The 279,999-nt window shown below is 39.8% G+C and overlaps 26 protein-coding genes, 1 long non-coding RNA gene, 3 other non-coding genes and 2 pseudogenes across 44 annotated transcripts in view; 11 read left to right on the top strand and 21 right to left on the bottom strand.

The window, feature by feature from the left end:
- Positions 1 to 289: 289 nt before the first annotated feature.
- On the bottom strand, positions 290 to 5,212 carry LOC114557502 (gamma-enolase). The gene is made up of 12 exons (XM_028581013.1): positions 5,128 to 5,212; positions 4,797 to 4,892; positions 4,603 to 4,661; positions 4,437 to 4,506; positions 4,185 to 4,318; positions 3,884 to 4,106; positions 3,584 to 3,781; positions 2,437 to 2,513; positions 1,895 to 2,019; positions 1,706 to 1,814; positions 991 to 1,049; positions 290 to 810 (listed from the first exon to the last, which is right to left on the bottom strand). Exons 1-12 carry the CDS (start codon positions 5,210 to 5,212, stop codon positions 741 to 743), a joined length of 1,305 nt encoding a protein of 434 aa, XP_028436814.1. The 3' UTR covers positions 290 to 740.
- Positions 5,213 to 7,161: 1,949 nt separating this feature from the next.
- Positions 7,162 to 15,653, bottom strand: mlf2 (myeloid leukemia factor 2). Its single transcript, XM_028581051.1, has 8 exons — positions 15,314 to 15,653; positions 13,666 to 13,777; positions 13,507 to 13,542; positions 12,111 to 12,164; positions 11,860 to 11,988; positions 11,409 to 11,568; positions 10,981 to 11,195; positions 7,162 to 7,667 (listed from the first exon to the last, which is right to left on the bottom strand). Exons 1-7 carry the CDS (start codon positions 15,355 to 15,357, stop codon positions 10,984 to 10,986), a joined length of 747 nt encoding a protein of 248 aa, XP_028436852.1. The 5' UTR covers positions 15,358 to 15,653; the 3' UTR covers positions 7,162 to 7,667; positions 10,981 to 10,983.
- A 1,855-nt stretch (positions 15,654 to 17,508) lies between these two features.
- Positions 17,509 to 22,443, top strand: cdc42l (cell division cycle 42, like). The gene is made up of 6 exons (XM_028581061.1): positions 17,509 to 17,598; positions 19,709 to 19,813; positions 19,997 to 20,069; positions 20,170 to 20,279; positions 22,010 to 22,207; positions 22,348 to 22,443. The coding sequence occupies exons 2-6, from the start codon at positions 19,709 to 19,711 to the stop codon at positions 22,435 to 22,437; spliced, it is 576 nt and encodes a 191-aa protein (XP_028436862.1). The 5' UTR covers positions 17,509 to 17,598; the 3' UTR covers positions 22,438 to 22,443.
- Positions 22,444 to 25,202: 2,759 nt separating this feature from the next.
- Positions 25,203 to 28,072, bottom strand: wnt4b (wingless-type MMTV integration site family, member 4b). The gene is made up of 8 exons (XM_028581071.1): positions 27,925 to 28,072; positions 27,375 to 27,528; positions 27,158 to 27,242; positions 26,928 to 27,059; positions 26,016 to 26,158; positions 25,772 to 25,912; positions 25,470 to 25,632; positions 25,203 to 25,372 (listed from the first exon to the last, which is right to left on the bottom strand). Exons 1-8 carry the CDS (start codon positions 28,011 to 28,013, stop codon positions 25,203 to 25,205), a joined length of 1,077 nt encoding a protein of 358 aa, XP_028436872.1. The 5' UTR covers positions 28,014 to 28,072.
- Positions 28,073 to 34,926: 6,854 nt separating this feature from the next.
- chd4b (chromodomain helicase DNA binding protein 4b) lies at positions 34,927 to 60,505 on the top strand. 7 transcript variants are annotated; one of them, XM_028580895.1, is made up of 40 exons: positions 34,927 to 35,193; positions 35,492 to 35,701; positions 36,151 to 36,275; positions 38,122 to 38,382; positions 38,498 to 38,613; positions 38,740 to 38,839; positions 38,960 to 39,173; positions 39,322 to 39,443; positions 39,601 to 39,724; positions 39,946 to 40,118; positions 40,656 to 40,901; positions 41,146 to 41,349; positions 41,500 to 41,711; positions 41,883 to 42,014; positions 42,172 to 42,271; positions 42,497 to 42,688; positions 42,848 to 43,048; positions 43,356 to 43,493; positions 43,613 to 43,734; positions 43,837 to 44,010; positions 44,241 to 44,382; positions 45,119 to 45,368; positions 45,483 to 45,607; positions 45,710 to 45,802; positions 45,919 to 46,060; positions 47,632 to 47,801; positions 49,292 to 49,481; positions 50,148 to 50,234; positions 51,635 to 51,726; positions 51,826 to 51,959; positions 52,400 to 52,544; positions 52,653 to 52,809; positions 54,090 to 54,175; positions 54,290 to 54,542; positions 54,631 to 54,693; positions 56,248 to 56,418; positions 56,523 to 56,631; positions 57,082 to 57,214; positions 57,328 to 57,523; positions 59,246 to 60,505. In XM_028580895.1, the coding sequence occupies exons 2-40, from the start codon at positions 35,638 to 35,640 to the stop codon at positions 59,446 to 59,448; spliced, it is 5,961 nt and encodes a 1,986-aa protein (XP_028436696.1). In that variant the 5' UTR covers positions 34,927 to 35,193; positions 35,492 to 35,637; the 3' UTR covers positions 59,449 to 60,505. The 7 variants fall into 7 exon arrangements, with proteins under 7 accessions (XP_028436696.1, XP_028436699.1, XP_028436698.1 ...); XM_028580898.1 differs by having other exon boundaries at positions 54,631 to 54,687; XM_028580897.1 differs by having other exon boundaries at positions 54,093 to 54,175.
- Positions 60,506 to 63,798: 3,293 nt separating this feature from the next.
- ptpn6 (protein tyrosine phosphatase non-receptor type 6) lies at positions 63,799 to 82,223 on the top strand. Of its 2 annotated transcripts, none has more exons than XM_028580960.1 (16): positions 63,799 to 64,309; positions 64,623 to 64,708; positions 66,420 to 66,542; positions 68,813 to 69,007; positions 72,654 to 72,837; positions 73,944 to 74,060; positions 75,588 to 75,713; positions 77,754 to 77,850; positions 77,985 to 78,064; positions 78,168 to 78,314; positions 78,600 to 78,731; positions 78,847 to 79,001; positions 79,567 to 79,634; positions 79,776 to 79,927; positions 80,271 to 80,335; positions 81,928 to 82,223. In XM_028580960.1, the coding sequence occupies exons 2-16, from the start codon at positions 64,701 to 64,703 to the stop codon at positions 82,022 to 82,024; spliced, it is 1,746 nt and encodes a 581-aa protein (XP_028436761.1). In that variant the 5' UTR covers positions 63,799 to 64,309; positions 64,623 to 64,700; the 3' UTR covers positions 82,025 to 82,223. The 2 variants fall into 2 exon arrangements, with proteins under 2 accessions (XP_028436761.1, XP_028436762.1); XM_028580961.1 differs by having other exon boundaries at positions 64,683 to 64,708.
- A 1,395-nt stretch (positions 82,224 to 83,618) lies between these two features.
- Positions 83,619 to 87,969, top strand: rbp5 (retinol binding protein 1a, cellular). The gene is made up of 4 exons (XM_028581062.1): positions 83,619 to 84,219; positions 84,632 to 84,816; positions 85,195 to 85,296; positions 86,175 to 87,969. The coding sequence occupies exons 1-4, from the start codon at positions 84,144 to 84,146 to the stop codon at positions 86,226 to 86,228; spliced, it is 417 nt and encodes a 138-aa protein (XP_028436863.1). The 5' UTR covers positions 83,619 to 84,143; the 3' UTR covers positions 86,229 to 87,969.
- Positions 87,773 to 102,344, bottom strand: LOC114557511 (tumor necrosis factor receptor superfamily member 5). Its single transcript, XM_028581026.1, has 8 exons — positions 100,674 to 102,344; positions 100,371 to 100,496; positions 97,868 to 98,014; positions 97,664 to 97,757; positions 97,245 to 97,321; positions 94,558 to 94,665; positions 90,793 to 90,942; positions 87,773 to 89,003 (listed from the first exon to the last, which is right to left on the bottom strand). The coding sequence occupies exons 1-8, from the start codon at positions 100,735 to 100,737 to the stop codon at positions 88,822 to 88,824; spliced, it is 948 nt and encodes a 315-aa protein (XP_028436827.1). The 5' UTR covers positions 100,738 to 102,344; the 3' UTR covers positions 87,773 to 88,821.
- c1s.2 (complement component 1, s subcomponent .2) lies at positions 101,507 to 106,923 on the top strand. The gene is made up of 11 exons (XM_028580944.1): positions 101,507 to 101,617; positions 101,852 to 102,050; positions 102,159 to 102,339; positions 103,091 to 103,216; positions 103,500 to 103,693; positions 104,836 to 104,986; positions 105,094 to 105,209; positions 105,306 to 105,387; positions 105,490 to 105,624; positions 105,745 to 105,819; positions 105,918 to 106,923. Exons 1-11 carry the CDS (start codon positions 101,601 to 101,603, stop codon positions 106,718 to 106,720), a joined length of 2,079 nt encoding a protein of 692 aa, XP_028436745.1. The 5' UTR covers positions 101,507 to 101,600; the 3' UTR covers positions 106,721 to 106,923.
- On the bottom strand, positions 102,475 to 103,314 carry LOC114557548 (uncharacterized). Its single transcript, XR_003692816.1, has 2 exons — positions 103,075 to 103,314; positions 102,475 to 102,704 (listed from the first exon to the last, which is right to left on the bottom strand). It is a non-coding gene; the product is annotated as an uncharacterized LOC114557548 (long non-coding RNA).
- An 864-nt stretch (positions 106,924 to 107,787) lies between the features above and the next one.
- Positions 107,788 to 114,908, top strand: LOC114557470 (complement C1r-A subcomponent). The gene is made up of 13 exons (XM_028580943.1): positions 107,788 to 107,988; positions 108,360 to 108,573; positions 109,662 to 109,845; positions 109,932 to 110,072; positions 110,555 to 110,760; positions 110,862 to 111,009; positions 111,162 to 111,280; positions 111,395 to 111,473; positions 111,618 to 111,752; positions 112,726 to 112,800; positions 112,935 to 113,140; positions 113,852 to 114,066; positions 114,263 to 114,908. Exons 1-13 carry the CDS (start codon positions 107,885 to 107,887, stop codon positions 114,627 to 114,629), a joined length of 2,193 nt encoding a protein of 730 aa, XP_028436744.1. The 5' UTR covers positions 107,788 to 107,884; the 3' UTR covers positions 114,630 to 114,908.
- Positions 114,909 to 116,477: 1,569 nt separating this feature from the next.
- Positions 116,478 to 120,905, top strand: LOC114557326 (complement C1r-A subcomponent-like; annotated as a pseudogene). Its single transcript, XR_003692791.1, has 11 exons — positions 116,478 to 116,506; positions 116,678 to 116,891; positions 117,772 to 117,949; positions 118,352 to 118,492; positions 118,684 to 118,889; positions 119,003 to 119,150; positions 119,254 to 119,567; positions 119,679 to 119,750; positions 119,844 to 120,046; positions 120,129 to 120,343; positions 120,539 to 120,905. The product of XR_003692791.1 is annotated as a complement C1r-A subcomponent-like (transcript).
- A 1,136-nt stretch (positions 120,906 to 122,041) lies between these two features.
- On the top strand, positions 122,042 to 128,681 carry LOC114557476 (complement C1r subcomponent-like; annotated as a pseudogene).
- A 5,488-nt stretch (positions 128,682 to 134,169) lies between these two features.
- tapbpl (TAP binding protein like) lies at positions 134,170 to 138,722 on the top strand. The gene is made up of 8 exons (XM_028581009.1): positions 134,170 to 134,557; positions 135,069 to 135,281; positions 135,367 to 135,636; positions 135,744 to 135,944; positions 136,692 to 136,859; positions 136,940 to 137,043; positions 137,795 to 138,020; positions 138,253 to 138,722. The coding sequence occupies exons 1-8, from the start codon at positions 134,512 to 134,514 to the stop codon at positions 138,318 to 138,320; spliced, it is 1,296 nt and encodes a 431-aa protein (XP_028436810.1). The 5' UTR covers positions 134,170 to 134,511; the 3' UTR covers positions 138,321 to 138,722.
- Positions 138,723 to 139,334: 612 nt separating this feature from the next.
- vamp1b (vesicle associated membrane protein 1b) lies at positions 139,335 to 144,724 on the bottom strand. The gene is made up of 5 exons (XM_028581068.1): positions 143,960 to 144,724; positions 142,923 to 143,070; positions 142,438 to 142,596; positions 141,859 to 141,910; positions 139,335 to 141,332 (listed from the first exon to the last, which is right to left on the bottom strand). Coding segments are annotated over exons 1-5 (378 nt in total). The 5' UTR covers positions 143,962 to 144,724; the 3' UTR covers positions 139,335 to 141,315.
- Positions 144,725 to 148,904: 4,180 nt separating this feature from the next.
- Positions 148,905 to 151,831, bottom strand: mrpl51 (mitochondrial ribosomal protein L51). Its single transcript, XM_028581064.1, has 4 exons — positions 151,636 to 151,831; positions 151,332 to 151,427; positions 149,649 to 149,756; positions 148,905 to 149,243 (listed from the first exon to the last, which is right to left on the bottom strand). Exons 2-4 carry the CDS (start codon positions 151,420 to 151,422, stop codon positions 149,047 to 149,049), a joined length of 396 nt encoding a protein of 131 aa, XP_028436865.1. The 5' UTR covers positions 151,423 to 151,427; positions 151,636 to 151,831; the 3' UTR covers positions 148,905 to 149,046.
- A 9,121-nt stretch (positions 151,832 to 160,952) lies between these two features.
- Positions 160,953 to 163,979, top strand: lag3 (lymphocyte activating 3). Its single transcript, XM_028581003.1, has 8 exons — positions 160,953 to 161,123; positions 161,234 to 161,354; positions 161,545 to 161,765; positions 162,079 to 162,339; positions 162,452 to 162,769; positions 162,856 to 163,107; positions 163,243 to 163,364; positions 163,669 to 163,979. Exons 1-8 carry the CDS (start codon positions 161,075 to 161,077, stop codon positions 163,756 to 163,758), a joined length of 1,434 nt encoding a protein of 477 aa, XP_028436804.1. The 5' UTR covers positions 160,953 to 161,074; the 3' UTR covers positions 163,759 to 163,979.
- A 253-nt stretch (positions 163,980 to 164,232) lies between these two features.
- LOC114557498 (uncharacterized) lies at positions 164,233 to 167,433 on the bottom strand. The gene is made up of 2 exons (XM_028581008.1): positions 166,199 to 167,433; positions 164,233 to 164,619 (listed from the first exon to the last, which is right to left on the bottom strand). The coding sequence occupies exons 1-2, from the start codon at positions 167,323 to 167,325 to the stop codon at positions 164,442 to 164,444; spliced, it is 1,305 nt and encodes a 434-aa protein (XP_028436809.1). The 5' UTR covers positions 167,326 to 167,433; the 3' UTR covers positions 164,233 to 164,441.
- Positions 167,382 to 181,066, bottom strand: LOC114557327 (pleckstrin homology domain-containing family G member 5). Its single transcript, XM_028580755.1, has 15 exons — positions 181,047 to 181,066; positions 178,552 to 178,768; positions 174,127 to 174,252; positions 173,679 to 173,816; positions 172,966 to 173,061; positions 172,781 to 172,831; positions 172,359 to 172,508; positions 171,240 to 171,350; positions 169,519 to 169,668; positions 168,920 to 169,054; positions 168,702 to 168,821; positions 168,463 to 168,595; positions 168,262 to 168,377; positions 167,492 to 167,694; positions 167,382 to 167,406 (listed from the first exon to the last, which is right to left on the bottom strand). The coding sequence occupies exons 1-15, from the start codon at positions 181,064 to 181,066 to the stop codon at positions 167,382 to 167,384; spliced, it is 1,791 nt and encodes a 596-aa protein (XP_028436556.1).
- Positions 181,067 to 181,566: 500 nt separating this feature from the next.
- On the bottom strand, positions 181,567 to 189,685 carry tnfrsf1a (tumor necrosis factor receptor superfamily, member 1a). Its single transcript, XM_028581014.1, has 10 exons — positions 189,499 to 189,685; positions 187,273 to 187,376; positions 187,059 to 187,167; positions 186,792 to 186,917; positions 186,524 to 186,676; positions 186,340 to 186,424; positions 184,907 to 184,995; positions 183,625 to 183,800; positions 183,415 to 183,535; positions 181,567 to 183,251 (listed from the first exon to the last, which is right to left on the bottom strand). The coding sequence occupies exons 2-10, from the start codon at positions 187,339 to 187,341 to the stop codon at positions 182,953 to 182,955; spliced, it is 1,227 nt and encodes a 408-aa protein (XP_028436815.1). The 5' UTR covers positions 187,342 to 187,376; positions 189,499 to 189,685; the 3' UTR covers positions 181,567 to 182,952.
- Positions 188,832 to 197,289, top strand: cd27 (CD27 molecule). 5 transcript variants are annotated; one of them, XM_028581049.1, is made up of 8 exons: positions 188,832 to 188,862; positions 192,297 to 192,347; positions 192,682 to 192,823; positions 192,907 to 193,032; positions 194,921 to 195,070; positions 196,383 to 196,409; positions 196,488 to 196,592; positions 196,787 to 197,289. In XM_028581049.1, exons 3-8 carry the CDS (start codon positions 192,682 to 192,684, stop codon positions 196,885 to 196,887), a joined length of 651 nt encoding a protein of 216 aa, XP_028436850.1. In that variant the 5' UTR covers positions 188,832 to 188,862; positions 192,297 to 192,347; the 3' UTR covers positions 196,888 to 197,289. The 5 variants fall into 5 exon arrangements, with proteins under 5 accessions (XP_028436850.1, XP_028436849.1, XP_028436847.1 ...); XM_028581048.1 differs by lacking the exon at positions 188,832 to 188,862 and adding an exon at positions 189,240 to 189,358; XM_028581046.1 differs by lacking the exon at positions 188,832 to 188,862 and adding an exon at positions 189,611 to 189,780 and having other exon boundaries at positions 192,137 to 192,347.
- Positions 197,290 to 197,400: 111 nt separating this feature from the next.
- On the bottom strand, positions 197,401 to 203,479 carry si:dkey-260g12.1 (tumor necrosis factor receptor superfamily member 5). Of its 2 annotated transcripts, none has more exons than XM_028581024.1 (11): positions 203,388 to 203,479; positions 203,173 to 203,242; positions 202,944 to 202,986; positions 202,512 to 202,622; positions 202,183 to 202,326; positions 199,856 to 199,952; positions 199,558 to 199,610; positions 198,677 to 198,793; positions 198,407 to 198,429; positions 198,199 to 198,304; positions 197,401 to 197,978 (listed from the first exon to the last, which is right to left on the bottom strand). In XM_028581024.1, exons 2-11 carry the CDS (start codon positions 203,239 to 203,241, stop codon positions 197,710 to 197,712), a joined length of 1,032 nt encoding a protein of 343 aa, XP_028436825.1. In that variant the 5' UTR covers position 203,242; positions 203,388 to 203,479; the 3' UTR covers positions 197,401 to 197,709. The 2 variants fall into 2 exon arrangements, with proteins under 2 accessions (XP_028436825.1, XP_028436824.1); XM_028581023.1 differs by having other exon boundaries at positions 202,932 to 202,986.
- A 1,255-nt stretch (positions 203,480 to 204,734) lies between these two features.
- iffo1b (intermediate filament family orphan 1b) lies at positions 204,735 to 224,150 on the bottom strand. The gene is made up of 9 exons (XM_028580950.1): positions 222,781 to 224,150; positions 219,685 to 219,745; positions 218,919 to 219,014; positions 218,063 to 218,203; positions 217,747 to 217,931; positions 217,498 to 217,624; positions 216,509 to 216,598; positions 215,735 to 215,865; positions 204,735 to 207,946 (listed from the first exon to the last, which is right to left on the bottom strand). Exons 1-9 carry the CDS (start codon positions 223,755 to 223,757, stop codon positions 207,850 to 207,852), a joined length of 1,905 nt encoding a protein of 634 aa, XP_028436751.1. The 5' UTR covers positions 223,758 to 224,150; the 3' UTR covers positions 204,735 to 207,849.
- A 1,671-nt stretch (positions 224,151 to 225,821) lies between these two features.
- opn9 (opsin 9) lies at positions 225,822 to 230,627 on the bottom strand. The gene is made up of 8 exons (XM_028580756.1): positions 230,509 to 230,627; positions 229,044 to 229,205; positions 228,738 to 228,877; positions 228,089 to 228,227; positions 227,815 to 227,929; positions 226,768 to 226,848; positions 226,200 to 226,691; positions 225,822 to 226,049 (listed from the first exon to the last, which is right to left on the bottom strand). Exons 1-8 carry the CDS (start codon positions 230,625 to 230,627, stop codon positions 225,822 to 225,824), a joined length of 1,476 nt encoding a protein of 491 aa, XP_028436557.1.
- A 1,732-nt stretch (positions 230,628 to 232,359) lies between these two features.
- On the bottom strand, positions 232,360 to 237,182 carry gapdh (glyceraldehyde-3-phosphate dehydrogenase). Its single transcript, XM_028581025.1, has 12 exons — positions 237,130 to 237,182; positions 236,623 to 236,668; positions 235,095 to 235,194; positions 234,665 to 234,771; positions 234,448 to 234,538; positions 234,226 to 234,341; positions 233,921 to 234,002; positions 233,623 to 233,774; positions 233,437 to 233,515; positions 232,781 to 232,864; positions 232,593 to 232,690; positions 232,360 to 232,496 (listed from the first exon to the last, which is right to left on the bottom strand). The coding sequence occupies exons 2-12, from the start codon at positions 236,643 to 236,645 to the stop codon at positions 232,427 to 232,429; spliced, it is 1,002 nt and encodes a 333-aa protein (XP_028436826.1). The 5' UTR covers positions 236,646 to 236,668; positions 237,130 to 237,182; the 3' UTR covers positions 232,360 to 232,426.
- A 3,746-nt stretch (positions 237,183 to 240,928) lies between these two features.
- On the bottom strand, positions 240,929 to 243,122 carry nppcl (natriuretic peptide C-like). Its single transcript, XM_028581065.1, has 3 exons — positions 242,874 to 243,122; positions 241,959 to 242,110; positions 240,929 to 241,729 (listed from the first exon to the last, which is right to left on the bottom strand). The coding sequence occupies exons 2-3, from the start codon at positions 242,055 to 242,057 to the stop codon at positions 241,433 to 241,435; spliced, it is 396 nt and encodes a 131-aa protein (XP_028436866.1). The 5' UTR covers positions 242,058 to 242,110; positions 242,874 to 243,122; the 3' UTR covers positions 240,929 to 241,432.
- A 1,435-nt stretch (positions 243,123 to 244,557) lies between these two features.
- Positions 244,558 to 272,721, bottom strand: ncapd2 (non-SMC condensin I complex, subunit D2). Its single transcript, XM_028580908.1, has 32 exons — positions 272,563 to 272,721; positions 272,015 to 272,134; positions 271,846 to 271,921; positions 271,704 to 271,762; positions 271,431 to 271,606; positions 270,798 to 270,943; positions 269,344 to 269,471; positions 269,047 to 269,170; positions 268,759 to 268,906; positions 267,874 to 268,071; positions 267,660 to 267,794; positions 267,492 to 267,579; positions 266,357 to 266,558; positions 266,121 to 266,239; positions 265,110 to 265,310; positions 264,816 to 264,990; positions 264,408 to 264,492; positions 264,050 to 264,186; positions 261,162 to 261,294; positions 254,151 to 254,226; positions 253,833 to 254,048; positions 253,578 to 253,738; positions 252,069 to 252,180; positions 251,844 to 251,967; positions 251,292 to 251,447; positions 249,533 to 249,710; positions 249,352 to 249,446; positions 249,087 to 249,167; positions 247,173 to 247,356; positions 246,914 to 247,082; positions 246,689 to 246,808; positions 244,558 to 244,855 (listed from the first exon to the last, which is right to left on the bottom strand). The coding sequence occupies exons 2-32, from the start codon at positions 272,130 to 272,132 to the stop codon at positions 244,773 to 244,775; spliced, it is 4,203 nt and encodes a 1,400-aa protein (XP_028436709.1). The 5' UTR covers positions 272,133 to 272,134; positions 272,563 to 272,721; the 3' UTR covers positions 244,558 to 244,772.
- On the bottom strand, positions 267,110 to 267,440 carry LOC114558000 (small nucleolar RNA U85). The gene has a single exon (XR_003692886.1). It is a non-coding gene; the product is annotated as a small nucleolar RNA U85 (small nucleolar RNA).
- On the bottom strand, positions 268,212 to 268,507 carry LOC114558001 (small nucleolar RNA U85). The gene has a single exon (XR_003692887.1). It is a non-coding gene; the product is annotated as a small nucleolar RNA U85 (small nucleolar RNA).
- On the bottom strand, positions 271,041 to 271,372 carry LOC114557999 (small nucleolar RNA U85). The gene has a single exon (XR_003692885.1). It is a non-coding gene; the product is annotated as a small nucleolar RNA U85 (small nucleolar RNA).
- Positions 272,722 to 272,956: 235 nt separating the features above from the next.
- Positions 272,957 to 278,181, bottom strand: ing4 (inhibitor of growth family, member 4). 2 transcript variants are annotated; one of them, XM_028581035.1, is made up of 8 exons: positions 278,077 to 278,181; positions 277,550 to 277,621; positions 276,332 to 276,498; positions 276,101 to 276,215; positions 275,856 to 275,967; positions 275,581 to 275,725; positions 273,715 to 273,776; positions 272,957 to 273,597 (listed from the first exon to the last, which is right to left on the bottom strand). In XM_028581035.1, the coding sequence occupies exons 1-8, from the start codon at positions 278,177 to 278,179 to the stop codon at positions 273,558 to 273,560; spliced, it is 816 nt and encodes a 271-aa protein (XP_028436836.1). In that variant the 5' UTR covers positions 278,180 to 278,181; the 3' UTR covers positions 272,957 to 273,557. The 2 variants fall into 2 exon arrangements, with proteins under 2 accessions (XP_028436836.1, XP_028436837.1); XM_028581036.1 differs by lacking the exon at positions 278,077 to 278,181 and adding an exon at positions 277,938 to 278,070.
- Positions 278,182 to 278,951: 770 nt separating this feature from the next.
- The window catches only part of nop2 (NOP2 nucleolar protein homolog (yeast)), a 7,128-nt gene continuing 6,080 nt past the window's right edge, over positions 278,952 to 279,999 (bottom strand). Inside the window, exons 14-16 of the mRNA XM_028580939.1 lie at positions 279,852 to 279,949; positions 279,617 to 279,753; positions 278,952 to 279,528 (exon numbers count right to left, since the gene is read on the bottom strand). Coding sequence (XP_028436740.1) covers positions 279,086 to 279,528; positions 279,617 to 279,753; positions 279,852 to 279,949 — 678 coding nt within the window. The 3' untranslated portion in view covers positions 278,952 to 279,085. The remainder of the gene's footprint in view (positions 279,529 to 279,616; positions 279,754 to 279,851; positions 279,950 to 279,999) is intronic.

Below are 279,999 nucleotides of genomic sequence, written 5' to 3' on the forward strand. Positions count from 1 at the left end.
TTTGTAAGCAGTGTTTATCACCTGCTGTGATGTCAATATTTAATGTGGCCGGAAATGGAACATTGTATGTTGTATGTTTCTTCTTTCCAGAGAACAGTACAGAGATGGTTTTTAGCCATATTTGATTCAGTGATTATTTACCTTATAAGCAATAGAAGACATAAATAACAAAGAAAAGCCTTCCCTTTAAACAAATACACAGAGATCTTTGGTTTGAGTTAATATGTATCCATTACTTTATTAAGGATAACCTAATAGACAAAGTGACAGATACAATTTTGTAGCAAGCTGCTGAGAGTTCACATCAGAAACAACATGAAGAACAGGAGGGAGAGGAAACTGCAGGGCACAAAAGATCAAATCACTTCTGCAATGAGTCAAAAGGAGACAGTCAAAGGGTTCAGGAAAGAATGAGAAACTAACAAGTGCATCAGGCGAAGTGCTCGTCTGCTGTGGGGTGAAACACTGATCTTTTCCTCCAGGATTTGTTCAGGATTACGCTGCAATCGGCTGTAGTCAATTAAGTCAATCACTGAAGTGCCTGGTCAATATACTGTAGCTACAGTTCATTATCTGTGCATTATTATTTGAAAACTAATTAGGCTTAATGCGTTTAAGTTAGTGTGGTTAGAGCTTAGCTGAAACAGGTGTCATGATGTCAGTACTATGTGCCCGTCAGGGAAATATAACATGAGTTATATGTTTGCGTGCTTGTGTGCCACTGCTTATGGCACTGGCACTCAAAGGGCACTGGGGTTGCGAAAGTTGTGCCCAGCAAAGCGAGCCTGGTCACCCAACTCTTCCTCAATCCTGAGAGGAGGTGAGGAAGAAAATAGAGAGAAAGGTAGAGCAGGCAGATTAATGGGAAAGAGGAAAACAGCAGATAAAACAAAGAGGGAAAGAAGAAGAGAAATATAAAAGTGGCATTTTTTTCTATGTATTTCTATACGTACTGTACATACATATCCAAATCAAGCTATGGACACCCACCTCATGAGCTGATTGTATTTGGCCAGACGTTCTGATCGACAGGGAGCTCCAGTCTTGATCTTGAAGTAGACACAAATACCAAGTGTCACAGAGAGTTAAAGGTGCAGCTAGATTATTACTATTACTATTGGTCAGCAAGCAACACGATCAAAGTGATCTTTCGATTGCTTTTGTTGTGATAAATCACATCTGTAAAAAGGTCAAAAATAATGGCAACTACTCCAAAAGTATTCACATTTCACAGAGAAACAGGCTTCTGTAATATTAGCATTTTGAAGCTTTAATCAGCTAATCTTAGTATGTTTTTCTTGAGATCCAATTAACGAAAGTGAGTTTTTGGTGTTCTGCGAACTGACTTATTATTCCACAACTTCAATCATTTCAATTATTATTATTAAATAGTAATTATTTAGTAATATAGCTTATATTGCTAAAATTGCAATGCTCACACCTTTCCGCTTCTGATTATTCGACTTATGTATCTCATACTTAAGCTACTATTGTACTGTTGCACAAGCACAAGTATTATTGTTGTTTTGTATTGTCTCATTAACTGTGACGAAAGGGACAACTAATGTAATGCAATGAAACAAATGTAGAATTCTATTACTAACTAAATTGGGAAAGGAAGAACGGACAGCACTTCCCGTTGTGTTGTGTGTGTGTGTGTGTGCGTGTGCGTGTGCGTGTGCGTGTGCGTGTGCGTGTGTCTAACCTGTCCAGTGCAGAGACCAACCACCAGGTCAGCTATAAAAGTGTCCTCTGTTTCTCCTGAGCGGTGGCTCACCATTACACCCCAGCCGTTCTCCTGGGCCAGCTTACACCTGAGAGGCAGGGGCAGTATATATAAATATGATGCACGCATGTGTGCCTATGTCAATGCATCAAATACACACAAACTCACGCCTTGATGGCCTCTGTAACAGAGCCAATCTGGTTGACTTTAAGCAGCAGGCAGTTGCAGGCCTTGTCCTCCACGGCTCGTTGTATCCTGCGTGGGTTAGTGACTGTCAGATCGTCTCCAACCACCTGCACAAATTATACAACTAAGTTACAGACAGATTAAGATGAATTTTGTTGCTCACAGTAAAGTATCAGGTCTACTCAGCCCAGGAAGTTTGTTGTCGACCTACGTAGGCTACTTAGACTTACATTCTATTCCACTGACATCGCATAAACCAATAATATTAAATAGGAACTTCACTGATTTTACAAAGAAAGATCAGCCTGCATTATAAACGCGGGGCAAGGAGAGTCAATAAAATACTCTATCCATTTCATTATGGACATGGTCGAATCCAGCATTTAGCATCCATACTTGTAACTAAAAATTTGCAGCATCAATTTTGATAATTTTCATGGTTGGAAGTGCTTTACTCAACTGCTGGAGTACCCCTTAAAGGATCTGACTAATTCACTTCCAGATAACATAAGGAAAAAGTGTACCTGGATGCCCACTGAGGCTGTGAACTGGGACCAAGCCGGCCAGTCGTCCTGGTCAAAGGGATCTTCAATAGACACCACTAAAAGAAAAGAGAGCTCATTTTTCTGCTTAAGTCTAGTCTTGCTTTGCTAGACGTTCCTCCACCGCGGTGCTGCGGAGGAGGGTGTGGCCAGTCCACACAGCATTCCGGGATGGGAGAAAAATGTGCTTTGGTTTATTGGTATTTCTTTAAACCATTTACAATTGCCTTGGGCGGTGCCGCGGCAAAATAGCCTCGGGAAGGAACTTGTTTTGGTGGAACGTAAATGTTCAAAAGTTGTTTTAGTCGTGCAACAGAAAACTCAGATTGGACACATAGTCTAGCTAGCTGTCTTGATTTACCCTGCAGAGATCTGAGAAAGGGTGACCCATAGTCCTCATAAATCGACCGGAGTTTAAAATGCCAACATAAAGGAAGCACAAGGCAACGGATATCCGGCCTAAATTAATGCAATCCAGCAGAATTTCCGTCGGCAACTGAGCAATCCTGGAAGTGGAACGTCAAGGATACAGACTAGCATAAGTCTAATATTACAACCTTTGAGAACAACTCATTTTTTTCCATTACTCACCTACAAGTCAATAGGACTGGAGCACCAGTGGCATAGACAATAAAGGTTCTAATGGGACAAATGTCGTTAACTGCACTCATATTACACACTGATACCCACACAAGCAGGAAGCACACCACTGACACGGTAAAGATCCACATCAGAGTAGGTCCCTCCTTGCCAAATGTGCACTGTAGCGCATAATTAAAACCCCTTTAACAGGCCCGAGTGTTGGGGGGAGAGACCGGGCTGTGGAGACATCCAGCTCTCTTGTTCTCTTAGCTTCTCTTTCTAAAAAGCTGATGAAAGAAATATGGCAGTTGTAGATATAATATTAAAAAAATAGCCTGGTGTGTCCTTTAAATGCCTTGGTTCAATCAGTTAAAACTGATGCTAAGACATGTGCCTGCAGGCGCAGTGATCTGTGGATGCACTATTTTTATTTTAAAGTTCCATGATAAGTTGTCCACATCATGTTCTCTATGCAACTATAACAGCTGTAAGAGAAGAATTACTCAGGACTGAAATCCGACACACTCACACATATCAGAATACACACCTGGGTAGTTGTTAATGAAGCCCTGGTAGATACTCGCCAGCTCCTCACCACTAATGTTGCGGGCAGCATTGGGTGGAGACTTAAAGTCCAGGTCGTACTTGCCCTCGATGAAAAACTCTGAAGCAGCAACATCCATCCCTATCACCACTTTGTCTGTGAAGCCCGCTTTCTCTATGGCAGTCTTAATCAGCTCCAGGGCTGACAGAGAGAAACAACAAGATCAAACATCACAGGAAATTAAGGGAAGGAGAAGGGAATGTTTTGCATGAGGTTATGTGTGGAATATATGGTTGTGCTTACCTTCACTGTTCTCTTGTATATTTGGGGCAAACCCTCCCTCATCTCCCACATTTGTAGCATCCTGACCGTACTTCTCCTTGATGACACCTCTCAGTGTCTGGTAAAGCTCCGCCCCCACACGCAGAGCATCACGGAACGACTCCGCCCCTACAGGAAGTACCATGAATTCCTGCATAGCCAGTCTGTTACCAGCATGGGAGCCCCCATTGATCACATTAAAGGCCTGAGTGAGGAACAGATAAGGGAGATGAGACTGTATTTTATGTTTTATGTAATTATTGCACAATAATACAGGACTCACAGGAACTGGGAGGACCAACTCTACGTTTCCTGCCAGATCAGCAATGTGGCGGTACAAGGGGACACCTTTCTCTGCTGCGCCAGCTTTGCATATGGCCAGTGATATTCCAAGAATAGCATTGGCCCCAAACTTAGCTGGGAGAAACACAGAAGCAATCACACAACAGACGGATGCAGTCATTGACCACTGGTGCGGAAACATGTAATTACACATATATGCCATCACTGCACACGAGATGTGAACGAGCCTTACATTTGTTTTCAGTGCCATCCATTTCAATCATCGTGTTGTCCAGTTTCTCCTGCTCCAACACATTGATTCCCTGAAAGAGAAACAAGATGTCAGAGATCTTCATTCATCACTGTATCATTCAGCCATTTTATACTTTAAATTGATCAGATTCTGCACTGATGCTCACAGACTGGATGAGGGCAGGTCCAAGAGTGTCATTGATGTGACTAACAGCTTTGGTTACACCTTAGACAGAAGAACAGGAGGAGATTTGTATTTCACATTTATGTAACAAAACCACGTAATAAAACGCTCGAAGCAAAAGCAGAGACACCGGCAAAGACAGAAGCACAGAGGATTCATCTCATTACAAGTGTTCACCTTTGCCCTTGTAGCGAGTCTTGTCTCCATCTCGGAGCTCCAGAGCCTCGTAGATGCCGGTGGATGCACCACTGGGCACAGCAGCCCTAAACACACCTGGAATGGAGAAAATATGGTGGGTGTGTGGAGAGAAAGGTGCATGTATGGGAGTGGAAGGTTGAGGAGGGGTGAGAAAAGGTAAAATGAAGCTTGTGCGAACCAAACGTGATGATTTTTCAAGATTTAGATTAGACAAGGTACGCTGTCAAGCCCATTATCAGACAATAACACAACTGACGGTACAAAAACAGAATATAAATAATCGTTCAAAGGAATGAATTTATTGCTTAACCTTTGCCAGTGTACAGATCTACTTCCACAGTGGGGTTTCCCCTTGAGTCCAGGATCTCCCTGGCAACAATATTCACAATAGACATCCTGCAAAAAGAAAAAAAGAAATGCTTTATTTAACAATTTGTACATTACATTGCATCTCTCATACACCAAACATACAATCATTCCATCCTATTTTGCTTTAAAAAAAAAAAAAAAAAAAAAGAAGGATGATGGAGAGAAGATGTACAGAGACAGACGCGTATGAAAATAGGAAATAGCAAACGTCAAAAACGCTTTCATTACAGCTAACTGCCTCAATTTTACATTAGTCACAATGACTTCAAGTGGAACTCTTTTCTTCTTCCTCACTGCATTTCATAAAAAGAACATTATACATTGGTGATGATAGTGATGGTCGGGGCTGTTTTGCCTTCAGGGATGGAAAAAGCTGTGGAAAAGATGCTCCCTAGGAAGATGCTGGCACACACACATACACAGAGAAGGAAACATAAATCAAAAGCTCAAAATGCATACCTATTTATGAATCTACTGTCAACCTGTTCCGGACCACAAGCCAGTTCAATTTCTGCACTGTTTTAGTCAGTGACTGAGTATATGGACCAATGGAGAGATGAGACGGTGAAAACACCTTTTTACAAATTGCATTTTGTGTTTACTGTTCTTAAGTGTGACAAACATGCAAAGGAACAGGAAATGAGGAAGGGGCAAACACTTTTCACACAGAACAGGAGGAGATGGGGTGGAGGAAGAGGAGGAGGAGGAGGTTTAGAGGGATGGAGAGAATTAAGAAATAGATCAATCTTTTTAAGCATTACCTGCAAAGTGTTTGAAGCCTGCTGGAGAAAGTGAGAAAACACAGAACAGGAGGAGATGGGGTGGAGGAAGAGAGGAGGATTTAGTGGGCGAATGAGAGGGAGAGACAGAGGGAAGGGGAGGTGGGAGGAGAAGGGGTGAAAATGTATGACACACAGGAGGGGGGAGGGGAGCGTGTGAGTCATTGGTAGATGCAGAGGGGAGGACAGCGAATGAAACAGAGAGGAGAAAAAAAAGAGTGGAAAGAGGGATCAAGTAGAATAGCAGGGTTACATGCATTTCCTTTGTTTTAGTGAAGCTTCAGGGAAATAGAATGAGGAAAATATGTGCCGATTTGTAATGTAGAGTCCAATTTGATAATTGGACTCTACATTGTCTTACTGACTTCCTAAAAAGTCCTGTCATTTGATTGGCACTGCTTGCCGAGTTACCTCTGCTCATCAGCTAACAAACTGCAGTAGCACATGTGGAAATACGGTCCCAGCAAACTGCTAACATGAACATTTAATTTGTGGTTTCTGTTCTCCTGCAAAGAAATGTCATAACTTGCTGGAAAAAAAAAACCGGTTTCCTGGAAAAATGAAAACAAACATCTGTATACTTCAGATGTGGATGACAGGTAGAAAACATCAGAACAAAGAAACAACGAGGAGGATACATCTAAGCAAAGACGGATGCGCAAAACGAGCTGCCTTGTCAGAGAACTTCAGAGATCTAATGACGGGGATGAAAGGTGACAGGAAGAAAGGTAGACAGGTGACGAGAGCATCGCATGCTGGAGGGAGGACATGCATATAAAAATAGTCGTGGATGTAATTAAAGATACAGCGGAAGGGAGAGATTTTTCAAAACAGAAGGTTTTCATTGGCTGCTCCAGCTTGTGTGCTCTATCTGGATGTCACACGAGCTGCAGACATAGTGGCACAGGGAAGAGGGAGCACACAGATACATGCACATGCACATGCAGGGGGGAGAGCAACACACAGCTGAACTACAGCAGCAGAATTACAGATTTAGACACTACAGCTGCCGAGAACCTGAACACAATTTCAGATGAGCAAAAAAAGAACCCTGGATTGAAAGATTGAGTTGCATGTAGACATTGGTTTGAAGCTGTACGACAAGTTGTGCGATTCAGTTTTTAAAAAACACTCCATAATTTATTATTCAAGACATGCAAACACAACAACAGAGACACATTTTGTAATTATCTAACAATGTTTAATGAACTTTTATTTAGTTAGATTAATTAGTTAACAGTATACAATTCAATTCACTGACACACTAGTGTCTTCACAAACATAAAATGGACTGTACAGCAGATGTACTGTATACTGTTGCACTTAAGTGCAGTGGGCAAAAACACAAGTTGTCAAGTTTTGAGAATGAGTATATATAAAGTGAGTGTAGTTATACCCATGTTTGCACAAGGGCGCGTGATGTGTATGCGTGTGTGTTGAGTGTAACAGTGGATAAGGAGAACTGTTAATGTAACTACCAAGCGTGTGTGGTTTTGTTGTGTGTGTGTGTGTGTGTGTGTGTGTGTCTGTGTGTGTGTGTGTGTGTGTGTGTGTGTATGTTGTTCATGGATAGACAGTCCAGTCATATCAAACATTTACGACGGGCAGTTGTGAAGATCATCAACTTCCGTCTTCAGCGTGGTTCACAGCATCGGGGAAATCCTCCCTCAACTCCTTTTGTCTGGTCGCCCAAGTGTGACACCTGCAGGGACAGTCAACCAAGGCCGCAGTGTTTATTACGATAAATTATAGACCAAAAAGGCAGATGGAATCAACAGAGCTTTCATTTATCAATTGAGGATTTTAACATAACATGATGCCATGGTTGTCAATCCAAAATAATGATCCTCGATCGCACTGAGAGACATGTCTAACAACAGCCAATTTAGCAGTTTGGTAATTGAAGTCAGCTTGTTAAAAAGAAAATTCTGACATTATTAAAAATGTAGGAACAAATTCTTCACAGTGGGACTGCTGTTAGGAAACATTTCTCCTCTTTTATTTACATTGTAGCACTAGGGCTGGGCAATATATGGATATTTTACCTTATATCGAAATATTTTCAAACGAGATTTGAGATTAGACAATAAAGTTTTATATCGATAAAGTTTTACATCGATATGGTTTACATGAACCATTTCTTCTGTAAAGCTGTGCCTGTGTTTGGATCTCTCTGCGCAGCCCCGCCCCCATTCACTCACAAACTCACACATGGCTCCCCTGCAACATGGAGACACACACAGCGCCACAGGTCCAAACTGCTGACATTTGTCTACAGTTTTAATTGTTATTAACACAGCTGTATATTGTTAAGCATGAGAGGGAAACCTGTATTGGTACCAGTGTTTCCGCTGGTAACTCTCTGTCATTGCAGCCGCCACGGCGAAAAACCCAGAAGAAGTTACTGAATGCAACTAACTTCAGTTCGTTGAGTAATAGCGTGTGAGAGGGAGCCTGCTTGACCTGGGCAAAGAGATGTGACCCATGGCCAGAATATCGTAGTTCATAAAAACGCAGCGCAGTGACGATACAGACATTTCATACACAAGACGTTCATAACGCCGCTTCGACCCGTGCTGGACCCGTTCATAATGAGTCAGCCGTCACTCTACGAGTAGAGAATCCAGTCTGCAGTGTAGTTCAGACACTTCACTGATAAACCAGAGAATTGTACTGTAACAATCGGCTTCATGACCAAAGATATGGTACAACATTTTTTTTTTTTTTTTGTACCATACGCTTCAGCCATCGCACTGTCCCTATCTCCCTCTGTCTCTCTATGTGTGTCTGCTTTTTTTAAAGGTTTTTCTTTCTTGGGGGGCATTTTCGGTCTTTATTTTGATAGGATATGCAGCAAAGAGCCGCAGGTCTGAGTCGAACCCGGGCCTGCTGCGTCGAGGAGTATATATACACCCACTCTACCAACTGAGCTATCCGGGCGCCCTCTTTCTCTTTTAATCAGTCTATTATTGTTGTTGAAAACAAGTGAAGGATCTTTCTCAGAGATTTTTAAATATATATATATATATATATATATATTTCAGATCATTTTCATTTACATGTGTTGCAGCTGTATATTTTCAAACTGGGTAGGAAACCCTGTCTTTGCACTTTATTTTGATCACAAATTTTAATAAAGGGGATTGTTAAAAGTGGCTTTGACTTAAAACTGAACATTTAGCCCACAGAGATATAGATTGTGTATCACCATTCAGCCGAAAAATACAGAGATATGATTTTTAGTCCATATTGCCCAGCCCTACGTAGTGCTACTCTTAAACAGATATCACAGTCTGACAGTCTCAAAATTGATATTTCTCAGTGTGATACAGTTCATTAGACCCATCTCACAGTGTAACATGCAATGAATATTATTATTATATTATTGTACAGTGTATAGGAGCTTCAAACTGCAAATGTGTACTATAGCGTACCAGAATAAATTTTAAAAGTGTTGGCTGCCCTGTCTGGTCTCTGGTCCTATCTGTTTGGCGACACCTGGTAGCTGCTTGAGGTCCTCCTGGATCATATTTCGTCACGTTTACAATCAATCTATAATTTTTTTCACCCTGATTGTCCATACTGTAATTTTACATCGGTCTATTCTGTACACGCAACATCTAGGGCCCTATTTTAACGATCTAAGCTCACGGTGCAAGTTCGTGTAGGGCGTGTACGAATCCACTTTTTAGAAAAAAGGGTCCGTGCGCCGGGCGCATGGTTCAAAAGGGTTGTGTCTTCATTAATTTATAGCTACGTTTTGGGCGTAACATGCAATAAACCAATCACAGGGTCATCTCCCATTCCCTTTAAAAGCCAGGAGCGTTTGTACCTTGGCGCATTGCTATTATGATTGCGGATTTGCACCGTAATATTTTTATTTGTAATCTTTTGCATGTTTGTCCGATGCTGCGCATCCCTGTGTGTGTAACAAGCATAGTGTGCACACGCTGTGCATAAGCCTAGGTGCATTTTACTAATGCGCTGTTAAAATAACAATGAAATTCTGCGCTATTGAATTTAGACCAGGTTTTTGTTGGTCAATGGCACGATCACTTCCCGCTGCCTCAAGACAGCAACATGCAAAGAATTTACCTGAACACACCTCCCTGTAAGACCAGCACGCCCATGGGCGCAAAGATGGGCACATTTGCAATTTAAACCACATGGGCGCTGGGCGGGAAATTGACAACTGCGTCGGTCTTAAACTAGCAAAACTAAAAACTCTTAAACTAGACACTTGCGTTGGGCTTTGCGCTGCTCAGTGTGCTAGATAGGACCCCTACTACTGCACGGCTGTCCGTCCTGGAAGAGGGATTCCTCCTTTGTTGCTCTTCCTGAGATTTCTTCCATTTTTCCCCGTATACGTTTTCTTTCTTTTTTTTGGGACGTTTTTTTTCTTATCTGAATCGAGGGTCCAAGGACAGAGGACTCCTTGAGGAAAAATTGCGATTTGTGATATTTGGCTGTATAAATCGAACCGACTTGACTTGTTTGACTTTTATTGCATCGTATCTGGACAAAGTGTTGTCTGCTTCCATCGACTCTCTGCAGCTTTTTGTTCTCGTGATGAACTGTGTTCAGAGTGTTTTTCTAACTAAAAACAAAACCAAACCATAAAAAACCATAATATGTTCACCAGAATATATATTTTCAATCATAAACATAACTTTGCATGGAATCCCTTAAATTATCTTATTAAGGAATTGTGACCAAGATATGTATTGAGCAGGATATTTTACAGTAAAAACAAAAGTGCTCAAAATGTAATGTTAATATTTAAAAAAATAAATAATTTCTTTACAGCAATTTCTTGTTGTTTTTCAGCAGGCATATACACCAAAACAAATATACATGTTATTAGCCAAAGTTGGCAGACAATAGCCAAGCAAATGTATTGGTATTTTCAGCAACTTCAGCGAAATTAGAGCCAAATTCCTCACCAAACCCATTAGGTCGGGCTGGACTTGACTGATCCAGACCTGAGAATCAAGGCTGTAAATACTCACTCTTACCTCTCACCAGTCGTAACGTGGACGGGTGTGGGGTTGACGTTGTCTGGGGGACTCGTGCCGATGGCCTGGGGGGCTTGTCGAGCTGGGAGGGGCAGTGAGGGCCAGCTGCTGACCGCCTCCCCGTCGATCTCGGCCGTAGTCCAGCGCCCGGGCAGTCGGGGGAACGTATCTTCCTGCCTCCCTCCTCCACTCCTCATCAAACGCTGCAGCATCAGCTAGTGGGAACGGAGGGCAGGTTTTTAGGCGACACAAATAACATGTCTCATGTCACTGCAGCATGATCAGCGTCGCAGGTCATCTCACAATATTACTTTTTTTTCTTGTTAAGCCAGACATTTCATTATATTCAAAGTGATATTCAAAGTTTACCAGAGAATAGTGGATCCCCCATCATAAACAGTCATTATCTTTCTGGCCCAATGACTCACTCTCATCAAGGTTGATGAAGTCTTGTCGTTCCTCGCGGTCTCCAGTGCGGCGATTTCGTGAACGCTCCATTACGTGTCCACGTTCCCCGATGTGGTGGCCGATGGCAAGACGCTCAAGGCCGCTCTCGCTGTCCCTCATTGACTGTCGCGTCTCGCGGATCTGAGGTGAAAAGAGACAACTCGGTTGCCCTCTGAATGAACTCAAGACTGAAATGTTCATATGACAACTACGATGTTTATACTGTACACAAGATCAAGTTGTTGTCACTACAATTACGGTTACTTTGCTAATGAGGCTAGAAGGCCGCAGTCATGCCTGGACTAACAAAGCATGGCAAGGCCACATGTCCACTCAGGCTTAGGTCTCAGTAATGAGGACTTATTTGGCACTAATCGACACGCCCTACGTGTAGTGTAAGCATTTCAACAACTGTTAACAAGTTATTCTAACCCCTCCTGGGCCTGTTCTCGTTGCACTGGTCTGCTGATAAACTTCAGGAGGCCCCGAGTCTGAAGAGGAGTAGGAGATCACTGTTGAAGAGGAAAACGTCTGACAGTTTGGTGAACCGGACATTCTTTCCTACAAGAAGAAATTAATAAAATGTAAATAGAAGGTGAGATGGAGTACTGTGCAGACACAGGTTTCATTCATTACAGTAGTTACTTCATGTTCATTTGAAATTGGTTGACATAACTACTCACCACGTTTCCCATCATTTCTCCCATCATGCCAAACATATCCATGAACCCTCCACCCTGCAAAAATAAATAAAAGGAGGTATTTTAAATATCTTTTCTAAAAAAAAAAAAAAAAAAAAAAAAACTCTGAAAGAGGATTCATTGTCTGTTCAGTGCAACTAGGGTCATCCTTTTAGCCCCACAACCTTATTTTCAGAGCAAGAAGATGCATGAAAAGCTTTTTTGTGGCAAAGAAACACTTCCTTCTTTTGTCCAGTGATCACTGGTAATTTTGTTAATGAGGTGAAAAAAGATTAGCACAGATTCGAGTACATATTGCATAAAAGGGTGACACCGAATAGTCGACCATTCCACCTAAGGAGCTTGATTTGACTTCCAATCTCAAGAGTCGAATCATGGCAGTGACGGAAAACGTGGTTACGAAAACAAAGGATCATTCCATTTGGGGTGTATTTTATATATAATAGCTTGGTTTCTTGGAGACAACAAGCAATTCTATGTAGAAAGACATTTTCTCCCAATAAATCATGTATTATAGCCTATTTTGGAATACATTTAATAATCAGAGCCCTAACAAGAACGTAAAACTAGCAGAGCGCTAAATATTTTTTGAATGTATGTTCTCTGTCAAAATCACCAAGGAGAGGGGCGTAAAAACAGCCATTTATGACTTGCATATCTCTCTCTCTCTCTCTCTCTCTCTCTCTCTCTCTCTCTCTCTCTCTCTCTCTCTCTCTCTCTCTCTCTCTCTCTCTCTCTCTCTCTCTCTCTCTCTCTCTCTCTCTCGTTCCCCTTATGTCTGTGAATTGCTACAATGGGGGGGAAATTGAATTAGGGCCGAAAGTTTTATTTAAAACCATGAAAAGCAAACAGACCTAAGTGACGAGGTTTGGAGGGGGCAAAAATACAACTGACAACTCGTGGCCAGCTAATTTGTCTGGTGTGGAAAAAATAAACAATAGGCAAGACTTGACCAATCAGATTTGTAAATTCATTGTCCATATACTTTTGGCCATACAGTGTATCTATGTAAGATCTGGTAAACCCAACCTAAATTAAAAACCTAAGCTAGACCATACCGGAACCTATTTCTAATCCTTACCCTGGTTCATGTAATCATAAATCAGACATTAAACGGGCGCACGGATAGCTCAGTTGGTAGAGCGGGCGCCCATATATAGAGGTTTACTCCTCGACGCAGCGGGCCCAGGTTCGACTCTGACCTGCGGCCCCTTGCTGCATGTCTCTCCCCTCTCTCTTCCCTTTCATGTCTTCAGCTGTCCTGTCAAAATTAAGGCCTAAAATGCCCAAAAAATAATCTTAAAAAAAACCCCATTATATTAAACATGTAAATTGTATTCTTGAAGGTATTGAAGGAGGTTTCGGAGCAGCTACTCACCATTCCCATCATGCCAAAGGGGGTCAGTGCACCAGTCTGGAACAAAATGTACACGTTAAAATAAAAAACTTAAATACAACAGATAAACTAAAGTGGATGTCAAACACATGAAACACACAAAACACACAAATACAGTCCACCAACACGTCGGACAGTTACCTGTCTGCGTGGTGCACGGGGTGGTTGTATCTGGGGGGCGAGTGCAAAGGGATCCATGCCAAATGGTCCAAACATAAGCCTCATCTGCTGCCTGTGAGCAGCAAATGGATCCCTAGAAGAAATCATAGATTACATTGAAACTTTTTGACTTCTCATTCATGGCCAAAACTTCAGATTTGCATCAGCCCCAGTATCAAATTTTTTTCAAACAATACTAAAGCCTACATATCACTTTTAACAGTTTGGTGTGAACCTCCTCTTGCTAAGAACACAGTTTCCCTAAGATTTAATGAGTCTAGCAATTAATGAGTTATGAAGTCTATCAAGTCTTGTTTTTAATTTTGATCATCTATTTATTTTCTTTCAACTAATCCATTAATAATAGTCTATAAAATATGCCCAGAAAAACAAGTTCTAAACGGATAAAAAACAGCAAATCGTCACATTTAAGAGGAACCAGTGAACGTCTTACACGATTAATAGATTGTCAACATTGTTGCAGATACATTTTCTGTCAGTTAACTCATCAATTAAGGTTAAACTCAAATCAAGTTGTCATAAATGTGTGTATGCATTTCGACTTTTTTTTTTTTTTTTTTTCAAGAGCATGGAAGGAGCTCAAAAAAGAGCCACAACAATTAAGTCGATTGATAGAAAATGAACAGACAGACAACTATGCTGATAATTGAATAATTGGTTTTTAAGCAAAAATGCCAAATATTGGCCGTTCCCACCTTCTCATATAGGATGTGGTGCTTTTCTTTGTCACAGAAGATAGTACACTTAATATTTTGGGGTTTTGGACCGTTGGTAGGACAAATAAAGACATTTGAAGCATGGGCAGTAAAAAATTATATTTAACTATTTTCTGACATTTTACAGATACATGGATTAATCGAGAAAATAATAGGAAGATTAGTCAATAATGAAAATAATCGTTAGTTGCAGCCCTATAATAATGACAATATGTTTCAACCCTGACTGGCTGTTTATGTTGTTTTGACATTGTAAACAGTGCTGTTGCTAATGGTGTGACAGGTGGTGACTATGCCCACAGGGCCACCAAAGTTTCAGTAGGATTGCATTATTTAAAACTAGTAATAAAGCTTGTGTATGTTGGTGCAGCAAATCTATAAACAGATCCATAGATCCAGATTTACTCAACCACTTCAAATCTACTTCTTGTGTATGCCAATGAATGTATTCAATTTATTTAGCAAAGAGAATGAAGGTCAGCACTTTTCAGTTTCATGCATTTATCAAATGTAGGGGAAACTCTTCAGGTAAGGTTATGTAAAAGATGTCCCGGTACCTAACGTTAGACCATTAAATCAACTGCCACCTGCCATCAATTAGCTACATCTCAATTTCAAAGTTAATTGGGAAAAGTTATGAGAGTAGTGATAATTGGCCATTTTAGCTACTGATTGGTTAACCAAGTGCTTTTGAGCTCTGACAGCTTTTTTGTTATTGTCTATCCAATATGGTGGACCACCGTAGGCCCCCACAGCTGGCTGGACGTTAGGTACCTGCTTAAGGCACAGTGGAAAAATAGAATTTACCGTGCCAATATGTACATTTTTCACCTCATGCAAAACACACACTGATAACAGTGTTTAAACCAAATGTAATAAATGTCAATACTTACATCATGTAGGGGTCGTCATCAACGTCATTCAAGAACCGAAACATGCTAGGTGATTTAACTCAGCTGGCTTATGCTAGCCAGCTAGCTAGGTAAACAGTCGTGTTTTTCAAGGGTGGAATAAAATGACGGACCCAAACTCTAAACAGGCTGAAATGGAGGAGCTTTTATTAGCTCCGTCTTGAAAACACTAAATCACAACAGATGTTTATCAAAGCGAGAGATGGCTCAGTCTCACTAGATAGTAAATTCCAGAAACCTGGACCAAACATGAAAACGGAAGTCAGACCTCTGACAAAGAGAAGCAACACTACGATGAAGATAGCATCAGAGCTAACGACCGCGACTTCCGGCCTTTTTATTTTTCAAAATAAAGTATTTCCCCAGGGGCTTTCATAGAAATCTTTCAACATAATGTCATGAAAAGAATGTGACATGTTGTAAACCAAAATATACCCAAAACAATTAAAATTAGAAAGCACACCAATATAACTTATATTGAAAGTTTCTTTTAAAAGTAATTACAGAAATTGAGTTGAATACAAGATAAGATATTATAAGATAAAATAGAACTGTAATCCAGAAGGAATTTCTTAAACTACAACAACATACATATTGAATATACATACACAAACTCTAGAGTTATAAATGTAATGTGTATGATGAGTAATGTTAACACCATTGTTTAACAGAATAGCTAAAAAAAAGAAAAGTAATGGGTCCATTTAATGTCTGCAATACAAACATTTGGGTCTTTGAAGAAACACTATTACTCTAGTCATTTTATGAAAAAAGTTGGGACAAATTGCAACAGGAGCAAACTCAACTGATTTTGGATCCTCAATATGTCCTGAGTAAGGAAAAAAAGCCCTGAAGAATCCCATTAGGGGGAAGTTTCGAAAAGACCCAAATATAGCCTATATACGCCTATTCACTATTTTTCTCTAGCCTTTAGCTATCACCATGAAAATTATTGAGATGATTACTTACATCAAGACAAACAAAAAATGTAATACAAGTTTTTTGAAATTGGTATGTTTAGATCTGTTGTGGTATTTATGCAAATTATACGTAATTAGATTATGCACCGTTTGCCCATGTTAACAAACAATAAAAAAAAAAACTTATAATACATTTTTTGTTTGTCTTGATGTAAGTAATCAACTCCGTAATTGTCATGGTGATATCTAAAGGTTAAGATGTTTACCCTATTCATGTGAGAAAAAGATTGAGTAGGCTATATTTGGGTCTTTTTCGAAACTTTCCCCTAATTGGATTCTTCGGGACTTTTTTTTCCTTACTCAGGACATATTAAGGATACAAAATCAGTTGAGTTTTCTTCTGTTGCAATTTGTTCTAGGTTGACCCCCATTTTGGCTTAAAATGACTGAACTATATCTGAGACATGTATGGGAGGCAAAGGTCAGCTATATAAGGAATAGACAAGCTGCTCTTTCTCTGTGCAATGTCAGACTGTACGTCAGAAAAGGAGAAAACCATACAGTATCTTTAACTTTCAAACATACTCCATGCTCAACAACTGTTAGCTCATAATGTCATATGAGAAACTACCCAACCACATATAAAGTAGTTAATATCAGATCAACCATCAGCAACTATGATACAATGATATATAATAACTCTACTACGGCCCTGTTTTTCTGCATGAGTACTTTTAATACTATTAGTACATTTTATGATAATAGAATACAATAAAATAGATCTTTATTGTCATTGTGTTTAGAACAACGAAATTCAGCTATTCAACAGTGTGCAACATAAAAGTAAATCAGTGAAGTAGGCTAAATAAGTAAGTAAATAGTTTAAAACAAGTTCAAGTAAATAAATAATAGGGAATAAAATAAAATAAAAATGAAAGCAAAATATATAATATACCCTATTTAATGACAAGCTAGAAAATTAAGTAGTAGCATTTATGGTGGTATGTGCAATACTGCAATATGTGCAATATTATAGTAATTATCGTAGCCTAATAGTGAATGAGCTATTTTTTACATAGATGGCTGTGTGTGTGTGTGTGTGTGTGTGTGTGTGTGTGTGTGTGTGTGTGTGTGTGTGTGTGTGTGTGTGTGTGTGTGTGTGTGTGTGTGTGTGTGTGTGTGTGTGTGTGTGTGTGTGTGTGTGTGTATGCGCGCTTTTGTCCACCGGGCGGCGGTGTTTCTTTTCTACAGCTGTGAATGTGGTTCGTCTGGTCTGCGGCTGCGCTGAGAGTAATTCGACCCTCAAACCCGGATGTAACCAACGCCTAACCTGTCCAAAGAAAAACGGTGAGTAGAGTTAGAAAAACAGCCTGAAAAAAACTATTTATGGCTAATTATGTTGTTGGACAATGTAGGAAAAGTCCCCCTAACAACACAAAGCTTCTACCGAGAGGAAACGCTCGTTAATTGGTTTCCTAATTCGCGTAACGTTAGTGTTAAAGTTGTAGAGTCATCAAGCTTAATTTAGTGTTGGCTAACATCAATCTGGTTAAAGAAGTTGTTGTCAGTTATCACTTTCCTTGTGTTTGTCTTTATAGACTAAACTGTTGGTAACGTTAACTTTAGTTTAGTAAGTAAGCTAAGTGAGGCAACTCTTTAACAGTTGACAAACACTTCTCACTTTATCAATCTGAGCTTTTACAATCACTTAATGGATACAATCAGGCTCAGCTTTAACTGCTCGTTTGTATATGTTGCTTATAGCTTATAAAGTGTTTGCTTACAGTTTTAACAGTCTTCAGCCCTCAGTTTATTCGATGAGCTGCTTATTTAGCGGAAGTGTTGGGCAGTATCCTCTTCTAAATTACATTGTGCTTACAGGCCGTCGTTTTTTTTTCCTCAACATCTTTGGTATGTACCCTATACGGAAGTGATTCACGGTCATCAATAAGCTTTTACGCGCACATGAAGTAACAAGTATCGACTAGAGATTTTTTGTATTTCTTCCACCGGTTTTCTTTCTCTCTAACTACCACAGAATGGGTATACTAAGATCCAGCAAGATGACCTCAAAACTGTACAAATGTGCTCGGATAATTGATAAACTGTACTTGTACACTATATATTTTATTTTTCTTCTTTTTTTTCTTTTATGAAAATGGTCTAGAACATTATCAATCAAATTACAAGCCTGTAGCAGATAAACTATTGTTTTACAATTTGACACTAGCTCTGTCTGTGTGTTTTTAATATGGCATAATTGTCTGGTCTTGTCAGCACACCTGCATGTGATAAAGCAGTAATTAAGAGTCATTAAAATCTAAGAGTAGACTAAATAACGGGAACACCTCTCTGTATGAAGCAATACAGTTTGACAGCACCACAAACTACATCCTCCAGAATGACCATAAAGTTGAATTAGCACCTCTCTGCAGTTGCAACAAAAACTAAACATTATAACCATTTTTTTTATTTTTTTTTTTATTGACAAATGCAGTTTACAGAGAATCAGGTAAGCAATAATAGCACGTGAACATCAAGTGCACAAACTTATGAAGATAAAAAAATAAAAACATACGAGGCAATACAAACGATAAATAACAGACATTACAAGAAGACATAAATTAGTCAGAGGTTTCAGGGAAAAAAAAGCTCTACAGTTTCCACAATTTTAATACTTTTTTGTTATCCAACGTTCTAAGTGACTTCAGTAGAGATTTAAATTCTATGAGATTATAACCATTTATTGTAGGACTTTTGTAGACTCAGATTGCAATAGTTTTAGCTAGGTGTACCTAATAAACTGGCAACTGAGTTTAAGCTCATGTTTAATGTAAAATCGTACGCTGAAAAATATTTAGTAACTTTAGCTCAGTGGAGGGGGCAGGTTAATGTAGTAATTCTACTAATGCATCATACATAGCCTACTACACGTTTTTATATGTTTTGTATGTAAAATCTCTATCAGCTATAGCTACCAGATCATTTTAGTGGAGTAAAAGTAGGCTACTCATTATGTAGCAGCACAGCCCCTCTCAGAGTGGTTTATCATATTATTGGGTTATTATTACTGATGCATCACTGTGTAAGCGCATTTTTAATGTTGTAGCTGGTTAAGTTAGAGCTCATTTTAACTAGTAACCAACTAGTAATTCTATCTGGAGTAAAATTAAGTAAATAACAAAAATCAATACTCATGTACGTCAAAATTGTATTTAAGTAAAGTACTTGAGTTTTATGTACTAATTTCCATTACTGCCACATACAAAATGGTTACAAATAGTTATATTTATAGTAGCACTGTGCCACTTGTAACATTGCCTGGCTTGTTGATGTAAATGTGTGGTTACTTCCTCCCACAGTGTCTAGCTGTATTCTGTCTCTAACCGTCTGATGTACTGCACTCTTATTTGCTGACGCTCTTACGGTGTTTTTTATTTTCTCTTTATCTCTGTAGATGCAAACTATAAAATGTGTTGTGGTAGGGGACGGTGCAGTAGGAAAGACCTGCTTACTGATCTCCTACACAACCAACAAGTTCCCCTCAGAATATGTTCCCACGGTAAGAAGATTTGAAAAAGGCTGAGTCATGTTGAAAAGTACTGGATGTGATAAACACATCTACTGAGAGCTCTTTCCTTTTAATTTTTCTTTATGGTGGAAATACAAAGCAATCAAACATGCAGCATTTTTATTTTTTTGCAAATTATTCATTATTTTTGTCTTTGTGTGTGTGTGCCCAAAGGTTTTTGACAATTATGCAGTGACAGTCATGATTGGGGGAGAGCCCTATACACTCGGCCTATTTGACACAGCAGGTAACATGATTTTTGAAAATCTCTTTTTTTCCTTTTTATTTCTTTCACTTTAAAACAAGTAGAAAAACATCCCTGTTTCTCTTGTGATTGTCGCTCACAGGTCAGGAGGATTATGACAGGCTGCGTCCTCTCAGCTATCCACAGACGGATGTGTTCCTTGTATGTTTCTCTGTCGTCTCCCCCTCATCATTTGAAAATGTCAAAGAGAAGGTCAGTTTTTTTTTTTTATCTAATTAATCTTAAATTAGAAAATCATTCATTCATTGGGTGCCTGGGTGGAGCGCGCCCATATATACTCCTTGATGCAGCGGCCGCGGGTTCGACTCCGACATGCGGCCCTTTACTGCATGTCATCCCCCCCACACTCTCAAGGGCTAGTAGAAAACGTAAGGAGAAAGGTGGATGGGAAAAATTCAAAGAAAAGAGGGCCATGTCTCTCGAGACTGATGCAGCAAAATGCAAGAAGCTCACAGAGGGACATGATGAGGGGCAGACAGCAGAGATAATTTCCATCAGCAAGAGGTACTGGTAAGTGCCAGGAGCAGGACACATTCTAATAAGCTGCCTTTATCCCTATCTTAGCGAATTGCATAGTCATAACATTAAACGTGTTAGAAATGAATCGCGGGTTGACCGCGATTTCACTTGGTTGTATATGAGAGGTTGCAGTGAGCTCACTTTTGCTGCTAGGATGAAGACTATGGTATTGAATTAAATTTGGAAACATCAGGCATGCATTGGTACTACTCTAAACGTGCTAACAAACATGGAAGGGGGTTTAGTAATTCACCAAATTTAACCAAAAGTTTAACCAAAAAATCCTAGCTTTCACTTTCTGTCTGTCTTCCATCAGAGTGCAGTTTTTCCTTGTCTTTCATATTTGCGTTTACTATTGTGGAACTGGCAAAGACCTGGTGGTTGTTTGTGAAAGCTTCACAGACAAAATTGATAGGGCTAGTCATTTAGAATTAAGAATTGCTTAAGGAGCAGAAATTCTCAGGAACACCTGGAAACATTCATGTTAATGGCCACAGAGAAGGACATCCTCAGAATAGTGCCCTTCTCAAGAAACTTACTTCCCCAACATTACATTTGCTTACATTATATTTGAATAGTATATAGTTTATAGTATATAGTAACTAACACTCTCAGTGTAGTTTTGGTATAGGCCTACAATAATAATAAAAAAAAAAATCTAATCCCCATCAGGTACAGCAAGTAGCCTACTTTATCTCTGAAAGTGTTGTCAGTAATACTCTGTACTGTTTTATAATTACAAGTTTGTGTAATTTGGGGTTTCTATAGCCAGTGACGTTTCTTTATTTGTAATTTATTTGCAATGCAGATGTAATGGCATTTTTTGTTTTTAATTTGAAGGCTGAGGCTTCATTAATAAACACAACCCCAATTATCATCATTGGTTTTACTAGACTACGGTATTGTGGCATAGTAGCAGGACATCCTGGCTAGTGTCTGTCGCGCACGGCTAGGGGGCGAATGGCCGGATGATGGGCCTATTTGGGAGAAAGTCCGGGGCTGTTTTTTAGCCCCAGGCCGTCCCTGAAGTAGGGTACTCTAGTATTGGTTTTTGACCATTTTGGGACGAGGGGAGAACATTTATCTTTGTTTGATAACATTAAAAGCTTTCCTGTCCGCTTCCCTCATTTAAAAAAAAAAAAAAAAAAAAAAAAAAGAGAGAGAGGGTTTACGTGCAAGCCAGCGGCCACGGGCGAGCAAGAGAGAGACTTAAAAGAACCCAGAACCTTGGTTAAGAAGCAGCTTAAGTAGCCTGAATCTGACCTTTCTGACATCCAGTGCCAGCTCTCAGTACCTGACGGTTTTTGTATGGTAACAAAAAAGTTTTGAGGTTAGTTTTAGACGTGACCAGGAAGGAAGAAAATGTGAATTTAATCTTTCTATCTTTTTTTGTTCTTCCCCAGTGGGTTCCTGAAATTTCTCACCACTGCCCACGTACACCCTTTCTGTTAGTGGGCACACAGGTGGATCTGCGGGAAGACAGCAACACGATCGAGAAGCTGGCGAAAAACAAACAGCGCCCCCTATATCCTGAGAGCGGAGAGAAGCTGGCTCGTGAGCTCAAGGCTGTCAAATACGTGGAGTGCTCTGCTCTGACACAGGTATGGGGCATTGTTACAGTTTCATCACATCGTTAAACTGAAAGCAACATATTTGTTAAATCTGGCAATAATTACATAATTAATTACAGACCGTATTCTAATATTTGCTCTCTGTCTTGTTTTCTGTTCTTTCCAACCAGCGAGGGCTTAAGAATGTGTTTGACGAAGCCATCCTGGCAGCCCTGGAGCCCCCTGAGACCAAAACCAAGAGAAAATGCATCCTGCTATAGATAAACGACGACAGCGAGAGACCTAATGGTGTAAAAAAAAATAGGTGGGGTCAATGGCCATTTTGAAAAAAAAAGGACAAAACTAAACGGGAAGGGAGGTACAATGCCATTGAGACTTATTTCAAAAAACAAGTGTACACTGATTGTGCCTTCAAAATAAACTTTGAAAGAGCCTGAGGGAGCAAAACTTCAGCATGCAGCAAATGCAGTAAGTGTCACCTATCTCCTTTTCTGAAAGCTTTTAGAAATTGCAGTGTTCTCTCTACAAATATTAAGGTGGGGCGGGCCCCCCTGCCTGTCACTGTTGCTCCTTTTTTTATTTTTAAAGAAAGATTCTTTTATATAGTTGCCTTTTGACTTTCTTGTTTTTCTCTGTGTTTTTCTTATCAGGGCCTATTCAGGCTTTTAAACCCAGTGTAGGGAATGGGGAAACACTTTTAACATTAAGTTTTTTCAGTGGACTTTGGGTAATACAATAAAAGGTGCAACTTAATGTTAAGTGGTACTCTTTGCTTTTCTGACCCTTTTGAATTTGAAAGCACAAGAGATTTATTGTCACTCCAAACAAATGTCTGTAAAGGTTACTCTCTTCTGGGGAGGCCAAGTGCATTTTCACCAATTTCCCTTCTTCAGTTGAATTATGAATTTCTATTTTATTCTTCTTTTATGTATATTGTATTAATTCTGTTTTGGAATATTTTTTAGCAGTTATTCATTTTGAAACTTGATTTTGTTTTTGTGTTATCAAGATTTTTTTGTATTGCTAGACTACCAACTTTGAGCAATTGATAATATGACAAATTAAGTTCTAATATTTTGAATAGAACTTAATCTTGATAAATTTCTGGGTGTTTGTAATCACAGAATATTTTTAATAAAATGGTTTAATGACAATGAAAGTAGCCATTGTTTTGTATGTTTGAGGGTGAATGGGGCATGCACAACAAATCATAAGAGAGATAACTCTAGTCAACCACAGTAGAGGTGTTGAGTTTTATATATTTTTCTATTCAGTGTTTCTCACTTCAACACATTGTGGGTATCCTTGATTCCTAACACATTTGTTAAATGCATTTCCGTTTTATTAAAGCAAGGCCTATCTTTGCGTTGTTTACATTAGCTAGCAGCCCTCTTCTTCACTGCCTTCTGCTGGTGCATTGCTATGTTTTTAGCATGTCGCTGCACCGACAGTCAGTCTGTGTTTTTATGCTTGCATGTTTTACCACCCTCTGCAGTCAGCAGGAATGTGTATCATGTCAGCCGAGATAGATGTGCATCCTTGTTTGTGTACTATCACAGCATTAAGTACAAATAGGCTGGAAGGCTGGAATTATGGCTCCCTAGACACACATTTACGTCTGCATCTCCACAAAGACGTTAAGAAGGGTGTTATGGGTGACCATAGGTTGCAGGGCTACACCTTTCAAATCTCAACAATATGCTGTGCAGACCTGTGCTGTGCAGACCTGTGCGTAAGGCACGTTGACTGATTATCTCTGATAAACAGGGACCTGCTCATTAAAACATTGCGCCATAGTCATAGTCTTGTGGTAAAAAAACACAGAGTAGCCTACCTTTAACTTCACAGCTAACCTGTGTGCTAAGACACGTCTGGTCAATAAGTAACTCAAGAAACACACATTTTGGATAAAACTACTGTATTTATTAGATTTCTTGAACAGACCTAAAATCCCTGCTTGTGCAGGAACATACAGAAGAGTTTCACATGAAGGTGAGGTGACAAAACACAAGACAGACACTGATGTAAGTAGAAGTTATATTTGCTATTTAAGATATTGCTGAAGTGAAGCAAAGACTCAGATATAAAAATAAATAAACAAGAATAGAGAAGAAGACATAAATACAGTAAAGTTCAAAGACCTGCTAGTCTATGACAGCGCAAAAAAGTTTGCATAATATAAGAATAGTGCTGCAATGTTTCCCTGTTAGTTGTGGTTAGGTTCCGCTTTAAAAGCTTTGTCAGTTCAATGTGAGATTAACTGTTTAGTGTGTGTGTGTTCATGTGTGTTTGTGTGCATGCATGTCGGCCCACCTGTCCGTCTCCGAGGGGGATTTTTGTTTGCACCTTAGTATTGATGTAATTGTTCTTTGCTTTGCTTTTTACACATGCTCTAACTTCGTCAGCTTTTACAACGGAATCCTCAAACTTAACTGCTTCACTCGAAAATGAGTTAAATTAAGACCAAAATCTAAGATAATTTGGCGCTAAAGATGTAAATTAGAAACGGTTATTGCCTATGTTGTCCTCATCCCGTCTTATGTCGAGTGGTTTGTTGCTTGTCGGTTTGGTCTTGTTTGGGGCCCTCTTAAGGCCGTTTTACAGTTGTGCGGAGGCTCCACGCAGAGCTCTCGCCGTAGCCTAAGTGGCCTGATGTTTATACTTGTGCGCTGGTGTGTGCGTCGAGCCGCATATGTGTGTGTGTGGGGAGTGTGTGGTAGAGGGAGAAGTGAGAGAATGCCGGCGATCGGAGCAAGTAGCGACTCTAGAGTCATAGTGACAGAAACAAAGTGTCTCCCCTGTGTTTTCTGACCACGGTGGGGAATCTGTAGCAGGAAAAGTTGGCCCTCTCCTTGATTTCATGTTGTTTATGGAGAAGGAGAACCAGAAAATGATTAGGGGGAAATGCAACGCAACCACGAGTATGAGAGCGACGTGCGTCGCTGCGACGTGTAGTTACATTTTTCGATAGGTGCACGTCAGGCTACCTGCGCCGTCGATTCGACGCACAACTATAAAAAGGCCTTTAGACTCTACAGGTGTGAATGGTGACTGTGTTCTTGCACTGCTCGCAGCGGACTGAGCAGCACCAGGAGAACTTGCAGGAGCAGCGCTGCACCACCTCAGCCCGGCCCGCTCTGTACCCTGGCCCGCAGCACACCAGCTCGCAGCCGTCTGGTGCCAGCCGAGAGGTTCCTGGGTGTGGTTCAGAAGAGCGCAGCATCATTTTTCTGTAATTGTTTTGATTGATAAATTGGATCATCTGGATTGTTTCCCTGTGAGATGATCTTACCGTTACATCTCCTACCAGCGGTCCCAGGGATTCCGTTGTCAGGGTCGAGATGGCAGAAATCTGGGGAGGGCGCAAGGTACACAAGGTCTCTGGCAGCAGGGGGTTTGACTTGGGGGTCACGGGGAAGCAGAGCTGTCCTGGATCCGATACGAGTCAGGCGAACCTAAGAGGAGGGGGATGTTGAGAGAGCTATACAGACTGGGTCCACTCAAGGTTTCTGGTAAAGTATCTGTTTCAATTCATGTGACTGCTTCATATTTTCACCAACTGAGCTGAAAGAAGCACAAGGTTTATTCTGATACCTCCGTGGCTCCATCAAAGCGTTCCTTGAGCACAACGCCGACGCGTCTGAATGGAGGCATAACCTTCCAGCAGGTCCTCAACTCACAGGAGCCGGAGACGCCATGACACTTGCACTCCAGCTGCATGTTGTGAAGGATGGCCTGAGGATGAGAGAATGTTGAATGTAAGCCGAGCAGATTTAATCTCACAGATGACAAAGTTTGACATCAACTAGGATATCGTCAAAGATTTGTGACCGCCAACCTTTCGGCCAGCCTCGTTGTTATGGAGGTTCATGAGTGGTCGCCCCGCTGACAGGCCCTTGGCTCGTTCTGGTTCATCCACAAATGTTTGGGAGAAAGCCACACCATAGGACAGGTTGTCACTGCACCCTGACCACTGGAAGCCTGTGGATGGACAGAGAGACAGTATTGTGGATTATTGCTGCTTTGAAACAACTACATATTTTAATTTAAAGCTGGAAAAGGCTGCTAAATGGTGAATCCACACTGGGTGACAGAGAAGCAATACGTGTTGCACTTATGGTCACACAATCTAATCATTAATCTCACAGCACTGTGACAGCTGATGGGAAAATACTAGAGATGGCCTGATACCATTTTTGGTTTCCCGATACCGATTCCGATACCTGAAATTGCGCATCGGGCGATACCGAGTACCAGTCCAATACCAGTGTGTCATATATTTTATTATGTTTTAACAAATGTATACCTCTATCCCTGTATGGATGTGATATGATTTCTATCTTTGTTGTCTGTCTGGCTCAGGTTAAACTCTTTGTGAAACATGAACAAATACAAACAATGAATGCCACAGAACTTTCTTTTATTCTCCAGTTTGACAGTCGGTTATAACGGAAAAAGAACATGAATAAACTACTTTAATGTAGATTTTCTTTAGGGCTTTATTACGTGGTATCTGATCGCTGCATAAACTCCAGTACTTCCCGATACCGATACCAGCGTTTTAGGCGGTATCAGAGCCGGAACATCTCTAGATAATACCTGCTGTCACCGCCTGGGATGCAGACATTTAGTGTCCATACTTGGAGGTTTTAACCCACATTAAACAGCGCAGCAGCAGTTTTTTGATGTGTGTGTGTGAATCAGTGCGGATTTTCGCGTTACATTTTCATGCAAAGGAATCCAAGCTCACCCTCGGGACTGACCCCCCTGACCTTCCTGTCACAGCCACACCTCTCCAGCTCCCCGCGGGTGCAGGCTCGGGTCACAGCCACTGCCACAGCTGCTGACGACAAAGCATGCACAAAGGCCGCCTCACGAGTCCCTGAAACCAGAATAGAGCATATGATGCAAAAACGTCTTCATGTGTGAGTTATCCTTTGTATGGATTCATTAGCAGGCACATTTTCAATATGAGGATACCTTGGTTCATGACTCTGCCAAATACATTGATCCGACGTGTGGTGGTGGAACAGTTCCAGCGGCGGTTCCTGAACTGGTGCTGGCACTGAGTTAAAACAGTGACATGCATAGCAGTGAGGCTCTGATGATTGCATTTTGACATTGGTGTGGGTGTTTTGAGGCAAATAGTGATGATGCCTGCAGGTCAAACCTGAGACTTTGTGGCCTCTGACCGTACCTCTTCTATGACCATCTCGGCTGCCTTGCGTACGGACTCCATGACCTCCCCTCGCGCCCTGCACACCCCCACCTGCCCTGGGGTCAGCCCCCTCAGCCGCGCACATGGGGCAGCACCGGACACAGGCCTGGAGCGAGGCAACCTCGCCAGGGAGCTGGGACACAAGTGGGGAGTGGTGAAGTGACAGGTTTGGAAAAGGGAAATAATTGGGCAAGGGGGCAAAAAAGAGAGGATTCATAGTGAAGAAAATAGGAGGGAGTGAATGAGGAAGAGCACACGAAGAAGAGAAAAGAGGGTACAAAAAGGATGAAGAGGTAACGACCGGGCAGAGTTTTAGAGAGGATGGAAACAAGTGGAAGACAAGGCAAAGAAGACAGAGAAGACACAGTGAAGGCAGAGAGAAAGAAAAGAGAAAAGGTCACCAGGAGTGAGACAAAGAAAGAGAGCGGAGCGACTGAAAGAGATTTAGAGACATGTCACCATCTTTTAAAAGTTATAGCATGACAAACAAACTCCCTCTTTCTCTTCCTCCCTCGCACGCTAGACTTACAGCCAGTTGGTTGCCATGGTGGGTTGGGTTGCCCATAGCAACAGGAGGAGGAGTGGTGCCGTGAGATTGACAGTGTAGACAGTTGGCATCAGACTGTCTGTCTGTCTGTCCGTCTCCGTGCGTCAGGCTGGGTCTTTGGACAGCACGCTGCCTGTCTCCACGGTCAAAGTGATCTGTCTGTCTGTTTGTTGTGGTGTTGGTTTATGTTTCTGGTCCAGAGTCTGGGGATGATCCCCGCATATCTGTTGAAATGACAAGTTAACAGGTCAGAGAAAATACAGTATAGACAGAATACAGAATAGTTGACCATGCTTCTTTTTTGTTTTTGTTGTTTTACAGAGAACCTTCGAATAACCAATCATTTCATGACTAATATGTAAGTTTTAACCTTTTTGTGATCATGCCGCTGCAGCTCTACGACTCTACACAAATTTTAAGTTTTACAAAAGTAACTGATTCTTACCAGTTCATAGTCCCGTGGTATCCAGTTATTCTTCTTTTTGATATTGAGTTGATCAAATTGAAATTGAATCCCAATTTTAATCAACAAAGTTGTTCGTCAGTTTCTTCACTTGTGCTGTCAGTGACAGCAAAAGCATGCTCATCCTTTAGACACAAAATAAGTCCACATGTCCAATGTAATTGAACATATCAGTAGAATCTATATCTATACCCCCTCCAAAAAACAAAACAAAACCCAAAATCCAGACGTGCTAGTAAAATAAAAAATTTTACGAAAACATTGTGTCAGCAAGTACTCAGTTTTGTCCTGAGAAAACAAATGTGTCCATTCCTGGTTGAAACGGCCAGAATGAGTGAGAGCAGAGTGATGGGTTATAAAGGAGGTAGAGAATGAGGGTGGGAGAGAGAGGACAGGCATGATCCAGGGTGTGGAGTGATGCTGAGGGAGGGGAGGAGGAGGCTTTGGGAGGGATAATAGTTGTACTGCGTAAGTATTAAGAGTGTAAGTATGCTTTCTCTTGTGGCTGTTTGGCATGAGACCTCAAATCTGAGCCTGCACTGGAGATAATGCCCTTAGAATGATTGTCACAAATGGATGTGTGTATTGTTTCTTTGGTTTTCATCCATGCATGTTAATGTGTGTGCTGCAGTAAGTTTGCTGCTGAGAAACATTTTATGAGAAGACAAACTGAAGCCTTTTGTTTCCTCTATAGAAATACTTTGCTCTATAGAATATTGATCCATGCAAGAAATCCTTACAACAGAAACTATGACACAGCATTTTTCCATGTATGTGTATATGCATGTGAAAAAGTGTCTTACCTAATGTTTAATTTTCCCAAACTTTGTTGCTCATTTTACGAGTCCCCCCACCTCCCCTTTCTCCATCTCCCCCGCATTTGCCCTCTCGTTCTCCCTCTCTCCCACTCCCTATATTGTCTTAGAAGAAGGGGTGACATTTAGACAAGGGGAAGAAAACACACTGCCGACAAATATTGGAACTGAGGCAAATAAATCACTAGATAGGAGGGCATAAGGAGAGAGCGGATGGGTGTTACACTGGGGTTAGGAAAAAGCTGTAAAGAATAACAAAGCAGGTTTGTGACATGTAATTAAAGTTTAAAAAAAAAAATTACATTATGTGTGTGGATTTATGTAATAGTTGAGGAAGGAACCTGAAATAGCCTATGGACAATGTTTTATTCATTTATGCAATGAGGAACAGACAGCATAACATACTATATAGAGTCAGACTGTATTGCATGATTAATCATCATTTACTGCAAAACATTTGCAAGTCATTATTCAACTTAAGTGCACTTCTTTTTCTTTTTCCTTTCTTTTTTTTACAGTTTATTTGGTATTTCCCCCTCCTTTTGTCTCTTTCTGTTTAGCCTGTGATATAACATTACAGAGAATCTCTCACACTTCTAAGAATAGTATATAACTCGAAGGACAATGCTGGAACTTCATAATACATTATATCTACTATATATATATATATATATATATATATATATATATATATTTTGATAACTCTGCAAACCCTTGGTGTTCTCTCAATGAGCTTCATGAGGTAGTCACCTGAAATGGTTTTCACTTCACAGGTGTGCTTTGTCAGGGTTAATTAGTGGAAGTTTTTCCCTTATTAATAAAAAAGCAAAGGGTGTCTACTTTGAAGAATCTAAAATATTAGACATGTTCTCAGTTATTTCACACTTTTTTGTTAAGTACATAATTCATAGTGTTCATTCACAGTTTTGATGCCTTCAGTGAGAATCTACAATGTAAATACTCATGAAAATAAAAAGGAAACGCATTGAATGAGAAGGTGTGTCCAAACTTTTGGCCTGTACTGTATATATTTCATTTGTAAATAAAAGAAGTGTTGCAGCTCTATCTTTCCATTTTTGTAGTGTTTCTTTTAGCTATAGGAGTTGTAAAATAGTATTATTTCTCTTTTATTCCATGACACAACTGGATATTAACGAGGAGAACATAAACTCAGATTTTATTCAAACTTGAATCCTAATTTTCATGCTGTTGTTTGAATGTTTGTTTTTATTTATTGTGGAATATATCACCTTTGAATTTTACCTAGTCAAACTGTGTAACAGACCTTAATTGTATGCCTTTTAAGGCTGATTATCCCATTTATTCAGTATCTTCTGTAATCAGTGTTGGCTGATTAGGATGGTAGTGCTGTAATTTAATTTTGTGGATGAATAAATGTAACCTTTGTAATCACAGAGGCTAATAAAGTAATACAAGATTGTGCTACAGCCTTGTCAAACCTGATGGAACTTATTTACTGCTCTTAAGGGTTGAATCAGAGCTGAGGTCCGAGAGGCACTGAAACCAAACATTTGCAGACTCTGTCGCGGTCCGACCCAGGATTTGGTGGCTCATTTACCTGAACCCTCTGACACCCAGTTTCTGAGTAAATGGTCACCCCATCGCTCTCTCTCTCTCTCTCTCTCTCTCACCTAAGCACACACACACACACACACACACACACACACACACACACACACACACACACACACACTTTCCTCTGTCTATATCTGCAAAGACAGGTTTCTTGTAGGCCCCCTTCCCTCCTTTTTGTCCTCATGTCGTATTCCTCCTTTGTGTCCCCTGTTTCTCCAAGTGACGTCTTCCGCTGTCTCCCACAGCAACGCCATGGTGATGAGCTGGCCACTGTCATGTCCGGCGCCTCTGTTATGCTCATCCCTTCACCCCTCTCTCGTAAATAACTTGCCCTCTTTTTTTATCTTTATCTTTCCCCCATTTTGTGGACATTTTATCATGCTGAAATGGTCCAGTACTGATTGACTGTAGCCAGGTTGCAGAGCCTAAAGAGATGCTTGTTAAAGCTTCAGCATGACATATACATAGAGATGACTCTTATTCCCTCTGTTACAGTGGGAGGCAGCAGACTTTGAGAGACTCTGTTGTGAGGTGGGGCAACTCTAAACTGACCTCACGGATGCTGACAATGGAATAGATGATGGGCGTCATTCAGAGATGATGCCTCAGGGTGACTCTGGACTTCGTGAACATGTTTTTCGCCCAAGGTCATTTTGAGATAGTAATGTGACCCGCCACATTTCACTCTCTCCTTCATTTGCTTTGTTTCTTCTCTGCACTTGAGGGCAACCTGCCTCAGCACGCTCACATGGCTCAGCATCTCTGTGAACAAAGAGCAACACGCACGGCTGTGTATGAATGTGTGTGGAGCGTGTGCGTGAATATTATGGGATGGCGAGCGATGGTGTTGTCAGGCAGGGAAATGGGGGTGGCAGAATGGGCGGTGAGCTGTGTGCACATGGGGGAGGGGGCAGAGGGAATAGACGAACCATGAATATTATGGGATGATGGTGGAGTTTTTTTGGGGGGGTAGCAGTACATATGGGATAGAGAGAGTAGGAGGAGGTGTTGGTGACAGCGTTGCACGTGAGTGCATGTGCACGTGCATACATGCGTATGTAAGGGGCATTCAAGCGATTGTAACAGACAACGGCCAGACATAGGCCTTTGTTGCTATGCGATCTGCATGTACCGTACAGTGGGGAATATTGCAGTGGCCATCACAGAGGAAGCAGTGGAAGGCCTCTGGCCTCACATTTCGCCTGTTTCTGCCCCCTTCTCTTACCATATCTGCAGAACCCAACGTGCAGAAAATACCATCTCTGATACAACAGAAATCTTTTCTACCATGAACCAGAATAGACCAAAATGATGTAGCTTATGTATGAAATATTGTTTTCTTTAGCCTTTAGGGAGAAAAGCACAGACCTACAAGTCAAAAGGTATTAGCTAATCCCTGTTTAACGATGAATAATTTAATAATATTGTTGTTAGTGTAAACCATAATATTATCTTAAATTAAAGCTCATATGCATCTTTAAAAACTAAGATACTCATTCAAAATGTAGAAAAACTAGTGCAATGTGTAATTACAGTATAATTATCCATGGCTGTCAGTCTCAACGGTGTCTACTGTAACTTACACCTTACCAAGCAGCAGCCTGCCAACTTTTTGGAGGATTTTTTCTGATAGCAGCCAAATGGTGCTCATGTTGTTATTGTACATGCCCAAATCAGATTCAGAGTGATTAAGAAGTGCAATTCAAAGAGATTTAAATGACTGAATGCCTCTCACAGTGTATCAGTAAATCTGTATGCCGCATGATTAGACTCTCATGTGGCCTTCAAATGCTCCTTGTAAGCTCTTATTGAGTCCAAATATTTCACATAGGACTTGTTAAACATTCAAGTGCTTTCACTTTAAAATACCAACAAAGCAAACACTGCGAAGCCTAAATCATCGTTTGGCATTTTTATTTATTTATATTTTAGAAATCAAGCAGCATGCTCCTGCCACACTACTGCACATGTTTTGGTTGTGCCCTAAGCTACACAATTTTTATTTCTTATTATTATTTATTGATGATGTCTTTTTCTTTTATTTACTTAGATATTTGAATTATATATGACTCTGCAGACTCATTTGAGTATGTTGGGATGCATGGAAATTTGCTGGGGGTCCAGTACCTGTGGGTGGGGGGCACTGGGGAGTTGTTTGGGTTGTTTGTATGGACAGGAACTAGGCTTGACTATTTCATGTGTGAATTGTATATCTTTTGTTTGTTATATTTGAAAATAAAAGAGACCTTGATCAAAAGAAATCAAGCAGCACAGAGCCACAATGTGCTGCAGCACCAGAACCAAATGTGCAGATACAGCTGGGATGTTTTAGTGAATGTATTTGACTTTGTTGTCGACATGTTATTTTTGCCATCTGTAGTGGCCAATGTGCTCAGAACCTTGACATTAACTTTTTACAGTCAAATGTATTGCTTGGCTGGGTCTGAGATGTGCAACAGCTGCAGTTGTATTTACTGTATTCCAACCAGAACCTATTGATTATTTTTAGGACTTTAGACAAACTTGCTTTTGAACTGCAACACATACTGTAACCTCAGACCAAGAAACGTGTATGATGTACACCTGCCATGACTCTTGTGCTCTTGCACACTTGTTGGCCTGCATTGCTCTGGAAGGACTTGACCATGGGCAGTCAGATCATAATCTTGTTGATGAGGCAGATGTAATGCAGTCTAGATGTAATAACAACACATGATAAAGAAGTAGAATTCAGAGGGGAAAATGAGTTAGCCTCTCTCACGATGTATTAATAAGTCTGTGTTCAGAATGATTAAACTCACATGTGGACTTCAAGTGCTCCCTATGCACTCTTATTTGGACTTGTTGCACATTCAAGTGCTTTTACTTGGACCCTGCTGAGTCAAAAATGATCATTGAGCACCCACTTTCATTTATTGTTTTCAAAGATTTTACAAAGTAAGCAGCATAAAGATACAATGTGCTACAGCACCATAACTAAGCTGAGAAATGTGCAGCTGTAGCAGGCCTGTAACAGACATTTTAGTTAATTTATTTGACACTTCTTTTGTACAGTATAATTGCCATCTGTAGTTGATGTAGTGTGTTAAATATTGGCAATAGTACTAGCCATCAAAAAAATTATTGTTTTGATGTGTCTCTAATGTGCAGCAACTCAAATCTTATTTACTGCATTACAAACTGAACTTAACGGGAACGTTTTGTGTGTTTAATTAATCAATTTTCTCACCTTTGACCTGCATCCCACCACAGCAGATCAAGATACTGAATGATGTACACCCGCCATTACTCTTGTGGACGTGCACACCTGTTGGCCTATATTGCACTTGAAGGACTAGATCATACATAGACAGCCAGATCACAGTCTTCTGGGTCAGTGAGACAGATGTGGTGCAGTCAAGCTGTAATATGAACACTGTGATAGGAGGCCTCAGCCTGCATCAGGGAAGCTGAGGAGCATTGTAGGCATCATCAAAATATTTCACACACACGCACACGCACACGTACACACACACACACACACACACACACACACACACACACACACACACACACACACACACACACACACTCTCTGTTCTGTTACACTACCAAACTCAGGCCTGTTTGACCAGAGCACAGCACTGTAAGCATGCAGTCCACCTGTGTTTGGGATCACAACAAAAGTGGAGGCTCTTTGACCTCTTGGCATCACATAGTCATGCTCACTCCCAGGTGGATGCTCAGTGAGTATTATGGTCTGTCACCAGTGGACTTGAGCTCCCCTGGAGACCATGTGACTTTTTCTTTTTTCTTTCTTGTCTTTTTAGGAGTTGTATATTATGGGATGTATCCTGCTACTGCTGGAGTATTATGGTATGTCGAGGAGTGCAGGGAAGGGGGTGTCACCATGACAACGGGGTTGCTAAGGGGGCTGGGACTACTAGTGGAAAGGGGAAGGAGTGTGCATGCAATGAGCCTGGTGCATGCATGCCTAGTAGTGGTAGTGTACGTGCGTACGTGCGTGCGTGCGCGCGCGTGGTGGAGGGGGGTGGGGGCAGGCTGAGTATTATGGTCTGTCCGTTGCGAGGTAACTATGCAGAGTCCTGTGTGAGTGTGGGAGGGGGGGATTATTATGGGATGTCTGCCGCCTTTGTGTGTTTGTGAGGATGTTAGCTAAGCTCTGCCTGTAAGGTTGGGGAGAGAGAAGAGGGGGACGGAGCAACGTGTTCTGGGTCATTGACGGCTCTTTTATTTTTTTTATTTCGCTGATCATTGGTTCAGCCGGTTAATGAATGAGCACTAAATGACAACAACTGCCGCACAAACAGCCTGACTTGTATTCATTCTTGCACCGAGAGAGAGCACACCTCGACCCGGGACTACACACACACACTAGTAAGTTTCTAATGTGTGATGGTTTCAATGCTTAAACTTTTTTTTATGTATTGTTTTAACTCGATGGGGCGAATTTGCATCATACTTGAAATAATGAAAAATGGCACACTTAACTTCATTCACTCCTGTGTAGGAAAATACCTGCAAATCAACAACAGATACTGTCCTAAGCATACATAATCTAGTTATCCAACTTGTTTGAGTACGCAGGTGGTCAAAGTCAATTAGATGCTTTGTAAATAATAAGACATGGGGAAGGGTTATCTACCACCAATGCCAGTTATTTATTTATTTTCAGCACCCACCGCCCCCTCCCTTCCTGGACACCCCCGGTCAATTCTCCAACAGTCCCACGTCATTTTCCCTCCTCCCTCGCCGACCTAGAAGCAAGGTTTAGGAAGGATTAATTCGACCAGCAAGACATACAATTAAAACGCTGCGAAAATGTCGGGCAGCGAGGATGAGAGGGAAGACTTTGGAGCCGCGGACGAGCACTCACTTCTTCACGGTAAGCTCGTTTTTTATTCCTCTGAAGAAGGTCCATCTCTCTCTGTGACTTGAGCTCGCCGAAGCTAACGTTAGCGTAAGCTAGCCAGTCCGTCACTCGCCATTGTAGACTAGTTAGCTAACTTGTCAAGCAAGTGTTATATAGTTTAAACTTTTATTTCTTAACCCCTCTTATTCCGAAAACATCATATGCGTCTTATTGAGCGTGGGCGTGAACTGTCAAAGTTTCAGAGCCAGAGAACAGACAAGTTTCAACCTGTTCTGTTGCGGCAGTGTGTGTGTGTGTGTGTGTGTGTGTGCGTGCGTGTGTGCGCGTGTGCGCGCGTGCGTGGGTGCGTGCACGAACATTAAGTAGTGCCAGTGCGCGAGTCTGCCCTCCTCTCCCTGTAGCCTGCAGCAGTGCTCATGTCCGCTTGTCTTCTCTCACTAATGACAGCATGTCACCCGCAGGGGAGGACGAGCCGGAGGATGCTCTGTCTGAAGTAGAGGAGGTACCCAAGTCGAAGAAGAAAAAGAAAGCCAAGAAGAGCAACCGAGAGAGCAGGAGCAGCAAGAGACAGAGACCCATCAGAGAGGTTAGTTTGCCAAACTTTTCATGTTTGTTAATGCTGTGACTCAGGGGAAGCCTATGGTATTACATTTTTGTCCGTTTTGACCTGGTAAACAACTCTGTCAACCCACCACGTGGGGTAACATCTCGGGGTGCACTCTGAAACAATCACAAGGGGGCTCTGTGAGTCACTGGGCTGCAGCTTAAAACCCACAGATCTCCCTGGACATGCACAAAACATCCCGAAGTGATGGATTGTTTTGCAGCCAAATAGTGAGCTAATAGACTAGTTCTTTCATGTGCTTCTGAGTTTTATTCACAGCGGACAGTGAAGCAAAACAGCTGTAAAAAAGATGCATTCATCATAATTTCTGTGGATATATGATGTAATTAATATATACAGAGTTGGGGTTTAAATAACAGAGATAAGCACATTTCCTGTAATTAGGGCTGCAACTAACCATTAGTTTCTGAATTAATCAATTCATGCTTTCGGTTATAAAATACCTGTAACTAGTGAATAATGCCAAGTATAATATAGCAGGGCCCAAGATGACACATTAGTTTTGTCTGGCAGTCCAACAGTTCAATACCGGGTTACAGTTTCAGTTTAAAATGATGATATGATGATATAGAGCTGTAACGATTGTTCAATAAATCCATCAACAGAAAAGGAATCCTTAACTATTTTAATCATTTAATCAATTCATCGTTGAATGAGACATTTTCAAAGGAAAAATGCCAAACTTCTCTTGTTCCAGCTTCTCAAATGTGAATCCTTCTGGTTTCCTTAGTTTCCATGACAGTAAAAGGTTTGACATTTTTGCTTTAATTAATTTATTTTTTGTCAACTAATTTTCTGTTAATCGACTAATATATTTAGTAACTGATCGCTACAACTATACCTTAAATTAGTGTTAATCCTGTTCTGACCAATGTAGCTCCATGGATGATGGCTGAGCTGTGGGACTTTCCATACAAACTTCCACATCCCAATAAATGGATAATTATATATATATATATATATATATATATAGAAATCAAATAAAAGTGATGACACTTTAATTTCTATATATAATACATACAATGTATTAGGGCTGGGCGATATGGACCAAAAGTCATATCCCGATATATTTTGGCTGAATATCGATATACGATATATATCCCGATATTTTTTCCGCAAAGTGAGAGCAAATGTTCAAAGTCAAAGCCAAATATGACATGTCACATGTAGTTTCATAGAAACCGGCTATTTCAGTGAACAGCTGCAAAATCAAATGAATAAGTAATAAACAGGTTTCTTCACCTGGTTCAATGCTCAGCTGTTCAAATAACAATAAAATGTAAACACAAATACTGTATAACAACAGGAGTTCCTTTTTGAAATCAAAGCTCCATAAGGTTTTTAAACGTTTTAAATTGTTAAATTTTTCTTCTACACATTTTCAGCGCTTATTTCTACATCCCATATTTTCTAATATAGGGCTGGGCGATATAGAGAAAATCAGATATCATGATATTCTTGACCAAATACCTCGATATCGATATTGCGGCGATATATTCTAGAGTTGACAGTTGGTGCTCTCCCAAAATATCTTCACATTTAGATTTTAGATAAATAATCATTAATAATAGAACAGCTAGAACAGTCTGGTAAGTTCAGAAAAGTACATCACTTCACTGTAATGAAGCCTTTAAAACCAGGAAAAGACACTTATGTCATATCACGATATTACGATATCCAAAATCTAAGACGATATGTAGTCTCATATCACGATATCGATATAATATCGATATATCGCCCAGCCCTACAATGTATACAAGCACCAGTTGTCTTAGTGTAATTTGTAAAGTGACTCTACATTTTGCAGGAGTTGCCAGTCAGCTCCCCAGAGCACCTGATTGGAGTAGAAGCAGCAGAGAGAGATGCAGAAGAGGGAGCTGTGCGGTCAGAGAGTGAAGGAAGTGATTATGCCCCCGGGAAGAAAAAGAAGAAACGCTCCAGCTCTGCCAAAGAGAAGAAGAAAGGAGGTGCGGCTGCGGCAGCAGAGAAAGGAGGCTCATCCAGCTCAAAGAGCAAACGTAAAGATCCAGAACCAGAAGAGGATGAGGATGATGACGATGATTGCCAGGTAAAGATTTATTCAGACCCAGCTTCTGAGTGGATAGTTCATTCCTTCAGGCATTCCAACATAACAAACTAACCTCCCCTTGCTGTTCTTTTCAACCCCTCTCCTCCCGTCTCAGCCCAAAAGCTCCACCCAGCTGCTGGAGGCCTGGGGCATGAAAGACATTGATCATGTCTTTACTCAGGAAGACTACAGCTCCCTCACCAACTACAAGGCCTTCAGTCAGTTTGTTAGGTGAGGAGACCCCTTTTATATTAACAGTAGATATTACTGTTTGCCTCTACCGCGTAATTTAATGGAGCTGTGTATGTATGAAAATATAAATAATCACTTTATTTCTTGTACATTTGATGTCCTTAGGCCTTTAATTGCAGCTAAGAACCCCAAAATTGCAGTGTCCAAGATGATGACTTTGATGATGGCTAAGTGGAGAGAATTCAGCACCAACAACCCTCTTAAGGTATTGCAATCCTGAACAAGGATGCACGTCTGATTTGTAATGAATCATGTGTTGCTGTCCTTTTGTGTGTTTGACAGTAGAGAGCAGAGTTTTCTCACTCTGCAATGTGTCCCCCTGTAGGGTTGCGCCACTGCCAATGCAGCCCTTGCAGCTGCCAATGTGGCTGCAGCTGTGGAGAACATGGTGGCAGGGACAGACGGAGGGGCAGAGACCAGCGCTGCTGCTTCACCCGCACCGGCTCCTGCTCCTGCCCCCGCCCCCGCTCCGACACCTGCTGCACCCCCGGCAGCCCCGGCAGCTCCACTCCGCAAGGCCAAGACCAAAGAGGGCAAAGGTAAAGTAGGATACATATGGAACATGATTTTTAGGCTTAACATGATTAATTAAACTTGAAGACTAAGGTGTGTTGTTATTTATGAACTCTGTAAAAAAAAAAATATAACTACTTCCTAAATAAACTTCTTTTTTTGGTGTCTTCTCAGGTCCCAACGCTCGCAGGAAGTCGAAGCCCACACCGAAGCCTCTGCCGAAGCCCAAACCTAAAAAGGTGGCTCCGCTGAAGATCAAACTAGGGGGCCTCAACAGCAAGAGGAAGCGCTCCTCTGTAAGATACTTTTTATGCCACCCAATTTTTCTGTTTACAGTACAGTCTTAAAGTTTTGAGAATTAGCGGGATCATTAACTCAGAATATTAACAATGTACTATAATGTAACCAGCTATTTCTCTCATTCCCAATGTCCTCTTACTGTTTCTCTGTTAGAGTGATGAAGATGAACCCGATGTTGACAGTGACTTTGACGATGGGACTTTCTCTGTGTCAGATGGCTCTAACCGCAGCAGTCGTCCTAAGAAGAAACCCAAGAGTGCGAAGAAAAAGAAGAAAGGTTGGCATGGAAATATTACTTAAATAAAAAGTCAGTTCTGTTATCTGTGCATCAATGCTGGACATAGATTTAAGAACAGACAGCAGCCTTATGAAGGATGTGTTGCTTTGGTGAATAAGATTCAGAGTCAAGGCCAAAATGAAGGCCTTTACTTCTTATATGTCCAGGTCTATGTACCTCATTTTCTTCTGCTAATTTTCTGTGGATGTCCTGTCTCTCAGTGGAGACGGAGGATGGCGACGGCTACGAGACAGACCACCAGGACTACTGTGAGGTGTGCCAGCAGGGAGGAGAGATCATTTTGTGTGACACCTGTCCCAGAGCTTATCACATGGTCTGCCTGGACCCTGATATGGAGAAGGCCCCTGAGGGCAAGTGGAGCTGCCCACACTGTGTAAGTACCTCTCAGTGCTGTGCAGATAAGACCATTAGATCCTATGTTAGAAGAGATTTGCTCCTGATTCCTGGAGTATAAAACACCAGAGCAAAAATTGACACCTGCCTGTGAAGTATTTTTTTGTCAAAGTGTATTACTGGAAAGTTGCACTGACAGAAGGTTGGTTGTTGGGAAATTTTTTCTTTTCTTTGTTAACGGTGATTTATAAAATATTTTTGTGTTCTCCATTTCTCTTTGTTCTCTGCTGGCCCCCCCCAACCCTTTTGCTCATGTTCCCATCTATCCTTTTCTATTCCCCACCACACATCTCACCCTCTGTCCCCCATTTCCTCTTCTTGTCCCTCCCTCCCTCCCTCCACTTTGGCTCCACACGCAAACATGCACGCAATGCACACACACCCCACCCCCGGCACTCTTGAAAATCACCCCACACCCCTCCCTTTTTTCCTTTCACTCCGTTCCGCATACCTTCCCTGCCTGTCTGCCTCCCCTCACACTCACACCACCTCCCTCTGTCTGTAATTCTGCCACTAGGAGAAGGAGGGGATCCAGTGGGAGGCCAGGGAGGATCTCTCTGAGGCCGAAGGGGAGGATGAAGAAGACAGAAGGGATGAAGGGGTGGAGGAAGAAGACGACCACCACATTGAGTTCTGCCGGGTGTGCAAGGATGGAGGGGAGCTGCTTTGCTGTGACACCTGCCCCTCCTCCTACCACATCCACTGCCTCAACCCTCCTCTCCCTGAAATCCCCAATGGAGAATGGATCTGCCCCCGCTGCAAGGTGAGCGCTGTGCATGCTGCGCGTGCTTGTGCTCACGTGGGCGTGCATGTGGATGCAGATCCTGTCTTGTGCTCGCCTACAGTATTTTAGTTAAACCATGGCAGCTTTTATTTTGCTGGTTTCTCATGTCTTAAAAATCCATTCCTATTATTTTTTTTAAACAGAGTTTCTTATCAGATTCCTTCTATTCATTGACAAGTAGCAGATCCTAAATTATTTCCTCCCCTTTCCTACTTCCTAACAGTGTCCACGGATGAAGGGCAAAGTCCAGAAGGTTTTAACATGGCGATGGGGGGAGCCGCCCGCCCCCACGCCTGTCCCTCGGCCTGCTGACCTCCCTGCTGATGCTCATGATCCCCCGCCGCTGGTGGGCCGCAGGGAGAGGGAGTTCTTTGTCAAATGGTGCAACATGTCCTACTGGCACTGCTCCTGGGTGCTGGAGCTACAGGTAGCACACTCTGAAACTGTATCCACCTGTAGATGACAATGCGGATTTTTTCTGATCACTTACTTCACAAACACACAAGACACACACAAACCCAATGGTCCAGCATATTCAGACCGCCCTCTCTCTTATCTCCCTGTCGCTCGTCCCCAGTTGGAGCTGAACTGCCAGGTGATGTTCCGTAATTACCAGAGGAAGACTGACATGGACGAACCGCCCCCTGTAGACTTTGGAGGTGAGGGTGATGAAAACAAAAGCACCAAGAGGAAGAACAAGGATCCTCTCTTTGTCCACATGGAGGAGGAGTTTTACCGCTATGGAGTCAAGATGGAATGGCTGATGATCCACCGCATCCTCAACCACAGGTAGGACACATATAATCTCGTGAAGCACACAGTTGACCTATAAAAAAGGAGCATACAGTAAATTTGGTTTGCTCTGAAGGTGTGGAACCATCAGACTGAATTAATATTATAGTTGTTAAAAATTGCTGTTTTAACAGTCCATGTTTATTTTTATTTTATGTTTCATGTTAGTGTTGATAAAAAGAACAACATTCATTACTTGATCAAATGGAGAGATCTGCCTTATGACCAGTCAACCTGGGAGAGCGAAGACATGGACATCCCAGAGTTTGACACCTACAAACAAACATACTGGAATCACAGGTACGCAGAGACTTGCAAAATCTCGGATGGGGCGACCTCTCACTCCCCTGGGATTCAGCGGGTTGGATTTGAAACTGGGCCCTTTGCTGCCTGTATACAAAATTGCAGTTAAAAATGTGTTTTTTTTTATCTCACAAACTTTTGTTTATCTTTTAAGAGAGTTGATGATGGGTGATGAGGGCAGACCTGTTAAGAAGCTGAAGAAGACAGTCAAAGTCAAGAAAGCAGAGCGTCCACCTGCTAATCCAGTTGTAGATGTAGGTATTATAAACTTTGAAGCAAAGAAAACAAACTTCAAAACATTTCCAAACACAGACTTGGTTATTGGGAAACCTATCCTGCCATATATAGTGTTTTCAATAGACTATTGAATTATTAATTATAAAAGGAAGCATTCCTGTCTAGTGTATTCCCTTGGCAGAATAAAAGTAGCTTGAATCCGGACAGATGTGGAATTGATATTCTTGGTTTCTTCCTTCCAGCCCACCATCAAGTTTGATCGGCAGCCTGACTACCTGGACAGCACAGGAGGCACTCTACATCCCTACCAGCTGGAGGGGTTGAACTGGCTGAGGTTTTCCTGGGCTCAGGCCACAGACACAATCCTGGCTGATGAGATGGGTTTAGGAAAGACTGTACAGACTGCTGTCTTCCTCTACTCATTGTACAAGGAGGTAAGAACAGCATAAATGATTGTGCGAGTGTGTGTAAATGGGTGAATGAGAAGCAAATTGTAAGGCGCTTTGGATAAAACCGCTACATGGATACAGCAACTTAAAAATAAATCTATAACATCTTTACATGTTAATGTTGACTTTGTCTTCCTGGTAAAGGGTCACTCCAAAGGTCCCTTCCTGGTGAGTGCTCCCCTGTCCACCATCATTAACTGGGAGAGAGAGTTTGAGATGTGGGCCCCTGACATGTACGTGGTGACCTACGTAGGTGACAAAGACAGCAGGGCTGTCACCAGAGAGAACGAGTTCTCCTTTGAGGGAAATGCCATCCGAGGCGGGAAAAAAGCCTCCAAGATGAAGGTAAGGAAAGTAGAAAAAAAGAGTGATGAAACCAAATGAGAATATTAAAGATCTTCGACAGGAAATATTGGTGGTGTAGTCAGTTTGAATTGGTGCCCTGCACACTAGCACTTGCTTTCCTGTGTAGAATCAATAGTTACACTGATCTGAATTTACATTGCAAAAATGTTAATGCTGCCAAATTATACAAAAGTTCAACCATCGGTTTTAGTTTGTGGCACTATATTACCAATGGAAACAATCAATTGCAGCCCTAATAATTTTTTTGCCAGCTTAACTAATGTCCTCCTCTCTTTGTGCTTTACAGAAAGACTCAACAGTCAAGTTCCATGTCCTGCTGACATCGTATGAGTTGATTACCATTGACCAGGCTGTGCTGGGCTCCATTGAATGGGCCTGTCTGGTTGTGGACGAGGCTCACAGGCTCAAAAACAACCAGTCCAAGGTAATAACAGAGAGTACTTTTGTAGAACGGTTTGTTTATCCTGTGTTTCAAATGTCATCAAAACATATTTTGTTCAATGCCTAATATATAATGTGTTTTGTCTCCCTGCCTGTTGTTAGTTCTTCCGAGTGTTGAACAACTATCCGCTGCAACACAAGCTGCTGCTAACTGGAACTCCCCTTCAGAACAACCTGGAGGAGCTCTTCCACTTGCTGAACTTCCTGACCCCAGTGAGATTCAAGTCAGTAGCCCCACATGTGGCCACAGTGTATGTGGCCGTATTGCAAGTACAATGAGTACACCCACCCCCACCCTATATTGATGTATATTTTTTTCTTTGCAGCAACCTGGAAGGGTTCCTGGAGGAGTTTGCAGACATTGCCAAAGAGGACCAGATCAAGAAGCTTCATGACATGTTGGGACCACACATGCTCAGGAGGCTGAAGGCTGATGTTTTCAAACACATGCCCTCAAAGACTGAGCTCATTGTTAGAGTGGAGCTGAGCCCCATGCAGAAGTACGTAGAGAGAACATGTGTAACAAAATACTTAAAAAGTATACACCCATGAAAATGAAACCGGTCCACGTATTGAAGACTATGGATGGGAATCTTTCTGTCATTATTCATTTCTGGGTAGTGCAGGGTATAAAGTCTGAATTTTGAAAATATCATATTTTCCTTTGTCTGATCTCTGACGACTCCTTTCTCATTTAAAAAAAACAACCTTTTTTTATGTTGTAACCCAGGAAATACTACAAGTTCATCCTAACACGTAACTTTGAGGCCCTGAACACTCGTGGAGGAGGAAACCAAGTCTCTCTGCTCAACGTGGTGATGGACCTAAAAAAGTGCTGCAATCACCCCTACCTCTTTCCTGCAGCCGCTATGGTACGATCCAAGTCTTTTCACACAATTATATGGGAACAAACTTTTCTTCTGGGGGTCCATGTGAACTATGAACTATAATGTATGGAACAGCTGCAGTGAAGAGATGAAATCATGTACAACAATGAGTAATTTTAAAAGACTATTTAAACTGAATATATTAAATGGATACGAAAAGGACTCGAGGTGATAGTATTGTATACAGGTTCCTTGGTCTACATTTTAAGTCTAGTATGGAGGTGTTATTATTTGATTTGCTATAAATAGATGGAAATGAAGAAGATAGATGGAAAAGAAAGGAGGAAAAAATAAAATAAAATGTCAATGTGTGTGCATGTATGTATGCATCTGTATCTATGTGAATGCATGGGTTTATGTGAACAGTATGTAGGTAGATATATGGTGTATGTAAAGATGTATGTATAAGAGAAGCATCAAATTGTTTTGTATTTAACTAAAGGATAAAAATAGAGAAAGGGGGTAGGACCTGAAAAGTTTGTTATGAACTTCTTCCTACTCCTTTTTGAACATGGGAATTTCTAATTTGAATTACTTACAATCATTTTGGAAGATTATGCTGAGAAGTACATGACCTTATTAAGCTGTCATTTTAATTTTAATTTTATATATGTATGCATGTCTGTATATATATATTTTTATTTTATATATGTTCAAAATAAACTACTACTACTACTACTACTACTATGCCATGTATTCAGATTTCTTACTCTGATTGTAGGAAGCACCAAAACTTCCAAATGGCATGTATGAGGGCAATGCTCTGACCAAGTCTTCAGGAAAACTGACGCTGCTTCAGAAGATGATGACGAAGCTAAAGGAGGGAGGCCACAGGGTTCTGGTCTTCTCTCAAATGACCAAAATGCTGGACCTGCTGGAGGACTTCCTGGAGAACGAGGGATACAAATATGAGAGAATCGATGGAGGAGTCACCGGCAACTTGAGACAGGAGGCCATCGACCGCTTTAACGGTGAGCCGTATACAAACACTGTTTGCATTGCCTGAAAACAGCTGCTCTGGTATGCTACCAGTGGTCTAATTTTCTTTCCTTCTATGTTTCTTTTTCTGTTGTTCATCCCAACAGCTCCCGGTGCTCCCCAGTTTGCGTTCCTCCTCTCTACCAGAGCTGGTGGTTTGGGCATTAATCTCGCCTCCGCTGACACTGTCATCATCTACGACTCTGACTGGAACCCCCACAATGACATCCAGGTATGCAAACCCCCAGGCGTTAACCTCACATCCATGTCAGCATGTTTGTTTGTTTTTGATGATGGGTGATTATGCTGTTTGTTTCATATGTGTGCTTCGTAGGCGTTCAGCAGAGCTCACCGTATTGGGCAGAACAGGAAAGTGATGATTTATCGCTTTGTCACCAAAGCCTCCGTGGAAGAGAGGATCACACAGGTCTGTGACAAAGGACAAGAAATGACACATACGTCTTAAAATTGTATCAACAATTTCAGGACTGTGTGATCACATGCTCACCGCTTGTTTGTCCTCCATCTACCTCCCTCTGCCAGGTGGCAAAGAAGAAGATGATGCTCACTCATCTGGTGGTGCGACCAGGTCTCGGCTCCAAGACAGGCTCCATGTCCAAGCAGGAGCTCGATGACATCCTCAAGTTTGGAACTGAAGAGTTGTTTAAGGATGAAATCGGAGAGGGTGAGTCGACTTTAACCCACTGACAGATGTACGATCCAGCATGAGTTCTGTCAACCATTTGCTTTTATATTTATCTGTGTTTTACTATTTACAATAAACATGGCATTAAAAGATTTCATCACTGGACAACTTAAAATTTGCTACATTGAACTGAGTCCACATTTCTCAAAGCATTAAAAGGCAAGGCAGCTTTATTTATATAGCACATTTCAGCAACAGGGCAATTCAAAGTGCTTTACATAAAACATTAAAGAGCAGTTAGAAAACAATTAAAAAACAATAATAAACAAATTAAAAACATTAAAAGACAAGAATAAAATTGATAGTGCAGTATAAGAATAAAAGTTACAGTGCAGTATAAGAAATTAAAGTTAATAAAATAGATTATTTAAAGAAAAGCAACATCAAAAAGATAGGTCTTTAGCTTAGATTTAAAAGAACTGAGAGTTGCAGCGGACCTACAGGTTTCTGGGAGTTTGTTCCAGATATGTGGAGCATAAAAACTGAACGCTGCTTCCCCCTGTTTAGTTCTGACTCTGGGGACAACAAGTAGACCTGTCCCAGACGACCTGAGAGGTCTGGGTGGGTCATAATGTAGTAACAGATCAGAAATGTATTTTGGCCCTAAACCGTTTAGTGATTTATAAACCAGTAAAAGTATTTTGAAATCAATTCTTTGAGGCACTGGAAGCCAGTGTAGAGACTTCAGTACTGGAGTGATGTGATCCACTTTCTTGGTTTTAGTGAGGACTCGAGCAGCAGCGTTTTGAATCAGCTGCAGCTGTCTGATTGATTTTTTAGGGAGACCTGTAAAGACACCGTTACAGTAGTCAAGTCTACTGAAAATAAAAGCATGGACAAGTTTTTCCAGATCCTGCTGAGACATAAGCCCTTTAACCCTTGATATATTTTTAAGGTGATAATAGGCTGATTTTTTAATTATGTTAATGTGGCTTTGAAAATTTAGGTCTGAGTCCATGACTACACCAAGATTTCTTGCTTTGTCTGTAAAAGGGTAGCTAGATCATTTTGGATTGTTGTGAAAACAAGAGGTGCTACAACCCGTTTGTCATAAGAACAAATGTTGTAAGTGGATCAGAATAGGGCATTGTTATTAGTTATATTAAGCTAAATCAAATGTTGAGCCTTTGCTTTTTTAACACAATTCTGATTTCACCTACACCTGGTGTCATCACCCGTATATTATAATTATTATTATTATTATTATATTTTTTATTGTGTGCGTGTTTTTGTTAAAAAAGATCTGTAATGCACACTGTTTTGCCAATGAATGCCTATTCAAACATTTAACTTACATTACATAGGTTTAACTAACTTTAATATACTTCACTGCACATTTTTATGCTTGTGTTAGGTGAGATAATCAGGATACTAACACTGGTTCAGAGAAGGAGTTGGGGTTACAATGTGAAAATGGGGAGAGACTCTGCATGCCTCTGGCTGAAGTGAGAACTCCTCCACCGGGATGCTCGTCCGATCTTTTTAAGTGTTACAGGGAGTAAATGTAGTTTCTGCTGCCTTCCTTTTTATTTGACTCATCCTGCTTTCAGGGGACAACAAGGAGGATGACAGCAGTGTGATCCACTACGATGACCACGCCATTGACCGTTTGCTAGACAGGAACCAGGATGCCACAGATGACACTGAGCTCCAGAGCATGAACGAATACCTCAGCTCCTTTAAAGTGGCCCAGTATGTGGTCAAAGATGAAGATGATGAGGTAGGAGTGCGTCTACAAAATCTGTGTACGGGGGAATGTTCTTTAGTTAAAAGTGTCTAACAAATGTCCTACAACTATAGGTCTTAACTACAGAAAAAATTGCATTTTAGTCTTTGGTGCAGCTTCAGACATAGATCAAGCTTTGACCTAGATTAAGCATTATTTTTTTATTTTATTAGGAATAGCATAAAAAGGTTTTACATATTTAAAAAGCTTAATCCACAGGCTTTATTCCTAATATATTAGGGCTGTACCGAATGTCATTTTATTTATTTTTTACATTTGAAGCTTCTATAGAGGTTTTTGAAGGAAGCTTTGATTGTCTGTTGTCATATTTTATGATGTTGATGCCCAAAAAAAACCTTAGCTGGAGCACCACGCGATACATGATAGGCTGTGATCTTTTTTTGTTGTAACAAATTAAATAATTTACTATAGGCCTAATAGTGTTAGAGACAAAATATGTCTTTTGTTATTGTTGTTATATAAATGTTGTTTATGGTGCTGTTAAATTGCTGCTAGACCGCCCCGTTAATAGCCTCCAGGTGCGTGCCTTCTTTTGTGTGCTGCAAGCGGGAGAGCAAACTATTTTTTGAATGCAGTAAAAATTTTGTTTTTGAAACTCTCACATAAATCATTCATTATTTCAGAAATGTTGAATGCGTTGAACTTGCGATGATTTTAGCATAATGAAAAGGCGATGCCTTCAGTCGTCTGTGTGCTGAAAGGCGTACTTCTCTCTGCCCGACAGCACTGTGTGTGTGATATGTTACATGGTACATTTTGTTAAACTAAAAATATAAGGTTAATGTCTACCTGCGGGCCTTCCCCCCCGGACTTCCGTGCCGTGGACACCCCCGCCGTTGCTTCAGAGAACGTGTCGGATCTGTGAACAAAACACAGAACACAGAGACATCACCCGCAGTATGATAATAATATACACAACACAAGATTCACTCTCAGTGGTTTCAGTGACATGAGAAATATTGGACCTCCAGCTCACCTGGCAGAGCATGCGCCCCATGTAGCTGCCCGGGTTCGAGTCCAACCCTGCGGCCCCTCTTTCTTTCCCCCCTTTCCTGGCATTCTCCAGCTGCGCTATAAGAATGGCAGTAAAAAAGCCCTACAAATAAATGACTATTTACTAAGTACTAATGTTTAAATATAAAAAAGGCCATAATGCACAGAGCTACCTATAAGGCTATAGCCTCACCTAGTGGAAAAATCACGCCACCATTGTGTGGGTCACACAAGTCTACAAATATTATAATACTAATAACATTAGTCTAGCCCAATCATTATCTGCAACTGTGCAGAAATACCGGATTTAAACAGAATGAAGAGATATGCAAAAAAATGAAAGGTGCGTAGCATTTGAATGTTGATTTAGAACTCAAATGTCAACATTATGAATAAAGCTTCAAAGCTTCGAAGTATTCCGGACAGCCCTAATATATATATCATATTAACCACTCTTTGTTTTCTGTGAGGAGGAGGAGGTGGAAAGAGAGGTGATCAAGCAGGAGGAAAGTGTTGATCCTGACTACTGGGAGAAGCTGCTTCGTCACCACTACGAGCAGCAGCAGGAAGATCTCGCCCGAAATTTGGGCAAAGGCAAAAGAACTCGAAAGCCAGTCAACTACAATGACGGCTCCCAGGAGGACCGAGGTATAAGACAGGGTACAGAACAATATATAATGCAACCTCTTCTCGTGTGTGTGTGTGTTGTTCAGTGTGGTTTGTGGTGTTTGTTTGGTGTTGGTGTAACATGGTAGGAGATCCAGTGAGTGGTGTTTTATGTTATTAGTATAATTAGATTGGGTATACGTAGAAACTTGTTAGTTGTGTGTTATTTAGAAATTGATAGTTGCTTTCTTCTCAAACCAAGCATGTTTAAAAAAATGTATTTGAATACAGGGGGCGGTCTCATTAAGGAACATTACAAAGTTCTCAAATCTGAAACATAGAGTGATGTATATAGAGCAGTTTGGACTTCTCCTCAGTGCAGTTATCCAGCGCCTTTGTAATCCTGCAGTATCTCCCCTCCTCCGTTTGAAACAGACTTATTTGAGCAAAGTGAATACAGGATTACAAGTACAATAGCAGCAGACTTATGAAGACTTTGGCAAACTACTAAATACAACAAACCCAAGACAAAATATTAGAGAAACTGAAAAGTAGTAGCTCCCCCTCCTGGCTAAAGCATTGACAGTAACTAAATGGGGCTGCACGAAGAGTTTGGATTTACTTTATCTCGACTATCGATAAGATTCTGTCCAGGCAGTGAAGAGTTGTGTCCTTTTTTATTTTTTCCCTCTTCAACATTTATGTCTGTGCTTCCTCTAGACTGGCAGGAGGATCAGTCTGATAACCAGTCTGATTATTCGGTGGCCTCGGAGGAAGGCGACGAGGACTTTGATGAACGGACTGAAGGTAAGGCTCACTGTTTTGATCACTGCTGAAAAAAAAAGGTGTTTGTGTGCTTCAGAGCAGGTGAGCGGAGTGGAGCAGTGAGAATTTCCGCTTGTCGCTCACAGAGCTGTTCGTTCCCTCCGCTCAAAGCCGCTCCACTCTTAACTCAAATTTCAACCCACTGCAATCATATCACTCACCTCTTGCTCCAAAAAAAGGGGGAAAAAACCTGTGTTGAATTTATCATATGAACGACACCCGTCCTTCCTCCATGCTGCCAGTGCACTGGCGGGAGGGCGGGTGCCGTTAATCTGCATGTACTGATCAAGCTGCAGTAACACAGAGAAGGGCTCAGGCAAGCTTCAAACTCATGATGTGAGCGGTATCGGAGTGGAATTGCACCGAGATGGAGCGGGGGATAAGGCGTTCCATTTCAAATCCTCGCGCTCCGCCCACATGCTTTGGTGTACTTTGGTGGCCACCTCTCTTAACTATTATGTGAAGATATATGTGGTCCCTTGAAGTTGTTTGAAGTTAATATTTGAGTTTAAGATTTGGCAATGCTTGATACACAGAGGTAGACAATCCTGTTCGAGCCCCAGTTCTTTCACCCACTAACATCCTTCAATCCACCTCTACAGATGTTTATTCAGATTCAGACGACAGCTATGATATCCTCATTGACAACCTCTACAACAGGAACTCAGGAAATGCAGCTTGCCGCTGCATCATCTGCATTGAGCGTAGTGAGGCAAGAGAAGACAGAAAGAAAAAGAAAAAGGACAAAAAGAGAAGGAAAAAGGCAAAGAAACACAGCCAGAAATTTCTAATCAATAGTTTCTCAGCCAGCTGAATCGCTACTTGCACTTTAAAGAGATTGTTGGTGTTCATATTAGCTGTTAATTAAGTTGTTTTGAAATGCACTTAACAGGGTTTGTTTAAAAAAGCACTTTTAGTGTTGTTTCTGATCAAATAGTTCCCTTATATTTATACAATTTCTGAAAGCTGATACAAGTGTTATATATTTGCCAATTTATTTAAAAGTGCTAAAAGATGTACATGTTTTGAATTGATTGTATTTTTGTTTTATTTAATTATGGCTCTGTTACTTCAATTGCATTAAATGAAGTACACTACAACACTGCTTTCAGTTGTAATTGAAAATTATGCTTTAAGTGCATTAAGTGTAGACGTGCCGAGAGATTGTGAGAAGGGACAGCTTCAGCAGGATGAGAGTGTTCCGTGATGAGCTGTAAGTGGAACATCTTCACAGAGCAACTTTAGGACGTTAAGAACACACACAATCATTCATCAATATTCAGTTTGAGTTTTGACTTTTCGTTTTCATGGCCTCAGCGATACGTTATTGATTGTAATGTGCATTGAATCAGATAAACTAACTCTTTTTATTTCTGTTGTAGCTAATGCCCGCAGACCAAGCCGCAAAGGGCTGAGGAACGATCGGGACAAACCTCTGCCTCCGCTGTTGGCCAGAGTGGGCGGAAACATCGAGGTGAGTTCCTTTAGATGAAAAAATCAGCACAAACAGATAAACAATGATAAATGCCTTACTAGAATTTGCAAACATCTTGACATCTTTATTACCTGTCAGGTTTTGGGCTTCAATGCACGGCAGAGGAAGGCCTTCCTGAATGCAGTGATGCGTTATGGGATGCCTCCCCAGGATGCTTTTACCAACCAGTGGCTAGTCAGGGACCTCCGAGGAAAGTCTGAAAAAGAATTCAAGTGAGTCTCAATGTGACGTTTTTCTGCTTGTCCCGAAAGTTTGCACTGAATATCAAACCTCAATACCTTTTTGGTATTGACCAAAATGTGTCTGCAACAAAAACTGTCAAGTGCTGAAAGTAACCATCAAACGCCAGATCAGATTCGTAATCTTGTCGACTAAGTATAAAAGAGCTCCTGACTTGAATCAAAAAATGGGGCTTTTAATTTCCTGTATGGCCGCCAAGGCCAAATGCCCTATCTCGCTATTAGTTAGTTAGCTAATAATTTGTGTATACGCCCCGTGATTCGGATCTTGTCCAAAATGTAATGGGTTCTTTCTTGGCACATGCTTCTTTGTGCATTTATGTAAAATGTTCCCCACTCACAGAAATGTGGACATTTTTCCAAATGTATTTACGTTGACGTCCCTTCACCTTCTTCTTCAAACATGTTCTCAGGGCCTACGTGTCTCTGTTCATGCGTCACCTTTGTGAGCCAGGGGCTGATGGAGCTGAGACTTTTGCAGACGGTGTCCCACGTGAAGGTCTGTCCAGGCAACACGTGCTCACCCGTATTGGTGTGATGTCACTTATAAGGAAAAAGGTATGGTTTACCAGTTAGAAAAGAAACACTACACATTTTGTTTAGATAATTCAAGTGTTGAATCACTGTTTGAGTGATGGGCTGACTGATTCACGTGTTGATTAACAGGTGCAGGAGTTTGAGCATGTGAACGGTCAGTGGTCGATGCCCTGGATGGCAGAGCTGGAGGAGAACAAAAGGGCTGCAGCTTTGGCTGCAGGTGAAGACCCAAAGACTCCTTCTACTGGGACCCCTGCAGACACACAGCCCAACACTCCAGTCACAGGTACACACACACACACACACACACACACACACACGCGCACACACACACACTTTACTCTTAGTACTGGATTATTGAAACAAAATATTAAAGTCCATATGATTTCTTACAATGCAGAAATGGTCAGTGCATTCAGGTCATTTCATTTCAGCTTCATACTGTAGTTAGACAATCAGAACCATCACAGACACTGTATGTTGTAACACTTTCTTATGGGGATCCTGACAAATGACATGCATTTCCATTTCCTCTTAGCCACTTCCTCTGAATTCTAACTTTACCTTTAAATCCAAGTCATAACCCAGGACGTTGTGAGAATATTTTTGTTTCTCTGTGTTGCACTGAAAGATATTCTGTTATCATTTAGTCTTTGTTCAGCCTCAAATATACGTATCTCTTGACTATCAGCTTATTCCCTGACACCTTCTTGTGGATACAACCAAATAAAACATGAAAAAAGTAACAACTGGCCACAAGACAAATGTATTTAGTTTTTATTGACAGCTATAACAGATAGGGTTGGGTACCTTTCTACCGATACCGGTACCTGGAATTCGGTTCCGGTACCCAACGGTACTTTTTTCGGTACTTTCCCTCTGTAATTACAAAAAGAAATTAAAACCCCTTTCTCCTCCCAAACCCGTCCCTACAACCTATTCAATTGAATAATTATTCTACTTTTATTCTTGTATTTGTATATTATTCTATTTTAGCCTGTTTTATTTTCATCATGACTGTTTTTAATAGCTCTTTAATGTTTCATGTAAAGCATTTTGAATTGCCTTGTTGCTGAAAGGTGCTGTAGAAATAAAGTTGCCTTGCCTTGCAACCTCAGCCTGTCAGTCAGTCCCCAGGGCACAGAAGCCACCGTTGTGCCTGCTCGTGTCAGAGGAAGTGTAATGTCAACAGCACTGCGACTGCTTTTGGCTCGCCATTAATATCATATCACGGTGAAAGGTGTCTCCGTGAAGTTTTGAAAAACTGTAACCACTCTTGAAACCACTTTATCGGCATTGCCATGACTCACTCTGATTTCAACAAAACTGCGGAGCTGACGTAGTTTGCTCCGTCCGCACGCTCTGTGTCGGACCTCTGCTCTCTGTCAACATGCAGAGAGGACAGATCACTCTCAGGTACCGAAATTTGGTACCGTTTGACTTTACATGAACCAATACTCGTTAGTACCGATGTGATTCGGTCGGTACCCAACCCTAATAACAGAGACAAGATATAAACACACTCTTTGCATACCTGTTGTTGACCTGTGTTCTGTTTCCTGTCAGAAGATTTGTCAAAATTAGAGGACAAGGAAGACACGAAGAAGGAGGGTGAGGATGGCAAAGGAGCCAAGAAGGCAGATGATCCAGAGGTAAATTCTGATTTTACAATCACATCATCCAGTTTTGTTTTCAATACTGTCTAGTATGTTTTCAGTGGCAAATATACAGATTTTTGAATTTGAAACCGGCTATGTCTCCCCTAGATTATTGAAATCCCAGATGAGTCTGAAAAATCCCCCGTCCTCGAAAAGAAAGAAGAGGAAGTAGACTCTGCTGCAGAGAAGGAGGAGAAGGAGATGGGAAATGGAAATGAAGGAAAGGAGATGGGGGTGGATGACACAAGCAAGGAGAAAGAAGAGAAGAACGAGACTTTGGAGACGGAGAGGGACACTCCTGCTGAGGTCAAGGGTGAAGGTTCGGAGGGCAAGACTGATTCAGGGGAGGAAAAGTCTAAAGGTGAGGCAGGTGTTGAAACTGTTTTCTGTTTTGTCTCGTTTCCTTATTTCCCTTTTCTGTCATTCTAACACTGCTTCTCTTGTTTCAGCTGAGGAGGAAAAAGATGAGAAGATGGACACAAGTTTGCCAAAAGAGGAGAAGAAAGGTGCAGGTCAACAAACACACATACACACACTTTGCAATGGAAGTAAATTTCACCGCACACTTTTTAAAGGGGTGATAGAATGCAAAATCGATTTTGTAGTACCGTCATAGTTGAATAACGACAGTTTGGTGGGTAAATAGGACATACATAGAAGCTCAAAGTCTCATTGACACCCCTTTACTATGAAAATCTCATATTTTGAAACTGCCGCTGAAAACGGGCAAATCCCAACAAAGCTGGAAGTTGACGTCAACCTCCAATTGCAAATTTTGTCCAGCTGTGCTGCCTCGCCACATCGGACACCGTTGTTAGCTTTATAAGACCTTTAGGGAGATGTTGTATAAGTGGCGTGACGAAATTCAAACTGTAAATATACACAAATTTTGCGGAAAATGAAGCTAACTATCCGTGATTTGTAGCTAGCTACACATCTACACATAGCTAGGATTGAAGGGACAGTCATAGCTAACGAAACCCCCACTGTTCACAAAAAGTCATTAACTTGAAATCGGACACCGTTGTTAGCTTTATAAGACATTTAGGGAGATGTTGTATAAGTGGCGTGATGAAATTCAAACTGTAAATATACTTTATTTGTGCCGAAAATGAAGCTAACTATCCGTGATTTGTAGCTACACATAGCTAGCATGAAGGGACAGTCATAGATAACGAAACCCCTAATCTTCACAAAAATTCATTAACTTGAAATCGGACACCGTTGTTAGCTTTGAGACCTTTAGAGATATGTTGTATAAGTGGCACGACAAAATTCAAACTGTAAATATAGCTAGTTATGCTGACAGCCAGCCATGATTAACTGGAACTGTTGTAAGAGATTGCTGGTGTAACAAGCTCGCTGACCGCGCTATCACTCTCACACACGGGCCATTTAGCTAGCAGGAAGAGGGGAGCTGCAGGCAAGGGTCTGTGGAGGAAGGCAGGCCGTGCAGCGAGGCAGCACCGGCAGCTGAACTCCGACACACAGTCTTACCAAATTTGCAATAAGCCATACATTTTCGTAAAACGTCCCATATTTGAGCTTTATATAGTTGATTTCTCGCTTAAAAAAGTCTCAGAAGTGAATTTAATAACGTAATAGCCCGACAAACAATGTATAACTTTGCAGTGAGACCTGCTGTGGAGTCTCCCATGTGTTTCTATGTAGTTTGCTCAAACCAATCAGCACGTAGCTCATTCTGAATATTCATAAGCATACCAAATTTGGAAGAAAAGCTCTTGTTCCAAATAGAGCCATATTCACAGGGTAGTTAAGGGCCTAATAAAATAGCATTCGGGCAATTTTCAGCCCAACCAATGTTACATACCCCATTAGGAGACCTTAAGGAACAGTGTAAAATACCCTATATAATCATTCTATCACCCCTTTAAAATGTCTGTAAACGATTGCCTCCGATGGAGACATGCTAAATAAATGTCTAAGTTAAAGCTGTCAGAATGTCAATATACTTAACACAATTAAACAATGTCCTTGGTATCTTAGTAGTTGATTTTCACCCATATAAGCTTTGTGGCTGACATGTTTCTGATGTTTTCTCGCAGATCAAAAAGAGGAGAAGGACGCTGTGAAAACAGACGAGTCTGGCAAACTGCAGAATGGAGAGAACGCCAAAGAAGGAGCAACAGCTGCGTCAGTGGTTAACGTCAGTGAAGAGAAAAAAAAAGCCACCAAGCAGAGGTTCATGTTCAACATTGCTGATGGAGGATTCACAGGTGGACACACACACACACATGCGCAAACACACACACCAATTTTCTCTCTCTTCTATTTTTTCTCTTTAGTTTCTGTCTTTTGACCTTTATGCCCTCCTTTCCAGAGCTTCACTCTCTGTGGCAGAATGAAGAGAGGGCAGCCACCGTCACCAAAAAGACCTTTGAGATTTGGCACCGTCGCCATGACTACTGGCTGCTGGCTGGAATCATACAGTATCCTTTCAGTGGGCCATTTCTTCTTTAATTCTCATGTGCGATTGCTGTCTTCTAGTTAATTAGAGCTGAAATGATATGTTGACTAATGTTATTATCGGCAACTGTTTCAAAATAAATATATATATATATATATATATATATATATATTTTTTTTTTTACTATAATAGAAAGGGGTTTCTGTTATAAGAGTGAGGTGTTTGTGTGGATTAATAATTATGTTGGGTTCGATTGATCCATTCGTATCGGACCAACTACTCAAGCCAGGTTGCGCAGTGAGGGACCTTTTTCAACAGCTTTACTTGACCAATTCCCAAACTGTAAATTTATCCATGCACAAACATTAGCATCCATTGTTCATAAAGTGTGCTTGAGAAAAAAATTAGCGTATAATAATATCACCCTTTACAAGCCAGTAATGTTGTTACACTTGACCTCGGCGTCTCTCAGACATGGCTACGCTCGGTGGCAGGATGTGCAGAACGATGTGAGGTTTGCTATCCTCAATGAGCCCTTCAAAGGGGAAATGAGCAGAGGAAACTTCCTGGAGATCAAGAACAAGTTTCTTGCCCGGAGGTTCAAGGTGAACTAAACAGGCTCACTAGTATCATGTGTTTCCCCTGTGTGTATGTGAGTGTGTTTGTTTCTCTCTGTGTTTCTCACTGGGCATGTTGTCTTTCTGTGTTTCCTGTATAGTTATTGGAGCAGGCGTTGGTGATCGAGGAGCAGTTGCGCAGGGCAGCTTACCTGAACATGACAGAGGACCCGGCCCACCCCTCCATGGCCCTCAACACTCGCTTCAGTGAGGTGGAGTGTCTCGCCGAGTCCCACCAGCACCTCAGCAAGGAGTCCATGTCTGGAAACAAGCCTGCCAATGCAGTTCTGCATAAAGGTAAAACATATATAAGATCTAGAGAGATAAGTATAGTGAGAGTCCTCATGCACCTGCAAAATATTTGTAGGACTGTGGATTTTAGCAAAATTTAAAATGAATCTCAAGTACAAGACTTTGAAAACACCTGTATAATATCAGGATAATGCTCTGTAGACTTGACAGTCTCATGACTACAAGAAAGGGACAATATGGGGGCGAGTGGACTGCTCAGGCTTTTGCTCTTGCCTGGGGACTGCAAAGTCAGGTGCTTTCTGTCACTTTGGTAGTAACTGAATAACTTTACACGTAGCTTATTATTTAATCTAACTTGAAAGGGAAGCGACTGATCAGACACTCATAATCCTCTTGACTTTTTTTTTTTGAAGGAACTGAGCAACAACTGCCTTGCAACTCACCAACAAACTTACAGATTCATAAAGTCTACAAGAAGGAGCTGTAGATAATTAGCGATGACATTGCTTTAAAAAAAAAAAAACAGCACATTTGCTTTTACTTATACTGTATACTAAAGGTCATCCTATGTTGATCTTGGCACGAGAATTGTTTTAAATCTGTGCTTTTATCTCACAATAATATTCCTTTAGTTTGAATAAGAAAACTTTTTTTATTCCCCTAAAGAAAGTTGTGTTTGTGTGTGAGAGAGGACAAAGTGTTTGTGTTCATTGTGGTAGTATCAGGTGTAGGGAGAAGGGATTTATGTAAACACAAATATTTATAGATCTAATTATAGCTGCTAACGTGACCAGCAACAACTGTCAGGTGCAACACTGTGAGCAGCTTTCATATTTAAACAAGGACAGCTTTCAGGAAATAAGCACTACAACCACCCAGTAGTCCAACTGTGAGTTTGCATCCTTTGAAAACACCTGATGGTAGATTAACCTTTCACAGCGCTGTGCTGGCTCCAAAAACTGAAGACACAACAACAATCCCAAAGCAAAAGCTCACCGTCTCCTCTGTGACTCACACATTCCTACACCTGCAGGTGTAGCCAGTTAAAAGATACATTCCGCGGCACATCCGCTCCGTGAACGTGCCGCAGTGTAGCCAAAGCAAAAGGTGATGTCTTCAAATGTTGCTTTTTGCCTGAGCAACAAAACAGAGAAAAGCAGCAAATCCTCACTTTTTGGAAGTTGGAGCCCTCAAATTATTAATTATTGTATTTTTGCTTGAAAAATTACTTAAACAATTAGTCGATTATCAAAATAATACAAGCAGTAGAGAAGGAGAGATGCTGTTTTGCCATATTGAGTGTAAGAAGAACAATGACAGAGCCCAACGACAGTTGTTGATAGTTTTATAATTTACAACTTTGTGATGTGCTGTTGTTAGCCCGCTAGCCACGTAAGCTGCCGCAGTTCATGTTTACAGCCCTACCTACGTAATTTCCCATCAACCACTGCTGCTCCGTTTTGTAAATTTTGCCAGACGAAATCTGCTCTGACTGCAGCTTAACGCTAAAGTGTGATCATGCTGCAATGCAATATGATGTTACTGACAGTGTTTCTCTGTTTGTCTGTATGCTTGATTAAGTGTTGTTTTGTCTCGTTGATACGACTGGTAGGCTAAAAACAGAATTGCCCTACGGGGATAAATAAAGTTGTTTGAATTTGAATGAATTTGAATTCGCACCAGGCACAAAAGTGACTAAAAAACTACAGTCCTTAATTTAGATTATCACGGTGGCGCTCATAGCTCATTCACGTGTTGTATTTCCAGTTCTCAAACAGCTCGAGGAACTGCTGAGCGATATGAAGGCCGACGTCACGCGTCTCCCGGCAACCATCGCCAGGATACCCCCTGTCGCTGTGCGGCTGCAAATGTCCGAGAGGAACATCCTCAGCCGATTGGCCAGCCGAGGCCCCGAGGTCACCGCTCAAAACCAGTCGCAGACCTCACAGCAGATGCAGGTGCCGCGCTGACCAATTACCTCGCACATTTCACTCTCTCTGACCGAGGCTAGTCGCCCTCACCCCACCGCCATGTAGCAGACGTCCTCCCCCTTAACCACCATGTACAGCACAGTCAGGTTAGTCCTCCTCCTTCTGCACCCACAACCCATCTCCTGACTCAGAAGAGCATCAGCTATGCTGCTGGACTTTGTTTTAAGAAGACTGGAACTGCAGATGTAGGATGGGAGCGAATGGAAACAAGTCTTTCTCCTCCACTGGGATTCAGATTTAACTCCTATTACTTGAGCACTGTCGTAACTGAACTGCGAGTAGCTCCACTGACCTGACCTGTCCTGTTGTGTCTTACAGCAGGGTCAAACATGTGTATGTAACTATATGTAAGATAAAGATGAAGACTGGAGAAAAAGCAGCATGCTTAGAGTATACTGGTGCTTTGTAGTCATTTTTGGAAGGATTTTATTGTGCTCATTTTCTCCTTTAGAAAAGTGTAAAACTTTTTTTTTTTTAAAGTCGTTCAACTCTTGTGTCCTCACCTGTATGTGTGTATGTGGAGAGAGAGAGTGTGTGTGTGCGTGTGTGCATGTGCGTGCATGCATGCATATTTCTTGTTTGTTTGTATGTGTAAAACAGGGCATATTAATGTGCACCTCTACTGCAGAATGTCCCCGACGCTGAGAGACTGTTACTGTCACTTTTCTATCAGTCAGTCAGATCTGTTACCTGCGTCCTTACTCGCCATCCCCATCCTCCACCCCTCTCGTCAGTTGACCAGATCCAGGATCAGCTCTCCGTGCTCACGTCCCAGCCAGCATCTCGACATTCCTAACTGCACCACAGAATTGCCCCCTGGAAACTGCCCCGTGTTTTCCCGAAATACGGACATGCAATAGTTCCACATCTTTTAGGTACATGGGATGGTTTTGAGAACGATTTTAAATTAATTTAATTTCTTACTGTGTATTGTTATGTTGTTGTACATTATTGAATATTATTATTATTATGGTTACCACCTTGTTTTTATCATTGTTGTTTGTTTTTATGAACTACAATAAAAAGTCAACTGTTATTCAAGGTTTTTGTCAATTTATAAGGAATTCTGCATGTTTTTCTTAGCCACACTAGCAGCATTGCTCTGGGGATTGCGATAACGGTCGGTCCACCAGTTTGGTCCAGATTGAAATATCTCCACAACAATCGGACTGATTGTCATGAAATCTGGTGCGAGACCCCCAGAGGATGGATTCTACTGACTTTGATAATCCTCTAACTTTTCCCCTTCCGTCATTGTGACATTTGTGATTTTGAGTGAAATATCTTGACAACTACTGGATGGATTGCCATGAAATGTTGTGGTCACTTAACCTTTCATCTAGTGCCATCATTAGGTGAAAATCTCAATTTGTCCAACACTTTAGTAAATAACTTTCATATTAACTACAATCAAATCAGCCTCAGCTGTACATTCTGTAAATGTCACCATGCTAACATGCTAAACTAAGATCTTTACGCAAACAGTAACATAGTAAACAATCAGCATGTCACTTTGTCATTGTGAGCATGTTAGCAAGCTAACGTCAGCATGTTAGGATGCTGACGTTAGCATTTAGCTCTCAGCACCACTGTGCCTAAGTACACTGTCGCTAGCATGGTTGCAGACTTCTCTCTTAGTAAAGTATTAGATGACATATTAAACAAAATATAGTCTCTTAACCACCGTTTGGCAACCATTAGCTACTAGAACAGCTTTAACACTCCTTGTTATAAACACTTCAAGGATCTTGATCTCTATTAGGGGAATAACTATATTCTAAAATATATTCCCTCATTGATGTTTTAATGATGGTCGTGGAGAGAACTGTCTAAGACTTTAGTCCTAATCTCTCCTATAGGTGTTCAATTTAAGAGAGAGCTGTTGGCTGTGAGGGTCATACCACATACCTTTTATATTCATCAAACCATTCTGTGACCCCCTGTAGTAGTAGTATTAATTTTGCACAATAAAATCAAGGCAACAGGAAAAAAGAGATTAAGAAAACCCCTTGGGGCTAATAGAAGGAATCTAACCTAATGTAAAGAAAAGTATGTTTATACATTTGTTAATATTTCCACTCAGGTTTTTTGTTTAGTTTGTCACCCTTGCTTATGTAAGAGATGCTGATACCAAGTTTAGAACAGTGTAACTGTTCAAACAAAACAAATGACGAGCAAAGAGCATGTCGTAGTTTGCATGCAAACCTGGAAAGACGAGGTGGAATTTACATGGAGGCAAATGTTGATTTGCAGGAGAGATAGAATAGCAGGAGAGCCTTTGCACATAGAGGGGGGAGAGCAGGGGAAGAAGAGGACAGGAACAGGCCCATTTTCTCCTGTAGATAGTAGATATCCATGTCACTTCCAGGCCTCCGCAGATAAGTAAGTAAATGAGAGTAAATTATAGGGCGTGGGGATTGGCTGGGCTGGTAATGGATGTCTTATCTTTAGAGAGAGTTGGAGGCTAAACACAAGCGAGGCTGGGTACAAGTGAACAAAAAAAGTAAGTGCAGGGGAAGCTAACCTTTACTGTAACTGTAACCTCTCTCTCTCTGAGTTTTAAATGACAGACATACTGAACGTCAGCATAGACAATGACACAGAGGAGAGACTGGATTTAACCCATCACTTCCTTGTGCAGAAGATCCCAGACTGCCAGTGAATCCGTACTGCAAGAGTCCCCACAATGTCTTGTAGGTGAGTGTCTTGTATTTTTTAGTTTATGTAAAATCTTCCTGTGACCTGTAGTTCAACTTGTTCTACTCTTGTCTCCAGTCTTTGTTTTGTTATGCTTATGTGTCCCATGATTGTCTTTCAACGTTTCCGCTTTGATGCACCTCCAGATGCAGGTTTAATATTTCTAAACATTTTCTATCATATTGCAAGATTGCTATATATTATTATATACTAAATATAGGAAACAAAATCCCAAAACAAATTGTTTATGTCTTATCCAGTGAATTAGATACCTGAAAAAAACCTTAACTGGCAAGATAATACTAAATCCTATAATGCCATAAAATAGTTAATTGCATTGGTTGCCCACAATTGCTTAATACACCCAGAAATATTAACAGTCTAACAGTCATATGGATGACCCTTAAACAAGCCAAACAACTGTGCTCAAAACAACATTTGGGACAAGTGTGACCCAGATGCCAGAACAAAGTTCACAATTTCCCGGAGTCCAAATGACGTCCTCAAATTGCTGATATTCAATTTACAGAGATTGAAAAACGCAGAGAAGAAACTCCTCACATCCAAGAAAGCACTGAACATGAGGAGAAATTATTTCAACAGTGTTGATATTACGTATTATATTTTCCCGGTTTAGACAGAGGGTAGCAGGAACAGAACGACATGTACAGTCATTTTTTCTGAACAGACACAATTTGATGCGTTGCAACAGTCCGATGCATTGCGACACTCAAAAGAATGGTCAAATCTAGGAAACATCTTTGTTGTCACTCTGAGGCTGTGCGAAGTATCTGTGTGTGTCGTTTGCCACATTGCTGCTGCGTTATCCTGCAGCCTGAGAAGTGATGCTCCGCAAACTGCTGTAGCTTGCGTTAACCACGACGAACGACACCTGCAGTGCTGTGTGTGTGTTTGTGTGTGTGTGTGTGTGTGGGTTGGGGCCCCAGTGTATAAATTGTAGGTTCTTCCACTTATTCTTAGCTTTTTTGCTTTTTGCTTTTTGCTCAAACAGTGTTGTTGTCATTTTTACATGTTTTGCTTCTACTTCTTCATGCATACTTGGACCAACACTATAAATAACTCTAAGTCTCTAACTTTAAGTCCAATTTAAAGTTTACAGTCTAATGAGGAAAGTCTATTTGACATTCTATAGTTTCCACAAATTCAAATTCAAGCCTCTTGTATTTCAATATGATTTGCAAGTTAAATGTTAATTGTCCCTGTGTGTTCCATAGGTTGTAAAATGTAAACTGTGCAATGTAAACAAGCCTTCCTTAGTGGATTAGTTTTTTCATTATGGGGAAACTAGTGTCTCTCAGGGGAAACAAATGATTACCTGCTTAAATGCCACTCAGTTGTAGTTTTAGAGTTGATGCCTCAACAGTCTGATAATGAAACAAGTTCACAGTTGCAAATGTTTACCAGCTGAAAGCAGCTCACACACACACACACACACACACACACACACACACACATGCACACACACGTATAGAGGGGGGAAGGTTGAACTGCAAATAAGGAAGTGTTTTGTGACTCTGACCTTTGTGTGTCACATACACACACACACACACACACTCATACACACCTGGAAGTAAAGAACAAACAGGCAATAGTGGTAGCAGACAGAGGGAAAAAGCTTTGCAAATGTCTGACTGAGAGACGAAGTGTGGGCTTGAGGGCACAAAAAGCTCAAACTTTGTATTTCATGGATTTTTTTTATTCCTGTCACAAAAGTGGAATTACTGGACAGGCACTCTCGCTCATGATTCACCGATGAATGGAACAGTTTGAACCATCCTTTCTGCTTTCTTTGTCGAGATCTGCACAGAAAACTAAGTGATGGAGCATCAGAGAGCAAGTTTCCAGAGTTTAAATCTACTTTGCTCTTAAATATGATTTTTTGTTTTGATCGACTATAAAAACAAACAAAAAATAACAGCCCACGTCTCTTATCTGTTGGCGGAATTACAGCCTGTCAGCTATTTTTGGTTCCTGTCTTGCTTTCACTATTTTGTGAAAGGAGATGTAAAAAGGAAGGAAGGGGAGAGCGAGAGAGAGAACGACATAGAGAGGAGGGGAAAGAGACGTATACAGTCTGAGCGTCTCTGCGAGTGTCAGTTGTTTTCAGAGGAAGCTGAGAAGAGTAAGTGTTTACCTGCTTTCTTATTGGGACGGAGAGGGGTTGAATATGGAGAGGACTGGGTGGAGGGAAGCGTAGGAGAGGAGGAGGAGAGTGCTAGTAGTTTGAGGGTTGGTTTGTGATACAGAGAGATATAGTTAATAGTTTTGATATTAGATATAGGTGTGAAAGAGTTTTGAGTAAGTATGAAAGCGCAAAAGCATGAGCATGAAAGTGAGTTATGTTCTGTCTAGTGTACTGCTGTAACGTGAGGAAGTATTGAGGAACTGGGTGTTTCTTTATAAAAAAATAAAAAAAGACTGCTTATGCTTGTGAGTCTGCACATGTGCAGGTACAAGTGACTCCCACCAATGACTCTTCTTCTCTTTGGTCGCAGAATAAGTGAAGAGACAACATGGTTCGGTGAGTCAAGCCCCCCCGCTGGACAATATAATGCTCCGTTTGTCGACTCAGGTTGTGTTCTCTGTGTTTTGTGCAAGGCGCGATGACTTCTCTGTTTCCATTCCTGCTCTTTATTTCCCCAGCTGTCACTCGTACTGCTCTGTTCCTCTATCATGTGATTTGTGATGCGTTGCTCAGTGTCTGTTTGCGTAAAGAAAATGTGTCATAAGGGATGTTTTAGCTCAGTTGTTGAGTAAGAGACCCTTTTTTGTATCCTTAACATTCAAGCTCTGTAAAGGTTCTTTACAATGTTCCCTTTACCTTGAGTTTCCTTCTGTGACTGTGCCGTTCAAATCTTCTTTCTTAACCCATTTTCTGTATGAAAGCTCTCTTTTGGGAATCCAAAGCTGAAGGGAAAACACATATTCAAGTGCAAACACAATGTAATTGTGCATACACAGGGTTCCTCACACTTAAAAGTTGTATTCAGCAACACTTCAAGCTTTATTTTGTACATTTTAACCCTGAAATTGTGAAGAAAAAAAATTAAAGAATTTAACAACTCAATTTGAAAGCACCAGTCTAGGTTTCAAGCTATTGTGGGAAATAGCCTACAGTTAATGAACATTTGGATACTTTTTTGTATCGGTGGTTGTTTCGAATGGCGGACCAGACTTTAAAAAAAGGCCTTTAGGTTTTTTTTTCTGTTAACTAAGAGGCTGTGAGCTGAGCTTGAGCAAAACAGATTTTTCCATCCTTAGAGGGCTCCAGGAAATTATAAATAGTAGATATTTGGTCTGAACGGATGTAGCTATATTACATTGCGACACTGAAGTCCACGGTGTTGCTGAAAGGGCTTTCAAGCCGGAGCTTTTCTAGATTTCTTGGGTTATAGTAGAGTAGATGTACAATATGTTACTGTGGTATTCTATTCTCAATAGCGGCCCATTATTGGGCCAGTGGTAAAGGTGTTGACTAGGTGCAAATATATTGGTTTTATACAGTTCTTTGTAATTAGAAGTGAATTAAATAAAGTTTCATCCGGTCTATAGTTGGAGTTTGCTACAGAATGAGAAAGAAAGAATACCGTTTTTATAGTTTAATAAAGACTGTAAACAGTGGACTGGGAATTAAACGATTTTCTTCAGTAGTTGTTATCGATTAATTCATTGTTTCAGCTAAAAAATGTCAAAATAAACAAAATGACAAATGCTCTAGACAATACAGCGATGTGTTCAAATTGATGTTCATAGGTTCAGTTCAGTGGAAAATGGAAAAGAGAAAGGAAATGTTTACATTTACAAGACTTTAACCGGCAAATAATTCAAAAGATTATAAGAAAAAAGTACTTACCTGTCAATTGACTAGAACCATAATGAGAATAAGTAGAATAAGAATGATGAAGAGTATAAATAAGAATAATCATTTCAGAACTAGACAAGACTGGACTGAGACCTGCCTCTCCTGCAGTGGAGATGTATTAATAAATAAACTACGGTTAGATTTCTATAAAAAAGACTGAATGTTTGTACATTTATTTTAGATTTTTCTATAAAATAACTGTAACTGATCGTGTGAGGAAATAAGACTGGGTGTGGACATGAATGTTTGTGTGTATGAAGGCGTACATGTTTATATTTATCAGATGCAAGTCTTATCTTTGTGTGTACTAGGTTCAGTTATATTCATACTGAGTATATTTTTACTGTGTATACACGTGTTGTTGATGTAGGTGGTTCCACAGAGACATCACAGGCCTGCAGGCCGAGGAAATGCTGAAGACTCGAGGCATTCATGGCAGTTTTTTGGCTCGACCCAGCAAGAAAAACGTAGGAGATTTCTCCCTGTCTGTCAGGTAATGATGTCTGCAAAAACACCCCAAATCTCTTGTTTACTTTTCTATTTCCACAGAAGAGATAGTACTTTCCTTTCTTTTAAAATTGTGCTGTAAGCTCATCCACGTGGCTCTACCACTTAACAAACCTTAAAGCACATAAACAACAAGAAATTATGTTTAAAAAAAAAGAATAATAAAAAAATCACACCTGGGCACCCGGATATCTCAGTTGGTAGAGAGGGTGCCCATATATAGAGGTTTTCTCCTCGATGCAGCGGGCCCGGGTTCGACTCCGACCTTCGGCCTTTTGCTGCACGTCTCGCCCCTTTCATGTCTTCAGCTGTCCTGTCAATAAAGGCCTAAAAATGGCCAAAGAAAATCTTATAAATAAATACAAATAATCACACATTGGATTTATAAACATGTCAGTACAGATAAATGTTGATGCATTTTTATTTATCTAGCTCAAAAATGTAGTTGATTTGGTTAATATTAACAAGGACACAGTCTCAAGTGAAATCAAAATGCAAATGAATAAAATCATTTGTGCCAATTTAATGGCCGTTACTTAAAAATGCTACTAAAAATAACCGTACCATATCAATTGAATGAGATACAGTGATATGTGATAAATGAAATGATGTGTGGTGCACAGTGAGTAGCTTTGCATAAACATCCTGAGACCTCGTCTGACTTAACTGATAACATGTTTTCGTATTTGTTCATGAGGTTTAGCTGATGTAAAGATGTTTAACATCAGGTTTAATACTGATCACAGTCTGCAGTTCAGAGAGGTAAAAGTTTAGATTTGTAAATGCGCTGCATTTGTACTGACCCAGTAATGTTAAACCAAGTAACTTTTTCGAGCCAATGCTTCGCAGAGATATCTGGGTTATAGTTATGTAGATGTACAGTATATTGTGAGAATTGCTGTTCCTATGTTAATAATTTTGTTCAGACCTTTTAGACAGGCAGCATCATAGATGTTGACTTGGTAACTTTGAATGATGGAATGTATGACATCAGTTAGTTATTGATCAAAGTAGTGTAAGTTTAAGTAAAAGTTGAAATTGAAGTGTCTGTGAAATAGCAGCATTTAATGCTCGCCTTACCCTCCCACCATTTCTGCAATATAAAAAAAACACTTTTTGCTTTTTGAAAAGTTTTTACATGTTCACAGGAGGTCCTTTTTTTCTAAAACTTGGCAAAAAAGACTAGAAGGTTTATTTGTTTAGGGTATGTGGTTACTTTGGCATCTGGTCCTTTGTCCTAGGTAATGGTGTCTTGTAAGCCTGTGTGGGCTGGGCATATTGTATGCATGATACAATAAAAAAAAAAAAATTCATTCATTCTAACGTCCCAAAGACAAACACATTAGATGCATTTAACTGCAAGAATGCAATATGTATGTCATGTTGACATAGGCTCTTGAAAAAAATTAAAAATTATGAATCTTCCAGGATGGCAGATATTTTACTTTAATCTCAGTGTTGTTATTACTGTACGTTGGATAATCAAACTTCAAAAAGTTTTTCTCCAAATCAAGCTTATCCCAAAAACCTCATACATTAAAACTTTGATTGCTGGTCCTAACTAATTATTATTATTAGGCAGCCAGAGAACAACTGTACTAACTGCTGTCTTTGCATGACAGAGAACACAGAGTGCAGATACTGAAAGCTTAAAGGTCCCATGGCTTGAAAATTTCACTTTATGAGGTTTTTTAACATTAATATGCATTCCCCCAGCCTGCCTATGGTCCCCCAGTGACTAGAAATGGCGATAGGTGTAAACTGAGCCCTGGGTATCCTGCTCTGCCTTTGACAAAATGAAAGATGGGCCTATCTGGAATCTGCTCCTTATGATGCCATAAGGACTGGCTCTAGTGGCTGTAATTCTGCACCAAGGCTGAACTTCGGGAAAAAGACTTCAGATTCAGTATTAGGGGACCAAGCATCCAAAGAGCACCATGTCATGGGACCTTTATATGTCATAGACAAACATAGCTTCTATACAGTATACAGAAATACTGCATATGGTAAATATACAGTAGTACAATTTGTACAAAATTAAATAAAGCTCAGTGAGGATTAGCGGCCAAACACTGAAACATTTCTTGTCATTTCAGCTTTTGAAACAAATAATCGTTGAAGAAATATTATTGGGCAGTTTAAACATTTGTGCCTGAAACTCCTGAGATAGAGATGTTCTCTTACTATCATCAGGACGTTTTTTTCTCGACGAAAAACGTTGATGGTCGGTGTGATCTGACTGTCTTATCTCCTCAGGGTGGGCGAGCTGGTGACCCACATCCGGATCCAAAACACAGGAGACTTCTACGATCTGTATGGCGGGGAGAAGTTTGCCACCCTGTCAGAGCTGGTGGAGTACTACACGGCTGAGAACGGCATCCTGCAGGACAAGGACGGCACCGTCATCGAGCTTAAATACCCCCTCAACTGCTCCGACCCCACCACTGAGAGGTCTGTGTACTCTTACTTGTCACCGTTGAACCCCCTGTAGGTTAATGTGACCCACACCCGCCGGCTTCTTTGAGCTGCCTCCACCTACACTCTCGGGTTTAGTGTAATAGTGTGTGGTTAGGTGGTTAAGTCAACTATGACAAACATTATTAGTTGTTTACTGGGCATAATAATTGTCATTTGTAGGTTTAATATTCCATGGGGTTTAAATATTTTCCTCTGGGGAGAAAGTGTTTTATCTGAAGCCTCTGACGCTTTGGAATAATACATTTAGGTGTAATAGCATCTTTGTCAGAATGTGAGTCAGTGAAAATAACACCCACACTCCAGACAAAAAGAGCCTGCAGCTGTCGAGACTTTATTCCTACATCTGCATCGCTGCTGCAGCTAATGGATTATATGTGATCAGGGTCGACATTTTCAGAGGTGGGAAGCAGCAAAGACAAAAAAAAAAATCTACTCCGGTACTTTACTTAAGTACATTTCTTGAATATTCCATTGTGAGACTATATACTTTTACTCTGCTGCATCTAAGATGGAAGTATTTTTTAAATTTAAGATCCCCTCTAGACACATTTAAAGACATATAAAATACTCTGCATGTATAGCAAATTGCTGTCTGATTCGTTTAAACTATATCTTCTCCTTCTCCCTCATTGAAAAATCCCAAAGCTATGAATATGCTAATATTTTTTTATTTCAAGGTCAAACATGCAAGTGAAGTAATTATAAGCAAAAAGCTTTTTTGGGTGCAGGGGGGCTTTAACTTTCAAAATCATTAAAGAACAGATAACAGGAAAAACCTTTACAAAAGAAACGAAAGCGAATTCTGAAAACGTTAGACCGGAAAAATAAAACATTTGATCAGTGCGATGCGATCGGTGATTCAAAGGCTTTGTCTGACTCCTCTCATGGTGGAGAACAATCCATGACGTGACAACAAACTTGCCGTGTCCAAATTCATGTTTGGTCATAACCGGTGATCAGAGAGACCTGGAAGTTTCTGGAAGTATGTGGAAATGGTTTTCTCACAGTGAATCATGCTTTTTACTTAAGAGTAATGCATTCACTGTATCTGTCAGCTGTAGCTAGTAGGGGTGAGAAAAATAATCGATTCTTAGATGCATCGCGATTCTCTCTAGAAAGATTTGATTCTCGATTCAGATAAGTTAATAGTCGATTTTTTTTTTTAAATGTGTTGATTTTTATTTAAAAGTTACTGTCTCCAGACAAGTACAAATCAGAAAACAGAGTGACTGAAAGAGGATGGGATAATGGACAACAACTTAGAGTTTATGTAAGTGTCCATAAAACACACAAAAATGGCCAAAAGGAAAAAATAAATATACATACAGACAGACATACATAAAATAATTAGGCAAAACACATATAGGCTGTTCATCTACTTTATCACATTACATCTGACACCTTCATGTTCTGAGAAGCCAATTATCCACCATTAAACATGACTGAGCCTCTGACATGGAAGATTACTGGGAGAAAAGGTGACTTTCACAAGCATGTTTAAGGCTTCAGCATGGAATGACTACAAAATAAAAACCTCAGTAGACAAAACATTTCATTAAAACTTGTGTGTGACAAATGTATGCGTCAAAATCTAAGCTTTGTCTACCTGCTTTGTCTAGGAAGTGATTAGCAAAATCTCAGTAGCAAACTCAAAATCACGCATGGTAATGTACATAAAAACATTGTTGTATCGCGATGCATCGATAATCAGTTTAGAATCAAATCGTTAGCCTCTGAATCGCAATCGGAATTGAATCGTGAGGTACCAAGAGATTCCCACCCCTAGTAGTTAGTGGTTGCTTTACAGATTACGGTTTTATGTTCAACCTTAGATAAACTAATCAAAAATATAATTTTGTTGAGAAAACTTATCGTATCTCTATTATGTTGTCAACTTTACAGGAACAACCTTGCTATTGTTTGGATGCATTACAACTCCCAGAACTGAATATACATGGCTTTTTGTTCAACATATGCATAGAGCATGCATTTAATTTTACCTAAACATATGCTTTTGAATGTATTTTTATTTTTACTGATAGTAGCTGTCAGTAATTTGCAAGCATCTCTGCTAAATGTAGCAGATAGATATAGATATACATATTTTTAACATATGTTTGCACGCAGAGCCGACCACATCAAAGACTCCTTCAAGCTGCTGGTGCTAAAAATCTCAATATGTTTGTCAAATGCAGTTAAAAAAAGACTTAATATCAGTGTTTGTATTCTAATTTGGTCATATTGGTAATTTGACTTCCATGACGTTGCTGCTGGAGGTGGTGTTTGATTATTGAGTTTTTCTCCCTGGAAACATTTGCGACAGTTGGCTGCTTAAAGTAGGTTAATGTCCAAGTAGTAGTGATCAACTCATACAGTTGCAATCCCTATATGAGTCAAGGAGGACACTACTTTCTATCGTGTGCGTGTGTGTGTGTGTGAGAGACTGTGTACTTCAACCTAGCTGGAAGCTCTATCCTCTGCCCCCCCCGTCCTTCTCTCTCTGTCAGTTGTCTAACTTCCCTTTTGTTGCTGCGGTTGGAAACTTTAAGTTTTGACACTTTTGAAAGCAATGGCCAGACCCTACATGTCTTCCTCTATTGCACACTCCATCATGTTCTTGCTCACTCGCTGTCTTCCTCATCTCAGCCATTCTCTATCTCACCTTGAAGCAGGACCTCAGCAGGTCACCTTCTCTCGTGTATCTGGCGCCTTATCCCTTATCAGAAAAGAGGATAAATAAGGTCAGGCCATTAACTCGTTGCCATTAATCGCAGGTGGAACAAACCTGGCTGACTGTATAGTACTTCATCATTTATTCCCCTGCACAGGCTCATTTTTAGCTTCTGCAGAACTGCATGGACACCACTTTTTGTTGTTGCTGCAGCCGCTTCATGCAACCTACTGTAACTAAAAACCATTGGTGGAGTCTAATTTCAGTGTGTACAAAAGCATACACTGTGATTTGACAAGTAAGTAAATCAAAGAACTGAATTATTAAAAGCATGTGTAAAAAGACATAAAGAGAGCATTCGCAGTGTGTGTGTGTGTGTGTGTGTGTGTGTTGAGGGGTTATCTGTGGTTGTTACATATCGAAAGGAGGGGCGGGGGGGATGCAGGCTATAAATACTTTGTCCTCTTCAGCCACGAAATCTGTCATCAGAAATTTTCCGACCACAAAGCAGGAAGTTTAGAAGAAGAAATCGAGAACAGTGCCTTAAATTAACACACAACCCAACGAGCCTTCACTAATTCACACAAGCTCCACAAATGCACACACAGTACTACTGTGGTGGACAGAAATTTTACCTGCCTGTAACAACATCTGTACATGCTGTTTTTAACTATACACCCAATGCACCCAATTCGGTTGCGGTTTTCTACTCACTGTGTAGTGAGCACAACAGTCTACTGTACCACATCAGTGAGTATCTGACAACCGCTTAGCCTTGAATAGACTTATACATGTAATTCACAGTCATAGCTCTAACGGTTCTCTGCATACAGTAAGTAGGAGCCAGCAGTGAACCCTTACCACAAAGAAACCTGAATGTAGCTCAGGACATGAATGTCTTTAGAAATGTGTAAACAAATTTTAACCATCAGTGCCTTTCTGTCGCAGGTGGTACCACGGTCACCTGTCTGGGCCCAATGCAGAGAAGCTGCTTGGTGCACGAGATGAGTCTGGGACCTTCCTGGTCAGAGAGTCGCTGTCCAAACCAGGAGACTTTGTCCTGTCGGTTCTGACGGACGAGATGAGCAAAACTGGAAAAAAGAGGGTCTCCCACATCAAGATAATGTGTCAGGTGGGCGTTTGTGCTTGTGTGTGTGTTTCGGGGTGTGACCTTGTGTGTGTGGCGTGCAAGATAATGGATGCATGAAACTAGGGGTTGTATTTTGGTCAGTCTTGTACTTTGAATATACACAATTAGGAGTCTCTGAAACAGATTCACATTATGTAAAAAAGACTGAGGGGTATTCCCACAGTTGTGTAATGCACTTTGAAATAGATATAAAGTATCATTTTCCCTGTCTTACGCAATAAAAGACTGTTGCTCATATTTCAACTATGCAGTTGTTCATAAATGTCAGGCACAGTTTTACTTTAGTCGTTCACCAACAGTTGTTCTAAAAAAGAATATCTGAAACCATAAACTGTATCCTGGTATTTATACACTCACGGTGAATGGCTGCTAGTGATATACAGCGTACAGCAACAGGTCACACCGGCATCCTCTTAACCTCATTTTCATAGATTGTGTTTTTCCGTCATCATCAGGGCTTTTATTTTAAGCTGTGGTTCGCCTCATAGAAAACACAGTTCAGGCCTCATTTAAATGGAAGCCATTGTTGTTTGTGCACTGCTGGGGTGCAGAAGATTAATGTGAGATTAGTAGAAGGGTCACAAAGGCCTTTACATGAGCACGTGGCAAAGATTAGGTCAGTTTCCCAAACCGTTCTCGGCTCTAAAGAGTCTGTTAACTGCTGTTGGTACCATATGAATACATCAGTATACATTTATGTGTTTCACTCAAAGGAAATACATTTTATAGCCAGTAAAACTGTGTCACTTATTTGATTATAGTGTTGGAAAGCAGTCAACCACAAAAAGCCCGTATTATACTTTGCGTATTGGCTGAAACAAGTCATAAGAACACTACTCTTTGGGCGCTATTGTAATCTTTTCTATAATTATTGTATTTATTTCCATTTCAATTAAAGGACATGTACAAATGATTGTGCTAATACAAATACTTGTTTATTCTCTTTTATTAAAGTACCCTTCTTTTCATTTTGAGCATGATTGCTTCTTTATTGAAACTATATTTTTTACACCAGACAGTTCAGCACAACCTCTCTGTATGTGTGTTTATCCAGACTGATATGTTGTATGTTTTTCGTGTGTGTTCAGAATGACAGGTATACAGTGGGAGGTTCAGAAATGTTTGACACGCTGACAGACCTGGTGGACTTCTACAAACGCAAAGGCATCGAGGAGATCTCTGGGAACTGGGTGTATCTCAAACAGGTGAACTGATCTTTCTTAAATGCAAAGGATGTAGATAAAACATGTCAGAATTAGTTTTCTACCACAAATTCAACAAACCTATTTGCATATTGTGCAGAGACAGGGGTTGAAGATGCACTGCTGACCCTGACAAACAAACTATATGAACACCTTGAACAGGCAAAGAGTCTTGTCAAGATTGTGTTCATAGACTTCAGAAGTGCCTTCAACACAATCCAACCCCACCTGATGGTAAAATAATTGGTACACCTCGGGGTTAACCCAAGGATAGTTTTGTGGATTTTTGACTTTTTGACAAACCATAGTCAACAAGTCAAATTCAACTTATCTGTCTCATCGTTAAAAGCCATAAACACAGGGGCACCACAGGGGTGCGTTCTGTCCCCTATTGTATACACCTTATACACCAATAACTGCCAAGCAACCTCCTCAGACCACACTTATTTTAAATATGCTGATGATACAGCATTAGTGGGTTTTGTAAAGTCTAATTGCATCCCTAGAGTGTTTTGAGAGGGAGGTGCAGGGTTTTATTAAATGTTGTACTGATAATTTCCTTGTGGTTAATGCAAAGATAACAAAGGAGATGACCATAGATTTTATTAAAAATGGAATTATAGTTCCACCCTCAAATATAAATTGTGTAGTGGTAGAGCGGGTCACAACATACACATATTTGGGTGTTGAAATAGACAATAAACTGACATTTAATGAATGTGCACAAAATAAGTCCAAAAAGTTGCAAAAGAGGATGTTTTTTCTATGGAAACTCAATAATTTTAGAATAGACAGCTGTATTCTTCAGATGTTTTACAAAGCACTCTTGAAGATGTGTCTTATCATTTGGCCTTATTTGTGCTTTTGGTAACATGTATATTAAGGACCAGAAGAAACTGCAACGAAGAGTCAAAACAGCCAGTAAGATCATTGGAGTTGATCAGGTATCTGTAGCTCAATTGTACAATAACTATAGTTTAAAAAAGACAGAACAAATTCTAAATGATTCAACCCACCCTCTTCGTCAGAAGGTCAAGTGGCAGACTCCTGCAAAGGAAAATTAGGACTACAAAGTCTTTTGTGCCTACAGCAATTAGACTGCACAACAATAGACTTAAAAACCCTTAGGCATTTTAAACTATGAGCATATTGTATATATCAGCACTCAACAATTTTATTTATTCATACATGCTTGTCATGTTTCTTCAATGATTTTACTGCCTTTCTTTTAATGTTCTGTAGTTATGCAGATGGTGACCACATGAATTTCCGACTTGTGGATAGTAAAGTTTACCTCGACCTTGACATGAATGTCAATGAGATGTGAAAAATAGAAATAGGTCTTTGTGATTTATTTTAAAAGACGAGCAGCACAGCCCACAGATAGGAAATATTACTCACAGCGTTGTCTCATTGTGGCCTTACTGATGATGATGATGACGACGACGACAATGTTGTGTATTGCGTTCATTGGCTTGTCTTTTTCTTTCATCTCTATTATAAGATTGTTGCTCTCTGTATCCTCTGCAGCCGTACTACTCCACCAGAGTGAATGCAGCAAATATCGACAGCAGAGTGCAGCTCCTGGATCAGACACAGCAGCAGCAGGACGGCGAGGGAGAGAAGAGCAAGGCCGGCTTCTGGGAAGAGTTTGACGTGAGCTTTGACCCGGCTTCGGTTATCTTTAACGTGACTGTTTCTTACCATGATGCTTTTATCTGTGGTGTAAGAACCACAGGGTTGTCCTTAAGTTGGAAAAATTATACATTAGACATCATATTACAGATTGACTGTCCATAAGCCTTTAACATTTCAGTTCACTTTCTTCCTCACTGTGGGCAGAAGTAGAAGTAGTAAACTACCATCTTGTGGTGGTGGAACACACTATGTCCCAATGCCATATTATATAATAACTCACAGCAGGCATGTAGTGCACTGGAGGAGTGACTAAATTCATTTGACTTAAAACACTCACAAACACTAAAAAACACACTTGATTTTTGAATGAAAGGAAATGGAATAGATGCTAATTTAGAGGACCACTGTGAAGGATGTACTGGCATCTAGCGGTGAGGTTGTAGATTGCAACCAACTGAATACCTGAAGAACTGAATTTGAATACCCCTTTCCTTTCCAAGCATGTACAGTAGTAGAGTAGAACCTACGGTGGCTTTCACTTCAACGTAGAAACGCGAAAGGCCCTCTAGTGCCAGTGTTTGGTTTGTCTATTCCATGGGCTACTGTAGAAACATGGCGGGCTCCGTGGAAGAGGATCCACTCTCTATGTAGATATAGAGAAGGGCTCATTCTAAGCTTACGGAAACACAACTATTTGTATTTTTAGGTGACTAAAACATAAATTAATATAAATAAATTATATATTCCTTTTCTGCCCATAAACTCCCTAATTCTTACACACTGCTCCTTTAATTCAAATACATTGCAGTTGGTGGTGAGTAGGACTGCAAATGATGATTATTTCCATTAAAGATTTATCTGACGATTATAAATTCTTAATCTTAATTGTGTGTAAAATGTCAGAAAATTGTGAACAATGCTAATGACAATGTCCCAGAGTCCAAGGTGACATTTTTAAATTGCTCATTTTGTCATACCATTGTCCAAAGATATTCTGTTAATGATATAAAACATTTAAGAGAAAAACAACAAACCCTCACTAAGCATTTTTGCTCAAAAAAAAAAAAAAAACTGTGCTATGCTCAATGTCAATGTCATACAACTGCACATGACGTGAGTTGTCTGCCAGGGAAATCCCGACACATATGATTACGTTATATATGAAAATCCTTTTTCATCATTGACGTGAGGAAAAGTATCCTTAGACGATGTTCTAGCGTTATGCACAACCATGCGATCAAGCAACTATAAAACTTTGAATTTACACAAATAGGCTGAATTACCTTTTGAGAAGAAAACAGGCCACTTCGGTGTCCCTTTTAAAATCCTTGCTCCTTATGAGTTTTTTCCATCTTGGAAAAGCCACTCCAATGTTAACTTTGGTCTTGTTGCTTTGCCTGTTGTGTTGTCGTTTTAATTCTCTTTTTAACTTCCTTGGCGACTCCGTTACATGTCCTAGATAGGCACTCCATCTTCAACCAGCTTTCAAATCTGCTGGCAGTCGCTGAGTAATCTTCTCCCCCTCCCTGGCATTTGTCACGGTGCCAGTGAGTGTAAAAGCGCGAAACGCTACGGTATGTCCCTCTTTGGCTAACGTATTTTAAAGATGGAGGCGCAACATGGTGGAATACATTGGAGTGACTCGCTCCAATGTATTCTGAATAGATAGATAGGTAGATTCTACGCGTACGGGAATACTTTGATTAGTTGGTGGAAGTAATTATTAAGTTGTTTTTTTTGCTAAGAATCAACTCAAAAAATAACACAATGGAGCTTTAAACGATTATTGAAATAGTTGCTGTTTAATTTTCAACTAATCGATCAATTGACCAATCGTCTCACCTCTAGTGGGGAAACAGCTCCAGTTTCTCTTTGGGAAGTATTATTTGTAGTCGCACTATAAAGTCAGTTTGATTGACTGACTGTAAAATATGTTAAATACTTGTATACGAATAGCAAAAGCAGTACACTGTCAGAATTAGTATATAACTGTTTAATAACAGTATGTAGTCTCAATCTGAGACTCAGACAGTTGTCTCTCTCTCTCCCCCCCGCCAGGCTCTTCAAAAGTTTGAGGCAAAGGTGAAAAAGAGCAGAGAAGAGGGCCAGAGGCCTGAAAATAAGAGCAAAAACAGATACAAGAATATTCTTCCTTGTGAGTTTTTAATCTTCTTAGTATCATTATTCTCTAAATTAACCAAATCTTATGACACATTTGATAGTACTGACACTAACCAAATGTTCTTGTTCTCCCTCTGTTTCTTCACTCCGTCCGCTTCTTCTCACAAGTCAATGACACCAGGGTCATCCTGCAGGACACTGATCCTGACACTGTGGGTTCAGATTACATCAATGCCAACTACGTGAAAGTAAGTCTCCAACGTTTCTGGCCTCATAGTAACACAAAATGACAAAAACACAACGTGTGTTTGTTTATTTAGCAGCGTTCATTATTTCACTGTGTGTTTCTAGAACACCATGTGGGAGTCCGCAGATCAGAAAGTTTACATCGCAACCCAGGGGTGCCTAGCAACAACTGTCAACGATTTCTGGCAGATGGTATGGCAGGAGAACACGAGGGTGATCGTCATGACAACAAGAGAGGTCGAGAAAGGGCGGGTCAGTATCAAAACAGCAATCATGAAAGCAGAATTGATCTTTAAGTGTTCTTTTTTTGAAAATACTGAAAGTATGATACTCTCAAAATGCCAAAGGAAAGGGCACAATATCTGGTTATTGTTATGCCAAGGATTTGGCCTTGGTGAGCTTGGTAAACATAATAAAATACACATAGTACCATAAATATGAAAGACATGGTAAAGTATACTTTAAAGTGCAATAGGTTGCAATTTAGAGGTCAAGCCAACATAAAAAATATGCAAAATACTATTTATGTCTGTGCAGAATAAATGTGTGCCATACTGGCCCGACCCTCAGAGCTCCAAGGAGATGGGTCCGTACGTGGTGACATTTAATTCAGAGAGGGAAGCTGCTGATTACAAAATCAGAGTTTTGGAGATCGCTCCTGTGGACAAGGTAACCTCCAAACATCAAACTGTGACCTCACTTGCCTCTGTGTATGTGCTTTGCTGATGGAAGGCTTTCGCCATAATCTTATTATTCTAATCCTGCAATTATTTTCTTTTCCCAGCCAAAACTATCTCGAACCATCTGGCACTACCAGTACTTGAGCTGGCCTGACCACGGCGTCCCTCAGGAGCCAGGTGCTGTCCTCAGCTTCCTCAGTCAAGTGAACAATAAACAGGCTGAGTGTCCTGACGCTGGACCCATGATCATCCACTGCAGGTACAAAGGCAGCTGTAGAGCCAAATGCCTCATTGGGGGGGGGGAGCCCCCAGAGCTGAATGTGCAAACATTAAATTATTTATTTTTTGTTGAGATGCTGTTACTTAGACTGTACAGGTGTGTGCATCATTAGAGAATGTCATGAAAAACTTCACAGCACTAAGTTTACCAAGATGAGGTTTCATCATCATAAATTAGGTGATAAAACTTAGAGGTTTAAGATTAACATATATTTTTAGTAGCGGCCGAAACAATGAAGGTTTTGAGTCAACAGACAGATTATCCTTTTGGAATTTTCCCCGTGTGATGTGACGAATCCTGAGGCCTCTTGCGCTGTTTTAAAACTTGTTTAAATGATTATCTGACCCTTGTGTAAGTATTTTGGTATGTAAGCATGCAGAAATAAGCATGTTAGCATTGTCATGTTTGTGTCAAGATTTAGCATGTAGTACAGCCTCACTGAGTGCCTAGCATGGCTGCAGACTTTTAGTTTTATTAGGAGAGTTAATGATTTTTTTTTAGTGGAAATATATTTTAACTTTGTTTCTTCTGTGAATTTGTGCAGTGCTGGAATTGGTCGAACGGGCACGATTGTGGTGATCGACATGATCATTGAAACCATTGACACTTTAGGTAAAAAAAAAATCTTTTTAAAGAAATCCGTTATTGAGATATGTTTGGAGTAAAAACAAAACCATTCAAAATACACGGTTTGTTTTCCTTTTTTTTTTTTGTACACCACTTCCATCCAATTCTTTCATATCCACTCTGTAGGTCTGGACTGTGATCTTGACATCCCGAAATACATCCAGATGGTGCGTGAGCAGCGCTCTGGCATGGTGCAGACAGAGGCCCAGTACAAGTTCATCTACCTGTCTGTGTCTGAGTACATACAGACCACCAAGGCCAAAGACAATGCCTCCATGGTGAGCAACAGGGGCAGAAAATCCACAGAGAAGACAAAGCAATTAGTCTTTTCTTGTGGCTGAAATATAGATTGATAAAGGAAAAACAGGAAGATGTTTCAAGAAAAGAAAACAGAGATATGTATGTTAATAGGCCTTTGCACTTTGGCTGCCGATTTGAACACCACAGCTGGATTCTTCAATGTCAACAGAATGATATGTTATCAGAGAATGGCTTGTGAAAGATGAACGTTGACCCAGAGACAGAAAACAATAAACTACATAGACTAAACCAGTCGCATGACCTCTCTCTGTGTAATAAGTAATTGTCATGTCTGAAATGTCTCTGTTCTCTCTTCCCCAGGAAACCGAGACAGAGTATGGAAATCTAAAACTTAAACACCAACCAGCGAGCAGGAAGGCCTCAAAGTGAGTGTGTGTGTGTGTGTGTGTGTGTGTGTGTGTGTGTGTGTGTGCGTGCTTGCGTGTGTGTGTGTGTGTGTGTGAGAGTGTGTGTGAATTGGATGTCCCTAAAACATTCACATTGGTCCTCTAAACCTCACACTGCCACCCTACTTTCTTTAAAACAGCACCGTCTTCAGCCCAGGGAGGATGCATTGTAGTTGCAGCTGAACTCCACCTCAATTTCATTGTTTTTTATTCTGGGGAAATAAGAAAAAATATTCATTTGGGTCTTTTTTCATTTAAAAAAAAGCACTGTTTGAAGTCTAGTTTAACTACTCTAGTTTTACAGACTAGCAGCTCCAGTAGGAGCTATAGTGACACCTCTGGCATAGAGGAGAAAATTAATACTTTCCATGTTTACATTAAAGCAGGTCACCAGTGAATAAGTGTTGCACTTCCATAAAGATGCATGACTCACAGGAGACAGATTTACAAAAGAACGATCAAAATCACAGATTCAGATCCGCTGACTTTTAGTCTGTAGTATGGCCTCAAGCTCCAAAAAAATGCTGGGTCCTACAATTCCCATAATACAACTCTTTCCTTAGCCCCCTTGATGATATCATCAGGGTTAATCTTTCAGACTTAAGAACATATGGTTTATTTAATATAGCACCTTTTACAGAGCAAAGTCACAAAGTGCTTCAAAAGAGTCAAAGTGTTAAGAAATAAGACCAAAAAAACATAAGACAAAGGACAGTTTAAACGGGTGAGTTGCTTTTTAAAAGCGTCAACAGAGAGCACAGAACATATGACAAAAGGATTGCAGTAGTCTAGCCAAGTTGATGTAAAAGCGTGAATGATCTCTAGCTTGGATTGTGATATAACAGACCTAAGTTTGGCAAGGTTCCTTAATTGGAAGAAACATGTACAAATCAATGATTTAAAATGTTATGTTGATCAAAATACATAGCATGATCAAATGAAACACCTAGATTTCTGAGATTAGGCTGTACAGCTGAAGACAGGGACCCCAAACACTGGGCAACATTGGAAGCTGTGTTATCTGAAGCAACAATAAGGACCTCAGTCTTATCTGCATTGAGCTGTAAAAAGTTGTTAATAGTTCTCCCAGAGCAACTCTTTTCAATCCTCTAATGATGAGTAAACTGAACTTCATGTGTTTAATCGGTGTAGTGCCCCTTTAATGGACGACAGAGGTAAACAAGACGATAGAATTATTGTGAAGTGTTTTTGTGACCTCTGAGACAGGACGCCACTCATGTATGAATTGAGTAATGTTCTAATTAGCCAATTAGGAAATAAATAAAACAGCACACAACACTGAACAATTCAGCCTGAACACTGTACACTTTGGCCCACTTAGAGCTCCAAACAGTTGGCAGCTTTGAGTGACTTGAGGGACTGATTCATGGTTAGTTGGTCTGTTTAAATCGTTCTCATGCAGCAGCCCCGTTCATTAACCTCTCCTGCAGCGTCTATCATTCACTTCAAACAAAACTGTGTCTAATCAATGTTGGCTGGTATATAAAAATATACAGGATTGATTGAATCTGAAGAAATCCCTGATCAGCATTTTCTTTGTCTGTTTCCAGAAACAAGGATGACGTTTACGAGAATCTGTCAAAAGGAAAGAAAGATGTGAAGAAGCCAAACTCAGACAAGAAAAGCGGCTCCGTGAGGAAAAGATAGAAGAAAGTTTTATCAAAGTATGTCATGTTGTTATATTTATGCAGGCAGTCTTTTCTTAAAGAATTTATATTTTAGTGGAGACAAAATAAAATGAATGTTTGAAATTATAGACAAGATAACCGGTTGACATCTGATGTGGCACATGAATTCTTGGTTGAAGCGTTTGTTAAGAATAAAGTCAGAACATGTGTGAACTCTTTTTTGTGTAATTATATTTTTTTCAGTTATTTGAACAGACACCATCATGTTTGTGGGGTGCTTTGATATTTAGGACGGAAGCTACTTTGTTGTATGAGTTCTTTAGCGGTTTTAGCAGCAGATGTAAAGCTGTAAAGTTGATACAATAGTTTTTTAGTGCTCTAGATAACATATTTTATATCTAGATGCAAAATAATCCACAGGAGTGCATGAGGACCAGGAGATGAACACAAGAGTGTTCATAATTTAGTGTTTTTATTAAAGCAAAATCTCAGCTCAACTGTAGCCTACTTCGGGGAATTTGATATAGACAGATGTTAAATTGTATTCACTTTTATATTCATCTTCTGTTATTTATGCACTTCTGTTTATGTAGGCCTATGTGCTAAACCTCCAACAAAGGAAATAGCTTCCATTTATTTTTTCACGTTTACATCCAGATTTTTACTAATTTCTTTTTCCTTTCAGACCAGGAATTCACCAATCCTTCTCCTCTCTCATACCTGAAATATACCACTACTTTTCATATGGAGATTTGCACCTTTCTCAAATGTCAACACCTCCCAAAGAACACAGATAAGGCTGTTCCAAAATTGATTGACTTGACAAGCCTTTTGAACACTCACACCAGACAGTCTGGTGTTATTTAAGGTTTGATTACATTAGCATATTTCAGACAGCGATTTAGTCCTCAGTGTCAACTGCTGTTTCCAAGATCAAGAATTAACTTTGAACCTCAGCTTTTAAGTCCTTACAGTGCACAACACAAAATGGATTTTTAGACATCCACAAACTCGATCTGCGGCTGAACCTTGTGGTAACAATGATTCTACTACATCAGCAATGTCCATGGCAATAAGTTAAATATGTTTTGTCAATCACAAAAATGCTCACCTAATCAAACTCATCCATTCAATTTTGAAATAAAATGTTGCCTCCTAGCCTGATAACCCAGCGGTGGGAAGTAATAAGAACATTTTACTCAGGTACTGTACTTAAGTACAGTTTTCAGGTACTTTACTTGATACATATCGACTCCAAAACAGTTCAGAAGGGCATATTCTACTTTTTACTCCATTACATTTATTTGATAACTATAGTTACTTAGCAGATTCTGATTAGTAATATCTATATCTATATATAGATATATATATAACCAGTAAATAAAGTATGATGTATTATTATTGGTTTATTGATCACTTGATGATTTAGCAAGTACCCGCATAATAAACCCAAATTGTACCAACGGCAACATGAATGTAGGGCATCAATAATCATAATCCCATAGCCTAATATAATCATTCTGAAATGGGCCATTCTGCATAATGAGTAGCCTACTTTTACCTTTGGTACTTTAAATAGGATATATATTGATGTTAATACTTTTGTACTTTTACTTAAATTTGATTGTACGATTTTTACGTGTAACAGAGTATTTCAGGTCACACGCAGAGTACTTCTTCCACCAGTGAGATGACTCCAATGGAACCGTAAACATGCTGGTCAGCTCCCAATCTACAAACAAAGGAACAAACCCAATGGGTCTGCTCAGTAGGCTACATCTTCACCCCACCCACCACATGTTCAGGGATCCGAAGCACCGCCTCTGAAACTGATCCCTCTGAGTAAAAGAACTCTCAGCCTCAGAGAGTCGCAGCTAACTGGAAGCAATTCCATAAATCCAGAGTCTGCGAGTCTCCACCCGAGAGGACTTCCATTCAAGAGCAGCCTGCAGCAAAGAAACACCGTGCAACAGTCTCATTTAAAAAAACAAAAACATTTACGCAACAAAAAAAACGCTGCGTAAGTAAAACTGAAATCAAACACGGCGGCAGCAAACCTTCTCTGGGATCCCGACTCGAGTCTAGGAAATAAAGCAAGAAGTAGAGATTTCAGCTCGTCTGTTTTGGAAGGAAACAAAATGTCTAAACCTAATTACTCCGGCACATTTCATATGGTGGATCAGGTTAATATGGACAGCTACCTCGCAGCTTTAGGTAAGACTATTTCAGTGGCATTATTGTAGCTTACAAAGCTGTTAGCCTAAAATCAATTCTTCTTCTTTATTAAACCCCTCCACATTCAGAATTGTTATGCCCTTTTATGTGTTCATGTGCATGGTTGCTTTGAGGTATTTTTCAAATCTTCAATCATTGCTTTCACAATGTGGATCATCTTCATTTCCAGCTGCACACTAGTGGAATGAAATCACCACCATGTCCTTTCTATGACCCTAGACACACACACACACACACACACACACACACACACACACACACACACACACACACACACACACACACACATGGGTGTATCCAGTATGACAAGACAAAGCTCCTCTTTAATAAAACAACAATAAAGTATAGCTCATTTATATTTAATTGTATTATTAATTATCTTCTTTCTTAGATATTAATTTTGCCCTGAGGAAGATTGTGTGTCTGTTGAAGCCCTCCAAAGAGATCAGCCACGACATGGCCACAGGGGCCATGAAGATCCGCACTCTAACCACCTTCAAGAACTTCAACATGGATTTCACTATCGGAGAAGAATTCACTGAAGACCTGAGACCAGTGGACGGTCGTACCTGTCAGGTGTGTGGTGATGTTGTTGTTGTTCTGAATATTCACATTGACTTGTTTGGAGATGCGTACAGGCTTGCTGATACTGTGAATATACCGCATCATAACTTGTTATACAAGTTGGCTGTGTGTGTGTTTTTAATTGGGAATGTCTGCGCAACATCATCCAACCTACTGCTGTTGTTTTGTGCTGTAAGCACCATTCAGGAAACAAGTGCATGAATCAGAATGAGCACCATTATCTTGCATTAACCTAACAAGACAAATGAGCAAACGGAAGCAAAAGAAAAGAGGTTTTGAACTCATGGATGCCCTTTTGCAATGCACAAAGACTCATGTGAGCTACTTCACTGTATATACTAACTGCACAACATCTCTGTGCTCATGCAGACTACAGTGAGCTGGGAAGGAGATAACCTGGTTTGTGTACAGCGAGGCGAGAAAGATGGACGAGGCTGGACACACTGGCTGGAGGGTGACAAGCTGCATTTGGTAAGGATGTATGGATGGAGTGAAAGGAAGTGAGGAAGAGGCCAAAGCGGTGGGAGAGAGGGATACGGAACAAGGAAAAAAAATATTTAAAACATAAAAGGAAACAAATGCTAAAATGTAAATGCTAAATGAGGGAGGACATGCAGATAAGACAGGGTTTGGAAGTTGCTATTGCATTATTAGGTTGCACTACACTGTCTTTGTGGGAAGAAGTTCTTTGTTAAAGGGTTTGTGGAGCTTTGTGCATGCTTGAGGGGGAATAGTAGGATCCTGCAAAGGAAGGCAAACACAAAAGAGGAAGAAGTCCGTTGAATGCACAGCTTGATAAAGTGTAACAATTACCATAGGAACAAGGTAGAAGAATGGTTCTTTAACATTTTGCTTGTAAAAGAGTTTAAGATTATAGATAATTTGTCAGTGCTGATTAAGACTTCAAACAATCAGCATTGTTCAGCTAAATAACTCTCGCAGGATTTCTAAAACCTCTGTTGCAGTCAGGACAAAGCAATGTGTTGTTGAAGTCCAAACTAGGGGGAGAATTACAAAAGAAATGCCAGCGGGGATCAGGTTCTAAAATGGTGGATTTTAAAGGTTACACAAAGCAAGAGAAGGGAGCAGCGAGAGAATAATAAAGAGTTAATGAGTAAGTGGGAAGTTGGAGAAGGAAAGGGGGGAGTGGGTTCAATTGAGGAAATAAGTAGATGTTGAAAGAGTGGAAGATTAATTATGAGGTCAAAGGATGGGGGGGAGGTTGAGGATGTGTATTACTCATTAATCTCTCCTTTGACTTGCCAAACTGTTTTACTAATTCTTACTATTCATTTACACCTCCCCCCTCCTTCTCTTTCCTCCCCTTGATGTTTCTTTCCTCTCTGCAGGAGATGAGAGTTCAGGGCATCGTTGCCAAGCAAGTCTTCAAGAAGGCTGATTGAAGTAACAGAAAATATGTTTTAGTGAAATTATTCTTAACAGAATACAGTTAAAGGGATACTTTGCCTATGTTTAACCAGCTTTCTATCATAACAATGTGGGTACTATATAAATGAAGTGTTATTATGGAACCCACGCAACTTCTAGGCAAGACCCGCCCTTCAGTAGCATTCACACGCTACTATTGGCCAGGAGTCCATGCTTACGCAAGGTAACTGAACCCGATTTCTTCAGGTCCTATACCCCTGAACAGTCAGCTATTGTAACCTAAACTACTAGAGTTCAATGCCTAATCCCAACCAGTCGTGCTGCATCGTGGGCGGGACTTGCCTAGAAGTTGCGTTGGATCCATAATAACGCGTAAATGAACTATGGTAAACTTCCCCTCCATCTTGCCAGCTCCCAGATCTCCGTGCTCATCTCCCAGCGAAACGGCAGCAAATTATGCGTTTTGCTGCCCCTCTCTCTATAAACATATATATAAACAAAGTCATCCAACCAGCTCACCTAGATGTTTTTCAGAAGCATCTTTTAGCTTACCGTTTAGCTGTAATACGAGATTGTTTGCTACCAGCCGGTCGCCATATTATATCTGTGAGGTGCTCGCGTTAGGCTCGTTCGAGATGAGCCAGGCCTGAGCAGAATCGATCAACCCCAGTGTTCCCAGTGCATGCCAGTTAGATTTGTGTCCGACTTGATCCCGACTTGCTCTGACGTCATGCACACTTGGGCATCAAGGCAGCCGCAGGTTTGAGACGCTGGCAGCGCAGTTGCTCTTCACCGATTGCAAGACCCAGGCGGACCCAGGGCATGCTGGGAAACGCCTGCCTCTCAGCTGATCTAACAGCTGATTGGTTCAGAATCGACTCAACATGATAACATTTTATATACATTTTTTTTATTGCTTTTGAATTGGAGGGATTTTAATTGCTATTTGTCTGATTTAAAGGCTTAGTCTGTACAGAACACATGTAGTGTGGCTGATAGTTAAATTTATAAATCAGAGAGATTAAATCCGTTCAAATTACGGATCATCTACAGTCTGTTGTCAACATCAGCAACAGATCACAGGTAGAGCATTTTAATAACAACAACTGTAGACTTTGTACAAGCTGATATATGGGTCTGATAACATTTTATTACATCGGAATCAGAGCTAACAGGATGTGAGTGTTTCTGTGACTTCCTGTTCAGCCTAAAGGCTGCTAGAAGCGGCTGGAAACTGTCCAACTTGACCGCAGCTTTTTGTCACCGCCCCCTGCTGCTGCCGCCTGCTCTCATCTACTTTACAGGCGAGGCGCAGTTAATCAAGAATGAGCCTACTATGTAACCCACCAGCAGGAGCCTTTATTGTTTTGGTGAGGTGCAATGCATTTTGGTAGTTGTAGTTTTATTTTTTAGAACATTTTGAGCAAAGGGAATACCACAGCCCCTTTTCTTAGTTTTCTCTGGTCTTGTAGCACCAATTTAAAAACAGCCAAGTTTAATGAAAAGGCCCTTTTTCCATTGTCAAAATACTTCTTTAAGGACTCGGTCAACATCTGAATCATTTTTATAGTTTTTTTATTATAATCAACATTATTTTGAAATATCACAATAAGACCTGTAAAAATACATCGTAATTACCTCTGTCTAATGGTACTAACTGAGAATGGCTTGTGTAAACATTCCCTACACACTTCCTCGTATTGCACTATCGATCTTTACAATGTTATAAACAAATTTTACATCTGTCAGAAGTCACTGCTGCCTCTTTAATTCATCACCTCATTCACCAAGTTTTGTGTGTGTTGCATACCTTAAGGTTGGTGGTTATAATTTATAATACAATGTACTTTAAAAAAAAATAGATATCATTTAAATTATAATTACAAAATACATGATTTACTATAAACGTTAAGCCACAGAATCTTTTTTTTTTAGCCATAGTTACTCAAACAGGAGTAAATACAGTATTTGTTAGGGGCTATTTTCTTGTTTCTATAAAATACAGTGTCCACATTCATGGTAATGAAGTAACAGGTTACACAGTGCAAAGTGTCACTCACTGAGTGTGTTTGGACGACACCGGAGCTCCATAAAGAATAATAAGCTGCTTTGACCACACATACATACTTGTTGGAAGGATACATTCATTGTTGGTTTGGCATTTTCATAGATTTGTCAGAAAAAGAAAAGTAAGAAAAATATAGCATTATAAATATACTTATCTAATAGACACCACTGAGCTGTAGTTAAAAACACAGACAGCAGTGCAGTAACTTTTGAAGCTCGTATCTAAGACTCATTCACATTAAAAATACTGACTCAAGTACAAACCTCCATCAGTGTTTTGGAAAAATACCTTTTAGCTGTTTGCTTTATTGTAAATGCATTACAGAAATATCACATCACTTGAGCTGAACTTCTTAAAGTCCTGCAGGGGGCAGCAAATCATCAGCCACCTTCAACTCTTCTGGAAAAGTGAAACCTTTCTCTTTAGTTTTTTTTGTATAAATAGGTTCAGTTTGAGATTTGAAAACTAGTTGCAGCATCCCCAAACTGGAGTGGGACTCTGAGCTCCATCAGCATACTGTTACACCAACATCTACTTGATTATGTCCCACACCACTCGTCCTCCTGTGGCTCTGAGTAGCTCCTGAGGAAGTTGCCGTTGCAGTATCCAGCACTTCCATTCGTGTGGCTGTATTCAACGAATGAAACCGAAGGCTTCAGTGGAATTATAGGAAGGATGCTGTCCACACTGTCTTGTGTGATGCACCTGACCGCGTTATCGTCTGAGGAGGATAATAAAATCAATGTTTAGTGTGACCATTCTTCAAAGTAATGTTACATCAAACATGCTTTGCACTTTATGTAATTTATGGCCATCTTAATGGGGCTGAAAGCATTTATGAGCATGAGAAATTAATGTAGACAATTAAGAGTTGGAAAAGGGAATACATTTTTCACTCTAATATACGATGCTTGAAAGTTTAAAGGAAAACACCAACATAAAGTGTCTTTGAAACTCTACTGGTGGGATGAACACCAGTCTACCAAAAGATATTCCCCCATTTGACAATTTGGTGATGGCTTAGAGGTGTTGAGATCTGGTGGCTGTGAGGGCCACCATGTATTTTCATACATATCATAGCCCACATTTGTTATCTTTTCCATTCTTCTATTCAGAGTTTCTATGTGGTACTTAGTTGCTAGAAATTAATTTCATTGTGGATTAATGCACGATTTAAAATCTTAGATTAGATTTTTTGTTGTTATCATTATTCTACAATTGGGCTGCGCTGCATGCCCACGACATCGCGTCAAGTGCCCGAAGCGTGGGAAAACAACAATGTGCATGCCCAAAGCTGATTGCCTGTTCTGTTGTCAATTAGTAGGCTAGCTAGCTAGTTGTCAGCCATAAGTATTTCCTTTTTGTTAATTAACTGCGGTCAACATGAACGATTTGGATTATCTACTACAGCACACATTTAAAGGTCTGCATATTGAAGACAAATTTAAGATTAACACCTCGTACCCAACAGCTTCGGGATATTATTATGAACCAAACCACTGGTAAAAAATAATAATGCTAATCCGTAAACAAAATGGCTAACGTTAAACTAGCTTGACTTTTTTTTGGGCTTCCTGGTTTCCGGGGTGTTTTATTCAGAACGTGATCTCGAGCATCTTTCTGGGAGGATTACCAAACGATAAAATTGGGCAAACATAGCTAGCTAGCCAAACAGGCAACTGGGGATTGAACAGTAATGTTAACGTCAACGTTAACAGCAAATTGAGGAGAACAGGTAGCTATGTGCTCAGTTGAGTTATCGCCTGTGTTAAACTGTGTGGGAAATGTGAAATTGTGCATTATGTCAATTGTATTTTCTGGTTTTGCGTCTGTCCAAAGTATTTGTTGCCCATGAAAGGCTTGCATTTGCCCATGTTAAATTGTGATATCACCAGTTAACATGGGCGTATATTTCTCTCATATGTTAACCTGTGTTACTGTAACTTAGACTAAAAGTCCAATGTATAGATAAAAATCACAAATTCACTTCAATTGTGTGTAGTGTAGTGGTAAAGATGACATAGAAGCTAGTTTGTCAACTTTTTTTGTCCATGACGTCCAAGTTTCGAATCCCAGCTAGATCTCTAGTGCGTTGTTTTGTTTTATTTTTTTCCGTTCATACAGTATGTGTCCTATTTGTGTGGATAATGCTTAAACTGATGTATTACACATAAACTGGTGATGTTTTCAGCGATATCCATTATTTTGTCTCACTTGCAAACACTTTGTGAAAATGTGAACCTCTGGCACTTGAGGGGCGGAGGCAGAGCAGAACGCAGGGCAGGACCTTGTTTAATATTCACTGATTTTATGCAAATATCCACCAAAGATCACCAGCTAAACTGGCACACCGGCTGGGAACCGTTGTTGCATGTCATCTCTTTTATATGCTGCCATCTCTCTACTGTCAAAATATCTTATAAAGACAAATGCTAACACAAAATCATTTTTATTGAATAGCGTAATATAAAACTGGTGTGTCTGCATAGCAGTGCTTAGGGATTTCTTACCTGGGTTAAAAAGCGGCAACTTGCAGCACTCCACGGTGCAGTTCTCTTGGCAGTGACCGTTCAGCTCTGTGAACGGTAGAGGCAGCTCCAGCGAAGTGATCGGGGTTGCTGGAACCATATCAACCAGAGAAACAGGAACACTGGAGCCGGCTGTCAAACACAGAAAATGTCACAAATAGGGTCAAAATACGATTATTCAGTAACATAATTATTCAGACATAGTACTGGTAACTTACTGTATATTCAATACAAAAGTATTTAGCTAGAAGGCTACAGAATGATAACCTTAATGACTTTTGGAAGGAGGTTAAAGTAATGAAAAACAACCTTACCGGTTGATATTGAGGGGGGTTGGTAGTCCAGAAAAAATAGCTGAGCTTTAGCGTAAGCACTACAGTGACCTTTTTAATTGTCTTAAAAGTAATTCAGTTAAAATCAATCATGAACATATTGATTTCTCAGCAGATATGATCATTAGGGCAGTAGATATTTATGCTGCTATTCATATGTTGGATAACAACAAAGCCTGCAGTATGGATTGCATTACTGCAGAACATCTAAAATATGCCAGCCATAAGCTCTGCCCTCTGCTCTCCATGAGCTTTAATGATTGTCTGGTTCATGGTGTCCTGCCAAATGCTATTATGTCTGTAATGTTAGTACCTGTGCTTAAAGACAAGGTTGGTAAGCTCAATAGTATTGACAATTATCGACCAATTGCATTAGCCAGTATCTTGTCGAAAGTACTGGAGAGAATATTGTTAACAAAGCTAGAAATGTATGTCCTTACTACTGACAATCAGTTTGGGTTCAGAAGAAAACATGGAACTGACCTGTGTATCTATGCTCTTAAAGAGATTGTGTCCAGGTACACAGGTCTAAATTCATCTGTATTCCTATGCTTTATTGATGCGTCAAAAGCATTTGATAGAATTAATCATGAAAGATTGTTTGAAAAATTGCTAGATAGAGGTGCCCCTAAATTTTTAGTGAGAATTTTAGCATTTTGGTATGCCCACCAAACATTTCAGATTAAATGGGATTATATTGTATCTGCTCCATTCTGTGTTAGTAACGGAGTGCGGCAAAGAGGAATTCTGTCTCCTATTTTATTTAATGTTTATATGGATGAATTAGCAAATCAGCTAAATAGGTTAAAAACCGGCTGTCTTGTGGGCAACACTATTGTTAATCATCTTATGTATGCAGACAACCTGGTCCTGCTCTGTCCATATAGTGCTGGGCTGCAGCAGATGCTGAAGGTGTGCTCTCAGTATGGCCTTGATTATGACATAAAGTATAATGCTAAGAAAAGTCACATAATGATAGTTAGAAGCAATGAGGACAGGAAATCAATTTTTCCGACCTTTTATCTGTCAGATAGTCCTCTTGCTGTGTGTGAGGAAATTAAATATTTAGGTCATGTCATATCTGATGACTGGACGGATGACAAAGACCTCTACCGACAGCGCTGTAAAATTTACTCTGCAGGCTAACATGCTTATAAGGAAGTTTTCTATGTGCTCTGACTCTGTGAAGTGTTCTCTGTTTAGAACTTACATCACACCGCTATGCACTGTTCAATTGTGGTCTAACTATAAGAAAAAGAGTATGCAGAGGCTTAAGGTAGCATACAATGATGCAATGAGGCTGCTCCTCCGTGTCCCTAGGTGGCATAGTGCCAGCCATTTGTTTGTGTCCACTAGAGTGCCAACCTGTGAGGCACTCTTAAGACAACTGATGTTTAGTTTCATGTGTCGCCTGGACAAGTCAGAGAACCACATAATTGAAGCTTTAGTCAGCCCTGTGAAAAGCTAGTTATAGATACACTTCCAGGTTAAGACAGCATTGGTGCAATAGCCTGTATAACCTATAGGTTAATATGTAATTATTATGTATTTTTGTATCTCTTTTTTATATTTTTTTATACTGTATTATGTGTTATATGGACCTGGGTCTGCAATAAAGCTTTATATATATATATATATATATATATATATATATATATATACTGATTGGTCCTTAGGGGGCACTATAATCTCTCAAAATCTGCTCTAGCACCAAAAGTGAGAGGTGTGGTAAGGTGAAGTTTGATCTGATAAGTATCTGAACAACTTTGTCTCTAGGAAAAGTTCTTCATACTTCTTAAAATATACATTCATAAACTTGTAAAATTCAAATGTACCACAAGTGTGACTCAATATTAAAGTGATACTCCTCCTCAAATTTAGCTTTTGAGTATGAAAAACTCACATCCCGTAGACTTGAAAGACAGTTGTAAAACGTTTGTATTTTCCTTTTTCACAGAGAAAAAAAAACTATAAAAAAGTCAGATTTGACTCACAGAAGTTCCAATACGTTCCATAGAGTGGAATAATTATCAACCTTCAAAAGAAACTTGCCAGTGCAGCATAATTCACTTCTCTGCTGTTCATATGTTCAGTATTCACCAAATGTAAATACACTGCTTTCTATCTAATTTTTCTGTCAGCATTGGAATCCATTGAAGCCACTATGAATGAAAGTTATACGACGACCTTTCAAACGTACATGCTCCAAATCCAAGGGGGGCCCCAAAGACCCTGTATTCACTGTGTGTCAGTGTTTTTGTGGGCCAACATCATTATCTGTCTTGTCTAGCGGCCTTGTAAATGAACCCTACATCACAATTTAAATGCTGCAAGCTCAGGCAGCTAATTCTTGCCCTGGTGCCCCCTAAAGGGTTAATCCAGCCACCAGAAGAGTGAGTGATAACTCACTCAAAGATGTCCTCCAGGCTTGTTCTAGGACATAAAAAATACTAAGTATTTTATGTCTAAAAATGTTTTTTCCACACAAAGGTTCAGTAACCTAGTTAGGCTACATTTTGTTGAAATTACTCCCTCATAAAAAAAAAGTAAATGTAAATATGTTTTATTTTAACAGTTTAACAGAAAAGCCCATTTTGTCAGTATATGTGAAGGAGGTTTCAAGTTTTCACATCCCATTGTGTAAGTGTCATACTGGACTTCTGAACTAGTTGTGAAGCCCTACCTTCTCTTTATTAATTGTATTTCATCTGTAAATTCCAGTATTGTACACCTTGATTGGAAATATAGTAAATGTCAATGAAATACAACACTCCATCAGCCAAAACAATTAGCTATGAGACTGTGCCCCATGCGTGGGATCTATTTCTCAGTATGAGTTAACCGCCTGTGAAGTGTGCGTCACATTATACCAAATAACTGTGTCAGGCTGAACATGTACAGGATGTGGTTTCCCCATTCAGTTTGTCACGCTCGTCGCTGAGCTTGTTTAGCATCACGTAACAAGCTTCCTATTTACCCTTCCTGGGTTACTACTAACTCATATAAATTCTGCTTTTGTTACATTTCTTTTCACATAAATGAATTCCAGACCACAGTTCTAATTAATATAATATATATAATAATATAATATATATAATTTACCCATGTTTATGTAAATTTCATTTGACCTTACTCAGATTTGTTTTTAAATAAATGGTCTGTAAAGGAAACCGTGGGATGGTATGTGTGAAAGAGATTAGCAGTGACCTTAAACTGTACACTTCAAAGCAAATTGTATCTCAGTTGTGGCTAACAACATGCGTAGTTATTGTCAGGGGTGGGCATGCCTGCACACCGCTTTGTCGCCTCTTTGGGAAGACTTTTTTTTTTTTTGTCCTCATTTTAAATAATGAGGACAAACGTGTTTGAAAAACAATGATGAAACACACTTGCACATGTGACGCATTGTACACACCTGCTTTGTATGACTTGTGTTTTGCCCTCCAGCAGACGATACCAAAAAGGACGAGTGCGGTCAACACGAGTCCTGACCACAGGCCTGCGGGTAATATCCAGGGACAATCTAATGAGCAAAGAGAGGAGATGTTAGAGGGGCCTAACTACATTTTCAAGGTTTCCTCCTAAATGCACAAGTAACGCCTGGGAACTTAAGTGGGAGTGAGTGATTACTGAATACTTTTGATGAATAAAATGATTGAGACTAAAAAAATTGACTAAAACTTATTTCTGAAATCTCAATAAAAAACTATGAAAACTATTATGAAGGAATATTTATTACATTTCTATTTCATTTCAGTATTTTGTAAATTATGGTCAAACAAGATTGATGCCAAGGCATACCATTATTACTAACACTTTATTTAACATTTCTTAGCAGTATGTAAACTCTTAAGTGGTTTATAATACACTATAATGTATTTGTAAGGTGAAATTATTTTGTTACATATTGTTTATTCATGTATGTTTCAGCATTTAGAAAAAAAATTATTATATTATTATATAATATTATTGTTATTGTCCATCCATCTTCGTCCGCTTTATTGTGTTTTCTTTTATACACCAGTTAGTTATCTAAAATGAATAAATAACTTTAAGTTTACTTTACATACTTATGGATACTAAATAGGTGGGACTAAAATGAAGCACCTGTGGTTGAAACGGATATTTTCCTTTTGTGTAATGAAAACGTTTTTTTTTCCAGGGAAAACAAAGTGTCACAGGTAGGCTACATTTTCCACCTAATCTTTACAGTAGCAGCAGAAGTAAGATCTGTACATTATACTTATTTGACTGCATTGAACTGATCGCACAAAAAAATGAAAACTCTGATAACTTCAGCATAGAGTTAAAAAAAAACACACAAGTAGGGAAGAAGTTGCAATGTAGGACGTTTTTCTAAACCTCCATGTCTCTTCATTCCTCAGTGGACTCAAACAAAACTCTTCTGTCACCTGATTGGGTACTTTGACCTTTGTGACTTGCACTGGCCTGATTTATTTGCTTTTTTTTTAATATTTGCTTAGACAAATGGTGCTTGTGTCCGAATCATGAATGTATTTCATAGATACATATCAACTCTCATAGCACGTGTTCTATCTGTAAAATCCATTGAAGAAAGCCTAGCAGGGCCACAACATCCATTCATTTTAACCAAGCTAGCGACAACACAACATCTAAACAGTCCCCTTAACTTGTCCTTTCTTCAGAGCACTGCATTCTCTCTTGGCTTTAACCTCCACGCATATGTTCTCACATCCCTCCACTCCTACACTTCATCCTCGACTATCTGCCTGCTGCTTGAGTAAATTTAAAACCCTACCAAAAGAACACTCCCACACACTTATCAATATTTAATGTTTTGTCACGCACAGCCTTCACTCTCCGACTCGACTCTTTTCCTTAAAACTACAATAACAGATTATTTCGCCCACTTGGGGGAAGCAGTAAGCGTTGATATGGCGAACTTTTTGGCAAACAGGTGATTATTACATTCAGCAGTTACGGAGCAACATTATCAGTCATAGCTGCCATGTTTCTGGACACCTGATGGATTTAGCTCCAATGTTCACTCTCTTTTAGCTCTGTTTTTCTCTCTGTTTTACTAACTCCTGCGGGAAATATCTTGCTACCAAATGCTACACTAAGTCCGTTAGCTAGTTGCTAGCTGTTGGTGGGTTTTTAGAGCTTTTTCGTTTAAAAAAAGCTGCCTGTTGTGGCCAGAAACGCCACCATGAGAATGATGATCGTTGAGAATGATCTAATACAGTAAAATTGCGGCCGGGAACAAAGAGCTGACATTATAAAGCTCAGTTGACCCCTTTCACATGGTCACGTATTGTTTACACATTATTATGATACATTTATGTTAGCCTAGAAAACTAGACGCACCCTAGCGGCAGCAAATTTAATTTGCAGCCAGGGGGGGTCTAGGCACTCTCTGTTAGTTTACGAGCTGGAAAAACCAAACTCTAGTCAGGCCAATCACATCGTGTATAGAGTCGGTGGGCGGGGCTTATGGCTGCTGCTGCTGGGAACAGCGGTCTTCTGGAAGACTTGGAGTTCAGCTTTTCTTTGAGAAAAGAACAAAGAACGGCACTGAAATCATTCTTAAAAAAGGAAGATGTGTTCGGAGTTTTGCTGACCGGATACGGCAAAAGTTTAATCTATCAACTAGCTCCGCTACCTTCTTCGTTGCTCTGCCTGGTTGTAGCGGAATTTGAAAGACAACCGTTTATCCCGCCCCTTGGATTGAGCCCTGTCATTGGTGAGTTCCCTGACCCAACATCTTGATGTGGGTCTGGTTTGTCAGGCTAGTGGAATTACCATAGACAGTATATAATTACCCTTTATGACAGAATCGCACCCATCTCCCGTTAGAGAAATACCAACTGCAACAAGTGCCTTAAGTTGCTCTGTTCCTTTGGAATGATTTTGCCTTTTGATCTGTAATACTTCTACTTCCTCTCTTAATGACTTGGTCATATGACACATAGGAACTAAAGTGCAACAGTAACTCACTGAGTCAGGCAGGATAAGAGAATCCGCTACATTTCACAAGTTAATTTAAACTAAGATATTTTAAGATCTAAAGAGATGATACACATTTGTCACAACAGCCTAAAGGTAAAAATGAGGACCTACGAGTTATAAAGTTGCCACAGATGGCATCAGTTGTTTGGGTTCCTGGAGTTTTCAACAGTCTTCCAATGTCCTCACATCTGAAATCAACATTTAAAGAAATGTATATCAACATGCTGTCTAGTGTACAGTTAAATGAAAATGGGAAAATATTGGAATATGTTTTTTTTTTTAAATGTTTGTCCCAGTAGAACCTGAAAGTTTCAGACAAGTGCCAAAAAGTTTCTACAGTGTGATTAAAATATAGTCAGTTTCGGGTTTGGAGACTGATGATGTCAACTGAAACTACACAGTAATTTCTGCTGTGCCTCTGAGGATGACTAATACATGACGCACATCACATTCTATCACATTACATACATCGACTTCCTCCTTTGGCTTTACATGTAATAATAACAGTAATAGTGGAGATGTGGTCTAACCTGGTGTGTGTTTGACAGGGCGAGAGGAAATCTGTCACGTTGCTGTAGGTCCCGCCTTCACACGGAGCACATATTGTATTATTCGTGCGAGTGGCTGCAAGAAAGAATTAGATGTCTTTTCATTTGCCAGTTTGTACTGTATTTTGGTAAGATGCTTACTGTAGGACATAATGATTTATTTTGCATTTTAAAATGGAAGCCTACCTCGAACCTTGACCCCTTCACCCAGAGGGCAGTGGGTCACTTGCATGCAGTGGTCACATTGATCACTGCTACAGTAGAAACCATCTACACACCCACACACTGTGTTCTCCTGAACTGTACAGACCTTTACTGTCTTCTGTTTGTTTTCTGAAAAAGAGAGATATAGTGGAAGAGTGAGGTCTCTTCCAGGTTACAGGAAGAGCAGTGATGAAAGAAGTACTTAGATCTTTTACTTAAGTAAAAGTAACAATACCACAGTGTAAACCTACTGTTTCACAAGTAAAAGTCCTGCATTCAAAATCCCATTTCCTTTTCAGAATAATGTATATTATATTACTAGATTATAATAAATAATAATAGTAATACATTTTGACTTATATAGCGCTTTCAAAATACTCCAAGACACTTTACAGTAAAACCATGGTAAGTACAATAAAAGCAGGTGAAGCAATAAAACAATGCAACACATAAAAACAAGCATATTAAACAAGTATAAATGATAAAACCAGCAGCTAATAGAAGATTAAGTGTGTGGTTATTGTAGGGTGAAGGCTATTCTAAAGAGATGGGTTTTGAGAAGTGATTTGAAAGTGTTCAGGTTAGTGCAGTCACGGATGTGTATGGGAAGAGAGTTCCAGAGCGAGGGGGCTGCAATGGTGAAAGCTCTGTCACCCCAGGTACGGTGCTTGTTCCTGAGTGGGTGGGAGAGGAGGTTGGAGGAGGTCTGTGAGGTAGGAAGGAGCCATGGTATGGAGGGCTTTGTGAGTAATGAGGAGGATTTTAAACTGGATGTGTTGGGGAACAGGGAGCCAGTGGAGATTCTGGAGGACGGGGGTGCTGTGGTCACGGGAGCAGGTGTGGGTGAGGAGACGGGCAGCAGAGTTCTGGATGTACTGAAGTTTATTTAAGGCTTTGGCAGATGAACCAGTTTTGTCTAAGTTAGTGATGCATTAATGTGCAAGCATCACTAATGTTGCAGATGGATGCAATGTCAAATCAATGTAGTAGAATAAAAAATACAATATTGGCTTCCAAATTGTAGTGGAGTAGTATAAAGTAGCATTAAATGGAAATGCTCAAGTAAAGTACAAGTACCTAAAATTGTAATTAAGTACAGTTCTTGAGAACTTATTTACATTCAACCACTGGAAAAGAACATGGGCAGATTACGAGACAACAGCCCCTTTGGCCATAGACTGTAAAGAGCACAGTGTAAAATGCTTCCCACCCCTCCTACATAGAAGCAAGACATCCAGACTGAAAGAGACATGCCGCCTTGTTTGTAGTCATTAAAACAGACAACACGACCACAAGGACAACTTAGAAAGAGATGCATAACGACTACAACCAGACAAAAAAACAACATTTGTGTCTCTTTGTAGTCGTTGTGTATCTCTTTGGTTATTTTGTGTCCCTTTGTAGTCACTGTGCATTTCTGTAGTTGTCTGTGTGGTCATTTAGTCTCCTTGTAGTAATGTGTGTTTGTGTCATTCGGTGTCTCTGTAGCTGTTTTGTCCCTTTAGTCGTTTGTGTCGCAGTAGTCATTTTATGTCTCTTTGTAGTCCTTTGATTGACTCAGTCAACAGTCGCTTTAAACAGAAGCTTTGGTCCAGCTTTTTGGTTCAGTAAGCCACTATGGGAAAGATTGTCCTCTGATACACACTTGTAATGTTGGTTACATAAATAAAATTGACTGAACTTGACTTGAGAGTGACAAAGTTTACCTTTTAACAAACTGTTTTCCCCTTTTATTTACACACTGTAAAACATTTTAAGCTGGTTCAACTTGAAAAGTCCCCCTGTAGCCTTAGACATATAAGTTAACAGAACTAAACTTGAATAATTTGTTTAAACTCTTCCCATTAGCTTTAAAAATTATACAAACTAACAGTTAGGTTCACTGAACCTGAGTACAAATTCAATAGGCTTAAGATATTAAGTTTTCACTACATTCTAGTTTAAAAAGTTCAGTTTTTTCATTTGACAGGTTTTACAGCTGCTGCTGTTTTGCACCTGAGTTAGTGCAAAGACAATGCACAGGGCTGCACCCAGTAAGGTTGTTAAAATCATCTTACTCCGCATTGACAGTATCATATTTTCATGTGTAGACTTGTTCCATCTCTTCATTGCAACTATGTGATGTTAACAAGTGAAATATTTAAATCAAAGACTCTTGATTTATACTTTTTTTCAGCCTGACAAACTTGATATCTTTCAAAACTATGGGTCCACCCAAAAGTTAAAATAATCTTGTTAAGAGTGAAAGAGACACAGCGTGAGTTACGTAAATAAAAATTGAAAAGAGGAAGATTTTAAAGAAGTGGATTTCTGATGCTGTTCACATGAAGAGACAATTGCAAAACAAATATCTGTACTCTATAAAAAGGCAGCAGGGGTGAGAAAAAGGAAGGAACTACTGTATGTTTGTGTTTGCATTATAGAAAAAATATGTGTGTGCTTGCATACAGTACTATGTGCATGTGTGTGTGTGTGTGTGACTTACCGGAACTGCACTCCTTGCAGACTTGACATTTGGGCAAATTATTTTTTGTGGCTGTGTAGAACCCATTATCACATTTGGCACACTCGGTCTTCTTTGTGCCGAAACACTCAACTTTCATGTACTCTCCTGATAAGAGTTGGGAAAACAGAGATATACAGAAGATTTGGATCTCAGGCTGTAATGCAAACACAGTATGTGAAGAATGCTGAAAAGCCGAATATTTACACAGAACAAGCAGTAAATACGGTGTCGTGGTTTGCATAAGTAAGCGTGTCATCAAAAGAGAAAAGAAATGTGACTGACCTGCAGCACAGCGATCACAGCATGTCCCATCTTGACTACTCTTTGTGCAGCTTATATTAGCCATTTGTTGCCCATCCGATTACAGTCCTCCACCGGTGTGTATAGGATCTAAGCTTAAGACTGCAACGACTGTCTTCCTGTGTACTCTTCCTCTAAATCTGCTCCTAACCTTTGAAATGACAGTAATTTAATTAATCTCAGCTCAAAGAGCATCACTTAGGTCCCTTTCTCCTTTTCTGCCTATCTCCACTTTATTTTTGCTGTCTGAACTGTCTGTGGCTACAGATGTGTTTCCCCTCCTCACTCTTACCTACTTCTTATGTTTTTTTCTGATCCTACACGGTGGAAAACCCCAGTGACCCTAATCTGCTGTTTTCCCCTCCGTCTCTCGGTCTCTCGGTCTCTCGGTCTCTCGGTCTCTTTTTCTCTGTGTCTGTCTCTCCTCATTTCCTTCCTGCCCTAGCCCTCTCACTGCGAAGTAAGCTGTGTGTGTTTCCGTATAGCTACAGGACCATAGGGTGATTTTGGCACATAACAAAGCAGCACAATGAGACATTTCCTCTCCCAACTACACCCTTTCCTTTCAGTCCATTGCCATTGTTTCCACAGAACCTTTGTCCCAGTGGCACAGGGATGTTGTTTAGCTGAAACTGCAAAGAGATTTTGTAGTAGCAGTCAATCTTAAGTTTTCTTTTTTTGGATCAGTCTGTCCTCCTGCGATCCCGCTTACTCACGGTCACTCCCTCGTTACTGCAAACATACAGAAAACAATCTACAAATAGATTTATAAAATGCCTGCGTATGCAAAATATGAGTGAGGGAGAAAGGGGGGCAGAAGGAAAGAGCGAGAGATGGAAAGTAAATTATAAAGAAAAGGGGAAGGAGAGATGTTGAGCTAGTTTATTTGTGAGGAGATTTGATCGGCTCATGATGTTAGGATTAAGGTGGGTTTGATTTTTTGCATTTTAGCACAACAGGACGGATTATTACATTACCACAATGTGATGATTTGCAGGTAGAAGGCTTGTAAGATGGAGGGTTTTGGTTATAGCGATGTGATTTATTATTTTTGTGATTTATGCGTCATCGTCTCTGGCTCTTTGTTACTATAAATGAACTTTCTCACATTAAGTAATACCTTTGTGGTCCTTGCTTTTTCTTCCATGCTTTTCTTTCAGTTTCCTGCTTTTCCTGCTCTCCCGCTCAGCCTACTCGATGCTCCTGGGATGGGTGGAGTCTCCAGGGTATCCCACTGGATACTTGCCCCATGCCAGTCTAAACTGGAGCAGGTGTGCCCCCAAAGGTCACACCCTCTCCATCAAGCTCATCCACCTGGACCTGGAGGACAGCCAAGACTGTGAAAACGATGCAGTGAAGGTCAGGGGTCAAGATAAACTTCAAATGGTTGTGCTTTACGTAGTCAATGTTTTTATGCTGATGTCAGTACTGTTATTGCACCCTCTACTATAACATATTTCCCCCCAGGTTTTTTCAAATGGAAACCTCATCTCAGTGCTGTGTGGCAAAAAGGACTTTGAGGAGCTTCAGTCCACTGTAAATCCTTTGCTCCTCTCTTCCCCGGGTGGCTGCCTCTCTCTTACGTTCCACTCCGACTACTCAAACACCAAGAGGCACACTGGCTTCAAAGGCTTTTATACCGATAAAGGTGAGACACAGAGGAGAAAAACAAGTGAATTACTGAGTTGTAAGAATCCCACCAAAGTCCATTGTGTTTGTGCCCGTTTTGTTTTGTCCACATTCCCCAGGATGTGCATGTATTTTACTATTGTGAATACTTTTGTAAGCATACATATAGAGATATTTTTAGACAACAATTCACAATGGTTGCAGTTTATAGCTGTTAAAGTTGACTTGGAAACAGTAACATTTTTAGATATTTTTCATGTCATAAATAAAAGAAAAATCAGTGTCCAGGGTTAATTTGTCTATGGTGATTTGTATCATTTGTTTATCCGGCTATGTTTTTACCATAAAGACATGAGAGTGGTGTAAGTCCGTCTTCTCGTCTCTCTGCAAGAAAGCAAAAAAAGCATAATTCCCCTAATGTCAAACTATTGCATTAAGAGATGTATTTTATGCCAAATGTCTCGGGTTTAGTATGTTGCTACATGTGCATGTCTAGTGGTTAAAGGGAAAGCAACTTTAAATAAGTGTATCAGCACCAGCAAAACAACAGATGATAGCAAGATCTTTTTTTAAGACAATACATAAAAAACCCTAAAAACTTAACTTAAAGACCTAAGAGTGACACACATTTCTTCTCATACTAACCTATCCCATGACCTGGAAGAAGAAAAGACAGTGCTGAGAACCCACCAATAGTTCACAAATGTCCAATGATTCCTTTAAACTGTCTTGTGTATGCTTTTCTACATCTGACCTTTTTGCTCTCTTAGACTTTGACGAATGTGAGGACGATCCCGAGAACGGATGCACCCAGTTCTGTCACAACTACATCGGAGGGTACCACTGCTCCTGTCGACATGGTTACCACCTCGGCGTGGACAAACACACTTGCACAGGTACACATAATCTCATGATTTGGATCAGTAAACGGTTTACCGAATGAGGAATTCAAATTAGTCAGAGGAAGAAAAATTCAAGGAAGGCAAAACCAAACTTAAACATGAAGTGAAAATGGGGAAATAGAGGAAGCAGAAGCAGGCAAAAATGGGGGAGGGAGGCGGGTGGGGGTTTGGGGGGATGGGCTAAGAGGAGAATTCCATGAAAAGGAGGCTGATTGTGAACCGATGATTCTGTTGCAATGATGAAAGTGATGACAGTGAATTCTTACCTTTAACACAGTGAGTTGTGCTAAGGATCTGTCGGGGCTGAGCGAAGGTGACATTTCCAGCCCCTCCTGGCCTGCTTCATATGCAGAGAATGCCAACTGTCAGTACACCCTGTCTGTGGAAGCCACCCTGCAGCTAGAGCTGCACTTCTCCGAAGATTTCGATGTGGAGCAAAGCCCTGATGGCCAATGCATAGACTCCCTAAGGGTAGGTGTTGAGTTGAAATACTGTATGTAAATATGCCACATTTATCTAAAACTTCTAATTTTACAGAGCAGGAAATAAAGAGGAAGTTCAGACAAAAGTGTTGTAACTGTGGATTTGACAACATGGACACATCATTTTTTGACCATTTCCTCTGTGTTACATATTATGGGGTATTTCTTTGTCGTTTTGCAACTTGTGCCTTACAGTGCTCATATCATGCTTTTTGGCTTTTTCTCTTTCCTATATTGTGTTATATATCTTTTTGTGCATGTTATAGGTGTACAAAGTGAAAAAGCCCAAAGTCCACCCCAAAGGGACTTACCATCTCCAACAGAAAACACTGTTCACAAACTGCTCCAAACAGCTCTATTGTAGTCCAGCCTTTACTTCCATGACAAACGTGCGTTACTTTGTAACACACGTTATAATGCTCACCTAGCTCCTAGCATGGCACGCCCTCATACTCTGCTTCTGACTGGCCAGTTTATGGAAAATTAAACCATGTAAAACTATTCTGATATAACCTCTAAATACAATTATGAACCTGAAAATGAGCATAATATGAGCACTTTAAAACAATATTCCCCCTCAAAATGTTTTATTGCCCTACAAAATTTTATCAAAATATATTTAATGTGCTATTTTTTATGCTGATCTGCAGAAAAGGATTATATAATATTAAAAGTGAGAGTGCATAAGTATTCCCCTCTCTTAAGTCAGTATTTAGTGGATACACCCTTAACAGCAGTCACAGCTTTGTGTGGGAAGACTCAGCTTTGCACATCTGGACTCTGACTGTTGTAGCTTTGGCTTTATGTTATAGCTCATTGTCTCGCTGGAAAACAGAGAAGCATCCCAACAGCAGGATGCTATTTTTATGGTGATATGCAGTGTAACATGGTTTAGTCAGATGACCAGAAAGCTAATCCGACAAGAGTTTTGTTTTTTATAATAGTTGCTTTTTTCTTTGTGGTGAATAACCATGCAAACATGTATTTCATATGTTATATGTGGGGTGAAAAATTCTTTAAGCACTGGACTGCTGGACAAATGCACATGGATGTTTCAGCAGAGGGAACAGAGCAGAGAGGAAGTCGGGACACGTACATTGTGAGACGTTACCTATGTTGTTTTGTTTGCAGTTTGAGACTCCCACTGGGACTCTGGGGCCATTCTGTGGCCACACGCCTCCCCCATCTCCCTTTCTCACTCACTCGCATCATGTCCAAATCCGCTTCACCTCTGATGGCTACGGCACTAACAAAGGCTTCACTCTGCACTTCAGGACCAGAGGTACTGCAGCCTCCTCACTTGTGACACATTGGGGAAATATTTACATTAAGTAAATTGGAAACTAATCACAAATGATCATAATTTGTCTTTTCACATGTTAATTACAGACAAGGTCTGTCCAGCAGTGGTGACCTCACACTCCACTGTGACTCCTCAGAAACCAGAATATCGTCGGGGTGAAACAGTGACCGTAACTTGTGATCTTGGATATGTTGCTGATACTGTGAGTGTACAGAGAACCAGAACCTTTTTTTAATAGATTTACATTTAATGTATTTAAGTCATTATTAAACTAATAAGTTCTCCTTTTGCAAAGCAGCAAGGCACCCAGACGCTTTCATCACAGTATGTGACGATATGCCAGAATACAGGCGTATGGACTCCCAATTACATCTGTAAACGTGAGTCTAACTGTAACCCATTTTTCTTAATTTTGCTTTTTGAATTTCTCGGGGAGTTTTTTACACCATCTTTCACAATTTTTCTTGTTTTTTCACGTGTAGCTGTGGATTGCGGTTTTCCTGATATCCCAGAAGATGGCATCCTTCAGCTGGTGGGCTCAGATAACCCAAACACTCAGTATGAAGACCAGATCCAGTTTAACTGCAGCTCAAAGTACTACACACTGGAGGGAGATGGTGATTATAAAAAGCTTTACTTTTTTGATTCCTTTCCTTAACTAACTTTGAGAATTCAAAGTTTTCTGGTTTTTATGGAACTATTATTGTTTCACCAATATGTTTTCTTCAATCTTTCAGACGTGTACACTTGCAGTGCCAGTGGTGAATGGGTATCAGGGGGCGGCAAGACAGAGATGCCGAAATGCATTGAAGGTAGGACTATAAATTTATATATTTTTTTAATTTATATTTTCTCATATTAGCTACTTTGGAATCATAGGAATCTATTCATGACCTTTTGTGTATTTCAGTGTGTGGGAAACCTGAAAAACACCCTGGAAGTGCAGCCAGAATTTTGGGAGGTAAGGATGCAAATATCGGAGAGATACCATGGAATCTTTTGATTAAAGAACCGAGCAGAGGAGGAGCATCGCTTATCAATGACCGATGGGCTGTCACAGCAGCGCATGTGGTGGAAGATGTAGAGGAAAGCTCTTTGTCCCTGTATGGTGGCCTGGTAAATGGAAGAACAATATCAAATAGATTGTCTGATGTTGTTGTCATGAACAGTGAGAGGATCATAATTCATCCTGGCTACATCAAAGGCATGAAAGAACGCACCAATTTTGACAATGACATTGCTCTTATCAGATTGGCTTCCAGAGTGAATTTAGGCCCAAACCTTCTTCCCATTTGTCTGCCAGAGGTAAACAGGGGCTTGGTTGAAAACGAACAAGGCACCGTGTCAGGCTGGGGGTTAACAAATACGATGACGGGTACGTTAGTCACTTCAGCCTTGTTAAAATACGCTCATATTGGGGTCTATCCCCTTAAAAAGTGTGAGAATACACCGTCCACCAAAAGTAACAAACCCATGACTTTCACTAATAACATGTTCTGTGCTGGAGCACCGGGAATGGACAGCTGCCTCAAAGACAGTGGAGGTCCGTTAGCTTTTCCTATGTTGGCTCAACGCACAGAGCCTTATTATCTGGCCGGCATTGTGTCCTGGGGACCCCCCTGTCAAGAGAAGCAGTTCAAGGGTTATTATACCAAGGTGGAGAATTATGTAGACTGGATTAAGGAAACAATAGATACAATAGAAAAGTCTTAGATAGAGGAAAGATGAGGGAGAAAATACTTTTCTACTAACCATAATAATGTTATCCATTTCAGGACTGATTCAGATCTCTTGAATAACAACGTTTATGAAAATAAAGACTATAATCTTGTAATCAAATGTATCAACATTAATGACATTAAGCTGTGATCACATTATGAGTTCATACTTTTGTATTAAAGGAATTTGCAAATCAACTGCAGAGAATGTGTGTTAATAATAATATAATCATTTTATTTTTGTCTTTTAATCATCAGATACACACAAACATGTTTTATGTCAGGGCCTCATACACTGGAATACTTAATTATTTTGATAATTTACACATTTGCTTTTCACACTGCACTCAAAATCAATATAAATATTTAAATAATATTGTTCTAAGTTTTAAAACGATGCAAAACAATTCAGCTGGAACAGCTGTCTTAATGAATATGTGTGGACTAAAAACATATAGCCATGTTTACACCAACAGCCTGGAAGATCTGTGCATGAGAAATGTTCATTGATAACCACAAACCAAATTCCATGTTTCATTTTCATTTCATTCAGAGCAATATTAACAATAACAGAATATGCAAGGGATGCCAAAAGCTTAAAAGGCTTATCAAGGGTCTTCCCAAGTTTTGCTGAAAAACAAATAAATAAAATAAACTAACTAAAAACCATTTCAAATATAACTTATACAGTACGTTTCAAAACATACTCAAACAACAATGTAATTTTCTCTGTGCTTAAATATGTGACAAGCAACAATCAACTGATTCAATAATCTGCTTCACCTAATGTTTTGATACCCAAATGTTTCACCAACACATCGGTTTCGGTGTTTGAGGATGCTGAAAAAAGTCTAATAGCCCCCTCTAGTGATAGAATGAGGTTTATGGGTGAAGGAGCCAGATTTGGAAATATATATGGTCCTAAGAGTTAAAAACATCAGTTTTTATGTTCTAAGTTATTCTCAATATATAATTAAAAAAAAGACGAGTTTGCAAGATCTTGCTAATTCTCCATTTTAGAGAAATTATTTCCAGCATCGATCCTGTTTTTTCTTTCACAAGTCAAGCGCTCATTTGATTTTGCCAAGACAAACAAGGCATATTCCTGGCATTAACGCAGTGAGTTGCTAAACTCTTGAAACAACAGACTTTTTGACTAATGTTTCACTTGAATGTGAGACATTTGCTCCTGCAACAGCGGATCAGTTCTCTCACGGATATAGCATTTAATCCAGAGATGGGGTGGACTTCCTGTATCATCTTGTAAGTTTGAATGGGATTTTTAACTGACTTGTATGTTGTGCTTAAGTAGTTTTTGTCATGAATTTCTAGCTTGATTACAAAATATGTAATGTGTATACTTGCTATAATTGTGGAGATGCCTCTTATATCGTTGTGTGTTATCTTCTGTACAACCAATATTACAGATGAGCAGTGATTTATAGGTTGACTGAGTGATCCGTCTCTCCATATACCATATATAAAGCCAAAGCCTCAACAATATTATATGGTTGTAACAGTTGTGTTGATTGTGTCACCGCGTGTTTGTTCTTTTTCTGTTTGCATCAACTTTGGACTATCAACTCAGATGACCACAAACTGATAAACAGATCGAACTCCCTTCCCCTTTCCAGGTTACTGTATGTGTCAGTGTGTGAGTCCTGGCCGCTTCCTGACACAGAGCCTCTAATGCATGGGGTGGTCCAGTCCCCCCAGTATCCTCAGCCTTACCCTCCCAACCTGCAGGAGCAGTGGGACCTCAGTGTGCCAGAGGGCTACCAGATCCGACTCACCTTCACACACTTGGACATTGAAGCGTCTGCTGGCTGCTATTACGACGCCCTCACAGTCAGAACCATATTTGAACACACATGAAATCATAAACAAAAGACCAGTGTTGTTGTGTTTGAGTTCTTCAAAGTGTGACTTGAGTGCCAGTTTTGACATCCTGACTCAGACTTGAATATTGATGACTTTACCTAGAATACTTTACCAACTACGTACATACATCTCCATGTTTTGCTGTTATTGCCAAAATATGCTTTGGTATATCTCAGTATAACTAACTGCATGATGGGTATTGCAAAAGACCTCTGTTTTTCTCCTTGCAGTGGTCTCCCCTTGATAGTAATCTCACAAAGACGCATTATTTTCGGGGGCTTTTTTGGAGGTTTTCTCTTGCTTGGCCATCAGTGGCTCTGATGGGGATTACCAAGTCTTTACAACAAAATCATACCCAGTCTTCATGGACAAAATAGCTAATTTCCCATTTGGTGGTGTCATATAGGTAATTGAACCACTTTTTATTTGGCCCCAAATCTGCTCCGGTTGATCTATGAGGACTATGGTTAACTGCTCCTCAGATCTCTGCAAGGTAAATCAGACAGCTAACTAGACTATCTGTCCAATCTGAGTTTTCTGTTGCATGACTAAAACAACTTTTGAACGTAAACATGTTCCACCATAACAAGTTCCTTCCTGAGGCTATGTACACTGTGGGTACTGTCATTGGTCAGCTATTTAGGCTGACATTCTCCTCCCCTTCTGCTATCTACATGTATTTTGCCAGGGCACAAACAATGCTGAAAGATGCTCCAAAAAAACCTCCATGGAGCTGAGGGGAAATGCAGAGTCAGGGGATACTTTTCTGTAAGATTGTCAACACGAGCAATCCTTTCATATTATTCATTGCAATTTCATCGATTGTTAATATGAACGTATTGATTATAGCAGCCTTAAGTAATGAGTAGGACTTGAAAATCTGACTTGGACTCAAATTCAAACATAGAAGACTTGGGATGTGACAGTGGCTCAAGGTTTAGTGACTCAATTGCAACAATGCAATAGATTCTGCATGGTGTAATACAGCACATCCTTTTTACAGCACATTGTCCTTATCATGATATATATATTTTATCCCTTTTATAATCCTACAGGTTCTCTATGATACAAAGATCCTGGGGAAGTTTTGTGGTCATGAGAACTCGGCTGATGGGAATCACCCAGGCAACCAGCCCATCTTGTCTCCAGGCAACAGACTCACCCTCATGTTCCAGTCAGACGACAACAACCCAGAGCGCCACCAGAATGTGGGCTTTTCTGCTCAGTACCAGGCAATAGGTATCACTTCTCCATCTTCTTTCACTTCACTCGTCCACGACTGAACCACCTCCCACTAACTTATCGTGTCTGTCTCTCATTATCAGACATGGATGAGTGTTCTGCGCCAGAACCTGAAGATGGCTCAGGTCCACTGTGCTCTCAGATCTGCCTCAACACCCTTGGCTCATACCTCTGCTCCTGTCACCACGGCTATGAGCTTCGCCCAGACCAGCGCAGCTGTGTGTGTGAGTATTGTACAGATACACACTTGTCACGAATGAACGTATTACGGATGTGAAGCAGAGGGAGAACAATGCTCAGTCAAACTGTTGTCACTCAATTTTTAACTACTTTGACTCAACCCAACGTCTTTTTCAGTCAGGGATACTGTTGTCGAGGAACGGACAATTTTTGACAAATTGTTATACAATTAGATTAAGCAGAAAAGGCTTTGCTCTTTGTGGACACTCTCAAAGAATCTGAGCAGCAACAAAATCCGCTAGAACCAATCCATGCTTAACAAACACATTCATGAACATTATATTTTAGTAAATTTAGCAATGTGAAAAAACCGGATGTGGCAGCAAACGACGTACACCTGTATGAATATGATTGGATGTTAGCTGGTAGCTACCGGTAAGCAGCTGATGAATGAGCCACTGATGGTGAAGCATGAATGAGGCACCTGATTGAATTTAACCTGAATGTGGCTTTTCTGTTTTCCCAGTATCCTGTGGCGGAGGTATATTTGATGAGACAGAGGGACATCTGTTCAGTCCAGGATACCCTAACCCCCCACATCATGCTGTGTCATGTCAGTACATTATTTTTGTAGAATCTGGCTTCACTGTCGTTCTTAACTTCACTGACAACTTCCACATCGAGAGCATGGACACTGAGCAAGGTCCAAACTGTCTCCATCACTGGTTGCAGGTAATAACAAGCAGCTATATTTTTATAACTGGAAATTAAACGGAGCACTAAACAGATATGATATACAATAAATGAGCTGTGCACTACTCCTTTCTCGAAAGGTGACCACGTCAGACAGAGAGCCCATGAAGCTGTGTGGTGGAAAGAGTCCAGGTCTGATAGACACAAACTCCAACACTGTCAGACTGGACTACCAAACTGATGATGAAGGCCTGAGCAAAGGCTGGAGCCTGGACTACAGCACATACAGTGAGGGAGAGAGGAATGAGAGTGGAAATAAGCCGATGAGCAATTAAACTGCAATTGATTGTCAAAATATCTCTGATTGCAAGGTAACTATATATATATATATATATATATGTAGTTGATGTTACATGTCGGCTTGTCTGTGGTGTTTCCAGGAGTGAAGTGTCCATTGCCCGGTAATGTGGCTAAAGGCAGGGTCACTCCTACCTTGACTGAATATTTCTACAGAGACTACATCTATGTGCGCTGTGACCAAGGATACAAGCTGATGATGGTTAGATAAAACTTCTAATTTTTAACTGTAATAGAGGCAACTTTATTTGTCATTGTGTGCGATATAAAAAAATATTGGCTGATGTTTTATCAGTTCCACTCTTTTCTCTGTCAGGATGGTCAGGAGGTCGAGGGTTTCACTACCATGTGCCAAAGCAATGGACAGTGGCATCTCCCTCTACCAGAATGCCACAGTATGCTACCTTTAAGCTTAGACAAAACATCGATTTGAAAATGAATGGAAACTATATTGTGATTCAACCACACATTATGTATTCATATAATTTCCTGTTTCTTTTGCCAGTAATCAATATGTCCCTGTTTTTCTTCTTCTGCAGTAATTGATTGTGGAGAACCTGAACCTTTGCTGAATGGAGGGCTGACCTTCCTGTCTGGCTTTCAGAATCAGTACCGTTCTGTTGTTCAGTATCACTGTAATGCACCATTTTACTCTCTCCTTGGGGGCATTAATGGTGAGATATTAACATATAGTATTCTATGATGTAATATTTTTTTGATTTTTTCAAATTTCCCACCAGCCATTGGTTTCTATAAGCAGACTCTTGAAGTGCTCATATTATGCTCATTTTTGAGGTTCATAGTTGTATTTAGAGGTCAGAATAGGTTTACACGGTTTAATTTTCAAAAAAACACCATATTTTTGTTGTACTGCACATTGCTGCAGCTCCTCTTTTCACCCTGTGTGTTGAGCTCTCTGTTTTAGCTACAGAGTGAGGCATCTCACTTCTGTTCCATCTTTGTTGGGTGTCCCACATGTGCAGTAGCTAGGTAAGCACTGCTAGCTAGACAGAAGCAGAATATGAGGGCGTGCCACGCTAGCAGCTAGGCAAGCATTATAACGTGTGTTACAAAGTGACGAGTGTCACGGAAGTAAAGGCTGGACTACAATAGAGCTGTTTGGAGCAGTTTGTGAACAGTGTTTTCTGCTGGAGATGGTAAGTCCTATTACATGCACAAAAAAGATATGTAACACAATAAAGGAAAGGGAAAAAGCAAAAAAGCATAATATGAGCACTTTAAAACTTACATGAAAAAGTACAGTATTGCAATTACAATTTTCATCTTCACTCAAGCTTATGCGTGGCAAAGTCACTGGACGCCACAATCTTCTGAACATAGCCATACTGAGAAATACAGAGAGTTGTGTGGAGCTGATAGTCTTAATTAGATTTGTAGCAATTCATTTGGCAATGGCTTGAATGTAACGGACGTTCAATAATATCACGTTTCGCACTAAAGCTTTAACACCAAGCTGTATAATGTTTCACTGCCCTCCAAGCATCACTAATGGGTGTGTACAGTACAAAGGTGTAACCTTCTCTGTTACACCTGTAACCACACGTAACAGTGATGTCACGGTGTAGTGACACACCCTGGACTACACTTCTACATCGCTGACTGATTTTTCTTCTCTGTGCTCTGCAGTTGTCTTCACCTGTGAAGCCGACAGAAAGTGGAGGTCCAACAGTGATATTGTTGTCAGTCCAACATGCATACCAGGTATTGCTTTTCATTTTTACAATAAAACCCTGGGAAATCTTATCTAGATCTAAATCTACAGTAGAATGTTTTCTTTAATTGGAAGTATACATGTGTGAAACTTTGAAATACATATACATTTATATCCCATCCAGTCTGTGGTCAGCCAACAAAACTCATCTCTGCCTATCAGAGGATCATTGGAGGCAGTGACGCTCCAGATGATACCATCCCCTGGCAAGTGCTACTGAATATAGATGGGGCCAGAGGGGGAGGCATGGTGATAGGAGACAGCTGGATTATGACTGCAGCTCATAACGTAATGAGTAAAGGAAATCAAGTATCAAAAGAGACTGTGCGGGTAAGTGTTTTATTATAGGTGTTACCTGCGTGCCCATTGCCTCCATATTTTTGACTTGAATTCCATTGCAAAATGCTGCAAACCACACCCTTTGTGACCTTAATGGTCCATTAGAGCAGGAGACATTTTTGCCTAAAACTGCTGCCACCAACTCTGTTATATTGTAAGCTTGGTCAAATTGTTTTACCATCACGTTGCATGTTTTAGTGGATTTTTCTGTTTCATGAATTTCTACCTTGAAAATAAATTGCAGTATATATGAATACAGTACTTGTGTGGAACTACACTATAACACTGTTAATGAACCATTTTCTAAGGTTATCTATAAGTGATACATTTCTCAAAGTACCATATAAAATAGAACATCTTTATTGTCATCGTACAACGAGATTGTAACCTTTGTATCAATGCTGTAAAAATAAATGCGGTATAAATAGGGTAATAGTAGCCTACAAATAAGTAAAAATGGCAATAAAGTGACAGTAAGTAATAACTGTATAGAAAGGAATCAGTAAACCCCCATTGTAGAAAGGGTTTACTGATTCCTTTCTATAAACATTAATCAGCAGTATTGAAATAGTGAAAATAGGTATAGAAAAAAGTAACAGTATGTGGTTGCAAAAGTTAAAAATAATTGTGTCTTATCTGCTCGCCCATTGCCTCAATTTTTTTGAATTGATATTTATTTACTCCTATGCTGTTGATTTGCAGATGTATATGGGAATTACTGATGTTAAAACCCAGTTGGTCTCTCCTGTGTATGCTGCCTCAATCCACATTCATCCTGAATACAACAACCCCAATAATGTAGACTTTAACCATGACATTGCCTTGATCAAAATGCAAGACGTGATCACATTCAACTCATCCATCATGCCAATATGTTTGCCAGCAGACGGTGCTACATACGTCACTGGCGTGATGGGGTAAAGAAACAACTTTCATTTCATGATGCTATATAATCTGTTGTATATGATATTATTTATTTTCTTCATTTTTAGTTTTGCAAAGTAATTTTACCTTGCATTTATATCTTCTTTTTTCCCTTGTTGTGCTAACATGTGAAAGTTGACCAGCTTCTATACAGTGCACCATAAAGGTTTATTTTGCATTATTTTTCAGACTGGTGTCAGGGTTTGGCATTACAGAAAGTGCCGGGAGACAGGTTTTAACAAGTAAAATGAATTATGTGCAATTACCTGTGGTGGACCAGGAGACATGCAGTAAATCAATTACTTCATTGAAGACGACAAGGGACAATGTTCCAAGTCTGTCAAACAACATGTTCTGTGCTGGAGTCCCTGAAGGTGGGCAGGACTCCTGCCAGGGTGACAGTGGAGGCCCCTACGCCCTAAGAGACGACGGAAGGTTCTGGGCTGCTGGGATTGTCAGCTGGGGGGTTGACTGTGGAAAGCAGGGAACATATGGAGTCTATACCAGAGTCACCAACTACATGGAGTGGATCAACAAGACTATGCAGGAGAACTGAAATTAGAAGTAAAAAAACATTTATAATAACATAAAAAAGAGAAGTGATTTTGGCCTAATTAGTTTTTTTTTGCAATGTTAATGCAAATTTTGGCACAAAAAATGCTATACATTAAAATAATGTTCCAGAGGACTGTACAATGATGAAGTGCACCGTGATTAGAACCATTTTTAAAAATTGAAATTACTGAATGAATGTCATACTAATTGTAAAGTCATTGCATTGCATTTAAAACTCTCAAAGCATTATTTTAATAAAGTAACATAATACAGACTTAAATGTGCCTTGTTATGCATGTATCTCATATTAGTCACATATCTTGTCTCTGGTAAAGATTATAACCAGATTAGTGTCCACTCTTACCACTCTTACTCCATTTTACCAACTTGGTATTTGTTGGTCACTATTGCCACTATTGTTGTTAATTATAATATATGTCTACTATATACTGTAAGTACTTGTTACTTCCTCGCTCTTCATGAACAGTAGGCTCTACTTTCATTGCCTAGTTTGGGTCTTTACTGTACTGTGCACTGTGCTAATACTCTGGAACGTTTGACTGTACACTAACTCAATTTTACTTGTCATTCTTCTAGTTCTTCTAGAGTCTTTTGAGCCATTATCTGACCTGTATCTGACTTTTTTCACAATCTACAAATCATCACAGTGATTCCTATTGTGTATCATTCTGGTCATCCTATATTATATACAAAAAACCTGCGTGCAGACATAGCTGTAGACTATAAAACTTTTTTAGTTGTTAAAGATTATGCAAAATAGTGTAGGTGTGTAGATGTGTATATAAATTTAAACACAAATGACTGAAATAAGCAACTTAAGCAGATTCAGATGAGTGTCTAATACATACAGCCACAGATCCGATGGTACGACCACAAAGTCTATCACCAATCTTTACCATGAGTTGTTCAGGTACCAAGTACACTTATGAATCACCCTATGCTCGAACATGGTGTTAGTTATGGCCAATTCAAAGGCGGTATCCTTTCTAGGACCCCGCTCAGAGTCTCCATGAAGGTCAGGTACTCTAAACAGCCTTCCTCTTAGCAACTTGTGGCAACATAGAGATGACCCTCTCATTCTTCAGGGACACTTCAGCAGCACTCAGACAGAGCTTCTTAGTATTCCCACACCCACCTGACACCTCTCTGTGGGCAGTGGCTCCATATCGTTCTTTCAGGCTGTGTCCCACTGAGCCCCATGAGTCATGCTTGCCGGCGAGCTTCCCTTCTAGGTCCAGCTCCACTATGGGGGACAATAGTTTAACGTTCAGCGTTATTGTGTGTTATTGTAGCCACAGTGGCTACTGCTCAGGATAAGTTACATAGTCTCACTTAAACTGACTTTAAACGGAACTGTTTTCGTCAGTGAGGGCCTCTTTATGATTAGTACAATGTTAAATTTATGATATGGCATAATTAAAAATAAATGCCATTATTTTGTGCTATATGCACTGGTCTCATATTCTGGAACATTTGACTGAACACAAACTGTGTCTTCAATTGGTTAATCAGAGTTCTTTAGTCATTATTGTCCCTGTTATTTTGCAAATCATACATTTTTTTTTGCCAAGACAAACAAATCCTGGAGGTTAAATTCCATCGCAAAATACTACTAACCACAGTCGTCGGACACTAACAGTCCATTAGAGCAGAAGACATTTCTCCTGCAGAAAACTGCAGTCACACAGAGATAAACGTATTGCAGACATGGGATGGACCTACTGTTTTTTATGGTAAGCTTGGTCAAATTGTTTTACCTTCACGTTGCATGTTGGAGTGTATTTTAGTTTCATGAATTTCTATCTTGAAAACAAATTGCAGTATACACATGTGTGGAACTACACTACAGCACTATCTGTGAGCAGTATTTGTTTGATTATGTGATACATTTCCTAAAAGTACCATATAGAAAACTAAATAATATTATGTGGTTGCAAAAGTAAAAAATGTTTCCTCATTTTCTGTTAGCATCAACTTTGAACTTGGACCGACCTTAGTGCCAACTTTCTCTGTTTTGCACAATTTCAGGTTTCTCTGTTTGTCAGTGAGTTTTTGCTGGCAGCTGTCCAACTCTGGGTCTACAATACATGGAGAGGTCCAGTCCCCTCTGTATCCCCGGCCTTACCTTCCCAACCTGCTGAGGCAATGGGACGTCTGGGTTCCCGAGGGCTACGTGATCCAGCTGTCCATAACACACCTGGATATTAAAGCTTCCTCAGGCTGCTACCAAGACTCTTTGACGGTCAGAGTCATATTAAAAACCTAATATTATACACTATTCAAAACAACATAATAGTGCTTTTGCACTCAAATCCAGAATCCAAATTTTAGTCTAATATTTATTACCTCACTTTGACAAGTTATTGATGACCTGCACAAATTGAGTTCTTGAATTGGAGCCAGGGATTCCATCAGTTTTTTTTTCATCAACTACAAATCATTGCAGGGTAATTCTTATTGTGTATCAGTCTGGTCATCCTAATTGATTTACAGTAACATGAGAGAATGGCAATTATTGGAACTCAAAGTGGCTGTTTGGAATTGTTGAGGAATTTCGGCGCTTATATTCGCAATCTCCCCAAACCTCGGTGTTTGCTTTGGTGACAACTGTTGCCAATCAAGCCCGAAAGGCCTCCTACATCAGCTAGAAAGCTTTCTTCACAGACTGGTATTCACCAGTGGGTTCTAAGGCCGCTGCCATGACAAGCACCGACGACCTTCTGACCACAATTCAGCAGCCACCTTTACAATAGAAGCTTTGAACATGGCACACTAGGATTCCATGTACGAAATTCGTCTGGAGGTGGAAGTTAAGACTTTGTGTCAGGGGTCTCAGTTAGATGTTCCCAATTACTCTCACTTCATGTTTCGGTTTACCAAGTCTATCTGACAGCCTATCCTGCCATCGTCTGTTATCACCAGTGACTTGGTGGCTAATTCGAACCAACTTATGTATATTTTGCAGTACAAGGCACATTACCGAGTCACTTTGCTGACTGACTCTTATCCATGTGTGATACTGTAACATTAGTTAAGCATTTAAACTGAAGGCCAAGCCTGAGCGTTTGTCAGGGAGTGCCTTGTCATAAACTGTGGTCTGTTTTACTCTTTACACTTTTCAGGTTCTCTATGATCAAAATGTCTTGGGGAAGTTTTGTGGCCAGGAAAATTCAACTGATCACCCAGGCAAAGAGCCGATCCTTTCTCAAGGCAACAAACTGACTCTCATATTCCAAACAAGTGACTTCAATACAAAACTCCAACAGCACATTGGCTTCTCTGCTACCTACAAGGCAATAGGTACAGCTTTTCTGGTCACTCCATATTCTCTCCAGTGTGTTATGTGCTTCAACCTTCAAGAGAAAATTCACCTTAAAAATACAAGTAACATGGTGCTTTTAGTCGGTACGATTAATATCAACAAACCTATGTATTTCTTTAAGCTCGAAATAAGAGCATCATAACATTCAAGAATCAATCAGTGAATTCACCATGACTGCTGTTATTGTGTCCTAAGATTTGTTCAATCGTTAAGCAGCTCCAAGATTTGTCACTTATGTGATGTTATAATAATCTTGATGTGAACTCCTTTAAATTCATAAATTGAAAATAAGCCAAATAACAATATCATTTTACATAAATAACTTAGGTTACATTACACTTTAGTTTAGGTTCTCCCTTTACTGACCTTCTCATTATCAGACTTGGATGAGTGTTCCCAACCAGACCCTGGAGATGACTCAGGTCCACTCTGCTCTCACATCTGTGTAAACACCCCTGGTTCTTACCGCTGCTCCTGTCACCATGGTTACAAACTTCATTTAGACCAACACACATGTTTGAGTGAGTATCGTATAGTGTATTCACGCATCTTTGTATGTAACCTTTATGTGTGTCATCCTGTGAAGCTCAGTAGCTACAGTATGGCATTAATGCTGCTGAGTCAGTATAAAAAACAAATCTTCATTTTGAGATGAACTCCTCAATCTCTTCTTCTTACTACAATAATTCTTGCCTTTGCCCCTTGTTTTTAGTGTCCTGTGGTGGTTGTATATTTGACAAGAATAAGGGACATCTGGCCAGTCCGAGATACCCTCACCCCTCACCACCTTTGCTGTCCTGCTTATACATCATCACCGTGGAGCCCAGCTTAACTGTGACTCTCAACTTCACTGACAGCTTCCACATAGATAGCATGGACACTGAACAAGGTCCCAGCTGTGTACGTCACTGGCTGCAGGTATTGGCAACAGGCTTCCTTGTAACAAATGACAATAAAATTAGGGCTATTCTGATATACCTCCATTTATGTAAAAACACTTTTTACATACTTTTTACTTCCTCCCCTCGTAGGTGTCCATACCAGACAGAGAGCCCATGAAGCTGTGTGGTGGAAAGAGTCCAGGCCTGATAGCTACAAACTCCAACACTGTCAGACTGGACTACCACACTGATGATGAAGGCCTGAGTCGTGGCTGGAGCCTGGACTACAGTACATACAGTGAGGGACAAATGGAGTGAGAGATGTTTTTTTGTTTGGTCAACAGTAACAATCAAGCACAATCACATATCTGATTAATGTTTGGTTATCATGTCCTTTCCAGAAGTCAAATGTCCATTTCAGGAGCATGTGTCCAAACACTGTGTATCCTGTCTAAACTAAATATTTTTACAGTGTTTACATCTATGTAACCTGTGACCAAGGATACAAGATGACGATGGTTTGATGTTTTTTCTTTAACTGGCAAAATATGAATATATCCCTGTTTTTGTTCTTCTGCAGAAATTGATTGTGGAGAACCTGAACCTTTGCTGAATGGAGGGGTGATCTTCCTGTCTGGCTTTCAGTATCAGTACCGTTCTGTTATTCAGTATCACTGTAATGAACCATTTTACACTCTCCCTGGTGGCATTAATGGTGAGATATTTATATATTTTATAATTAATATTTATAATTAATAAAAATGTACATTTTTGATTTAGCTTAACTAAAACTATATTGTCTTATCTTGTTCCCTCTGGTCTTCAGTTACTTTCACCTGTGAAGCAGACAGAAAGTGGAGATCCAACCACAACGATGTAACTCCAACATGTATACCTGGTATTACAACTCTGTGATATCTAATCCAGGATGCTTGAATTTAAACATTAAGTCTGTGTATGTGTGAACCTAATTTATATCCGTCTCATCCAGTCTGTGGCAAGCCCACAAAACTCATCTCTGCCTATCAGAGGATCATTGGAGGCAGTGACGCTCCAGATGATACCATCCCCTGGCAAGTGCTAATGAATATAGATGGGGCCAGAGGGGGAGGCATGGTGATAGGAGACCGCTGGATTATGACTGCAGCTAACGTAATGAGTAAAGGAAATCAAGTATCAAAAGAGACTGTGCGAGTAAGTATTCTACCACAGGTGTTATCTGTGTGTTTTTGAACACTATTTGATATTTATTTCCTCCTATGCTGTTGATTTGCAGATGTATATGGGACTTACTGATTTGAAAACCCAGTTAGTCTCTCCTGTGTATGCTGCCTCAATCCACATTCATCCTGAATACAACAACCCCAATAATGTAGACTTTAACCATGACATTGCCTTGATCAAACTGCAAGACGTGATCACATTCAACTCATCCATCATGCCAATATGTTTGCCAGCAGAGGGTGCCACATACGTCACTGGCGTGATGGGGTAAATAAACAACTTTCATTTCATCATGCTATATAATCTGTTTTATATTATATTATTTATTTTCTTCATTTTTAGTTTTGCAAAGTCATTTTACCTTGCATTTGTATCTTCTTTTTTCCCTGCTGTGCTAACATGTGAAAGTTGACCAGCTTCTATACAGTGCACCATAAAGGTCTCTTTTGCATTTTTTTTCAGACTGGTGTCAGGGTTTGGCATTACAGAAAGGGCCGGGAGACAGGTTTTAACAAGTAAGATGAATTATGTGCAATTACCTGTGGTGGATAAGGAGACATGCAGTAAATCAATCACTTCGTTGAAGAAGACAAGGGACAATGTTCCAAGTCTGTCAAACAACATGTTCTGTGCTGGAGTCCCTGAAGGTGGGCAGGACTCCTGCCAGGGTGACAGTGGAGGCCCCTACGCCCTAAGAGACGACGGAAGGTTCTGGGCTGCTGGGATTGTCAGCTGGGGGGTTGACTGTGGAAAGCAGGGAACATATGGAGTCTATACCAGAGTCACCAACTACATGGAGTGGATCAACAAGACTATGCAGGAGAACTGAAATTTTAAGTAAAAACATTTACAATAACATAAAGAGATTTTTGTTTTAAATAGTCTTTCCACAATTTTAATGTATATGTTGTCACAAAAAAGCTATAAAGCTATAAATAAAGATAATTTTCCAGTGCAAGGTACAATGATGAAGTGCAATCATGATTAGATCCATTTCTAAACTTCCTAAAATTACTGAATGAATTTCTAATTCTTAGTCTTTACTAATTGTAAAGTCATAGCATTGCATTTAAAACTCTCAAAGCAATTTTAATAAAGTGACAATACAGACTTAACCCTTGTGTTGTCCTTGGGTCAAATTTGACCCATTTTCAAAGTTTTTTATATCCAAAATATGTTTTTTTTTCAACCAAGTTGCCCAAAAATAATTTGGATGCATGGATGTACATTGTATGGAAGCGATACAAAATTCTTCGCAGGTAAAATTAATGGTCACTTCCATTGGATTTGGGGTGTTTTATTCAATTTTATTGCATTTGAAAAAAAATAGTCTCCTGACTAAACTTAGGCATAAATTGTGGTTCACGCAACATCCTCTGGTCTTAACTATTAGTCAACATAATTCCTAATTTTTGCTAGGTATAATGTCATTTAAAGCAACACTATGTAACTTTTCCCACTTTGGTCTCCCTACAGGTTGTCTCATTGGAACTACAGCTGCAGCTAAAAGTTACATAGTGCTGCTTTAAATTAGGTTTATTGACCATGAAAAAAAAACATTGAAAAAAGTGACAAAAACGTTTAAAAAAGTCAAAAAAAGTTCACTTACATGTTTGACGGGAAGACAACACAAGGGTTAAATATGCCTTATGTATCTCAGATTAGTCACAGATCTTCTCTCTGGCAAAGATGATAGTATCCACGTTGCACTAAATGCAACTATTGTATATTTCTGTTAATTGCTGAATGTTTTACTGTACACACACTCTGTTTTACTCTTCATTCTTCTAATTCAGTTAGTCAGAGTTATTGAGCCATTACAATACCTGCATTTATTTTTGCCAAGACAAACAAATCATGAAGGTTAAATTCCATTGCGAAATACTACAAACCACAGCCAGTCCATTACAGCAAGAGACACTTTGTACAAAGTTTCAGCCACACAGAGAAAAACATATTGCAGACATGGGATGGACCAACTCTGTCATATGGTAAGCTTGGTCAAATTATTTTACCTTCATGTTGCATGTTTTAGTGGATTTTTACTTTTCATTAATTTTCTACCTTGAAAATAAATTGCAGTCACATACTACAAGTGTGCAACTAAACAACAACACTGTCTATGAGCAGTTTTCTAAGGTTGATTATTTAAGTGATACATTTCTCAAAGTACAATATATAATATAATATCTTTATTGTCATTGTATTAGTATGATATTGCAACCTCTGTATCATTACTGTAAAAATAAATAAGGTAAAAATAAGGTAAAAGTAGCAATAAAGGGATAGTAAAGTTATAACATAAACAGTAACAGTATCTGGCAGCATTAAATAGTGCAAATAATAAAGTCTGTTAATGGCAATAAAATGGCAGTAAAGTTACAGTATAACATTAATCAGCAGTATCGAAATAGCTATAGAAAACTAAAACAACAGTATGCGGTTGCAAAAGTTAAAAATGTTTGTGTCACTATGTTTGCTTGTTTTCTGTTTGCATCAACTTTGGACTAGCACCTTAGTGCCAACTCTCTCTGTTTTGCACAATTCCAGGTTTCTCTGTTTGTCAGTGAGTGAGTGCTGGCAGCCGCCGGACTCTAAATCTGTTATAAATGGAGAGGTCCAGTCCCCTCAGTATCCCCGGCCTTACCTTCCCAACCTGCTGAGGAAATGGGACGTCTGGGTTCCCGAGGGCTACCAGATCCAGCTGTCCCTAAAACACCTGGATATTAAACCTTCCTCAGGCTGCCATCAAGACTCTCTGACGGTGAGAGTCATAGGGAAACCTTCTTGAAACCCAATTAACGATGAATGAAATATTGATGACCTGCACAAATTGAGATCTTGAATTGTAACCAGGTACTCTGTCATTTCTTTTTATAAACTACAACTCATTACAGAGCAATTCTTATTGTATCTGTCTGGTCATCCAGTTTGATATACAGTAACCTGATGGTAGAACATGGCAATTATTTTAACTCAAAGTGAATGTTTGGAGTTGTTGAGGACTTAGGTCTCACGTCAGGCTCAACTCCTTTTTACGCAGAAAGGACTTGACTCAGACTTGATGTTTGATGCCCTTAATGTGCTGTTCAAGTGTATTAAATCCTGTACTCAAGCACAAATGTTTTGCAATTCAGTGTTTTGCGTAAAGCAATACAAACTTTTGAAAAAATAAATAACTGATTCTTCCTTTTACAAATGAAAAGTTTAAATCTTAAGCAATGAACCACACCATTACTCAATTTAATACACTCAGCAGTTCTGGTGCTACAGCCTTACTTGGTCTGGGATGACCGATAGCTTATGGTGGCTAATGATAGCTAATTTTAGCAAACTTTAGGTAAATATTGTTGTATAAGACACATTACTAAGTAACTTTGCTGACTTTATGACTTTTCTTCACTTGTGCTACTGTCTACTGTCAACATTTTAGCTAAATGCCAAACAATAGTTTGGCATTCAGTGTTATTGTCACTTGCAGCCCCAGTTCAGCAAAAGTTAAATAGACTCCCTTGAACTGACCTTTGATGGAATTGCGTTTGTAAGGAAGTGCTTCACCGTGATTGATAGTCTTACAATGTCCTTTCTATTCTTTTCGGGGGTTTTTCAGGTTCTCTATGATCAAAATGTCTTGGGGAAGTTTTGTGGCCAGGAGAATTCAACTGATCACCCAGGCAAAGAGCCAATCCTTTCTCAAGGCAACAAACTGACTCTCATATTCCAAACAAGTGACTTCAATCCAGAACTCCAACAGCACATTGGCTTCTCTGCTACCTCCAAGGCAATAGGTACAACTTTTGTTATGTCCCCAAACCTTTAAGAGAAATTCTGCCTTAAAGGTCCAATGTGTAGGAATTTCTCCCATCTAGCGTTGAGATCACATATTGCAATCAACTCTCTCGCACCATGCAGTTCAAAGTACGTATTACAGCTACGGTAGGCTTCACGCTTCAAAAAGCCGGTCTCTTGCTCTTTTCAATATCCTTTTTCTTTTTCTGGGTGAAGAAGAAGATTCCTGTACGTGTGGTCCTCCATGTTTCCTTCTTCAAACTTGCCGGGGCCGGGAAGCTATGATACCCATTGGCAGCATTAGCAGTACCAGTGAGTTTATCATGTGACAGCGAAAACGCAAAAGACGGAGCAGTATGTCCTGTATGTCCCTTACCGTCTAACATATTTCAAGATGGCAATATGGAGCGTTTACCCCAGTTTATGCAAATGAAAATGTAAAATTTCAAGCCAAAAGGAATACTTGGAATTGATGGTGGTGGTTAATATTCATGAAAAAGGACAAGTTTGTGAACGGACAACACAGATTTTGATAATTAACAACTAAACACCTTACACACTGGACCTTTAAAACATAAATAACATGCCATTTTGGTCAGTATGATTAATATCAATAAAACTTTCAAAGAATCTATCAGTGAATTCCTCATGACTGCTGTTATTATAGGATTTGTTCATTCATTAAGCAGCTTCAAGATTTGTCTCTAATATGATGTTATAACAATCTTGATCTTGTGTTGATCAGCTTAAGATGAGACTACTTTGAATGTGTACATTAAAAATAAGCAAAACAACAATATAAATATACATAAATAACTTTAGTATTTAATCTTTAGGTGAGGTTCTCCCTTTACTGACCTTCTCATTATCAGACTTGGATGAGTGTTCCCAACCAGACCCTGGAGATGGCGCAGGTCCACGCTGCTCTCACATCTGTGTCAACACCCCTGGTTCTTACCGCTGCTCCTGTCACCATGGTTACAAACTTTATTCAGACCAACACACATGTTTGAGTGAGTATTGTATACAGTAAATTCATGCTTCTTTGTATGTAACTTTATGTTTGTCATCCTGTGAAGCTCAGTAGTTACATCCATCTATCAATTTTCTGCCACTTATCCGGTGCCGGGTCACAGCGGCAGCAGGCTAGGCAAGGTAGTTCAGTCCCTCTCCCTAGCAACGTTTTCCAGCTCCTCCTGGGGAGGCGTTTCCAAGCAAGATAAGATAGATAATCTTTCCAGCATGTTCTGGGTCTACTACCCTGGCAAACCTCCAAAAGAAGCATCCAGAGGCATAGGCGCGGGAAGTAGGGGTGCTGGGGGTGCTGCAGCACCCCTTGTTGGCGGCAGCACCCCTTTTGGCAAACTGCGATCAAACCCGTATTACCCAATGGGCATTAATCATTATGGTGGCAGAGGCCCGAACCACCTCAACTGGCTCTTTTTGACTTGAAGAAACAGCGGCCCTACTCCGAGCACCTTATTGGATGTCTGAGCCTCTTACCCTATCTCTAAGGGTAAGCCCAGCGACCCTGCTGGAGAAAACTCATTTTGGCCGCTTTTATCCACAATCTCATTTTTTTCGATCACTTCCCAAAGCTCATGACCTTAGGCGAGGGTTGGAAAGTAAATCGAGAGCTTTGCCTTCCAGCTTAGCTACGTACCTCTTAACCACAACGGGCTAGTACGCTGCACCAATCTGTCGATCTCCATTTTACCCTCACTTGTGAACAAGACCCCAAGATACTTGAACTCCGTCACTTAGGGCAGCAACTCACTCCCAATGTGAAGGAAGCTATCCATGTTTTTTTTTGGCAGAGAACCATGGCTTTAGACATGCCAACTCTCATCTTGACTGCGTCACATTCTACTAAAAACAGCCTCAGTGCTTGCTTAAGGTCACAGTCTTATGAAGCCAGCAGAGCCTCATCTACAAAGAGCAGAGATACATTTCTGAGGTCTCCAAACCGGACACTCTCCTCCCCTCGGCTGCACATTGAGATCCTGTTCATGAAAGTCACAAAAAGAATCAGCGACAACCCTGGTGGAGCCCAACACCAATTGAAAACGTGTTTAACCTCCTGCCGAGAATACACAGCTCTCACTCAGGTTATATAAGGACAGGATCGTTCATGGCAATTTCAGGACTGAGATAGTAGTAGTCCAGGGTAGTAAGCTATCTAACATCTAACAACATGGAAAACAACCTTCCGGCAGCCTTGAATACACTTTCTGAGGGAGGCCGAACAGTGTGATACCCTGGTAATTGGAGCAAACATACCCTCCGGTGTTTTTTTTCCAACTTTTTATTCCTCTGATTCTCGCTCAGTGCAATAGGGAGGTTAGCGTCAGGGAAAATGCCAAAAATGGCTGACAAAGGGTTAGGGGGGGATAATGTGCTCATTCCGGTCCCTGTTTTATTAAAAATGGGAACCACAACAACTGTCAAACTGCCATTCTGCAGGCACTGTCCCTGACCTCCACACATTGAAGAGACGTGATAGCCAAGACAGTCCAACAATGTCCAGAGCCTTCAGCGTCTCAGGGCGAATCTCATTCACAGTCAGTAGTTACAACGTGGCATTTATGCTGAATGTAAAAATAATCATTTTGAAATGAACTACTCAATCTCTTCTTCTTTCTACAATAATACGTGCCTTTGCCCCTTGTCCAGTATCATGTGGTGGTCATATATTTGACAATAATGAGGGACATCTGGCCAGTCCGAGATACCCTCACCCCTCACCACCTTTGCTGTCCTGCTTATACATCATCACCGTGGAGCCCAGCTTAACTGTGACTCTCAACTTCAATGACAGCTTCCACATAGATAGCATGGACACTGAACAAGGTCCCAGCTGTGTACGTCATTGGCTGCAGGTATTGGCAACAGGCTTCCTTGTAACAAATAAAACTGAGCTATTCTGATATACCTTGGTTCATGTAAAAACACTTTTTACAACTCCTCCCCTCGTAGGTGACCATACCAGACAGAGAGCCCATGAAGCTGTGTGGTGGAAAGAGTCCAGGCCTGATAGCTACAAACTCCAACACTGTCAGACTGGACTACCACACTGATGTTGAAGGCTTGAGTCGCGGCTGGAGCCTGGACTACAGTACATACAGTGAGGGACAAATGGAGTGAGAGATGTTTTTTTGTTTGGTTGACAGTAACAATCAATAACTGTAGAAATCTACAACTGTAGATATGCGATTAAATTAAATGTGATTAAATGTCCATTTTCGGGGAACAAGGCCAAACACAGAGTGTTTCCTGTCTTAACTAAATAATTCTTAAGAGATTAAATCTATGTAACTTGTGACCGAGGAACCAAGCTGATGATGGTTAGATGTTTTTTTCTTTCACTGGCAAAATATGAATATGTCCATGTTTTTGTTCTCCTGCAGAAATTGATTGTGGAGAACCTGAACCTTTGCTGAACGGAGGGGTGATCTTCCTGTCTGGCTTTCAGTATCAGTACCGTTCTGTTATTCAGTACCACTGTAATGAACCATTTTACACTCTCTCTGGTGGCGTTAATGGTGAGATATTTATATATTAAAATCTATATTATTCATGAAAATATAATTGCTGATATATACACTAAAAATAAATGCCATTATCTTGTTCCCTCTGGTCTTCAGTTACTTTCACCTGTGAAGCAGACAGAAAGTGGAAATCCAACCAAAATGTCACTCCAACATGTATACCTGGTATTATGACCTTGTGATATCTAATTCAGGATGCTTGAATTAATAAATTGAGTCTGTGTCTGTGTGAACCTAATTTATATCTGCCTCATCCAGTCTGTGGCAAGCCCACAAAACTCATCTCTGCCTATCAGAGGATCATTGGAGGCAGTGACGCTCCAGATGATACCATCCCCTGGCAAGTGCTAATGAATATAAATGGGGGAAGAGGAGGAGGCATGGTGATAGGAGACCGCTGGATTATGACTGCAGCTACTGACCTAACACATGATGGAAAACCAGTATCAAATGAGACTGTACGGGTGAGTATTCTACTACAGGTGTTATCTGTGTTTTTGAACACTGCGTGTCTTTGACATTTATTTCCTCCTATGCTGTTGATTTGCAGATTTACATGGGACCTACGGATGTTAAAACCCTGATGGACTCTCCTGTGTATGCTGCCTCAATCCACATTCACCCTGAATTCAACAACACCAACGGCTTAGACTTTAACCATGACATTGCCTTGATCAAACTGCAAGACCCGATCACATTCAACTCATCCATCATGCCAATATGTTTGCCAGCAGAGAGTGCCACATATTTCACTGGCGAGATGGGGTAAATAAACAACTGATAATTTTCATTTCATAATGCTATATGATCCATTCCAAAGCATATTTTTTTTTCAAAATATTTTTTTAATAATCTTTTTTATCAATTATCTCATCTTGCCTTATACTCGTTTTCTTTTTTTTAGACTGGTGTCAGGCTTTGGCATTATGAAGATTTACCCCCCACGATTAACAAATAAGTTGAAGTACATGCACCTCCCTGTGGTGGATCAAGAGACATGCAGTAATTCATTCAATAAACTGAAGAAGACAAGGGACAATGTACCAAGACTGACAAACAACATGTTCTGTGCTGGAGTCCCTGAAGGTGGGCAGGACTCCTGCCTAGGTGATAATGGAGGCCCCTACGCCCTAAGAGACGACGGAAGGTACTGGGCTGCTGGGATTGTCAGCTGGGGGGTTGACTGTGGAAAGCAAGGAACATATGGAGTCTATACCAGAGTCACCAACTACATGGACTGGATTAACAAAACTATGCAGGAGAACTGAAATGTACAATAAAGAAAACATTTACAATAACATAAAAAAAGATTTCATTTCCTGCATTCTGACACACTTTTATGCACCAATTTACGGTGGAAATGCCTTTATTTAGCCTATACAAAGAAAAAAAACACAGATGACAGTTCAAAATACATGTATACCAAAATTATAATGGAAACTGTGTTTTTACATGCCATTGCACATTTCTAAGTGGGTATATGGAAATCCTGGAGCTTTCTTAGAGGGTATACTGCGTATACCTGCGTATCACGTAGACTACATCACTGTGGCAGATGCCACTATTGTTGTTAATTACTACTACATTCTGTAAGTACTAGTTACTTCATCTCTATTCATGAATTCACACAAAACAGCAAGCTCTCCTTCTATTGCCTAGTTTGGGTCTTTACTGTACTGTGCACTGTGCTATTACTCAACAAACAACACAAACTCTGTTTTACTTGTCATTCTTGTAGTTCGGTTAGTCAGAGTCTTTGAGCCACTATCTGACCTGTTCTTCTACAATTCATACCTGGATTTATTTTGCCATGACAAACAAATCATGGAGGTTAAATCCCATTGCAAAATACTACAAACCACACCTGGTCCATTAGAGCAGGAGATATTTTGCCTAAAACTGTAGCTATGCAGAGAAAAACTTATTGCTGACATGGGATGGACCTACTGTGTTATACAGTATGGTAAGCTTGGTCAGTGTCTTTAACCTTCATGTTGCATGTTTGCGTAGATTTTAATATATCATTAACTTCTATCTGAAAAATAAATATAAATTTCAGTATATATACATACTGTAAGTGTGGAATTACACAACTGCACTGTGAGTATAAGGTTGATTATAAGGGATTCTTTCCAAGTACCATATAGAAAAAACTAGAGCAATTCTGTGTGTTCTCTTTTCCTATTTGCAACTCTCTCTGTGTATGCACAATTCCAGGTTTCTGTATTTTGTCAGTGAGTGAGGCAATGGGACGTCTGGGTTCCTGAGGGCTGCAGATCCAGCTGTCCCTAACACACCTGGATATTAAAGCTTCCTCAGGCTGCTACCAAGACTCTGATGGACAGAGTCTTGAGGTTTTGAATTGGAAATAGGGACTTCTAGCAGGCTGTATGTCTAAGACATACAGCCACAGATCCGATGGTATGACCACAAAGTCTATCACCAATCTTGTGTTAGTTATGGCCAATTCAGTTCTAGGTGGTATCCTTTCTAGGACCCCGCTCAGAGTCTCCATGAAGGTCAGGTACTCTAAACAGCCTTCCTCTTAGCAACTTGTAGCAACATAGAGATGTCCCTCTCATTCTTCAGGGACACTTCAAAACAGTGTCCCACTGAGCCCCATGAGTCAAGGCCTGGCCACCAGATGCTCGCCAGCGAGCTTCCCTTCTAGGTCGAGCTCCACTATGGGGGACAATATTTTAACATTCAGTGTTATTGTGTGTTATTGTAGCCACAGTGGCTACTGTTCAGGATAAGTTACATAGTCTCACTTAAACTGACTTTAAACTGAACTGTTTTCGTAAGGGAGGGCCTCGTCTGTGAGCAGTATACATTTGATTATATATATCATGTTTATCAACATGGCTTTTTAATTAGAAGTTTAAATTTGTTTTGTTTTTACATTTTTATTTTTACATTTTTGTTATTTATTGTTGTATTTGTATTGATCTTGTGTATTTGTCACTGCTGCGAAACGAATGGCCTCTTTGGGGATAAATAAAGTTCTACTTGACTTGACTTGATTATGTGATGCATTACCTAAAGTACCATATAGAAAACTAAGTAATATTATTGCAAAAGTTAAAAATGTGTGTGTCACTGTGTTTGCTTGTTTTCTGTTTGCATCATCTTTGAACTTTGAACCTTAGTGCCAACTCACTCTGTTTTGCACAATTTCAGGTTTCTCTGTTTGTCAGCGAGTTTTTGCTGGCAGCTGCCCAACTCTGGGTCTGCAATACATGGAGAGGTCCAGTCCCCTCTGTATCCCCGGCCTTACCTTCCCAACCTGCTGAGGCAATGGGACGTCTGGGTTCCCGAGGGCTACGTGATCCAGCTGTCCATAACACACCTGGATATTAAAGCTATTTAAAGTATTAAAATACTTGGAGGCAGTGACGCTCCAGACTATACCATCCCCTGGCAAGTGTGGCTGAGTACAGATGTATCCAATGGAGGAGGCACTGTGATTGCCGACCGCTGGATTATGACTGTAGCTCATGCCCTAACAGATGTATCAAAAGAGACATTACGGGTAATTGCTCTACTACAGATGTTATCTGCATGCCTATTGTCTCCATTTTTTCAATTAACATTTATTTCCTCCTATAGTCTTGATTTGCAGATTTACATGGGACTTACAGATGTCAATTCCCTGGGATCTCCTGTGTTTGCCGTCTCAATCCACACTCACCCTGAATACAATACCATTAATTATAACAATGACATTGCCTTGATCAAACTGCAAGACCCGATCACATTCAACTCATCCATCATGCCAATATGTTTGCCAGCAGAGGGTGCCACATACGTTACTGGTGTGATGGGGTAAAAAAACAACAGTTCTCATTTCATAATGCTATATAATCCATTAATATTATTTTATTTACTCTGCTTTTCATTTTGTAAATTCAGTCATTTTATCTAGCATACTACTTTTTTTTTTCATTTTTGATGCCAACATGTGAATCTTTTAGACTGGAGACTCTGATTTTCCATTGAGTTCTCCATAACTGTCTGTTCTACTTGTTTATTTCAGACTGGTGTCAGGCTTTGGCCAAACAGCAGAATACAACCGCCAATCCAGTAATAAGCTGAAGTATGTGCAGATCCCTGTGGTGGACCAAGAGACATGCAATAATTCAATCCCTTTGTCAGAAAGGACAAGGAACTTTCAAATTCTGACAAACAACATGTTTTGTGCTGGATTACCTGAAGGTGGGAAGGACTCCTGCCATGGGGATAATGGAGGTGCCTTTGCCCTGAGGGACGACGGGCGTTTCTGGGCTGCTGGAATTGTCAACTGGGGGTATGGATGTGGACGGCAGGGACGATATGGATTCTATTCCAGAGTTGCTAACTACGTGGACTGGATCAAGAAGACTATGCAGGAGAACTGAATGTAGTATAATTCATTACTAAGTTACTGTAACAAAACATGGCATGCTGAACAAAACCAGAGCTAAATATAGCCAACTAAAAACAAATGAGGAAGAATAACTTGGCTCATAGTAGTTCTTCCTTATTCAGCTTACAATAAAATTATGAAGGTGAGGTACAGCACTGAGCAGAAAGATGATAAGGTTGATAAAACATTATTTTACACACTTTTGCAATTGAGTTTGAATTTGTTTCCCTTAAATCTGAAGCAGCTAGAAAACAAATAAAGTCTTATTCTAATATTAGCTGCTGCAGCTAGCCAGCAGCTAGCCAGCCCTGTGACCTCGGTCACATATGTCAATGGAAATTTTTGAGTGTTTTTTTTTTTGTTATATGAAATAGAAAATGAAAATCACTGCATATTTTAAATTTCTCCCATCCCCTTTTGGCCATGAAAAGGAAAAAACACTTTGTATTTCAATTTCAAATTTTGTATTTTAAAACGAAAATCAAATAACCATTTGTTTTTTGTTTTTTAATACCTGTTTATGAAATGAAAATTGAATGAACGAGAAAGTACACGGACCCCCCTCTCCCTCCAACTCTTAGTACCGGCATTATGCAACATGACCCCACACAAATTGCAACAGAAACTCTTTCAACTGATCTAGTCTCATAAAAGTCTCCTCTATAACATAAAAAGTCCTAAGAAATCCAAGTGGTGGAAAGTATTGAAAAATACTGAAATCAGTAATGCTTCCCATTGCAGCCTAGGTTAAAGAGACACTACAGGTGAATAGGGACACTATTTTAACTAACATATCTCCATTAAACTTCCCCAGTTGATGATTTACATTAAGACAATAATATCTTGTATTACAAGTATTCTGAACGTTTATGTTTAATTATACAAATGACTGAGGCATTGTCTAATTAAAGATGTGCTAATTTGCATAAATAATGGTGTTTCAGTATTTTTCAACTTGGACTTGTACTTATATGTTATAGAGGAGACAAACATTTGTCAGATTTTCTGTTGCAATTTGTGGGAGAGTCACTTTTCTCACAAAATACTGTTCCCAGCAAACTTTCTGTTGCTGCCGTTGAGTTTGCTGATCTGGCGGAGAGTCACAGGCGGTTCGGGATCAGATCATGGGGATCAGACCTCTGGTGCTGGGTATAATATTAGCTGCTGCCGTTTTCTTCAAGTAGCAGCTAGCTAGCAGCTAGCCATCAGCCCGTTGTGACCGGCCATCACCACAAACCCTTCTAGCTAGTGTTAGCTAGCAGCTTCTAACGTTGACGTTAACTATCGCTAGCTGATACTCATTTAATAAACATAACCTGTAGTAGTACACACTCGTATGTGTGTTATTTTTATTACAATGCGTGGAATTACTTTTACGTTGCCTATTTAAGTATATTTATTTCTATTTCTCACTGTTAATTACCGGCGTCTGTACAGCATCAACAGGGGTCGCCATTGTTGTTTATGTGTGTGTGAAAAACTGTAACTGGGAGTAGGCCTACAACGATCTGGTACGAGTTAGGTACAGTTCTAGGTGCTAGGTGGTACAGTTCTACACGGGTAGAAGGTAGTGAAAACACGAGTTAATGTTGCCTGGAACGCAGCATATGGTCACATCATGTTTAAGCCATTTTCAGCGCAAAATCTCCTCACATTTCTTGCAGAAAATCCTCTTGCACCCCCACTTTCCTGGTGATATGTGCACATTGATTTCTGCACATTTTTTTCGCCGTGTCTAAAATCACATCAGAGTAGGAATCCAACACAGACAGTATGGAATCCAAAGTCATTTTAGCCTGTACTGAAAGCAACACTGGTACACTGCATGGATGTAGGTACACTGGCGCTGTTGCCTTGGAAATGACAACATCCGGTCTCAGAATATTAAAAAACAGGCATTTTTTTCTGTTTTCTAATGATTTTATTTTTTATTATATGAAATAGAAAATTTAAATCAAAGCATATTTTAAATTTCTCTCGTCCCCTTTTGACCATGAAAAAAAACGCCTTGTATTTAAATTTTCAAATTTTGGATTTTAAGGCGAAAATTAAACAACCATTCGTTTTTTTGTTTTTTAATACCTGTTTATAAAAGGAAAATTGAATGACCAAAAGATACTGACCGACCACAAATGTCATCTTCCTTTTGTAATTTAGGCCTACATTAAAAATGAAAAACGATCTTACCGAGGGATTTCGGTGAAATACGGACGTTGGTGCTTGTTTCCATAATGGCATATAGCCTACTGTCTATGATAATGCCTCATCATATATATATATATATATATGATTATATATATAGCCTATCTATGACCCGCTCCCTGCTACTCTCTCATTGGACGTCTGCTGTCTCCTGTCTGCACTCTTTCACTTTCTCTCTTCCACTGCTGCATTCCGCGCATGCTCCTGACAGCGAAAAGGGGTCTCAGCTCCTGTACTATACGTCAAGATTTTACTGTTAGAGTAGGCTATATATTTATTGATGTACAGCTATTGTAGGATGGGATGAAGAAAATGCTGTAAAATACTGTAGCGATGCAATGAGCTGTTGTTAGTCGTTGAAATCAAAAGTGAAAGTGCGGTGGTGCTTTTGTGTTCGCAGCAGTTTCCACTTTGTCTTGTTGAGGCTACTTAACGTTAAACTTTGACTATAACACTCGGAATTTAAAGAAACACGGAAACTGGACTCTATAATGATGATAGTAATTTTGTTTGGATACTTCCTGACGGGCGTTTGTGGTAAGGGCCTCAATGTTGGGCTATTGTTGCAGCACTGAATGATGGACATAAATAATAAATAAATAGGCTAATATAGGCCTAGTTGATTGTCACGCTCTGTTATAAACTTTTTCTTTTCACATTGTTTGATAGAGTTTAGGCTTAATTCATTGCCACTAAATATAGGTAATATACAATGTTCATTTTGCACACTTCTGTTGACTGATTCAGATTAACTGCTGAATCTAGTTGAACCTAGAATATTTTAGGCAGTGCATAGGAGGTCAGCTGAACAAAATATGAAATAAGTCTAAAGGCAAGTTTACAGTTCAATATATATTAAAAAAAGTTATAATAATTAACTCCCTTTAAACCCAAGTAAACATTCACTGGAAATCCACAATTGCTTTTAAATTAAACCCAACTAAACAATCTAAAATAAGTCTCAGAACATTGTCTTAAATTTTTACCAAAGTTAAAGACAATGTCACTCTTCATTCCAGATGAAAATTTTGTTGTTGTTGTTTCTTAGGTGATGGGGTTGCAGATCTGGTACTTTCCTGCACCCTGGTGGAGGAGGGAGTTGGACTGGGTGGAATGGGAGGTGGCGCAGCCTTCACACGAACTCCAGCCACTCTTGTCTTAAGAGATGTTGCAGTGGCTCCTGACGAATCCCTCGAAACCCTCACTCCGTTTGTCCCGCCTTCAATCCCTGACCCAGATGCCATCCTGTTAGAAGCCAAAGGTTTTCACTGCCTTTTCTACAGATAAAGTTTGGTGTAATATAAGCCCAACCTGTGTTAAACTTCTTACTCTCATCCCTCTGGCAGTGTCATCACCTGAGATCCCCAATGCTCATGTGTTGCTCCATGCCGACTGCAATGAACAGGAGCTGATGTGCGAAATAAGCCGTTACTCTCTTCGTGGATCCCAGGAAAGTTCAGAACCAGCTTATTTCATGGTTTCTCTTAATGTGGAGGAAGTTGAGTTCAGCACTGCGTTGATTCTGCGGACTTTGACGGTAAACAAGGACCAGTCAACCCTCATGCAGAAAAAACTGGGTCTGCCTCTTAGCCAGTCTGGAACCCTTATGACTGAGGGTGAGAGCCAGAGTTTGATATCACATTTCATCTTTTCATTGAATCGTTTCCATTGATAACATCATTCTCACTGCTTTTTCCTGCTGTCTTTACTTTCTGTTCCTCAGTGATATTTCTGGTGTTTTCCCACATAAAGTCTGTAACTGCGCCTCTGAGAGGCGATGTTCTCCTAAACTGTGGCTTCAAGCAGCAGGAGATACCTTTAGCGCAGGACGTCGGAGTTGCATGGCGACTGCAGCACAGGGGAAAAGGGTGGAAAGTGCTTGAAATGAAGACGAGGCTGGATGATGTAGAAGGGAGCACAGTGGGTAAGTGCTGTGTGAACAGGTGTGCCCAGTCTCTACTGGTTTATCCAGCATCCTTAGGAGGATTTTAACTCTGAGGATTAGATTACTGGCTTTAGTGGTATAGAAGTTCAGGGCAATGTTGGCAAATTTCACAATAACAAAAGAAGCCTTGCCAAGTGGCTGTTTGGACATAAAAAAACTTTAACTCTACACATTTGGGGTATACAGACTTGTAAACCTTTGGTCTAACACAAAGTTAATGCATCAGAATAAGTCAAAACATTTAAAATTATGCGGTTTCAAAAGACCTAATAAATGTATGAGGTAACTGAGACAAACAAACATTTTACTGTGAAAGTTACACACATATAACATGAATACTATTTATTTGATTTTATTATGTTGGTAATTATAATTTATTATATTTATTTAATAGTCTCATCAGTTTGTGCGGTCAATTAGTTTTGAACAAATTCCTCTTAATCACACAATGAATGGGTTGTCCAAAGGCATTAAACATTTAATTTCTTGGATTTTTCTGTTAGACCACGATCTCTGAGGCTGTTGACTACTTTTAAGAGCCATGGCTAAATGTAAGAAAACTGTACAAAACATACAGATGAGAGAGGACAAGAATAGCACAGTATTCAGCGAAGTATATCGAACAAAATGCTGTCTTAGTATGGTGAAAAGCTCCAGAACAAGCGAGAAAGTGGACGTTGAGTTAAGATTGTTTTGTCAATTCCTGTTTTTACTTTCTGTCTTCAGTGCATGCAGAAAGGAGGGGCTCAAGCGTGGATGCCGCCCAGGTTGTAGGTGAGGGTAACGCCTCTGTGACTCTGACCAAGCTGAAGGTTGTGGATGAGGGGACCTACATCTGTACTGTCAGTATTGACCTTTTCCATGCCCAGCAGGTCATTCATCTCAACGTTATTCGTAAGTTTCACCCTAATCTCTCAATTTAGAAAAATCCACAGAATGTCTCTCAGTTCTTCCTGTGTTTCTCTTTGTTTCAGAACCACCTCATGTTTCACTCTCAGAGGAGAGGTTGATTTTGAAGAGTGAGTCACCTCAGACGCTGAGCTGTCACTGCACTAAATACTATCCACTGGATGCTCAGGTCTGTAACTAGTGTGTTCTTAGAAGGGCTACTCTAAGTAACTAAGTAAACTAAACAAATCAAGGCAAAATAAATTACTCAATAAATCTAAGTCTAAGTCTAAATGAAGCAAATATACTGCATATAGTAATCAAACACTCAACAAAAACTAATAATTAATAATGTGTTTATTTGTTTGGATTTAGCAAAATTCTAATATGCATTTACATTTGTTCTTCAGTCTTTTACATTGAGGTAAATCTCAAAGTAACTGTGCTGGTGGCTTGCTAATCAAGTGCAACCATTTCTCTACTTGAGCAACAGAAGGACTACTGCATGCTTTTATATCCAGCAGGCCAGACAGTAGCAATGCTCTCCGATCTGGTATACTCCAAACAAAAGTCATAAATCAGTTATTATTAATTCAGAACTGTGCTGCCCCCCGGGGACAATAAAGCGTATTGTATCGTACTAACCAGGACCAGAAGGAGAGAACACATTACATTATGCTATTATTGAATATATTATATCATTTATTTTATTCAATTCATGTTTTAAAATATTTTACTCCCCCTTATCTGTTTTTGTTGTTATTGTCTCATATCTATTTTATTGGTTTTATATTACATTTCCATCATCTGTGTACATTTGTCTTAAAATCAGCGTGTCATTCAATTCCTAGCACGATGACTTGCACTGCTCTGTGTGAAAGGTGTTATACAAATTGAATCACAGATTGATTGATTGATTCACATAATTCTCTGGCTTTCAGATCGAGTGGTTATCCCTCTCTCCTACAGACACAGAGCCAACAGTGCTTCCAGATCAGGGCTCTCTGTCCAGCCATCGGCAGCATGGTGATGGGACTTATTCCTTGTCATCTCACCTCACTGTGCACTCCAGTGTCTCCCCTGGAACTAAGATCACTTGCAGGGTGTCCCACCCGGCCCTGGACACTCCTCTCTCAGTCAGTCTGGTGGTAGAAAGTCCAGAACCAGGTATTAATGTCGCTGTTGTTTGTTGTTTAACTCTGTATTTTTAAAGGAGTAGTTTGACATTTTGGGAAACATGCTTTGCTTATGAGAGAAACAGAACAATAAAATAAATCATGTTTATTTAGTACATTAAAACTGAAATGTTTTATGTCTTGAGATTGTTGGTTTGCATTAATAATTAATGTCAACCCTGCATACAAACCCTTAACTGTTCTCTGTCTATTTCACTCTTCAGGTTCCTATTGGTGGGTTCTGGGTTTCCTGATCATCACTGGGCTTTTCTTCTACCAGGTCATGAGATAACTTAATATAGGTAAATCATCTAGTAGATACTCCTGACTTGAATCTGAGCCCAGAGAGACTTCCTTTGTGTCATTTATGAGTCTGTAAATTATTACTGATTTCATTAGAAGCTATCACTGGTTCTTTTAACTTTCCTAGGCTTCTACTGAACCAATTTCTTTTAAGATGTTATACTTTTGGAAAGGCTTTCTCTGTTGCACTGTTTTCATTTTGTTGAAAGTGCTCATATTGTGCTTTTTGGCTTTTCCCCTTTCCTTTATTGTGTTATACATCTTTTTGTGCACATTATAGGTTTAAAAAGTGAAGTCCACCCCAAAGAGAAATTAACATCTCCAACAGAAAACACTGTTCACAAACTGCTCCAAACAGCTCAATTGTAGTCCAGCCTTTACTTCCGTGACGAACGTGCGTTACAAAGTAACATGTTATAATGCTTGCCTAGCTGCTAGCATGGCACTCCCTCATGCTCTGCAGCTGACAAGCTAGCAGTACTTACTGTGCATATGCGACTCCCAACAAAGATGGTACAGAAGTGAGATGTCTCAATCTGTAGCTAAAACAGAGAGCTCAACACACTGGGTGAAAAGAGGAGCTGCAGCAATGTGCAGTACAACAAAAATGTGTTTTTTGAAAATTAAACCACATAAACCTATTATGGTACAACCTCTAAATACAATTATGAACCTGAAAATGAGCATAATATGAGCACTTTAAATGTAGCCTGTTTTTATTGCTTGTTTTTGTGTGTGATATTCATATTGTTACTCTTTTTGCAATTTACTTTTTTACAGTGAAGGATTTTGTGACACAGCAACATTGTTTAAGGTTCATCTTCATCTGTATATCTGTAGATTTCTTGTACATCTGGAAACTGATTAAAGCTCTCGTTAATAAATCAAGAATCTGTATATAGTAAAAAAAAAAGTGTAGCAGATTGCAGAAAAACATTTTCTAACAAGGTCTAATGTGGCTCAATGTGTCCAGAATATAACAAAGGTCAGCACTCAGTTCTTTTGATGGTTTCTTTATTGGCATCAGCAAAAGTGGTAAGCATGCATTTGTTTTCGCAAATCCATTTGCATTAGTTTACTGCATTTCCAAGTTGTAAATCACAAAACACGTTCTCATATCTTATATGGTGATAATTACCTAATAATATTGCTGCACAATATCATCAGATAATTATAACTAACTGCTACATGTATGCATCTCAATTTTATCAACCCTCAAAATCAGTCCAAAGAAAGGAAAATATATTATATTTTATATTGAACAACCCCCCGAAAAAAAACTGAAAGAATTTGTAAACACATTTTAAGGATCATAATCTGACCTATGTGTACTATTGTTATATCCACTACATGTTTATAACAGTTCATTATAGTAGCAGTTGTTTGCCATCTCTGAATGTTTTATCTCAAAAGCAAATGAAATGAACACCATTTGGCAAACTCTTGAGCATCATTTCATTGCATTGCATAAGCAGTAATTATCAGAACAGAAAGACATTATACACAAGTCGTTTAAACCACTAACCAAATAAAATGTACAATCGGCAGTTAGATTCAGAAATGGCAGATACACAGATCACACAAATAGGCAAAACTATGGACACGGTTTGCCATGCAAGTTAGAAACAAACACCTCATTTTGGCCATTACCATACTGCAGGTGACAGGGGAGTGTGTTTTAATGTGCCTGAAGGGGATGGGAATGGGAGGGCCAGTTGGCTCTGGGTTTCTAAATCATGTCCTTTCTCCCATTTTCCTGCTTTTTGAAGATCAGGCCAACTTAAACAACAATCAAACAAACACTTTGTCTGCACAACTTCCAAAACAAGTTTTATTTTACAATAAATGTGATGTTCCACATTCATCTGTCTATGGCTGTGACTCTGTCCAAGTCAGAGTTAAGAGACCTTCCTCTGGTCGGTTCACGTGTAGATTGTCTTTTATTGTCTGTTTGTTTTGCTGTGCATATCCCTATGCCACTACACATAACACTACTATTTTGCCCCCACCTGTGGTACAAAAGCCAAGGTAAAATGAAGCATAGTTATACGACTACTTAATCAATAATTGCTTATCAGTCCAAAATTAGCATTTAGGAAGTTGGTCTTATTAATACCAGGAAAGAATGCTTAACACTTTTCCGTGACTCACTTCTTCCTTTCCTTATGCTCGCACTCAGTCTCTTTCGCTTTTTCTCTCATTGTCATTACTGAACGTTGCAGAAAGTTAGGCAGGAATGAAACAAAAAAGTTATTAATAATAAAAGCCTATCAGCTAAACTCGGAAAAAGCTACTGGCTACAATGCTTTGGATCACCAGTACACACACACACACACACACACACACACACACACACACACACGCACATACAACAACAAAAATGTTCCTAATTTTAATCTAACATGACCTTGTATTAGTAAGTAGCAATGATGGTAGCAGTTGTGAGAGAAGAATTGTGTTAGTTAGGCATGTCAGTATCAATTACAAATGTAGGATTCTCAAAAAAGGTAAAATCAACAAGCTTTCGCGTATATCTGTGGTAGAAAGGACTGCAAACTCTTGATCAATCTCCCTGCACACATTCTGTACATTGTACATCTCCCCCCATGGTATCATTCAGAGGGCTTAGCCCCGTGTGTTTCCATGTCACAAGAATTTTCTCTCTCCCTCCTTCCCTTCCTTGCTTCCTCTTTCACTCCGCCTGCTGCGTCCTTCAATAATACATGAGGTGCAGACAGGAGAGAGTGAGTGAGACTTAAAACAGTGGAAGAAAGCAACAAGAAGGGAGGGAGAGGGGGACAAAGAGAGCAGACACACCTATACATACTACTGTCAAGTTTAAGTGCAAGATGGTTTGATGGAAGACTGTGAAGAGAGGAAGGAGAGGATGGATAAAAGGGGAGGAGTGGCGCTTGGGTATCTTTTTTTCTCTTCCCTTTCATATCATTCTCAAGTCCATATCCATCTGTATTGATGGGCTGAGCTCAGTAGAAGAAGTACACTGCGAATGACGGAGAGATCGAGAGAGAGAGAGAGAGAGAGAGAGGAAGTCATTAGTCTAATGGATCTGGCAATACATAACTTAAAACAAAACAAGGAGAGGACAGTCAACTGAGTCAGCTCTCCTTATATATTGTATTTACAGGTTTGTTTTTAATATTGGTAAAACTACTATCATAAACATTTACTGTAATTAGAAGTCATGAATATTTCACAATCAGAGCAGAAGTAAGCGGGCCAGACATGGGCTTGTTTGGGCAGAAATACAAATATGTTGGTGTTGTCTCTCTGTGTCTTAATTTCCTGTCAAATGAACAGCACATCAACTATTGTATATTGACTAACTAAAACCATTTGAGCAATCGCCATTTACAGAGGATCCTTTTCTTTGTATATCTGTTCCTCTGCTGCTGAGAGAAAAACACATATCTGCTTTTTAAAATAATTGTATCTGTTTGTAAAAGCCTATAAAGCATCTGTCTGTGAATCAATTGACCAATCAATATTTGTATCAAAATGCTACTTACAGAATATTATTCCAACCACAATGACTCCGATGATACCCATCATAATCATCATCTGAAATGAGAAAACAATACATTTACTACAATGGGACTTTTTTATAAAGGAATTTAAGATACACTGGAACTATGTGTGGAGTCAAATGCCTACAAAAAGAAAAGAAAAAAAAATTAACAAAACTAAATATCTGAAAACCTTAAGATTCTTTCCAATTGTTGTGCTTTAAATATGCAATCGTTTGTGTATTTCTGAGTCTGTAGTGAAAATCATACACAAACAGACTTCTTTTTACCATTTTCCTCAAAGCATCTGCTCAGTCTTCCACAGCAGCTCATTAACAGATTAGTGGAGGGCAGGATCCCCATAACAGACACTGTGTGTTTGCCTCAGCTCACATCAGCATGAACAGTTGTTCAATGCTGTAAAATAAAAGAGCTGAGGATCTTATTGACACTACTAGCTCTATATATATCTTGATGCACCACATACAAATATAGGCATATTATTAATTCAGACTCAGAATACATTGTAAGTTTCTTACAGTAACAACACTCTGTTTAATGGACCCATACTAATGTGCCCACCTTGCAGTTCTTCCACCAGTACTTGTTCTTTAGCTTAGCTGCACAGCTTTCAAACTGGGAGGCTCCGGCTTGGAGAGCGTCCGCTCTGTCATCCAGCTCTGAAAGCTTCTGGTCCCTTTCCAAAACCTTGTCCACATTCACTCGCATGATATCCACCACCTAGCCAACAGCGGCGAGGATGAGACAGCATTTGGCAGTGGTGGGGAGGAGAGACAAAGAGTATGACAAGCGTGGTTAAAGGAAAGGAAGCTATGAGAGTAAATAAGTAGTCACAATCCATTTGCAAATAAGAAAACCAGATGTTTCCAGAGAACATAAGAGCAACAACAAAGCATTTTACATGCTTGTTTGTCTATGGTCTAGAATAAAGACTGTGCACATACAATAAGTCCAGATATTTCATGATTAAACTGCTTTAATATTGACACATTGCATGTTATATCAAACTTTGTCCTCGAATCCTAGATTGGCCCGGTCCAGCTCACCTCCTCGACTTGGGCCTGTGTCTGCTGTAGCCTGCGGTTGCTGGAAGTGTTGGGTGGGCCAGGAGGTGCGCCACCTGGGGCTCCATCTGCACCAGGGGCTCCTGGAGCACCGGGGGCTCCACCTGGAGCAGCGGCATCTGGGGCAGACCTGATAAGTAGCACGAGGAGGAGGAAGAGGAAAGTTGGAGTAAAGAGGACCATATGATATTACTGATAACTGATGCATGTTTATAGCATGTAGAGAGCACTTTAAGCTAATAGGAAAAAGCTGTATAGTTATAGAGGACAGATAAAGCCACCACATACTGTAGAAAAAGGAGAAAACTGAATATATGCTGAATAATGGGAGAGAAGGTTTGCTGGAGAAAAAAAAAGGGAAGTGCTTGTGATTGATTACAGAGAGTTGGGTGAGACTGAGAAGAAAAGGTAAAGCTGGAGAGTGATTTGCGGAAAAGGGGAAAGGGTTAATCCAGCAGGGGGAAGAGGAGGTACAGGAGGTTTAAAACTGAGCAAACAAGCTCCTCAGGAGAGCAGCCGCTGACCCAGCCTGATGGACAGTTTCATTCAAATCATTCAAATCACATACACAAAATAATTTAGCAGATAAGGAACAAGAATGCCTTAACCTCGTGAACCATCATTCATTTAACATGAATGTTCCTCAACATGACCTTAAAAACTCTCTGACTCACAATATGCAGTGTAGCAAACGCATTCTTTATTTTTAATCTATGGTGTAAAATTATCTTTAAAAACTCAATTAAACTCTGCCTAAGACTTTTACAGTGACAGCAGTCAACCCCTGAATACATAATTTAGTGATGGTGTGACGGAAAATTTCACTTGCGTAAGCAAAATCCATCAAGCTGAAAGAAATCAGTTCAGTTTTCGACCCCCCCCACAAAGGAAAACATACAAGGAAATGTAAACTGATTTAAGTAGGCTATATAGCCTATAGGCTATTTATCCAGAGCAGAGATATTTTTAATGTTGCTATTGTGAAAAGAGCGCAGCAGAAAAGCCGCATTAATACTCACATCTTCTATGCAGCTGTTTGAACTGACTCACGGGCAGCGGGGGAGGGGGTGAGGGCTGTGAGGTGGAGAGGGAGGGTCTGAAGTAGGCTACAACGCGAGAAAAAAAAACTGCAAGAAAACAGAAAAAAACGAGACGAGAATTTCTAGTCACTGGTCCAAACGAAAGTCCAAATTTTCAATAAGCAGAGTTACTGAAGTGCCGCGCTAACAGTAAACAGAGACAGAGGGTCTTGACGCAGTGGAGCCGATCTTCTAGCGATGCATTTATATAGTAAGTCGTCAGCAAAGTACCGCAATATACCGACACACGTAAACGGGCCGGGCGATAATTCACTGTGGGACTGGACTGGAGAGCAGGAAGTGAAGGAGAAGCGATGCGAGCTCAAGAGAAAAGTACTTCTAAATTAGTAATCCATTCAAGAGAAATCCACGGATGCTCATATTCCTGCAGGGCTGCATGCAGCTCCTCCGGGCTATGCTGAGTCCTTATAGAGCTGCTCCTGGATGCTACAGCGCAGCACTGATTGGCTGGTTGTTGAGTTGCCTTTTCTAAGCTACTTGCAAATGCGTGCAATTTCAAAATGAAGGGATAAAAAGTCCAGTCATGAGAAATCAGTTGTCCGTCTTTGATTCTGTCACCCCCACCTCTCTCTCGCTTTCTCCCTGCGCAGACAGAGGTGCGTCTTGTTGGAAGTGCGGTAGTTTCGCCCGTGTGAAGTGCTGTGGCACTGTATGCTACTGCAATAATGCGTCTCTCCTCCTGCCTTCTCCACTTGGACTCGTAACGACAGTGCGGTACCCCCCTCCCCTCCCCTCCTCCCTCTCTCTCTCTTTCTCCCTTCACACTTTGCAGTACTGCAGCTCTCTTTGTCGGATAGGGCGGCAGGACGACACTGCGGTACAGTGGATGCCTACACAGTGCAGTGGTGTGTCCACACTTTTTAGTCTGGGGTGGCCCAAGTGGAGCACTGACTTATGCAGGGGTGGCATGAAGTGGTCTACATGTCAGGATAGCATTCATTTCCCATTTCTGTCTCCACTATCTACTTTAATTACTAACATAACAGTAGGCATGTCTTACAGTTTCTTACATTCCTGTGTTTACATTTTTTATTTAAAAGATAAATAGACCTAGGCTACCAATAATAAGCGCTAATTTTTGATTTCATGCAGAGGCAGAGTTTTTACTTAGTTGCTTTGGTTATTTTTCCACACATAAGGAAGAAAGTTGTTATTTCTTTTAACTAACTAACTAACTGACTAACTGACTAACTGACTAACTGACTAACTAACTAACTAACTTGTGTATAAGGAAGTTAAAGTAATGATTCGGAGTAATTTCACCCTTTGCACCATGACCTCGAGCCAAACACCCCCCCCCAGAAGCTTTTTTCACCTGGGTCTAACATTGGAAGAGTTATGGTGCGTTCTTTTTGTCTTGTAATCGCGACTAGTAGCTCGAGTGTGACGTCACATCCGTGTGGAAAAATGAGAAACGAACTCGGGGTCCTCTGAGTTTAGACGACTTGACGAGTCGTATATACGACCTCGGGGGCGTTGTTTTTGCAACTTCCGGTTTGTAACTCCTAAAAACGACTCGTAAATCGACTTCGGTGAACAAAAAGAACACACCATTAGACGAGTGCTTAGAGCCGTCTACAAATTACTACACCGAAAAGAGATACAACAAAAATATTTATTAATTTAATGATTAAATAAGGTAATGTCTCCAAACTTACCTCAGTTATTACTTGTCTCCTGTTAGTTATACTACAGCACTTGCTTAAATAAAAAAAGTTACATTAAAAAATATTTTTGTTAAAAAGAAAAAAGATATTGTCATCCAGATATCGTCTGGGATTTCGGCTATTGTATCATTGTGACAATTGTATCATTGTGACATAGACTTTGCACCGACTTTGTAATGCCTACTTAATCTGCACTTTATGTAGCCTTTTGTATTCTGTATTCCTGTATTCCACGCTTATGCTTTTCTTGGCCAGGTCGCCGTTGCAAATGAGAACCTGTTCTCAACGGTCTACCTGGTTAAATTAAAAAAATAAAGATTGATGTTGTCTTCTCCTGGTCGTAAAGACTGTATAACAGTGAGGTGAACATTTTGGCATTTTCCATCTTAAATTTGTTTGCAAAACAAAAACAAAAATTACTACACAAATATAATTGAACCCTGCATTTGATTAATAAAAGCATGCACAGACCAAAAAAAAAAAAAAAAAAAAAAAAAAAATATATATATTTTTGTTGCATCTCTTTTCGGTGTTGTAATTTGTAGACGGCCCTAAGCACTCGTCTTACAGCAGCAACAACAACAGCAGAGAGTTGACATTAACATATGTTGTTATTTAAATAAACTTCTGGTGTACTTACAGACTTTCCAATTTATCGTTTTATGAGTACATTGTACTACTGTAGACGTTTGGTATCATTTCGGCATTATTAGTGTCATTTACGAGATACAAATGTGGGTCCATTAGCCCCTACGCTAAGCTATTCAGCTGATAACGCTACTGTACGCTAACTCTCCCAATATTAGACCCAGGTGAAAAAAGCTTATCGGGGGGTGTTTGGCTCGAGGTCATGGTGCAAAGGACCCTAGGATGAAATTACTCCGAACCATCACTTTAATAACCCAAATTAAATTAAGCACATTTGCATCATTGATTAATTTGTTAATGGTTTAATAAATGCTTTGTCAAAATATCAAATAGTAAAGAAAAAGAATTTCAGAGCCCAAGATGATGTCTTCAGCTTGCTATGTTAAACCAACAGTTCAAAATTATCTATGAAATGACAGCAGCACATCCTAATTTTTGAGAAGCTGGGACCAAAGATTTGGGATTATTTCTTGCCTTACATGCATGGAAGATGCAATGCATGCATGTATTTAATGACTTAAACTATTAATCGGCTATAAAAAATTGTTTCCAGTTCCAATTTTCTGTTGATTGACTATTGTTTTAACACTAATTTAAAGTTGGACACTGGACAGAATCACAAGTTCACTGCGGTCAGAGAGGAAACACCAGAGCCACCGACTTTTGTTGTGTGACCTGTATATACAACTTTATTAGCAAGGGAAGGAAGACTTCCATAAGAAACCTAATCTGGAAGTTGTTTATTACTCCCTCTCTCAGAATATAGATTTAACATTTCTGAAAGGAAACTGCATCTTCTCCAATGTGAGGAAACCACTGTATATGAGGTCTGTTTTAACTTGACATTATTGTGTGGCTGAAAGATGAAAATTTAAGGAAAATAATCCAAACAACTAGGAAAATGTAATCTGTTCTACTTTGTCCTTAGCGTGAATTCACAGGAAGTAGTGCTCTGTCAAACTTCCATAATTTTTTGCTACTGTTGAAATGTTTCTGTAATTGCAAGCATTCAATGACATTCAATGGCATCACATTGACAAAAAGAATGTCATCCTGTTCCTCAAGCAAAGACCTTTAGCTGATCGTCAGGAAACCTGTGCAGTGTTAACTTAACTGTTTCTCCAAATATCCTCCTCCTGTATAGCATTTCCTCTTGCAATTGCTCTTGTTGAACACTTGTGTTTTTCTTCCCCTCAACTGTGAACTTGTTGTCCTTGTGGGTCAAAATAAAAAAATTTTGTTGCTTTTTTCAGTGCTTTTGACAGTTTTTATTTTTTAAACTTACTTATTTCAATCCTTTTTTTTTTATTCATGGTCCATAAACCTAATATCTAATTTTTGAGTTAATACAAAGCAGAAATTATGAATTAGTTTGACTAATACTTAGGATCAGAGGATGTTGAGTGGATCACAGACTGGTACGCCAAAGTTTAGTCATATGTTTTGAAACCATTAAAAACATTTTTTCAAACGCTATAAAATTGAATATAACACCCAAAATGCAATGAAAGTAATACTTAATTTTACCTGTGAAGAATCTTGTATGGGTTCCATGAAACGTACATGCATCCATGTTATTTTTCGTCAATTTGGTTTAAATAAACCCATATTTCTGATATAAAAAAAAGACAAAAGGGCCATTGGAAGAATGAAACATACCAAATTGTGTGACCATCTTCAGGGAAAGTTCACAGATACACCATATAGCCAAAAGTATATGGACACACTTGTCTACATACTTTGTGTTGTGCTCACGTTGCATTTAATCATCTCATGACCACTCAGATTTAGCTTTGAAGAAGACTCTCTTTTTTTTTATACAACACACCTGTGCACAAAGCACATGTCCAAAAAAGAAACAAGTTTTTTAGTTTTGTATCAAAGAACTTGACTGGCTTTTACTGAGCTCTGAACTCCACCCCATTCAACACTTTTTAGAAGTGCTGGAATACCAACTGGGAGCGAGGCCTCATCACCCAACATCAGAGCCTGACCTCACTGATGCTTTTGGGGCTGAATGGGAGAAAATCCCTGCAGCCAGGTTCTAGAACATTGAGAAAGGTCTTTCTGGACGAGGAGCATATTGATGCCCTTGTTTTTACAATGACATGTCTTACATTTACATATGTTCAGATGTTTACTGTGCATATCTTCATATTGGAAAGACTAATAAATATATCAATTAATGCTTAAAAATTCTAAATCTCACTGACTTAAGTGCAAACTTGCGCATAAACAACTTACTCACCATTTATTCATTATTGTAATGGTACCTTTCATCCAGAGCTCCAGTGCCGCTATTGAACCCTCTTGTGGGTCTATTCTTAAATACTCAGACAAGACCATTGTGGCATTTGTCTACAACTACAGAACAAAAGCTGCCACCTTGTTGTTGTCTGGGAGCAAAGGGAATTTATGTTGGTTAGAATGAATAAAACAAGGCTTTTTTTTCCATTTCTCTTCCATTTTTAGGCTTTTATATCATGTATTTTGTGTTTGTCAGGAACAAAAGACAATTAATAAACAAAAGTACAGGAAGTATGCTGCTCTGAAACACACAAATCTTGTCTTTATATGAATATGATAACTTAAGAGAAAATGGCAACATACAGCACTTTGACAGAATGACAGCTAGACCTAAACAGTCCTTATTGGCTGGTCAGATGTATTTGCCAGCGTGGTTTGTTAATGTTATCGGTGTTTGCCAGTACGGTTGAAGCGTCTGTAGAGGAAGCGGATCCTCTTCTCCAAGTTGTGTTTGTCCAGAGTCATCATTCTATCTCCCACCATCTTCTTCTTTCTAATTAGACGCTGCAGTTCGTTCCCTTTGAAAGCCTTCAGCCAGCAGGGAGCCATGATCAGGTCTTTGGGATGAGCTTTAAAGTCCCCTGCAGACACAAAGTGAGGAAGTCAGAACAACTCAGCAAGGTACCATGTGAGCCAGGATGTTCAAGTGGTCTTGCATTTACATACACAATTTATACTTTCAAACTGCCTCCAAAAGACTCCTTCTGCAATTGTAAGCACTGCATTCACACTAACTGATTCTTAATTCTTCTAGAAAAATTAAGTCTAGTAACTAAATTCATGACCTAACACATGGCTTGGGTACTTTGGTTGTCCTATATTTACAAGAAAACGTAATCAGTTAAACAATTACATGAAGAGATGAATCCATATGCACTGTATATCTTAACGTTTTATTACATACTTAAAACAGTCTTCTTTTTACAAAGCCAACACATACAAATTCCACAGTATCAAATAGGCTTTAACTGGTTTAGGACACTTACCTAAGATGCCTATGTTATCATAAACTCCATACATGCTCCTCTTCTCAGTCCACCTGTCCACCTTCTTCAGCTGAGGGATGGCATGCATCCTGATCTGACAGCATGTGCCTGAAGAAAGCACATTGTTTCGTGTCAGTATTCAGTATCTTTTGCACATATACTACATTTAGTTGGCTGATTAATCGATTAGTTGATCAAAGTAAAATAAATCCCAAACAATTAAAAAAGAACATTTGTTTAAAGCGTAACTCTCGCCAAAATGCATCCAAGGGTAATTTTGTGAATGTACGTGAGTCAAACTTTAGTTCAAAAGCATATTTAGGACCGAATTGCCACTTTTAAGATTCACCTTATTCTCGTTTTTGGGTCAAATGGCCTTTTTAATGGGAGTGCTAAGGGCACTCTCATGCTAGTCTCAAAATAGCTATTTTCGAAGAAGGCTCAACACAACATGAAACATTGCTTGAGGTATCACCAGGGGCTCTACACCTTAACGAAAGCATTGACAACATTGTTTGTGTACCCAGAGTTTACTAAAAAGAAAGTTTTTGTGCAACTTACCGCAGCTGTTGTTGTTTCCGGCCGCAGCTATTTTATCAGTCAAAAACAATCGATTTCCGAATGCAACGTAACAGCGAGGAGAGTAAAGATGGAAAGCTCCTAAAGCTTAGTTCCATACAAATGCACGGATAAGTCGTTGTTTTGTCGTTAATGAAAAACAATATTGACCTCGTAGTTGAAAAAGGAGCCTCATATGGAGTCTGTTCATTCGGATATCGACTCATTTTGACTGCTGAGGTGGTAGTGGCCGGAAACAACAACAGCTGCGGTGAGTGCTGCAAAACCTTTTTTAGTAAATCTGTGTACACAAACAATGTTGTCAATGCTTTCGTTAAGTTGTAGAGCACCTGGGGATACTTCGAGCAAAGTTTCATGTTGTGTTGAGCCTTCTTAGTTTTTCAAAAGTAGCTATTTTGAGACTAGCATGAGAGTGCCCCTAGCACTACCATTCAAAAGGCCATTTGACCCCAAAACGAGAATACGGCGAATCTTAAAAGTGGCGATTCGGTCCTAAATATGCTTTTAAACTAAAGTTTGACTCACGTACATTCACAAAATTACCCTAGGATGCATTTTGGCGAGAGTTACGCTTTAAGTCATTTATCAAGAAAAGAATGCTAAATTCTCAAATTATATATCACTGTAAACCATAATTATTTGGGTTTTATACTGTTGTTCAGATAAAACAACAATTTAAAAATAGCGCCTTAAGGCTCAGAAAACAATCAATTTATTATGTTTTTAAAAATCAACAGATTAAAACAATAATCAATAATGTACATTTACAAGCCAGAAGCAACTTTAAGTAAACTGACCTCAGGTGATTTATTGTTTACTCTACTTCTCCTTGTTTACACCTGCAAATAGGGATCTAATTTTGATTTATGGTGTAGTTGTACTAGTTTTGGATCCGTAAGTGGTCTGTTTCTTGTGCTGTTGTAAGATCTACTGTAATTTCTCCTGGGGGCAAATAATCATTGATTTAATGGGCATGCCTATCATTGAAAAGAATTGGTTAAAAATGGCACGGACTGTAGGCATACAAAGTAATAATTTTGCTGCGGTACTGACACAAATCCAAACTGATTTAAGTTGAACATTAAAACCAGTAACATTACTCACCAGTAGAAATGGTCCTGGCTGTGTGTAGCAGAGTCGCAGCAGACTGACAGAAGGACGCTCCAGCTTTCAGTAACCCTCCCAATACAGCCATGTTTTCTACAACAACACAATAACTATGAACTTCACATGAAAGGTATTAAGTTAACGCAGGTCAAGTGGCTATTCGACACTTATTATTTATGCTTTCAACGTGTTGTCTGGTTTCTTTCTATCAAACACAGTTATCTTTTCTTTTTACATTGACCCTTAGCTTTAGCTTTAACTAGCACATTAGCTACATCAAATGCAATATTATGAACATTACCAGTTTCGATGCCCAGCTACGATATTGTGCCACCTAGATCTTTCGTTATTATTACAACGACGCATAAATTATAGCCTTACACGGAGATATAACGCTTAAACGACATGTTATTGAGGCTTCGACATGCTCTTAGTGGTCGACTCCATCTTACTCTGTGTCCCACAATGCGTAGCGCTGGTACCGTATTGTCATTAAAGCAGCGCAAAAACATCGTTTCGTATCACCTTATTTTTCACCCAGTAGAGGGAGATATTGGTAGAGGAGGACTAGCGCCCTTTATAAAAGAGGACAACGTCCGTGCATAGACATCTAATGACAGGAATGTTAATGATGCGATTAATTCGTAAAGTTTTGTCAATTTTGTCCCAAAATATGTCTAGTTGACCTGAAACAGTATAGGATAGAAGATATAGGTTGCACCACACAGGGTCCAAGTGTGGATGGGCCAACAAAATATCTTGTAAATTATAATATTTTTTAAGATATTATCACACAAATCCAATAGGGCTTCTACAAAGGCTAGGCTATTAATAGTTAAATAAACAAGCTAAGAGACTGAACTTTCCATGCTAAAAATTTGTTGTCATTTTATGATCAGGATACATACACACTACCTACATACAATCACGAAATTTGCACACAGATAATTTATGACATACTAGCCTACTAATACTGTTTTATTACTGTTTTTATTTTATACTATACTATGATATACTACACTATGAGTTTTTTATGCCATACTACACTGACCCATCTGTTAAACTCCTGAAATTTGCAGAGAGACACAACAGTCATTGACCTTTGATGAGTCTGCATACAGACAGGAGCTGGTTCTCTGGTGTGGTCAGAACAACATAGAGCTGAATGCTCTCAAAACTGTGGAGATGACAGTGGACTTCAGAGTGAGCCCCCTATCCCTGCTGCACATCACCATACTTAACAACACTGTGTCTGCTGTGGAATCTTTCAAGTGTCTGGGATTCACAATCTCTCAGGAACTGAAGTGGACGTCCAACATCAACACCATAAGGTAAAGGGCCCAGCAGAGAATGTACTTCCTGCGCCAACTCAGGAGCTTCCACTTGCCTCAGGAGCTGCTCTAACAATTTTCTCTGCAATCATTCAGTCTGTTCTCTGCATCTCCATCTCTGTTTGGTTTGGATCAGCCAAACAGGACAGACACAGACTGCCACAGACAGTCAGGACTGCAGAGAAAATCAATGGTGCCACCCTGCCCTTCATCCAGGACTTATTCCTCTTCCAAAGTGAGGAAATGGACTGAAAGAATCACCACACCCTGGACACAACCTGTTTCAGCTTCTCCCCTCTGGTAGGTGCTACAGAACACTGTTTACCAAAACAACCAGACACAATAACAGTTTCCACCCACAGGCTGTTACTATTATGAACACTTTACACCAGTCCATAGTGTCAGGATCACTCTCTGTGCAATAACCCTGTAACACCAAGCATCCACCTTACAAATAAATGTTATTTAATAGTGTTAAACAGATCATTTAAACATGTAAATATCGGTCAAATATACACTGTATACTGTCATACCTATCTCACATATATAAACAACCAGGTATATTATTATAACTATTTATTACAGCACCATTTGCACTTTTGCATTGCTCTATTGTCTTACAGTTTACAATCCTCATAGAGCTGATTGTTGTGTATGTATGTGCGTATGCAGCGGTGGAAGAAGTATTCAGATCCTTCAGTTAAGTAAAAATACTAATACCACATTGTAAAACTACTCTGTTACAAGTAAAAGTCCTGCTTTGAAAATGTTACTTAAGTAAAAGTATGTATGTAAGTATCATCAGAAAGTTCCAAAAGTAAACATACTTAATGCAGAAAAATACTTACATTTTAGAAACTGTAAACGATCAAAACAGTTCTGTCAATCACCTAAGTGTTTAATTGGCTAATTATTTCCACTGTACTTTTAGGCCTATTTGATTGGTAGTTTAATTTATAATAAAACATAACATTTCATAAACTACATGTGTTTTGTGTGCAAATGAAGTGTAGCGAAGTAGAAGTAGAAAGTGGCATGAAAAGAAAAGACTCAAGTAAAGTTCAAGTACCTCAAATTTGTGCCTTAGTACAGTACTTGAGTAAATGTACTTAGCTACATTCCACCACTGTACATATCAAATCAAAAATCAAAAACTTTATTTATAGAGCACTTTTCATACATGTAAATGTAGCACAAAGTGCTTTACAATTAAAAACAATTGACCCCCCATCACATAAATACATCCCCAGACGCCTACAGACACACACCCACCGACAACATCCACAGACACTGTCTCATACACACAATAAAACTAACATGTCACTGGGCGCAGAAAGGCTGAATTAAAAAGGTGGGTCTTGAGCCTGCTCTTAAAAATCTGAACATTCTCTGCAGCCCTGAGGTCCGACGGCAGACTGTTCCACAGACGGGGGCCGTAGTACTGAAACGACGCTTCTCCGTGAGTGTGTGTCCTGACCTTGGGAATAATCAAAAGGCCAGTACCAGAGGACCTCAGGGTTCGCAAAGGCTCATATGGTAAAAGCAGTTCAAAAAGATAAGAAGGCCCAACACCATTAAGACATTTAAAAACTAACAAAAGCACCTTAAAATCGATCCTGAAACACACAGGGAGCCAATGCAATGATCTTAAAACCGGTGTAATATGTTCCCGCCTTCTAGTCCTCGTCAGCACACGAGCGGCTGAGTTCTGTAACATTTGAAGTGGAGAGATACTCTTTTTGGGGAGACCAGAAAGCAGGGCATTACAATAATCAATACGACTGGTGATAAAAGCATGCATCAGCATCTCCGTGTTGGCCCGGGAGAGAATAGGGCGTACTCTGGCTATATTTTTGAGGTGATAAAAACCTATTTTAGTTGTATATTTGATATGTGGGATAAACCCAAGCTCAGAGTCAAAAATGAAGCCTAAGTTTTTCACTTGTGATGATGGATTTAAAGAAAGTTCCTGTATTTTGATTTTGATTTTGGGTTTCTCTCTCAGGGCCTCCGGACAGATAATCAAAACTTCAGTTTGGCATGGTTAAGCTGTAAAAAGTTCTCAGCCATCCAGGATTTTATATCTGAAATACAGTTAAAAAGTGCATCCATTGGACATGTGTCGCCAGGAGGCATGGAGATGTATAGCTGTGTATCATCAGCATAACTATGAAAATTGATTCCATGCCTCCTTATGACACCTGTAAGAGGGAGCATATACAGATTAAAAAGAACAGTGCCCAATACTGATCCTTCATGAATTTTTGAAGAGCATGTATCCATAGTTACCGTAAATGTTCTGTCTGTGAGATAGGAAGCTAACCAATTGTACACAGTACCAAATAGACCGACCATGTATTTAAGTCTGTTTAAAAGAATAGTGTGGTCCACTGTGTCGAAGGCTGCACTTAGATCCAGTAGCACCAACACTGAGAGTTTTTGTGAATCAAAGTTAGACCTGAGGTCATTTAAAATCTTCAGCAAAGCTGTCTCTGTACTGTGATTTTCCCTAAAACCAGACTGATGATCGTCAAGGATTTTAAAATTATTTAAAAATTCATTTAGCTGAATAAAAACAAGTTTTTCTAAAATTTTACTTAAAAATGGTAAGTTGGATACTGGTCTGTAATTATTAAACACATAACAATCTAAATTGCTCTTTTTCATAACAGGCCTCACCAACGCTGTTTTAAAGGCAGCAGGGAAGACACCCGTTTGAAGAGAGCAATTCATCATGTTTAAAAGTTCATCTTTAAAAAAGCTATATAATGTTTTAAAAAATGAATTTGGGATTGGATCTAAAGCACATGTGGTGGGTTTTACTGTAGAGAAAACTCAATCAAGCATCTCAGCATCTACCAGGGCAAAACTATCCAGTGTTTCGTCAGGTGAGAGTACACGTTCAGATGCAGCTAAAACCGCCTTTTGAGAAGATACAATGCTACATCTGATAGTATGGATTTTGGCTCTGAAGTGGTCTGCAAACTCTTCACAAAGAGAGTCTGTTGAAATTCTCTGTGAGAGATTAAAATCAGGTTAAGTAAATGATCAATAGTGGAAAATAGGACTTTAGGGTTATTGTTATTGTTGTTGATTATATTAGCAAAGTATGTGTTTCTTGAAGTCCTTAAGGCCTTATTATAAATTTTCAGTTGCTTGCATAATATTTGATAGTTTATTGTTATTTTATTTTTCCTCCATCTCCTTTCTGCCCCCCTACAATCTATTTTCAGCTCTTTGATTTCATTATTTCTCCACGGGGGATTAGGTTTCGTCAATACCTTTTTCGTTATTAGTGGAGCAATAGAATCAAGGCTTAATTTGAAAATGTTAAAATGTTCAATAATGAAATCACAGGGTGCAGGTAAAATCAAAGGCGTACATATGTATATGTATGTATTCATATATATATATATATATATATATATATATATATATATATATATATATATATATATATATATATATATATATATATATATATAAACTTATATCTGTACATAGTAGCCAAATGTTCACAGTATGTTTACCTTGTCCAGCTTTGTTGTCCTTGTTGTTAGCCGTATGTCTATTTCTGTGTACTTTCCCTGTAAATTCCCTGTATGTGTTTACACTTACAGTAGTACATACAATCAGGGTAAGTTCATTCATAATCATACACCTATATACAATCCGGGGACATAAACAACGTACAATTATGAGACAAAAACAACTATACTGTATATAATAATAATTTATACTTATTAATCCCACAAGGGAAATTACAATGTTTTTCACTCTGTTGTTATTATACACATTACACACAGGCCTGTATTACACACACACATGCACTAATGGAGAGATGTCAGAGCAAGGGGGCTGCAGCAGTCAGACAGGCACCCTGAGCAGTTCAGTGAGGGGGCTGGACAGTCAGTGCTTTACTCAAGAGGAGGTGAATTCTTACTTACTTACTATACTATGACTTTTTATGAGATTTTTACGGCGTACTATGACTTTTTATGACACGCAATAGCATGACTTTTTATTACATTTTTAAGGTTTTAAGGGGCATTAGAAGCAAAAGACAAACGTTATGGATATGATGGATTTCATTGCGAAGATGGATGTGGTTTCATCGAATTTCAACATGCAAATTTTGAACATTGATTTCATCTATATCACATCTATGACTTTTAATCACTTTTGACATACTATACTATGATTTTTTATCACTTTTTTCAACATGCTATATTATGACTTTTTTATACATGCTATAGTCATAAACTATGACTTTTAATCACTTTTTTCAACACACTATACTGCAACTTTTTTTAAAAGATTTTGAGGACATACTATACTATGACTTGTTATGAGATTTTTACGACACACTACTGTGACTTTTTATGACATACTATATTATGACTATTTTACAACTTACTATACTCTGACTTTTTATGAGATTTTTACAACATACTATGACTTTTTATGACATACAATACTATGACTTTTAATGACATACTATGTTACAGGCATATGCTTTTCACAATAAGAGAATCCTTGAAACAGAAAAACAAATGGCAAAGATAGGTCTGAAATGACAACCTTCAGATTGTGGAACAGTTTCTCTTCCAACTGAGCTATAAGGACTCGGAAAAGTCAATTCAATGTTTCAATTAATCTCAAACTTCACAGAGTTGGTTGACATCTGTGAAGCAGGTTTCAGGCCATTAATGAATAGATACATGTATTTAACTGTACTTAACTAACTGACTTTTTATGACTTTTTTGACATACTATACTATGACTTTTTTATGAGATTTTTTTACGACATACTATACTATGACTTTTATGACTTTTTTACCACATACTATACCATGACTTTTTTATGTCATACTTTTTTTGACTACTATACTATGACATAGAAATAAGATGCTGTGTCTTAAGTCTTTGTCATGCCTGGAGAATGACAAATACCTTAACACAAAGCAAGCATCCTATTTTTATGTGATATTTCAAATAGCTTACTGTAGACAAGCACATCACATAATGTTAAATAAGCTATTTGTTTTTTGGTTATTGCATAAACAATTCACTGTTGATTGATCTGTAAAACATTGGGGCAAGACTTTCCTCCTATATATTTATAAGTTTAACCAAAAAAATGGACTTCAGTCATGGCTGCTGTTCAAATGATCACATTTCATATTTTAACTTGCATTGTTTTGATGCAAGGGAGGAAAACAGAAAATAAGGTAAGTCATCCCTTAGACAGTCAATATCTTGGATACATTTTATGCACATGTAGTACAATTGTGTATTATTTTATTTTTACATTTAGCCTTGTTATAATGTATTTTTCAGTTGGAGAACATCACATTTGCAGGGTTTTAATTAGTGAGATCAGCTGTTAAACCTTTAGCTGGGATGAAAACATGAAAACTTGCAGACATCCATTTATTTATTCTCTTTCACTTCATACATACCCAAACACATGCACACACACGCAAACATGCACACACACACACAGATACTTTCAGTCTTACTGTTACAAAGCGCTGGGTGGAATATTTTGTCATTTTCAAAGAAGCAAGTGCAGCAAAACAGATCTTTGTCTTGATTTCGTTTTTACTAAGGCGTCAGTGAGTGTGATTCCATTCAACTTTAACAAAACAATACTGCAGTAGCCTTTGCATAGAAGAGGTCCTGCCTTACTGTAATTGTGCTGTGTTTGTGTGCACCTTTAATTTAATCTGAATTCAAATAATGCTACAAGACAATGTCGATTTTTGGCTTTACAATTGCAAAAACCTGTTGCTGAGATACTTTGGATCCACATTCATCACAGATACACAGTCATGTTTCCGTCTGCAACTTCACAGCGCTGAACATAATGTTGACTTAACACAATTTTAAATATTTCTCAGCAGAGCAGCACTTTTCTAATCTATGCTCTGCTTCCTCTGCCAGTAAAACTCGGTGGAACATTGCATTTCATCACCTACACATATGTATAATCATATCAGCTATTGCAATTAAACCACAGCAGTGTTACAATAAGTCAGAACTCCTGAAGCCTTAGTTTTCTCAAATATTTGAGACTAAAAATTGTGTCTGTGGCAAGAGCAGATGTAATACTTAATCAGAACTTGACGCAGGAACAAACTACTCATATGTTGAACTTCTACAGAAGCAATCTGATTTGACTATTTTCCAACTCATCCTATTAACATAATCATCTGCATTCCCTCAAGCTCAAAGCTCAATTGTTTCCATATGAGGGGCATTTTCCTTCACATTACCTCCACCTCATATTCAGATACAGTGGAGGTGATTAAACATCAGCTGTGGGAAAGACCACTTCACAATGAGTGACACACACATGCCCCCAACACTGAGCTTCACAGATACAGTTTGAACTGGGTTTTTTGTGTGCGACAAAGCCACAGCAAAAATAAATATGACACAGATTTTAATTTGTTTGGCATGACAAGGAAGTTCTGGGTGGGATGAGATGAAAAAGATGTAAGACTTGTAAGACTCGCCGTTGAATGGCGTCTCCACAAAATGAAGAAAAGCAGTTCTGTAGTTTCACCCACACATTCTCAGGTGTATCTATCCATCTGTGTGACAGTCTATCCCTTTATGTGTCTTTCTATGTATCTATCTAGCTGTGCTAACACACAGGTTTTCCTTTTTTAATTACAGTTTGTTAACATTTCTACAAATTAAATTTGAAAATGCAAAATCACCTGAAATATGAGCTGTTATATATCAATGTAATTCTTGTTTTTTAATTGTACCTTTTTTTACTGAAAGGCAGTCCTGTGTCACAACCCAAATCTTTATAGATAGATAGATAGATAGATAGATGGACTGTGTTTTATATTGTCCTCAATTGTCTGTTTATACTGTATACCTGCCTCCACTAATAACCCACAGGAAGAGTTATAGTTGTTGACAAACACATTGATTCTGTAGTTGCACACTACATGGGCAGCATGATGGCCCAGTGGTTAGTGCTGTGGCCTCACAGCAAGAAGGTTCTGGGTTCAAATCCAGGCCTTTCTGTGTGGAGTTTGCATATTCTCCCCAGTCTGCGTGGGTTTTCTCTGGTTTCCCCCACCACTAAAAATATGTTCCCCTCCCTAACTAGCTGATGTGTGGTGAGCAGTCTGGTGTTGTATGCCGTGCATCACCCAGGTGGGTACTACACATTAGTCGTGTTAGAGAGCAGTCCCCACCCCCCCAATGTACTTTGAGTGTCTATGATAAAGCGCTATATAAATGTAATAAATAATTAATAATAATACATATGTGTCTTGTAAATGATTTATTAAATCTTCATGTACTGCTTATAAATGCCAAATGGGCGTTATTAATTATGGCAATACATATTGAAAACACAAACAGGGCTAGCACCAGTTGTAAAACAAACATTTCTCTATTTACATCAACTTATATTTCCCAATCTTAAAATATTTACAATGAAATGTTGCAATGAAATGCAATGATATGTTAACATCTATTAAACAAAAATTTACTGGCAGTGTAGGCCTGTTTCTACTGCAGCAACAATATAAGAATTGACGAAAAGGGAAACAAAGAAGCGAGAATGGAGGTGATGATTCACTTTCACGAATATCCACAAGAACACATGCAATGGCCTCATTCTCATCATACTGATGATGATGATGATGATAATGATGATGAGTTTTGATGAGAGCTGTGCGTTTACCAGGGGTTGTAAACACGAGTGACTGGCAATGACGGAGGAGGAGCGACATGGTGGTTTGGCGTTTGCAGTTTTGTCATTTTGATTTCAAAGCAATGGAGCAAGTGGAGCTTCCATGAATGATACTGAAGTGATTTGTAAACAAGTAATATTCACTGCCATATGGAGAATTATTGTAAAGTAGCTTACAACTCATTTGGTGAAGAAGGATCTCCAAAAAGGAACTGTTTTGAAGTACAAATAAAGTATGTCTAACTGTAGATGCTACATGGTCTTATACTGTGCTTTTGTCTTGTGTAAGTGTTGGCTTGCAAATTGAATAATGTTACATATTGTTGTACAATTTATTTGATGCGAAGGAGGAAACAAAGTAGAGAGAATCCGTGGGAGGAAGTGGTTCTCCCTGTTTACATCTCTATCTCACAGTTTCCAGGCTGACAAAGACAGACCGCATCAAAGCCTGGCTTGTAGCTGAAGTCACATGATCAGCAGAGGAACTACCAAACACACAGCACCCACGGGCTCATATATATACCTACCTCATCGACCCATTTCACACAAAAACATCAGAGAGCACATCAAGCAAAGACAGACTATAGGAAGTGAAAAACAGAGCAGGGAGAGGTTCAAGCAGGGAAAAGAGATTGAAATTTAAATGAAATTTGTGTAAACATTTTAACAAACAAAAAAACAAAAAGATGCTGTTGGAGTATTTCATCTTTGGGCTGATTACCTTTCTTATGCGAGGTAAATATTTTTTTTTTTACCATAATGTTTGTAACTTTGGGTGATAAAATCTAAATCAGATTTTTGCATGGTTTCTTTCTAAACTGAATGTTTTCGTATTTCTTCCCCAGGGTCTCAATGTGAGGAAACGGAGGTGTTTGCTGAAGTAGGCTCTCAGGCTGTACTACCCTGTAAATGTAACCCTTCGTCCCCCTATATCCCCTCCATCGTGTGGAGTAAAGCCAACAAAGGGTAAGACTTAACTTTTTGTTTGCTGCCTCTGCTTATTTATATCTTTTTCTCCTCAATGCTTTATCAATCCAGCTCCAAACACCCACAAATCCCTCAATTCCCCACCACCACTCTTACCATCCCTCCAACTTCAAAGTTCTCTCTACATGCTGATGACTCTGGATTGTATGTGGCACCTTTCCGTCCACAGCACTGTTTGGAGAAAGCAAAAGAGCGGTCTGCAGTACTGGGGCTCTAGCTGGTCATCAAAAGGCACCCAACGCATACAATGCCCCCACGGCCAGTATGAGAGAGGCGATTTCAACCTGCAAATCAACAATGTGATGGGGGAGGATGGAGGAGTTTACTCCTGCAGGGTGGAACACAGAGACCAGGTCACTGTAAATGTGGTCATACTCAGAATCATTGAAGGTAAGAAACATACATGAAGCCTTAAGAACCCCAGATGTTTTGACTGCCTAAATGGTGGTTTTCTTTACTGCACCGCAACAACTCCATGACAACTTAATAGGTATTGATAAGCACAGACTGAGCATGGCAAGACTCATAATAATTCCATCAATTACTGATGATGTTTAACTTTTTTTTTAGCTGCAATTTGGCATAAAAAAATCATTACAGAATATCAAATTTAGACTTTACACACTACTTACTCTTTACATCTGTTTCTGAAATAAGCTGTAATATATCTCTATAATCTCATCCTCGCCTGTATCCTTTACAGTGTCCGTCTCTTCATTGGTTTCCATATGGGGGAACGATGTTTCGATTAGCTGCAAAGTGACCCCTTGGCCTTACGGAGCCTCTGTGCATTGGATGTTGAACAACAGCCCATTTGTGCCTCAGACTGAAAATGCCTCAAACAAAGATACCACTAAAAGTGTTGTGAGGGAAAAGGCTACAGCGAGACTGGCAGGAAACTGGACCTGTGTCATGGACTACAAGGGCAAAGAGGGGCGAGCTTCGGCAGCTCTGACTGTGAAGGGTAAGATTTAAGACTTAAAGATATGTAGAAAACGGTATTATCTCAAGAAATAAAGCTGTTTGGTTTGTATTTTTCTCTTAACCTCTGCTCTTTCACTCCCTTTCTCTCACAGGAATTATCCACCCATCTAAAGAAAATACTCAAGTGTATGCTGCCTTGGCATCTGCAGTCACACTCCCCTGTGTGTTCTCCCCTGGTTTGATCCCCTCTAATCTAGCCTGGGAGAAGCTGAAACCTGAGTTTCTTTTTAAACCTGCTCCCAGTCGCCTTCCTGCCTCTTTCTCTCAATCCCCGCCGTTCTCTCAGCGGCCCTTCGATAAATCTGCCACTTTGAAAGAAGTTGGGTTTGAGGATGCGGGCAGGTACAGATGCTCTGGCACCATTGAAGGACAACGGTTGACTCGAAATATGCAGCTTGTCGTTGCCAAAAGTATGTTAACATGGATTAAGTTTAAGCTTGAGTATCTTTTTTTTTTACCATCAACAATACATATAAATGTCTTGTTTTTCTCTCAGTTGATAGCGTGTCAAAGAAAACAGGCTCTGTGACGCTGACCTGCCAACTGACCGACACGAGCAAAGTCATCAACTATGAGTGGGTTAATGTGATCTATGACCTCAATGGCACCCAGTCAGTTAGGTCCATCCAGAAGGGGAAGACCCTGATCATAAGCAAGGTATCCGAGGAGAACCAGGGCGAATGGACATGTCGTTTCTATGGGAAAGAGGGCATTTTGGGAAATGTAACATACCACATTCAACTAATGAGTAAGTAGATTTTTTTTCTATTTATGATGTATGAAATAAATATACTCAAAATATACCAACATACTGGATTGATGCCTATGCAAAATGTGATATTGTGCCTTTATCTGACTGTTTTCATATTGTTTTTCCTCACAGGTGGTCTGAGCGGACAAAAGTCTTCTGGTGGCTCACATAACACCGCGGCTGTGGTCGGTCTTGGCTTTCTCCTCCTTGTTCTGCTGCTGATTTTGGCTCAGATGTACAAGAACCACCAAAGGGTAAATATCTAGTTCACAGCACTTTCCAAATGTCTTATTAATATTGTATTTTTCCATGAAAGATGCAAAATCTTGAAATGATGTCTTTGTTTTGAGATAAGTCACTTGATTCCAGAAAATACTTTGCGTGAGTTTCGCTGGAAAGAAATGACCTCATCTCATTAACCGATTTCTCATATTAAATGGAAAATGGGTTTTAAAAAATGAATAGAAAATATGAAATGCTTGTTGAAATTGTGATACATATATGTGCACAATCATACATCACACAAAATCATATCACTTTGCATTTTTTTTTCCTCAGAGGAAAAGGATCTTTCAGTACCCTGCGCTGGAGACCATTGTTCATACCGTCTCCAATGAGCGGGAGCAGAGGAACCAATTGAAAAAGTAAAGACGCATCAAAACAAAATGCAGAAGGATCGAAGGAAAGAGCTCACAGTGCTAAATTGGAGTGAGATCTATCTTCTTTATGCATGCAATATGTTGGGAGACTTTTGTTTGCACAATTTTTGTAAATAGAGTATTTTCAGAGCAGACATTGTAGCAGTGTTGTTGTTGAATTTGTAATGTGTATTATCCTATTTGAGTTGTATCTGTTTTTTAATTATTCTACTGTAGGTGAAGATTTGTTTATATTGAGAATAAAATGTTTCACAAATAAAGTACATTTAACAGAAATAAATCTTGTTTATTTGTTACATTAAATATAATCTGAAACTCGCAGGTCAATAAGAGGGAAAATGATCACTGATATAAATAATATATACATTTAAAAATAAAATGTTTCATTATATATTTACAAAAACACTGATACACTTATGTATTATTCTAAAAAAAAATATTGCATTATTTTTGCATTAATTATAGATTAATGAATGGCCATAAATTCAGACTGAAGACATTTGTCTGCTGGAAAGATGCTTGTTTTCCTCTTTTGTGCGCTTCAGCTTCCATTTAAAAAAATCCTACTGTCATTGTTAATTTTTCTCAGAGTAGTTCACATTCACAGACTGAATTTTGAGTTTGCATGATGGCTTTGGAGTGACTACAGGGCTCTGAGGTGCAGCGTCAGAGCTACACCTGACTATACTCCCCGTCCTCTTGCTCTGAACGTCCGTGGATATCCCAGAAAGCCAAAGATTGGCTGATGCTCTCCATAAACCCTTCGCCTCCAGGTCGTAAATAATCCATGACTTCCTTATCATCAAAGCACCAACCAGGCCAGTCCACATTTACTCCGTCTGTAAAGTCACTAAAGAAGGTGAAAGATGGAAACAGAAGGTCAAGATTAATTATTTTATGTTGTGTCGTGTGCATGTACTTTCCCTACTACTGAATACTGTATGTGCTCAGGTTTACTCTTCCATTAAGGGCTGCCACTCTGCCTCAAATTGGATAATGCATTGTAATTTTATTATATAAAATATAATAAAATGAAGCCTGCTCATTTGGCCATAAAGTATAAAATACCTAAAAGAAGTACTGTCATGCAAATGAATACATGCACATTAAAAATGCACAAGGATGTAATCATTATCATTATCATTATCAATAAAATAGACAAAGAGCTTAAATAATGCTCCTATAAATATATTGTATAGCGTAATAATTGAATTAGTAGAAAGTAAGGAAATAGACTGTTAAAAAGTTTAAAATTGAGCATAGCAAGCAGACTGGTTAAGTGTCCTGTGGAGTTTCTGATGTGAGCAATCCACAATTTAAATGATTAAAAAACTTTTAGCAAATGTTTCATTAAATATTCAACGTGTTAATTCGGACACAGTGGTTAGCGGTTAGGTTGAAAAACAAAGGGTAATTTTATGTTTCCATTCTCACAAAACATTACCAGCCTACTCAACACTGACAACTGATTTCAATAGTAGAGATTTGACAGTGTGAAAATAAATTTCCCAATTAAGGGGAATGCAATTAAATGCAACTAACATAGAGCAAAGTATTAAGAGTACATGCATAGAAACTGTGTCTGTGGTTTAAAGCCAGAGAAGCAAAACATCATGTCGTGGGATGCCAATGAAAAGATCTGCACTTAAGGCCATAAATGGAAACTTTTCAAACTATTTGAAAGTCAAAGAACATCCAAATTGATAGTGATAGTAATGGAGCAGCAAGGTGGAATTTATCTAAACAGAGGACCTGGGCTCTTGTCAGAAAGCATCCACCCTGCTAAAGTGTCCTTAAGCAAGACACTGAATCAACATAAGCTCCAGGGATGTTGCTCTGTAGATGAGTATGACCTATAATATAATTAACAATACAAATACAAATATTACAATTGTGGCTATTACAAAGTGGATGTACTGCATGCAGAACTGTGGCTTTCAGGGCTATACATTCTCTGCTAATTACATATGTGCCTGTTCTGAGGCACAAAGATTGAGACTGCTAAACCCATACTCTAATCGGAAACATAAAATGATGCCATTCTTCAGTCACATGTCAATTTTATGAATGACTTTATATTTGCATGTTTTCTGTATTCCTGGAGGCCTTTTTGATATAGCTTTAGTTCCCAAATGAATGCCTATTTAATTGTTCTTACAGTATTTGCATCACTTGTTTGACAAATTGACTTTGTATTCATTGCTTTCTGGGCTCCTGAACTACTCCAATGCTTTCTTGGAAATGTTAGTATTGTAGTGGGAGTATGTTGCTCATGTCATTTGTTGTAGCTGGTCTAAGTTGTGTCTCTTCAGTTTTTTACTGTGAACGGGCCACCAAATTATAAATGTATCTATTTGAAATCAAATCCATACATGTTAATCAGTCAAACAATGAAAAACATAACGTAAAGGCCACTAGGTCAAACTAACCTGTTCTTCTTGTCATCTTCATATCCGTCCACCAGGTGCTCCTTCCATCCTTTACTCACTGTGAGGGCTCTGTGTCTCATCAGCTCCACCTCCTCCTCACAGTCTGTGTCTCTGTTTCCATCACTGGGTGATGGTGATGGTGTGGTGGAAAACAAAGGGGAAGGAGGAGGATACGTCGACTTTAAATTGTCCATTTTCAAATTTCTGTCTCTTTTGAATCCATCTCTCTCTTTGGCTCTTTCCAAAAGACCCTCCAGAGGCGAGTGGTGTCCGGCTGGGTTATGTCTTGAGATGGGGAAAGGCACATCAACTGCTTGAGGTAACGTGTGCAGACTACTTGAGTCCACACGAAGTCCATGGCCTCCTTTAATGATAATGTTAGGAATGGATGCACTCCTTTGGGTTTTCACTCTCTTACAGAAGTTAAGATCAGGAAGCTCAGATTCAGACAATGTTTGGGGGTCTGGAGAGACTCTATCATTCATGTTCCATGGCTTCAGGGAGCCCAGCTTTAGCACCCGGTGTGAATCTGAGCCAGGAGGAAGAGAGTTTCTCTTCAGGTCACTGTTTGAGTTGGGGAGAGAGTAACTGTTTGAATCAGACCAAGCCTGTTCTGAGCCTTGGAAGAACTGCCTAGATGTCTGATAAGAGGAGCCCTGAGGATTACTGATTGGCCTCCTCCTTCGTAACCCAGGTGACCTCAGATTTTTGGAGCAACCCCAAGCCTCTGGAGAAGTCTCCATGTGTCCAGACTGGCTGTAGGAATTTCTCCTGGAGTCCTGGTTAACTGACTTGGAATCAGAGTCTCTCTTTGTTGATATTTCTCCTTCTCCTTGTAGTCTAAAAACCTCCGGCCCCTCCCTGGATATTGCTGGTTCGTGAGGAGGTTGTAAAGTACTATGTTCGTCTGTTGGGTAGTCAACATCTGGATATAAGAGAGCATGTGGTCCAGTTGTGTTGCATCTTGATGGATCAACTTCAATACTGTGAGTGAAATGATCCAGATTAGGGGCAAAGTGCGCTCTGTGGTTCCAGATCAACCTTTGCTTTCCTGTTCTCATCAGAGATTCAGCCATTCTCTCTTCTTTCTCTGCGTGGATCCCAACTTCTTCTCCTCTCACTCCCATTTCTATCCATTCATATCCTTTGACTTTTTGTTGCTGAACAGCTAAGCCCTTTTTCACTAATTTACGGCCATTGTTGATGGGCTGATGGGGGTGCCAAAAAGATATGACAGGATTGCTATTGGCCACATCATCTAGAGGTTGTTCCTCTGCTTCTTTATACGCCAACATCCCATTTATTGATCGGGGGATAATAAATTCCTGTGTAAGTTCATCCACAAAAGTCTCTTGTCTTGATTGCGTAAGAAGTTGTTCTTCTCTCTCCATATCATCCATCTTGGCTTCTGTGACCGGTTTGGCCTCAAGCTGCTGGGTTTTCCAGTTTTCCAGTTGTCTGTTGCTCTCTGCCTGTCTCAGATTTCTCAGTTTTTCCTGACAACGTAAGGATCAAATTAATTAATTTGTGTGTTATTTGTAATTTGGTATCTTATAACAAGTGTACAGCCATGCTAGTAGCTCTGTAAGGCTGTGTTTTGTGCTTTGAGCTAAATGCTAACATGTTCAGAATGACAAGGTTAACATGCTGATGTTTAGCAGGTTTAATGTTCATCATTGTAGATAAGCGTGTTAGCATGCTAACATTTGCTAATGAGCACTAAACACAAAGTAGGCTACAGCTAAGGATGATGTAAATAGTATTAGTTTTGCAGGTGTTTGGTCATAAACCAAAGAAGAAGATTGAAATGTTGATGAGTTGATAGCACTGGAGGGAAAGTCAGGACTTCGCCAAAGTCAAAAGGGTCCATCCTCTGGGGACCATGAATGTCCGCACATAATTTCATGGCTATCCATCCAATAGTTGCTGACATAGTTCAGTCTGGACCAAATTTACAGACAATCGCCTGACATTGCCATCCAGCCACGCTGCTACAATGGCAATATTACAAGTTTAAGTAGACTATCATTTCAAAAGGTTTAGTCAGAAATGTGAGTTTTTACCTTCGCCTGGTTGATGGTGGAGACCCATGTGGAGCAGCTCTCTGAGGTGCTGGCTGCAAATATGTAGACATTCATAACACTCTGAAGCTCACCTACCTCCACAAGAACAAAGGAACCTGAGAGAGGAGGAGGGATAATTATGGGATCTATAATATATTTAATCCAGCTGTCTTGTACCTTGACCATTAGAAAGTTACTCACAGCCATCTTTCAGTGCTATGCAATATGTTCTGTCAAGGGCCAGAGGAGGTCGAACTACCTTCAGCCGCTCTCCTTTCTTCTGGACCTTGGTCATTAGAAGCACATCTGAGAAAAGTAGAGCCACCACCTCCAGCTGCATCATACCATGTGTGAGGAAACATGAAAAAGTCACAAAAGTTATGACAAGGATGCTCTTAAGAGAGATTCTAAGATTTGAATGTACAGTAACTGATGCTCACCTTGCTGTCTTTCCTCCCCCGAATCTTCAAGTTTTCCTCCAGCAGGAGCTTTCGAACAACGTTTGGACCTACTCCGCTGATGGGGCATGTTAGGTCAAACTGGCAGATCATTTGGACATGCTGTCAGTAGCAAAACATATCAGAGCCCATATCAGTTCATTTGGAAAGAATCCTAAATGCTCAGTATTGTTGAGAAAAGTAAAATAATCATATTCTACCTTGTCAATGTCTTCATTTATTCCCTCCACTTCGTATCCCTCCACCCTCTGAGCAGAGATGGTGAGAGCGAGTTCCTCATCTTTTAGCTTCAGGTAGTTATTGATGCTCTCCAAAAAACTGTTTACACTGGATAACTGGAGAAGAGCAAGAAGTGATGGTTACAGGGAGTTTTGTTATTCTGCAGAAAACAAGTAAGTTGTGCTGAATTGAACAGCTTTGGCGATTTAAAAGTTCCTATTTCATCGCTTAATTCAGGCAGGAAATTTACTTTAGACTTGAGAAAATGTTACCCAACTTGGGTTTGTAAAATCTATGCAGATTTTGGATTTTTATTTGTATAAACTACATTTATCTGTTCTACACTACACGTAATGCATTATAGTGACAAAAGTGTAGCTTGTAAGCCATTTCAGTTAAAAGGAGGGACAGCCCAACAATGTTCCCTGAGTACTATGCTTTTTGTACTATGCCTAGAAGCTCTTGCCGCACTGATGTGGGGAAACTCTGATATTAAAGGAGTTGCAGCCCCTGTAACAGAAATGAAGATAAGCCTTTGTGCACATGTTAGTAGATGTTCGCGATTCAAAAAGCTTCCTACCATGCCTCTGAGTGTGTGCTGTACATGAGGATCTTGGGTAGTTTTCAGCATGGCCTTGAGCAGCAGAGGGTACTTTGTGATCCTCTGATGGGGTTTGGCCTGCATGTCCCCGAGCCGCATCCGCTCACACTGAGGGTGAGTCTCCACCCACTGGATAGGACAAAAACATCACCTCACGTCAGTGCTTCTGATTGAAACTAGTTTTATTACATAGTGGCTTGAAACCATGAAGAAATAGTATTTTAAAAGTCAGAATTTAAAGGTTAGGTTTACACAAATGAATGCCCAACAGCATCCTGCAGTAACCTAAATAGTATTTAGCCACAGCAGCTTGGATAATTACATTTTTCTTCAAATTCAATATTAACTTATCCTTCCATAAACAATGTACCAGTTGTGCTAGTTAATCCTCAACCTCAATCCTTACTGCAGAGAGTTTTAATCATTTTTAGTAGAACATAGTTCCCAATGAATTCACAGGGAGGTCTGTGGATTACTGGGTTATTTTTATATTCCCCACCACAGTTTTTGGAGTGCTGGCAAAAGACTTGACAAATAAAACCATATATACAAAAACAAAAACAACACTTCACAAGGGCTAAGTAAGATGTTTTTCTTTTGTTTGATTTGATTTGGATGAGCAGACCCTTTAACGCCCACCAACTACCATTTCCTGGTAAAATGTCCCTTTAACTGTTAAACAAAACAATATCACCTCCCACTCAGGTTGACAAGCGAGATGGTATGACATAAGTGAAAGAGCTAGTGTGAATATATACATTTACAGTAGTACATTAGATAGCACTGTTAAGGTACCTCTCTATCAACATGCTATTGAAGGGTTTGTGTAACTGCAGCAGAACACACTTGTCTTGCAGTCACTATTCCCATAAATATGTATATTACTTATCTTTCTTTATTATTCTTGTTCATATTACTTATGTTTTTTATATTTATTTGTATATATTTCTTATCTTTTATATTATACTTGTTGTGTCCTTATTGCACCGTGGGTCGAAGAAAAACGTATTTTCAATTGCTCTGTATGTCTGGCACATATTGCAGAATTGACAATAAAGTTGACTTGACTTGACTAAATGCCCTGCACTCAGTTTTGTGAACAATACATTCTTTAAAGCTGTGGTAATCACTGTATTTTTGGCATCATTGGGCAAGAATTCCATAATTTTCTTATATAACATATTGTTAGTCAAGTGGTCTAAAAGAAAACTAGAGTTCTGCACCTCCTCTTGGCTCTGTGTTCAGGCTTTAGCTGGTAGACTTTGGCCAATCACAGATTATTTCAAAGAGTTTCTATTGGCTGTCATGCACATGCATTGCCTGTGTGACAGAGAGGGGAGAGAGAGTGCTGCAGAAGGAGGTCTCACACTACTTAAAATCTTGGCTTTTTTTTGCTTTCTACCCACTGCAGCTTTAAGGTGCTGTTGAGTCTGAATCATTTAAAAAAAAATGTGACAAGTGGTTGCCTTTCAGTAGGGCGGTTATAACAGGTTACCCACGAGTTTATGAAAACATCCTAAACCACACACAGCGTCACCATTAAGAACAGAACATTTAGTCATTACATTGAATTCCATACAGGTCCACTTAATGGTAATAATGAGGTTTGTGTGGGTGAGTATTTGTGTGTGAGCTTTAATCCTCACATGAAAGTGTTTGTGTGCATGGTGTGCGTATTGGCTGTCTGCTGCTAACTGTACCTGAACGTAAGCGAGGAAATGTGGGTTGCTCTCAATGTGCCTGCGTGTGAACTCCAGATTGTTTTCCTCCTCCCAACAGTAATTCTGATATGAAAAGAAGCGCTTGGGGAACTGGGGACAAAAAGAAAAGGAGGCTTAATGGCAATGTGAAGATTTTTAATTGAAAAGTGACATTACAATTAAAAGTCCTACTTTAAAAAAAAAATTGTACTTAAAGGGGTTGTACTCGATATTCAGGAAAAAAAAAACTGGTTTGGGATTGCCTCCATGGGGCTCTCATAAACTGTTCCCTCAACGTGTTAAATACCGACGCTTTGTTCCTCGGTTCCAGATACTGATGCTTAAGGCACTTGCGTGCATGTGATCAAAACAAGGAACAGAGAAGTTAAGATTACAACACACACATAGGGAGTGTGACTTCATTCTCTGCTCAGGATGCCTTTACTCCACTATATCTTTACATAGCAAATATTTTTACCAGACTTTGTTATGCATCAAACACACCTCATAGTGTGTGTGTAATATTTTATTTATCTATTTATAATTCTCACCCTGACTAATTTTATTTATTTATTTTCTTTCTTTTTCCCTCATGTTCTTAAGTTGGTGATTTTGTTGTGTTTATTCGCTCTTTCTTTTGAAAAAACAATCAAAAGAGAATTGTGGGAAAAACAAGAGTACATAATTGGTATAAGCCAAATGTACTACAAAAGTGCTCATTAGGCAGTGGAATGGCTCCTTATTACATAGTACACCACTGGATTAATATTTCTATCCTGTAAATTGTAACAAGCATTTTAATGTTGTAGCTGGTTAAATTGAAGCTATTTTAAACTATTTTAAATGCTGTTGGGAAACTTAATTTGCATGGACAAATAGCTTCTTGCAAAGCTTACTCTGCAAAAAAAACAGGTAACTTCAGCTGTCAGATAAATGTAGTGGAGTAAAAAGTACAATATTTCCCTCCCTGAAATGTATAATGGAAAATTGAAAATTAAGTAAATTACTTCAACAAAATACTGTCTGTAAGTAAATGTAGTTGAGTAAGTGTAGCAATGAGACACAGAAACACACATCTGAATGTGTTTGTAATGTAGCTTGCAGACTGTGAGTTCATACCTGCAGGCAACCGGCCTCTAACATCATGGGGTCAAAGGGATTGCCTGTCCTCCGGACTTCCTGTAACATGGGATAAATCACCTCCTGCCAGAACAGCTGGTGTGCTGTGAGGATGGAGGGAAGGTTGGAGAAAAGCAGCTCAGGGGTCACCTTTCACAGGAGGAAGTCAAGACAAAATAAAAAAGCATAGTGTTAAAATTTAACTCCCCTGCTTTGTGATATTTTCCGTCTTCTCGATGGAAATCTGTTGTTGTGCTACATTTTCCACTTGTGTATTGTATTCTGTCAGCCTTAGCGGATGTTCTCATTTTGCCAGTCAATGTATGTCAGAAGTATGCAGAACAGTGGAAAATAGGCCTGCAGATTAAGCATCTGTGTGTTTCCATTCGAGATGAGGCTACATGCTCTACAGACTGACTGACCTCCAGGAGAAATCCATGCTGGTGCAGGTTGACTAGAGCTGCAATAACCAACTGTAAGAAGCAGACACAGCTTTGTTAAACACCCTGTGGAAAATCCCTTTTCAGCTATCACATACTGTACATACTTGTGAATATTATTAGTATTTAAATGAGACTTTGACAGCACGTAGAGAATGTCACGTTACATCTTTGATGACAATGAGCTTGTTGATGTAGGTGAGCTCAGTGTGGACAAACTCCCACAGCGCCTCCTGTTGGTGTCTCTGCATCTTCGACATCGTCTGATCATTAAAACAAGCCGGGGGGAGAGAGTAAATAGGAGGAAATGAGATGATTATTACAGATGTTTCAGGAATGTTTAAAATGTACATACTGAGCAGGTATTTTACGGTAGGAGCAGAGGCATTTCAAGGATATATTTTTGTCATTGTCAACAAATCCACTGGAAAAACAAAGAAAAGAAATCTCTTAATTCTTACCACTTTCAAAGCTTGTCATAAATCTTTAAAAATGTATATTTAAAAAAATGCAAAATAATTTCCTAAAACTGTTGGGCACTGCAGGTTGTGATAAACATTACTGAAACAGGAGTTTATAGTGCTTTTATTGGATTGGGAGGGTCAGCTGCGGATTTGGTGCTCTTGTGAGTATTTACAGCAGCAGGATGATGTGTGTGGGATTGACTCAAAATAAATTACAGTGCCGGTGTTTATGGTAATTGAAGAACTTGTCGCCCAATGGCTCATCAGCTTTCCAGAACAATGGAGCTCTACAGTACAGAGAATTAAACTAGTTGTTAGTAGGACCAATTCATTGTTGGTTTTGGTCTTATCATGGGATTTGTTGACAGTAAGAGAAAAAACTAAATATTGTTGAGTTATCCATTAAGGGCTCGTACTGAATGAGCGTGCACTATATCGGTCCAGTTATTTTCCAGCGTGGTTCCCTGACTTTCCTCCTTCCACCTCCACTTTAGATTAGCCGGCAAAGCGTAGGCCCCCAGACCCTGCTTCAACACCTCCAGCTGACCTCGCTCCTGAGGGGTTGTTAAAGACAGGGAGGACAATAATAAGAAGGTAGAAGGATACGAAGAAAAAACACAGAAGTCAGGGAGAATAAAGAGGAAACTTTGATGTTATAACGAATAAGTAATTTCTTAGAACAGCTATTGTGAATACTTGCGGTCAGACATTTCATTTAAAAGAATGCCAACGGAGCAGAACAAGTTGTGCTGCAGTTTTTTTTCGGTTGTTGGAGTGGGCGGACACGGTAAGAGCAAGTCTGTATCTGTTTCTCAGCATGTCACTGTCAGCATGTAGTGTAATGAGCAGGGGATAACATAATACCTCAGACTTCTCAGACACTCCCTGGCTGAACAGGACCTGTCTCAGTGCACCTCTGGGTTTGGCTCCTGCAGATGATCCCTTAGTCACTGTCGCAAAGTCAGTCACAACCTTCTGCTTGGTCCGCCTCTGAAGAGGGAAAATACTATTTTCAGGTTGTGCATTCCATGTAAGTACCAGAGTATCAATCACATTTCTAAGATGATAAACAAAAAATTATAAGATAAGGAAGAGAGTGAGCAAGAGATTACATTACATGTCATTTAGCTGATGCTTTTATCCAAAGCGACTTACAATTGCTATATACAGTATGTCAGAGGCCGCACACCTGTGGAGCAACTATGGGTTAAGTGTCTGGCTCAGGGACACATTGGTTGTTGTATCACAGTGGGAATTGAACCCAGAGTGTCATATCCACTGCGCCATCACCACCCACAAGAGAGATGAATCTAGACTATGCTTCTGTCCCCGTGATTTGTGTTTCATGGATGTCAAAAGCAATAGTCAGTGCCACTGACAGAGTAACACACATTCCCTCTGAATGTTCTCACTAGTTTTTAACAATTGGACACTTTATACTCAGTGTAAAAATACTTAAAAGTCCTGCATTTAGAATCTTACTTAGGTGAAAGTACAGAAGTGTATCAGCAAAATGTGCTTAAAGTAATAAAAGTAAAAGTACTTGTAAAGCATGTTAAGCTGTATTGAGTTGTTAAATCTGCAAATGCCTCAATCTTATAAATACATTAATGCTTATAACTCAATCATAAAAACCTTATTTTGTAATGCAGTAAGAACATTTTGACCTGTTCAAAATTGAAAACAACGTGTTTGAATACGTTTAAATCATAAGTGTCTGTATCTTGGAACCAGAGAGATTAAGGTGCTTTTGCTGCACTACAATCATGGAGAAGCTGATTAGAAACACAAGTTGATTTGTGTTAAAACAAGGTAACTAAAATGACTAGATAGGAGGAAGCTTTTTCACTGAACAATGCACCAGTTTAAGAAGACACCAAACAACTACTAACTACAGATGTCAAGTAAAAGCCTTGGGGTAAAAGTGCAATACTTCCCTGGTAATGAAGTATTTAAGAAAAGGAAACACTGTAAGTTTACATTTTTCCAAACTCTAAACCATGCAAAAATTCTATGGGACCCACGCTCCAAACCAAGGGGATTACAGGCTGGACACATTAATATTCGTAGTATGGTCTCAAAGAGTGATCAAATGGAACATTTACAGAATAATTCCAACCTGAATTTTCTTGGTATCTCAGAAACATGGTTAAATAAATATTCCCCAGAGGCAGTTGTTAATGTATCTGGATACAATGTTTTCAGAAAGGACAGAGACAAAGGGCGAGGGGGAGGCGTGTTAATCTATGTGAAAGACACAATCAAATGGAATCTGATTGAATGGTCGCCTGTATTAGATATTGAATGCCTTGGACTGAACATTTGGTTATCCCTTGAAATGTCATTTATTTTAATTTGCTTGTATTGTCCTCCTTCATCTACCATTGCTTTTTATGATAATTTACATAAACTGTTAAAACAATGTCAAGAAAGAAAGGAGCTAATTTTAATGGGCGATTTTAATATAAACTGGGAAAATAACTCTGATCGGAAAAAACTTAAATACATAACAGACAAATTTAATCTCACCCAGTTAGTTATTGGTCCCACCCGCATCACTCATTCTTCTCAGACGCAAATTGACTTAATGTTTACAAACAGACCGGAAAGGATAACAAAATTATACAATTTATTAACAGGTTTATCTGACCATAATATGACATTACTGGGAAGGAAACTCACTAAAAAACGTTTTAAGAACACAACCATAGTGAAACACTATCATTCGAGTATTCCTAAAAATGATATGGACAAATTTAAATCTGCTTTAAATAATATCGACTGGACTGATCTTTTGGCTATTGAAGATATAGAGAACAGTTGCAATCTGTTTTCAAGCACTGTTAATACTATAATATCCTCATATAGCAGAACAATGAAATACAGCCCAAGACAGAAAAAATCCTCTACCTTGGCTCAATGAGGCTCTCTGGAAACAGATGAGGGACAGAGATTCCTCACTAAAGATTGCACTTAAGTCAGGACTTAGAAGTGACTGGTATAGTTATACATCCCTCAGAAATAGAGTAGTAAGGAATATAAGGAAAGCCAAAGCAGATTTCTATATAAAAGTAATTGATGATGCAAAGGGAGATGGGAAATTAATCTGGAACAATCTTAATAAATTAATTGGTAAAGATACTCAGCATTGCACACCGGCACTTGAACTGAAATTAAATGGAATCATAACCAGAGAAGATGATATTATAGCAAGCACTTTTAACAATTTCTTTATTCAATCAGTGGAGGAATTGACACAGAATTGCATTGCTAGTAATATAGTGAGCATTCCTATTGATATTGACAAACCTGTTTTTGGATTTGAAGAAATTAGTGAATTTGAGGTAGAGAATACCATAAATTCATTAAGGAACTCAAAAGCTAAGGATGCCTTTGGTCTTGATTCTGTATTTTTAAAAACGTATAAACAGTTTTTAATCAAACCTCTTACACATTTAATCAATCTATCAATTAAACAAGGTATTTTCCCAAGCTCCTGGAAAACAGCTGTGGTAACCCCCATTTTCAAAGCCGGTGATAAAACACTGGTGGAGAACTACAGGTCTATCAGTATACTACCTGTAATATCCAAGGTAGCAGAGAAATAGGTGGAGAAACAGCTAACTACTTATCTTAGTAAAGGTCATACACCACTGCACCCAATGCAGTTTGGCTTTCAAAGTAATCACTCAACAGAAACAGCCAACTGCTTTTTTATTGAGAACATCAAAATGAATCTAGATAAAGGAGGCGTGGTGGGCACAATATTTTTAGATTTAAAAAAAGCATTTGACACTGTCAATCATGACGTTCTTTTGTCAAAACTATCTTATTTTAATTTTTGTGGTAATGCAATTAAATGGATGAAATCATACTTAACTGACAGAAAACAAAGCACACGCATTAACAACACTCAATCTGCATATCTAAATTGTAAAATGGGTGTCCCTCAAGGATCTATACTGGGCCCACTTCTGTTCAGTCTCTGCATAAATGACCTGCCAACTGTTTGTCCATCTGTTCATTTACAAATGTATGCAGATGACACAGTCCTCTATGTGCATGCTAAAAATAAACAACAAAGTGCACAACTGACTGAGGAAATGAGTAAGGTATCCATATGGCTAACTAATTCATGCTTACACCTGAACATAAGTAAAACAGTATGTATGTATTTTACAAAACAAACTACTGTGACTTATGACCCTGAGGTAATTGTTAACCAAGAGAAGGTTAGAGTGGTATCTGACTTTAAATATCTGGGAATTATCCTAGACTCACAACTCTCATTTAATAAGCATACAAAAAAGGTTGCCAAAATTGTTAAGTTTAACCTGGCAAATTTTAAGCACATAAGACCATACCTACCAATGAAGGCCGCAAAGCTCTTCTTGCATGCGATGATCTTCTCACATTTTTCTTACTGTTTAACTAGCTGGTCGCAAGCCAATAAAACAATATTGCAACCATTGGAGTCACTTTATAAACAAGCATTAAAGACATTGGACCGTAAGGGTAATAGCTATCATCATTGTCACATAATTACAAAACACAACATGTTTAGCTTTGAAAACTTTAGAAACTTTGCTGATGCCTGTCTTGTCTTTAAGGTACTCCATGGGCTTGCTCCACCACCACTGTGCCAGTTTATAAAACAGAAAGATAAGGTCAATAGAGTAACCAGAGCAACCACCAGAGGGGATTGCATAGTTCAATTTAGAAAAAGTAGGATTGGAAGCACAGCCTTTTCTATCAGAGCCACAATTTTTTGGAATAGTCTGCCCAATGAATTAAGGGACTGTAATAGTCTCTCTTCTTTTAAAAAACATCTTAAATCTAGGATTAGGGACAATTACAATTGTAATCATACACCAAATACTTAAACCCATGAACATATTTTGCTTTTATTTTTTATTTTTATTTATTTATTTATGTTTTTTATTTATACTGTATTTTATACTGTAATTAAGCTGAGGATTAGATGAGGTGAGCAACATATTGTCTGTTTGCGGGTATATTCATATTGTTTTAAAATTTCTGCTGTATTTATTACATTGCTACTGTATTTCTTAGATTTATAGTGTATTTGTATTGCTTTTTGTATTTTAGGGTGCCTGTTAAGACCTGGCTAGGGACAACAGATGGAAACTAGCACTTGTAGCTAACTCTGGCTTGTTTACAGCAAGTAATTTGTCTGTTGATCAATGAGCATTGTCCCTATCAAATAAATGAATAAATAAATAAATAAAATGTCAGTACAGGAAGCGGCCACTCTCACATTTCACTTGCCTGATAGCCCAACGTATTGAACTTGTGTTTGTCTGCTGACCCCCTGTGGTGATGGTTTGTCTCTGCAGCTGCTGTCGTCCCATCAACAACGTCTGGCTCTCTGGTTTCTGTGTCCCTCTGCCTCTCCATGTCCACACCGTCTCGCCACGGCACTGATGCTTCTTCCATCAGTGAATTATTTCCCACACCGTTTACATGCGGTGCCTTTGAGGAAAGGCTGAGGAGAAACATACAAGGTTTCACAATGCCAAAATAAGGTGTGTGTGTGTGTGTGTGTGTGTGTGTGTGTGTGTGTGTGTGTGTGTGTGTGTGTGTGTGTGTGTGTGTGTGTGTGTGTGTGTGTGTGTGCACGCAGAGAATAGTTTGTTACAAGAAAAGGCTTTACAAGAGACCGAATGGGGTGACATTGTGTGCTTTGTTATCATTTTAAATTGTTTACTTAGACTTTCTTTGCAGGGCTAAAGCTTTATAAATGTGAGGTAAACAAACACAGATGGCAACAAAACATAAAAGGCTGAACTATTATAAACAACTGGAATAGTTTGACCCTTTTGGCTTCTGGCCCCTCACAATAAAGCATGTCTGCTTGTCACCTGCTTGTTTCATGTGTCTCCCGGTTGTGAACAGCTCATCCAAAGATATTTTGTCCTTGTTTTATTTGTTTATTTTTATAGGAAGAAACATGAGGACAGCTATATTCTGAGATAGTTGGACTTTTAAATACATAAAAGTCAAGAAGAAAATACATACAAAATGATACAATACAAAATGAAAATACAATAAAATAACCACCAGATCATTCATTACTACCTGAGTGATCACTCTTTAAAAACTGCGATGTTACTGAGCCAGAAACTCTGAAAGATACCACGGTCACTAAGCACTTGGTTATTTAGGTATTTATGGAGGAGTTCAAAATCAGCTAATTTAATTTATACAATGGAAACTTAACATATTCATTTTTTTCCTATTATGGCATTGGTATTAGCCTCCTGGCCAATTTTTATTATAATTATATAATCACAAGATGCATGAAGAGCTCCAATTATCCAGTGACTTGAACAACCTTATTTTTTTTAAGCAGAAATATTTATTTTTCTGCTTTATTTTTCTGTTTAGATCTATCTCTCAACCTTGTGTGCATGTCTTGACCCCAAAGTTGGCCTGGACATACACTAGCTTAAGATATCATTTAAGATAGTACATTAATTCACTAAGCAGTAATCCAAACTAAAGTTTAAAAAATATTTTACAATAAAAACTTTAAATATCTAACAAGCGAGATAGGGACAAACACAGAAACAGCAAAATAGAATTTATAAAACAAAATGTCAGTTGAATTGGATGCTCTCATAGATAGTTTAGGGCCAAAGAGAGCAAACGCTCGGTCTTCCTTCATTTAATAGGGATTTAGGCCCCACAGACTTTGACCTAGACAAAATGTAATACTTCACTTGCACATACATATATACAGGTACTAAGCACTTGCACATACTCTCATGCATAAACATATTTATGCAGTTTAAATATAAATATGCACGTATGTGCGTGGGGTAGGAGGTTGGAGTGGATGGTGTGCTTAGTACTGGTATACAGAATATTCATGTGCAAGTGAGGTATGTTATTTTGGCCTCAGCAGCTTCTCATAGACTCATGGTTCTCTTTTAAGACTCTCACACAAACAGTAAATACCAGGAGTCAGCAGGCTGTCAAAGAAGCAGAAATCATTACTGCTGCATCTTACAGAGCGTGATGCTGATTTAACAGGACACCAATAGTTTCTATAGCTCCGGTTACACGGTCGCGTGAGTTGTAGCTCCAGGACTCATGTGACATTAGTTTCTACAAATCCAACACCATCCAAATTTGCATAATGTCCTGCTACAGATTTCAGATACAGCGAAGAATGTGTTTCAGGAAGCTACTGTACCTCAATGAAATATTTCACCATTTTCCCGACTAGAGAAGTGCTATTTCTATTCACTGCTGGGTGGCTAACTACTGTTGCTTAAAAATTGCAGGAATAATGCTACATACATAAGTTCAGTGTGGGATTAGAGGTGCAACTGGTTTTCACTCAAACGTTAGTCTAAAAGCAAAGGCTCACACAAGCAAACACACAGCAGACAAGTTCACTGCCCTAACTGCTCATGCCATACAGTCCAACATCAAAGAACGGACACAAGAGCTTTCATCACGGTGTCATACCTGTTTACAATCACTGTCTGTCTGTATCCCACAGTAACACACTAACGATGAAACTAGATTAAATTCCAATTGTAACACCTTAACCCATTATAAACATGCTTCCTGATAGATTTATAGCTTCAGTAAATCAACAAATGCCACAGGACAGTCCGTGGATCAAAACAGCAGCTCCAACATGAAAGTAATTAACTGCAGTGAAGACAAAATGTTCCTGGTAATTATCTCACACACTCACACTTACCTTCACACACCACCATGCTTTTTAATTAAAAAATGATAGACTGTACCTGAGCTTGGTTGGATCCATTTTGTTTCACACAGTCATATTTGGTTTCTGTTAGCTTTCTCCTCCTCTTTCTCTCTGCCTGGATCAGTCCCTCCCTCTCTTCCTTTCACCTGCACCCCTGCCCACTGCAACTGACTTGACAGGAACAACTGGATTCTGCAGCCAACAAATCCGTGCTTAGGGCTGGTAAATGTGTCGCAGTTAGAAGTAGTAAGTAAGTGGAGCAGAGGTGGTGACGGATTTCTTTGAGCATGATCTGTTGTTGCTTAATGTCAATCCGGCCTATTGATCCCCATTAGCAAACACAGGAAATCATTTAAAGAGGAGAAGAGAGGTTACAGCTTACTGTATGTGTCTTTACAAAGCAGCAGCTTCAAGCTGGAATCTAGACTGTCAGCGTGCCTGAGGTTAAATACACAATCACATCCTCATTAACAGTTTTTCACATTAACAATTTATCCGCACACCCAAACATTCACTCTCAACCTGTTAATGGCAGTACATGTATGGCACAATTCAGATTAAGATACAAAGATAGATTTATTTAAAGTTCAGATATTAGCACAAAATCTGTTATATACTGCTCAACAAGGATTGCTCAGTGAATAAATTGTTCTGTTTGGCTATACAATTCAGTGTAGGAAAAAAGTGCTGTGGAATGACACATCCTCAGTCTGTCTGAGAGTGACTGATTCATCACTGAACCTGCAGGCCAAGACTAGAATTATAAAAGTTGACTTGGCTGAGGCAGACTGAAACAAGGCGTGTCCTGTTTTCTCTGACAGTAATGATTAATGCTTGTATGATGGGGTTCAAAAGAATGCTAATGAGGCTGTCAAAAGCCTGTAAAATAAGTAGCAGGGGTCTGGTCTAATAGGAACTGCAGACTTCCCTGGCTTTGGTATTGTTCTTTCTCTAATATTATATAATACTATTTTCTTTATTTGCCAAGTACGTAACACATTTTAGGAATGCATTCTCTGCATTTAACCCATCATCTAATTAGCCCTTAATGATAAGGGCACTGGCAGGAGTTACCTAGTACGCATGTCTTTATGGTGGGGGAAACCGGACTACTTTGAGAGAAAACCCACCCAAACCTGGGGAGACTCCACTCAGAAAGGTCCTGCAAGGACCGGTGATCCAGTTCTCAGCAGTGCCTACTGGCTGTGAGGCAGCAGTGCCAACCTTGCACCGTGCTGTCCCATAAGATTTAAATAAACAAGACTAGAACTGTTTTAACAATGTAACCAGGAACTACTATTAAAACATTACCAGTTAACTTTAATGGCACGGATGAATACTTACTTCCCCGTGTTAAAAAAAAACTTATGTCTCCAATGTTTTAACACACCTTTTAAGGGTGACTGATGTCAATAACAGAAATAGATTAGCTTAATTGGCCTTAATACATATGATAGAGTATAAAACAGTTTGTACAACAGTAGATACTATTTAGTACAAAATGCAGTCGAAAACACTCAAATCATGAACGCATGTTGTATAATAAAAAGTTATAAGTCCAGTATGAAATCATAAAATATTCCCCAACATTTCCAAAGATATACTGTACAGTATAGTGATACTAAAGAAACAGCTGGTTGTCTCATCTAATTGTACAACGAAGCCAATAGGCTAATTCCTAAAATGTCTTATTATTCCTTTAAAAAACAAACATATACATATGACTCTGCCTCTATGAACCATTTGATCTGTCGCTCTCAGTAGTTTGACCGTCTTTCCAGCAAATGTTTGGCAGGACGAGAGGGAGAGTGCTCAGTGACGCTGCTTTCTGTGAAAAAATAAAACTGCTGTAGCATGCTTTGAGGCTGCCTGTGAGTGACTCTCTAAAGAGAACAATACTTGGTTTCATGCGCTTCTTGTTCCACTTGGCACTTGTTGCAGAACTACTGAATGCCGTACTTTGTCTCCAGCTCCTCGGCTGCCTGTCCCAGGTGCATCTTTCTCAGTTCCTCCAACAACTCCTGCAACAAGGGCGAGTGCAGCATTCTACCTCGTCCTCCTCCACCTGCACGTGACCCTCTCTCAGCCCACACTCTCAGCATCTGGTAGTGAGCCTCGCGGCAGGATCGATGATCCATCTCTGCTTGTTCGATCTCTGTATCCTTCACACCGAGAGAACGCACCAGCTGCTTTACCTGCAGCACAGGAACCAGATCCAGCACCGTGTAGATCAGATCAGGGACTGCAGAAGGGAGTCAGGAGAAGGGAGGGGGGTGTTGAGGAGAAGAGATAAGAGTTAATACAATAGTGTTCTGTATGTGTGAGCCGAAATACACTGGACTGTTGGTCAGGAGCATGTGCTGCTATGCCCAGTATCATAATACATAATATCATAATACACTCACTCTTGACTTCCAGGGGGACACAGTCAGGCAGATTGTATGGCTCCTGTTCACTCACAGGACTTTGGGGAAGAGCCTTGACACTCATGTTGTCTGAAGGTTCCTCGATGTGGAACAGGGCTCGCTATGAGACAAGGGCAGATTAAATGTTATTGACCGTAGACGTACACATCTGGCAGAGAAAAGTAACCACCAAAAGTTAGATCAGTGTACCTTGCATGAGTCCACAGAGACGTCAGAGGGTTGACAGTACGGTTTCAGCAACTTATTTTTGGTAATCCGTTTTGTAACAGTGTAGGTGATGAGAACCAACAGCACCAGCAATATCACAGCCGTAACTGCAACTCCAGCAATTATCATGATAAGATATCCACCTTCAAGCGGAGGAGCTTCATAAGGATCCAAAGGGACACATAGGGAACAAAACATGAGTTAAAAAAAGCAATAATGTTTTTCGACAGTGTAATTATTTTGCTATAAAACCTAACAAAGAAACCACATCTAAAAACGCTACAGCTGAATACCTAACCAACTCACAAAATTGTTCTAATCACATCTTTGATGCTAAGTAGGAATATATAGGGTTTCTGCAGGGTTCACAAAGTTAAATTTAAGACTTTAAAATCTCCCAGAAAAGTGCCAGCAAATGGATGGATGGACTGACCAATTAAAAATTATTAACTACATTTTTTTTGCTAAGATTTTGGCTATTATAATACTATTAGCTTCATAGCTACTGTGGCTAGATAAGGAGTTGCTACAGATGGTGCCAACTGAAACTCCCCAAAAAAGAATAAACAGCTTTGTGCGAGGCCAATGCACTGTTGCAACACTCCCACTTTTAGTTTATTAATTTATAACATCTCCCGGATATAAAATCATTTAGGCAGCACGGCGGCTCAGTGTTTAGCACTTCTGCCTCACAGCAACAAGGTTCTGGGTTCGAATCCAGGTCATTCCGGGCCTTTCTGTGTGGAACATTGCATGTTCTCTCCCGCCATAAAGACATACATACATACATACTAGGACTACAGTTGAAAATTAACTGACTGGCTAACACTGGCACATTTACAGAAATGTTGATTAATGTGCATTGTCCTAATCAAATAAACTTACAATAACATTTTATAATTAATATTACTGGCAAGGGCATATGTTTGGTTTAAAAAACTTTGGTAGGGAAATGTTTTTGTTAAATGGGTAAGGCAAGGCAGTATTATTTGTGCTATAATAAGTGCTTTACATAAAAATTCAACATATTAACACACACTAATAACTTGATATATAGCTTATATAATTTGGCTAAAACAGGACATGTTTTATAGACACATTTCATATTTTATTGATCTAAATAAATTTGAGACTAAAATGTATAATTAAAAAAAATACACATCATATGTAAACCACAGAATAATACCAGATCTTAATTCATGGTGTATTGACTCTTTCATATAAAAGCTGGCCTGATGATCATATCCCTGTCACAAGTGCTCACCTTTTGTAGTAGGAGAAGGAGGAGGAGGAGGAGGAGGAGGAGGAGTAGGAGTTGATGGTTGACATTGATGTATGCACTCAGCGGTACAACTGTGGAGCAAAGAGAGGATGTTTCGCAAATTGAGGTGGAAGTAACACCTCTTAAGAGGAAGTGATTAACACAAAGGCATTTTTAACTTCAGCAAACAAACAACTGCATGTTATCACTTGAATGCAGTTGCACAGTTAATACTACACAGGAAAATGGTACTAATAGAAAGAAAGATAATGCTTCATCTCTCTTCATCTGTCACATTTACTACTAATGGCTACCTTAAAAGTGCAGCTAAGGATTATGGGCTGTAGGTTCCTCTGGGCTCCCCTTCTTTTGCCTCTTTTATCTGTGACAAATCTTGACAAAAATCTGTCTGTCCACCTACTTAACAATTCACTCAACAAATAACTGGACACATTACTCACTGAAATTAAGAGTTTTTCGGGCCCAACCCTGATAAGAGCTGATTGGATACCCCATGTATATTTTTTTACTAATAATTCCATTTTCAAATGCCTACGTAAGCAGTTTTGTTTTTGTCTAACCAGGACTTTGGCCAAATGTAACTTCTTCACAACATTGTTTATGTTTGTGTAGTCTATATCCATGACCGGGATTGCTTCGTTGTCGTCACTCTTTTCAGCCAGATGTCTGTTATCTTCTGTTTTGTTTGTGTTGGAATTTTAAACTCCGGTCAATTTATAAGGACTATGGTTAACTGCTCTTCAGATCTCTGCAGGGTAAATCCAGACAACTAGCTAGACTATTTGTCCAATCTGAGGTTTCTGTGCACAACTAAAACAACTTTTGAACATTTACATTCCACCAAAACAAGTTCCTTCCTGAGGCTATTTTGCAGCAGCACCATGGCTTTTCGTGGTGCTTAGTACCGGCCATGACAATTGTGATTGGTTTAAAAAAATGCCAATAAACCAGAGCACATTTTTCTCCCGTCCCGGAATGCTTTGTGGGCTTAGCCAGACCTTCCTCCGCAGCGCTGTGGAGGAAGGTCTGGCAAAGCGAGACTAATGTTAGTGTAGATCAACTTCTGTTTCAAATCAACAACAATCTTTTAGACACAATGTATCTAAAAGATTGCTCAATATCTATTGTTTTCATCCAGATATTTTAGGGGTCCTCTCTCAGTAAGCCAAGCAGTACATTTAGCAAATGGCCACTAGTTTAGTAAATGTTAAAATGTCAGCAATCCAGTTTTAGTGTCTCGTAACTTCTCTCTTTTGTTGCCAACAAATGGAAAGATTTAACAAAGTCGGAAGTGCGCTGCAAGTTTCAATTCAACAAACCAACTTCCCCATTAACAACTTTAAATTAAAACAATGCCAAAGAGCAGGATGGGAACAATGTGTGTACCAGAAGCTCATATACATTAGTATACTCACTTCTTGCAGGGCTCACACTTGCCCTTGCCCTTGACTTTGTAGTAGTTCTCTTCACATTCACACACAGTGTTTTTCTCTGGTGTACCTGTGCATAAGAATATGAGCCACAGAATTAATAAAGAATAGGATTTTACATAGACATAACTGAGTACAGTTCATAACATTGCCAGATCTTAAGACTTACATTTCTCTTTTGGCTTTTCATTCTGTCCACACGGTGAACATTTCTGACACTCGTATGTTTCTGAGTCAATAACAGACTTGTAATAACCATCCTCACATTTACAAATCGTGTTTTTGTTATATTCACATGATGATATCGCCTTGTCATTCTTTCCTGTTGAGGAAGAGTTTAAAAGGGAGAAACAGTGAACAAAGAAGACAATAACCTGATACAACACTGACAAATCAAAGAGGTGAAACCGATTTAGAAAAACGTAATGTTGCTCCACCTTTGCAGCGTCTGCAACTTCTGCAGTTGCGGGAGTAGTTCATCTCGTCTGTATATTGGCCAGCAGGACATTTTGTGCAGTTACTTCTGTGACCCGTAGCATGACACATTTCTAAAAGCTTAAAACCTGGAAAACATCACATGTAAACACAGTTAACACTTAGCATAATGGATTTAATCGAAGAAGAAAAAGTCAGCCTGTGTGAAATTTCCATAAATAAGAATGCTACTGTGAATCATGTGCTGTGTGCAGGAGGCCATACAGTACCTGGAGGGCATTTGTTGCAACAAATTCCCTTTTCAGTGAGATAGTCGCCATGTGGACACGTCTTCTCCTCTGAAGGTTGTAACAATGTCAGAGTGGGGATGAACATGCACTGTAACATAGAATATACAATGAATGCAACAAAACAAGACAGTTTTTAATAAATTTATGCAATTTCAAAGTACAATATTTAGTGTATCACCAGTGTTTTTCTCACCATGAGGAGCAGTATTGTGCCAACAGGGGCTTTTATGTCCCATCTTCCTCTGTGCCCAGCTCCCTCCATATCTTACAGGTTTAGCTCAATCCATTGGAGGCCACCTGCAAGGAAAACAATGTGTCAAACACATCTAACATCCATGGTAATAGTGATATAATTTAAAGGCATCATGCAATCTATTACTGAGTCCATCTTTTGCTAAATGATAGACAGACAATAAGCTCTGGGCCCACACACTACTAATGAATGCCTTAAATGTACAATGAAATCAAGATTAATTCATCTTTACAATATCATAGGTCAAAACAACTTAGAGTTAGTATAATGTTGTTGTTTTTTATTTGCCACCAAAAAATGCTGCACAAACAATCATGGGCCTATGATGATACTTTCATCTAGCACCACCAACAGGCCACAGTTTGTTGTACACAGCAGGTCATTGCAGGTCACCAATACCCATGAGGCTTAGCTGTACTTTGACATTAATTCATAACATGCACACATGCATTCATGATTAGAGTGTTACTGACTGCTGCTTGTACAAAACTAATTTAAACTTTATCTTATTCATGAAGCTTTGTCAATTTTCTTTTGAAATATAGACCTAAATACAATCATGTTCAGAAAACCCTGTTAGGGGGGCCCTGGGGCAAAAAGGAACCGCTGGGCTCTAATATTGGCCCCATAATACAACAGTCCTCACATTCTCCACTTGACTGCCTGACCCTAGGTTTGCAAATTCGTGTGGTATTTTGCCTAAACACAAAGTTATCAAAGATAAAACAGGACCCACTTTAATACCTTTATCATTTCAGTTGATATTGTGCTTTGGTGCATATTCCTCAAGTTTTAAATAAAACAAATGCCAGGGCCCTGGGGCCAGTTAGTAGCTAATTGAGCCTTTAGTACGCCTGTGGCTGAAAACTTATAACTTTATATCTGACAAAAGTTGATGCACAGCTGAGCCTGACAGAATGAGTCTGAGATGTCCTGAAATGACCAGAGTAAAGAGGTTAAAATCCTCTGATTTGATTTTGATAACAACGTGGCCTTTACTCAGGCGCTGATTCAGGTCAATTTTTAGAAGAACAGCAGTTTTCAATATATTTCCATAAATCAATGTTTTCTGGTGAGTAAATAAAAGCCTTTTGTGCATAATTTAAGTTGTTTATCCAAACAGCATTTAATAACTCATGACCCTCGGCCTGATTACCTTAAAGGGTCAATTCACCCAAATTACAAGTGATGCCTTTCCACATTCATGGTATCTAACCTGTCGTTAGCTTTAGATTTAGCTGTTGTTGTTGTTGTTGTTGTTGTTAATATTGTTGCTGCCAACACAACAAAATGGAGGTCAATGGAATTTAACTTGAGGTATTGATTATTAACCATAATCATCCATACACTTTGCAATGGACAAGTTTTTCTTGGAACCACTTTCTGACAAAGTCCAAATGAAAACAGTTGACAGATCTGTGGATTAATGTTAGATATATTATATTATATTGGGGAGGGGCTGAAGTGTCAGAGGTGCTTTTCTCAACACAAGCAGATAAGTCAAAACTATAACTACAAGATCGGCTAGAGGTAAGCAAGAAACTGTTTATTTGATATTTGGATAAAAAGTAAAAGCCACGGTATTTTATTTTTTTGCTAAATGTCATATTACCCTTAGACTGAGATGTAACGGATTTCAGATTAAAGGCAAACTCTGCATATTTTTTCATTGAATTGGGTCATTTAAGGTTGTCTCTAAAAAATGTTATGGACATGGATTCTCCTTTGCCATAAATAAGCCTTTGTAAGTAATTGAAGGAGATTTAACACACATTAAAGAAAAATGCATTTAAATTTATTATTATATTTAATGGAACATGTAGCTCGAGAAGAAATAAAAATGAATTGGTCTACAGCCAATTTAAAAAACGACTCTTGCATATTTGTTCGCCACTTGTTTGTCTTGTTTGGCAGCTTCGCCCTCACTTCCTTGTCGCACTGAAACGCTAAAATTTAACTTGAATGTTTGACTTTAAAACCTTCAAAACTCAACCTGACGATTTACGTGTTTACAGAAAACGTTGAGGTATGTAAGAACTAAATCAGTATTTTACTGTTTTTCTTTCTTGTCTCATGGTTTCGGTTTACGCCCACCACAGCCTCAAGTCTGATATGAATCTCCCCTTCCCACAAACTCACATGCAGAGCTATATAACTGTCACTTACCTTGACAACCACTGTCACACCGAGCGATACCTCTTTTACTTCAGGTCCATATATCGACATTAATGTAGATTTAATTCAATATAACTATGTATACTTTCTTTTACCGAAGGTTAAGCGACTGTGCCATTGCCCCTTTTGCCTAAGCACGAGCGTAGGCGGACTAAACGGGAAATAGCTGCGTCACGAGACCATTTCAAGGAATTGTGAGTGAAGCAGAGCTGGCAAGAAATTGCCGAACTGCAGGAAAAAAATACCAAAACCTGTAGGTTGTAATGCACACAGGTGAGTCTGCAGGTGGATCACTGTCAGAGGATTATATCTCAAAATATAAAGGATAGACACTAAGGCATGGCAGCTTGCACACATCCATCACAACATTGAAAAGAAAAGTACAGTATACATATATATATATATATATATATATACTATACTGTATATTTTATTTTATAAAAAAATATATATATATATATATATATATATAAAAAAATATATATATATATATATATATATATATATATAAAATAATGACCAAGGAATGTGCAAATGAAGAATATGTGCAGAGAAAATAACCCCCCAACAAATGTGATGTTAATGTAATGCATTGAGTCAGATGTGGAGACTTTATGTTATTGTAGAGGAGCAACTTGAATATGTACCTTTAATTGTCAAATTGAGTACATTTTAAGGTATTCAGTCAGGGGCACTTAATGGACACTCAAAAATATATTTTATAGATTTATATGATAACTGTATGCATTTCTAATCAATTAAAAGGTCTGTAAAAAACTAAATCCTCAAATTAAAGCTATTAAGAGCATCAAATAAAAGTTAAATCACCTTTATTGTAGGTCCATTCCTGTATAGAGTAAGTGCAGACAATGAAGTAAGAATAATTTAATGCACTGTAATTACGGGCACCATATTTATACTATAGGCGTGTATGTGATTCAGCGGGCCAGCAGACTGTAGCCTCACGTGACTTTGCTGGTACAGTTCATGAAAGAGCTCAGTCAGCAGAGCAAGACAAGTGCTTCCTCAGAAAACCCACATCCTTCCTTTTTCAGTGAGCAAAAAAGAAGTGTCTTCAGCTCTCTACTCTTCCTTTCCCCCCCCTCTCTCTCTCTCTTTCTCTCTCTCTCTCTCTCTCTCTCTCTCTCTCTCTCTCTCTCTCTCTCTCTTAGGTTCCATGCAGAAAAATAATCAAATTCTTACAGCAGATTTTGCATACAGACATTTAAGTAGTCTTTTCTTATGTGAATGTACAAACACACTGGTGAGATTCATACAGATTCATATAGCCTGTGAGGAGAGATTTGTGTGTGCATGTAGTTTCAAGCCAAGTAAAAACTACATTTAGTTTATTATCCGTTTACTTCATCACAACAACTTCAGCATGTTCCTGGCAAGTTCTAATCATACTAATTCTTTCGGTCAAGAGCCTAATACCGAAACCTCAAGATAAGGATGACCAGGTTTGCTCTAAGTCAGTTCAGAGTGATTTTAATGCTCAGTCATCTCTCTTCCAGTCATTCCTGTACTCTGTCTGAGTAGTGCAGAGAGCCACACTGGTGCCACAGAGGCAGTCCCTTTATGATACTGCCTCATTTCACAGTTGACACAAGGTCACGTGGTGTGGCCTGGTTTTTGTGAAAAAATAACGAAGATGGTGAGAAGAGCACATGACATCTAAGTGGTGAATGTGCCGAGATGAAAATAAGCTGCCATGCAAGTGTCTAACTCAGTTTAAGATGAGGATGTTTCTGAAGTGGAGACTGTTTGAATAAAAACAGAAACACTGGCAGTGAATAAAAATAACTGTTTGGGGAAAGATCTTCACACAAATGCAGATTAGCTGGTCATCACTAATCAAGTAATAACACAAAAAAGTTCTCACACTTACAACATTTTTACTGTAATAGAATGGATTTCCCAAAGACTTATCACTCTGTTTGCTGACTGCAGCATTTAACTCTCTTTTGTAATACATTTTTTTTGGGCATTTTAGGCCCTCATTTATATAGGACAGCTGAAGACATGAAAGGGGAGAGAGGGGGAATGACACAGCAAAAGGCTGCAGGTCGGAGTCAAACCCAGGGCTGCTGCGTCAAGGAGAAAACCTATATATATATGGGCGAGCTGCCCAGGCGCCCGGCATTTTACTCTCATCTGGACAATTCAAGCCCCAGTGGACAGATAATCATCTAAGCTACCACACAGAAAGTATTACACACAAGCATTGCAGTTAGGAGTAATTAAAACATTATGTGACTTGCCACTATATGTGAAGGTAGACATATCCGATCATTCACACAGTAATATCTTGATATTTGAATTTTCCCATGCATAAGATAAGATACCCAATGTTACTTTTGGTATTGTTAATTGTATTACTCACTCCTGTGTGTCATAAGATTGCAAAGCAGCTCATCAGAATAATGCCATTTCTTGGAATTTGTATCTCCTCAACATGAATGACCTTGTCATTCAAGTCTAAGAAAAAGAGGCACAGACAGATGTAAGAAAGAGAGAAAGACAGATTGGGTTTTTTCAGCCAAAAGATTGATTTTGGGTGAAACGAGAGAGATAGTTCCTGTGGAAAAAAAGTGGAGGCTGAAGGAGCGTATGTTTTTGTGCACAGAGCCAGGGGGTCGTAGCAAAAGACAGACAGGATGAGAGAGTAGAGCAGAGCGATTTCATCAACATCGTCAAAATGTACGGCTTTCATAATGAGTCATCACTGACATTTTATGAATAATCCCCTGACACACTTCTGGTCCCCTGTTCATTCTCACACTCAGAGGGTCCCAGGCAGGTCCCAGGTTACATCTTGTCTCTCCATCTCATCCACAGTAAGTAAAGACTGTAAGCAAGACGTTTTCAGCCGTAGCTGTCAGTCAAACCTGTGTTATAAAGTTGGAAAGGTGTTTGTGTTAATATAAGGCTGATTTTCTCTGTCAGTACTATTGTATGTTATCTGAAGTGTGTGTACAGTATATTGTGTAGCTTCACTGCCAAAGTCTGTGTCTATTATTATGACTTGTGTAAATGCTGTAACAAGCGCATAACAGAGATGCATGTTCTGTGTAAGTGTCTGTTAGTGTACATATATATATATATGATCAAATAAATAATTGTTTTCCCACAACCTTGTCTTTCTGCTCATCCTCCTTCTCTTCTTCCCAGATGCAGCCACTCCGTTTTTTTGCTTTTACTTTCCTGGTCGGTCTCTCTTTCCTCTCAGTTGTGCTTTCCATAGACTGCAATGAAAGACAATATGAGTGGCCAGTGGAACAACCCAAATTATGCTGTGACAAATGTCCACCAGGTACAATTACTTCTTTTCGTCTTAATAGATTTCATAGTTTTGATACAAACAGGTCATAACTGTAAAGTCTGTTTTTATTCCAGGCAAACATGTGGTTCGGCGTTCAATAACAACTTGTGAAATTGAGTGTGAATCTTGCACAACGAACCTGTTCAATGAAAAGTACAACGTACAACAGACTTGCGAATTTTGTGAAAACTGCGATAAAAGTGAGTAATTTTCAACAGCTTTTGTCTGCTTGTGTTAAGTTTGTGTGAGACCTGAACTGTGTGAAGATCCTACTTATAGACGTACAACAGAAACCAGACTCTAAAGCCACTGCTCACAGAGACTCAATAATGGTGTAAAAGGGTGATTTATTGCTCATACAGGAGATTTGAACCCTCCTTTACTTTGCTCTCTGATAATGTATCATAACCCAGATGTATGTTTAATATGGTTGTTAGACTGTATCATTATTAGATATACAGGTTGAAGAAGAATGCAAGACATCTTAAAACTGAAACAGAAACACAGAGCAGTAGATGCCATGTGGATTAAATATTACTATAGAAATACTATCTGTCATCCCCCTCATCTGTGATACATTGTGGTTCCCTGTTTATTTTATGTGAATGTCATGTCTTTTGAGCATGATATGATGAGTGAGTCATCATTTCTTTGGAGTTGTTGCCAGTCCAGTTACAGCATAAGGTTTTGTGCTGTAACTGTGCTCTTAGTTGTTACTCAACTCTGTCTGTAAATAATGATTTCAGAGAAGTTTGAACCATATAGAGAACTAAGGTCACATATGCAAGGGGATTTCCCATTCTGTGTGTCGTGGTGGGATACAGTCAGAGAGAGATTAAAAGGAGGGGCGATTGGGGGGTCTGAGAACCCCTCCATGAACTAGCTCAGAAGATTATTATGGTGGGATTCTGCAGCAGTATCTACACCAGCATCAGTAGCACAGCCCACCATCTGTGGTAAAGACAGAAGGTTCAAAAAGTGTAGACCATCGTCATGTCGGTGGAAAAAAAAGAAAAACACACAAAGCTGGTAAACATCGGAAAGAGCAGCAGACACTAAAATGTCATATTCTATGTTATTACTCAGGTCTGTGCCCTGCTACAGGTGAGGAAAACAGCCTGTTGTGCTTATTTTTAAATGTCACTGTGGAAAACACAGAAGGGAGAGAAAGTATGTGATTCTCAGTCTGAATTTTGACTTTTATGTGTGCACCAAGATTCTCTCTTTACATATCATAATTTAAGGGTTAGCATATTTCGATCTATCTAATGTTACAGTGCAGCTGTAAACAAACCTTTTACAATCTGACATTACACTGGGGGTATAAAGATGGGTTTTCAAAATGTCAAAACACCTTTAATCCTACACACGCAGGGGCTTTATACTAATTACCGGCAATGGAAACTAATTCAGGTGGAAATGATACAGCCCACACAAAAAACTCACTGCTCTTTCAATACAACAGTATTAATATTTTTTTGGTTATACTTTGGTCTCAATCAGGGTGTTAACGCTATGCAAGGATTTAGATGTGCAAACAGAGTGTCAAAGGAGGTACATATTTTCTACTTTTGTACTAATATTGTCCTGCAGTAAAACAATTCCAGTTTTCAAACACCAGTTACTGTGTATAACTATTTATGACTGTCATTGTTGTAGTTTTATAAACTATGTTGTACTGGTTTTATAAAACAAATGTTATTTAATGACTATGGCTCCATGGGACTCACAGTAGTTAGAGTAGGTAGTTTTTTCTTTGTTAATTTGTGAATCTATGTTAAAGTATGCACGTTAAAGCAAAAATAAAATGTTTCATCATTCTTCATGAAATACTCCTTTCACTGAGAAATAACAGTTGTGTCTGTCACTAAAGAATATATATCAAAAGTGGTAATATAACCATCCTATGACTTAAAATCAGAATCTTTACCTGCTGTGCCGTTTGTGAGTCATTTCTCAGTTTCTGATTTATGTCATGTTTTACAGGCAACCTTTGTGCATACGTGTTTGTGTTCGTCACACGCTAACAGGATAATAATTACACTCTATCTTTTAATGACTGTTGTTTTTTTTGTTTTGTTTTTACAGAAAACATGGAGTACATTTCACACTGTAATGTCACTCATAACGCTGTATGCAGATGTAAAGATGGCTACAAATGCAAAGACCAATCCTGCAAACAGTGTGTGCCGATATCACCCTTCACCACCAAACCTACACTCCCGCCATCCACTACAGGTACCTGAGAGTCAGCTGTAGCATTACATTTGAAAGCTAGTATCTAATAAGGGAAGACATTTTTCCAGTCTCTTAAAATGCACATAAATGCACCATTCTTGCATAGTTTTTTTTATCAAGCTGCACATTCAACCTTATTTTTATACAGATGTTATGAAGAAACACAAACTCTTGCTCAATTAAATTCTACTTATATTATGGAAAACACTGAGAAACACATTTAACACCAGGATGAAAGGTTACCATGGAAAAAAAAGTTATTACCAGAAACAACTTTTCTGGTTCAGCATCTGTCGCACCACAACCAACATTGCTGATGGGTGTGGGGCATCCATAACCACATGTGATGTCAGAGCGCACAGGTTGAACCAATCACCACCGGAGGACAGAGATAACATAATTCTTGATTTGTGTAGTTTTGAAGTGCTGTGTACAGTGGCCCTGAGAGCTCAACACACTGCAAATGAAGAAAACACATGAAAATAGACACAAAACAAGCAAATGAAGAAACATCTTCACCAATTTTGATGACACACAAAAACACGGGATCTCATCACCAACCAAACCAAAAGGCTAGAAGTGCAGTCAGAATCACAGCTGCTGTTATACCGACAATGGTTGATAAGGGTGCGTGAGTGCAAGCAGGATGCACTGTTGAAAAGTTTTAGTTACAGCATGCAGACACCATTGTGTGTCACTGTTCTTTGGATCTATGTTGTTTTGTCATCGATCATAAACAGCTTCACTCACTCAATTATTTGCGTTTCTTCCCCTTTGACAATGAGTGCATTGTGCTGATAATGCCTCTCCTCACTCTTGTTTGCAAATTTTAAGGTGAAAATGTCAGTGTTGTGTTTACAGTTTGTTTTTCTGCCCCAAAGAGGCCAAACAAATCTCTTAATACTTCTTTAAGGGACTATAGATTCAGCTGTCAGAGATACAGTACAATGCAGATTGTGTAATCAATTCATTCAACTATCATTTTTGCACTATATAATATTTTGTTCCATCTGTTTCATCATTTGGCACTCAAGCAGCTCCATAAAAAAGGAGTCTTTGTTCTTTTAAGGCACTTACCTAGCTACGCCCCTGTTTATTACTGCTTTAAAGAAGTTCACCAGAACTGAAACTATGGCATCATGTTGTACTGTAGCAATAGAAATAAAATGGACTCAGTTGATTGTGTGGTTATAAATGCAGACTTACTGATTAGTGTTAAAAGATAAGGGACCTCAGATAACCATAAACAGTTCAGTATTTCCATTGAATGTGCCTGCACTGAGCTGATAAGTTTTTTTTTCTTCCCCTCTAGCCCTAAAACCTGGAGCCTACCACACAGGTGAGCTCTTTCTTCAGTGAATGTTCATTTAAATCTTTCAAAAATTTTAAAAAATGTCTCTCTTACACATTCTTACAGATACAGTGTGGTTCCTGGTGATAATTGCCATCCTGTGTGCAGGAATTGCACTCGTTGTTGTAACAAAAATCAAGCCCTTTCTGCACTGGATCAAAGCCAAGCACGGTTAGTAGATTATTATTATTATTATTATGATTATGATTATGAAGCAGATAACCAATATATAAACACAGAAAGTACACTGAGCATAGTAGTCTTATCATTTTATAACGTGCAAGAATTTATGTTTTTTTTATCATCAAAAGTGATTATGTATTTCAATCTAATTACAAAAAAAAACCTATTCTGTTGTTGCTCAGGTTACCTTTTAGCTAAAGAATCTGTACCAGTGCCACCATTTTCCGAGGACGAAGAAGTATCCAAGCCTGTCCAGGAAGTGCGAGGGAAATGTGATGTATGAGTTAAGAGCCTGAACTTGGACAAGCAAGAATTTGAGGGAAACGTCTCTCTTTGCTTTGGACATTAATGACAAATAGGAGCAAACATCACTCGGCCCATGCGGACGAATGGAACCGCAAAAAAACGTTTTTTCCAAGACTGATCCTGTTTTCTGGAAGGAATCATGACTGTTTGAAATCTGTGACGTTCGGATGACAAAAGTGTTTAAAAACAGAGATAAAGAATCTGAAAGACACTGAAAATACAGAGTGCGACACTGTTATGCATGAGTTAGAAACTGTGTGCAGTATGTTTATAAACGGTGGTATGTACTATGGTACAAAAAAGTTAAAGATATTTCACATCTTTATAGGTGTATATATGAATAGATTTTTTTCTTCAGATTCTACACATCAAATGTGAATGTTTTAACTTACATACAGTACATTTCTACATAGTTTTCTTTCTCAAAATAAAATTTTATTGAAACCAAAATGTCTATTTATGCAAAACATTTAACATTTTAATACTTTAGAGAGCTGGCAGAGCATATTACAGTGTATTTACATGATATTTTAAATTATAACTTACAAAGGAGATCACCCTCCAGCTAGTCTTCCCGGAGTTAAAGTCTGGTGTGCACTAACCACAACCTTTTCAAGAACCTGCAGATAAAAATGTCTTTGGAGAGCACTGAGGTCCCTTCACAGTTTGCCAGAGGGAGATGAATCTGCCCAACACGCATTTGTGGTTTCATAGTTTTACAGTTCCTTCCTGTTTAGCATCATTCTGGATGCCAGAGGTCGTAACCACCAACACAAATCTTCTGGGATTTTATGACCCATCATAGCACCTCCTCTTTGGACACGTGGCAGTCCTTCCCCTGCTCCTGGGAGGGAAAGAAAATGCTGTCAATCTCTCCGCTCCTCTCCTCCTCAGAGAGATGAATACTGGGAGAGGATGTGGGATGAAACGCAGGACAGTCTCTCTCTTCTTCTTCGCTGATCACTCTCTTGGCCGCCTTCCCACATTCAGTTGTCGGACCAACTTGGCCTGTAAACTGACTGAGCAAGCTAAAGATGACCGTCCCGGGATTGTGGACATGAACTGGACCTACAGAGATCAAAACAAGCAAAGAGTGTGCTTAAAGGAATATTTTAATTGACCCATAGAAGATGCACATTAACATTTATTTTACAGAGTAGGACAACTAAGTTCAACTCAGACTCATAACAGAAACACAGCTGCATCTTTTACATGCTTTATTTTCTTAATGACTCCACAAAGTGAGTAAAGTATTTCATTTGAAAGTTTTCATTTTACTCATCAGTACCCAGATTGGCTGCTGAGAGGCCCGACGGCTGCTGCTTTGCACTGAATGAGTCTCTGGGGATCTGATGAGTTGACTCCTTTGGCTTGTGAGAAGCGTCTCTACCTCCCTAAAGAAGAACATGTCCGTCAGTGTGGGGCAAACAAAAGAAAAATGATGTCATATATATGTAGATGCATGATAGAATGAAGCTTGGAAATTAGCTACTTACTTCATTGCAAAACGGTGCAATAGCTGGAAAACAAGCAAAAGATAAATGAATAATACAAAGTCAGTTTCTTCACACATGCCCATCAATGATGAATCAACATGTAAATGATTTACAAAGCAACTAACCAAAGCAACTGATACATTTCTAATCAGTAATTTCTAAAGGCTTTCAGTAAACTGTTCATTGTTTCCCAGAAGTGCTGTGATCATAAAGTTCAAGGCTTGGATTGACCAGAAACTGAACCTGTCCTGGATGCAAACACCATCTTACCTTGCTTGAAACATGTTTCATCTCCGGGGCGGCAAACTAAAAGCAGGATCACAAGGGCCACACATCCCACAACAACCACTGGACACAAGATGGCTGCCAGCTGACTGCTCGTCTTGTCTGAGCAAAAAAGACAAGAATAAAATCTCTGTGAGGTTGTACTTAGGCACAACAGTGCTTTAAGCTAAATGCTAATATACTCACAATGACAATGCTAACGTGCTGATGTGAAGCAGGTAATATTTATCAGGTTCACCAACATAGTTAAGCCTGTTAGCATGCTAACATATGCTAATTTTCACTAATCACAAAGTACAGCCAAGGCTGATGTCATTAGTTTTGCAGGTATTTGGTCATAAAGTAATTGAACAAATTAAAAAGATTTTAGCTGATTATGGTGATACAGGCAAAGTCAGGGGATTTCCAAAGTCAGTAGGATTCGTCATCTGGGAACCATTAATGTTTGTACAAAGGTTTGTGCCAATCCATCTAATAGATGTTGAGATATTATGCAGTATAAATAAAAACTCTGACCTGCTGGTGCTACAGGAAACACACAAGGAATAACCAATGTAGGATTTATCCTCTGGGCACCATGGATATATGTACCAAATTAAATGGCAATCCACCCAATAGTTGTATAGATATTTCACTAAAAGCCAATATGTCAAACTGCTAGTGGCACTAGAGGAAAAGTCAGGGTATCACCAAAGACAGTAGGATTCATCCTCTGGAGATTGTGAACATCTGTACAAAATATAATGACAACCAATGAGGCATTGCCATCACTAGAGCCATGGCACTATAGGTTATTGTGCCTCAAAACAATAGAAATCAATTGAAAATATTGTACACGCTCTACATACTCGTCTTCTCACACTCACCTTCTTTGAGATGTGTGCCATTTCCTGCCGGTGGGACTGACTGAGTGCCACACCTGTGAGGTAAGGGTGAAGTGTTGAGTATCTCAAATATTCAAATAACAAAGAACAAGGACTGACTGCAATATCTGTAATGTCCATATCAAATGCTAAAATAATCTTTATGTAATAAACTGTAACTGAGAGCATTTTGAGGCATCTACATAAATGTAGGGTGTAGGTGTATGTGAATCTCAAGTTTCAAAATTCCACTCTGTGAGTAATTCATCCTGTACTGTTTCGAAGGAAATCCATGACTTACTTAGGAAATATGCAAGGTTTGGTGGAAGTGCTGCTATGTCCTGAGGAAGCTGAGGAAGTTGTGTGTTTATTTTTGACTGAAAAACCAGCAGCTGCTTCTGTAGAACAAAAAAACATCACAGTACAGTGTGAAGCAGAAAAAAAGTGTTAGGTTTAAACATCATTCCTCATCGTCATCCTCTGTTTCAAAGTACTAGTACATGAACATTTATATTTTGGGACTCTTTGTACTGTTAAATCATTACATTCTACATTTCAGAAAGAAGTTTTGTTTTCTATTTATCTTAAAGGTCCCATGACATGGTGCTCTTTGGATACTTTTATATAGGCCTTAGTGGTCCCCTAATACTGTATCTGAAGTCTCTTTCCCGAAATTCAGCCTTGTTGCAGAATTACAGCCACTAGAGCCAAACTCACAATGAGCTTTCCTTAGTACGTGCCATTTCTTTCTGAAGCTATTGAGGAGGAGAGAGGGGGGGGCAAGGTGGAGGGTGGGGGTGTGGCCTTGACCAACTGCCACTTTGCTAGTTTGAAAGCCATGATGTCTCTCTCTCATGGGAGGGCCAAATTCTCTGGGTGGGCAAAGCAGAGAAAGGGGAGGTAACCCCTTTCTCTGATTCCAGATCGGCCCATCTGAGCTTTAATTTTCTCAAAGGCAGAGCAGGATACCCAGGGCTCGGTTTACACCTATCGTCATTTCTAGCCACTGGGGGACCATAGGTAGGCTGGGGGAATGCATATTAATGTTAAAAAACCTCATAAAGTGAAATTTTCATGCCATGAGACTTTTAATACATTTAACTGACAGCTGTACTTGTTACTTTGCAGATTATGTACATTCTTCTTTTTCTTGAAATTAGAAAAAATATTACTGTTGTTGGGTAAGAGTTGTATCTTATTGGCACCCTGGTGGTCTAGAGGCAGGGGTGATTCTAGGATCGGACCTTAAGGGGGACCCCTAATGAGAATGTGACATGGATACACTGCCTTGCAAAAGTTAATTTCTGAGCTAGCTACTGAACAACAACATCAGCTAACATTGTTTTTTGACACTATTAACACTATGATGGAACTAAACCTGACGACCAACTTGACACAATGTTCTCACATAATACAATTTTAGTTGCTTACATTTCAATTTGGGTTCTAATCTGCGCCATGAAGTTACCAACTTCTTCTCTGGGGACTACCAACGTTAAACTTCATAACTGCACTCCTGTTCTCCCTCTGACAGATTAGATAGAGACTGAGCCAAAGGTGGGAGTCTGGCACAACCACCTCCGATTGGCCAAAACTATGTTTCTGTTAACCCTTTCCTTGACTGGGCTACAGGTGCATAGCATCGGTGACAGCAACACAGGATATTAAACCTGTTTCAATCCCTTTGAACCTGTAATTGTTTGTCTTCTGCCACTAACAGACAAGTTTGCAAACTCTACCTTGAAGCACTTAAATAGATTTAATTTTTTTGAGCCCCCCTAAAAAGGGTCTAAAATCAGCAATGTCTAGAGGTTAAGACTCTGACCATGAACTGTAGCGTCCATCTGGCCAAGAACCTTTGTTGCATGTTATTGCCATCTCTCTCTCTCTCTCTCCCCTTATTTCCTTTCATCTCTCTACTGTCAACAATGAAGGTTGAAGTATAATGAAGTAAAGAAATATTTAAAAAAGTCTTATCTTCAACGTAATGTAACAATTGTCTTGTTCCAGCCTGATTGCAATGCATTTTTGACATTATCTAAAGAGTTTTTGGAAAAGTTAATAGTTTTAGAGACTTTTCTCAACCCACATGTAACCTTACAACTGATCTGAACGCAAAATATTCATTAAGAAATTAAAAAAATCTGAATCTCATATTTCATAAGTCTATTTGTGGATATGCAATGTTTCATTATTTTTTATCACCAATGTTTAAGATGATTGTGGTTCTGTGACAGGGACCTTTTATCAAAATGAGTACAATTACTTTTTGTTTGATTATATTTTCCTGCTAATGCCTCTGTTTTCTTAAGTATGACTATTAGTAGTAATGGCGTAATTTTTCCATTGTAGTATCACTATACCAAGTATAGGATCTGAATATTTCTTACAGTACTGTTCACCTCACTGACAGGGGAGCCCCCAGAGCTCAGATCAGAGCCCTCAGAGTAACTTTTTATTACTGTAGTATGTGTAAACAACTTATGTTTAGCCTTATCATCAGTATCATTATTGGTCATTCTCTTACAGTCAGTAAGAACTTCAAAAGTGTATTTCTTTTATCATGAGGCCCTCTGCTGGTTGAGTCTAGTCTGACAGAATTAGAAGTCTGCACTGCTCAGTATTTACCAGTTGTGGTCGTTTCTTGGATCTTGACACAGTTTCTGCAGTTTGTTGAACCTGTGACCCACTGAATGCATGTGAACCCATCCTCACAGTCGCACAATACATTGGACGTGCTGGTGCAGTTCTGAACCATCTTCAGATGAAAATCTGACACAGTGGAAAATAGAGGTGATTTTTTTTAGGGATTTTAAACACAGAAAAAAGTCATTTCCAGAAATGCAAAGAGATTAATATTTTCTCAGTTTATTACAAAACCCAAAGGTCACGCTGGTATCATAATCAGTGATGGATAAAACTGTTAAGTTGGTAGAAATGACTCATAGTTTCTTTACCTGGTCTGCAGTCTCTGTAGCAGTCATGGCAGCTGTCTTCACGGTTCAACTCAATTGTGTAGCTTCCAGCAGGACAGGACTCACACTCTGTACAAGACTTCTGATACTCACCTGACAGAACAGAAAGAAACGAATGAGAACAACCGGATGAGACAGGGAGAAGAGAGAGCCTGCACACTCAGAGTGCATATTAATGAAGGATGTGGTTATACAGCACAAACTCAGTGTGCAGACTGCGTCATTTTTCAAGACAAACAAAGATATGCACACAAAAAAAGACAGTGAGAGAAATATGTATGCATCAGTGCTTCGTAGTAATTTCCTAATATGAACCAATGCAGATTCACTCATTAAAAACATTGATTCAAAGCTAAATGAGCAACAAGCAGAAAAACAAATATAGTAATAGAGGACGCTTACACATCATCTTACCTGCAGGGCACATTTTACAGGTTCTGCCGCCAATAGCGTAATTCTGTTAACACATTACCACAATTAGATATAAAACTCTACACTTCAGCAGAGTCCTGATTAACTTGTTTATACATGTTTATACACTTGACAGCTATTTCTTATATCTGAAAAGCCAAAGACACAACTTGTTTCTGTAACATTATACAATTATGTAGGTACGTAAAGTGCAGATGAAAGACATTGTTACCACTGGAGAGGTAAGCACCAGCTGTGCAGATAACACCAAGACAACCACGAAACATTGCACCAGTCTCATACTATGGAGAAAAATTTAGAAAATATTAAAATAAATGTCAGATAACAAGTGATCAGCTAAAAACACCACTATAAAAGGTCACGTTGTGTAAAGTTTAGTTCACTAACAAAATTAATCAAATCATAAATAAGCCGTGAAATTTTTACCTTCAATATGATGCGCCTTTTGTTCTCCTTCTATTGTTTTGTTAACTTCCTCAAGGTGCAACTCTCTTTCTTCCTCTGTCCTCTCACTCACTTTACCCATCCTCTGTGTCACTATTTCCTTACCTGGTGACATCCTGTCTTGCCCGCCCACTCTACCAGTGTGCTGCTGTCCTGTTTACACGTTCAGTTCTCACACGCAGACCCATCGGCACTCTGACTAACGTTTCTGTATCAAAGCCTCATCACTTTCCATGCAAACTGTAAGAGCTGTTCTCTGTGCAGTTAGTGTGTCATGATGGAAGAGCAGATCATTTGTGTTAGTGATGGTTCATTTCTGAAAGGAAATAAGGTCCTTATTTAAGGCTTAACCTAAATAAAAGTACTTAAACATTAACGTGAAAAGACTAAAAGTTAAAAGTAAAAGTCCTGCATTCAAAAATCCTACTTCAAGTAAGAGTACAGAAGTATTATCAGCTAAATATTTCAAGTATCAAAGTAAAAGTACTCATTCTGCAGCTAAATGGCCCCTGTGTAATAAATCTGAGGGGTCATGGCATGATTAATGGGATAGGAAATGGGAAAAAACAGAAACATTTTTCTTTATAATTTATAGGGGATGTTCTCCAATTTGCTTTTTCTGTGTGTAAATTATTAGATACTCTTATATCTTTGGGCCTCAAAGAGATATTTAAACTAAACTATCTGAGAAGTTTAGAAAGGAAATCTCTTCGGTGAATGCTAACAACTTATCAACATCTAAAATAAATGAGTCCTGGCCAGACACCACATTTCAAAATGTTTGGAGCCACTAGTTTAATCATAATATTTTATAAGCTCATCATATGATTTTATATGACATAAATCTTAATCTGAAAATTAACTAGTGACTTTTGCTTTAAAATAAATGTAAAAAGTACAATATTTTCGTAGTAGAAGTATACAGCGTAAAGTGGAAGAACCTCAAAATTGTGCTTAAGTATACAGTACATGAGTAAATTCCACCTCTGCACATAAGTAGGTAATTATTAGGTATTGGTTGTGCTCACATTTAAATAAAAAAAATCAACAGCTCATCAATCAATATCTCTTTCCCAAACAGAGTCCTTACAGATCTCAGCATCAACACTTTTTCTGTACCTTGGTAAGTATCTGGGACATTGTTTCTGGAAAGAGTTGCTGCTGTTGGTTTGTTTAAATGTAATTACAAGTCAATGCTGTTAACACAAAAGAAATTAATTTAATTGCCCTTTCTTTTTTTGTAATATGGGTGAACAGACCCATAATCTTTTAGGCGGACATATAAAATAATAAATAATCACATGACCTTGTTGCTCAGTTGCATCTTTTATTCTTTCAGTCTTGACACATTACATACTGTAGCTCTGCAGTGAAGCTTCTTAGCCTTAATTACTGTCTTGGTGTTTAAAGCTGCATCGTCACACATCTGGAGTACTTTTAGAATTATCATCAAATTGTTTTGTGACACAAACTTAATCTCAATATTTTGTCTCCTCTGTAAAGACATTAAGAAGTGTCAAAAACTCTTTTATTTTTTTATTAACTGGAATTATTTCTATTAAAAAACTAAATAGATTTTCTTTCCAGGTGTGTGACTGTGGACATTCTTCATTTGCAATCTTTGAACACAGGTATATATATTCAAAGCTAAATTTCCTTTACACATACGGTATAATATCAAAGCCATCTTACAGTCAATTCGCTAAAGCATTTGCATTTCAGAAGTTCCGCTTTGTTTTGTTTTTAACTTGAGTTATTTTTAAATTGACTTTGTTTGGCAACCACATACACTCATAAAGAAAAAGTACCAATGGAAAAAACTCCATTATCATTTAAATATTTACAATTTTGAGGTGATTATTGTCAAAAAAGACAGCTTAGTCTCAAATGCTAAACATAGAGACAATATCAAATTGGACTGGTAATGTTTCCTTCTTCTTCATGTTGTACATTTGCCCCAGTAAAAGTCTTTTTAAAAACACTCGCTATACAGACATAACACCCAAAAACATACACACTGGCACATGCATACATAGAGACTCACTCAGTGCATAAAAGTAAAACTATACAAAGGGAAATGGCGTGTTTTATGTCTCACACAATTTATCTCTCACATCCTCCTTCTGTGTTCAAACAGTAGTGGAAACACTGCGATTAGCATTCAGCTAATTCCAACGGCCACACATGCATGAGATTACATAAGCTTCAAATCTGCCCTCTTACAATCATTATTATTGAAACAAAGTGTTGTAGTGTGAGTCGTAGTAGAAGCAGAAGAAATATTTCACCTTGTACAACCACACAGAAGAAACTACAGCCAGGACTATATTTAGACAACGGTGTCTGATAATAGAGCAGTGATGGGTGGGGGGCGTTCCCCTGACAGTGATGATTTCCAGCAGTATGCCAACATACAGTATGTTTTACTTTAGCAGTGTGTCTGAGTTAAATTTCATGGTTGAAAGTGCCCTGAAAAACACAAATGAAGTTATTAAAATGACGTATGCGTTTGTGTTTAAATTCATTAATCTAGTACCCCACCTGCAACATGTAAAAGATGAGGAAATATCAATAGAAGAAATATAGTTTTCTTTTTCCAGCGTGTCAACATTTGTATGTTTCATGTTTTACAATAGTGCTGATTGTTTTATATACATTTTTGCTTTGCTCTTCCTTTGTGCAAACAGGCTCAAAAACAGGTTTATTTTATACATCAAGCACCCTGGTGAAATAGCTTTGGCAGCTATATTTAGACATTGTTTTATTATTTTACAGCAATTACCTCTTGATTTACAATCTGACCATTTTATTTTGGCACTCAACAGCTAACTTACATTATTTCCTTTTGTTCTCCTTTTAAAAGTGATTCTGCTCAAACATGCAGCTGTGCTCGAAAAACACAGGGCCTGACTCTAATCTAAGCATTACTGCTGAAAATGAAACTAATTACTAACAGCTACATGACACTTGGGTGTCAGTGCACTTCATCACACAGTACTTTTATTGGCAGAGAGCAGAACGAAGAGCCAACACTGACTCCAGATCAGCATCCGTTTGCCTCAAACATGCTTCCCTCTGACGCTGACAAACATTCTTCTCTGCTGTTTCTTATGAAGCACCATTAACAGTTTTGTCTGCATTTCAGATGGGGTTCTCTTTGTTATGAAATGTTGTAAATTACTTTGTCTGTGCTCTAGTTAGTTATTTTTGAAAATTCCCACTGGCAAATTGATGTCGGTGGCTATTCTAGGATAGATTTTATTTGTGTATGAGGGTTGCAATGTTAGAGTGGTGTGGTGTGCTCTTCCTAAGCCTGACACCAAAGTGCAACCCCCTGTTAAAGCGTTGTTAAAATAATAAAACGTTGTGACATGATGAGATGTTTATTCATAGATTTAATTTGACTCTCTGTGTGCCAAGAAATCCAAAGTATATCAGCAATGGATAACATGGATACACTGTTTCAAAGTGGATTCCTCCCATAAAATCCAGTTTGGATTCAGGCAATTGGCAGCAAATAAATAAGTGAATTATAAACTTTTTCTTTTTTTTTACTGTTTTCAAGATCATACTTAATTCATGTTGCCAAGAGGGAGGAGGGATGTTGGTATTCAGAGACACAACTCTGCTGCTCCACAGCTAATGTTTGGTGTCTTATAATTTTTATGTTTGCTAAATAAAGCACGGATGTATGATTTATTTATGACTTCATGTTTGCTTTGCCTCTGAAAAGCAAGCTCTGAATCTGTAGCTGTAAGGCAGTACAATGCTGAATCATGACATCTTATTAGGCTTTAAAGACTCATCATTATCAATATCAAACTGACTAATTCTGCTCCCTGTGCATTTTGTTTGTGTAGTGAAAGAAGATAATTACAGGACTGTAAATATGCGTGGAGTGGACTCTATGAAGTAACCTTACAACATGTATTTGCTTGATTAGCATCAGATACCTGGGTTATCAAGTGTTTTTACTGTGTTTGGATTGAATAAGTCATGCTATGCTTTCCTGTAGTATACTGCACTGCACTGCAAGAACATCAGCCCCTTTACTTACAATAAATTCAGGATACTCAACTTTCTGAATCTTCACAGGACAATCCATTATTAGATTCATTTTCTTGACTACTGCTGTCAAACACAAGATGACAAGGTCCAACCTCTCCCCTCTGCAGGGCAGTGACGTCTGCATGAAGTAGTAATGACAACAATCCAGCTCTGCTACTCAGTCATAGTTTCAGTGCTAAAAGGTCTCATCAAACCAAAGTTGACTTGCATGGACAGCAGGAAAAATTAACATTATGACTCCATAAATAAAAGAGGTTCATATGTAAACATGGTGTTGCCATAGTTACAGGTGTGTATTGCGTCACTGTGGTACTGTAGCTGGATGCAGTGGAGGTTACGTGACCACAGGCCCTATTACTGCCGGAGTGAGGAAGTGTCAAGATCTCCCAGCACTGGAGGAAGGTGGAGAGGACGAATACCTGTCGTTTTCTCTCTGGTCACCGTCCTCAGCAGACGCAGGCGCCGAAGAGTTCCTGTTAGAGACAAAAAACACAAGAAATATATTCTTCATGTGTCACAAAGAAAATCACAATTTTTCACTATTTTGTGATATATAATGTCAATTCTAAGGAAGGTTTCTAGATTTAAATTTATTTAATTTGCTGACAAATTGTGCACACAAAAGGTCAGCTGAATATGCAAAGGTTTCAAATTTGTTCACAGGGAAACATACAATCAACATATATGAAGAATAAAGTTGTCAGTAATACATTCAAACTTTCATGGGTTTAAATGGAGCAACTCTTTTAAGGAAATTCTTCTGCAAATCAACAACTGCAAATACACTAAACCCAAGTAACCAGACTGAAATAACAGTTTCATAGTCTCTGTTTGACCTATAATATATATACACACCTTTACCTATAAGTATCAAATCATACTATATTTTAAGTCCCCCTATTAAGCATTTATAAGTGTATATCCTCTGCGTTCCACTTCCGGGATTGCTCTCTAGCCAATGCAAATTCCACCGGATTTCACTCATTTAGGCCAAATATTTGTTGCCTTGGGCTCAGGGGCGGATCTACCGGTGTGGCATAGGGTGGCAACTGCCACCCTAAAAGAAAGCCTTGCCACCCCTGCTGCCACCCCAGTTGGCAGCAACGAATTACGGTAAAAGTTATGGCCAATTTGACAATTTACGACCGTGCGTCTCCAATGTCCGACTACAGTGAATGCAGCACGAGATGACACCAGAGCGGAAAGAGCTTGATTTCTTTGGAAAACTGAGTGGTGCGAAGCGAGGGTGCCAGGAGTCGCGATGAATGGAGACACAGGAGGAAAGAGGTCAAAATGGATTAACTATCTATCAAGAAATGAAATTATAACGAAAGTACAGTGCAAGCATAGTTGCGATGCTGATTTTGAGATGATAAAAATCAGGTTGAAGAACGTTATTTCGCCAACTATACAAATAATGTTAGTTAGGTCTGACGTTTGTTCTGTGGAAAGTATGCTACAAAAGCTAATATTGATTCAACGTCTGTCAAGGAAAACATTGTAAAAATACTTTGAATCTTACAGAAATGAAGAGGAAAGGTAGCATATTCAGTTTTTGTCTCCAAAGAGAAAGGCGAGAGAAATAGAAAAGGAACAAGTGAGCAAGGTAGATGGAGAAGATGAGGTGGAAGGAGAGAGAAAAGAGGTGAAAGGAGAGAGAAAAGGGCAGAAACGCGACCAGGGACAGGAGGAGGTGGAGAAGACCACAGCGGTGAAGATATGGAGGGAGAGCATCACCAAGATGAGGAGGGAGAAAGAGAAGAGGTGGAGGGGGAGCATCACCAAGATGAGGAGGGAGAAGGAGAAGAGGTGGAGGGAGAGCATCACCAAGATGATGAGGGAGAAAGAGAAGAGGTGGAGGGAGAGCATCACCAAGATGAGGAGGGAGAAAGAGAAGAGGTGGAGGGAGAGCATCACCAAGATGAGGAGGGAGAAAGAGAAGAGGTGGAGGGGGAGCATCACCAAGATGAGGAAGGAGAAAGCGAGAGACAAGAGAAGGTGCAGGGCTCAGACAGTGAAAGGGAAAGCAGAGGGCCTGGGCCATCACCAACCATCTCCAGTCGACCTAGTCCACATGGTATGGAAATTGTTGATGCATATATATACTAAGTTAGATATGAATAAGAACAACAAATGACAAAGCTTGAATATGAATAATTAGGGAAAGTTGTCAGTGTGAAGGTGTGATGAGATGGGGGGATGAGTTTTTATATTTTGTGTAGAATGTATTTTAGATCTATTGCTCAGATTAAATATAAAAAGAAAAAAAATATATAAATAAAACAAATAAACAAATGAACCTAAAAATACTAACCCAGGCTAAAATGTTAGTGTGTGTTAACACAGTCTGATGGTTATCAATGACAGTTCCTAATCTTGTACAAATGCTGCCTGCATCGCTGCCTCTCTGACACAGTCGAAAACAGTTTGCTTCCCCTCTCACACATCTGCCACTCATCACCTGTGTCTTAACTTAATGCCTTTCCTGTGATATTGTCCCTTACTTCTATCATACTTCTATATCTCCTATTAAGTGAGATCACATTGTACTGTCACTTATTCCTAATATAAAAGGTTTCAAATGAAACCTCAAATGCAGGACATTGATTGCATGAGATGAAGTGTGTCTGTATGAGTTTGTAAATGGCAGCCTGTACCCTTTTGTAGTGTGTACATACTATTTCTCATGAAACTGTGATAACTGATTAAATTCAGTAAATATACGTCTGACATATGTTGCCACCCCTCAAAAATCCCTGCCCCCCTCTCGCCACCCCATAAATATTTTTCTAGGGCTTCCTTTGTGTTGGCATTTTAAACTCCGGTCGATTTATGAGGACTATGGTTCACCTTTTTGTCAGATCTCTGCAGGGTAAATTCCGACAGCTAGCTAGACTATCTGTCCAATCTGCGATGTCTGTTGCACGACTAAAACAACCTTTGAACGTACACGTTCCACCAAAACAAGTTCCTTCACAAGGCTATTTTGCAGAGGTGCCGCATACGGTGCTTAGCTCTGCCCAAGACAATTGCGATTGGTTGAAAGAAATGCCAATAAACCAGAGCATGTTTTTCTCCCATGCCAGGAATGCTGTGTGGACTAGCCAGACCCTCCTCCGCAGCGCCTTGGTGGAGGAAGGTCTGGCAAATCGAGACTAAGCATTTATAAACACTAAACATTTACTAAATCAAAGCTAAAGACCTATCTTTTTGATGTTGCCTTTCTTTAAATAACTGTTCATTTGTCATATTGAAGTTGCATTGATGACACTGTATGACATTCTATAACTGCTTTTTAATGTTTAATTTATATTATTTATTTATAATTAATAGTTCTTATACTGCACTGTCAATTTTATTCTCGTCTTTTATCTAGTGGTATTTTTGAACAGATAACGGTCATATTTCTGAGAATTTCTCCAACGCGAGTGTGACATAGATTAGAACTCAAAAAACACTGGTGTGACAATAGATTATCCATACAAGGACCACGTCTGTGAACTGGTCAGATTTAGTCTGTGAACTAGGTCAATAAGAAGGACAACGTCTGTGAACTTGTCAGGTATTTCTGTGAACTTATCAAGAGACAGACTGTGAACTGTCCCGGATTTAGCAAGGAGATTAAACTAAGCTTTGTAGGGACGGCTACATCGTAGTGAAAAGTAGAACTACTGCAATCTTGTAATGGGTAACAAAAACACCAAGTCACTTTTTTTTAATTTGTTTTTTAATTGTTTTTAACTGCTCTTTAATGTCTTATGTAAAGCACTTTGAATTGCCCTGTTGCTGAAATGTGCTATACAAATAAAGCTGCCTTGCCTTGCCTAAATGGTTTCCATCCATCCATCCATCCATCTTCGTCCGCTTATCCGGTGTCGGGTCGCGGGGGGAGCAGCTCCAGCAGGGGACCCCAAACTTCCCTTTCCCGAGCAACATTAACCAGCTCCGACTGGGGGATCCCGAGGCGTTCCCAGGCCAGGTTGGAGATATAATCCCTCCACCTAGTCCTGGGTAATCCCCGAGGCCTCCTCCCAGCTGGACGTGCCTGGAACACCTCCCTAGGGAGGCGCCCAGGGGGCATTCTTACCAGATGCCCGAACCACCTCAACTGGCTCCTTTCGACGCAAAGGAGCAGCGGCTCTACTCCGAGCTCCTCACGGATGACTGAGCTTCTCACCCTATCTCTAAGGGAGACGCCAGCCACCCTCCTGAGGAAACCCATTTCGGCCGCTTGTACCCTGGATCTCGTTCTTTCGGTCATGACCCAGCCTTCATGACCATAGGTGAGGGTAGGAACGAAAACTGACCGGTAGATCGAGAGCTTTGCCTTCTGGCTCAGCTCTCTTTTCGTCACAACGGTGCGATAGATTGAATGCAATACCGCACCCGCTGCTCCGATTCTCCGACCAATCTCCCGCTCCATTGTCCCCTCACTCGCGAACACAACCCCAAGGTACTTGAACTCCTTCACTTGGGGTAAGGACTCATTCCCTACCTGGAGAAGGCATTCCATCGGTTTCCTGCTGAGAACCATGGCCTCAGATTTAGAGGTGCTGATCCTCATCCCAACCGCTTCACACTCGGTTGCGAACCGATCCAGTGAGTGCTGAAGGTCGCAGGCCGATGATGCCATCAGGACCACATCATCTGCAAAGAGCAGCGATGAGATCCCCAGCCCACCAAACTGCAACCCCTCCCCACCCCGACTACGCCTCGATATCCTGTCCATAAATATTACAAACAGGATTGGTGACAAAGCGCAGCCCTGGCGGAGGCCAACCCTCACCTGAAACGAGTCCGACTTACTACCGAGAACCCGGACACAGCTCTCGCTTTGGTTGAACAGAGATTGGATGGCTCTGAGTAGAGACCCCCTCACCCCATACTCCCGCAGCACCTCCCACAGTATCTCCCGGGGGACCCGGTCATACGCCTTCTCCAAATCTACAAAACACATGTAGACCGGTTGGGCATACTCCCAGGCTCCCTCCAGGATCCTTGCGAGAGTGAAGAGCTGGTCCGTTGTTCCACGACCAGGACGGAATCCGCATTGTTCCTCCTCAACCCGAGGTTCGACTATCGGCCGAACCCTCCTTTCCAGCACCTTGGAGTAGACTTTACCAGGGAGGCTGAGAAGTGTGATACCCCTATAATTGGCACACACCCTCTGGTCCCCCTTTTTAAAAAGGGGAACCACCACCCCAGTCTGCCACTCCTTTGGCCCCGTCCCAGACTTCCACGCAATGTTGAAAAGGCGTGTCAACCAGGACAGCCCCTCCACACCCAGAGCCTTGAGCATTTCTGGACGGATCTCATCAATCCCCGGGGCTTTGCCACTGTGTAGTTGTTTGACTACATCAGTGACTTCCGCCTGGGAAATCGACGACAATCCCCCATTATCCTCCAGCTCTGCCTCTAAGATAGAGGGCGTATTAGTCGGATTCAGGAGTTCCTCAAAGTGCTCCTTCCACCGCCCTATTACCTCCTCAGTTGAGGTCAACAGTGTCCCATCCTTACTGTACACAGCTTGGATGGTTCCCTTCCCCCTCCTGAGGTGGCGAACAGTTTTCCAGAAGCACTTTGGTGCTGACCGAAAGTCCTTCTCCATGTCTTCTCCAAACTTCTCCCACACCCGCTGCTTTGCCTCTTTCACGGCAGAGGCTGCAGCCCTTCGGGCCCTTCGGTACCCTGCAACTGCCTCCGAGTCCTCCGGGATAACATATCCCGGAAACTCTCTTTCTTCAGTCGGACGGCTTCCCTGACCACCGGTGTCCACCACGGTGTTCGTGGGTTACCGCCCCTTGAGGCACCTAAGACCCTAAGACCACAGCTCCTCGCCGCAGCTTCAGCAATGGAAACTTTGAACATTGTCCACTCGGGTTCAATGCCCCCAGCCTCCACAGGGATGCACGAAAAGCTCTGCCGGAGGTGTGAGTTGAAAGTCTGTTGGACAGGGGCCTCCTCCAGACGTTCCCAATTTACCCGCACTACACGTTTGGGCTTACCAGGTCTGTCCAGAGTCTTCCCCCACCCTCTGACCCAACTCACCACCAGATGGTGATCAGTTGACAGCTCTGCCCCTCTCTTCACCCGAGTGTCCAAAACATACGGCCTCAGATCAGATGAAACGATTGTAAAATCGATCATTGACCTTCGGCCTAGGGTGCCCTGGTACCAGGTACACTTATGAGCATCTCTATGTTGATGATGGAGATAGACAATCCATGACTAGCACAGAAGTCCAACAACAAACAACCACTCTGGTTTAGATCAGGGAGGCCGTTCCTCCCAATCACGCCTCTCCAGGTGTCTCCATCATTGCCCACGTGTGCGTTGAAGTCCCCCAGCAGAACAATGGAGTCCCCCACTGGAGCCCCATGCAGGACTCCAGTCAAGGTCTCCAAGAAGGCCGAATACTCCGAACTCCTGTTTGGTGCATATGCACAAACAACAGTCAGAGTTTTCCCCCACAACCCGCAGGCGTGGGAGGCGACCCTCTCGTCCACCGGGTAAACTCCAACACAGCGGGCGCCAGCCGGGGCTTGTGAGTATCCCCACACCCGCCCGGGCGCCTCACACCCTGGGCAACTCCGAGAAGAAAAGAGTCCAACCCCTATCCAGGAGTATGGTTCCAGAACCAAGACTGTGCGTGAGGTAAGCCCCACCAGATCTAACCGGTAGCGCCCACCTCCCGCACCAGTTCCGGCTCCTTCCCCCACAGAGAGGTGACGCCCACGTCCCCAGAGCCAGCGTCTGCCGCCCGGGTCTGGTCCGTCGAGGCCCCTGACCTTCACTGCCACCCATGTGGCATTGCACCCGACCCCAACGGTTCCTCCCACAGGTGGTGGGCCCATGGGATGGAGAGGGAGTTGCCACGTAGCTTGTTCGGGCTGTGCCCGGCGGGCTCCGTGGCAAACCCGCCACCAGGCGCTTCGCCGACGAGCCCGCCGTCTGGGCCTGGCTCCAGACGGGGGCCCCGGGCTTCCTCCGGGCAGGGTCACTCCATCTCTGCTTAGCTTTTTCATTGGGGTTTTTGAACCATTCTTTGTCTGGCCCCTCACCTGAGACCACTTTGCCTTGGGAGACCCTACCAGGAGCACAAAGCTCCAGACAACACAGCCCTCAGGTTCACAGAGACACACAAACCTCTCCACCACGATAAGGTGATGGTTCACGGAGAGGCCTAAATGGTTTATTGTTGTATATTGATGTGTTTGTTATAACAACTATAACTTCTCATGTGGGCACCCATACGTGGAGGCTGGTGTGTAAACAGACAGAAACACAGTAGTAATTATATAAACTATGTCTTAACAGGAGAAGTTATAATTTTTGACAAATACTAATAAACACTGAAAATACCCTTATAGCTGTGTACATTATATTATGTTGCAGGCCATTTATTAAAATGTTTGTATACTGTTTATAAATGGTATAAGGGGACTTAAAGCAAATTGTTACTCTATGAAACTAAAGGACCTGTAAAATAAAGCATTACTAAAAGAAAAACAAATGGACAGACATGACTGGCAGACACATAATGTAGACTGAAAGCCAGTCTGAGCATAGGCGCCGATACCGTGGGTGCTCCAGAGCTCGAGCACCCACAGAAAATACCGAGAACCCACTGAGTACCCACGTGTGCCAGACTGCCAGTAGGCTACATACACAACACTGCAATTGGTGCTAAGTGGAGCGTCTGTCATAATGTGATTGGTTATGTCACTGTCAGTCTCCTGCTCCATATCCTATCCACCAATCACAGCGTCTCTTTGATGAATACACCTCCATCCCCCCCACAGTGCGTGCATGTGCGTTAGGTAATCAGAGTGAGAACTAAATGGACAGATCTGTTATTAAAAAAATCAAACCTAATGATGCAAGTGCATCAACGACCACCACCAGTGCAGAGAGTTCTTAATTTCCCCATGAAGTTGATCGCGGTTGAATCGGTTACTGTGCGCTAGATACAGCGTATCAGGTACAGTCGTGGTGCTCCGTCAGGTCAGCGGTAGTTGGTGGTCAGTTAAACTTCTCATCTCCAATCCTATCTGTATTTGTGAGAAGTGGCGCTGTCCTGAATGAAACTTTACGGCTTTATTATCGAGTTAATAGTGTGTTTGTATCGGTCGCTGTCTGTTTCCTAAGGTTCTGAAATGCAAACATTTTTTGACTACTTTTTTTTTTTTAAAGGGCATGCGCCCATGAGCACACACTGAGGAAAACATAAATCGGCACCTATGAGTCTGAGTGTGTGTTACCGGTCTCCACTCTGTGTGATGAGTCTCCTGCAGGTCTCCATCTGAACATCCAGGCCTCTCTTCATCGAGCACATCTCCATGTACTCGTGGAGGTGTCGGTTCATGTCACTCTTTGCTGTGGCCAGGTCCAGCTGAAGTCAGAAAACATGCAGACAGACATATTACAAAAGTTTAACTTACAAGTGTATGTATGTATGTATGTATGTATGTATAGTTTACTTCTGCAAAACCTACATGCAGGGAAAATTACTGTTGCTGAGTTTCATATGGCTTTATTTCTTTTATGTCATGTCAAAGTCAAGAAAATATAATTTTAAGAGATGTTTGATTCACCTTTTGCAAGATTAAAAGATACAATTTAACAACCAAAAGGAGGAAGAAATGCATTAAGGGACTCTTTAGCCTGGACTGAGGAATTCATCAAAGCACCAATAAAAGATGGACATATCAGAAACAAAAGAAATGTGTATCACTTAATGCTGAGTCATTATATAAACGATTTGCACTGTTGCACAAACCTCAGGCACATGCACAATACACAAGAAATGCTGTGGTATTGGGCTCTCAGTGCACAATGAAAATAATAATAATAATAATAATAATAATAATAATAATAATAATAATAATAATAATAATAATAATAATAGGTAAAGGACATGAAAATAAACAAATAACACTGAATAACACTGATAAAAAGAAAGGAAAAACATATATGAGCAGGGAAATCGTTTAACGTATTTAAAATGTTAAAATACAGAGTGTGCAGTGTCTGACCTCAATCTGGTCAATTGTCTCTTGGTATTCCTTCTCTCGGGACTTGAAAAGACATTCTGTGTCATTAATCACCTGTTCCAGACAGTCCTCCTGGTAGTGACAAAGAGAGAAGAGAGAGATTTTGAGTATGTTTGTGGTCAAGATTTGGATATGCATGTGACAAAATGTAGCAGGAAACAGAACGTGTGTTTGTGTGCTAATCACACAATCAGACACTAAATGAGGTTACACAACAATTAAAGCACAGCTGGTTTTATCCTCCCATCAGCTCAAATTTCACTGACAAATGCAGCTCCTCCCTTCAAAGGGAGAGCAGTTTGTTCAAATACCACACAGCCGGTAAATGAAAACAAATACCTACATGCACTTCTTGGAAACAAACACACTGTACACCAATACAAGCCAGACACTGCATCTGTCTGAGGAGTGTGTGTGTGTGTGTGTGTGTGTGTGTGTGTGTGTTTTGTCCTAAATCGGCCCTGCCACTGTAAAGCAGTGAAGGTCAGTGTTATCACTTGAGACAAAACTGTATTGACCAACATATCATGCTGCTGCTCTGCACATCAACTCCACATCAGAACTTTAAAAGCTTTCTTGAAATGTAAACCAGCAATATCAATGCACGCAGCTGTCTGAAGGATTACGAGTGTAAAAAGCTGCAGATCCTAAACACGCACAAATTCTACTTTCTCAGTGACCTTCGCACAGAGAATTATTTTAAAAAATTACTGAATGAGACATTTACTGCATCTGAAGACCAGACATGAATGGTTTATCTAAGTTAGAGGTTCCAATACCATTTCTTCCTTGCCGATACCGATACCAGTGCGTTAAAAAAAATATATAAACATATACACATATAATGTATATACTGTATATATATTATTATTTTTTTAACAGCTGTAGACAACTAACCCTATGTAGATGTGATATGATTGCTATCAGAACTCAGAGATCTCAGTGAAAGGAGTCATGCAACCCCAGAATACCTCTCCCGGTGGGTGGGTGGGGTCAGGAGGCAGAGTGCATCCTGGGAAGTCCTCCCAAAGAAGCAGCGTCTCTTCAGTCTCCTCCCAGGCCAGACTGTCGCAATCATCCTCAAACTCACATTCACGCCTAAAATAAAACATATAAATGCACACACATACATACACACATATTGAACAATAATTAGTGGAAGTGCAGGACTGAAGGACAGTGCCATTATACTCATCATATTTCAAAGTCAGACCACTCACAGTTGGTTCAGCATCCTCTGCATCTCCTCATTGATCTGATTGGCTGATGAGCCACAGTGCTCTTCGTCTTTGACCCCGCCCCCGTCACTTTCAGAGGTGCTGACAGGTTCGTCACACTCGCTTCCGTTGAAGGACAGAGGAGTATGTTTCCGGCGGCAGTTTAGGGATGATTGGTTGTTAGGAACCTGCAGGGACACAATCAGGATTCAGACAACCACAATCAATATACAAAGTTCCACAGGAAGGGACTCTGTGGATATGACAACACGTGGAACAAATACAGATAACATTAACTGGTCAGATTTAGTCCTGGTACCTGGTACATCTGGATCACATCTTCACAGTTCCTCTGCTGAGCTACGTCACAGAGACGAGCGGTGATGTCAATCCTGCGGCAGATGTCCATGTCCACCTTCATGGCTTTCTCCTGGATCTTACTGTCCAAATCTGTGAAGTTCTACAGAGAGGATGGAAGGGACCACATAAGACAGAGGGAAGAGAAACTAACTAGAAAAATGTTTATCTACGGCTGCATTGAATAAATCACTGCTGTAAATAAATGCATTACCAATGCTTTACAGATTAGTAATAAGCAATAATAAGAACAGCTTTTGGGTTGGGTTGCCCAGTTGTAAAACATCTCTGGCAGCTTTATAGCCTCCTCCAGCATGAGCGTGTGTTTCTATTACGCACGCACGCGCACACACACACACACACACACACACACACACACACACACACACACACACACACACACACACACACACACACACGCGTTTTTATTTGATAATAATGCAAGTATTCATGTTAATAAGTTGTTAATAAATAGACTGGGGACCAGATGCTCCAACCCAAGTAGAAAAACAGTCCACTAAATTCTGCAGATTTAGTGGACTCTGCTTATTACTCATCAATAAAGTATTAGTAAATGGTCCAATGACACTGAAAATGTTGTGGAGTCAGAGCTTTGTTACACATCAAGCTATAGTTACAACTTTTGAACCCTTTATGAGGGTAAATAATAATATCCTTTCACTTTAGTTACTTAAAGACTTGGATGCCACAGTCCATCCACTGAGAAGCAGAGAGACATTATGATTACTGCTAATGTGCATAGCTATGAGTATGTATGACTAGAAGAATGTGACTGTAATGGGTTGTACTGCGCTCACATTGCTCATGAGGCCTTTGAAGAGAACCAGCTCTGCCTTCAGCTGCTGAACTCTGAGTGCCAGTTCGTCCTGACAGCCTTCACTCTCCTGCAGGTCCTGCACACATGAAGGAAGCCATAAAGAACACACATGCCCACACCCACATGTCTTGCCGCATCTCTTTACTGGAAATTACAGGTGACATTATGCAAGCAGCGGACATTAACAAAACAAAAGCCTATATCAGCAAAGTGCACAAAAACATTGTACATTTTAAATGCATCATCTCCTCTGGCGAGCTCTAGCTTTGTCTGATAGCATTGTAAGTGTCCCTGTTAACTTATTCATTATGTGCTACAATATTAGTCAGGACCCTTTTCAGTCTCAAGTGGTGTTTTACTGTATGTGGTCTCCTGCTGATGTGGTGCTGCCTGCTAAACTAGGTCAGGTGCAGATTCCTGGCAATAGCACACGTGTGTTTAAACTCAAAAAACACATGTGCACGCATTTATACACCTAGCCAACCACACACACACACACACACACACACACACACACACACACACACACACACACACACACACACACACACACACACACACACACACACACACACACAGGAAATCAACAAACCACACAGCTGCAGGAAGCACAAATATGGTAACCTTACAGTAGGTGACAGTATGATTAAAATAACAAAGCTCTATTTGCCAGCAGAGTGAGAGATTAATGCTGATCACTGTTGGTCTCCAGCCATGTCCACACACACACACACACAAAATGTTACCTCTTGTAGGTCCCCAATTTTCTGTTGCAGATCCATCCTCATAGTGTATTCTTCTTCCCATCTTAGAGACACACAGAAATAGGTAATTTTAGTGACTGTGGAACATGCGTCATGTTAACAGGATCCATTTATGCATCTTACAGACCCACTTAAAAAGGTCAATAGGGCTGAAATACATTCTAGCTAGATGTTATACAATTTTAAGTGCATCTGTCTTGCCAAACCACTACTATATGACAACAACATATACTGTATCACATGACATTACTGTCCAGGATTCACGATGCTGATCTACAGTTGGCAGTAACACGCTAAGATATGCAGCAATGTGACAACAAAGACGAAGAAGACAGCAAGTGAGGTAAACAAGGATGTAAGCAATGCTGGATGTAAAATGCTAACCGGCTTTGCAAAAGTCAACACATTGGTCAGACCTCAAGTATACACTAATGTGTTTTAGTGAGTAACACTGAATGTAAATATAACTTTTGTTTGTTTATTAAAATCATCCCATAAAACTGCAACTTCGGAATTAGTCAGCAGTCAGTTTACAAAAAGAGGAATGACATTAAAGGCTGGTTGTCAAATATAGAAATTGGCGCTGAGTGCCTGTGGATCTGACAATAAAACGTAAATGCAGTTTAATTAAATCATATTAGGATACAAATCTGGATACAAGTTGAATGAAACAATCAGGTGTAAATGGAAAAAGTGTGAGTGATTGATTTGCTTATTCACTCACTCATGAATCGCTTGTTTGATGAATTGTGTGCAACTATGGTGCAGCTAGGACGACTGGCCCATGAATCTAAATTTTAATACATTTAAAAGCCTGAGCAGAGATCCTGTATGTGATCTCAGATTCAGTGACTTCATACAGCACACGTGCCCAGGGGAAATCCACTCACTGCAGTCTGTAGCCTCTTATATAAATGCGGTTTTAAATGCAGAATGCTGCGGCACATCGACACCTTTGGGAATACTTAATCTGAAAGAAACTGAGTCATGAAACAGGAGTTGTTGTCGTAGAGGATGCTTGTTTGATCAGTAAGGTGAGAGCGAACAGAAAGCCGAAAAGTGCTTCCTTCTGCAAGCCAAGCCCCCATCCAACAGTTACAGCTTGCAGTGCATGCTGCATTGCAGATACCGTGTGGAGTGTGGAGAGGGGGATGCGCAGTGGGGAGAGAAGAGAGGTAGAGAGCATGAGAGAGGGAGAGGAAGTGTTCAGTGTGTGGGATTGTCTGGGGTTTATGTGAGAAAGAGAACATGAAAGTGTGGTGGACAGAGTGGGGGGCATGAGGGGCAGGGACTGAGGGAGGGTAAAGGGGGAGCAGGGGGAGAAAGTGAAGTTGTCCTTGAATAAAAAAAGCAAATATGAATGTACAAAAGAGCCAGAGAAGGGTAAAACCAAAGTTGAAAAAATAGCAAAATGTACCAAAAGCTTAGAGAATCAAATGATTAAATGACTCACAGGGGCAACAGACATTTCATTATTAAATTGGGATCTGTTAAATATAAATATAAATATAAATAGGTAGACTGAATAGGTAATGGCCATGAGTTTCACTGTAATGCCTCTATTGTCCCGAGGTAAACTGATACCTACAGTAAGCTCACAGAGGGCTGAACAGAAACTGATTTGAACACTAAGTGGGAAACGGTACTGTGTGTCACACACAGGTACACAGGTAGGGACACAAAAATGTCTTTTCCAGGTCAGTAAATCATTCAGTCTCAAGTCTCCACATACAATTAAATATGTCTTATGTCAAACAATCTTAGTAATTGACGTCGCTCTGCCTCCTTCACAAAGAGCTCACTATACGGTGTTCAGGATCTCCTCTGTGAAGAATGCATGGCTGCTCATTTGGACATAATATGAGGGAATTCAGTGATGAATGTGCTGGACCATGGGGGCTACTGTAGTTCACTCAGGACAGAGAATACGTAATCCAAAACTGTTGCATGTCCTTCAAATTCACACTAGGATTTAACAGATGTGGGTTGTTTTCTCCAATGATTTCAAGAAAAAAAAAAAGAGAGTTCACACTGTGTTCTTGCAGTGATCTGCAACACGGACAGCTGTCACCCTAAACTGGAAATCAGAGCATCCACATTAGAACTGGTGATGTCATCAGGTGACACACTGTAAACTGGTACAGTAGCGATGGAGTGATTGTGGGTTCAGAAGTTGTGTTTGAGATGTTACATGATCCTAGAGCAGCAACTAATGATTATTTTCCTTGTCAAGTAATCGGCCAATTATTTTCTTGATTACTTGTTTTGTCTATAAAATGTCAGGAAATTATGTGAAGTGCCCATCACAATTTCCCAGAGCCTTTGGTTGCCTGTTTGCCCTTGTTGCTTAACAAATAAGTGAAACAATTAATAAATTACAAAAATAATCAACTCATCATTTCAGCTGTAGATCTAACCTAAATTGTAAAGCTTATACGTAAATCATAAATGGCCATATGTCTAAGTAAAAACACTATGGGTGCTGTTAAAGCATCATAGGGTTTGTTTCAATATTTACATTGGCCTAACAGGACCGCCTCCTGGTTTTCCAATAGATAGCATAATCATTACGGCCTTTCATCTTCAGAGGCTTGTTCAGTTTCATAAAATAAAAACCTGCTGTATAATCAAGATGAGCTCTATTTCAGGATGGATTTTACCTAATATTCCTGTAAACTAAGCCACCCATGGCTCAGTCATCTGGGCAGCTTCATGAGCTCTGAAGTTAACATTTGTTCAACACATTGATCTTTACACGTCCCTACAACACTTTGACCTTCATTCTTCTTTATATTTAGCTTGCGATGTGTTTATTTGTTGGGTGTATTTCTGGCAGCAGCACCTGCCTCTGTGGTCAGATATGAAGTGGGTGCAGGGTCAGACTGGCTGTGATGGACGGAGAGGGTTTGTGCTGACTCCGCTTGTTGGAGACAGCTGGTCTGCAGCTGCTTTACAGCTCTGCTCACTGCTCCAAAGCATTATACACACTTAACAAAACTGAAGTACAACCTCATGCTCAGTAGAAAGGCCCCTGAAGGGCCTGTTACAAGTGCAATAAAAGGGTTTTACTCTATTTACCTGCGTTTATACTCATCTCTCTCCCTCTTCACTTTGGCCAGCACATTATACAGGGCTCTTATCTCAGGGGTGATGGTGTCAATCTGGACCCCGACTCCGTCAGGGTGCACCCAGGACACTCCTGGACTGGTCAGACGCTCCGCACCGGGGCCAAACTTGCGGGTGTGGTTGTAGGACCAGATGGTGCCTGGGAGGAACCGTGGAGGGGGGTTGGTGGTGGAGCTCACCGGGCCTGCGCTGGTGTTGGAGAAACTTTTAGAGCCAGAGCCAGGGGAGTCCACACAGGGAGAGGCCTGGCTGATGGTGATGGATGGGTTACAAGTGGCATTTGTTTGGGTTGAACTGGAGTTTTCTGCGGATGCTGTTGTGAGTGGTGGTGTGAACAGTGTTGTAGGCCTCCTGGCTGAGTTGTTGGTGTTGTGGAAGGGGAGGGATCCGGGCATGAGCGGGATGGTCTCGACAAATCCGGTCTGTACACCTGCCTCCTGGGTGTGCCCCCTGCCCTTACAGCATCCACCTTGACAGCAGTTGTTGTCATCCAGCGCCTGTTGCAACTGCTTCTCTAAAATCTTATTCCTGCGCTCTAATTCGTGTACTTTTGCCAAAAAGCATCTGAACCTCAGATTGAGAGTTTTGAGGACGCTGATGTTGGATCCCAAGTCGTTTCTGAGAGCCATGGCTGCGGGGGGATGTGGCACTGCGCGGTGCTGGTAGTGACTGTGGTTGTGGTGGAGGTAAAGTGAGGTCTGCGAGGGTGCGGTGAAGTCAGGCCCCGGATGATCAGGCCCCTGCCCGTGCTGCTCACCCAGAATAAAGGACGTCGGGTCCGGTCCACCGAAAACGGCGTCTGACAGGAGTGCTGAAGGAGAGTCCGGGTGTCCGGGAGCTTGACTCTGATGCTGTTGGAGATGCGTGTTGGCACCCAACAAAGGATTCATGCTATGGTATGGAAAACTAAAGCGCTGCCGATCTGGCATGAACACGGACGGGAATTGTCTTGCTACAACAGAATAAAACGGATCAATAATAAGCTGTTAAGCGTAGAAAGACGTGTGCACAAAACGCCAGTAGCCTATCTACCTGATTATATAGCTAACCGTTTCTAAATAAGAATTTTATCCTTAAAGCTGAGAGGTCTTAACGTCGGCTGATGATCAGTGCTCTCTAACCGTCCGCAACAAAACATCCAAAAAGCGGCTCCAAATGGGCTGCGAGCAAGGATACAAAATGCGGCGCCTCTCGGCAAGAGATGTTTTGCAAAATAAACGTAATTCAACGAAGAAAATGACGCAGAGCGTGAATGAATAACACAGAAATCCAGTGTCACCGCGTCACTGAAGTTCTGGCAATAAGATGTGACCGCAGGCAGGAGCAAGTGCTGCGGGATTGGAAGAGCATTAGAGCACGGATACCGTAAACACTAGAGTAGAGTAGCGCTCCATTATCTGTTGGTTTTCTATGGAATACAACACTCAACAAGACCCCTTTGTTCGAGTTTGTTTTGCACAAGAGACAATTGTTTAGATTTGGGTAAAACTAGGAGCCATACGTAACCTACATGAATTATATAATAATAATAAGAACAAGAACAATAACAATACACCTATACCATCTCACATTTATTTTGTCTGGATAGGCCTTCGTGGCCTATGTGAACTTTACAGGACACATTTTTACTAGCTATCAATAGCCAGTGTTGGGAGTAACGCGTTACAAAAGTAACGCAATTACAGTAATGTATTCCTTTTGCTGTAATGCAGTAATATAACGCATTACTAATTAAATTTCGGTAATATTATTACCCGTTACAATCTCAGTGACGCGAGTTACAACGCATTTTAATGCAACATTTTTTAAGAATTTCCCAACACCGCAAAGCATTTGTTCACAGGAAAAAAAAAGCCGCGCGTATTATTTCATAACATCTGTGTCCCAACAGGTTACGGTACGTCAGCTCGGACAGCTGTGTGTCCGAGCCGCTGACAGATTTAAACATGTTGGGAATTAATGTTTAGGTTGTTACACGTAAATCATTGCAGATTATCAACCGTGGAGAGTAACTATGCCTGTAGTGGAACTGCTTCGAATGACGACCAAAAACGCTTGTCTTTTACTGTGACCATTTACTGTTCAATATGTTGCTGTCATGAACGGTAATAATTATTACAGTTGCAGTTTTACAAACAAGAAAGTGAGCAATTTAGCTTGACGGACATGTTGCATCTCAGTAAGCTAGCAAGAGTACACAACAGACAACTTCCGTGTAGGCTACTTCAAAATAAAGCACTTCCTGTGACGGTTCGCAGTAAAACTATATTACTGTAAAAAAAAATAAGGGTGTGGACCTTTTCACATATCAGCTGTAAATCAAGTACTGTAAATAATGTAAATAGTTAGTTTTAATCACATTATAATTGACCATTTACTTTAGACTGTTTTAATCTAAACAACATGAATTTCTTATTCAAGTGCTTTAAATAAACATTTTACAACAATGCCGTACTTCAATACAACCATAAGATACTTTTAATTGAGTATTTTCATTTTCTCCTACTTGTATATTGTACGTTTTACTTATCTATTTTTTATAGCTTTAGTTACTTTGCATATCCATATTAATTATACAAAATATTATGAATAATCTATGATGTATCAAAGTGGATAAAGAGGAGACTTTATTGATCCGCTATTGACTTCCGCTATTATTTTGGTGAAAGTAACTCAAAAGTAATGCAAAAGTAGTGTAACGCATTACAATTCAGAGACAGTAATATTGTAATGTAACTAATTACTCTCAAATGACAGTAACTAGTAATCTATAATGTATTACATTTTGAAAGTAACTTGCCCAACACTGTCAATAGCTAGTCCTTCTTTACAACCTATCTATCTATCTATCTATCTATCTATCTATCTATCTATCTATCTATCTATCTATCTATCTATCTATCTACCTATCTATCTATCTATCTATCTATCTATCTATCTATCTACCTACCTACCTACCTACCTACCTACCTACCTAGTACCTACCTATCTATCTATCCATCTATCCGTCTACTGATGTTGCCGTGTCTCTGCCTGTTTCCTTGGGTGTCAAAGGAGGAAAAGTCCAATGCATCAGCCCCTACTGAGTTATTATCTGCCCAGGAGTTTGTTCCTCTTCCTCCACTCCTGTTCCCTCTGTTGTTCTCTTTCTTTAGATTTCTGTTTTCTATTTCCACATAAAAAACTAAAAAACTACTGGCGGTAGTAGAGGCTGATTCTCCCTTAAAGAGAAGAGAAGAAAAAGAGACTTAAAACATGGGCCTGCACAAATCTAAACTTGCACTATTTTCCCAAGAAACAGTGTCAATGTGCTCATGTTACTTATTTTCACATAAGCTCTTCTTCCTCCCCTGCATTCGCCTCCTTTCTGCCTTCTCTTGGCCAAACACCATCACATAGACATCATGCCTGAACTCCCTGTTCATGATCTGGTAGATTAAAGGGTTGACCATGATGTGGGACTTGGCAAACAAAGCAGGAATCAAGGTGACTACAGGAGGGAGACAGGAGAATGGCTGGGGGCTCCGGGTCACTGGTATGGCTTCTTTGTCCAGGGTGGACCTGAGCATGGCATCACTCAGGCCGGTGATGGAGGCTGGATTCATGTTGTTCACATCGCTCCACTTGCTCTCAGAATTATGGTAGATTTGTCTGTAATATTCTGTAGCTGTCCACCTAAACAGTGAGGGGATGTCCAGGATCTTTGAAGCATTTGGAGAGCTTGAGGCCATACCAGTGGACTCCTCCACCACAGTCTGTAAAGATGCCTCTGGGTCATCTCTGCTTATGAGTGCAGAGATCAGAGACACTGTGGCATAGGGCATCCAGGCCAGGAAGAATGTGGTGCACACCACAGCAGCCATCTAAAATAAACATAAGCTTTATTTTTCCTGCAGGATGTGTATCAAGGAAACTGAAAATGATCCTCATAGGGTTTACCTTTGTAAGTGTCAGATTTTTGCTAGTGTGACTAACGGAGGAGAATGATATAGATGCCAGAGTGTGATTAGATCTGTAGACCTGAAAACAGAAGCAACATTTTATTATACCACAATTCACAAGCACTCTATTTTATTCCTACAAGGGCAACATATATAAAACACCTGTATATGTATACTGTATATAGCCATCATGTGAGTAATTTTTAATTTCAATTATAGCGTCTTTTAAATTATTCTGATAGAGAGTTTTTGTTGCTTTAAGCCCATTTAGTGAAGTTTCCCTTGTCCAGTAGGGGAGGGAGCTGATAATTTCAGTTGATACTGTGCTTGTTAAGACCTGGATGTGTCTTTGAATTAACGATCCTGTAAATTGGTTTACATGTATGCAAAAGTCTGTGTGGTTCCTCATCCGTGACTGGCCAGCTGCTGTTATTCCTTTGTAGCTGTTTATTATATGTACCTAATTTAAGTTTGTCAAACAATCTGCTCCTGCAAAAAAATAGCCATCAGTTCTCGGTAATTCTTCATTTGCCCTCTCACGTCTCACAGGTTCAAAATTATATGGCTGTGGGCCATCGTACATGTTATTAGTGGTTCTTTCCACCTCTCCCTCATTCCAGTCACTCGCCATAGTTCCAGTACTAGGCTGAGGCACGTCTCCCCAACGTGACGTCATCACCGAATTGCATTAAAAAACCAGCCAATGCCAAAAAACTACAAAAACTGGCCTTTAACACTATTTGGAGAACTTTTTAAAGATGATATACATATCTTGAGTACTATATATACCTATTAATCAACAGTGGTGGTTAACCTGCAACATGGGCTTTAATGGCCAAACTTCATGGGGTAGGAGGTAGTGGTGTATACATTTGTCCGCCACAGTGTCCTTTTCAATACTATCACTAGAGGGTGCCAGAGTTGCAGTCTATATATTCTACACATTCTGACGGTAAAGGAGTGACTAATACATCTGAACAAAATAAATACAGACACAGCTCCCAGACCCTCCTTTTTTGAGTCATGAAGCAGCTGTGGTCCTCACCTTCAGAAGGATGGCCACATATGAAGCAACGATGGTGAGTGCAGGAAATCCGAAGCATAATACCAGGATGAGGAAAATATAGATTCTTTCATTTAGAGACAACCTCATTTTCCACCTTGAAATAGAGATACAGGCAGACTGGTTATCGCTCACATGTTTGTCTGCAAATTCATGAAGAATACAAATGAGAGAATGCACAGACTAGATCTGGGGACTTTTTGTGGCCATAAACAAAAGAGGACCAAGCAGCACTTTAACATAAATCAGAGATTACCAGTTGATGGTGCAGCTGGTCCCATAAGGTTCTGGTCCATAACTTCCAAAGCCAAAAGCAGGCAGCAAGGCCCAGAACAATGTGTAAACCCACACCAGCGCTATGGACAGATACACATGGCGCCTCTCAATCCATTGGCCTAGAGGGGCAAGAAGCATGAAGCCACATAATGAAACTGTGACTATTTAAGCAGGGTGTTCATGTGTAAGCATACTGGACACTCAACCTCATGGGTTGTCTTGACAACACCTTGAAGTCTTGACATCTCTCCTGAAACACCACTTGACACCGCAGACTACAACCTCCCTTAGTATAGCCACTGTAATTCTGTAAATTGTCCTTGGGTTTCATGAAAGGCGCTATATAAATGTCAAAGTTATTATTATTATTATTATTATTATTATTATTATTATTATTATTATTATTTCACTTTAACATTTTCTTGAGCAGGCTTAATTGACCTTAGCAATTATCAATTAATGAATGACTTAAATCAATAATTCTTTAAATCCATACATTTTTATGAGAAAGGAGGGTATTGTACAGACTAAAATATCTATATTGTGTAAGTGAGGTCTGTGTAAAAGCCTCTGTGGCAATTCATTCAAGAGTCATGCCTGTGTAGATTGTACATATTAGGAAGACTTGCCATATCTTAAGCAGCAGATCTTCAGGCAACGGTCCAGAGAGATGAGACAGGTGGTGAGCAGAGAGCCAATGCCAAACACAAAGCCCTGAATGCCGTACCAAAGGCACCCTGTCTCCCCAAACACCCAGGCATGACACAGACTGAAAGAGGCAGAGAAGGGCTTTAGTCTCCCAGCATAATGGATCATCACCTTCTGTCTCTGACAAATGGCTGCAGGCCTATATGTGGTTTGTATTTATACTTACAGTGTCATCACCCAGGATTCACGCCTGGTTATTTATTGGTTGATAACAAAGTATTCTGTACCTGGAAATGATGAAAAATGGCCCTCCCAAAAGGCTGAAGCCAAGATCACAGAGAGCCAGGTTGATGGTCATGAGCTCTGGTGGTCTGAGCTTCTTTCTTTTCCGACAGTAGACTAACAACACTGTGCCATTGCCCAGCACTGATGCAACACCTGGAGAAAGAGAAATAGTGAGGAAAAGAATGCAGAAGTGACTTCAACTTTGCTCTTTAAAATACCAGTTATGACGTGAGCTTGACCAGAGAGCGTCACAGTGGATCAATGCATAGTTAGTCACCTATATTCAACTTTAGGGACTAATAAGGGTATTCTTTCTTTCTTTCTTTCTTTCTTTCTTTCTCGCTCTGTGTTGACCTGAACCCTTGCGCTACTCCACAGAAAGCCAATTAACCCAGACAAATCTTCATTGATCTGTTATGGGAAGAGTATTTTGTTGAAGTGTTTTGTATTCCGACGACCTGAACTGTCTGTTTTAATTTGACAATGTCCGGTTTTGTCTTTTGTGTTGACCAAGACATACTATATTATATATTCTGTTTGCTTGTTGCACCACTTCTTTGGAGCTACAGGATAGATAGATAAAAAGACTCACTCAAAAACAATACTCAACAGTTTTGTGTCACCACTTATATATGTAATTTGGTATGATATATTTGGTGTTTCTGAAAACTTGGGATCTTCACTAGAATTTCAGATAAACTTCAGCATGTTTGAATGTTGCTTGTCTTTAAAACAGTTTGCAAATATGGACCTGCCGGAAACAGACGCATTGCTGCTAATACAAATACTGTATCTTACACAAACTACTGACTGCACAGCCACTTTAAAGTCACTTACATCCAGAGACACATAAGACTGACTCATGCACACACATGAAACGCAAAATGTCTCATTACTTTCCATGCCATGCCTATTGTTCCATTTTACTTATATTTGATATTTTTATACATATATTTTATTTCTACTATGTAGTTAGGCTACAGCACATTACATTTTGTTGTACATGTCCAAAGACAATAAAGCAGTCCTTCCAGAAAAATGCAGAGGTTTTTTGTGATTGTTGCGGGCAAAAATCCTTGATTATGCGGCACGTTTTCTTAAAAATTGCGATGGAATATGCGGGATATTTATGCAATTTTATGCAATGAAATTGCGGGAACTTGCAAAAACTGCGGTTTGATGAAAAAGAGATTACATCACTTCAAGGGGAAAATGGCTGCTCTTGTAAGTAAAACACAACATTTTTCTTTTCATTTTTCTTTCTGCTAAGATATATGTGACACGGAAATCGGCAATTTATGCGGCAAAAGTGCGACGTATTTGAAAATATGCGGACTTTGGCTGATTATGCATTGAATTATGTGATCGCATAATCGCATTTTTCTGGAGGGACCGATAGAGGTATTCATATTTGTATGATAAAAATGTCCTCTGAAAGTGTCTTAAAACCTGCTTACTTATGAAGGTTAGAAGACAGCGACAGCCTCTGCAGAGGGGGACAGTTGGGAGAGGAACAGTGTGTGGATGGACGAGGGGACAAAGCAGGGGACAAACCAGGAGCCCCTCTGTGAGCCACTGTCTCCCATGGACGTACTGCACTGACCCACAGCAGTATACAGAGAGGAGAGGCAGCAACCGGAGCTTCAAAGAGCCACGGAGGCATTTAAAATACTGACATTATAACAACTACTGTGTTTAAAAACAGAATAGTGACAGAGATAAAATTTTATATTTTCACAGTGCAGAGCTTTACGTTCATAAAGTATTATTCATATTATTCTGCCACTGCTCATTGGCCCTGCAGTGCATGTAAACTTTAAAAACACACACATTTCTCTCTCCTCTTCTTGAGTTTCATATTAATAAGATTCCTTGAAAAGTTTTTCTACCGACAAAGAATTATAAATTACTACTATAACTCTCTCTTCATCCAAGATGCACAAACACACACCTGCAGGAAAACACAGCACCTACCTTCCTGTTGTCTGGTTGCCAGTCTTCTCTTCTCTCAGCTGGCCTTCATAACAAAGATTGTCTCATATTTTTTCCAAATCTTAATGTGGCCACTTCACCTGAGGGCTGAAAATTCACTCTTGACAATCGGGCTTAGAAATGATCAGCGAGAGGCATGCAAACTGAGAAACCATCTGGGAGAGAGATGAAAAGAGGGTGGGGCAATATTTGAGAGTGCTTAACCTCTGACCCGCATCGTGTCTCCTCTCCAGCCACCTACTAATTCCATGTTCCCTTAGAATAATTTTGAATACATTTCAATTATATCTGTGAAGTAACCCACATGTTTCACACAGAACATATCTTAGAATAAAGGGTTGATGTGTCACAAAATATTGAGATATCTGAATGAATGTGTGGTTTAAAGTGAACTTTTGGTAACAGATCTTCCATTTGACTTATTGAATTAACATGCACACAACACTAAATTGTCAGTTTATTTCTGTGGTTGGAACTGATTGAAAAATACTGAGCTCTGAAAACTGCATGGTGTTATTGTAAAGGCTGTTCTCATATTTATATTAGGAAGCTCTTCCATGGGGGTTTATTGGAGGAATGAAGTCACATTTGTCTTAATATGACAAATTTGCTGTAAAGCCATCAATATCCTAACACACAGGAACCATTTCATTTCATAAAATCTATTTTCAGGAAAATTCAAAAAGTTAAAAAGGAAAATACCATTAAACTATACACTGTTCCTCTTGAGCATATTCGTATGCATATGTACAGTGTTTTTAAAATAACAAATCCTTCGCTTTCAAGTCGATCAGTGACCAATACAGATGGACTGGGTATGAGACAGTTTTATAAAAGGGATGTGGTGCAAAGATCGCTTTGAGCAGAAATGATCCCCCACAGTTTTACCCATTTAAGATTCCAAGCAATCAAGTGTATTCCAAAGGAGGACAATTGTGATCTATGGATAAAAACCTCTTCCAAGGGTTTGATAATGTCATTGACCTACATAAGAATCAATCTGCAGACCGCAGCATTAACCCCAGAGGAGCAGTTTCTATATAGATTTCTGTGCAGTGACAAAAGAGGATAGGACGGTGTGATTCTCACAGAGGACTTTATTCCAAAACTGCAGTAATTCAATACTACAGACAAGGACTCACAACTTCACTCCATCTCACACAAGAACAGAACAGCGAAGAAATACAAAAAAAGGAATTGATCACCAATTTAAATCTTTTCGTTGGTTTCTGTGGGACCTTTCCTCAGGCATCTGGTTGTAGTCGACTATCATTAAGGAAACAGGCAGAGTCATAAATAACACAATCCTCTATTGCGTATGTATGACTCCGGTATGAGGAGGAGAATGTGGGTGATGTGGCATAGTGCAGTGACAAGTGATCGGCTGGTTGGTTTACTCCTTGGTAGACATGTGGGCCATCAGGTCGCAGACACGGTTGCTGTACCCAAACTCGTTGTCGTACCTGATTAGGAAGCAAGAAAAAAAAAAAAATAGGAGTCAACATGCATCGCTGAAAACAGATATTTCGATATGAAAGTAATCCATGCTGAAGGCGTACCATGTGACCAGCTTGACAAAGTGGTCATTGAGGGCGATGCCAGCACCAGCATCAAAGATGGAGGAGCGGGCGTCACCGTTGAAGTCTGTGGAGACAACCTGCAGGAGAGAGAAGAGAGAACGCCACGTTAACAAGAATACTGATCGAAAAACTGTTTAAAAGATCAGTTATAAGAAAAACACACGTACCTGGTGCTCTGTGTATCCCAGAATGCCCTTCATGGGTCCATCAGCTGCGGCCTTCACAACCTTCTTGATGTCTTCGTATTTGGCCTGTTAAATTCACATAAACACTATTAAAAAAAGGACAACCTGATGTTATTCCAAAATTCTTATGGTCTACAAATTTCATGAAAAGCTAAAAATCCAAGATCAATCTCAATACTTTGACTTCCTATCTGTAACCCTCGGACCTATGGGTTTCTACTGAAAATGTACATGAATATATGTAAGCAAGGCAAAAAACAGGTCAACATTTACATGACACAGCATACATAAAGAGATAGGGAATACATGCAAGCTATAGATTTGGTGCAAAAATGTATTGGGGATTATTTTAAACCATGGTTAAGATGCATTTAGTGTGCTATTTAGCGGTTATGACATTAGGATGGGCTACGCAACATTGACTCAGAATAAACTACAGTGCCTTATTACCATAAACATATGTACTGTAGTCCACACGGGAAATACTTATTAGGATAAAGTAATAATTGCTGGTTTTGGTTTTTTGATTGAATTTTAAAATTTGTGAACAGTAAAATTAACATAAAATACCCAACTTAAGTAAAAATACATTTTAGTTTGTTAAATGTCATGAATGCTTCTAGTTTGTGGTCACTCACGGGTTTCTCCAGACGGACTGTCAGGTCAACCACGGACACGTTGGGGGTGGGGACACGGAAGGCCATGCCAGTCAGCTTGCTGTGAAATACAGAGTAGGTAAGGTCACAAGGGAAAGTCACTGGTTTTAGTGCAAGTCATGTTCATAAAATAATCTAGTATATTGCAATAAACCTATTGGCACTGACCCGTTGAGCTCAGGGATGACTTTGCCGACAGCTTTAGCAGCACCAGTAGAGGCGGGAATGATGTTCTGGCTGGCACCACGGCCGTCCCTCCACAGCTTGCCAGAGGGTCCGTCCACAGTCTTCTGGGTGGCAGTGATGGCATGAACTGTGCTCTGATGGACAAAGACACAGAGAGGAGGAGGATTAAATATGACTAAAGCCCCCCTCTAGGTTTGTGTTTTGGGCTGTCCGTAATCTGGTTGAGGGGCTGCTGAGCATCTCTCTGCCAGATTGTTCCCAGGAGTGTTTAAATCCTCACCATCAGGCCCTCAATGATGACGAAGTTGTCGTTAATGACCTTGGCCAAGGGGGCCAGGCAGTTGGTTGTGCAGGAAGCGTTGCTATGGAGAGGCAAAGAACATCATCAGTTAAATGAGGATTTTCAAAAAAAAAAAAAAAAAAAAAGGCACCAGCTTAAAACGTTCTAGCACAACAAAGTTCAACCTACATCTTTTACACATCAGAAGCAGGTGTACAATGAGTGAAACACTAAATAATACACATTTTCAAAAACTGAATTTCAAACCACTTAAATATACAAAAACAAAGAAACCTGGTTCTTACCTAACAACCTTGAGGGAGTTGTCATACTTCTCGTGGTTGACGCCCATGACGAACATGGGAGCGTCAGCGCTGGGTGCAGAGATGATGACTCTCTTGGCACCACCCTTCAAGTGAGCCTGCAATGTGTTTTGAAATAGTATTTAATCTATTTCCTTTTTTGTCAATTGCACATCACATGTCATTATTTTATTCAAGAGTTTGAGACAGGATTTAGATACGTACAGAGGCCTTCTCAATGGTCGTGAACACACCAGTGGACTCAACCACGTACTGGGCTCCAGCATCCCCCCATTTGATGTTAGCGGGGTCCCTCCTGAAGAAAAGACAGAAATGAAAAGTTAGTCACAATACATGCTTACTCCGTTCTCTTTTGCCAAGGTCTAAAATTATAATTAAACTGAAATGCTTTCTACATTTAACGCCTGGTTAGCAAACTCACTCATGGAAAACAGTGATTTTGTGTCCATCGATGACCAGCTTGTCTCCCTCAACCTTGACCTCACCATGGAAGCGGCCGTGGGTGGAGTCATACTTGAACATGTAGACCTAAAAGAAAACGTGAAGGAGGGAAACAAAAGACAAAAGCAAAAGAGATTATTTGAAATTAAATCTGATTTAAAAGACCACAAAAGCCTTCATTACATATTTAATTTAGCCAGTGTGCATAGATGCAAGATCACTTAATGCACTCTCCTCATCTGAAATTACATTTAAATTCATCATAGTCTTAGGTGATTCTCATCTTCCACATAACTTCCCAAGTGTGTAAAAGAACTGAAAACGCCACCAACCACCACCTAAAGTTCAACTAAATTTACAAGCATGTGGCAGATGGCTGGTGTTGATTTCAAACAATCTTCATCACTTACCATGTACTCCAGGTCGATGAAAGGGTCATTGATTGCCACAATCTCAACCTTTTTGGAGGTGAAAGCAGCACGGGTCACCAGACGCCCGATGCGGCCAAATCTGAAAAGTGAACAGAGTTGTTTCATAATCTGGCCTCTAGATGGGGGTGTGACACCATGCAACTCTGACCAAAGTCACTGGCTGATCCTTGTTATGTTCCATAATGAAGCTCCATGTTTGTAAATCAGTCATGAATATGTAAAATTGGGGTAAAAACATTCACTTAAACCAAAGCATGGCCTACTTTCCATTACAGCTTTTTTTCCTTTGTGTGGGATACATAAAGTCCCCAGGAAACCTGAAAGCACAGCTGAAGAAAGGGCAGGGTTCAGGAGGAGGGACAGATGGAGGTGTGTGTTGCACAGCTCTCACACTCCCCTCTCTGGGGGCTAAAGTCGAAATGGAGCTTGAATGTGGTAATCCTGGTGACGGCAATTCAGTGTTTGATCAGCGGCTGAGTTACTTTTTAACCGCAGGTCCAAAATCATGGCACAGATACAGTCTGTGCTCAGACACTGGGGGAGGAGGACGAGGGGCGGAGAGATAACAGATAGGTAGGGAAGACTTTAACGTCACAATAAGCACATTCAATAACATTTAAGTTATGCAGGTCCTCTTCTACTTGGTATAGACAGCAGAAAAACAATCCCCTGTTAAATGTACCTAATGCTGAAACCATTGCCCACATTGTTATCTGCTGAGTGACCAAAGTTCAGAGTTCAAGAATAACATGAGAACAGCCAAGTGACTGTACACAGGTTGGTGCCTGGCCATTATTAATTAATGGCAGAGGGGCTGCAGTTTGGGCACATTTAAGCCTTCAGTGAAACAGAAAACAGGTTTTATAGAGTTTCTCTATACTAAAACTGATATAATTCTGTTGATTCTTTTGAAGTATGTATTTAGTAGCCTGTCAATTAACTACTTACTTTTATTTCTAAAATAATTAATTTCACTCATATCTAACAGACAGTCTTAACATAATCTTCCTTGTTCTGGTAATGTGGTTAAATTCTCTTTTAGATACAAGTTGTTTTTTTTTTTTTTTTTTTTTTTTTTATAAATAGTTCTAACTGACAGTGTCCATGATCATCTGCATAGCTTTCTCATTTTTATTTAATGACATTAAAGCTTGAGTTTTTAGTAGAGGTCTTTGTATGAGCTTTTGGACATGCTTTGGTTCAGCCGACTTTAACTGACAGTTTATCAGAGTATATGTAGGGAAAAAAGTGTGTATATAATTTAAAATGTCTCTTAATAATTGTATTTTTAAATGCAAACAAAAATAAAGCTTTAGGAAGTACAGATAATGCTTTTTGAAAAGTTAACAGAGGCAGCTGTTACAGTAAATCACTGCTAATGCCCGCTGTGTGCACAGATGAGAGGGGTGTGGCATTGTGAGTTGGGGCTGCTACTATGAGCGTGTGTTGAAGTTAAGAGTTAGTTTGGTTGATTCGGTTAGGCGAGTGAATGACAATGAGCCCTTACCCATTGATTCCAACTTTCACCATTTTGACTGGGTTGTCTTAATCCTCTGGAATGAGAAATGAGAGGGAGAGAGAGTAGTTCTGAATAATGCATTCTGTTACATACGGATAAACCGACATTTATTATGCCATATATTAACTTTCTCTTGATAAGGGACAGTTGCTAAGATTGTGCGTCGAGATTTGCAAAGAGTTTAAAATGAACAAACAAAAGTATTCCACTAATGGACTGTGACCACAGGCCAAGTGAATCTGAAGGTTTAGAAACTAGTCAATATGTGCATTATAAAGCAATTTTACATACTCATAAGCAACCATAATTACATTTAAAAAGGAGTACAAAGCAAAGGAAATGTGTGTAAACGTTATGACCACATGTACTTTCAAATTAGGTTCAATTAAGTCCATGCAGTTTGTTCCCAGGTGATCTAAATCTAGCCATGCCGCATGTTGCTGAGGCCCTGACCCTCGATCTGTCTGAAATAATGTAGTTGTTGAAGGTATTTACCGTAAGTGAGAAGCCTCAGTCTGTCTTGCGACTCCGGTTGTGAGTGGGGAAGAACAAAGTTGAGCTGTGTGGTTTTATGATTGACCAGAGGTTAAAGCCACGCCCCCTCGATTGTCACTGCTCCTCGCCCCGCCCCCTCAAAATGTCAAGGTCGTCAGCCTGCACAGAGACATGCAAGCTGGCCTCTGCAACTTCACTTCATGCAAGTTACAAATCCTAGAAGAATTTCAGGCTGCTAATTGTAGGCCTAAAGCTCTGAAATATTCAGTTTGGATTGACATTATTTCATCAGAAGTTACAGCACAATGAAGCCTTTCTTGTTTCCACCTCCCTCGTCTAGATATAGATATTAAAGTCCTCAGATTGTGGGCTGAAAAAAGAGAGGGGTCCCTCACTGACCTTCTCAGTAAATACAGACACATAAGGGATCAAATCTCTGTCTTCATGACTGTGACATTTAATGTCCAAAGACCATGACCCTTCACTTTCAGACTCTCTGTAGCTGCTCTGCTTCTCCATCTCCTCAGCAGCAGTCAAAATTTGAGTCTTGGTTACACAACATGAACGCATGATCATTACACATGTGCAAAGGAGTCAAGAACTTACAGAATATGAATGCTAAAAAAAGCATTTCATTGACAGACAGTTTTCTTCATCTGAGTAAAAGTGCTACACTTGGGGAGCCTGAGGAGCTCACCTGGTAGAGCAGGTGCCCATCAGGGGCGATTCTAGGATCAGACCTTTAGGGGCGCTCAGTCCCTAATGAGAATGTGACACGGATACAGTGCCTTGTTAGTGTTACACCCCCTCCCCTTCCTGCTAAATCAGTAATTTAATTATCTGATCATTTCTGTTCTTCAGTAGCTAGCTACTGAACAACAACGTCAGCTTGGAACTAAACCTGACACTTTTTTAAGTCACAGTAATAACGACCAATTTGACACAATGTTCTAACATTCAGCAATTTTAGTTGCTTACATTTCAGTTTGGCTTCTAATGTGCGCCATTACCAACTTCTTCTCTGGGGACTACCAAAAATAGGGTCTAAAATCGCCCATGGCGCCCATATATAAAGGTTTACTCCTCGACGCAGCATCCACGGCTTTGATTCCGACCTGCGGCCCTTTGCTGCATGTCATTCGCCTTTTCAAGTCTTCAGCTGTCTTCTATAAATAAAGGCCTAAAAATGCCCCAAAATAATCAAAAAAAGTGCTGCATTTGAAGTCTTGGGAATATGTTTGTTCTGCTGTCACATTAAAAGTCTTTACTTGTATGCATTGTACACAGCATATGACAGGACATGTCAGAGTATATTTTGACTAATTTGTGTGGCAACAGAGTTGGCATTTGAAAGAATCCACTTAACGATGTTAAATATTCAGAATAATGTGAATGTCTGTTTAAACCCAAAGGATTTAAGTACAGTCCTGGTGGAAATACCCCCCTGGCTGCATGCTAAGCGGGCAGACCTGACACTGAAATGAAACCTTACCCACAGCAAGGCATCTTGTCACCACAGCAGACCATGAACATGCAACACATTACATATCAAACTGGACCATTCAGTAACATATTTTTTTCTACCTTAGCAGATCATATGGTCCTATCATAACATTCAGAAGGTTAGCAGTGTAGCTCTGCACCACAACTGGACAGTGCTGGTGTGTTTTATGGCAACGGTCCAATGGACCAGGCATAGCTGAACTACCACAACCCCGAGTGCATGCCAGTCTTGGCCTCTGCTTTCCAGTTTAAGGTCAAAGAGGGGAAGTAAAGGTCAGGCTAAGATTAGACACAGGCTGGCTAGTCCATTTTATACTCTCAGTACTGTAAATGCTGCCTCATACATATCACATGTTCTTTCTAAATTACAATGGCCAAAATCTACTCACAGGTGAGCAGCCATGCAATAAAATGTCTGGGGGAATTATTATTTTAGTCCAGTGGAAGATTCACTGTACGCCTCAAATTTACAGCAGCATTTATGTAAATTAGTGTTATTTCTCAAAATATAGGTGACACTCGAGTTTACTTGATCACAAAGTGTAGTAAGTATGTCTGCATAAAAAAGGGGCCTGAAACAACTTGTGTCCTGTACTGAAGTCCAGTGCAAAGTCCAGAGGGCAGCACTGTGTGGCGAGTAACAAATAAACACGTGATGGAATGAGGCTGCCATCTAGTGTTACAGTGGAAATCTACATTTATTTAATGTCAAATGTCAAAATTCTTCAGGTAAAACTTAACTAAAAGACTGACTACCAGTGGTAGAGTAAGTACTCAGATCCTTTACTTCAGTAAAAGTACTAACACCACACAGTGAAAATACTCCACTAGAACTAAAAGTCATGCATTAAAGTATTATCAGCAAAATGTACTTAAAGTAAAAATACTGTATAGTAAAATGTTCCCTGTCGGTGTTTTAGTATTCTATCTGATGTTTCTGGATTAATATTACTGCTGCATTAATGTGTATGTTGCATTTACCACTATTACTGCTGTAGATGTTTACTGTTGTGCTAATTCTAACTACTTCATTTACTGCTGGGTAGTTTAATTTACAGCAATGCATCATAATCTATAAAATCATATTTTTTAGAGATATGCTGTCCTGTGAGAACCATGTACAGTATCTCTAAAAAGTCAATTTTTCATTAGAAAAACAGTCCTGTTTTAGCTTTGTGACACTGCTTTACGGAGGTTTTAAAATAGTTTATTTAGCTTAGGAAGTAGAATTTCCTCAACACATAAAGGAACACTTCTTCCTTCAGTTTATCACAAACATTAAAAATCCTCTGGAGCGACATGGTTTTCACTAGACATGAAAGGGATTAAAAACTAATCTGAAGGGTAATTTAAATTGTAAGACAAATGTAGTGGAGTAGAAGTACAAAGTTGCATGATATGAACATTCTCAAATAAAGTACAAGTACCTTGAATGTATTCTTAAGTACAGTACTTTAGTAAATGTACGTAGTTACATTCAACCGCTGCAGGCTACAAACTATGTAGGATATCATGTAAGATTAATTATTTTGCTCCTTCTTGACCTAGGAAACAGCAGTTGCCAAAAACTCACCTTAAAGGTCCATTTGAGATGCTATTCTGGAGCTTTCAGTCATATAACATGATCTTCTTCTGCAGATATAGTCTGCTCAGTTGTCATAGAATTGTGGATTCAGTTTTTTTTTTGGAATGAAGAAAAAAACGGCCCAACGATTATTGATTAAAATAATGTGATATGATCAACTAATATCTATATATTAATTATAATAATAGCTACTAAATGGACCTTGAGGTGAAGATTGTTTTGAGAGGCAGTCTTGGTTTAGACCTTTCTTCAACATGGACTTTGTGCATTGCCTCCATGTTTAAGGGAATTCATGTCTTGTTCTCAAACTGGGCACATTGCTGGTACAAGATCTCCAAATGTGCAATTGCATCACATTCATGACGTTTCTCTGTAAAAGGATTAAAGATTTTTGCCCCAGGAACTTGGCTGTAATGCCAGAGTAAAACCCATTTCGGAAGCAGCATAGGATCTTACACACATTTGTTTTTAAGATTGGCCACCCATTCTTCAGAATGATGGGGGAAGAAATGTGAATTTCTCCAACAGCCATCGGAAGACGTAATAAAGCATCAAGAGTTAAAAAAAAACCAACATCTGTCAGGAGAATTTGAAGCTGCACTTTGAAGGACAAATTGAAATGACGGGTATCTAACCAAACAGTGTCACAAGTAACCAAACAGGGATTTACTGTAGGGGTGGGAAATTGAATATCTGTAAGCAAAACACCACTAATGTCAAATCCATTTATTCATGCAAATCATAAGTAAACAAAAATAACAATCAGCAGAAATCACAGGTGCTATCTTTATTTAATATTTACGTCCAACACACCTGTTTTACACACAATCCCCATCCACAGATTAACAATTGTCTAATCACATTCACTGTACGAAGACAAATGCAAGAAATACATTAGGTGCCAATTTACTTAAAAAACAAGCCCAAAAATCAAAGATGATCATTTGATGTAAATATAGCTAACATATTCTAATATTCAGTTTAATACTTACACATGGAATAAACTACAGCTGCTCTGTTAAAAACAGCCACAATAGTGTGAAGCATCTGATCTACGCAGGATGAAATCACATTAGCAATGCTGCAAGTTTACACCATACTACATGTAGTCTACACGCATGTAAACATCCTTCAGTGCACGTGAACGCCCTTGCATGTGTGTTTTTCCTTATCATACTCTAAGAAGGATGTTATTAGTCTTTATTTTTCTCTCCACTAACAGCCCAGTCCACTCATGGACCCGATCCGATCCAGTTTCAGCCCAAAGCATCCTCGGTTCCATCCCCTCCGTGACCGGTCCGGCTCCGCTCGCTTCTGATTGGCCAGAGCCCCCTTCAGCAGGCGCAGCCAGGGGGTCTCAGCCTGGGTTTGTGCGTCAGCCCCTTTGGGGTACTCGGCCGCTTTGACCCCCGGGGAGAAGCTGGACTGCTCCTCTGGTTGGCTGTTCAACAGGTTCTCCAGGTCGTCGAGGGTCAAAAGCTCATTGTAGCGTTCCAGAAACTGCTCCATAAACTACAGAAAGGAAAAAGAGATTCAATTTAATAGTCAGGGAGTGTACGAGGGGGAATAATTCAATCAGTGATACATTTCATTAGTCTCCTCTTCTTCTTTCCTGCTTTCCCTCCCCTCCTCATGGACTATTCTCTCATATCCTTCATGCACTCTGAATTTTCCTCAATCCACTCTTTTCCTTTCTTTTCTATCTACGCCTCCCTCCGTCCCTCCTTCCCTCCCCGTGTACCTCCACAACATCAGGAGAAGGGTGCAGAGAGCGAGCCTCCGTAATCTCCAGAGGTGTCAGGAGGAGCAGAGTGGCACAAAGCAGCACAGGACGCAGCATGGCAGCAGAGGTGGCGGACAAGAATAACTGGAGCAGGGCTGAAAATACAGTGGCTGCAAAGACAAAATGAAGAACTGAATGAAATAAAACACACACACACACACACACACACACACACACACACACACACACACACACACACACACACACACACACACACACACACACACATAAAATAGTTTTGAAAAATCTTTGATAGAAAATGATGAAAGTGGTCTTTGCAGACCCCTTTAACAAATCTAAATCTGTGATTCAAAAATCATAAATTTTTTATTTGTATATAGATAAACATTGTGACAAACAAATAAGCAATGCAACAGAAGTAACAATGTACTTTGGGTGTCAAGCTGGAGCGAATTTGCAGCCCCCATCCCTGCTTAGGCTTTGAAATGTAGATAACAGCCAAAAATGAATAGATAAATCAGAAAATATTATACAGTTTTCTACATTTTTAAGAGGAATATTTTTATGATACATTAAATAGTTCTCAAATTAAGCGTATAAGGTTTCAAAGAATACTAATACTAGTTAGATGGTATCCCTTAAAAATGTAGAGGATTTCATTATTTTTATGTCAGAATAATTTATAAGACTTAAAATGAGACTTCAACACATTTTGTAAGATGATTTTTAGATTCTTACTTTTTCATTATACTTGAGGTTGCTTTAAATCGTGGAAATGTATTTTCTACTAAATGTATCAGACTTTAATTGATAACTATAAAATAAAGAGTATGAAAAAAATATAACATTTCAACAACTGAAACATTTAAAAAAAAAAAAAAAAAAAAAAAAAAAAAATTAGAGCATGCTCACCAGTTTGGTTTCTCTCGGAGCTCTAGGTGTGTTCCTCAGCTCTCACAGACTCTTGTCCATCTCCCTGGCTCTCCGTCTCGGGGCTACCTCTCACTTGTTGGCACCTGCAGGGAGCATCACTATCTCACTCCACTGACTCCTCCTACTCCCCGCTCGCTGATGGAATTGAAAGGAAGAGTTTTCTTCTGCTTGCGTCGGTCCTCTTGGCAGAAGCAGAATGTTGGGGCATCAGCTGGGATGCTGCAGAGGTTTTGTAGAGCCAGAGACACCCCCCCCCTCCTCTTTTTTCTTTGGAGTGATGTCATAGCCTCGGAGAGAGTGATTGTTATTGCCAAGGTGACTTGTGTGTACTGTGTGCACTCTGCAAGCCAAACTGTGCTGCACAAAGCAAGGTCAGAGGGCAACAGTCAACTAATGCCTCATCAGTGAGACCCGAGTTATGAAATGGCAGGAATGAGTCACGTCTTTTGTCACCACATAATCATACATTTCCTGTGTTCTAACAATGCTCCTCATAAATATCAGCCTCCCTCTCTTCCCTTTGTCTCCGGTGCCTTTCCCAGCATGCACTGACCTCCCTTCTCTGTTGGGTAAGTTACAGTCTGTCAGTGCCATCTGCTCCCTGTACCCCCTGCCTCCAAATTACAACGCTGGCAGGAGCTGCACGTCCAACACACCGACCTCAAAGTTCAGCAGCCTCTGATTATTTCAAGTAAATGAACCCCCAGCAGTTACAAATGTATGTTAGGCACTTGACAAGCAATTGTGAATATTTTCTCTTAATTTAAGCAGCTTCTGTGAGCAAAGTGTGAGGTTTTCAAACATGCACGAACAAGCAGAAATCAGAATTTTAAAGCACTAAATAAAGTTATAAACATGGCAAATGTACTCATGTTTTTGCATTCAGCACCTACTGAATACATTTCACTCAAATTTGTCCTCGAGAGTGCTGCCGCAATCAATGTTAGCCTGTTGTTGGCAAGTGTCTTTACATAACTTATCAATCACATATACAGAAATGCACCCCTCTCATCTTTTAGGAGAGGACAATGTGTGGGAGAGGGAGTAGGCGAAAAGGAGAGAGATTAGGGGGGGGTTGAACTACTGTGCATGCGATGTCAGTGAAGAGAGGAGCACTGTTAGAGGAAAAGTAGGCAACGAAGAGTAGGAGGAGGTGGGAAGGAGAAAAGCACCAGGCAGAGCGCGGAGGGAGATCTACAAAAGAGATTGATTACAGGAGAACAGAGGCGGCCAACGAGGAAACAGCAAATGTGTCAGACAGAGGAAAAAAAAAAAAAAAAAACATTGTAAATAAACAACATGCAGCCACACTCACTGGTTTAAAAAAAACAACAGAATTAGTGTTTCTCGTCTGACAAAGACTGAAATCTGATATGAAAGAACATGGTGCAAGTAAGGAAAAGAAAAAATGAAGTGGAGAAGCAAGTGGGGTATTAATCCTGTCTGGGCAAGCTGTGACAACCCATTAAACACCACTGTCCAAACACATGATACAAGCAGACAATCCAAGCTGCTTGTAATGAAGGTATAAATTTACTTGACATAACCCAGCAGAGACCAAACCCGTCACACATTTTAGTGTCAAGCCTCTGGAGGTTTCTTCAGCGTGCAGAGGCCGGTGAGTGACACAGCTCAAAATGAGAGAGACAGCCGTAGAGTGGTAATCAAAACAAGAAGCAGGTTTATTTGATGCTATGTCGTTACACTAGTCCTCAGACTACTTCAGTTTGGTGCAAAAGTACCAATATCTTTGAAAAAAGAAAAGATTAAAAAATAAGATTAAAAAGTAAAAAATATGTAAAGACGCAATACACCATTTCAGATAAAAGATTAAAAAAGGAAGATACACAGAAATAAGACAATACAACAGAAGTCAGATCAGTTTCTGAGGCGAGCTCGCCGGGATGTGCGGGAGATGGGTGTCGTCACTTTAGGGGTCTCACTCTCCGCCATTACGGCATCTGATGAAAAAACAAATAGATTAGAAGTAGGACAAGTCAGGGGGGGGTTGTCGGAGATCAGTCATGGACTCTAATAAATTTCCTCTGCATGGTACGGCACGACTCGCTTTTGGTACATGGTACTTTTCTGGATTTTGTTTGCCAGCGCAGATAGTGACACATCGATGGAGACGGGATCCTCAGCTGATCGTTACAGCGACGCTGCGTGAAACAGTTGTGACATCATTTTCAACACAGTGTGTTCCCCCTGCTAGAGCCTTTCATCGGCAAGCAAACAGAGGAACGTCTTTACTTCATCAACTGACCATGGTGTAGTTTTTTCAAGTGATGATTCTCTCTGACCAATCAGTGGCACAGATTCTAGATGTTATTTTATTACCTCTTCGTTCTGAAGATCTGAAACCAATAGCCGATAATTTTTTATTTGTCCATATACAATCTGATCGTCAATCAGCATAAGCCTAAAACAAATGTTTTCTTAAGTAAATCGTTGTTTGACACTTTTTTAAGCTTAGTTGTTAAGGTCATATTAAATACTGTCCTTGTACTTTCAGTCACTGTACATCACGGTTTATGAACAAAAGAATTACGTGTCCAAAACTCTACACAACATGCATGCAACAGACATGATAATCTAAAGTCTAGCCTAGGTTCTCAGATACTGAGATTACCCTTGTCAATGTCACTAAATGCACAATTAACTTTTTACCTGAACAGTTTATGATGTTGTATTTTGTATCATTGTAATCCTTGACCATCAAAACATAGGTGGAGACATCACCTATTCTGTGTTGCCATGTTTGGTTCAGGAGATATGATGCAAAACACATAATTCATTTATGGCGCAAAATAAAATGGCCACCATGGCTCCCTTTCTGAAAATGTTTGGCACACCAAACTGTACAAGTGTACCAAATTCCATGCTTTTATGAAAATGTGAACATAATTTTCAGATATCATCCGGACTATTGGAGATATCCCCAGATCTTGGATAACTGGACTCCACTCTGAACTTTTATTGATCTAAAGTATATTACTGACTTGTTCCAAAATACTGATGTCAATTCTATTCATAATACTATCAGTTGAAACGACTAGTCCATTGATCAAGAACATTTTTTGGGGGGATTTTCAAAGCAGAAATATTCCCTCGTTCCAGCTTCTAAAATGTATAATATATAATATGTTTTATTTGTCCTGTGTGTTATTAAACTGCTGAATCTCTTTGGATTTTGGACAGTTGGTCAAACTAAACAAGCAATTTGAAGACGTTTGTGATAGGCATTTTCTGTCATTTTAGAGACAAAACAATTAAGAAAAGCAGTGTCATTATTTTAATAAATTAGTTGCAGCCCTAAATAAATGTCATTTATACATTCCATCCAATATGTTCCTTAAAAGACAAATTAAGTTAAATTCCAAACAACTGATCAATAGTAAAACATGTAAATAAGGCAGAATAATCCTTAAAGCTATAGTGCGTAGTGTCCGTCTCCCCCATGAGGAATTCTAAGTAATGACAACACTGTAGGCGCATCCAGATGATGCAAGCCTTCCTTGATCGCGCACGCACCTCCACCCCTCCTCCACACAGTTGCTAGTAGCAGACACGGAGGATTAAAAAAATAAAAATAATAAATAAAAATCACCAGACACAATCTTCTGAACATAGCCGTACTGAGAAATACAGAGAGAGTTGGGTGGAGCTGATCGTCTTAATTAGCTTTGTAGCAACTAATTTGGCAATGGATGTAACGGACGTTCAATAATATCAAAAAGTTACATACTAATGCCATAAGTGGAACATTAAATGAATAAAGTGGCTGCACTCACCCTCTTCATCCTCCTCTTCATCACTGCTGAAGGTGATCGCAGGTTTTTTGGACTTGCGAGATTTCTGAGGAGTCACAAAACTGTCGTCGCCACGGCCAGAAACTGAAGGCTTTGCTTGACCTGTAACAAAAAAAATGTTCCCCCTCACAAACAAAATCAACAATTTTCTACATGCATATTTGCACACAGCAGGACCCTTGAAAATGAATTTCTATGAGCACTGACCTCTTTTTGACCTCGTACGGCCTCTGGCGGGCAGAGGTGTACACATGACTGTCTTCTCAGAGGATCCTACTCCTTTTTGGTTCTCCTCATCCATCTCAGGACTTTCCACATTCTCCAGCCCCCGTGTGTGAACCGCAGTCAGCCGCTTCTCAAACTCATCTACCTGGGCCTGGGAAAACAAAGTTACCGTCAGTAAATGCAAAGATTACATTTTTTTTTTTACAAAACTAGTGGTTTAAGAAGGAGATTTATGGGACACCTTGAACTGGGCTTTGGCCCCACGACGGAGCCTGGCAGTGATGGAGAGCAGAGGCTGGTAGACGCCAGGCTCAGTTAACTTGTCGCTGTAACACTCCCAGCATTCCTGCAGCCTCTTGAAACCACGCTCGCACATGGACAGCAGAGACAGAGACATGGCCAAGTCACACCACTGACGCTCCGTCCTAAGAGAGAAGTAGCATGGGAGTCTTAGGGATTAGAGACTTAACCTAATTAGAAACTATGTGAAATGCATAGAAATTCAAGATCCTCAACATAAAAACTCATTACTCATGAATATGGCTTTGCCCTGGCATTTGGACCAAATCTCATTTTCCAGGAACCTCTGTATCTAAATTCACTTTGCCATTGTGTAATATAAAATGTCCTTCCTTTGAGCTCGGAGTATGAAGAATGAGTCAGAGGCAGACTGAAGCCTGGCCCGGCCAATTGTTTGTCTACATCAACTATATGGGAAGACAGTTTTCATGACAAAATGAGTGAATAAAATGTCAGTGTAGGTAATAGGTGAAATGTTTCCATCACGGTACATCAGTGTTTTACATAAAACAAAAAAAGGCCTTGGGAAAAGATATGGAAGAAACAAGCAAATGTAGAAGGCAATATACAGTAGATACACAAATAGATTTTTTTTTAAAGCTAAATAGATATGAAAGACCAAACCATAGATTACATTTACAGTGCAAGATATGAATAAATAGTCAAAAATGTAATCCAATAAACTGAAGTGGCAAACAGAAAAGGGAGTTAGTTTCAGATATGGGGTTTGGAGAGCACATGCAGTAACCGGCAGCAAGTCACATCTGGTCTTTTTATTAGTAATTAATGATGGACAAATGGACCTTAACCACTTTGTTATTCATGTGCTTATTTTTAGGGTTCCACTTAATGTGGATTTCCGTTTGTTGTCTTTGGTTTTGCTGTGTGTCGGATTGTTTTACATGTATGCCTTGCTGCACCATAAATTGCCCCTGGGGGACGATATCAATAAAGTAGATGGAGATATGTGGTGCATTCAAACTGAATGCGGCTTCTCCAGGATTTGTTTTGACTCTAGGATAGTAACAGACCTGTCCCAGAAGACCTGAGAGGTCTGGATGGTTCATAAAAGAGCAGCAGATCAGAAATGAAGCCTGTAGGGTAAAGTGGCCTGTAGAGGTTTCAAGAATGCAGCTCAGGGACCAAGTTTGCACACATTCAAACAAAAATATTCAGGACCAAGACAAAAAGTATTTAACTACAGGGCATAAAGGGGATCTGCACACTGTTAGGCTCTATTTAAATAGTTTTGCTTTTTAAAAGGCAACATTTTGATCCGCAAATTTTTTTCTCAGGCCTGAGGGCAGCAATTAAGAATGCAGCTTGACATGAGAAATTCTACTCGGGAGCAACATATTCAAAATAAGCAAATTTTCTCTGCATGCACGAGATATAATTGAACATAACACTGAATTTAAATTCAGTGTATTAAATGCATTTATTAACAATTTAAAAGTTTTGTGACGTGGCTGAAGACATGTAATGAATTTGCAGAATGTTTTGAGCACATCTTGTTCATGATACTACTTCTTAAAACAGCAACAGTAATATGAAGTGCGTTGGTGGGGGCCAGTGTACGAGACAGCAGGTCTGTGCCCAATAGGAGAAAGAAAGGTCACATTGGGGGAAGTAGAAGTGGGGCAAGGTCCCTGTCCATCATTTTGTGAGTCCATCTCGCTTTAATTGTCGATCTATCTTCACGCACTAAATACCCATTAATTACCCACCTACGCATCCACCCCTTCATCTTGCACAAATAAAATACTGCAGGGCCGACTCAGAAATGGAACAAAGAAAAAATTAAAAAATAAAAAGATGCAGGTGAGAGGAGAGAAGTAGGTGGAGATTTACTCACTTGGCAGTCCTAAAGCGCTGACACAGTTTCTCTACCAGAGACTCTGTCTGCCTTTCCTTGGTGATGTAGGAGAACAGCTGTCTGAAAACACAGATACACAATATAGCATCTAAATAAAGCTCTTAAAATAGCATTCTGTCAATTTCCCCCCTTAAACAAGTCATGACTTTTCCCAGGCCTGCCGAATCCTGCTCAGTATGGACAAATCCTCAGTGGACAAAGGCAGCAAATTGGACCAGACACACTGAAAGGCCATGCAACTCACTTCATGATGGTGTTGAAGTCCTCGGAGGTCATGCCTCTCTCTGGGTCAGACAGGCGACTGATAATATCTGGGAGCAGGTTGTAGATTGCATTGTCCTGATGGGTAACACTAAGAGTTAAAAACCTTCCCAATTATTCAGGTGTGTGTGTGTGTGTGTCTGTCTGTCTGTGTGTGTGTGTACCTTGGAGGCCAGCTCGTTGAAGAAGTTCAGGGCCAGGCTGGTAATGTGAGGCTCCGGGTCAATTAGCAGCACAGCCACCTCACTGACTTGACCTTTTACCTTGAGCACATCCTTAAGCACCAACTGAGTAAGAACGGTCACAGCTGTCTGCCTCACTGAAGGAACCTCGTCACTGAGCCTAGAGGAGAAGAAGTGTGAAATTACTGCCAGATTCATTTTCGTTCTGACCGGAAATATTTCCTCAATCATCTTCTCACTACAAGTGATAGCCGAAAGCAGTATGTTTCAGCCTCTGGGCACCACGCCTGTCCATACAAAATTTTATGAAAAACCATTCAATGGTTGTTGAGATATTTCAGTCTGGACCAAAGCGGTATACCAATATTTCCAGTACACATCGCTAGCGTAACTAAAGACGTGGGTGGTAAAAAATTCTTGCCACCTGTGCATTTTCCCAGTCTTAGTCAATTAAGCTTTCTGTAAAGACTGGGTAATTAGGCAGAACGTCACTGAAACCAAACAACTGTCACAGCCTTGGCAGAATACAATGGGATTGGACAGGTGATGGCAGGGCAATCAGATACCTTTCTGAGACCGATTTAGATTCACCCTCACCCAAAACCACAGAACAAAAAAACCTCATTAACCATTTTTCATTTATGCCAGAGAGCAGGACTCCTGGCAGAGGATCAGACACTTGTTCATGGCACTGCTACAAGCCAATGCAGAAGCTTGCAACAGCAATGAGCAGGGTAATTAATTCTTAATGCGCTTATCAGGAGGCTCCAGGGCAGCAGCCTAGAGAATAGTGGAGGTGTTGGTGTGTGGGAGACAATTAGGGAACGCTATGAAATGCTTATCAGGTAGGAAACACAAGGAGGGCAATGAAGCATTATAAAAGAACAGAATGTTTTACACGTCCGAAACAAGTCAATGTGAGCATTACCAACCATGATAATTAGAACCTCACTTCATCCAAGAGAGAAACTTCAGCTTCTAAGTTCACTATAGGAAAACCGTAACTTTGTGCAGACGAAACAGAAACCATTAAGTGTTTTTAAAATGAAAGCGTACAAGCGTAAAAACAATTGTAGAACCTTTGACTTCACCCCAAATTATTCTCTTCTGCTCACCAAACTGCTGCGTATAATTACAACACACTAGCCATTGGTTCTAGTCACAATCCGTAACACACCAGTAATTAAGTTGTCTAAAGTACCCTTGTCGAAGGCGGTCAAAATATCCACCCTAGTTCATGTGTGGGGTTGGGTTTATCTACTGGCCATGAAGCTCTGGCCGGTTCCCATGGCAACCAGAGGTCAGGACACAAAGCAGATAATAGAGTTTGCAAACATAGATCATCTCAAAGTTTCCCCCGTTCAAAAGTCGTGATGGAAAGAGTAAACTTTTCCCATCATGTGGCTCAGTGGAGCATTGTGACAGCTGCAACACTTGAGTGGCTGAGAGGAACACACTGAGACGGTGGTGGGATCCGGATGAAGATGGCTCAAGTGTACAAGCAGAAGCGGGATGTTGGATGAGATTTAACGTCTTTTACAGTACACCCACTAAGCTGAGCCATCAGACGCAGGTTATCTTTAGAATGTTGGGTGGAAAAACAAATCTACGGATATTGCGATAATGGGCATATTATTGGAAAAGAGTCAATTTGTGATGGAGTGTTAACGAGCATGAGCTGCTACTGTGACAAATTAATTTTATATCACTGGGCTGATTCAGTTGAACTTATTACATTTACCTGGCATAGAGATTCTGTGTCCAAGGCTCCAAGATATTAGGAAAACGGACGGTGAGGTCTCCCAGAGCTATTATGGCATTTGCCCTGACCACAGGAAGAGTGGAGCGCTCCAGCACTGTAAACATGAGACGGATGTTTTCTTCACATGTCGATGGGCTGACAAAAGAGACAAAGAATTCACTATATTCACATATTTAACAAACTTTTTATAGGCCATCAGTTAGGACTAATCCATCGGATATTAACTTGCACTAATATGGGGCAGGATTGCTTCCTAAATACTGACAGATTTCAGCTTGTTTATTGGCTTCCCATGCCTTTTTACACCCCCTTTTCTTCATGTTCCAATTATCATTCCACATAACTTTTGTAGGGACATACATGTTTTGATTTCTTTGTATGGGTGGATTACTTTGGTTGTTGTTGACATCTGGTGAAAATGTAATTCCAATAGCTCCATCGGAAATATATTTACTGGGAAAAATGTTGACGCCTTTGATACTTATTTCCCCCGCTGTACATAAAGAAAATGGGAATAGTCAATGTTTTTACCTTATCATCATGTACTGAGAGAGTGCCAGACAGGCAGCAGTGGTGAGCTGCGGGTGGGAATAACGTCCTGGGGAGCTGCAGACTCTCACCAACAGAGGAAGGAATGCAGACAGCAGGTTCTCTTCTAAACAGACAGAGAGAGGAGGGTGGGGAGAAGATGTTTTTCGTATGTGAAGAACTGAATGCAGAGGATGGTGAATAAAGGGGTTTAGAGGTTTTCATTACCAGCCAGTAATTCAGTCTCGCAGATCTTTCTGATGAGTTCAGCCTCCGTATCTTCAGCAGAAGCACCAATCAACCCCAGCTCCTCCTCCATAGCACTCTCATTGGCCGCTTGCTGTTGGAAAAACAGAAAAGCTTTACCTAAACAGCCTCTTCTCTCTCTTTTTTTTTCTCAATAAAACACATTTTGCTTCCCATTCCTTTTAATGTAATTTTCACTACACCACGCAAGTAAATTTCATTTGGCAAATTTCCGTCTGACTGCAGATAAAAGTGACCATTAATACTGAAGGGATTAGTTAATTTTTTTTAGTATGAAACACTGCCAATATACTTGAAAGGTGGTTACAATTTATTCCAGTAGTGACAAGTTTTCACAGAATAAAAAACATTCATAGACATGGTTTTCATGCGCCATTTTGCATGGACAATCACTAAAACCCTCTCGTCCTGGTTAGAGCTACAAATATTAATCTATTAGTTGTCAACTACTAAATTAATTGCTAACTATTTTGATAATCAATTGGTTACACTAATTTGTCAAAATTCTCAGATTACAACTTCTTAAATGTAAATATATTTCCTGGTTTCTATACTCCTCTATGTTAGTAAACTGAATATATTTGAGTTGTAGATTAAGCAACACATTGAAAGGATGTCACCTTGGGCTTTGGGAAACACTGATCAACATTTTTCACCATTTCGTTACATTTTATAGACTAAACAACTAATGGATTAATCTAGAAAATAAAGAAACAATGACATATACAGTTAGTTGCTGCCCTATTCCTGGTGAGGTATACCACGTGGTAGTGACATTAGACGTTTGAGTCCAACCTACAAATTTTGTTGTATGCCAATCTGCCTCTTTCTGTGAAAAGATAAAATAATATATAACAAAAATGTTAATTAAGGAAACATTTCTTTTGGTTCCCTGATGGGCTAATCAATGATGAGCCATTACTCATCTGACTGTCATTCACATTCATCTCGTCAAGCCATCCTGCTGAGACTGATTATCTAAATGATTTTCACTATACAGGGACTTGTTTTGGCTTCAGTGTAACATTAAAGTATCTGCAGAAGTACTTTTAAAAACTCCAGTAACTCCAGTATGAACTGAAATAATGCTGCAACTAACGATTTTCTTAATTAATTAACCGATTCATTGTTATGTGTATAAAATAACAAAAATGTTAAAAGTGGCCATGAAAATTCTCCAGAACATTCATAGAAAACAGCAGCAAATCCTAAGATTGGAGAAGCTGGAACCATCAGATGTTTGACTCAAACAATTAATTGATTATCAAAATAGGTGTAAATTTTTTGTAATAGACTAATCAAATAACTTAACTTTTAGCTCCACACTAAAAGCCTTTGAGGCTCACAGGTGAGTTTAATTGGGTAGTGCATGACATTAACACACTTACTTTCAGCATTAGACTGGGTTGTTTAAACGCCTGTACAGCACATACAGCGAGTCAAGTCAAGTGTTATATACAGCCTGATCACCTTAGCTTTGCTGGATGGGCCCTTTTCCTTCTCCTCCCTCTCCTCTTTCTCTCCTCTCCTCCTCCGCAGCTCAGCGCTCACACTGCGCTCAAGGTGAGACACCTGCCAGAAAGCCACACAGCCACACAGAGCCAACAGCTGGGCCAGACATACACAGTTCACTGCAGGAGAGAAAGACACATGGACACATGTGATTAAGAGTACATTGGACCGGTTACACTGTGTTAACGTAGACAGAGACACAAGGAGACTCACCTTGTTCGCCTTGCTCGTTGGACTCTTGAGATACATCTTGCATTTGGCTAGCGTCCTTGTTGAGTTCGCCACCTTCTGCAATCTGATCTAGTAAGAGGCGAGCGCTGCGCTGGAGCAGCCGAGTGCACAGCTGGTCAGGGGATTCAGCCATGAAGTAGAGGAGACGGACAGCCTGCTCCATGAAGCTCTGCCAGTAAGGGTCTTCCATTACCACACCTAGAGTAGTCACACGGACAGCAGTCAGAGGAAGAAACCAAGAGCGGTGAAGGCTAAGATGAATATATTACCACAAGAAAAAGTACATTTGTCTGTATTTACCGTCAGCAATGGCCTGTGTGAGGCAGGTGAAGAGCTGGTGATCCTGTGGTAGTCTGAATGGAGCGCCTTTTGATTGCTGGTGGAAATAATGCAGTGGATGATGTTAAAATTGTGTTGAAGCCCTGTTTATAGGAAAAATACAGACCCCATTTGACCTCTAAAACTCAAATAGACTTAATACATTTTAAGCAGTGTTATTACTCCCAAATCACAATTGACATCACAGATATAGAGCCTATGGAAATCTTTTATATATTATATATATTTTTATAATTATGGGTATTAGGGGTGTTGAAATTAATCATTGCATCGCAATGGGAACAATTCTGCATCGACAGACCATAAATCGCTTAAAGCCTACTGATGTTGCTTATTGATTTTACGGTTGTTGCTTTTAATGTTTTTGCCTGTTTTCTGCTGTGTTCAGTAGGCGTGGGACGGTTCATGAAAAAACATCCGAATCGCTCGGTTCGGAGTGTGTGTGGGCCGCACGGTTCATCAGTACACTGTTAATGTGCACTAACCACTTACTACCGTAGTGCCCACTTTCGACACCTATGTTAAAACACTTACTGGAAATGACTAGCGGGATGAGCGTGACGAATGCAACACATGGCAGCTGATTGGACGAACGCGTCACATGGGTCTTGCTGCTCCAGAATTTCAAAACAGACTTTAATGGCAACTCGTTCACAATACGATCTCGGATATCAAATAACAGATTTATTTAAAGAACAAATTAAGTACTCTATAGTATTGGTATCACTTTAAAGGGTATTACCAGCCCTAGGTATTGGATAAACCAAACACGTTTAACAAATTTACCCCAAAATGAACAGTCCCTCCAGAATTTCGCGATTGCGCCAATTCACGCAAATTCAACCAATCACCGTGACTTTGGTGCAACTCGCAATTTTGACCAATCACCGCAACTTCTCCACAAATTTGACCAATAACCGGAGTTTCCCGTGACTTCAACCAATCCTAGCAGTCCCACGTGCCATACTTTACGTCAGTATAATGTGACTGAGTGCCACTGACCAAGCGGGAGTGAGAAAGCTTGTTTCCGATATGAAGACGAGACTTGAACATCTCACGTTTACCAACAAAATGTACAGCGAAAGACAAAGCAAAACATTTCAGACCGTCCTGCCAACCTGTATACATTTTAACATCAATGTAGGCTACCCTCTAACGTTTTTTTCACTATAAAGTTGCTGCAGCGGCTGCGGTTTCAATCTTGTCTGCAACGGGCGGGGCTGCTGCTCATACAGTTCCCCCCGCTACTGACGCGCACACAAACACACGGTGGATGCAGGAAAAAACGGAGATGAGACACGATGACCTAAATTGAAGACAGCTACGCTTGTTATTGTAAGTGCAATGATAAGTTAAAGTTCAATAAGTACTTTATCAAACCGTATGAATGTGTGTGTCCCAGGCCAGGTTAGGAAATAAACTAACAATGCAAAAATCAACAAGCCACTGACATATACAGTACAGGCCAAAAGTTTGGACACACCTTCTCATTCAATGCGTTTCCTTTATTTTCATGACCATTTACATTGTAGATTCTCACTGAAGGCATCAAAACTATGAATGAACGCATATGGAAGTATGTACTTAACAAAAAAGTGTGAAATAACTGAAAACATGTCTTATATTTTAGATTCTTCAAAGTAGCCACCCTTTGCTTTTTTGATAGCGCTGCAAACCCTTGGTGTTCTCTCAATGAGCTTCATGAGGTAGTCACCTGAAATGGTTTCACTTCACAGGTGTGCCTTGTCAGGGTTAATTAGTGGAATTTTTTTCCTTATTAATGGGGTTGGGACCATCAGTTGCATTGTGCAGAAAACAGGTTGATCCACAGCTGACAGCCCTATTGGACAACCGTTAGAATTCATATTATGGCAAGAACCAATCAGCTACGGAAAGAGAAACGAGTGGCCATCATTACTTTAACAAATGAAGGTCAGTCAGTCCGGAAAATTGCGAAAACTTTGAATCTGTCCAAGTGAAAAACCATCAAGTGCTACAACGAAACTGGCTCACATGAGGACCGCCCCAGGAAAGGAAGACCAAGAGTCACCTCTGCTGCTGAGGATAAGTTCATCCGAGTCACCAGCCTCAGAAATCGCAAGTTAACAGCAGCTCAGATTAGAGACCAGATGAATGCCACACAGAGTTCTAGCAGCAGACACATCTCTAGAACAACTGTTAAGAGGAGACTGCGCAAATCAGGCCTTCATGGTCAAGTAGCTGCTAGGAAACCACTGCTAAGGAGAGGCAACAAGCAGAAGGGATTTGTTTGGGCCAAGAAACACAAGGAATGGACATTAGACCAGTGGAAATCTGTGCTTTGGTCTGATGAGTCAAAATTTGAGATCTATGGTTCCAACCGCTGTGTCTTTGTGCGACGCAGAAAAGGTGAACAGATGGATTCTACATTCCTGGTTCCCACCGTGAAGCATGGAGGAGGAGGTGTGATGGTGCTTTGCTGGTGAAACTGTTGGGGATTTATTCAAAATTGAAGGCATACTGAACCAGCATGGCTACCACAGCATCCTGCAGCGACATGCCATCCCATCCGGTTTGCATTTAGTTGGACCATCATTTATTTTTCAACAGGACAATGACCCCAAACACACCTCGAGGCTGTGTAAGGGCTATTTGACCAAGAAGGAGAGTGATGGAGTGCTGCGCCAGATGACCTGGCCTCCACAGTCACTGGACCTGAACCCAATCGAGATGGTTTGGGGTGAGCTGGACCGCAGTAATCAGAGAAAAGGGTGGCTACTTTGAAGTAACTAGAATATAAGACATGTTTTCAGTTATTTCACACTTTGTTAAGTACATAATTCCATGTGTTCATTCATAGTTTTCATGCCTCCAGTGAGAATATACAATGTAAATAGTCATAAAAATAAAGGAAACACATTGAATGAGAAGGTGTGTCCAAACTTTTGGCCTGTACTGTATGTTCAAATTGTTTGGTCTTAAATCCACCAGCCATTTTCATATTATACCAAAATTTGCAGCATTCTGAGCCTTTTTGGTAAAGTTACAAGGAAAACTCAGCCCAGGATAGTTCTATTCTCCCCGAAACAAGTTTCCTTTTAATTTTTAAAGAACTATGTAGTAGGTTGAAAAGGCTATATGTTAATGTTTGTTTAAACAGACAACCCCCCCAAATTGTGTTTAATATTTGAACCATTGTAACTAATCCTTACTGACTTATTGAAGCCATTACGCTTCCACATCAATAGAAGGCGCTGCTGTGGATCCATTAAGGAGACCGTAGCTCTTAGCTCTGCTCATGCGCAGCTCAGAAATAAACGAGCTTTGCAGTGAGCAACACGCTAACATGCTCTCTGTGATTCACAGGTACTGAAAACCTCACTTTTTCATATTGTATTCTCATACTGCTTGTATCAGCAGATTATCTAAAGGTTATAGAAATCGTTGTTTGATGTTGTGAGCTGATTTTGAGGTGTTTGCGTAATGAGTAAAATGCGTAACTGCGAAGGAATTTTTTCCGACCAGTGTCGGCAGGCTGACAATGTAGTTTTTCCATTGTAGTTTGTAAGTCTAAGTTACTGATATTAGCATCCTGTAACATAAGAAAACACGTTCTAGGCCTATATTTTGTTCAGAGTATTAGCCAGCAAACAGTGAGGAAATGGTGATGAGAAATACCGTTTTAAGCTAGTTTTACATTCCCGGTCATTCAGTAACATGGCATTCAAGCGCTAGTATTAAAGGGGTGATAGAACGCAAATCCAATTTTACCTTGTCATAGTTGAATAATGACAGTTTAGTGGGTAACTAGGACATACATAGAACCTCTAAATCCCATTGACATCTTTCCTCTGAAAATCTCACAATTTGAAACGGCCTCTGAAAACGGGCAAATCTCAATAAGTCGCCTAGTTGACGTCAACTCGGCAGCTCCTCCTCATTTGGCTCTAGTCTCTCGCTTTGTCACGCCCCAGCATTTACATAGGCTACACAACTGACCTGAGATCAGTTAGTCTTCTGAATCTAGGTCGTGCAGATCTCAGAAATTGTATACATTGTTCATCTGCTATTTTACCATTCAATTTACTTCTGAGACTTTGTGAGAAATCAACAACGTAGAGGTCAAATATGGGCCATTTTACAAAAATGTATGTCTAATTGCAAATTTTGTCCGACTGTGTGTCAGTTCAGCGGCCGGTGCTGCCTGTGTTGCTGCCTCGCCGCCTGGCCTGCCTCCCTTCCTTCCTTCACAGACCCCGGCCTGCTGTGAGCTCGATTGAGCTCCATCAAGGCTGGCAGCCCACGGCACCTCATACCCGCGTAAAGTCACAGTTTTTTGGGTGAATGACTAACAAACGCTGCTGCCTGGACAGAGCTCCAGGGCCTGCAGTTCCCCTATTCCTAATGCCAGGTGTGTGTGAGTGAGAGTGCGGTCAGCGAGCTTATTACGCCAGCAATCTCTTACCACAGATTCCAGTTAATCTTAAAATGTGTGTAATTATAATGTGTCGAGTTATTTAAAACAAACGATTGGGGAAATAAACGCCGCATCGATAGAGCCTGCGGCTGGTTGTAGCTCTATCAATGAGAGCTTGCTAGCCTCCTCTTAGAATTCCTCTGGAATTCACAAAAATTCATTAACTTGAAATCGGACACCATTGTTAGCTTTATAAGAGCCTTAGGTAGATGTTGTATACGTGGCGTGGCGAAATTCAAACTGTAAATATACTCGAATTACGCCGAAAATCAAGCTAACTATTCGTGATTTGTAACTACACAGGTAGGGCTGGGTACCGAACGTCAATACTTTTATGGTATCGAAAAAAATACTCCAATCCTACGAGTATCGAAAAATTCTCTCTTTTGGTGCCAAATTTCGGTTCCAAAAGCGTCTGAGCGCGTAAGCTTATCTGTCCTCTCTGCATATTGACAGAGTGGAACACACACACACACACACAACTGTCTGCAGTTTTGTTGAAGTCACAGAGAGTCACGGTTGGTTTCAAGTGTAGTTACAGTTTTTTAAAACTTCACGCAGACAGCGTTTGCTGCGATACGATATTAATGATGATATTAATGGCGAGCCGGAAGCGGTCGCGGTGCTGACGTTACACTTCCTTTTACAAGCAGCCACAACGGTAGTTTCTCTGCCCTGATGAGAGACTGACAGGATGAGCTTGCAAGGCACTTTTATTAATGTTACTCTGAGTGAGCAGTTTTACCAGAATTTTTACATTTTGATAACTGTTTAGATTAACAATTAAGATGGAAAATAAAAACTTTGTGTTTAATGTATTTTTGTTGATGTTGAAATGAATTTTAAAAACATATGGTATTGAAAAAAGTATAGTTAGGAATTGGTATCGAAACTGGCACCGGATCGAAAGATTCTGAACGATACCCAGCCCTATACACAGGTAGCTAGGATTGAAGGGACAGTCACAGCTAACAAAACACCTTGTCTTCACAAATATTCATTAACTTGAAATTGGACACCGTTGTTAGCTTTATAAGACATTTAGGTAGATGTTGTATAAGTGGTGTGACATGTGTAGCATGTGGTAAGAGATTGCTGGTGTAACAAGCTCGCTGACCGCGCTCTCACTCTCACACAACGGGCCATTTAGCTATCAGGAAGAGGGCAGGCCCTGGAGCTCTGTCAGGTCAGCGGCGTTTGGTAGTCCATGCTGTGGGCTGCCAGTCGTGACGGAGCTCCAAGTACCTCATAGCAGGCCGGGGTCTGTGAAGGAAGGCAGGCCGGGCGGCGAGGCAGCACCGGTGGCTGAACTCCGACACACAGTCTTACCAAATTTGCAATTAGCCACCAACTTTCGTAAAACGGCCCATATTTGAGCTTTATATAGTCGATTTCTCGCTTAAAAAAAAGTCTCAAGTGAATTTAATAACGTAATAGCCCGACAAACAATGTATAACTTTGCAGTGTCTGAAATATGAGACCTGCTGTGGAGTCTCCCATGTGTTTCTATGTAGTTTGCTCAAACCAATCAGCGCGTAGTTCATTCTGAATATTCATGAGCATACCATATTTGGAAGAAAAGCTCTTGTTCCAAATAGAACCATATTCACAGGGTAGTTAAGGGCCTAATAAAATAGCATTCGGGCAATTTTCAGCCCAACCAACGTTACATACCCAATTAGGAGACCTTAAGGAATAGTGTAATATACCCTATATAATCATTCCATCACCCCTTTAAGTGCACGCGTATGAGAGAACATGATGTGTAAGAATGTTGTATGTATGGGTGTGTATTATGCTATGGTTAAATTTGTGTTAGCAGGATAGCATTGGTTATATGTGAAAGACTGTAGGTGTCTGAGTCCAGTGAATGTGAAGTGAAGTTATATTATTTTGGTATCTTTTAGTATCTTAAGTTAAGCCAAGTCTTGTATGTGTAATATGTGTTAAATCATTTGAATGTATGTGCATTTATTTTTTGTCTATTTATCATCAGTTTGGTTACACCATTTATTTAAACGTTTTATTATCATTTTAACATGCACTTTTATCAGAGTTAATACAGTAGAGACAATGTGAATGTATGGGAATTGTATGCAATTGTTTCAGAAATAAACAAGCTTTGCCGTGAGCAACACGCTAACGTGCTCTCTGTGATTCAGTTTCCTTAAGCTACGCAGTGCTTCCTAGCCTGCGTAGCCATTGCTGCTGGTCCAGACTCCCCCTAGGTCTGGTGCCGGTATCATATACAACAAAACTCGAACTTTTTTTGCAACTTTCAATGTCTCCTGCAACTTCATTGCAACAAACATACAAAAGACATCGCAACTTTTTACAAAAGCTCCCGCAAAAATCAGGCATTTTGGGCCGCAACAATCTCAAAAAGGCCGTGAAATCCTGAAGGGACCGAATGAACATTCACACGACCCACTGTCTCAATGAACAGGCTCAAATCAGTGTGACCCTCGGGTCATCAAAAAATGCTTAGAAACAAATCGTAGTTTATGTCTTCTTACCCTGACATGGTCTGTGATGCTACAGATGGTAATGACTGCGTCTCTGGCCAGAAGAAAGTCTTCAGTCACTTTTTCTCCCAGAGCCACAGAACAAAGAGTGTCCAGATTACTAAGGACCACCTCCCTCTCTGCCCTGTTGGATTCACATACAAAATAAACATTTTCACAAAAGAGGTGTAAAGTATAGATTTTATATTCCCAGATGATCGTGTGATTATGCAAAGTGAGGTAATAACATCTCTGCCCTATATCACCCCAACCGCTATGTGCTAGCCTTACCAGTGCTAGGCTGCTGCTCAGATAATGCGTGTAGGAGGACGGGTTAGGAGAAGCACATAAGATTTAATAGGTTATGAATGCTGCCGGCTGGATGAAGAGAGGCAGCAGTGTGGGTGGACTGCAGATAGTCTCTTAACTCGCTCGCTTTTCCCTACAGCTGTGGTAGTCTTTGAGGTAGATTGAGGGGGAACATATATGTGTGTGTGTGTGTGTGTGTGTGTGTGTGTGTGTATATATTTTTTTTTTTCCCTTCAGTAAAATGCACTGGCAAGGAGCCTAGTTATTTAGTCGTGACTTCGATTACAATGAAGAGGAGCTGAGGCAGAGCTTGTATTCTGACTAATGAGGATTTGCTGAATGTCAAGTAGCTGAGGGAGGACCAAAACGTAAAAGGAAGTGCCTCTATGCAGTGAGAAATATCAGATTACACAAAACAATGACATTTTTGTCAAAAGATAAGAGTCCTGTCCATTTTAATATACAACATGAACTTTGTTCCAAGTGCAAATAGATTGAACTTGTAGTTTGGTCAGATCCAGATACAAACTTTATTATTTTAATACAGGTAAGAATTGGATTTTCTTTTTGAACAAAGGCTGTTAAAGTAAGGTTGCAAATGTCAAGTTCTGCCACAAAATGATCTAATGTCAGTTTTTACTTCTTTAATTGAAGGAGAGTAAAACAATATCATCAAAACATTTATAAACAAAAAAATAAGTCTTGTGACTGACTTCCACATTACATCACATTCCGCGTACATACTGCTAAAACAGAGTTTAAAATCATACTAATTTCTGTATAAAAGAGTAACATGGTCGCTTTAAGAAGCAACGTAGTTTTACATTTATCGGTGTTTTAAGCCCCCAATGTCTCCTTCCAGGCAGCGCTGCCTGGAAGGCACTAGGATTAGGCAATGTTATGGTTAGGGTTAAGGTTAGGTGCCTTGAAGTCAACGGTCGCAGCGCTGTCTTGAAGTTGATTAGGCAATGGTTATGGTTAGGTGACCTAGGAGATGTTGGGAGCTTAAAACACCATCAAGCTAGTTTTACACCTTTAACTTTTAGTAAAAATTATAATGGGAATATAATCAGATTTTACAGTCAGCCACACTTAAATGCAATTTATCATGTCATGAGAAAGGATTACTCAGTGTTGCAGAAACATAACGACTCAGGCTAAAATTTGCCATACGCCTCAGCAGAGCTCCAGTTAAGTCTGTTAGCACCAGTCAACAAACCTCTCCCTTATTCAGTAAACAAGTCCAGGGTTTTATCTGGATTAGAATGGGGCGTTTGGGAGACACATATGAAGGGGGGTTCTGGGGGTCCTCCCCCATCATTTCCTGCATTCTGATAGACTTTTAGGCACAATGTTATGGTGAAAATGTCTTTATTTATGTCAAGGAAAACACAAAATTCTGTAACTTTCCCCCCCCAGAAGCATATTTTGCTTCCAAGTTGGAAAAATTTAGGAGCGACTTACACAAGGTAACTCCTATTACGGTTGTAACTAATTTGTACAATATAATGGTTTAATAAATACAAAACGTTATAAAGCATAATGTTTTCTATTTTGAAATATGCCTACATTCTATAGAGTCCTAAGTAGGCACAGCACATGCAAGCACTACCGTAACAGAAACAGAGTTGTTTATGTTGCCTTTAATAAAATTGGAATACTAATACAGGCTGTAGAGCTTCATGTCCAATTATCCTACAACTTGCCCTATTCGTTTGATTGACATCCCTACCAACTCTACTGCACTGTTCATTGGAGTACACTACGACTGACTGTATTTTACATTTCCTGGGCTTAAACACAAAACAGAAATGCATGCATGCACTGGGACTACCTATCCAACTACTCACTCTACACAGTCAGACTCAAAGTCAGACTGAGCTCATGAATTGGCGTATGTATGACACGCTAATTTGTATGCCATTTTGGCGTGTTATCAAGACACACAATCGCATTTTAGCGTGTATATCAACACAAATTGGCCGCCATTGACCTACATTGCGAGTGAATTTCCACCGTAGCAAGTAGTATAAAGAAACGGGTGATTGCGTAACGAGGTAGGTTGGGGTGGCAGACTTTCACCTGGGAGAGCAGGGTTCGCTTCCCGCGTGTGGTGATTATTCAGCCATTTTTAAAAACTGTTTTGTTACTAAAGCCTTTCCCTGTGTTCTTTTCCTAAACCCAACCATTTTTTATTTTAACAGGCGTGTGACATTGTTCTCGCGATAGTAAGTCGCGTTCTCGCAATAACACGCAACGTGGCGGGTATGTTTACATCTGCTGTATACAGTGTAGATATACATGTGGATAGCTGAAAATGCATACAATAACATGCCATTTGGCTTTAGGAAAGTGGCGTGTATGTTCACGCAAAGTCATGATGCCATGTTGAAAGTAGGTGGAGCTGAGTCACTTTGGCCCGCTCCTTTACAGAAGAGTGGAAATTTTTACCCAAATTACCAACTATTAAAAGCACAAAAAGTTAGAAACCTCCCATTTTGTAAACTTCTACCCCTTTTCCTCACCATGGCATAAAAAGTTTTTTTTTTTTTTATGAGCATACTGAAAGTGGTACAGTGTATATGTCTTACCGTGCAGCCATGCCCAGCAGTAAAACTGCAGCTCGCCTGTGTAGGCCAGAAGTTTCTCGTTTGCCAGTAAACCTCTCCCACAAGACCTGCACTACAGTGGACTGGAGATTGCTGCCACTGCCAAAGAACTCCTGCACCTGAAGAAACCACCAGAAACATGTTTGGATGGTTACAACAACAAAAAAAAAAAAAGGTATATACACAATCCAAAATACAGTAAACACCAAGTAAACAAAACATACACTGTACACTTTATGGCTGGTACAAACATGTCTCAAGACTCTGCACAGTTGTGTTTCTATAATTGACCATTATACACAGAAGTAAGCCATACGAGAGTAATAAAAGAATTACGTACTATTTCTTCAACACACTGGATTGTTCCTAGAGACGCATCCACCATCAGTTCAGAGAGACTGTCAACAAGAGTGTGGGCTTTCATCCTAAAGAAAAGATGAGACAGCTATTTTAAGAAAACGCAAAATAAATCTTTTCACGTGTCGTTAGGTTTTGTTGCATCACAACAATATTACCAGTAATTTTGACTATGTACACATCTTAGATTGTGATGATTTAATTGTTTTAGCTTACTTATGTAAACCAGCAAGCCAGGCACACTAACATTAATGTAATCCTCAAGAGACTTAAGCAACCGACAAAATCAATATCCTACAGTACAATTTATATTAAATTAAATGTATAATCATCTGAAATCACACTAACAACACTTCATATCGCCATGTATGTGTGAGGCAGTTTTACAGACCTGATGGTCTCTCCCTGAGGGTTCAGATACAGGCGCCTGTAGGCCTGAACGACAGCATCTTTAATGGCAGAATCAGTTGACCAGACCAGAGGTAACATCTTCCTCACCCCGCTGACGGAGTTGGCAACGCTGAACTCGCACACTGTCACACAAAACTGCACAGCCTCCTGGACCACTAAAACCAAACACTTCAGTTGTCAAATGTGAGTTTACTGAGTTTTGAGTCAAAACGTAAATTACATTGAAATGCACAAGTTTTAATAAGTTTGCATTCTGGTGAATATTGCCTTCTACCTGAAGTGGTTTTCAAGTAGAGCATGGTGTTGATGACAGATATTGCTCTTTCCACTTGTAAGGCGAAGGTTTCTGTGTCTTTCAGGTACTGCACCAACATCTCCTGCTTCTTCAGCTCCCCATCCTCCCCCTCCTTCTCTGCCTCTTTCTGCGGGGTCGGTGGCAAGTTCTGGCTGAGCTCAGAGGTGTCCTCGTCAGAGCCTGAAGAAAACATCAGGGACAACATCATGTAAAGTAAGTTGGGCTTAAAAAGCAATCATACAGGAATTCAACCAACAAACCATTTTTCCATTGCTTCTCGATCACTCAACACTTCCTGCAGCTGCTGTACAGTAATTAAGTTAAATCTATTCTCTACGCTGAGAGGCTTTTAGTGCGTGTGAGGCAGCCGCAGATGTGTTCAATTTACATTACCAGCATACTAAGGAATAAGCCATAAAATTCTGAATAATGTATAAAAAAGTATACTTGTTACAAACTGACACACTTGTTGTTGTCTACACTTTGTCACCATAATGTGATTGGCTCGGGGTAATTTAGACTTAGAGAAACCCTGCATCCGTCCAATTAAGATAAGATAATTAAGATTTTATTAAAAGCTGACATATAAGGATAATTGCTGTTCAAGTCAATACTTATGCAATTGCCTTTAAAATTGTGATTTACTGTTTACAATGCCTGAAGTGCTGGAAGCCAAAACAGTCAAACAAAAAGGCTAAAATCTGAAAAGACATTTCACATGTCCCATTTCATCTTTATCAATTGAGTGTGCTAACGTGTAGTGTTCTATGCTCTAAAATATATCCTCTACTCACATTTATAAAAAAGGCAAATATTACAGACCAATCAGTTTTAATTGACACTGATCAATAATGTGAATCCTCCAATCAAGAGGAAATAGAAAGAACCAAATCTTAAATGTGTTCAATCTTGCTTCCATTAAGAGACAACACTTTTAAAATCAGTACTTCTGGATAGTAATGAGTCAGGTGAACTGAGCGCAGGTTTTACCTTTGAATATGAGAGCCAGTGTGTCCATTAAAGTCTCCGCAGTGAGAGTGGACAGAGACGCAAACATCTCAGATTTAGGGAAACAGCTGTGGGCTCTTATACAAAGACGCACAGCATTCCTGCAGAGGGGAAAAACAAATTTCTCATATCAAATTGTTGGGTAATTGACAGTGTGGGAGAAAAAAAAAAATCCTTCAGGTAGTGACGCTTGAGTCAACTTCTACCAAGGCCTTCACCTGTATTTGTTGACACGGAGGTACTGAGCAACCTTCACTGCAGTTGCTCTGTCATCTTCTGCCTCCTTGTTCTCCTCCACATCCCTGTCGTCCTCCTCCTCCTCCTCCTCCGCTTCGCTTGTGGACTCCAGCTCTGTCGTGACAGTGACAAGTAGCTCAGGCTCCATGGCGGCCCACAGCTCAGATGCTTTTATCACTGCCACTGCCGGGAGGGAGAGGGAAATTAAAATCCAATAAGGATGACTCGGTTAGAGCTGCAAAGAAAATGAGGAACAACTGACAGAAAAATATTAGAAATTAACCTAATTAGCAGCAGGACAGAATTAAAATGACATCTGTTCTTGGGGTTAAAAATAAAATAAATCAAGATTGTAATGTTGTGCCACCATTTGACCATATTCTGTTTTCCTGGTGTGCCACAGTATTCTTTCTTATGTTAGATACATGAGGTTGTTTTCTTTCTAAAGCTAATAAACATGTTTAAAATGGAGGATGGGGGGTAATGAATTAGTTTGCGGAGAAAAAATCATAACCCTAATGCTGAAAATGCCATGATGAATGCTGCATTCAAGTGCTGTTGACAACCAATTACAATACAGACGTCTGTTGTAAAAGAAATTCTCCTTTTTTTGCTCTTATCTAAAATTACAGCACTTTTGGAACCTGGTTATTAATTTTACTTTACCTCTAAAAACTGAATTTCATGCACTTAATTAAAATGCAAAAGGTTTCTAAAATGAGTTTTTAAACCTCTGCCCTCAGATTACCAAAGAAGCAACTCACAGCTGACTGAACACTGAAGAGAGCTGGGTGACCTCCTTGCCTCTTACACATGTACACAACCAACCAACCAACCAACCAACCACACACACACAAACACACACACACTGTCGGTTTCATCCCTGTGATTACTCCGCTGTGACTGTAGAGGAATAATTTGGGTTGAGCCAAGTCACTGTAGGCAGGCCCTTACAGCAGAGCAGGAATGCTCCTCTGCACTGCCAAGATTACCTGCCAGTCAAGGCAAAGAAGAACCCAACTCTCAGTCAGTAAGCTCGTATTCGCCTTGGTCTCATCACTGGACAAAATGTCACTGAGCATGAAGAAAAACAAACTTATCAGGGTTCATCCTCACCTGGTGCTTTTCCTTCCAGTTGCGCTTTTATCTCTCTGAGTTTAGCGGTCTCTTTCTCTAGCGGTTTCTTCAGATCTGCACTGCTCAACTGAAAGAAACAAACATTTCTGTGAGACGGTGAAAAATGTCTGCTATTTGGAGTCTAAAACTTGTGTTGCGTTTAGTTACTTTGCAGCTATAGGGGTTGTGTGCAATGAAGGCTGCCAACAGCTGGATGGCACTCTTCACCACATTTATAGATTTGTCCATCAGTCGTCCCACAGCAAGCTCCATCACCTCACTGTACTTAAACAGAGGCAGTGCCTAAACAGACAAGACAGTAATTATTACCACGGGAGACTTTATTAACATGTATTTATAGATACATTATAAGTGAACATACTTTGCTGTTGACTATGCGTGTGTAGACCTGCAACACACGTGCCCTGACATGGGAATGGGTGTCATGCAGATGTTCTTGCAGTGTGTCAAAGAACCGGTCGCGGTCGGCTTTACCGGACTCATCCAGCCCATCACCACACAGGACCCGCACAAGGATCTCTCCCAGCACCTCACACACAGCGACACGCATTGAGTGACTCTGGGAAAAAGTGGAAAATGGTGAATAAGTCTGCATCTAATCTTGTTCTTTTGTCAGCAAACAACAATTATGGGGTCTTTAAAAAGAAGATTTATGTATTGGAGCATTTAATGGCAAATACGGAACAACTTTCTGAACTCTGCCCTCAGATTACCAAAGAAGCAACTCATTGCTAACTGAACAGCAAAGAGAGCTGGGTGAACTTCTTGCCTCTTACACACACACCACACACATACACACTGTCAGCTTCAGCCCAGCAAATATTCCGCTGTGACTGTAAAGGAATAATTTGGGGTGAGCCACATCACTGTAGGCAGGCCCTTACAGCAGAGCAGGAATACTCCTCTGCACTGCCAAGATTACCTGCCAGTCAAGGCAAAGAAGAACCCAACTCTCAGTCAGTAAGCTCGTATTCGCCTTGGTCTCATCACTGGGCAAAATGTCACTGGGAAGGGAGTTTGAGCTTTTCTTCCAGTACCACATTTTGTACAAGACAACACTAATCAAATCCCAAATGAGGGGTGACATGTGGCATAATGATAGCAAAACTTGCACCCGAGCAAGAGAACTTAATGACAAATTAAGTAGCAGAAAGTCATACTTGAGTTACTTTTAGCTCCTTTTGAGAGTCTCTAATGTAAACTCAGGAGCAGTAAAGAAATAAAATGTTAGCAGGATGAACATTACCTCTCCTTCCAGATGTGTGATGAGCACACTAATGTTGGGGATCACTAATTCAGGTACCAGGCTGCCAAGTTCTGCAATGAAGGAAGCAAAAGCTTTGACCCCCGATGCCTCTCTAGCAAGCTCCTCACTTGACCTCTGACCAATCTCTCTGAAGGAATGGGGGAAAATAACAGGCATAAACTTCCAAACATGGTCCTTTGCAGCCAAAGAATTGGATTTCAATAAACAGATTTACAAAGAGGACTGCTTGTTGGAAACTTTATATGCGCACAAATTATGCATACTGACCTTATTACTTCTCCAATGATCGCCCTGACTCCATATTCTGTGCTCCACACAGACACTGCCTGAGCAAACACGGATGACAACTGCTCGAAGTGTTGCAACAACTGGATGACCTTTACACCTGCACCTGTAAGAGTTTAGAGAGTATACACTATAGGCTACATTTACAATGAATGCTGAATAACAGGAGGTATTGTAATGTTGCTTTTTATTCTTTATACATGACGTTCTTGAAACGAACAGGGTTGATATGAGTTATAAATATTGCTCACAGGCTCAGCATGTGACTGTGAGACTCACCTAGGAGATGGTTGTACTTTTTGATTAGCAGCCCCAGTAAGTGGATTATACCATCTCTGGTCGGTTTGCTCTTGACATGGCTGATAGTTGGGTTCTCAAGTAGCTTATAGCAGCAGCAGGTCACACAGCTAAGAGAAGGGACAGAGCAAAGAATTCAAAGTTTGTTCATGTTGTGGTACTAAACCTGCATGAAACGCAACTTGAAGCCCAGATCAAATTCTACAGTCTATACACAAAGTTCTGCATCTAACATTTCGCAGAACTATACAGTGTTTGTGATGATTGTTAAGGCTAACCACCAAATGTGTTGTTTAATCTTTTGCTAAGAGATAAAGTGTTAACAATCACCATAGCCATTGCCATATAATGTTACATGAAAAAAAATGAATGTATTTAGGAAATGACTTTTCCTAAATACCTATTTTGCACGTGCCTATATTGTCATAATGACATTTAGAAAACCAAATAGATGGGTTTTGGTGTGTCCCCCACCCCAGGAAAAGGCCAATTTATTGGCCTGGAGTATCGGAGATTACAGTAATCTTGGTATGGTCGTCTGATTCTCTTCCACTAAAATTTTCATTTGCATGATAAAATGAATTGGACAAAAGAAACTCATTTACACGCTAAAGAGATGGAGACTGACTATGCGTTAACGACCCATCAGCACAAACAAAAGGATACAGATGTTTTTGGGCGTCGGATAAAAGCTGCATTTCCATCAATCACTTGTGGTATAGCACCTTGATTGACCAGATGGTAGGAGCCGCGTCAACCACGCAAGTAGGGCGTTGGTTTTTTTTACATTTCCTTTTGCATTACTCAGACGTGTGACTGTAGCTGTGGACAGCTATGCGTTGAGAAAAGGGCTGAAACCTTTTCTTTCCTCAATGAGCCACTGCAGTGCTTTTATCTCCACCTTTGGTATCAGATTAATGTGCTAGGTACCTCAACAGAAGAGTAACAAAAACAGGAAAAAAGGGAGCAGTCCATCCACAACTTTTGATAATGAAAACAAAAACCGTTCCAATGTGTACTGAACTGAACCAAACTGCTTGGTGGAAAGAGGCTTTAAGGAAAAAATAAAAAAACTAGTACCCCTAATCCTAGTGTTGAGAAGGTTCTATAAGTGACGTGTGAACCAAAAACAATCCAACCTCTTTTATCGGAAATATTCACTGCATATTGTTTCTGCTGAAAAGCCATGACTGTGAGGAAACGTTCACAATGGAAAGTGAGCAATTTAACACAGTTAAAAGACAATCTAACCTTATTAGGTTTGATACGACAATATTAATGGAAAGGCAAAGATCATTTTCATATAAGCTCCAATTAAGGCTACAATATTATCAATGCTGGGCGAAGATCCGGAGAAGAAAGTGGGAAATTACACCAACTAACTGAATTAAGACAGCTAAGTCTGATACTGTACTTTTGCACAGTCAGCAAAGTACCTGATGAACTCTTCCTCCACCAGGGAGAGGCTCCAGAGCGAACGGATATCCAGCTGGAGGAGCTGGACGAGGGCCTGCAGCACCTTCTCTCTCTCAGAGTCCCACTGTAGCAGTCCTTCTCCACCACCTTTGCCTTTTTTACCCCCCTGTGGAAGGCAGACAAAACCTGATCAATTCAATTGGTTAAGCTTCACTAATTATCACAAAGTCCTACACAACACAATAAAATTAACATACAACACATGCCCTCAGGTTACCAAAGAAAGTAATTCATATTTGCCAAACCAACTATATTGAGACTATAGCCTCTTGCCAGCTGATACATATACATCCATACAACACACACACAAAGACAAACAAACATACACACATTGTTTGACATCTTTTACCTGTCCGTTCCCATTGCTCTTGGGGGGCAGAGGTTGTAAGGTGACAAGTTTACTGTGGATGGGCCCTTACAGCAGTGCAATAAAACTCAACCACACCACCAAGACTACCCATCTAACAGCAGGCAAGAGGCCGCAATCTATTGGTCTGACTAGATCATCAAACTTGCCAATATATCATCATGCGGGCATTTGAAATGGTTGAACACAGCAACAGTCAGTCACAGCAATTAAAGTATTTCCATACCTTCCCAGGTGCCGTGACAATACTCTGTCTACAGGAGTCACTCTCAAAGGTCTCTGTGAGTTTGCAGAGCAGGTAGACACTCATTTTAACGGCATTAAGTTTCTCTTTGCGCTCGTCAGCTGAGACGGAGGTGGAGGAGAGAAGCGCTGGCAGAGAAGCAGCAAGGCCACTAACCACTAAAAGGAAAAAAAATCCAGACAATGTGTGTATCACCCCAGAATATAAAAGGCTTATTTTTGTCTATTTAAAAGTAGAACCATGAAAAGGTCTAACCTTGAACTAGTAACTCCAGAGTATCCTCTTTCACACCTAGCTCCACTGAGTTGCAGTGCCTTCAAAAGGTAAACAGTAATTTTGTATTCACACAGTTCTTAATAGCAATAACTAGAACACGCTATTTATTATTAATACTTACTGAAGTACGCTGTAGCCTGTGTCAAAGTGTTCCAATATACATAAAGGCCCTTGGCTTCTCAATCCCGCTTTAAATTCTGGTTGGAAGAGACAAAAACATGAGTTGCATTACAAACACAACAGCCCAAATGAAAGAACCGCTCCGGAACTTATACAAGTTCGCTACTTACTACTGAGATATGGTGGCAGCTGTTTTGGGGGCACCACATCCTGAACCACGTACTGGTTGATCCCCCCAGTCTTCACCAGGTCACCCACGCACACAGGCACAAAAAAGTCCCACGACATCCCTGCGTTAAGAACAGATAACAAACACACATTAGGTTCGCAAAGTTAACTGAACTAATGTTAGCTACTTAGTTCGCATTTAAATAATGTACCGTTACAATCTATTTAGTATCTTATATCAAAGTTAATGTTAGTTAACTTTACGTCTTAACGCTGTCTAGCAGGCTAAAATGCACAATACTTAACACTAACCTACCAACTAATGCTAGTAGGTAAGAGTGATAAAGTATTTTTCTATTATCCAAACAATACAGCTTTGTTATTGTGAATTAAGATAGCCAGACAAACTACTAACAGCAAAGTTAGCATGCTAACAAGCTGGGCTAACGCAATTGCGTAGTTTTCCTTGTTGACTATAACTTTATCTAACAAAAACGACTGCAGCTAAACTTTAGCCAACAACTCACTTATAAAGATAGGTAGTGCTCACCTGTGGCGGCTGAAGTTCCTTTAGCCACAATGACGACCTCTGAAGACAAAAGCGTAATCTGCTCTCTCCGCTGTCTTCAGGCGGTTTAATCCGCAAGTTTTCAAATGGGTATGGACATCGCGCCAAAGCAACGAAACTCTGACGTCACATACACGCGCCTCAAAGATCTGGGCGCATGGTTTTAAACAAACACTGCCACCTGCTGAACAATTGTGAACACTACAACACAAAGTTAGAGCTGCCAGAGCAGACTGATGAAAAACGCACACAAAGCCAAGTTTTTTTTGAGGTAGTAGCTGTATTCAAATGATTGACAACACAATCACCCCCTCTCCACTGTACCAATGTTTCAGCTACAGAAATGACAATACTTTTCACGAAATGTCTTACTTTCTATACAGCACTCAATCAAATGTTAAAATGAAATGGTTTAACTCACTACCCACAGATGACTAATATTGTCAGGATGCAGCATTTGTCTTCATGTTCTTTTGCCCTCTTGTTTTACTTAAAACATAAAACTAGTGTTCCAAGGCGTAATCACAAGAAACTAACCATACAACAAAGCAAAAAAGTATACATGGCTTAACTATTTTCAGAGAAAATACTTTTTTTATTGTTTATTTTGTAGTTGTACATGTAAATATAGTATAAATTATTGTGACAACTTGGGACTGTTAAACCATTGGGGGCTGTTTTAGTGTTTATTATTCACTAGTAAAACAAAATGTAAACAAAGAAATCACAATAAGAGCACCAAAGGTAACAAAAAAAATAAAGATTATCGTTAACAGTTTATAAAAAAAAAATATTTAAATACATTTGTAACCACTTGGCTCCTTCACACACACTGCATCAGGCCAAGGCATATTACATAAACCAAAAGAAAAAGCACCAAATGTTAAGGAGGATGAGAAACAAAAAATCTAGTAACTAATGAAGAAATATTCTTCTCATTTTCCATCTGATCAGTGTCCACGTTTTGTTCCAGGTGTTTATTTTCTCTTTCTGTCTTGAGAGCATCGTGGGCAATACCTGACGGATGAATAAAAAAGCACAGCAAAAACATTTAGTTGACTGACTTGAATAAGTAACAATTCACACTTTTATTGCGCACAATGAAAATAGGATAGTACTGCTCGAGTTTCTTACCATTTGCCTCTTGGTTTGGTTGTCAGGCCCACACAAGCAAAATGGAACCACTCAATAGAGCACTGGAGTAAAGAGAAGAAAAAAAAGAAAAAAAAAGAGGATGTGCTGTTAAATATTCCATTGCAAATGGAGCACTTAGTCGAGACAAAATGATTCAAAACACACGGTTACAAACAAAATCGATCTTTCAAAGGAGATACATCAGTATGTGTGGTGTGACATCTACTTATGTAATAATAATAATCACTCACTCTGTCATCTGTGACCTTATCCACAGAGGAAGAGGCACTAGACTGCAGGACTCCTAAGCCTCTTCATTTGTGATTAACGTCTAAGAAATATATGTAAGGGAAAGGATGTACATGTACTCTATGTACATTAACTGATTATTACCTCCGCTAAGGTGGATGTGTTTTTGTTAGTTCATTTTCTTTTTCTTTTGTCTGTTTGCAGGATTACGGAAAAAAACTACTGGCCCAATTTTAATGAAACTTGGTGGAAGGGTGTACCATAGGCCAAGAAAGAACCCATCACATTTTGGAGCGATCCAAAATTCATTTTTCACTTTTGGTGAGATAGGGCATTTGTGCTGCATTCATGTGGTGTTGAATAACTGGAATAATTAGTTCCCCACTGGGAAAATTCACCCTACATTAACATTACTTACTAGGAAGCTGGCAGGGTAAAGAGTGTTTCATGTCCGATCCAACTGATTCGGACATTTGCGTTCTAACATACATCTCCACCAGGTATGTCTAGATAATTTCAGGTTTGAAGTGCATGTATGTGTTGAAGGGACTATTGGGAGATAGGACATGCCTTGACAGAGGTCTGCGCTCTCCGAGTGCCCTTCTATTTGATATATAACATTATTCAATCTCCTTATTCTTATTAAATCTTCTAAATTCCAGGCCTGTGCCATAAAAATACATTGTTGTTGACCTTTGTGTTACTTTCATGGTATTTACAAACATTAAATCATAAGTTGTTTGGACAGGCCATTCACATTAAAGGTCTCATTAAAGTAGCATTTTATGTGTTTGTTTGTGTTCTAAGATGTATTGTTTTTTCTTTATTTTTTTATATGCGAAATGTCACAATAAAGCATTTTAGTACATATCTATACCAAAACCCCCTCCACCTTTTCTCTTCATAAAAAACATTTCATTATTTTGCTTATGGATCTTGCTCTTGGTAATGTTTACAATATTCCATCCAATGAAATATGATTATAGACTTTAAGGCAATGCCACTAACCAACAGTAGGAAATACTGATACAGAATCTACAAGGTACAGGGAAAACCATATACACACTCTTGTTTGGACAAAAGTATAAATATAGTGCCCCAATAACAACTATTGTAATAATCACAAGTGTCTCTAATTAGTGTATTTAACCATAAGTGTCTACAGAATTGTTGTTTGTATTTTATTACATACTTTCTTTGTAGGTATTTTTGTATAGTGGCTTCTGTAGTTGTATTTGCAATGCGTATGTTGTGAGCTCAGGTCACCTTTTTCCTATTTTCTATTCTCTTTTATTAATAATATTTTATAAATGGGTGTTCCTTTTTGATTGTATCTATGTAAAGCACACTGAATTGCCCCTGTGTAAAAAACAACAACTTGCTATTGCTGTTTATCCCTAAGTAAATGCAACTGATGTAAAGCCTTATGTTAAATGTTTATCCCACATTTAAATTCTCAGACTAAATCTAACTAACTAAATATTAAGTCCCAACCCAACCTCTTGTTTAATCGAAAAACATAAAACGTAAAAATAAATAAAGGGTAAATTACAATCTCAAAGGCACTTCATGTGACCCCTAACTAAGATCGAAAGAGGGCCATAAAACAAAACTCACGTCAGTGTTGTCACAGCCGATCATCTCGCCGTAAGAAACCTGATGACACAGACAGTAGGTGGGTTCGTTGGGGTCCACTGGCATGTCCAGCACATCAGATGGGTGCACATTCCCAAAGTTGGTGGCAGGGCTGTTGAATTCTCCTCTGATGATGGGAAAAAGTGTTGAAAGTGAGAATGGGAGTATCATCATAAAACTGACCAACAATTATTAACTTCAAACATGAAAAGTAAACACATGGCCAGCACAAGCTGGAAATTTGATACACAACATACGGCTGAAGGAGTTTGACTTTCTTCTGTGCACTCTTGGGACTGCCATCTTCATCTGAACTCTTCACTTTAGACCTTGTTTTAGCCGTCTTCTTTTCCTTCTGTCTGGTTTCAGCTGGAATTACATAACCACTTTGTTATGTACCAATTATGGTTTTGGCTGCCCTAAATAATAATAATAATAATAATAATAATAATAATAATACCCCAACATTTAAAGATATTAAACAAAGAAAATGGACACATACCTTTCTTCCCCTTACTAGAGGTGGAATCATAGTCAGTGCTCTCGATCTGCTTTTCCTTCAAGTCAGCCTCAAACCGAGCCAGGTCTGTGTCAAGACGCCGGATGTGTTTGTCGACCTGCAGAAAATGTAACTTCAGCAGACTGATTGTGGCATGGTGGGTCTATCAATTGTGTTTCCACTCATATGACCTACATATGTATGTAAAACATTGATTATTTCTAAGATACTAACCATCTCATAAGTCTGCATGGCCAGTTGCACCTTATCATCTCCAAACTCCTTGCATTTACTGTAAGACTGCTGAATCTGTCTTAGTATGGACAGCTTTTGTTCAGAGGAGAGAGTCCTGGCGTTGGCTGTGTACTCTTTAGCCAGAGAGTCTATCTGTCCCTTTAGATCTAAAGCAGAGACAAGGAGTAAAACTTCTAAAACCATATTGTAACTGTTATGTCAATGTTACCAATGGGATAAAACTTATGCTGAAAATAAAAAAAAAACTCTCAAATATACAGAAAATAATTGCAATGAAAAACAATATACTTCAATATTGTGTTATTTATACATATGTTTATTTGGTTTATTGTCTATTTTGTTATTATTTTGTTGTATGGTCTGGAATACTGTAGTTACTGAGTCATCTTTTCTTGATTTTTGTTTGGGTGGGTGGTGATGACGAAGGGTGGAGAATATGTTCATGTTGCGAACTGTATGTTTGGTATGTTGTTTAAAAAATAAAAAATTGTTAATCTCAAACAAAATATATTAGGTGTCTGTTTTCTTGTTGAGCATTCATGAACAGCTCATATTGAGCAATACAGGAAATAACTAGAATAATGGCTAATATTAATAAATAATAACATTAATAAATAACACTTACAACTTATTATACTAAATTGAAAAAAGTCAACTATTACCACAATGTTGTTCTTTAGAAAATGTTTACACACTGTTGTGGAGTATGTACTAGTTTTCAACTCAAGATCAGTGGTTCTCAAACTTTTCAGCTGGTGGTGACCCTTTAAAAGGTTCTGCACTGGACATTCAGAACATTAATATAAAAGTTAAGTGAAAAAGTTTTTCAGTACAGCCCATTTCAAATTAAGTAATGTCTACTTGTGACTTCAATCAAAGAATGATTCTCCGTCTTGGATTGTTTTATTTGAAGGATTTTCAGTGACCTGAAAAAGTCACAAGGAAAAGACAAACATTAAAGAGAGAAATAACTGTCTTAACATCATCTTGTGACCCCCCTCAGACCTTCCTTGGGATCCTTTTGAGGACCCCAACCCCCAGGTTGGGAACCACAGCATAGATCTCATAGTTCAACCATGAGATATATAGGTGGCATAGTTTGCTTTAACAGGTCTCTATAACAGTACAGCCGAAATGCATTCTCACATAAATCCATTGTTAAAATCCACACTAAAGTACACAGTTCATTGTTCTCACCCTCTGTGCGTTGATCTAGATCTCTCATCAAATTGAAGTTTCTCTGCAGCTCGAAGGGCAAGTTTTCTATACCTGGTGTTGTGGAAGGGGAGACAACAGTTTAAACCCGCTTTCAGTGAGATGAAACAGTAACGTTAATACAAGCAGGATAGCTATCTGAATGATGTGCCTTGGATGATCCTCCGGCTACCATTACCGATAGCGCTTTAACTAGCATCCACACGAAATGCAATAAACAGCAAGGGACACAAAGACAACCGATATTCTTGTTTAATTAATTTAAACTAGATCAGCCCAGCTTGTACAGTATGTGTACTGTGCCATCTCAAACTGCATTATCCCTGCGCTGCGGTATCCCAGCAAATAGACTGAGCCTAAACCCGCTCACCGAAAGAAAACGGCTAAATTACTCTGTTCCGCACGCGGGTTGTCCAGGAGCTACAATACACAACGAAAGACAAAGCATAAAACGACCTAAGAAGGTTGAAATGTTTTCCAACATGTTTAAGTCATTATAAACAGCTTACTGTCCAAATAATGCTCCAAATACATCCCCGCCGCCATCTTAGAAAATGTAAACAACACAGCTTCCGGTCCGAAATGGACAAATCTGATTGGTTGTTTCCACATTCTTGACAAAACTGCTTTCCAGCACAAATACCCATTCAAAGTGGAATGCATTTTTCAAGTAAAAACTAAATAAATGTAATCAATACTAGCTGGTATACAGAAAGCCCCTTTAACATGCTTAAAATTGACATGATTCAAGATATCTGCAGTGTATTTATGACCAGTCAAAACTCAATTCAAGATCTTATTACATTCTAACACTGAACAATTGAAGTGTATATTAGAATCAGATTACATTTTCCAATATCTGACATTATGACTAGTCAGAAATCAAATTCATATACCTTCAATGTCGTTCTGACTACTCATAATTTGAAGATACCAATTTGGAGGCTTAAAAATGAGTTAGTACTACTCAAAGTGTAGATATCTCATTCTGTAACTGGACTAATCAAAACTAATTTGACTAGTCGAACTACATTTCAGATGTCTAAAATATAATAAGAGTTGGTTAAGCAAAAACTATTACAGGCTAAAAGTGTTTACCATAGCTGGCTTATACATTTAGCACTCTACCCCTCAAAAAACCAGAAGATGTTGATGTACTATAAAGACAAGTAAAACTTCCCACTGATGAATGATGAATCAAACAAGTGATGAGAAAGATATCTTAAAAGATTTATTATTATGTTCCACAGATTTATGGAAGTTTTCCCACCCTGCAATTAACTCAACAGACAAACATAATGAATAATCTGGAACAAATAAAAAGGGAGAGAGAACATAACTAACCAGTCTAATTCATTTGTACACAGGCATTACAAATAATATCTGACTGACACATACAGAATTGCTGCTCTGAATGACAACAGCATACACACTGGTTAGCTGAAGGGATCTGGGTCCATAATGAAGCTCTACAAAGCTCTTACACAATTAGTACAATTTATCAAGCTGTACACACCATCACTCTCCGCCTTGTTTTCCCAACAGATGCTTCAACTTTCTGAATTTATTCTTTCCCATTCTGTCCTTTGCCTTCATGGGTGTTTTTCTCTTTTTGCCTTGCTTTTTCTCAAATCTGCTTCCTTCCTTTTTGTTAGCCTTTGACACTTTAGTTTCATCAGCTGTCTTAACCGCAGGCTTCTTGGCTTCGGTCCCTTTCACAGTCTCTCCATCCATCTTGGCGACCTTTGCCTTTTTTGGTCCAGCAGGTAAGTCCTTTTTGCCTTTTGGCTTGGCGTTTGCCATTTTCTTGGCCTTTGTTCCATTGGCTTGGGCTTGGGCTTTCCTCTTTAAGCCGCCTGCCTTGCCGGAGACAATCTTCTTTGTCTTGCCACTTTTGGATGGTTTCTCTTCAGGTGAGTCTGTTACAGCTGTCGCCTCAGGAGCATCTGTGCTTTCTTCTTCTACATAAATAAACACAGGATGAGTTGTTGTTAAACAGGGTAACTATCATAATAAAAGATGGCATGTGCTTGTAAGAGAAAGTGTTACCTTTTGCTGCTGGTGCAGTTGGAATTACATTGGAGAATTTCTTCAGCTTGGCAACAAAAAACCCATCCATATTGTGAGAATGAGGGTAAAATCGGCGAGACAGTCGCAGAGTAGGGTGGAATCTACGTTCTTTGAACCTGAAAGAATGGGAAAACATGTTTAGGTTTGAAGATCAGAGTACTTGCCTTTCAATATCTCTACCACTATGTGAAAACCCATTGGTTATCTTATTTACCTGGTGAAGCCTTCCTTGCCAAAGTCAAGTCCAGTGGGAACTAATTTGACATTCCTTTTCTTTAAAGCATAGTCCACCACCCATTCATTCTCCTCCACCTGGTGGATGACATTCTGATCAATACCCAAACCTGCTAAATATTCACAAA

This window comes from Perca flavescens, chromosome 6 (genome assembly GCF_004354835.1).
Source record: "Perca flavescens isolate YP-PL-M2 chromosome 6, PFLA_1.0, whole genome shotgun sequence".
In the NCBI taxonomy this organism is placed as follows: domain Eukaryota; kingdom Metazoa; phylum Chordata; class Actinopteri; order Perciformes; family Percidae; genus Perca; species Perca flavescens.

Coding starts and splice junctions, on each gene's coding strand:
- LOC114557502 (XM_028581013.1), bottom strand. CDS start 5,212: ATGTCTATTGTGAATATTGTTGCCAGGGAGATCCTGGACTCAAGGGGA. Junction 4,893..5,127: donor AGATCTGTACACTGGCAAAG/GTTAAGCAATAA, acceptor TCTCCATTCCAG/GTGTGTTTAGGGCTGCTGTG. Junction 1,815..1,894: donor GTTACAGAGGCCATCAAGGC/GTGAGTTTGTGT, acceptor CCTGCCTCTCAG/GTGTAAGCTGGCCCAGGAGA.
- mlf2 (XM_028581051.1), bottom strand. CDS start 15,357: ATGTTTCGGTTCTTGAATGACGTTGATGACGACCCCTACATGAT. Junction 13,778..15,313: donor GATGACGACCCCTACATGAT/GTAAGTATTGAC, acceptor GATTTCTTCTAG/GGATCCATTTGCTGCTCACA. Junction 13,543..13,665: donor CCCGTGCACCACGCAGACAG/GTAACTGTCCGA, acceptor ATTTTGTTCCAG/ACTGGTGCACTGACCCCCTT.
- cdc42l (XM_028581061.1), top strand. CDS start 19,709: ATGCAAACTATAAAATGTGTTGTGGTAGGGGACGGTGCAGTAGGAAAG. Junction 19,814..19,996: donor CCTCAGAATATGTTCCCACG/GTAAGAAGATTT, acceptor GTGTGCCCAAAG/GTTTTTGACAATTATGCAGT. Junction 20,070..20,169: donor CGGCCTATTTGACACAGCAG/GTAACATGATTT, acceptor TGTCGCTCACAG/GTCAGGAGGATTATGACAGG.
- wnt4b (XM_028581071.1), bottom strand. CDS start 28,013: ATGCCAACTGTCTACACTGTCAATCTCACGGCACCACTCCTCCTCCTG. Junction 27,243..27,374: donor CCGAGATGGTCATAGAAGAG/GTACGGTCAGAG, acceptor GTTTTAACTCAG/TGCCAGCACCAGTTCAGGAA. Junction 27,060..27,157: donor TGGCAGAGTCATGAACCAAG/GTATCCTCATAT, acceptor TTCTGGTTTCAG/GGACTCGTGAGGCGGCCTTT.
- chd4b (XM_028580895.1), top strand. CDS start 35,638: ATGTCGGGCAGCGAGGATGAGAGGGAAGACTTTGGAGCCGCGGACGAG. Junction 38,614..38,739: donor GCCTTCAGTCAGTTTGTTAG/GTGAGGAGACCC, acceptor TGATGTCCTTAG/GCCTTTAATTGCAGCTAAGA. Junction 42,689..42,847: donor TCTACTCATTGTACAAGGAG/GTAAGAACAGCA, acceptor TTCCTGGTAAAG/GGTCACTCCAAAGGTCCCTT.
- ptpn6 (XM_028580960.1), top strand. Junction 78,732..78,846: donor AGATCGCTCCTGTGGACAAG/GTAACCTCCAAA, acceptor TTCTTTTCCCAG/CCAAAACTATCTCGAACCAT. Junction 79,928..80,270: donor CCAAAGACAATGCCTCCATG/GTGAGCAACAGG, acceptor TCTCTTCCCCAG/GAAACCGAGACAGAGTATGG.
- rbp5 (XM_028581062.1), top strand. CDS start 84,144: ATGTCTAAACCTAATTACTCCGGCACATTTCATATGGTGGATCAGGTT. Junction 84,220..84,631: donor CAGCTACCTCGCAGCTTTAG/GTAAGACTATTT, acceptor CTTCTTTCTTAG/ATATTAATTTTGCCCTGAGG. Junction 85,297..86,174: donor AGGGTGACAAGCTGCATTTG/GTAAGGATGTAT, acceptor TCCTCTCTGCAG/GAGATGAGAGTTCAGGGCAT.
- LOC114557511 (XM_028581026.1), bottom strand. CDS start 100,737: ATGGCTAATATAAGCTGCACAAAGAGTAGTCAAGATGGGACATGCTGT. Junction 97,758..97,867: donor TGAAGGGGTCAAGGTTCGAG/GTAGGCTTCCAT, acceptor TCTTTCTTGCAG/CCACTCGCACGAATAATACA. Junction 97,322..97,663: donor CCCTGTCAAACACACACCAG/GTTAGACCACAT, acceptor TGTTGATTTCAG/ATGTGAGGACATTGGAAGAC.
- c1s.2 (XM_028580944.1), top strand. Junction 104,987..105,093: donor TCTGCACTTCAGGACCAGAG/GTACTGCAGCCT, acceptor TGTTAATTACAG/ACAAGGTCTGTCCAGCAGTG. Junction 105,625..105,744: donor CTACACACTGGAGGGAGATG/GTGATTATAAAA, acceptor TCAATCTTTCAG/ACGTGTACACTTGCAGTGCC.
- LOC114557470 (XM_028580943.1), top strand. CDS start 107,885: ATGTTTCACTTGAATGTGAGACATTTGCTCCTGCAACAGCGGATCAGT. Junction 110,073..110,554: donor AGACCAGCGCAGCTGTGTGT/GTGAGTATTGTA, acceptor CTGTTTTCCCAG/TATCCTGTGGCGGAGGTATA. Junction 111,753..112,725: donor TCTCCTTGGGGGCATTAATG/GTGAGATATTAA, acceptor TGTGCTCTGCAG/TTGTCTTCACCTGTGAAGCC.
- tapbpl (XM_028581009.1), top strand. CDS start 134,512: ATGATGATAGTAATTTTGTTTGGATACTTCCTGACGGGCGTTTGTG. Junction 135,945..136,691: donor TGTAGAAGGGAGCACAGTGG/GTAAGTGCTGTG, acceptor TTCTGTCTTCAG/TGCATGCAGAAAGGAGGGGC. Junction 138,021..138,252: donor GGTAGAAAGTCCAGAACCAG/GTATTAATGTCG, acceptor TTCACTCTTCAG/GTTCCTATTGGTGGGTTCTG.
- vamp1b (XM_028581068.1), bottom strand. Junction 142,597..142,922: donor CACAGGCCCAAGTCGAGGAG/GTGAGCTGGACC, acceptor GCTGTTGGCTAG/GTGGTGGATATCATGCGAGT. Junction 141,911..142,437: donor ACTGGTGGAAGAACTGCAAG/GTGGGCACATTA, acceptor TTCTCATTTCAG/ATGATGATTATGATGGGTAT.
- mrpl51 (XM_028581064.1), bottom strand. CDS start 151,422: ATGGCTGTATTGGGAGGGTTACTGAAAGCTGGAGCGTCCTTCTGTCAG. Junction 149,757..151,331: donor AGCCAGGACCATTTCTACTG/GTGAGTAATGTT, acceptor TGCTTTCTTCAG/GCACATGCTGTCAGATCAGG. Junction 149,244..149,648: donor TGATAACATAGGCATCTTAG/GTAAGTGTCCTA, acceptor TTGTGTCTGCAG/GGGACTTTAAAGCTCATCCC.
- lag3 (XM_028581003.1), top strand. CDS start 161,075: ATGCTGTTGGAGTATTTCATCTTTGGGCTGATTACCTTTCTTATGCGA. Junction 161,766..162,078: donor CATACTCAGAATCATTGAAG/GTAAGAAACATA, acceptor TATCCTTTACAG/TGTCCGTCTCTTCATTGGTT. Junction 163,108..163,242: donor ATACCACATTCAACTAATGA/GTAAGTAGATTT, acceptor TTTTCCTCACAG/GTGGTCTGAGCGGACAAAAG.
- LOC114557498 (XM_028581008.1), bottom strand. CDS start 167,325: ATGGGAGTGAGAGGAGAAGAAGTTGGGATCCACGCAGAGAAAGAAGAG. Junction 164,620..166,198: donor GAAGATGACAAGAAGAACAG/GTTAGTTTGACC, acceptor CACCTTCTTTAG/TGACTTTACAGACGGAGTAA.
- LOC114557327 (XM_028580755.1), bottom strand. CDS start 181,066: ATGGATCCAACCAAGCTCAG. Junction 172,832..172,965: donor AGCTCATTGTCATCAAAGAT/GTAACGTGACAT, acceptor TGCTTCTTACAG/TTGGTTATTGCAGCTCTAGT. Junction 168,822..168,919: donor TAAATGAAGACATTGACAAG/GTAGAATATGAT, acceptor TGCTACTGACAG/CATGTCCAAATGATCTGCCA.
- tnfrsf1a (XM_028581014.1), bottom strand. CDS start 187,341: ATGGAGGGAGCTGGGCACAGAGGAAGATGGGACATAAAAGCCCCTGTT. Junction 186,677..186,791: donor AAGTTGCAGACGCTGCAAAG/GTGGAGCAACAT, acceptor CTTCCTCAACAG/GAAAGAATGACAAGGCGATA. Junction 183,801..184,906: donor TCCTTCTCCTACTACAAAAG/GTGAGCACTTGT, acceptor ATCCTTATGAAG/CTCCTCCGCTTGAAGGTGGA.
- cd27 (XM_028581046.1), top strand. CDS start 192,246: ATGAATAATCCCCTGACACACTTCTGGTCCCCTGTTCATTCTCACACT. Junction 192,348..192,681: donor GTCTCTCCATCTCATCCACA/GTAAGTAAAGAC, acceptor TCTTCTTCCCAG/ATGCAGCCACTCCGTTTTTT. Junction 192,824..192,906: donor CTGTGACAAATGTCCACCAG/GTACAATTACTT, acceptor TTTTTATTCCAG/GCAAACATGTGGTTCGGCGT.
- si:dkey-260g12.1 (XM_028581023.1), bottom strand. CDS start 203,241: ATGAGACTGGTGCAATGTTTCGTGGTTGTCTTGGTGTTATCTGCACAG. Junction 202,327..202,511: donor CTACAGAGACTGCAGACCAG/GTAAAGAAACTA, acceptor CCACTGTGTCAG/ATTTTCATCTGAAGATGGTT. Junction 198,430..198,676: donor TGAAACATGTTTCAAGCAAG/GTAAGATGGTGT, acceptor CTTGTTTTCCAG/CTATTGCACCGTTTTGCAAT.
- iffo1b (XM_028580950.1), bottom strand. CDS start 223,757: ATGCCAGATCGGCAGCGCTTTAGTTTTCCATACCATAGCATGAATCCT. Junction 217,932..218,062: donor ATGTGATCCAGATGTACCAG/GTACCAGGACTA, acceptor GTGTCCCTGCAG/GTTCCTAACAACCAATCATC. Junction 216,599..217,497: donor CCACCCACCCACCGGGAGAG/GTATTCTGGGGT, acceptor TGTCACTACCAG/GAGGACTGTCTGGAACAGGT.
- opn9 (XM_028580756.1), bottom strand. CDS start 230,627: ATGGGAGACAGTGGCTCACAGAGGGGCTCCTGGTTTGTCCCCTGCTTT. Junction 228,878..229,043: donor CCATTTTTCATCATTTCCAG/GTACAGAATACT, acceptor TGCCTCTTTCAG/TCTGTGTCATGCCTGGGTGT. Junction 226,050..226,199: donor TGGTGTTTGGCCAAGAGAAG/GCAGAAAGGAGG, acceptor CTTCTCTTTAAG/GGAGAATCAGCCTCTACTAC.
- gapdh (XM_028581025.1), bottom strand. CDS start 236,645: ATGGTGAAAGTTGGAATCAATGG. Junction 234,772..235,094: donor TCATCGACCTGGAGTACATG/GTAAGTGATGAA, acceptor GTTTTCTTTTAG/GTCTACATGTTCAAGTATGA. Junction 232,865..233,436: donor CAGTCCGTCTGGAGAAACCC/GTGAGTGACCAC, acceptor TGAATTTAACAG/GCCAAATACGAAGACATCAA.
- nppcl (XM_028581065.1), bottom strand. CDS start 242,057: ATGCTGCGTCCTGTGCTGCTTTGTGCCACTCTGCTCCTCCTGACACCT. Junction 241,730..241,958: donor CTTCTCCTGATGTTGTGGAG/GTACACGGGGAG, acceptor TCCTTTCTGTAG/TTTATGGAGCAGTTTCTGGA.
- ncapd2 (XM_028580908.1), bottom strand. CDS start 272,132: ATGTCGTGGGACTTTTTTGTGCCTGTGTGCGTGGGTGACCTGGTGAAG. Junction 267,580..267,659: donor ACAACCCCTATAGCTGCAAA/GTAACTAAACGC, acceptor TGTTTCTTTCAG/TTGAGCAGTGCAGATCTGAA. Junction 252,181..253,577: donor GCCCATCCAGCAAAGCTAAG/GTGATCAGGCTG, acceptor TTTTTCCAACAG/CAAGCGGCCAATGAGAGTGC.
- ing4 (XM_028581035.1), bottom strand. CDS start 278,179: ATGTGGAAACAACCAATCAGATTTGTCCATTTCGGACCGGAAGCTGTG. Junction 275,726..275,855: donor AAAGTCAAACTCCTTCAGCC/GTATGTTGTGTA, acceptor TCCCATCATCAG/AGGAGAATTCAACAGCCCTG. Junction 273,598..273,714: donor ACCAAACCAAGAGGCAAATG/GTAAGAAACTCG, acceptor TTCATCCGTCAG/GTATTGCCCACGATGCTCTC.